Source organism: Lutra lutra, chromosome 7, assembly GCF_902655055.1.
Source record: "Lutra lutra chromosome 7, mLutLut1.2, whole genome shotgun sequence".
In the NCBI taxonomy this organism is placed as follows: domain Eukaryota; kingdom Metazoa; phylum Chordata; class Mammalia; order Carnivora; family Mustelidae; genus Lutra; species Lutra lutra.
Window position 1 is genome coordinate 37,158,575 of NC_062284.1, and position 241,512 is coordinate 37,400,086.

The 241,512-nt window shown below is 39.7% G+C and overlaps 1 protein-coding gene across 5 annotated transcripts; it reads right to left on the reverse strand.

Moving 5' to 3' along the window:
* Window positions 1-59,164: 59,164 nt before the first annotated feature.
* Window positions 59,165-188,533, reverse strand: NEDD4 (NEDD4 E3 ubiquitin protein ligase). Of its 5 annotated transcripts, XM_047735900.1 has the most exons (29): window positions 188,384-188,533; window positions 172,246-172,319; window positions 164,416-164,494; window positions 164,279-164,317; window positions 139,196-139,249; window positions 99,217-99,267; window positions 97,449-97,510; window positions 94,460-94,562; window positions 88,624-88,790; window positions 86,647-86,764; window positions 86,388-86,555; window positions 83,409-83,474; window positions 80,444-80,563; window positions 78,572-78,772; window positions 77,419-77,499; window positions 77,109-77,163; window positions 76,958-77,016; window positions 75,854-75,919; window positions 72,097-72,326; window positions 71,241-71,362; window positions 71,082-71,152; window positions 69,660-69,755; window positions 69,252-69,325; window positions 68,904-68,964; window positions 65,923-65,982; window positions 65,733-65,840; window positions 65,015-65,111; window positions 62,564-62,636; window positions 59,165-62,040 (listed from the first exon to the last, which is right to left on the reverse strand). In XM_047735900.1, exons 1-29 carry the CDS (start codon window positions 188,426-188,428, stop codon window positions 61,938-61,940), a joined length of 2,703 nt encoding a protein of 900 aa, XP_047591856.1. In that variant the 5' UTR covers window positions 188,429-188,533; the 3' UTR covers window positions 59,165-61,937. The 5 variants fall into 5 exon arrangements, with proteins under 5 accessions (XP_047591856.1, XP_047591854.1, XP_047591855.1 ...); XM_047735898.1 differs by lacking the exon at window positions 164,416-164,494 and having other exon boundaries at window positions 188,384-188,403; XM_047735899.1 differs by lacking the exons at window positions 164,279-164,317; window positions 164,416-164,494; window positions 188,384-188,533.
* Between the last annotated feature and the right edge of the window lie 52,979 nt (window positions 188,534-241,512).

Genomic DNA, 241,512 nt, shown 5'->3' on the forward strand with positions numbered 1-241,512 from the left:
CAGAGACTTTTCCCCTGATGGCCCCTGCCCATCCCCCTCCTTCCCTCACACGCCGAGGCCCTGTGGAGGGAAAACTGACGATTCCCACTTCGGAGATTTGTCAGCCTGACTGGAGGCATGTCCGGGTGCTAAGTGCCACATTTGGGGACGGCTCTTGCCCTCCCTGTACCCCATCAGATGCAGCACTGGCTTAAAAACAGCTTCAAAAAGTGCCCTGAAATCAACAATCACCTTTTGGGGAGATGTTTTATTCTGTTTCTCAAGTTAGTCAAGTTCTCGAATTCGTAAGAACTGTGCACACAAAGGGCCCTGTCCTAAGAGTTGAGGGGAAATCAGGAGATTTCTAGATTCTCTGAGCTTGCCTTGGGGAACTAAGCGTTCTTAGACTACCTGAGTTAAACTGACCTGGAAAGACACAAATGTTATTAATTTGTTCACATCTCTTAAAATGAAGGACAACGAGAGGAGTTAAAAGGTACATTTGAAAATGTAATCAGATTGCTAAACATATGTGGATCTTAGAGATCATTTCCATGTGGATTAGCAGTTGCTAATCCAAAACTAAATCTATGGCACATGGTGAGGGCACAGGCTAAAAGCTAACCTTAATGAAAGCTGCTGACAGAAATCTAGCTTTTGTCACTGAGTCATCAACACACTGCCTTTAGCATTTCCCCAAAACCCTCCTTATGAGAAAAACCTGGTGGGGGGGGCGGGGCGTCAACAGTTTTAGAACATCTGCTGGGAGGGCAGCACTACCTTCCCCAGAAGCTTTCTGTAATAAGGATCAGCCTGTTTAACAATCTTAAACCGTGTGAAGCAGATATACCCTTGGCTATACTGCCTCCAAAACTTTACTTAAAATTTAGATTAATTAAAACGATTTCTAAGCATCCGTATAAAGGTTCATGGAAAGGGGAAAATGTTGAGGTAATAAAATGAAATAAAGAATGTTTTAAATATCTGATAAATTTACACAAATTTACATGACATTCTTGACTGTGTGCAAGCTAAACTAAATTCTCTAATTGTATGACATTCTTCTTCCTCTTGACTCCCCCTTATCCCAGTTTCCTTTCAATTGACCCTAAGTGCTCATATTTCCTGCGTAAGAATTGCTAATAAGATGCTTTTATACTCTCTTTCTTGAATAAATCAGAAAAATAAAGGCTGGGGGAGGGGAGGGATAAGCTAAAAAACAGCGTAAGAACTTTTTTCTAAATTGCCACTTTGCCTTTCCTTTAACATTTTAATTGATCATAGAAGCCTTTGATTCTTACAGGATGGCTTTGCACCTTGAGTTGCTTTGGAGAAGGACATAGTATTGCTCTAATGTGAAATAAAAATGTGATATTTATATATGTATGTATAATATATATAATGTAGTGAGATTAAACAACCCTACGGAACTTTTCTGATATATTTACTGTCTCTTGTTAGGTGTCAATAAAATTACTCTGATGATGTAATTATACAATATCATATAGAACTTGCAGAATACCCAAGGTCACTCATTAGTGAGTGGTAGCTGGGAACCAGAATTCATGTGTTCTGATTTGTTTGTTGCCCTTTCTACTATATAATCCTTTCTGCCTTCAATTTAAACTTTCTTTTTTCTTAAATATTTATTTAAGTTGAGGAGAGGGAGAGAGAATCTTCAAGCAGACTCCCCACTGAGCGTGGAGCCCAACATGGGGCTTGATCCTCCCCACCTTCCGGGATCATAACCTGAGCCAAAATCAAGAATTGGCCACTTAACTGACTGAACCACCCAGTAGCCCCTCTTCCTTCCTTTCTTACTTTTTTTTTTTTTAAATCATCTATTCCTATTGGCTTCAGAATTTATAGCATACTTCTTTAACACAGTATATGTCTTCTTAGCCAGGTACGTTTTCTTTCATCTGTAGTACTTGTCTTATATCATGTACCAGATTGCATAAACTACTTAAGGCCTTGTTACACAGTTCTCAAATGAGCCATAGATTCCAGCACAGTAGCTTGCATTTGGTAGGTAGTACTGCAGTGATGAAAATGTGTTCTGCTGTCTCACAGATGAGGGTCCAAATTTCAGTATTTCACAGACAAATTATTTACTGTCTCAGATCTTATCTCTTTAATGGGCATCAGTATAATACCAGTAGGCTGCTGTGATATAATGCATGGAAAGTGCCTGTGTACAGCTCTGTAAATAATTGTAATGATTACATAGTAAGTAAATATTCCCTATAGTGATAAATCTTTGTCCCTTCAGAGTCCCTTTAATTTTTAAATATTTAAGTTTTTAAGAGTCGAATTTGATTAATTTGTTTGGTGATTACACTGATGGCAACTCTGATGACTTCTTTCAAAAGCTTCTATGTTGGTCTGGAAAGAGATAGGAAGTGTCTAGATGTTTAATCTCCCAAAGTTATCCCCTTGAAAGATCAAGCTCATTGAGATAAACATCTACCTAAGCTCTATTTCTATTTTGCTTTCACATTCTAAAACAGGAACAATTATTTTCAAGCTAAAAAGAGTAGAGCCCAGATAGTTGAGAACTGAAATCTGAGGGTAAGTCTAAAAAAAAAAAAAAAAAGGAATTGTTTTTTCCTTAAATAAATATTCAAGTCGCCTGGCCCAACTTCGGGGGGTGGAAAATCACATAACTTTACCCATCAAATTATGGAGCTATATCAAATGATCTTTAAGCTCTTTGATCTCTGAACATCAATCTGGTTCCATGAAATCCTAGGCCATTTGTGTATGTTTGTGAAGCAAGAGATTGAGAAAAGACAGCAAAAAGTCTAGAATTGTTCAACTTTTCATTTAACAAATATTTATTGAGCACCTACTATGTTGGTTAGAAGACCCGGCCCCAGATAAGGATCACATGCTATGATTCTCATGACTTCAGAAATCACTCACCCATGAACTTAATTTTTGCCATCAGAAGCATTCCGAAATGGATTTTTTTTCATAGAAGGGTGGTAACTATTTGTGGAATTATAAAATTGCATAGCAGCTGCTATGGAAAATGGTATTGAGATGCCTCAAAAAAATTAAAAATAGAACTATAATATGATCTAACAATCCTACTTTCAGATGTGTATCAGCAGAATTGAAAATAGGGGGGGCTGCCTGGGTGGCTCAGTGGGTTAAGCCTCTGCCTTCAGCTCAGGTCATGATCTCAGGGTCCTGGGATCGAGTCCCACATCAGGCTCTCTGCTAGGCAGGGAGCCTGCTTCCTCCTCTCTCTCTCTCTCTCTCTCTCTCTACTTGTGATCTCTTTCTGTCAAATAAATAAAATCTTTAAAAAAAAGAAAATAGGATCTTGAGGAAGTATTTGTATACTCATGTTCATTGCAACACTATTCACAATAGTGTTGTTAATGTGAAAGCCAAGATGTGGAAGCAACCTAAATGTGCATCAAAAGACAAATGGATAAAGAAAGTGTGATATATATATATAAAATATTATTCAGCCCTAAATAAGGAGGTCCTGTCATATGCTACACATGAATGAATCTTGAAGACATTATGCTAAGTGAAATAAGCCCATCACAAAAAGACAAATAACGTATGATTCTGCTAATCTAAGGTATCTAAAGTAATCAGACTCATAGAAACAGAAAGTGGAATGGTGGTTGCCAGGGGGTATGGAAGAAGGAGACAGAGTTATGCTTCAATGAGTATGAAATTTATACAAGATGAAAAATTTCTAGGTATCTGTTGTACAGTAACATACATATAGTTAACAATACTGTTCACTTAAAATTGTTAAGAAGAAATTTATATAATGTGGGCTGTTTTTACAATAAAAAAAATGAGGGGTTTAAATGCATAGGAAAGTGAGTGGTGATGACAAGTCAGAAGCCCATGTTTGCTAAGAATACATGTATCAGGGTAAGTCAAGGATAATGGAAAAGCAAAACACATCTTGATTTCAACAAGACATCTGACCACCCACATCTCTTGATATTCTTATGGAAAAGTACTGATTGGTTGTTAAAGGGATTATGCAAAATCACACTCTGTTGAAGCATCTACTGCCATTCAAGAGCTCCACGTTGTCAACTTTCTCTGATACCTTTTAAAATCTGTTCTCCACTCAGTATCTCCTGCCACTGGTCATGTTCTAGCTCTCAATAGACTTCTCCCAAATCTTCTCATCTTTCCATGTTCCAATCCATTTCTATAGTGACTACCAGGTTAACTTGCTTGTGATCGAGTTTTTCTTCTTATCAAAAAACTTTCACTGCCCCCTCATTGCCTGTAAAATACCAAAGTGTTCATTATATAGCAAATGCCTCAATCCTAATGGCCCCCTGCTCTGGTCCCAATCTCCCATTACAACTTTACAGTCAATCTTTTCCTAAATGTATTTGACACTCAGGCCAAAGTGAACCTTCTGATGATTGCCCCGATAGAATTGCCCTGACCCTGAGCCTTTGCAGGAGCTCTTCCCTGAGCCTAGAAAACTATTTTTACCCTCATCTCCACACTGTGTTGAGAGCCTCTAAATTTTATCTGTATTTTCAGACTCAGCACAGATGTTATTTTGTTTAAAATCTTACAGTATTTTTGTGGCATATAACTTATACATATTTTATCACTAGCATTTTGAGGACACAAATCATATCTGATTTATCTTTGTTTCCTTAAAGTGAGAAAGACCCTGGCCTTGCAATTAAGAGGAACTGAATAGATACTTGCTTACTGAAGAAATTACTGTAGTGAAATATTGTTTAAATAGGTAGAAAACAATTGGGAGAAATTTCTTGGGGAGAGTAGTACAAAATCGTGTACTTGGAGATGAACTTACCTAGTCTACATTTATGTCAATGGCTTGAATTAAAAGACAGAGGACATAGTTATCTGAATTTGCATGTAAAACAATGCATAACGAATAAGTTGCATGATAGAATGAAAATCTTTTCTATTCCTGATTGTTGTCTAGGATGGTAGAAACTAAAGAGAGGTCCTGAGGGGCTCTTTGGTGAAGATTTGTTCCTAGAACAGAAAAGAGGAAACAGGGGCCAGGAGTAACTCATAAGACATTAGAACTAAATTGGTCATTTCAGGGCAGGAAAGAAGAGGTGATCAAGGGTTTGTGGCAGAAGAGAACACAAGACATTTAGAACTGGGGCCAAGAGCACTGGGCATCCCCATGGAAATATACTAGCAATGGGAAGAGTCTTAAAGGAATTGCTGAGGGCTGACCATATTCACTCATTCAACAAAGTACTGTGTGTTCCAGGCATCGACAGATGTTACAGATACAATTATAAGAAAATTATGTAGGGATGCCTGGGTGGCTCAGTCCATTAAGTGTCTGTCTGCCTTTGGCTCAGGTCATGATCTCGGGGTCCTGGGATTAAGCCCCATGTCCCTGTTCACTAGGGAGCATACTTCTCCCTCTGCCTGCTGCTTCCCCTGCTTGTGCTCTCTTGCTCTCTCTCTCTCTCTCTCTCTCTCTGAGAAATAAATAAAATCTTAAAAAAAAAAAGAAAGAAAGAAAAGAAATGTATACTCCTACAGTGGGATGAGATAGGAAGGGAGGGAGCATGCTACCAAGGGGTATGAAAGGTCTTAGATTTTACCCTGCTTACAATTGAGCAAAGTTAGCCTATCACCATTTTGTGGATACTGATAAAAGACACAAAACTCCTTGGTTGGAGATGAAGGAGTGTTTAGTGCTCATGGCAATAGCAGTAGCCAAAGTACCAACAATTTTGTATCAGTTCCCTAAGCATACACAGATCCGTAAGCATACACAGATCCCACAGGGCCATATAAAGAGGGCCAAATGTCCCTCACAGAGACAGTAGATTGTGTTACAGGAGAGGAATCCTAAACTTAAGAAACCCAAATCTTTAGTAGGAAAAAGGAGGAGGAGGGGGGGGGAGGGGGAGGAGATGGAGATGATGATAGCTGGAGGGGGAAGGAAAAGGAGCAGGAGCTACCCAAAACTTATAATGAGCAGCAAGCACACCTTCCCTCTGTCCCAGAGAGAGACACTCTCTGTGTCTTCCTCAGCTATTCATTATACCAACATCCTTGAAGACACAGACCAGAACAAAGTGCAGTTGCTCTCTCCCTTGCAAGCTATTCTCTGTTGGGCAGAAATTCTAGAGAACCACAAAGAATGGTCTCCTAACACATGGATCACGGAGTTGCCGATATCTGTGGTGAATTTTGCAGCTGAGTCAAAGTTTTCTAGCTGGACTGGATAGTGGCTAGACTTCCAGAGAGAAAAGTATGGATAGGGCATTGAAGTATGAAAGTTCACAATATACTCAGGAAACCACGGCTAGGTCAGTATAGCTAGATACAGACCACAGTGAAGAGTGGAGGAAGGAGACATGGGGCCATGTCCAAAGAGGCCTCATGCCATGCTAAGGAGCTTGAACTTTGTCCTGCAGGCCATGATTTTCCAAAAGCTGCCCTGGGGTCAGCTGCCTCTAGGGCACTCTTTGCTATCTGCCCTATGCCGGCACTTCAGAACTTTATCTCAGTCTTCACAACTCAATAGGCTGGCCATTGCTGTCTCAGTCTTCACAGCTCGATAGGCTGGCTATTGCTGTCCTCATTTTGCCAATGAGCAGAGGCTCCAGGAGGCTAAGTAGCTTAATCTGGTTCACATAGCAGGTACATAACACAAGCAAGCATGGTGTTCCCCAAAGTCTACTTGACTCAGAGTCCTTCTTCGTAGAACCCTGAGTGTACTGTGAAAAGTTGAAGAGAGGGAGAAGTGGTAGCAGGAGGTAGACAGAATGACTAACAGATTCTAACAAGATCATTTTTATTAGCCAAGAGTTGCTTCTATATTTTATGCTCTGAAATAACGCTATTCACTGGTTCTTACTGGCACACTCTCCATGCTCCTATCACAGTCTACCTGAGACTACCGCCTGTTAGTCTCTTTGGCACGGACCAGTAAACCACGGACAACTGGTATAGCTGCGCTGTGTGATGGATGAGAGCTCCCTTGTTTTTAAAACAGAATGGAATTCTGCCTGCCTCTCTGCCTACTTGTGATCTATCTGTCAAATAAATAAATAAAATCTTTAAAAAAAGAAAACAGAATGGAATTGAACTGAGACAAATACAAACTCCTATTTTTTGGCCAGTTTAATTGCATTTGATGGACAGGAGTCAGAGTTGGGCATGAGGAAACCTGACTTACCTGCAGTTTCTGAGAAAAAGACTTGTAGGTGTCAATCACAACTGAGCCAACAATGTGTGTGGTTGCAGTCATGCTAATGCAAACCTGTGCTGTGTTCATAGATACATATATTGTCCAGGACGAAGAAGGGTTAGATTTACTATGTGCCACTTTGGTCAAACTATATTCATCTCTGAATATAAAAATAAATTTATTTATTTATTTATTTATTTATTTATTTATAAAGATTTATTTGTTTATTTATTTGACAGAGATCACAGGAAGGCAGAAAGGCAGGCAGAGAGAGAGAAGGAAGCAGGCTCCCCGCTGAGGAGAGAGCCAGATGCAGGGCTCGATCCCAGGACCCTGGGATCATGACCTGAGCCAAAGGCAGAGGCTTCAACCCACTGAGCCACCCAGGCACCCCTGAATAGTACCTTTAAAAAAATGATTTTATGGGGTGCCTGGGTGGCTCAGTGGTTAAAGCCTCTGCCTTCGGCTCAGGTCATGATCTCAGGGTCCTAGGATCGAGTCCCATGTGGGGAATCTCTGCTCAGCGGGGAGCCTGCCTCCTCCTCCTGTCTCTCTCTGCCTGCCTCTCTGCCTACTTGTGATCTGTCTGTCAAAAAAAAAAGAAATTTTTATTTATTTATTTGACAGAGACAGAGAGAGGGAACACAGCAGGAGGAGCTGGAGAGGGAGAAGCAGCTCCTCTCTGAGCAGGGAGCCCGATGTGGGGCTCCATCCCAGGAGGCTGGGATCATGACCTGAGCCAAAGGCAGACACTTAATGACTGAGCCACCCAGGTGCCCCTGAATACTACATTTTAAGAGGCAATGTCTAGCATGCAGGCAGAGAATAACCAAGGGGGTGAAATATTTAGGAGCCAAAATAATCATATTAGCAAAAGCAATAGCTAATCCTATTCTACAGAGAAGGACACAATCTTGGAGAGGTTAAGAAATTTGTGTAGGGTCATACAACCAGGAAAGGATCATGCAGAACTCAGGTTTGGGCTTGTTTGATCCATGCTTTATTGCTTCGTGTGTATTTGTTTCTTTAACCACACCAAGAACAACATATCATTGGGTTCATTGTCTTTGATCCTGTTCAAAAGTCTGTAGAGACCAGATTTAAGACCAACTGAATTCTCGTTTCAGGAGTTCTACTCCAAAGCATTGAAGAAGTAACAAGCAAAATGCATGTATGAAAACATGGCAATGGGAAGCTAAATAGAACTTCTGGCATCTAAACTTAATTATTCCCTCCTTTTTAGCTTATCTTCGAATAAAGGTTCTATTTCTGGAGTGCCTGGGTGGTACAGTCATTTAGGCATCTGACTTGGTTTGGGCTTGCGTTGTGATCTCAGGGTCGTGAGATCCAGCCCCCTCTTGGGCTCCGCATTCAGCCAGGAGTCTGCTTGGGTTTGTCTCTCCTCTCTCCCTGTCCCTTCCCTCCTCCTCACACACACACTCTCTCTCTGTAATAAACAAACAAACAAACAAATCTATCATTTTAAAAAGTTCTATTTCGGAGCACCTGGGTGGCTCAGTTGTTCAGCATCTGCCTTCGGCTGGGGTCATGATCCCGGGGTCCTGGGATGGAGCCCCACATCCGGCTCCCTGCTCATTGGGAAGCCTGCTTCTCCTTCTCTCTCTCCCCCTGCTTGTGTTCCCTCTCTCTTACTCTCCTTGTGTCAAATAAATAAAATCTTAAAAAAAAAATTCTATTTCTAGTGCCACTTGATGCAACTGAAGCGGAAAAAAGAAAAAAAATAGGAAATGGAAGATCTGAGGATTTGAAGAAGAGTGCAGTGACGATCTATAAAGCAAAAGCAATAAGAAGAGGTGGGAAAACATTTAGACCAAAGAAGTACAAGCTGTGGAATAAATTCACAGCATGACTGTGGGATTAGAAATTCTTCATCTCCTAAACTGCCTTGCTGCTGATCTTCCAGCCACTGGAGAGGTGCGTGTTCTTACTCATGTTCTGCTTGGGGGATGAGAAAAAAAGGAAAATGGTGGCGAGGGAGGGAACACTGTGTACTTAGATATTGGCCCCAACACCTTCATGCTTCATTAGAGGCACTCCAGGGGTCTAAAGGGACTTCAGCACTCCATGCCTAGACACACCCATGCTAAGCTTTTATTTAGTACAGTCATAAATCTTTTATGACTGTCCTCAACTAGCGCACCATGCCTCAACACCTTTACATAGCACCTAGCAAAGTGCTTTGCACACAGTGGGCCAGGGGGGTCCCCAAATTTTCAAAAGGAGGAATAATTATGTTTGTCTGCTGATGAATGGAGTGCGTGGTCGGTATGCCTGCAATGGGGCTGATGTGGAAGTAGAGAAAGTTCACAGTTAGAAGCTCTGAGTCGTTTCTGTCCACTTCCAGCTCACCTGGCCTAGGTTCCAAGGCCCGAGCTTCAAGGAACACCAAGCTCTCTCCACTCCCTGCCATGGGAAATGTTGATAACACACACACACACACACACACAGATATAGTAGCAGTTTCTAGCCCATAATTTACTGAGTTAGATTTTAGGAACCAACAATTTTTTTTAAGATTTTATTTTGTTTTTTTCAGGTACGTTCTATACCCAGTGTGGGGCTCGAACCCACAACCCCGAGACTAAGAACTGCACACTACACCGACTGAGCCAGCCAGGTGCCCCTAAACGAATAATTTTCTTGATCAACTCCTGAAGGACCTAAGTTGGTGAATAATTAAATATTTCATTGAAAATGTATTTTGTATCACTTCAGAAATTTGAAGTCTGTCACTTGAAAGTCTGGCGGTCTGTCACTATCTATTAGCTTGCTAGTTTTTCTATTCCTTTCATAAATGAGAGCATGTAGTATTTAGTAATACTTAGTGTTTAGTAATTGCTGTTTACCGTCTCCTGGGTGGCCACACCCATGTGGTCCACCATCTGTGTCTAGGAGCTCATAAACTGGTAGATCCTTGACTAAGTCACATGTTTCCAGCTAACAAACATACATTCAAATTTCTCTAGTTTACAAATCGTATGGCTCTCATTGCCAAAGGATAATATACTATGTGAAGGTGATTAAAGGAGAATAGTTTTAATGATTATAATTACAGATATAGAATTTTTTAAAGTTTGTCTAAGTTTTCCAGAGGTTTTTGGATCACTGCAAAGTGTTTTTTTTTTTTTTTTTCTCTTGGCTATTAGAGAAGAAAAGGTAAATAATGTAGGGATATACATCATCATACCAGTAGATTTTAATTCTTTTGCTTTGACTAGCATTTTTATTTATATTCTGCAAGTTCAAATTCTAATTAAGATAATTAAAATAACTAAGACTGATGACTTAATAAGCTACTAGTTGCCCTATTTTTTTTTCTTAAATAACTGTCTATCTGGGACACCCTGTGGCTCAGTCATTTAAGGGACTGCATTTGGCTCAGTTCATGATCCTGGAGTCCCAGGATTGAGTCCCGCACTGGGTTCCCCACTCAGTGCGGAGTCTGCTTCTCCCTCTGACCCTCCTCCCTCTCATGCTCTCTCTGTCCCTCTCTGTGTCTCAAATAAATAAATAAAATCTTAAAAAAATACTGCCTATCAATAAGTACTCATTTTATAACAGAGCAACTTTCTTAGGCAGCATTTTTAGCGACAACACAACTGTGAACAAAGACTGAGGAGTTAGGTATGTCTTCACTCTCCAAGATGAAAATGTATGACTATGTATTTTGGGAGGGGTAGGTATGACTTACTCCTGGACAAAAATCAATCCTCCTTAATTATGTATGTTTTAAGAATTGGGAGAAATTTTCATTTTCGAACTTGGGTCTTACAGTTTCCCTTAGGTTTGATGGCCGCTAAGCAATCATATTCCCATGTATACCATTCACATCCCATTCCTCAGTGAATGGTAGCACCCAAGTTGGAATGGAACCCTGCATACTTGTTTTTAAAGTTCTTGCACTAGTGAAGAAGTGTTAATTTCTTCTAAGGCTTCACAGCAGCTCCTTCACAGATGCTGCTTTTGAGGTGCAAGGAATCCTTTCCTGAGTCCCAGAGAGGTTCTGTTTAATCACCTTAAGTGTAGGTAGGGAGGAGGAGCTGCCCTCTCTTCTTCCTCTTCCTCCACCTCTTCTTAAAGAATCTTATTTAGTGCAGGGTCATTCTGACTCAAAACTCACTAGGTGTTTTCTAAGGCAACCCCATTTCCTAATAAGACGAAGGGCAGCAGAGGAAGAACGGGGACAAAGAGATGTGAAGGAGGCCCTCGCCGGCCACCCCATCCAAGAGAGCATCCCTTCGTCTCACCACCCCCTGTCCCCGCCCTTCTCTGTTCCCTTACCCAGACCAGCATTATTGCATCTGGTGGGTTTTGTGTGTGTGTGTGATTGATTTCCTATCTCCCACTAGAAGACTTTATCTGGTTTACAGTAGGAGATTTTCTGGCACAAAGTGGACACTCAATATTTATTTAAATGAACGAATTAGTACCTTTTGGATATATAAACAATTCGCCTGTTGGTAGTTTAATACTAATGTCAAGAGGATATTTTTGAAATGCTAGTTGTTTGAAATAGACTTTTCCTCTGATTTGAAACTCTATTATGTCAATACAAAATGCTCTTTTTGAGGAATTTCTTTCCAGTGCTATCTTAAACAGTATCTGGTTCAAACAGGCAAACACATACTATCTATTCAGGCACTCCGCCGGATGGTGAGAAAATCAGATGAAATGATGCAGCCCCAACCCTCATAAAGCTCACATCGTAGCTGTGGAGACAGACATATAAACGAATGCTGACAAAGTTCTGTGAAATATGCCGTTAACAGCAATATGAACACTGTGCTGGAGGGACTTGGCTGGGTAGGAATGTGTTTATGTAGGTGAGAGAACAATTCAAGACAGGATATAATTTAAAATGTTAATTTAAATGTTATTAAAGTAACACATGTGCATAGAGTTAAAAGTCATAATGCCAATGAATGGTCTGTGTACCTTGCCCCTCCTGGCCAGAACGTCCACTCCCTCTTCCAGTCTGGGGTGCTTACTCTAGCAGCCTGCTGCCTAGCTCTTGTCCTAGGACTCTCCTTCTCAGCTCTCCAGAGTTGGAACCATGTTTCCTGGATCCCACATCATCTTCTTTCTCGCATATTCTTTTATTTTGCTAAAACATATCCTGTAGTAGATCTCCAAGAAAGGGTACTTGGTAGGTGTTATTTGAATCCTTGAAGAGTTCAAAATATTTGTTTCACTCTTTGTGCTTGATTGATGGTACAGCAAGAAATAATTTTTTTTTAAAGATTTCATTTATTGATTTGCGAGAGGGAGCATGAGAGGCGAGAAGGTCAGAGGGAGAAGCAGACTCCGGTGGAGCTGGGAGCCCGATGCGGAACTCGATCCCGGGACTCCAGGATCGTGACCTGAGCCTAAGGCAGTTGCCCAACCAACTGAGCCACCCAGGCGCCCAGCAAGAAACAACTCTTGAATGAAAATCGTCATCCCAAGGTGCCTAGCTGGCTCAGTCAGTAGAGCATGTGACTCTTGATCTAGGGGTTGTGAGTTCAAGCCCCATATTGCATATAGAGATTACTTAAAAATAAAATCTTTAAGGGGTGCCTAGGTGGCTCAGTTAAGCATCCAACTCTTGATTTCAGCTTTGGTCCTCATCTCAGGGTTATGAGATTGAGCCCTGTGTTGGGCTCTGCGTTAGGTGTGGAGCCTGCTTAAGAGTCTCTCTTCTTGGGGTGCCTGGGTGGCTCAGTGGGTTAAGTTTCTGCCTTTGGCTCAGGTCATGATCCCAGAGTCCTAGGATCGAGTCCCGCATCAGACTCTCTGCTTGGCAGGGAGCCTGCTTCCTCCTCTCTCTCTCTGCCTGCTTCTTTGCCTACTTGTGATCTCTGTCAAATAAATAAAGTCTTAAAAAAAAAAGATTCTCTCTTCTTCTTCCTCTGCCCCTCCTCCTCCACTCTCTCTCTCTCAATATAAAATAAAATCTTAAAAACAGAAAAAGAAAAGCATCGTCCTTCAAAACTTTAAAAGCATCCACTGTCTTCTGGCATCATATTGCATTAAGGAGTCCTATAAAACATTCTGACTTCTATTCTTTGAATGTGGGCTTTCCCCCCCACTCTCTGGATGTTTTAAGGATTATCTGTTTATCAAAGGTGCTCTGAAATTTCATCTTTATGTGCCTTGATATGGGTTATTTTTCATTCATCATTCCAACAACCAGTGGGGTCTAAGTTATAAACTTTTTGAAAGCAACAATTTACTAAATTTTATTAGCCTGTAAGTTTGTCTGATCATGACTTCAGAAAAATTAGAAAATTGTACTTTGAATAGTTATTTTCAGTTTGCCTAACTTATCCCAATTTAAACTTTTTGTAATATGAAATAAATTTCAAAAGCAGTGTTCTTTTCTAGGAAGTAAACCAAATAGGAAGTAATGACTTCCATTAATATAATTTTTATAGTTTATTAGGTGTTTTCAGAAAATTAATCTCATACAATATTTTATCAGCTATTCTGTAGAAGTGTTTAAAAGATACAACCCAGGGGCACCTGGGTGGCTCAGTCTGTTAAGCATCTGCCTTCGGCTCAGGTCATGATCCCAGGGTCTTGGGATCCAGTCCCAGATCAGGCTCCCTGCTCAGCAGTAGGGTCTCAGTAGAGACCCCCACCTGTTTCTCCCTCTTGTCTGCCTGCCCTGCTCTGCCTACTTGTGCTCTCTCTCTATCTCGATGTCAAATCAATAAATAAAATCGTAAAAAAAGAAAAAGATACATCATAAAAAGAGTGAACAAAAACTCATTTGGCAGTTTTCTTTTTCTATCTTTTAAAGAAACAATCAATAGAAGTGTGATTTTCTTTTTTTTAATTTTTAAAAAATATTTTATTTATTTATTTGAATGAGAGAAAGAGAGTACAAGCAGGGGGGAGCGGGAGGCTGAGGGAGAAGGAGAAACAGGCTTCCTGCTGAGCAGAGAACCCAAAGTGGGGCTTGATCCCAGGACCCTGGGATCATGACCTGAGCTAAAGGCAGACACTTAACTGAGCCACCCAAATACCCCAAAAAGTGTGATTTTCTTTGATTAGGGATCAATTTGTCATTTTCTTTGTTCTAGATAAAAGAACAGGTTAATGAAAAAAGGCCGTCTGGTGAAGAATATAAGGAATGAGATAGGTAGTCTGCGTGTAGAAATGGAAAATCCACAGGAAAAAAAAAAGACAAAAAACACAAACAACTAATGACAAGTGAGAGGAACAGGCTAGTGTATTAGAAGACATAAAAACTGAAACAAAATGTTATACTCTGCATACAAAGCTGACAAACAGGTCTAACTTCAAGGGTAAGTAAGGGCTCAATTTGTTGAGAGAGAGGTATGCAACAATCTCTTCAGTTTGGATGCCGGAAAACAGGGAGGGTTTCTATGATAAATCTTTTCCTCCGTCTCTGATTTTGCCAGCAAATAAGTATCTTTTGGCTTCCCACCCAGTCTAGGGATAGAAATATATCACTTGCCTTGGTCTTCTGTCTCTGACTAGCTTCCCTGGCTTTCTAAGTTATGTGAATGCTCACAAAGATAGAACAAAAATTCACAATGTTGTTAAAACCATGTTTCTTTCACTAATTTTTTTTTTTTTTTTTTGCCTAATGGGTTTTTTTTTTTTAAGTTCAGCAGAAATGCAAGTCTTAGACTAAAATAAATGCTCATTTCAACTGTTAAACTTCACTTAATTTGGAACTAAATATATACAAGAACTAAATATATATGTGAAGTTCTCTTTCCAAACTTCTACTTTTCTCTCCATGGTCCTTGTAGTGATTAAGAGTGAATTCTTTAATCTTGGGTCTGATTACTTGGTTTCAATTATTCCCATCATTTACCTAGTTTCAGGATATTAGGCAAGTTGCTTAATCCCCTGAACTTGAGTGTTGCCACCTGTAATATATGGATGATAGTTAGTATCTACATGATGGAGTTGTTATGAGGACTAAATGAAATAATACATATTAGCAGCTTGGCAGAGCACCTGGTACATGGTAAATAAATGCTCAATAAATGTAAACAGTAATATATTTGCATATATAATGTGCAACTGAGCTCCATGTTCAGTTAAACATTTCATACTCCAAAAGAGTTCAGATTTTTTTTTTCAGTGACTATAAGGAGGCTTCTTGGCTTCCAAAGGGTCAGAAAGATATCTGATGCAATCTTTCCTCCAGAATCAGTGCAAAGGTATTCAGTTTCATGTCTGTGATGAACAAGAAGCTTCACATCCACCTGCCCTCCCAAATAAGTTTACATACCTATTTGTGGAGTGTATATATATCAAAGAAAATCATACTTCTACCTATTGTTCTTTAAAAATATATATATATATATTTTTTTTCCTCTCTCTCTCTTTCTCTCTCTCTCTCTATATATATCTTCTCTAAAGATCTCTGCCATAGCCCAGTTCAGAAAGAAAGCCAACAAATATTCTGGGAAGCTGTCAGAGAGTGTGAAGTCAACAAGGCACCATGGTTTTGTCAGAGAAAAATTCTTGGTATCTATGGTCAGAACAACACAGGAAAAATGGTTTCCAGAGGCATATGCTTACCTCCTGTGTAACATGGCTAAGATCCTTCACCGTTCTGAACCTGAGCTTTCTTGGTCAGGAAAATGGAAATAGTGTAGTGTTTACCTTTTAAGGTTGCAAGGATTACAAAAGAAAATGTTTGCAAAATCCCTAGAACGTAATAAACACCTAGCAAATGTTAGCTATTTACCATCATCATCATTATTACTATTATTAAGAATTTTGCTGGGGCACCTGGGTGGCTCAGTCGTTAGGCATCTGCCTCTGGTTCAGGTCATTATCCTGGGGTCCTGGAATCGAGCCCCGCATTGGGCTCCCTACTCAGCGGGGAGCCTGCTTCTCCCTCTGCCCTTCCCCTTGCTCATGCTCTCTCTCTCAAATAGATAAACAAAATCTTTAAAAAAAAAAAAAAAGAATTTTGCTAAGACTCTCCTTAAAGTCCTTCTAATTTCTTCAAAAATTTCTCTCATATTCCAAGTTTTTATTGTTAGCTGTCCACTTTTAGGCATCAAAATCTGTATCAGTTATCTATTGATGCATAATACATTACCCCCAACTTAGTGTCCTACAACAACAGTAAACATGTTTTGTCTTTACAGTTTCTGTCAATGTGTTACTTTTCTATGGCTGCTGCAACACATTACCACAAGCACAGTGACTTAAAATAACAGATTTATTATCTTCCAGCTCTGTAGTTCTGAATTTTAAAACTGGTCTCCCTGGGCTAACACCAGGGGAGAATCTGTTTCCTTGCACTTTCCAGGTTCTAGAGGCCAATGCATCCTTTTCTCATGCCCCTTTCTCCACCTTTCGATCCAGCATAGCCGTCAAATTCTCACACTGCATAGCTCTGGTCTCTTCTGCCTTCCTCTTCCACATTTAAGATGTATGATTACAGTGGGTCTACAGGTATAATCCAGGATAAAATCCCTATTTTAAGGTCAGAACCTTAATTCCATCTGCTACCTTGATTCCCATTTGCTATGTAATATGACACAGTCACAGGGCTGGGGCATCTTGGAGAGGGGGTCCTTATTCTACTGCAGTCATTAGAAGTTCAGGTCCATCTTAACTGAGGGTCTCTTGTGAAGTTGCCATTGAGATGTTAACTGGGTTTCGAGGACGTATTTCCCGGGTAGCTCATCAAGTTGATGTTGGTTCTTGGTGAAAGGCCTCAGTTCCTCCCTACATGAGGCTCTCTTCTACTGCTTGCAAATCCTCAAATTATGACTAATGACTTCCTCCAGACTGATCCAAGAAAGCCAAGCAGAAATAGCAATGTCTTTCATGAGCTAGCTTCAGAAGTCACACACCAATTCTTCCTCCATGTTCTATAGATCACAAAGATGAACTCTGAGACAATGTCAGAAGAACTACATAGGATGTGAATACAGAACGTGAGGCTAATTGGGACCATATTGGAGCCAGGCGACCACACTGCCACACCGTTCATTTGAAATCTTTTCTGACCACACCCCAGCTGCCCCCACACTCCTCTGGGCTTCTTCTGGACTCTTTGGACTCTCACTGTCCTTCATTTTAGTAATTTATTTGCAGGTGAGTTCTCTTTTCCCTCATTTTGAACTCATCGAAGCCAGGGGTTATGCTTTATTTGGTTCTGAATTCCACATCCAGCATAGTATGGTTGAATTAAATTTAGTTGAGGAAAGACGGTCTGAGGACCAGAACTTGGAACCAAACTCTACTCTTATAAGGGAAACTTGCTGAATTTGGATCTTATTTGAATTTGAAGACTAACTGGAGAGAATCTTGGAATAGTAAATCTCTTGAATAATAAGATATCTTTACAGTAAATGTGAGAAACTTGAGGGCTGGGGACTAAGCATAACTTCTTTTGACTGCTCTCCTGCCTTGAATAAAATTGAAACTTGATGACTATGCTGAATACCTACAGTCTTTTTCATTGTCTATTGGGACATGGAGACTCCTCCCTCTAAACGAGCTGGTCTTTCAGCATTTGACTGTGTGATGAGAATCATTAAGGATGATTGTTTGCTTTATTTAGGCCCCCTTTTCTTACTCTCCAAGTATCTCTATACAAACTGTTGACAATTCCTCCAAAGACAAGACTCATTTGAACCCCTAAAATTTACGTTTCCAGCCATCCTGTGTTCTCTTCTTATTAAATAGCAGCATGAAAGTATACAGGGACACACACTGTGTTTATTTTTTGAGTGTCCATGTGAAACGTACTCAGTTTTCTAAACTGTATATTAATCTAGACTCTTTAGAGAATTTTGTTACTGAAAATTATTGTAGCATCCTGTGTTAGTGAAATGGTTTCAAATTAGACAGCTTGAATTGAAATAAAAGCCAAAGAGACTTTTGGTTAATATGAATTGAAAGGAAAGGATCTGCCAGTTTCTGGCCAAAAGGTGACCCCTGTAAAGACATATTTGTTAGTTGTGAGTGACAGAGGTTACAGAGCCAGCCAGGACTATTTCTAAAGTGTTAAGCTGACCTTAGGTAACAAGGTCAGGAGGTCAGTAGAGGTCAGGATTGGTTGAGGAGAACTCTTTGCCTTTTGTGGAGAGCTTTTAAAAGGCTTCAGCTTTCTGTCCCTCCTTCTCTTCTTTCTGGCCCCTCCCTGCATGGCTGTTTTCTAAAAGCCAGCATGATTTGAAAACTGACTCACTGGCTGACCTTTCCAGCCTAGGGGCACATGGACAACCAGATGCTGGGGTTCAGGCCTCTTTCTGTTTGGCAAGGTGGCCAATGGACATGGGCACACTGTGTGTAAGTAAAACATTTTGGGCACCTATCCCAAGTACTAACTCTGCTTTCAGCCCCAAACTACTTAAGAACTTTAGATTAAGCTTCTAAGACTTTGCACTTGGTGTATGCTCAGCTTATGGTTGTGTTGAGCATTTTGCTTGTATATTACTTATGTAGTACTTTGGACAATGATTTTTTATTAAAGAGATATTATCTTTTCCCCTTCTGAACATTTTAAAACACATTTGGACAAACATCTACTAAAGAAAGAAATTCAGGGGCGCCTGGGTGGCTCAGTGGGTTAAAGCCTCTGCCTTCAGCTCAGGTCATGATCCCAGGGTCCTGGGATCGAGCCCCGAGTTGGGCTCTCTGCTCGGCAGGGAGCCTGCTTCCTCCTCTCTCTCTGCCTGACTCTCTGCCTACTTGTGATCTTTGTCTGTCAAATAAAGAAATTAAAAAAAAAAATCTTTAAAAAAAAAATAAAAAAAGAAAGAATTCAGTGATTTGCTCATCTATACCTTAACTGACTCAAGGATATTTCCTCTTCATTAACCTCTCTCCATCAATTTGAAAAGGAAATCAGCAAGACCTCACCATGAATTTCCTTTACCTCTTCATTTCCTCTTAATCTTTCTGTGGGAAGTCTGCTTTCCAGGCTTTCAGCTAGAGTGATCTCAGGTCCCTAAAAGCACAGTTGGCTATAGCATCAGGGTGCCCCCAGATGAGGCTGACCCAATGGTTGGAAATCAGAGCCCCCCACCTCTAACCACCACCCCCCCACACACCCCGTGGTGTTTGCCTGTTGAGGACTTCGGCAGGCATACGGGCAGTTCTGGCTGCCAGATGCTCATCTAGCTCCTTCCGCCTCCATTTTAGGAGAAAATAACCAGGGGAAGAAGAGGAAATGATTGTGTTAATGATCATGGCCTCACAAAAATCTAGCGTATATGCTGGAGGAACAGGACATGGGAAGGAAAGGCCCTGAGTGAGAAATTTGGATTCCTTTACATCTGATTCAATTAAACAAATATTTATGAGTAAAATTCTGTAATGTGAGCAATGAGGATGCATAAGACAGAGAAGAAATGTAAGATTGCGGGGGCACCCATTCAGTGGAAGAGGAAAAAAAAACATACAGAACTCACATGCAACCACTGTCGAGTTATAGAAGTAACACTCATGGGACTGGAGGGGAGGAAGGGGGTCATTCGGATGGGAAGACTTCCGAAAGGCTTCATGTAGGAGGTAGTTATTTTAGCCTGGTCTTGAAGAATGGGTATAATTTAATGAACAGATTTCGCTGGGGGGACAGAGGTCAGGGAAGATATTCCAAGGAGGAGGAAGAGAAAACAGCTTGAAATAAATCCCAAAGGAGGCAGCAAATGTCAAGAGGTATACAGGTAAGAATTAGTGAGTAGCTTCTTGAACAATTAAATATTAGTGTGAAATCATCTTGAGGAAGAAAAATGAGAAATTATCATCACTGGATGGAGAAGAAAATTTAAAGACAAGATCAGTCTGGAAGCTTAATTTAAAATTATTTTTGTCAAGAAAAAATAACATATGTACATGGCAAAAAACACTTTGGATCATACAGAACATCTTGGAAAAAAAATCTTAGTAGTTATTTAGTCACTTATTGGGATTAGGGTAGGGGTTGGAAAAGAAAAGATAATCTCTTGCGTGGGGTAACACTTCTTAGAATTATTGTAGGGGTAAAGAAGATAGTTTAGATTAAAAGTTTCATACTAGGCTAAATCCCTAAATGGTAGTTGCTATTACTAGTTTAAAATTTTTTTTTATGATGTTCATTGCTATTGTTATAGGAAAAATGAGACTTGAAAGTGGCCCGGAGAAGAGAGAGGAGGAAAGCATCAAACATTACCTTAGGGATTTAGAAAATGGAGGTGCCAGTGCATCAAGAGTGAGATGAAGATCTGGGACATTTAGTCCCCTGTGGACCCTTCCCTCCAGCCTGTGCTCTAGGCTTGGCCAACTTCTTCAACACTCAGAAGTTGTTTCCCTGTCATTTCCCTATTGATTTTCTACCCATTTCCCTAAGCCCAGGCCAATGTCAACCCCTTAAGACTATTCCCTCCTGTCAGTCAGAATGCCCCTCTGTGTGTTTACCACATGTTTCTTGTACTTTATGGTTTTATTTATTTATTTGAGAGAGAGAGAGAGTGTTCACCCACACATGAGTTGGTGGGGGGCAGAGGGAGAAGCAGGCAGAGAGTCTGATGCAAGGCTCCAACCCAGAACCCTGAGATCATGACTTGAACCAAAGGCAGAAGCTTAACAGACTGAGCCACCCAGGCACGCCTATGTCTGTGAGGGCCTATTCAGCCAGAGCAGCCCCACCCCGGTTGAACTGCCATTTTGTTGTAAAACTTAAATTGACTCTGCCCTCCCCCCGACCAGGGGAACTTACTTAAAAACAAGTCCCTGAAACCAGTCCCAAGTAACAAAGTCCAAGTACAAGGGTGGGTCAGGACAGATGGAGGTATTCAATCAGTGGGAGCACATACTGTCTCCTAGCTACCAAGGAGTATGGGCCCCGCCCTTTGGGCACCTTTTGGGTGCCAATTCTGACCAAGGTGATAGGCTGGTTCAAATGTCTACTAGGGTAAACTAATTGAGTTGGTCACCTAGCATGACTGTGCAGCATTCTCCGTGTGTTACAATTTCATTGGCCACCTGTGCATGGCCAGGCCGAACCACATGGCCTTTGCTCTATAAAAGTTAGTCTGTGAAACAGAGAGGGGTCATCCTCTTAGTAAGGGGTGGCCCTGACCGGTCTGTTTGATGGTCAGTTTGATTTTGATGCTTGGTGCAAAATAAAGCTTTGCTTGACTTTCGCTTTGTATCTTGCTCCTTTAATCACGGACCCATTATTGGGGGACCCAATATTGGGGACCCAGCATGTTGCTTGCCCCTTGAATATGCACATATTAGCCTGTCTGCCTCCCTTCACTGGACTCTGCTGGATGCCTTGCAATTAGTAGGCGCCCAAGAAGCATTTACTGAAATAAAATGTGGCATAGAGTGAATTTAAAGTTTACTATAGTTGAATTTTTAATGTAGGTATTGCAGATAACCCCAAACCCCAGATGTATTTTGAAAAAAGTAAAGTTACATTTCTGTAAATTCTATTCAACAGAAATTTAGGGGGGGTCTCTCCTGCTTTCGCCTGGGACTGGATAGAATTCCTGGAGGACTCAAAGAGAACCATCCTGGTTTTGTCATAGCTGGGGTGACAAAACTCATGGCTGGGGTGTCCTTTGTTCCTTGATTCTTCTACCTTCTACCTTTGTTCCTTGATTCTACTACCCTGGTGTTCTGTGGGGCCAACTGCTCAGACCCACTCTCGGCTATGCTACTTGTTGGGTCTACCAGAGGACTGGGGAATGAGTGTCCTCTGCTTTCAGCTTTCCCACACCCATCTGTGGTTTCTGTTGTCACTTTTCACTGCCACACACACACACACATACACACACACACACCCCTGCCCAGGCACATTTGGAAGAGGTGGGCGAGGCAAAATCTGTGCTTTTTCAGGGAGCTACCTACTATGATTTTTATCACTGTCTTCATCCAGGGCAAACTGGACTTGCCTCCTTCCAAAGCAGAAAAACTTCACCTTGGCTTAATAGTGGGAAACTTTGCTCTAATGTCAAAAGTTTTCCCTCCACTTAGCAAGGCACTGGATATCCTCTGCTCTAGCTGCAGAACATTGGAGGTTGTGACAGGAAATACTGGGGTGGGGGAATCTTTGGTATTTCAACCACACAGGCATCTGGCAAAGTAGAGCTCATGGTAGAGAGAAGAGAACCATCAAGGTAGATTTGGGAATCAAAAACATAGAACATTGGTAAAGGAAACAGAGTGAATCCATTTTCTCAGTGTGTCTTCAGGGGAAAGAGAAATCAATCAAGTCATTTTTTGAATTAAGCACTATGCTAATTACCCCTCAGGGACAGACAGGAAGCTTGCAATTTACTTGTAAGAACCTTTTGCCATGTGGCCCCAGGGTCCCTCCGTAGCCTTTTCCCACCACTGCCTTCCTTGACCGCCAGCTTCTCAGCTCCACCCTTTGCCAGGCTGTTCCCTGAGGCTGGAATGTCTGTGGGGCTCTCCCCCATCTCTTCCCCAGCTGGCAAACTTATCCTTAAAGAAGATCAAACTCATCCTTAAAGATCAAATGTCTTCTCTTGAAAGCTTTCTGGATGCTTGCAGCAGTGTTCTCCTGTAGCTGTCTCTCCAGACCCACTTACACCAGCAGCCACTGACCTGGGAACGGCTGAGGGCAGGGACAGAGTCTATCCCCAGCAACTAGGCACATGGTAGTCACTTAGCAAATATTTCTCATCTGAATGGAAGGATTATATATACATTCATAGGAATTACATATACATTCAAATATGTTTATTCAAGTTGAAAATAGAGCTACCCTATGACCCAGCAATTGCACTACTGGGTATTTACCCTAAAGATACAAATGTAGTGATCCGAAGGGACACGTACACCCGAATGTTTATAGCAGCAATGTCCGCAATAGCCAAACTATGGAAAGAACCCAGATGTCCATCAACAGATGAATGGATAAAGAAGATGTGGTATATATATACAATGGAATACTATGCAGCCTTCAAAAGAAATGAAATCTTGCTATTTGCGACAATGTGGGTCAATCGGAGAAAGACAACTATCATATGATCTCCCTGATATGAAGAAGTGGAGATACAACATGGGAGGTTTGGGGGGGTAGGAAAAGAATAAATGAAACAAGATGGGATCGGGAGGGAGACAAACCATAAGAGACTCTTAATCTCACAAAACAAACTGAGGTTTGCTGGGGGGAGGGAGGTAGGGAGAGGGTGGTGGGGTTATGGACATTGGGGAGGGTATGTGCTATGGTGAGTGTGTGAAGTGTGTAAACCTCGCGATTCACAGACCTGCACCCCTGGGGGTAAGAATACATTATATGTTAATAAAAAATTTAAAAGTTAAAAAAAAAACCAAACACATTTATTCAAAACAAAAGACATCTGAGCAGTAAACCAGCAGCAAACACTTGTATGTTCTAAATACGGTTCCAAGCACTTTACCTCCCTAGTCTTGTTGAGCCCCAGCCATAAACCTATGAGATAAGTACAGCTTTTATTTCCATTTTCAGATGACAACACTGAGAACTGGAGAGATCAAGGTATGTTCTTGGGTTACCCAATCCTATGACCAGTTGCCTAGCCTGGGGCCGGCTTCTTAAGACGTCTGGACTCCAACTTCTTCATGCTTAAAGCAAGGGCATCAGACCTTATGATCTACAGGATCACCTACAGCTTGGAAAACCTGTGATTTAACAGTGAGGGATGCGACAAAAATGCAATGTGTGCTAACGGTGGGAGTGACAAACGCAGGGCTTGGAGGGGAGAGAGTGGTATTCTGAAAGGAGATGCTAAGGGGAAGATCCAAAATCAGTCACTATGTTCCCTTCTCACAGACCAAGGGGCTGAATTGCCCCTCTTCTCCCCACCACACACCTTCCACACAGTTCCTTCAGAAAAGCCCTTTCTCAAGCTTCCAGTTTCTTCTCCTTTTTAACAGCTGTGCTACATGCTACTCACTTGCACTGCCTTCCCCAGCAGTGGGATGGATGCTGGGGAGTATTTGTCAAGGATGCCTCTCCTAAGATGGTGTTGGGCACTCATTCTCTAGAGGCACCCCAGGCCAGTCACAGGGGCTCTGAGAAGTTGTGGGGGCCCTTCTGAGATGGCAAAGGGTGGCAGGTGACCACAGGTAAGCAGGTTGTGGGGTGAACAAATGGATCTCTGGCTCCTTTTGTCCCCTGAGGGCCCACATATCCAGTTCATGAATCCCAGCCTTTCTATCTCCCACAGAGCTTGTGTCCCTCTTTCCTTCTACCTCTGCCTAGTTTGGGTGTTAAGTACTTCCGTGATCTGGTATGGTGATCGCCCTAACAGTCTCTCCTCTTTCCAGGTCATCTCACACCAAGCTGTCCGATTGATTTTAATCACCAGTCTGGCCCCACAGCACCAGAGGCTGAACCTTCAGACCTTTCCCATTCTTTGTCCTTCATGTTCTGCTCCCAAATCCTCTGTACTCTCATTTCCTACTGCACACAGGGCCACCACCCTACCCCATTTGTGTCTGTTGGAACCCTCTCAGACCTAGTGCAAATGTCATGACTTTTATAAAGCTTTCCCAAATATCCACAAACTTAATTGTCCATAGCATGTTTTGGTGCCTCTGCTTTAGCAGAAAATTATAGCCAAACATGAATAATGCATTATTTTTGTAAATCTGCTCCCAATAAGTTGCAAGGCCCATGAAAGTGGGAATCCCACGTTTCATATTTCTCACAGAGGCCACTATGCAATCTTCAGTTGGTGGGCACTTGGCAGCTATCAAACATGTGAAAGAATGTAGAAATGTCTAAAGGTGGATAGCATGTAGAAACCAGAATGTGTCTAATGGGGTTGAGCATCCTGAGCCAATCCTGTCTACCTTAACCTAAGAAAGGGAATGTGCAGTCCTATTTTGCTGAAAGCCAGATATAATAGGCCAGATAAAGAGAACCTGGTAGTGGTTCCCATGGAGTTTTCTGCTCCTGGCCTTCCACTCTGGTACATTGTGTTTATCTGTATCCTCCTACCTCTTCAGCTTTGCGGGGAGGGGTTTGTCCGGTGACCTCAGTTCTGTGATGGATTTAAGAAGAATTATTGATTCTCGGTTTATTCAGCATTTTTGTGTGTGTGTGGATGGGAGTGATGACCTCTAAGTTCCTCCAATGTGGGGCCAGAACCTGGAAGTTTCTGTCAGGTCTCCTTTGGATTAAGAAAGAATCAGATGACTCTAGTTTGCGAAGAAGAGAACACAGGGACGCTCTGGGTACTTGAGTGGTGGAAGTTGATGTCTCAAGAGTCCTGCTACAGATGTGACTTAGTGTCAGCAACATCTAGGCTCGTCCCCTCTCCCCTCGATACCAAAGCTTCCAGGAAGGGATCCTGGGGGAATTATACCCTTGGATCCACCAGCTGTGGCCAAGATCACCAGAGCCACTCCTCAGAGGGGTCTTTGTGATCCTTACAGAATCACAAGAAGCATCTACCCCACAGTCAGAGGTCCCTGTTTGAAAAGTTCAGCAGAAGAGAGAACAGGGCAGGGGAAATTAACCTCTGGAGGAGCCAAATGTTGGGTAAGAAGAAGAACTATTACTGTCCAATTCCCAAAAGTTGGAAAATGAATACAAGACCACTTTTTTGTTTTTGTTTTCGAATGTTATTGTCCTTAGGACAGTGTTTTGGAAACTGGAGAGGTAAAGGCTAGAGTGGGCAAAAGTGTACGTAACGAAGAAATGAACCTTAAACTCACTGATTTGGATCATACTTTTGAAGAATCAGCTTTTTGGAAAGAGAAAACAGGGAGAGAGTTGGAAGGAGGCTGTAAATTCCAAGGATTGTTCTCTTTTCATGTTGGTGGAAATAGGAGGGTGTGATTGAAATTGAGTCTGTAGGCTGGAGGGTGAGAGGAGGGGTCAGGGTAGCGAAGGTGAGGATGGGGGGCGTGGTCTTGAGGGTGGGGCTTGTCTCTGGCTGTCATGGCAGCTTCTAAAAGCAGATTTGCAGCCGGCAGGATTTCAGAGTAGGGAAGACATCAGGGCCAGAGCTCAGGTGGTGGTGGTGATCCTCTGTTCAAACACAGGAAAGCCATCTCTCTCCCTCTTAGACCACAGGGAAGATAGAGTTTAGCTGTAAAGTCAGGCAGTGTGGGAATCAGGAGGGTGGCGTGGGACTGAACACATAGCTAGCAGCCACCTGACAATTTGATCCATTATCTTCTTTCCAGGTGAGTATCTTCCTGAATTAGCTTTCCACAGCTGTTGCAACAACATGTCATGAACCAGATGTCTGAAACAACAGAAACTTCTGTCCCATAGTCCTAGAGACTAGAAGTCTGAATCCAGGTGTTGGCAGGCTTGGTTCCTTCCGAGGCTGTGAGGGCGAATCTGTTCCAGGCCTCTCCCCTCGCTTCTGGTGGTGTGCTAACAGTCTTTGGTGTCCCCGGCTGGTCGATGCACCATTCCTGTCTCTGCCCTCGTCTGCACGTGGTGTTTTCCCTGTGCCTTCACATGGCCCATCTTCTTACAAGAACACTGATCATATTGGATTAGGGGTCCGTCCTACTCTAGTGTGACATCATCTTAAATCATTACATTTGTGACTATCCTATTTCCACAAAAGGTCACATTCTGAGTTATGGATTGTATTCCAAGTCAATGCATTTGTTTTTGGTGTGTGTGTGTGGTGGGGTGGGGGGCACAATTCAACCAATAACAGTTCCCATGTTACAGATCAGCAGACTGAGGCTCTGAGAGGCTAAATGCTTTGCCCATGGTCATCTAGCTACTGAGAGTCAGAGTCGGGATTTGAACCATGTCTCTCTCACTGCAAGACTTAAATGCTCTCTTCTCTGTTGGTGAACAGAACATGGGAAATTGGGGAGGGAAGGAGGGAGGGAGAGAGAGAGAGAGAGAGAGGAGGTTAGCAGCAGTCCCTGTTGGAACTGAGCTTGAGAACTCACAGGAGGGTTACTGGCAGATGGCCAGAGTTCAATTGAGCAGAGGACATAAAATTGTCATGGTGGGTCTGCACAGTTGGATGTCAATTGATATATTTTACTAACTCACAGAACTTATGCACGTTAGGATAGGAATGATAGTACTAGAATTTCAGAAATCCTGCTCCAAATTTTGAGGAAAAGCCCACGAGCCCTATTTTGAGAGCAGAAGGTCAGAAAATAAAGGTAATGACAATAGCAAGAGCGAAGTCTTCCACAGTGTTTTATGGCGTGTGTAGGGCAGGCACCCTGAGCAGCACCTGTGGCTGTCCTTAATTTACTGACAAGGGAAGGGAGGTTCAGGGAAGTAATTACATGGCTTCCCCGGGACCTCCCAGCTGGTATGGAGAGGAATGGCCAGGGTTCTATCATGTTCTCTTTTCACTGAATCCCCTTAGATATCTTCTCCACCGAGACGGTAGCTGAAACAGCGAGGGAAGCGGGAGACGTCGCTGGGAGAGAGCACAGCACAGAGAAAAAAGAGAAGTGGGACAAAGCAATGGTGGACGTCATCAAAGGAACAACAGATGAGACAGGGTAGAATCACAGAATCGAGGGAGAATGAGGAGGTGAGGAACAGCATCAAATGCCCGGGACAGGTCGAGAGGATGAAGTTGGAGAAAATGTCATTGAATTTGGAAGTGAGTCATTCCCAGGTAACCTCTTCTAGCTTTCAGAGTTTTCTGGAGAGCAGTGAGAGGAAGCCGGAGTGCAGGGGGTGGGGTGGAGGAAATGGGATGATGAGTGGCTCCATTTTTCATTCAGAGAGTTTGGCAGGGAAAGGGAAGAGAGAACAGGATCGTAGCTGGAGGGCACAGCAGGACCCAGCAAAGGTTTTTCCAAGGGGGAGGCAGGGGGACCTGTGCAGGTCTGGAATACATCTGATTTCAAGGCTTGCCTCTGCTTCCAGATGTGCAACAGTTGATGGTGAATACAATAACATCTCCATCTGTCAGCCAAGCTGCAGTCCTGCGCTCATGAAGGCTTCCATGTTTACTGGCATATGTTATTAATTCTGTTTGCATTGTAGTGGACAGTACGTTGCCTGACACTTGTCAGAGGAGTCCTTGCACTGGATTTATATCTACATTACCATCCAGCAACGTTTATCACATAGCAGCCAAGAGCTTGGTGTTCGAAGTAACACAGACCTGGATGAACACCGGGTCCACTAGTTATGCAGCCAAGGGCCAGTTGCTATCGCTGTCTCCAACCCTCATCTGGAAGTCAGGAATCATATCTATCCCAGAGTACTGTCAGTAGCATTAAATGAGCCTTGTAAATTAAATGCCTTGTGCTTAACACAAAGCCTGGAACATACTTAACACAATGCCTGGAACATAAACACTCAATCCATAGCAACCATTCGTAGTCTGGAGTGAAGCAGGAAGACCAATACCACTACTGTCTTGTCCTTAAAATCAAAGTGGGGCCTTTGTTTTCACTTTTTGCACCTCTGCAGTGTACAGTGATGGCTCGCAGTCTCCTTTTAGCAGGATCTCCTTTAGATCAGAGACTAGGGGTGCTGAACTGGCTGCACTTCCCCCTCCCCCACTCATTCCTCTACTATCAGGTCAGTCTGTGTGTGGGAAAAGAGATCTGAGTCCTTTTCAAACAGATCTGGGATGAAGGGGGGAGGGGAAGGAAAGAGGAGAGAAGGAAGGACACCAAATGAAACTCTTTGATCTGGAAAAAAAAAAAAAAACCCTCCAACACACGCACACACACACGTGCATTTGGTTTCTCTCTATCCTGTCTGTGTCCACACGCCTTCCTTTCTGAGGCCTGAGAGACAAAGAACATTACTGAGGGTATTTTTATAGGTATTAAAAACTATAAAAATCTAGATAAACCATCACAGCTCCCTCTTAGCCCATAAAATCATTAGTGTATCAGGTGCTCGGGAAAATTACAGAATTGTAAGAAATGTTTATCTTTTAGAAAAGCTGTCCATTTGGGGGAATGGATGGGGTGAGGGGTGGAGGGCTGACGGCAGGCCAGACTGCCCCAGAACCCAGACAAATATAAACAAATATCCATGCCCACTGTGACTTTCTTTCAAGTTTTCTCAGCTCTCCACAAATACCACTTCTCCTTTGATCAAAGTTTCTTCTGAAGACCTAGGGGGAAAGATGGAACAGGCTTCCTGCTGCTCTTGCCCCATTTTATCTCACGGAGACCCACTGCTGATTAGGAGAAGGCCACTTGGCCGAGGAGCCCACACATCTCCACTCCTGGAATGTGCTTGCTACAGTACCCTCTGCTGTCACGGGAAGAGTGATAGCCTCTCCGGAGTGTGAAGATAAACAGATTTCTCTGTCTGCAAAGCCCGTTCCCAGCACCACCGATCCAGCCCCGCTCTGGAAGGACCCTTGTGGCCACCCCCCTGCTTTAAAAACAACCCCAAACTACGACTGCTCTGCCCTCGGACTCCTTCTACAGTCACATATTATGGTCATTTCAGGATCCCGGGAGGGGAGGCGGCGTGGTGAGCACAACGCCTGCTTCTCAGGGGAGGCAATGCGGAGACAAACTGGTTCCAAACACAGGCGGGCCAAAAGAAAAACAGGGACGAAAGGAGTATTAACACAGTAGTTCTCGGATGTCGCCATGGCCACCTGAGAACAGCGGTTAGGCTTTCTTTCCAGGGTCTTCCAGATCTTGCTGGGACCTCCCGTTCCCGGGGTCCTGCAGCTGGCAGGGTACCCGGGTCTTCACGGTGGCCACGTGACCCTCCACCGGAAGAGGAGACTTTCTGAAGGCCCTGGTGCATCTCGTTTGTTTGTTCGCTGAGATGCAGTAGCAGATAGGATGGGAGCAGAGAGCGATCACTTCTGGAAGCGACTCCAATAGTCCCGTATTATATACTTAAAAGAGTTCAGTGAAAACCTGACACGTGTATCATCTCACCAGTGAATAATGGTGGGAGGTGGAAGTGAACGGAGAGCAGTTTGGTGACAAGCAGCTGTGGGCCTGCTCTCAAAATATTTCTTCCGTTTCACTGCAAGAGCCATCGGCTTTGTTGTCAGGATGGTGACAGTTACCTCCTGGCATGATTTGCAAGCCTGGATTTAGCTTTTCAAAGTGAAGGCCCCACAGAAATCGAAGGAAGGAACACTGTCCCCTAATGGATTCACACATGCAAATCTCACGTCTGTGGTAGGACTGAAGCACAGAAAAACACAGCCCTCGGGCCAGGTAGGAATTTTAAACCGATAACCTTCGCAGAATAGCCAATCGGGTCAATAATCCCCCAGCAGCAGGTGACAAAGGCTGCTTGATGAGTTGCAGACAGAGCTCCCCGCCAGAGGCCCCTAATGGTCAGAAGTACATTCCCTGGTGTCTTCGTGCTTTTGTCCTAGAAAAACCTCTCCAGGCTCCATGGGTTCCCTCCTGGCGCCAGCTCCCCAGGTAGGTGAGGGAGGGAGGGAGCTCCACAGAAGAAGGGCTTCCCTCTCCCTGGGCATCGGGAAAGCACTCTGCAGAGGGCCAGGAAGAGAAGGAGGGGGAAGGAGGTGAATCTGACTCTATCTCCTGCTTCAGGCTTGGGAGCTGGGGCCCTTGGCAATGGGCAAATGGATGTCTCCAGGATGGAAAATATCTAGTACTCCCACCTTGGTTCCTCAGGGTAGGAAGGATGGGGGCTTGGGACCCCATCTCGTTGGACTCCAAAGAAAGGAGAGCTCTCCATCTGAACATAGACAAGAGGAGAGAGGCCCCGCCCCTAGGCAAAGGTGTGAAATCTCAGTGCTGGCTCCTGGTTTTCATGCCTCCTCTCCCTCCCATCGGTTCTTCTTCGACACCCAGCACCCCAGCCTGTTCTCATCCCCCAGGTCTCAGCTTGAATCCGTCTCCTTCGTGAGGTCACTCTCTTCTCCTTCCCCGTCTTCAGACTCTTGATTCCTTCATATGCTCTCTCTGGTTTGTGCTGTTGTATACTTGTCTCTCTCTAGACCTTAGGGCCCTTGATGTCAGGATGATGTCTATCTGGCTGGCCTCCCTGGTGTGTAACAGCCTCTCATTGAGTGCTGAGTTCATGGAGAAGTGAAGAAATGTATCACACCCGGGACATCTGCAAAGTGTCCCTTCCATTGTTCAAAAATGTCTTCCTCCTCTTCAAGGGACATTCGGAGAGGGCCTTCTAAGTGTCAGGTGCTCTGGCGGAGGACAAGGAGGACATGCTCATACAGACAACATGCTCCACGTGCCAGACGCGCCTCCAAGCACTTTTCATTTACTCATCTGTACACCACAACTCTGTAAAGTAAGCATAATCCTTACAATCCCCATTTTTCAGTAAGGAAATTGAGATTAGGTGGCTTGTCTGAGGTCACACAGCTAGTACATGGGTAGAAGTGGGTTTTGGAACCTAGTTATACTGACCCACCATTCTCTAGCCGCAGACAGGGGCCTCCTCCCAGAAGGTCGGGTTCAGAGGTGGTAAGGGGCTCCCGTGCTAACCAGCAAGGACATTTTAGGTAAAAACAAATATGCCCATTTGCTTTGGAAAAGCTGCTTCCCACCTCTTTTTGGAGCAGGCTCTCATAAGTCAGAATGGCAAATCGTTCAGAAATTCCTTTTCCTCAGACTTTATTTTGAGAGAAAGGCAACATTCATGATAATTCACAATAAGGTGTAAAAGGCAAATGGCTTAATTTACCTAACTTCCAGAAAGGAGTTGTGCTAACAGATGGATGACTTGAGGAGTGACCATACAGTATCCTTGGTGTGCTGATGGATATGGACATTGCCCTCTGGGAGGGAGGGAGAGGGTGGGTGGAAGATGGGTGGAGGGTCTTAACAGTCAGGGACGTTTAAAGAGTGATTGATTGATTTGAGAGAGAGAGAGAGAGCATGTGCGTGGTATGGGGGGAGGCAGAGGGAAAGAATCATCAAGCAGACTTCCTGTTGAGTGCAGAACCTGACAAGGGGCTCAGTCTCATGACTCATCAGATCACGGCCTCAGCAGAAACTAACCAACTGAGACTCCCAGGCACCCAAAACGTCAGGGAAGTTTAAATGCTCTGTTGAGTCTTAGGAAAACTTTGGAAGTTTTCAAACTAAGAATTGCCCATTGACTTCTTTGTTCAGTTGAACAAAATTGCAGCCACAGGGGCTACCATGATGAGTAAGTCAATTCCTGTCCTTCATGTTCTCTTACACTGGGAGAGGGGCTAAGTATATAAACATGTAGCTACGACCCAGGTGGACAAGTTTGCTAATAGAGCTGCCAAAGCACAGGACAGAGGGCTCACTCTGAGGGACAGGTGAGGGCTGGGCCATCCAGGAAGGCTTCCTGGACAAAGAGACATCTGAAAGAGGTCTAAGGAGATGAACAGATGTTCCCTAGGTAGAGATTGAGTTAGAGTGGGGGGAGTGGATGAAGGTAGAGGGCCATAAAAGGACATTTCAGGCAGAAAGAAAAGCATTAGCCAAGGCCTAGGCATGGAAAATAGCAGAGAATGCCAGTCTTTTGAGGTTTTGATATACTGTATTTTGGAGAAATAGAGGTAGAGAAAAAGAGATGTGGTATTACAAGAAAGAAAGAGGGGCACCTGGGTGGCTCAGTCAGTTTAGTGTCTGCCTTCAGCTCAGATCATGATCTCAGGGTCCTGGGATTAAGTCGCGCACCGGGCTCCCTGCTCAGTGGGGAGCCTGCTTCTCCCCCTGCTTGTGCTCTCTCTATGTCAAATAAAAAGATAAAATTTTAAAAAGAAAAAAAGAAAGGAAAGGAAAGGAGAGGAGAGGAGGTCAGGAGGGCTGTTGGGAGCCTGATAGTGAAGGGCCTTGCCTATCTGCATTGTGGTTGGAAGCTAATCCCAGTCTTTCTCCCATTGCTTTCCAAAGGAACACCAGTGCTCCTTGGGAGGATAGTACACATTCCAGTGTGACAGGAGCCTGTGGTCTGTCATCTAAAATGCTTAAGGAATCCTTGGGTTAGACAAAGTTAGTTTTATTCCACTTCCTGAATTTTCAGAGTTTAATGTATGCTGAGAATGTTTGTTTGTTTGTTTAGCAAGAAACACAGTGTCTTATAGTACAAGACAAAGGCATTTTTGTAAGAATTGATAAATCTTTATCTCTGGTATATTAAGGTTCTCCAGAGAAATACAACCAATAGGATTTATGTGTGTACACACACACACCCATCTATCTATCTATCTATCAAGATTGATTGATTGAATTTACGGAATTGACTTACACAATTGTGGGGGTTGCCAAGTCTGAAATTTGCAAGCTAGCTAACAGGCTAGAAATTCTGGCAGGAGTTAATGTTGAAGTCTTGCATCTGGAGGGAGAATCCTTCCTCTTCCGGGTACCTCAGTCTTTTCTCTTAAGGCTTTCAACTGATTGGATGAGGCCCACCCATATTATGGAGGGTGATCAGCTTTATTGAAATTATACTGATTTAAATGCTAATCTCATCTAAAAAAAATACCTCCACAGCAATATCTATACTGGTGTTTGAGCAAGCAACAGGACCCGATAGCCCAGCCAAGTTGACGCACACAATTTACCAGCATAAGTACCCACAATGCACTAAACATTGCTCTGGACACTTGGAACACAGCAGTGGACTAAATAGAGAAGTTCTCCGCCTCCATGGAGCTTATGGTTTGTTTGTTTGTTTGTTTTCCTTTTTAAAGATTTATTTATTTGAGAGAGAGAGAGGAAGAGTGAGCACAAGTGGGAGGGGTGGAAGGAAAGGTAGAGGGAATCTCAAGCAGATTCCACACAGAACCCAACGTAGGACTTAGTCTCACAACTCTGAGATCATGATTGGAGCTGAAATTAAGAGTCAGATGCTCAACCAACTGCACCACCCAGGCACCCCTGGAGCTTATGTGATTATAGACAAGCCTGAATGTCATTTCCAAGATGAGTTGGGTATGCGAGGGGAAGGCAGAGGAGAGCAGGGGAGTCTGGGGTCTGGGAAGCAGAGAGACTCTGATGATAGCATGAAGGCATGAGGTAATGGTGTTATGATTGGAGTGGGAGCAGTGTGCCTGGAGAAGCAGGGGCTGATAAAAGATCTCTTTGGGGCAAGGAATGAATGAATAGTAATTAAAATCATAGGAAGGACACCAATTCTATTTTGCAGAAAAGGAAACTCAGGTCTTTAGAGGTGATGTGACAAATTCAAGATCTCAGGACATGTGATGACATGTCTATCTGACATGGCATTTTTCAACAGGTTTTCATTGACATCCTTGGATGCCCTGAATCACAGGTATGGTCCACGTTTTAATCAACACACATACACACACAGGCACACACACACACGCACGCTACAACTGAATATAGCCTATTGTGAAAAATTAGACCAAGATTTGAGCTGAATGGGTCAAATAATGGAATGTAGAATCAGTATCCCTTTACTTGAAAGTGGTGGGAAAGATCAGGTCACCTGATTTCTGGAATTATGTGCGGGCTTGTCCTCAGACAAGCCTAGAGTTGACCCAGAACAAATCAGATTACAAAGGAGTATGGTAGCAATCCCTGTTTGTTTTTCTGACCACCCAGCACTGCAGCAGGAGCAGCGGGAGTAGAGACCTTGAGGAAGGGTGGAGAGAGCCAGCAGTAAACCCTCACCTTCAACAGGCAATGAGTGTTTTGCATCAGCCAAGAGCAGCCCGGAAAGAGGCAGGCAGGCAGGGCACCCTGCTTCCTCCTGAGCCCAGCTGTGGTTCACACTGCTAGGAGAGGCTCTAAGTTAATGACAATTAGCATTTGTTCTGGTTACATTTTGGAAATCTTTTCTATGGAAAAGCAGGACCGTGACCTTTAGACATTTTACAAATACCGGAGTGTGGACTGAACTCCCGTTATTCCAGGATGGATGGCACCTGCCAGATTAGAGACCCTGTGTCTCTGGGCCACCAGCCAGCAGACGCTGTTGGGTGTCCCTTGTCTCTCTCCCAAAGCCAGGCATGGGGTCAGACTGCTAGTGTGGCTATTGTGTGCAGGTCCAGACCAAGCTCTGCCTGAACGGTGGGTGTACTTATAAAGGACTCCCACCATCCCATCCAGTCTCAGACTAGCCAGAATTTGTCTCCCTTTCTGGCCTTTCCAAGGTGATGCTGAGCTAGACCAACCTCCCTTATCTGCCTTCCCATAGGTTCCTTTTCCCCAGGCTCCACACAGGCCCAGTCAAGCGGAGGGTCAATAAAACCATGATAGTTAGGGATACTTGGGTGGCGCAGTAGGTTTAGCATCTGCCTTTGGCTCAGGTCATGATCCCAGGATCCTGGGATCGAGACCCACATCAGGCTCCCTGCTCAGAGGAGAGCCTGCTTCTCCTTCTTCCCCTGCTTGTGCTCTATTCCTTAAATAAATATTTTTTTAAAAAATCATGACAGCTTGTGATTAGATGCCAGTTGCAAGTGTAGAGAAGAGTTCCCTGCGTATAGAAGACCATGCAATGATCGTGTTGTGAGGGCAGGGAAGGCTTCAGAAAGTGGGTTGGAAACCAGATTGGACTGACTTAGTGAGAACTCAACCCCAACAGATGCTTGGGATAACCCTGCTGCTGACCGTTTACAGAGCGATGGCTGGGGGCCCAGCACAGTGCTTGTCAGTTCACCTCTATCTCCTTCTTCGTGGTCCATGAGGGCAGCGGACATAGTGTTTTGTTCCCTGCTCTATCCCTGACATCCAGAACAGTTTCTTGCTCACAGTGAGTGCTTGATAAATATGTATAGGACACCTGAGAGGCGGGCATTTTTGTTTCTCTTTCATAGTGGAGGGATTTAGGGTGAGAGAGAGAAAATGACCGCCAAAGCTGCAGTGAGAGATGCAGGACTCAGACCCACGTCCTGCTGACCTGGGACCCTCACTCGTGACTATTCTACTGCACTGGAGCCATCTGGGCATGAGATGTACTATGTATATCCATAGTATAGAGACATACTATGGATATAGTGCATCTTTGTAGTACATAGATGTACTATGTAGGCTATACATAGTACATCTATACATAGATGTACTATGTATATCCTGTACTATGGAAAATTAAGTGGGGGTAATCAAAAGAGTTCAGTATCATTCGGACACCCTTCAAAAACCACCCCAACTCCCTGCCACATCCTCTGAGCTCTGTTCAGTGCTCTCCCACATAGAGCACATGGAGCTGCTACTCATGAATTCTGCTTTGAATATGCGTTTGTTCTTCCCACACTGTTCATCGCTCTTTTTCTTGCATTTTTGAATTGCTATTGAACTTTGCTGCATGTATTTCTGCCTGTCATGCCTAGATTATAAACCAGTTCTCTGCTCTATCTTATCCCTCTACTATACCCAGGCCAGCGCTGAGTACACTGAGGGGCTTTACTGAGTCTAACATGAGAGAAAAAGCTTGTGACAAAACTCTCCACAGGCAGGCTTTTCATAGTTACCCAAGGTCTCCTCTTGCTTTCACAATTCTTTCAGTTGGTGCATTTGTATGACCCTAGGCTAGAGGCTGAGCAGGATGGGAGGATGAGAGAAAGCCTGGTTCCTGCCCTCAAAGGGTACACACATGGCAGGTGCCACAGATATGGTTATAAATACCGTAACTCGAAATAGAAAGAGATAGTTCCATTAGAGAAGTGCAGATAAAGCTTAGTGCAGCATGTCGGGGCAGGAAGAAATTGTTTCCAGCTGTTGAGATCAGGGAAGATGGCTTCTGGGATGTTCACTGTCTTATGCCACTCACCCCCATCAAAGAGAGGTGACCTCAGAGGACTTCAAAGACTCCTGCTGACTGAGTGGATGACTCAGAACTGGAGAGCCCAGCCTGTCTGTGCCCTTGGAGCAGTTTTGCATTTACTCTTCGCTGCAAAGTGGAAGGCTATTTGAAAGACTTGAATTGGCTGGAGAGAGCTCGGACAGAAGAGGATGGAAACCCAAGCCCTGGCTCTGGTAATCCAGTCGGGGGCTGTTATGCAAAGAGAGGTTTATGAAGAGTGGCAAGAGCGGAAGCCGGGTTGCAGGGGTATCAGCTGGGAGAGGATAATGAGGAAATGGAGACATTTGTGCATTTATTCAGCAAATATTTGAGGACTGGCTCTATGCCAGGCACTAGGATGGACACTGGGTGTGCAAAATATGCAAAACACATGTCCCTGCTTTCGGGGACTAGCAGCCTGTGAGTCCTCTTTCAAGACTGGGGAAATGTCATATGTCACTTATAACTCAATAATTTAAAAAACAAAAAAGGAATCTTGCAGGTGCCATGAGGAGAATTAGGAGGGTAGCCCCACCAAGTAGTTGACGGATGAAGGTTAGGGAGCCCAGGGTGTGGTCTCAGGCCGAGGGGAGACAGAAATGACTAGTGCAGAAATGCCAGGGGAAGACGGGCCCCCAAGAAGGCAAAATCCTCGAGAAGATGTGTGTAGGACGCTGACATCATGCCGGCAGTATGCTAAGCACATCTTGGGAATGATCTCATTGGATCCTTATGATAACCCTGTAAGACAGTTATTATGAAAGATGCAGAAACTCAGGTGCAAGGTCACAGAGCAAGGGGGTTGAAGCCGAGATGTGAAGCTAGGTTCAATTGCAGAAGCCAAGCTCTCCAGAACGTCACTGTTTTTGAGGGGATGTGGCCATGAACACATTCAAGTGAGTCTAAAACCTGGCTCGGCTGGCTGACTTTGCACTGTCTCCCAGTCTCCTGGCCATAGTTTACCGGGACTTTGGCAGTTTGGGGCAGGGCAGCACGGGGAGGGGTTCATCTTCCCGCACCGTGGGCTGCTCTGTCAGAGTCCATCGGCAACAACGCTCTGGTGCAGGTAGAACCCTGGTACCAAGGCTGCCTGCTCCTCACTCACCTCCAGCCTCACCCTGCCTCACTCCTGGGGCTCTTGGTGTTTCCTTTGGCCCATCCTGGTGCTCATTTTCCCAGCCCCTGCCTCCAGGTTCAGGCGGTTTCTCTCTTCTCAGTCAGCACAGTGCGCGGTGTCCTAACTTAAAGCAGTGCTTAGCACAGAGTAAATGCTACAGAATGATGGATGAGAACATTCCACACTTCTAGAGCAAACCAACCCACATGGACTATCATAAAAGCTCAGGGTCGGTCAGACAAACCTAGATTTCAACTTCCTGTCTAATACCTAGAAGCAGTGTGACTCAGAACAAGTCACTCCTTCTTTCTTCATGAAGCTGTTTCCTCATCTAAGGATCAGGATAACAAAACCTTCTTCATACGCTGTCCTGAGGATTAAATGAGATAATTCATATCATATGTTAAATGTTCCCTTCATAATGTGTTTCCAGTAAATGTTGGTTCCTTCCCACCTCACACGCATCTTAGTAAAGCACTACCCCTCACAGAAGCCTGTGGGATTGGTCCCCTAATCTCTATTCCATACTATGGGAAAGTCTCAAAGAAGGAAATAAGACCTGGAGCTTCTTCCAGTTTGTCAGAAATCTGTCTGGGTTTGCTTCTCAAAACAGAAAACTCTCCACCTCTCATGCGTTGTCACAAAAGGCATTCACACACCGGAAGTGTTAAAGCAAGCCTGAAGAGGCATTGCATTTTCCAAGGACTGGGCGTGCTATGGAGACATTTTCAAAAAGCCACAGCAGAACCTTCTAATAGAGTTCATTTGTTGGTGGAGTCATGAGATGCCTGGATAATTTTAGAGTAGGACTCATTCATTAGACCAGGAGAAAGCCAAAAGCTCAACAGGCAAGTTCTCTTTCCATAAGCAACAACAGATGAAACCATGATCATGCTCTCACCCACATGCCACCTGCTCCCACTGTGCAGATGGTGTGGAGGCAAGAGCAGGAGGGAATGTTCTGGGACCTACCAAGCAACCCTTGCCTTCCCAACCCAGTGAAACAATAGTCCTCAGTGACATCTACGTGACATGGCAGAGCCATCATTCTGACAACCCATTGGTCCTGTTCCACATCTTAAATCTTGAAAGACCAAAAAGATGGGGGTTTTTAATGTAAACTCCAAAGCCACTTACGAAGTACTTGGTTAGTTAGTAATGAAGAAAAATTACTTGACCTAACAAGATTTACACCTCCATCAACGAGACTTGACAGTGTGTGATGTGATTTCTCTAGCAATCTAAAATAATTGGTTTAGCTCTAATAAAAGAGACAAGGGAAGAAACTATTTTGCTGGAACCATTTTCCCCCCATAAACTAAGCACTTATTTTCCTCCATAAACTAGGAATCATCTTTTTTAGACGATTTAAAAAAAAAAAATCTTGCATAGGGTCTTTTTTTTTTTAAAGATTTTTAAAATTTATTTATTTGACAAAGAGAGAGATCACAAGTAGGCAGAGAGGCAGGCAGAGAGAGAGGAGGAAGCAGACTCCCTGCGGAGCAGAGAGGCAGATGCGGGGCTTGATCCCAGGACCCTGAGATCATGACCTGAGCCGAAGGCAGAGGCTTAACCCACTGAGCCACCCAGGCACCCCACATAGGGTTTTAAAGTAATTTTTTCTTCTTCATAACGGATACATCCTAAAGTTCCTGCTGAGGTTGGTACAGAGAAGAAATTTTGACAACCTGACATTCGAAAGGTCAAAATCAATCCACAGGATAATTTGATTTTAGCCCACTAATTTTCCAGCCTCCAACCAAATAAATGCTTAGAGTTCACATGTATAAAACAGATAGGACAAGCTAGAAGCAACTATCCGTTAATCAGGTTTTATCTTCACTTTCTAAATCTTAAATTTATTTACGTAGGAGGGAAAAGGCAAGATAACTCTTCGAATGTTAACTATTTCACAAAAAACAATCTACCTATCTCTCTTTTCCTGTCTCCCTCCCCTCTTTTCCATCTCCTTCCTCCCTTCTTTCATTTCTTTCACTCTTGAGAAAAATCAAAGGGTGGAAGAGAGTGAGGGAATTATCATCTTAAATTCACTTTACATATCCAGAACTGGCCTTGGGTAAAATTAGGAATTTGGCTCTATTGGCGTTAAGTCTTTTTCCTGTCCTGCTCACACTGCACAAGACTGATCCTGTTCACAGTAACCCAAGAAGACTAGAAAACCACATTTTCTGGGCCGCTCCAGCCCGGCTGCTGCCAGAGATCTGAGGCTGCAAAATTCTATCTGTGATCTCCTATGTGGCAATTAGGCAATTGCCAGCATAAGCGGCCATTTGTGCCCTCTGAAGAGCATGCAAATGGCCGATGGGGGGTGCAATTCCATGGCACAGCCTTAGTATCTGCGGCTTTGCTTTTGAGCAAAGGCAAAGTTGGCTTCATCAGAGTTCTCTCTCTTTACCCCTTTCCTAAATAATGATGACTGTCCAAAGGAAGATGATTTTGACATGCCAGGAACAAGAGTGGAAAATCCTGTCACATTCAGAAAACATCAGCACCATGATTTTAAAAGTTAGTTTGGAGGCAGCTGCTAAGCAGGCCGGTTTTCAGGCTCCTTTTCAAAGCTGAGGGGAGATTAACAAATGGTCCGCCCACATCTCTGCTGGAAACATGAATTAGTGGTGCCACCTCCTGGCAGAGACCACCTCCCTGGTGAAGGCTGGAGATCATGGCAGCCATTTTGTTTTGGGCCCCGGAAGGTTCAGAGCTGGAAGAAATCATAGGGCTTGTTCTAGTCCCAGGTGAGGAAATCGGGACCTGGAAATAGGGACATAAAACGAGGGGCAAACCTAAGACAGAGGAACTAAATGAACCACATCTGTTAAATCTATCCTAAGGGCTGACTGTTGTACAAAGCACATTACATGCTCACAGTAACTCTATGAGGAAGAGGGTAGTCTCTCCCATTTTCCAGGTGAAAGAAGTGAGGGACAGAGAGTCTCAAATGACAGCCAATCGAACGACAGCAGATCAATGCCTACTACCTTTCTGGTACTTCCCAGTGCCTTTCAGACATCTGGATATCACATGGGACAGATATTAAGCCCAGATTCCGGTGTATCTGGAAAAAAATGCTGCCACTGAACTACGCATATTGCCCTGCTCACGGGTCCTTGTAACCTGACTGGAAACAGGCCCGTTTTGTGGAGGGGGAAGGTGACACTGGGAGTGGTAGAATGGGATCTCCAGAAGGCAAGTGGTTCCTGAGAAGTCAATCAGTAAATAACACTCATCAGACACCGTGTTCTCTCCGTTAGCTTTTCCACAAATGTCAGGCCAGCTTCTTATTTGGAAAATAAGGTTCCTGTGTGGAACAAAATAGAACTAAGTGGATACTTGTTAAATGAATTGTTCCAAAAGGGAATTTGGAGATCTCTCCAGTGCTGTAACCCTCCTTCTCTGCATCTTACCCCTTCTTTCCCTTCCTCCTTCCTCCCCCCTGCCCTGACCTCATCCACACACAAACTACTCTCCAGTTCCTTACTCAACTTGAATATCTCCAGAAAACTCAGTATTTTCAATAAGTGCATATCATTAGAATTATCCCTGTTGAATTAGTTCGCCTTCCAACAATTGCACTCCCTGACTCATTTTTTTTTTTTTTAAATAATCTCTATCCCTAACAGGGGCTCAAACTCATGACCCCTGAGATTCAAAGTCACATGCTCCACTGACTAAGCCAGCTAGGCCTTCCTCCTTGATCCCATTTTTAACCTCTTAGGCAGCATAGGACCTACCTAGATTGTCATCTACACAACAGTGGTCAGGTCTCCCCTTTAAGTTAAATATGCTTGGTGTGTTTTATGATTTCCAAAAGGTCTCCCTTCTCTCATCGCATTGTGTCCCCAGAACCCCACCCAGCCTCTAGGAAGATAGGCTCCTGAGGAGCAGGACTTCCTTCTCTTATTTAGGCTCAGGAACACCCAGGCCCAACCAGCCAACCGTGGACTTGTTATGCGAGGAAAACACACCTATAAAGCCAGCTCTCTGTTGCCTACAGCCAAATACTTTCCTAATTGATGTTTAAGTACCTGCTTTGTACCTGGCTCCGTGCTGGCTACTTTCCTAATGCCATCTCCCATCACTGGGAGAATTCACTAACTGTGCCCTAGCACTGACCCCCGCCCCTTCAGTGCTGCCACCTGTAAAACAAGGGATCTGGACCTGGTCATCTCTCCGTCCTTTTTGGTCTTAGATGTCAACTCTATTGGCATCACCACCAATAGTCCTCAGCACCTCCACGGGGGACTAAGAGCAGTGCTGACATTTTTCTTCAATGATTTGCAGTCATAACTGTATTTAGTTAGCATAATATTTTCCTCCCTGGAAATATTTTTCATAATTGCTCTTTTGGAGGAGAGAAGGAACAGGGTTTTGCAGAATCTGTTCCTGCCAAATTGGAGAATCCTTCATATTCCAAATCATCTCTTTCCTGCTCTCCTCATCTATTCCTCAGGCCAGTGCAGATCCCAGCCTCCGAACACCTCACTCTGAGAGAGATTTGGAAGGGGTGGCAAGGACTGTGTTATGGACCGTTGCCCACTGGCCACTAGGCCTCAGGGGGAAGGACTACAAAGAGGATGTTGATTTCTGATGGGCCCAATATGGCGTTGGCCACTGACTAGTGCCAGGACTTCTCCAGGCCCCTGTGGGTTCACCTGTATGATGGGGTGGTAATGACCTCTGTTTAGCCTGCCCTGAGGAGTTAAGGGGACTTGTGAACATTGAGAAGAGGCTGTACGTGTCAGGCTCAATTTTAAGATCATGATAGCTTTTCTTTCCATATGAGGATAATTTTTATGACCAGCATTATTATCGTTGCTCATCACCATTCAAAGTTAATTCACTTTGGAATTATTGTGGAATATTGTCTCTGCCCAAGTATCTCTGTGTGGCTGGAATGTGCATTTATTTGTGCAATTACTGCATTTATCAGACCGAAGCATATGCAGACTTTACAGCGTCTGATTACTCTGGTACAAGAAGCATTTACTCTATTCCTAAACGGAGAAGCACCCCTGGAGAGTAAGTGACAGTCGCCTAGCTAGGACTATTAGAGACACCAGCATTTCTGAGTTTTACTTCTCAATCTCTGAAAACCAACAGAAGGATTAAAACTGAAACTCTAATTCTAGCTCAGCGTCAGGACGTGTGGCCACCACCATGTTCTTGAGTTCCCCTGTGGGTAATGGAGGCAGGAACTGCTCTAGTGGCTGCCTCCGCATGGGAATAATCATCAAAAGAGAAAAGAGACAAAAATATTTTAATTGCCTTGTAACCTCTCCTTAGCTGTGAAACAAGGTGGCCTTTACAGCTGCCCCCCAGAGAGACTAAACACTAGGCCAGGACTGTTTTGAATGGAAAGCCATAAAGTCCCAGCATTTAAAAGGAGTGTTACTCTGTCATCACCGCTGCTATTTATAGAGCTCGCCCTGCTCCATGGGATTAGGGCCGCCCAGAGAACACCACTTGGCATGGGCCTTTACCAGCTGAGCTTGCAGAGATTGGGGGTGATGTCCTAGTGGGACCTGCAGTTAGAGGAAGTCTGGATCCTGTGATATGACAGCGCCTCACACGAGGTTCTCAGGGCAGGGACCAGAGCGTGAACCCAGGCTGAAGACTGTCACCGCACCAAGCCATGCCCAGGAGAAAGTGAGCTGGCCTGCCTATCCCACCATTTCCCCCTCTCTCCTCTGCAGAACTCTTGGAAGCTAGGGTATTTTTCTCTTGGAAAAATACTTAACATTTTTGTTCTTAATTAGCAGTTCTCTCCTAACAAAGTTGAGCACCTTTAGAGTCGTCTCAATTCTAGCATTTTGGGACCATCCTCTGGACAGCTGGCTTCTTGCTCAGTCATCAGCGGGATGACAAGCGTCTCCCAGTCACACAATTTCTTAATCCCTCATTCTTAAACACGAACAGAAATCCAAGGGTCACCAGATGGTTGGTTCAAATTACATGAATGAAAAAGCTAAACAAACAGAAAAATTGACTCCAGAGGAAACAAAGGTAATTCAGGGAACAGACTTCAAAAATTCTGTAAATAATATCCTCAGAAAAATGTGAGATGATATCATGTCCTTAAAACAAGAACAGAGTGTATTTAAAAAAGGAAAAAATACAAGAGAAAGGTCTTGGAAATGAATAACATGATTGCTGAGATAGATATTTAACAGAGCACAGAAATAAAGGTTTTAGAATATAGGAATATAGGAAATCTCCCAGAAAGTAAAATAAAACCAATACACAAAGACACACACAAAAAATAAGATGCTAAGACACACTCACACCCACACAAAGATGCTAAGACACACACACACACACACACACACACACACACACACACACACACACACACACAATATCAGAGAGAAAAAGAAAAGACATAGAAGACCAGTCAAGGAGGTCCACACTCTTATCTTCTGAGTATCTGAAAAAAGGGCCAAAAATATGGAAGGGAAGAAATTATGAAAGGAAGAATTTAAGAAAAATATTTAATGCTGAATGACATTCAATGTCAATGAGTGACACTGCAATTAAAATGGCCCACTAAGTGCCTAGTAAATAGATTCATATATTCGTACCTAGATATAACATCAACGTTCACAATACTAAGACTGAAGAAGAACCTAAATGCTTCAAAGGAGACTAAAACAGAATATCTACCAAAAGTCAAGAATCAGAATGGCAACAGCAAAAGTAAATCCCAGAAGACAGTGGGACAAAGACCTCACAATTCTAGGGGAAAAAGATTATCAACGTTTGTGTACCCAACAAAACTATCATTTGAACATGAGGCTAAAGCAAAGGCTCTTTCAGGCAAGTAAGGGCTGAAATGATTTCAGTCAAAACCTTTCTTATGAATTCACTTTCATATATACTTTTGAAAATGGAGGGATCAAATCGAGGAAGAAGTAAGACCTAGGAAATACTATGGCCAATCTAGAAGAGAGTCGAGGGACCCTAGAGATTCCTTGAGCAAATCGACTGGAGCAGGAAGCCAGGAATCCCGGAAAAAACATCCCCAGGAAAATGGGAACTTAATGGAATACTTAAGTTATTAGAAGTTTGGAAATAACTGGGAATATGATAAAGATAATTAGTGGAAGAAACAAAAAAGAAAGTTAATGAGAAATTCCAGGAAAACAAAAAGCTGCACCCAAAGAGGGATTTTAATTATAGCGTCTACGCTATGTAGATCAGTACAAACACTATTTACCTGGTCATAACAATATGATTGTTGCTTACTGGTTTTCAGCTGCTGGGCTTACCCAATAGGTAGTACAAGGGAGACTAAATTATGGTTTCAGAACAAAACGTAACCATTATGAATCTTCAAAATGCAAAACTCAAAGTCAGATGAACAGGATTAAGAGAAAGGAAGAAGAGGAAGCCAGCTGGAAGACAAAGTAGGGATGCCGAGAGGAAGCCAAGAATATTGTTTATAGCAGATGGAAGAAAAACGGTGTCTTTAAAAAAAAAAGTTATTTATTTATGAGAGAAAGAGCACACGCAAGCAAGTGCAGGTGGAGGGGCTGGGGGAGAGGGACAAGCAGACTGTGCTGACTTGGAGCCAGATGTGGGGCTCAATCCCAGGACCCTGGGATCATGACCTGAGCCGAAGGAAGATGCTTAACTGACTGAGCCACCCAGGTGCCCCTAGCCAGTTATTTTATAGACCATCTCCATTTGTGTTTGTCTGGTGTCTTCTCATTATTGTAATGAAGTTGTACGTGTTTGGCAAGAAGGTCACAAGTGTGCCTGGTATCAAGGCTACAGGCTACCAACCTGACTTCTTCTCACTGGTGAGGTCAATCTTGGTCACTTGGTTAAGGTGCTGTCTGCAGGTTTCTCCACAGCAAAGTTATGATTTTTCTTGGTAATTAATATCGCAGGGGAGATACTCTGAGGACATGCAAATATTTGCATAGTCATTCTTTTATTGAGCTGCCTAGTATTCCATTTTATAGGTGAACTATAGCTTAATCAGTCCCCTATGAATGAACATTTTTTTTTCTTTTTCAAATTCACATCGCTCTTTAAACTTTTGCCCACTTTAGCATCCATCAGTGGGTGTTTGCCGAATCACGAAGTCCAAGTTCTCTCATTTCTTTCATATTAATTGGAATTCTCCTGTAAGGAAGACGCTTCCACCCATGTATTTTATTCAATTACTTATATCAGTACAGATGCATGGAATTTATTTCATTCTACGGGTTGTAATTCAATACTATCATTTTCTCGCTCAACTTGTTCCAGCTTCCACCAAAGGAAGTTCCTTCATGTTGGCTCCTGTGTCCTTTCCCTATTCTCTTATCAGTTTTTGAGCAACTTATTTCTGTAAGTACAGCTGATCTTTAATTTTCCCTGCCCTGGCTTTGGGTTCAACTATTTCTCCAAGGAGCCCTGTCTCCTTTTATGGGAGAATAATGGCTCTATATATCTTTACATATATCACAAAACACAGTTTATCACAATTCCTCCAAACTTGAAACAATACGGTAGAGCATCTTCCAGCCTTCCCCTTTTCTTTTTGGTAACTTCCTTCTCAGACCTTGAGAAATGTGACTTTTGACATCTACAATGTATTTACTTATTTGTTCAATGCTGGTATATATCTCCAGCAGTTCCTGAGTCGCTAATCTGTGCCACAGTCAGAAACACATATAGGAACGAAAGGACACTATTTATATACAGTGTCTTTAAACTTATAGTTTCCAATCAAAATACTGTTTTTGCTAAGTTTATTTTTGTTAGGTTATTTTTCTTCCTTGCTCACTTTCGTGTAGTTGCATTGTTCTTTTTCAGTTTGGTTAGGTTCATATTTTACTGTTTGGTGCCACATTGGGTTCTCGCATATCCTGGTTCATTTTAAAGTTTTTTGTTTGTTTAAGATTTCATTATTTGAGAGAGAGAATGAGAAGGTGGGGTGGGGCAGAGGGAAAGGGAGAAGCAGACTTCCTGCTGACCAGGGAACCGGATGCGGGGCTCGATCCTAGGACCATGACCTGAGCCAAAGGCAGAGCCTTAACTGACTGAGCCACCCAGGCGCCCCCATCCTGGCTGAGTTTAAATGTTTAATTTTCTGTGGTATATGAAACATTAGTATGGTTCTTAGTCAGAGCTTCATAAAAAGGTTTATTCAGAGAATGTTGTTCCCTCCTCATCCCCACTCCTCCATTCTCATTCCTCCCTTCTCTCAAGCCCTTTCGCAGCACCCCCTCCCCAGAACTATATGTCTTAGGGCAGCCATTTTGTAAGTGCCACAAACTGAGTGGTTAAAAATGGCAGAAACATATCATCTCACAGTTCTGGAGGCTAGAAGTCCCAAGTCAAAGGGTCTGTGGGCCCGTAATCCATCTGAATCCTTCCTTGCCACTTCTTAGCTTCTGGCGGTTTGTCAGCAATCTTTTTGTTCCTTGGCTGGTAGATCACCCTTACCACAGCCATCATCCTCGCATGGTGCTCTCCCTTTCTGTCTCTCTCCTCACGGGCCATCTTCCTTATAAGGATGCTAGTCCTTACATTGGATTAAAGGCCCACTGTACTTTGGTATGACCACATCTCAACAAATTATATTTGCAAGGACCCTGTTCCCAAATAAGGTCACATTCTGATGTACTGGAGATTAGGACTTCAACATAGCTTTCCAGGGCTGTGGGGAAAGAGGGTGGGACCGCAGTTCAACCCACAACAGTAGCCTGTCTCTTTAGTTTCTGGTTTATTCTTCCTGTACTTTTTTTGTACAAAGGAAAAAATTACATATATTTTTCTCATATCCCTTCTTTTTTACATTTAGGACAGCATACTATAGATGCTCTTTTGCATGTTACTTCTTCACTCAACAGTATATCCTGGAAATCACTCCATATCACTTTTATGGAGATCTTCTTCATTCTTGTAGAGAGTTGCTTAGTATTCCATTTTGTAGACAAACTGTAGCTTATTCAATCAGTCCCCTATGAGTGAGCATTTTTTTTCTTTTTCAAGTTTTAATTTAAATTCTTGTTAACAGGGGCGTCTGGGTGGCTCAGTGGGTTAAAGCCTCTGCCTTCGCTCAGGTCCTGATACCATGGTCCTGGGATTGAGCCCCGCGTGGGGCTCTCTGCTCAGCAGGGAGCCTGCTTCCTCCTCTCTCTCTGCCTGCCTCTCTGCCTACTTGTGATCTCTGTCTGTCAAATAAATAAATAAAATCTTAAAAAAAAAAATTCTTGTTAACATACAGTGTAATATTGGTTTCAGGAGAATTCGGTGATTTATCACTCACATAAAATACCCAGTGCTCATCACAAGTGTCTTCCTTACTACCCATCACCATCCAGTCCATCCCCCCCACAACCTCCCTCCATCAACCCTCAGTTTGTTCTCTATAGTTAAGAGCCTCTTACGGTTTGCTTCCCTCTTTCCCCCGCCCTTCCCCTATGATTGTCTGTTTTGTTTCTTAAATTCCACATATGAGTGAAATCATATGGTATTTGTTTTTCCTCTGACTGATTTCAATCAGCACAAGACTCTAGTTCCATCCACATCCCTTGCAAATGGTAAGATTTCATTCTTCTTGTTGGGTGAGTAATAGCCCAGTCCCCAGTGCATGAGCATTTAGGTTTGTAGTTTCCAGCAATACTGCAATGGGTAACCTTGTGCACCTCTATTTTCACATTGTTGGAAGTACGCCTGCAGGATAGTTTCCTAGGCGTGGTATTGCTGGGTCACATTGCGTAGGCACGTCTGGTACGCATTGCCTAATTCTCTGCAGTTTGCATTCCAACCAGCACCATGTGGGAGTGCCTGTCTTCCCACAGCCCACACAGTGTACCCTCATACTTGGTTGTTTTTACCAATGTCTAGATAAGAAGTGGCTTATTAGTGTTGTTTAATTTGTATTTCTCTCATTGAGTGACTGAACTTCTTTTCCATAGGGTTGAAAAAAATACCTTCTCCATTGTTCAATTGTCCTTTATCCCTTATTTGGCATTTCTAATGAAATGTAACTCATACACCAGAAAAGTCATGCCTTTCAAGTATATAATTCAATGGTTTTAACAGATCCACAGAATTCTGCCACCATCAACACAATCTCACTTGAGGACATTTTCATCACCCCCAAAACAAACCTTGTATCTATTCCCTATTCTCCCCCACCCCACCCTAGGCATCCACTACCACTTTCTGACCCTAAGGTTTTTTACTTAATTTTGACATTTCATATAAAAAGAATCACACAATGCTGGTTTTTTGTGACTGCCTTCTTTCACTTAGCCTGTTTTCAGGGCTCATTGTTGTAGAATGTATCAATGTTAATTTTTTATTGAATATTTCATTATATAAATATACCATTTTGTTTCCACCTTTTTTTTGGGGGGGGGGGCTATGGTGAATAGAACCGTTTATTAAAATGTCCATCTTTGCCCTAAGATTTGAAATGCCTTTTTAAAAAAAATTTTATTTATTATTTATATTATTTATTTATTTGAGAGAGAGACAGCACAAGTAGGATTGGGGGTGGGGCAGAGGGAGAAGCAGACTCCTTGCCGAGTAGGGACCCTGACTAGGGGCTCAATCCCAGGACCCTGAGATCATGACCCAAGCCAAAGGCAGACACTTACCTGAGCTGCCCAGGCACCCCTGAGATGCCACCTTTATAATAGCAAATTTATAAGTCCAAATTTCCATATGGACTTGGGTGTGTTTTGGGGCTTCCTTTTTTATTTCCCTGGTCTATTGGTCTTGGTGGCACTGCCACACTTTGTTTTTTCGTTGTTGTTGTTTTAAGAGAGATTTTGAGTAATCTCTAAACCCAGCCGGGGACTCAAACTCACAACCCCAAGATCAAGAGCCACAGGCTCTACTGACTTTAAATTACAGAGGATTTAGAGTATATTCTATTGCCGGGTAGGGCTAGTCATCCCTTGTGCTTTTTCAAGTGTTTTTTGGCTATTTTTGCCATTCTATTTTCCCGTACGAACTTTATTCAATATCAACTTGCCTAAAAAGACTTTTTGATACGGCATTCAATTTTTAAATTAACTTAGGAAAAAGGACATCTTTATAATGTTGAGTCATCCCGTACAAGAACGGGATGTATCTTTCCATTTGTTCAAGAATGTTTTTGTGTTTGTCAGGAGTGTCAAACTTTATTTTAAAATTGCTTTTCAATTACTTGAGGGGCTGTACTGGGTCCTTAGGAACATGAGGACATGCAAAACTGAGACGGCACACGCCACATTCTATGCAGAAAAAAGACCAGTGTCCTAAGTGCTAATACGTCTCACATAGTAAGCGAGGTTTTAAAACCCTGTAGTCTGATTGACCAAGGCCTTCGATGAAATTTTATCAATGTCAGCTATAGAGGGATGCTTTGGGCAGGCAGGAAATGCCAGAAATACAGGATTATTTTCTTTCTTGGATCTTCCTCTCAGGGCTCTGTGGGGAGCCAGATTTGTCCCACCTAAACCATAAAATTTCTTGAGAAAGAGAAATAGTGTCTCTCTTGAAGAGGGGTGAGGGGAAGGCTGATATAACCAATGGAGTCAATGACCTGAGACACAGAATTTCAGAACAGTGTGGAGGAGAAAAAGTGTAAATTTTGTAGCCAGGACAGTGAAACCCTTGTAATGGCAGAACAAGGCATTGGACGTAGAGCCGAAAGTTTACACATATATACCCCCACCTTCTTACTCTCAACACAGAGCACCTAGAATGACAGAAAACAACTGATCAAGATCTAAAGAACAAGACCTAAAGAACAAGATCTGAGGGCACAGCCACTCTTGCTGGGAGATCTTAGCAAGCCCCTCTCCTCCCTCCCTACCAACCCCGTTGCCCCCTCCCCCCCCCATAGGTAAAGCCAAAACACCTGGAGATTTTAGATTTCTAATTAGTTGTAATATTTAACTATTTAGAACATTTTATCCATTGCTGATAATTGTAATTTTAAGAATATTATTTATTACCGGTACCAGTTTGAAAGCTTAAGAAGGGGATATTAAAAAATGCAAATCTGGTTCGTTCTTCTTGCCCATTAGCCCCTGGCACAGGGACAGAGGGCCTGCGTCTCCTTTATCTACACCTGTTCTATCTGGAAGGGAGGAAAGGTACTGGACCCGTGACTGATATTCTTGATATTGGGGGGGAGGTGCCTGCAAAACTCACCTGTAGGTCAGGCGTAGTGAGATTCAGGGGAGCTAGCTCATCAGGCCTGAAATTATATCAAGCCTGGGTCAGGGGACCACCCAAAGAGGCTGACCTCACTTCTAGATCCAAGTCTGCTCCTAATTTACTCTGTGACCAAAGGCAAACCCTTGCTATGTTTTGTTTTACCTTTTTGATCCGTCAAGTGAGAATCATGACACCTGCTCTACCTACTCTCCTGACATTGAATAAAGTCAGACAATAAATAAGAAATACATTAAAGAGAATTAAAAATGCCATCTGAATGGAAAGGGCTCTCTAAAGTGGTTCAGTGAACTCTGGGTTCCAACAATTTCTAGTGTCCTAATTAGGAAGAGAGGGAACAATTAGGTAACTTTCAAACATTTGTCATGGATTAAAAAATATCCTCTCAGGGGCTGAGTTGCTGTATTGACCACGGTCGTATGTATGTTAGATCATCTTAAAAGGGCTGAAAAAAATCTGCGTCCCACCAGTTGAAGAGACTTCCAAGCCCCCGTAACCCAGCAAACAGCCTTGGGAATGGGGCCATCCCCACAGTGCTGGCAAGAGAGGCCGAGAAGATGAATAAAGAGGTTGAGTCAGAAGGAAAAAGTTATTGTCACTCTGGAAAAGATTCTGTAGACTCACAGAAGAGTCGTGCCTGTTATATTTAACTAGGGAACCAGTATAATTAAAGAAAACCTCACATTTATGTCTGTCCCTCTTGGTGTACACATGTTTGTTCTCTGAGTTCATGCCCATGAATAGTAAATGCTTTCTGAGGAACTCAGTACTTGGAAGTATTTTGCAGCACAGAGATCTGTGAAATACGTCTACACCACAGTCTCAAGTGAAATCTCGGGCAGATAAAATAATTGAGTGGCCCACGCTGGGCTAACACCACTACCACGGCCTAGGAGCTCTGCCCCCGCTGTTTCTCTGGGTCTGAGATTGATTTCAGATAAACTGCCCCGGAGAGATGGATGAGACTGGGGATAAGGGTCTTTTAGGACCACAAGGTCTCATTTCAGGGCGCTTTTCCAAACTAGGGGAGGTGTCCCTTTTCCCCACCTCTGTCAGCATTGGGACAGGTCTTGTTTCAGTCACTTATGCGCTACTACTACGAATTCATTTGGGGTCAGGAATCTTCCGTCCTTTGTGTTGTCGTTTCAGTCTTCTAAGTAGGGAAGTGGAAGGTCTTACTTGGTATTAAGATAATTTCAGACATCAGCAAATGGGTGTGGGGGGGCATGTCTGATTGCCCTCGAGCCTCACGACGCCTGCCGGGGAGGCCGGCCCCCAGAGGAAACTCGATGCAGCCGCTCACCTACTTGAGGGTCATCTGGGGTACATGGGTAGGGGGGCTTTCATGCCTCCCTCCAGAGCTTGCCGCCTTTTTTTTTTTTTTTTTAAGATTTTATTTATTTATTTGACACACAGAGAGAGATCACAAGTAGGCAGAGAGGCAGGCAGAGAAAGCGGGGAAGCAGGCTGCTCGCTGAGCAGAGAGCCCGATGTGGGGCTCGATCCCAAGACCCTGGGGTCATGACCTGAGCTGAAGGCAGAGGCTTAACCCCCTGAGCCACCCAGGCGCCCCGAGCTTGCCGTCTCTTAACTGCTCCCCCTCCCGGAGTGGCCAAGGCTTCGTCCAAGTAGCTCTTGCGACAACGCGGGCTCCGTGCTCGGCTCCTGTCCCTGCTGGGCAGCCTGCCCCCCCCTCCACCCCCACCACGTGCTCTGTGAGTCTCCTTAGCTCAGCCTCCACTTCCTCTCCCCCAGGACTTCCCCAAGTTCTCGGAACCTGTTCTCACCTCCCTCCTCAGGGTCCTACCTACTGTTTAAGTTTCTCCACCCACTCACGCTTCCTGGTGCATTTCTAGGGTTTTCCTCATTGGCGCAGTTATCGGCAGGGGCCGGGCTGGAGGGCTGCCGCTCTAGCCCTACAGCACCTGGATGCTACCGTACTGCAGACCCGGCAGGGTGAGGCACCCGTAGGGTCTCAGGTGGGAGCCAGCGAACTGAGATCTGGCCTGGCCCAGGGAAAACTGGGAGTGGGAGCCGAGCTCCAGTCATCGACAAACAACAGGCTGCAGGTGTGCACGCTTGTGCGTGGCGGAGGGGGTCGGGCGCGCATCAGCCCCCAGGGGAGAAAGCTGTTGGCAATATTTACGGGACCTGCAATACCTAACAAAGAAGGAAGAAAGATCTAAAATCTGGGTTTGGGCTAGAAAAACACTACCGATTATACTGTTTATAGTCTTCCCCAATCATCCAAATGGAATCATTTATTCTATTAATTACAAAGTATAATACAGTTATCGGAAGCAGTATTTGGTAATGTGGATCCATTTTCCTGGTTTGCTGTACACGTAATATGGTCTCTTCACAGGCTCACAATTTTTTGGCTGATGACCTCCAAATCTCTACCCACCTTCAGACCTACAGCCGAGGACTAAGGGCCCCCTGTGATACCACCATGTGCAAAGTTCATGGGTCTCCTGAGTCTGTTCCTGGAGCAGGAGACCCACCCCGTTGCCTCCACCTGGACATCAGAGTAGGTGCAGCCTAGACTCCTGTCTGCCTTTCTTGCCCCTCCCTACAGAAAAACAGGGGACAATTCTACCTCCCACTGCCCGCCATACCCACGTCTCCACCCTGGGTTCAGGTGCTATAGTCTCTCTCCTGTGTCACTGGAATGTTCTCTCAACCAGCACCTGCCTCTACGTCTTGCTACCCCTATGTAGGTAGAACAAGCTCCCTTAAGTTTATGCCGAATCCTGCACTACTGGCCTGTTGAATAGTGTCCCTATCGATAACTGGATAAAGTTGGGACTCCTTAGCCTTTTACAATCAAACCCCAATTTCTCCAGTCCAATATAATCTCTGCTATTTTACTCATTGGGAGTAACTCATAATTATCTCTGGTGAGTCTTTTGTTTTACTTCACTCTTTCTGTTTCATGGGCCACACGCACTGCTGAAAATTAGAGGGTTGGTTCCAGTTCAAAGCTTTTGGCTGGACTGAGCTCTCAGCCAGAAGTTCTCCATCTGTAGCCTATTAGCCCTCCTGGTCGCATTTTGTTATTCTCCTTGCACCAGAAAAAACAAACAGATGTCTCTCCCACAGTCTCTGCCTCCCCTGCAATGTCAAAGGAGTTCTTTCCCAGGTGACCCCCCGTGACCCCGTGGAGTTCCCTTGTCTGCAGTGGCCTGACCCTCCCAGTTGTCTAATCTTATTGCCACCCCCAACTTTCTGGCTGTTTCTTTCTGATAAACCACCCTCTTCTCCGTCCCGGTCTCGGTGAGGCTCTTCTAAGATCTCAGAAGCAGGGCTTCACCATGGATGCTGGTTTCCCATGATTCCTGTATATTTGCTTCTGCCTCCAGCTTCCGTGGCCTTCACTATGGGACACCACTGAGGATGACGTCAGCACTAGAAAGCAGTCTCAAGTGTGATGTGGGGATTTAGTCTCCTTCCCCAAAGTTCCCACAGATTTCTCCCAAGTCATCCCTGTCAAGGTGGAAACAGTGCACTTACAGCGTGAACAGAATTCCCCTTTCAACCAGACCGCCATCCTCAAGCTCCTAACTATGAAATCAGGAATGGACACAGAGCAACTGTCTAGAATGTTGCTTTGTTTTCAGCCTTTAGCTCTCTTGGAGGAACTTCTTACAAGTCTCTGGAGTTGCCTGGAGAAAACGAGCTCATTTAGCACCTTACCGGGTGAGCTACTTCAAGCTGCTTCTCAATTCCCTTACATTGTGTGGAAGCATGACCTAGGCCCATTGTTTCCAGTGCTGTTCAATAGAGAAGCAGCAGCCACATACGGCTATTTGAAATGTAGCCGGTCTGAATGGAGATCTGCTGTTATGCACATGTTATGCATACTCCATTCCAAAGAGCCCCCCAAAAGGAAAAATATTTCACCAGCAATTTTATATTGCTTGCGTGCTGAAATGATAATATTCTCTCTCTCTTTTTCTCTCTCTAGATAGGGTTAAATAAAATATATTACTACAATCAAACTCACTTATTTCTTTTTACTTTTTAAAATGTGCTACTAGAAAATTTAAATTACATATCACCTGCATTATGTTTCTACTGGATAGCGCCGGACGAGACCTTGGCTCCGGATGAGCTCTTAAACATCTTAATATACCTTCTAAAGGCTTATAGTATGTGATGCATGTTCCCTTTTTCCTGTCCAGGCAATGCTTAAGATAGCAATTTGAGGTGTTGATGATAAATCCCAAATTCCAATTCGCATTGTTCCCAGATGGCAACGGGGCAGGTATATAAATGGAGTCCCGGGGATAACCACAGATTTCCAGAGTCCCAGTAGTGACTGAGTTCATAGAGCTTTCTTTCTCTGCTCCTCACATTTTTTTTTTTTTTTTAAGAAGTAGACAAGGATAAAACATTATGAATTCCCCCTAGCTTAAAAATCACACATCAACACACCTTCACAAGCATTACGCCATTACAATAAACAGCAATCCTATGAAAGCAAACCCAGTTGGCTGCTACATATTCATCCCTGAGAACTTGGACATGTCTTTGGAGGGCCAACCATAAGCTAGTTCGCTGTCATCAAGTCTGGAAGAATATTTATGTTACACTTGGGCTAAGGCCCAGTGACTGAGTATTCACAAAGTCATTCATCTGGGCTGTATTTTCAAGTCTAGCATCAATGAAAATCCCATTTGCTTAAACTGAGATTATCCCTAGCTTACTGTGCTCATCACCTCTCCTTAGTTTGAGAGAATAAGCCTGAATTTCTCATTTATAAAATAGGCGTGTTAAAGAAAAACAACTCTCAGGAAGGCACGGGGTTTGCCTTCGTAATCATCGGTTATTTTTCGGAGGAGAATGTAAATCAGAACCTCCATGGTGAATTGAGCAGACTTACGGTTAGCTTCCCAAGAGGAAAAAACTGTGCTCCGGAGGTGGGTGACCGCTCAGGACCTTTTGGTTACCACGGAGTCTGCAGAGGCCTCTGCCCTTCTCTCCAGAGACCAAAAGCCCCCCCCCGTGATCAGCAGCTCTGGACTATGAACACCTTTCTTCCCTTCTCAGCTCCATGCTGATTCGTACCTACCTCACTATCCTGAACATGATTTTACTGGGAATACCAGCCCTTCAAACAAATCAACTATGAATTTTTATTTCTCTTTATAGAATAAGGAGGCTCCTCAGGATGAGCTGAATCTAATTTCAGGCCAATCCAACCCTGATGCCACTGAAAATAAAGGAAACCAGTGTCTTACCTGAGAACACTGATTTGTGAATTTCCAGCTGCCGAAGCTGAATCTTTCCAGTTGACACTGGTATCAGTTTATCTATCTTGTACTTCATCAGTCGTGAATGGGAAACTGAACTGTGCCCTGTAAAATTAGATATATTTCAGTGTTTTTCAAGCTGTATCTCCATAAGCTTTGGCTATTCTTTACCTTGTATGGGAGGCAGCATTTCCAGTAATATCCTCCAAGTGTTCGGTGTCCAGTCCCCGCAATGGGAATGGCAGATCTCACACTCCCTGACGGTGCTATGCTCACGGCACAGTCCGTTTCAAAAGGGGGAGATTATCCAGGTGGGCTTCATTCCTTCAAGGGAGCCTTGAAAAGTAGAGAACTTTCTCCACCTGGTGGCAGAAAGGGACATCGGGGGGACCCCAAGCATGAGGATTCCACACACCATTCACTGCTGGCTTGAAGATGGAGGTGGCATCTAGAAGTTAAGAGTGGTCCCCAGCTGACAGCCAGTGAGAAAATGGGGATCTTAGACCCATAGCCACAAGGAAATGGATACTGGAAACAACCTGAGGGATCATGGAACCATGTAAGGACCCCGTTGGGTGGTACCTTGATTTTGGCCTTGGAGGAGCCTAAGCAGAGAGCCCCTGCTGAGCCGATGGGGACTTCCTGACCTATTGGGTTGAGATAATGAACAGGTGTTGATTTTAGGTGCTAAGTATGTGGTCATTTGTTACGCCGCAGTGGGACTAATACAGCCTGGCAATTTGTTTGTTGGATCCCATAGCTTTCCTGATTTTGTTGTGGTTCATAAACCATGGAGCTGACAAGCTGTGTGGCCTCAGGTGAATTGCTTGTCCTTCTTGAGCCTATAAAACATGCCTCACAGAGTTTTTACGAAGATTCAATGGGATCCACGTCAAGTGTTTACCGCAGCCCCCCATGCTCAGCAGGATCTCGATCAAGCTCGGTCTCTGCGGTGTATTTATGTAGTCCCCCATGTCCCCTTCCATACAGAGCTTCCTGCGTATTGTCCCACGAGGCCAGGGACGCTGTCGGTGCTCAGAACATGTGGGCTGGGTTGTATACAGAAACCGTATTCATAGGGTATTTGTTTTGGGAAATGCACGTATTTAAAAAATGTACACAAGATAGGTTGTCCTCAAGCTGCCCAGAAGTCTGTAGTCATGCTAGCGTTAAGTCCAATGCCGGGGCCTCAGCACCTTTCCCCGGTCTGAAAGGACAGACTCTCAGGTGCACACAGCCAGCAGGGTCTGGAGAGCCAGGGAGCTAGTTTGGGGGAGCACAGGGTGGGCTGGGAGGGAAGGTGGAGCTCTTACACTGAGTTGAGGACAGCCTGCATTTCATGCCAGCGGTCTGGGCTTCAGGCTTCTGGTTCTGGGGAGCTCTCAGACGTCCTTCAGCAGAGCAACCTGATCAGATTTACATCCTGGAAACGAAGCAGTGGTGTGGGATGGAGGGCCCGCACAGGATGGATGGCAGATGAAGAGACTGGAAGAAACAAACAGGCAGCTAATTTAGTGTTAATCTTTAACTTTCAAGAAAAATATACACCAGTCTCCTTGAGCCCTTTTATTTGTAGTGAGGCCCTGAGATTCGAACATTCAGTTGAATGTCCTTTATAAGAGGAATATGTCCAGGGGTGCCTGGGTGGCTCAGTGGGTTAAAACCTCTGCCTTCAGCTCAGGTCATGATCTCAGGGTCCTGGGATCAAGCCCCGCATCTCGCTCTCAGCTCGGCAGGGAGCCTGCTTCCCCCTCATTCTCTGCCTGCCTCTGCCTACTTGTGATCTCTGTCAAATAAATAAATAAAATCTTAAAAAAAAAAAAAAAAAAAGAGGAATGCATCTGTCCCTGATGGCCTGCAAAGCAAGGGCTTCCTGGACAGGGAGGTGTGGTGGGGGCTCATTTCTGTGGTGCTGGTTTGCCCTGAAGGGGCAGAAGTGGAGAGGTAAGTGGACTGACTCCCAAGGATTAAAAACCGTGGTCTGGATTTTTAACATAAACAGGGGGCTGGAACCTTCCCGGGGCTGGCTTGAATTAGTTTGGGATTCCCTTCTAACTGTGAAACTTCCAGGTGCCTAGAGGAAGGAGGAAAAGATACTTACTTCTGAATTAGTACTTGGAACTCCTTCTTTAATAGAAGCAAGTTTATAAATAACGATTTGGCTACAAGCTGGCCTCTTGATGGAGCAATAGCCTGTCTGAAATCCAGGCCATTTGTAACTTTGTTATTATATGATCTCCTGGATCTTTCACTAACGACCAGACGTTTGGAATATGACCTGTTCGTAAAGCAGAGATTATCTGGGATTATGGCTTTATAATCATGCCGATGCATTAGATACAAATTCAAGATGGTCTTGAGACTTCCATACATGGCTGCAAAGGACCGGATCAGAAGATATCACCCAGAATACAGGCCTGGAAACATTTCTATTTAAAAATGAATCGGCATGGGGTTTCTGGGTGTCACAGTCGGTTAAGTGACTGACACTGGGCTTTAGCTCAAGTCATGATCTCGGGGTTCTGAGATTGAGCCCTGCATCTGGCTCCTCTCAGTCTCTTTCCCTCTCTCCCTACCCCCCACCCCGCCCCCATGCTCTCTCTCTCTACAATAAATAAATCTTTAAAAAGAGAAAACCTTTAAAAAACAAAAATAAAAACGAGTCACAGTTTTTGTTTTTATTAGAATAGAACTTTATTTGTGGTATCAAGATTTTTGAAAATGATTTTATACTTTAAAGTATGCAATAAATTTGATACATTAATCTTGATATATATTCACCATATGAGAAGATTTTTAAGAACAATGTCAAATGATTCATAATCAAAACGAATTGTGTTTAACTTGATAATTATGTGGAATAATTTCAGTATTATAAATAAAAAAATGAAAACAAATACCATTTAAATTTGGGTTAGGATGAATTGCATTTGTTTTACAATTTCATGTCTATGTTACAGTTTGTTTGATTACAGAGAAAATATAGGCTAAAATTATGTGCTTATAATTTCTAGAAAAATAAAACATCCTTGCTATATGAAAATGACCCTATTTACTCTCCAGATGTCGAGTGCATTTAAGACACTTTTTTTTATCTGGGATGAGAGGCTGTGTGGCTTGATACAGGCTCCATCCAGACCACCAGCCCACACTTGGAGACGAAGGGGAGGATGGTCCGTGGCTGGGAGCCGGGGGGAGTGTCTGGTTTCATTAACACCTTGTTCTGAGTCACAGGTTCATCCCAGTGAGTATCAGTCAGCTGAAAAAGCAAGCTTTATTTTGCCTTGAGCTCTGATCTGCTCTGCTATTTCACAGAAATGACACTTAAACAATTACGTGGTTAAGATCCTGTCTGAACAAAAACAGTTTTCACATTAAGTTCTCTATAATGAGGACACTTCAAAATGCATTGGCCCATATTACTTTGCTGATGTGGAGAAGATGAATTCTGATAGTATCTATAAACACACACACACACACATATTCAATATCAGAGATGTTCCTATTTTTTTGTCTATCAGTAGACATTTTATTGTTAAACGAAGAGATTCTCTTTGGGAGTGTAGCTAGTGTGCATACCTGATTTGACAAAATCTGATGGATAGCACAAAGCATCTTCTGATTGTATCATACTTTACAAAGCGTCTCTCTGGAACTTATAACAAGCTTCCCTGACAACGAGGGTGGGCGTGCTTGTTCCTGTTTGACAGGTGAAAGAACAGGTACCCAGAGAGGTTAAGGAAGCTGCTTCAGTTTCAACAGTTGGTAAGTGATAAAACTAGTACTGTATCTGGTGGCCTTGCCTGAATGCTGGTTAACACAGGTGAAGGTAAAACGGAGGGTGCACTCATCTGTCAATTACTTTCCCTAGGCCGTGCTGGAGATGTGGTGTTTGGAAAGTGGTTCTGCTGCTGTCCCACTTGAGATCTTTAGCAGGTGTCTATAGGTACCCATGGTGTTACACCCACAAACTTAAACCAATAGCCAGAAGCACTTTTTACAACTCTTCGAGTATACACATGTATATAAGAAGATTGAGAACATATATTTACAATTATTCCTAAATCGCCAAGACACCATATTGAGAAACAGTTTTAACTTTTTGCAAGAGCATTTTCTATGTCATCATTCTAATATATGCATGAAACATATAAATACAAGTCTTGGCACACTTTATCTGTGCATGTGCACGGGACACCTTTCCTTTTGCCTCTTTCTGCTTACCCCTACTTTTGATTGTTTACAAATTAATTTACAGGACCGTAAGTTCCTTGAGGTGAGAACTGAGCTAGATTTCTTTGAGGCTGACAGCTCTCACCCCAGGGCCTCGCGCAGGGCTAGGCGCCCAGCAGGCATCCAGCACACATTTGCTGAATGCCTGCACGTGATTTTTATGTATTTCAATTTGGTTCAAGTAGGATTCTACTTGTAGCATTTTTCTAAAGAGTTTTGGATTTATAGCAAAACATCGTGTTCATAGTAAACAGTATTTTCAAAAAGCATAAGAAATGTGGTAATAAATTTAATACAAATTACACATTATGACTACTCTTTGGTTATTTTTAACAAATTATTTGTTTTTTTACTAAAGAGATACTAAAAATATAAAAACGCAACTACAGAAATCAGCTTAATCTGTAAACATAATAAACCCTGTAAACATATATTTACTACATAATTGTGCAAGTGTAAAGGATGACTAGTAAAGGCAAGTACTACACATTTAACTTAGTTCCTCAAGGCATATATAGAAATACTGCTCTCCGGAGCTTTAGCGTAATGTCTGAAGAAGGAATTCTTTTACTTTAAACAGGAAGGAGAGAGGACTATGCCAGTGAACCAAAAGGATATACAGGCAAGAGGAAGACATTAACACTTTTCACGCTTTGTGAATCTGAATTCGCTTCACATGTCTTATAAACCACCTTGTTTACTAAAGCTACATATTAACAAAAGCCAAATACTTTTAAAAATGAAGAAGTAAACAATTTTTTTTGTTTGTTTTTGCAAGTGAGTCAGTGGACGAAAAAGATAGGTAACACACTTTCCAAGTTTTTTCCCCAAAATCTTGGCAGTAAGGTGCAAGAGGCAGATCTACAAAATAATAAATAGCTGCAGGCAGCACGAAATACATGGTAGTTTAATCAATGTCCAAGTATTCTTCTCCAAATTTCAGTTTTCCCTCTCAAAAACCAACGTTTCACACATGACACTTGTCACAAATATTTCACAGTTACAATTTCAGTAGTTTAAGAAAGAACTGCCTGGCAAATACTGTAAAAGAGGTAAATATTAAGGACAAAACTCACTATTTCAGGCACATGGGACTTAAACCCTAGAGTGGGAACTCGAAAGATGGAAAGAAACAGCTGTGTAAATGCAACGTATTGTTTAAGAGTGAATGAAATAACGGGAAGGTTGTCATACTGTTTCTTCTAATGCTTTTATGTGATTTTTTCTCCACTATCTGGGAAGAAACAAAGGCCAAGTTTTAGTAGTTCCCTGGAAAATTTTAAGTCAAGATTTTGCTTATCCAAAAGCGGCAGTGAAGCACTCTAGATTGTTATTTGGAATCTAATCGACGCCATCAAAGCCCTGAGTGTTCTCAATTGCCACCTGAAGTTTATCCCATAATTCTTCAAATGATTCATAGGGTGGCAAGTCCAAGCGGTTAAAGCTGAAAGAACAGAGAGAACCTGGTTATGACAGACAATGACAAAGCAAGTGGCATGATGGCCAACAGGACCGCTGCTATTCCTGATGCACTCCGCCTACAACACTGGAAGGCATTATATCGCCAGCGGAGAAGGCAGGCAACAGCACTGGGCTCTACGCATGGGCTCATCCCATGACTTCTTGGTGGGGTCCCCTCACTCCCACCTTGACCTCCAAATGCCTGGGGTCCTCTGTTATCTTAACCTTCAAGAGGGAATGTTCTAGCTTCTCTTGGGATGGCCCCTTCATGTGATGGAGGACAACACATGGTCAACAGTTGAGATGAGCCGCTCAGCTGTTCAGCCAGGCCTGCCTGGCGAAGACACACCTGCTCCTGCATTGCTGTTTCTGCCTCCTCTCCCCACACTCCTCCATCGCTGTCACTGACACAACACAGAGCAGGCTAGACCTTCTGTACCTAGACTCTGTTAGAGGAGTTTCACTCTCTGAAAACTTATTCTCTAAGGGTTGAAAAAACTGCTTACCACGTGTGGGCTCTGGGCAGCTTTTCCGGGGTACCCCACTGTTCAACTGTAAATGACTGTGGTCCATTTGAGCCTGTAAGGAAGAAGAGTTGCTGGGCTCTCATTTACTCTTTATAGGAATCCCTAGAATTTCACAACTCATTTTTTCGAATGTAGAACTCAAACGTACAGAGAACCAATCTAGTTGCTTTAAACTCAAAAGAAATGAAGGCTGTCCTGTCCTTGATGGCTTCATTGTCCAGCTACGAGATGGAAGGTTCCTCTCCTTCGGCTCATCTGTGGCCACCCTCTCACTCCGCCGGTGGGCTTCTGCTGTTTCCTAGCCCTGTGTTTCCCTGTGACCACTTCCTTCATAGGTACACAGAGAAAACGAGGAATTTGTTTTTCTTCAGTCCCACTGAAAATAGCCTTAATTTTTTTTCTGATTGTCTAATCTCACTGCAAGAAAATTAAAGCAATAGAGAAAAATATACTGAAGGGTATAAAAATCACCTCACAGTCCACTATTAAATCTGAGTAAACATTCTATTGTGAATTGTCTTGTGCATGTGCATATATACAGAATTTTATGCACAGGTGATCATGTTATCCATGTTAGATTTTTCTTTTATTACGGACACTTTCAGAGGATCTTTTTTTCCTTCGGAGTTTTCACTTACCTCTTCCTTCCCCCAATTCTCAACATTCTCCAACCACCCCGGTAATCAGTGCTGACAACCTGATGTAGAACCTTTCATCCTTTTCCCCAAGTCTTATAATCATATCTGATTATGTGTGGGAGTGTAATTGCCAGAAGCAGCACTAAATATCCTGGATATTCTCAATATTACAGTTTTCTCAAAAACTTTGCTTTTCACACATCACACATCATAATTATGCTCACAGTTAAAATTTCAGTATTTTTGTCATTGTTTCCCGTACATGGGATCATATATGTTTCCCTGCCCCTTGATTCACTCACCTACACGATCCATTATGAAAACTTCCTTTAAGTCGATACAAACCTTACACACTTTTTATTGGCTAGATAATACTGTATTATAATATTAACATTTTGAAACAACTTTGTTTTGAAAATGCATAAGAATTTGAAGTATATTCTAGTACTGCCACCTCTGGCTCCGTGTGTGGGGTATTTCCCCCAAATTCCAAATGATTCATGCAGTCAGTGGATGGCCATAGGCCTGGACTGCTTAGAAGGATGTGGAGCTAGACATGGAAAGGGCTGTCTGGCCTGCCTTGAACTTTCTCCACTGTAACTGGCTAAAATATAGGAGAAGCGAAAGGAAGGGGAATCATGGAAAACCACTGAAAAGACAAATGCAAAGAAATACAATTAGGCAAGAAGGGGTTCGTGGGTTAGGGCAGAGCTCCTGTCTCGTTCTTCTCACTGTGCGTGGTGACTCTAGGTGGGAGGTGGCAGCTGCTTGACATATTTTGCATATTCTGCAAAATATGCATGAAGCTTAAGAAGACCAGGTTTGCCAAGGAGACCGACAAGGCTAACGATCCCACCAGACAGCAACAGCTTTCCCCGTGCGGGAAAAATTCAGCTCAGCAGCTACTGAGGAAACAGCTGGGACTGCTAGCTCCTGGCTCCAACCTATGTGGGGCTCCAACCTGAGCTGTGCCTTCCCTGAAAGATTTGTTCTTTGTAGTAGCTTGAAAAGCAAGTAGATGTCATTCCAGTACAAGATATTAACTGATTTGAGTTGATCTACATCAGAAACTGCAGGGGTTTTTTTTCTTTCTTCTTTTTTTTTTTTCATAAAACACACCTCTAGTGCTATGAGATATATCCACTGGAGAACAGTTTGCTAGGATATGCCCAATTTCACTTTATAGAAAACTGCATTAATACTATTTTGAATATTGAAAGATATGTCTTGTCTCCAGTCTCACACACCACACACACACACACACACACACACACACACACACTCACTCACATATATGTACAGAGTCCATGATCAAATAAGTTTTGGAACCCTCCCCCCACTTTTTTCTCATAGTAAAGGTTCTGAATAAGTCCCAAAGAAATCTACTCAATTTTGTTTAGTCTGGTATTTGCCCTAAACGTTTTCTACTACAGAACTTTTTGTTTTCTGTTGTATACTTACTAACATTCTGTGGGATGTTGCCTGTTGCCCTAAACCATCACCCTACTGACAACGCTTTTTCCGTGATGGGATATGTAGTGGGAATCAAATTTAAAATTCAAGAATGGAAAGTAACTCAAGCCATTTCATGTTTTTTCCTCTCATAGCCAATTACAAGATGCACATATATTCTGGCCTACTTCCATGTATCTAATTCAATCATTTAAAAATCTCAGTTCTTTTTTTTACTAAGCTTGGTGTTTGTTTAAATGATAGAAGCTTGACAACTAATCATCAATGAAAAAGACAAGTGGCATCACTCCATTTTTTTAATGATGGTTGAAAACCTTACCATATAGTTCAGCAAATCCATTCATGGGCACTCGAGAGGTGCCAGTGACAAACTGAAGTAATCTTATTCTTTTTTCTGAATCCATCATTAGTACAGCCTGAGTAAGAGAAAAGCAGCATTAAGGAATATCACTGGGGAGAAAAGTAACAGAACTATCCTGGAAAATATGATATCAGAATTTAGAGTTTTAACGATCAGTTATTACATGTACATGTGTCTGTGAGTTAAATTTGTGTTTCTGGGTGGCTTACAAAGTCCCTGAAAACTTCATTTCTGAGGCTATATGGGAACTCTCTAGAATGAGGTCATAGCCTAATAAAGTGACCCAAATATCTTCCTGGATGTGACTCGTGGCTTTTTAAAAATTGTATTTCCTGATATTATTGAGTGACATACACATTTCTCGATTAGATGGAAAGTTACATTTAAGGAGCTGTGCAGGAGTCCTGGGGAACACACCACAGGTTACTGCAAGTTCTCTTCAACAGTTTACACGTTGGTAAGGGGCTGAGTGCCCACTGTGGCTGTTCCCACCATTTGCTACTTTCTGAACAGTAACTTATCTATAAATACTTATGGAGGTTGGAGCCATACCCAGAAGGTAGACATATACAGTACAACATTACTTTTTGTCTTATCTCTATGCAGTGCACTAGTATGGTTAAGTATGATCGAATCTGTTGAAAAGAGATTTACAGACATAGAAGCTTTCAATTACCTTCCAAAACCACTGTATGACTTGGTGATTCACGCTGTAGCCGTTCTTATACTTCGTGTGTTCTCTCCAGTCATTCACATCGACATCTCCCAATCCACACATAAGAAGCTACACAGTAAGAAATGTCAAACTGTAAACAAGAAAAATCATGGGCACAAAAATCCCATTTGAAAATAAGAGTATTTCTTACCTCTAGTTCGTTTTCATCGAAAATTTTGATGAGATCCTGTGGTATTAGTTCAAAAAATCCCTAGTGGAAAGAGTGTATTTAAAAACCTGGTTAGCAGGGCGCCTGGGTGGCTCAGTGGGTTAAAGCCTCTGCCTTCAGCTTGGGTCATGATCCCAGGGTCCTGGGATCCAGCGGGCTCTCTGCTCAGCAGGGAGCCTGCTCCCCGTCCCCGCCCCCCCGCCACGTCTCTGTCTACTTATGATCTCTCGCTGTCAAATAAATAAATAAAATCTTAAAAAAAAAAAAAAAAACCTGGTTAGCAGAAGCTCTCAATAGCCCTATATGTCAGCTTCTGGGTGCTGCTGGAGAAATCCCACATGAACACAGATTCCTACCACCAGAGTCACGGGTTCTTAGGTCAACCGAGAGTTCAATATCGGCAAGAACGTGTATGTGTCCATAATCTGTTCTCTCCCACCAACTCCTCAATTCAGCCATTTTGAAACCTCTCAGCATTTTCCCAGCCATTTCCTCCTCCTCTGTGTCATCCCGTCTTTACAGCAGATAACTTTTACTTGAGAGAGAAACAGAGGAGATGATGGAATTCCCTCAACCTTCTGCATGCCCGAGTACCAGCTGGCAGCGACGTCCATTGTGGTCTCCTGTCCATGGCAGTGGGGACAGGGGCCATTTTCTCTCTGTGCTTTACCTACTTCTCCAAGGGGCTCATCTCACTGAACCTCCTTCTCTTTCCTAGCTCGCTCTTTCTACATTTACATTTGTTTAAGCCTATCTACCTTAAAAACAAAACAAAAAAGTAAACCTGTCTTTCTTCTCTTCACTGCTGTTATTACTCCTGACCAAACCCCACCTGCCGGCCGTCTCTGCCTCCACCCTCCGCCATCTGCCCTCTGTGCCCTTGCTGCCCTCAAGCTGTCCTGGAAAAAGGCAAAGACAGCTTTGCGCTGAACTCTGATCAACACTGTCTAGCTCTGTATCCCATCTGACTTCTCCGCACTATGAGATTGCTAAAAACACGGCCGTTCTCGAAACTTCGTCTGCTGCCGATGGTTTCTCTCTTGTGTCTCTGTCTGCACTGGCTGATTTCCTTTGACGTCTCCTTTTCTACCATCTGTTCCTTCCATGTTGGTGCTCCCACATCTTCATAGTGGTTATCCACTTTCCCGTCCTTACCACTCTTTCCAATTTCCCTTCTTACCGAGTCCACGTTTCCGGTACACATAGGCAGATGATCCCCAAATCCATGCTTCCCCTCCCCACCGGTCTCTAGCCCTTAAAGCACCCTGAGCTACAGCTCTCCCTGCTGAATCCCATTCAGATACACACAGCTGTCTTCCCACCACCACCACCTTCATTCCTGCCCTGACCTTTCCTCACCTGGATCGCTGTAGCTCCTTCCGGCCCAGCCCAGCTGCTAGTCTTGTGTACCACTCACTCACTCACTACACACCATTTCCAGGATGATCTGACTAAAATGTAAACTGAGTCCTCGTATATTATTGTTACCTTTTTTCCCCCTCACTGGACGTCCGCAAAACCCCCAAATTCCATTTTATTTCCAGTTTAGCACACAGGCCCTTCTTAATCAGGTTCTGCTCACCCTTCAGCTCAGTTTGACCTCTGGCACTTTAAACCGCACGGCCCTCTTCCATGTAGCTGGCCAGTCCCTCCAGGCCTTCCCTGGCCCTTCCTGTACCTCTCCCTGCCCGGGTTTCCATTTCTCCTCTGTGCTTACCACGCACTTCATGCCTGCCTCTGTCCGAGTCACTCTTTGGATTTTCTGCTCCCTAGAGCAGGACTTATGTCTTTCTGCCTTGCGTAGCACCATATCCGTAGCAAGTGCTCAATACCAAATAAATAAAAAAGTACGTGATAAATACTGAACAGAAGATTTTAGAAGAAATGAGTGAACTGGCCACGGCCTAAATGTCCACCAAAGGGGGAAGTTTAAAGAACTTATGAATTTATATTATGAATAAAATGCAGCCACATGGAAGAACAGTTATGCAACTTGACGTGTGAAGTTCTCCAATAAATGTTCGATAAGAGAAGAAACCAAACATGGATGGGACTGGAAGAGATTATGCTGAGTGAAATAAGTCAAGCAGAGAGAGTCAATTATCATACGGTTTCACTTATTTGGGGAACATAACAAATAGCATGGAGGACATGGGGAGTTAGGAGAAATTGGAAAGGGAGGTGAACAATGAGAGACTATGGACTCTGAAAAACAATCTGAAGGGTTTGAAGAGGTGGGGGGGTGGGAGGTTGGGGGAACCAGGTGGTGGGTATTAGAGAGGGCATGGATTGCATGGAGCACTGGGTGTGGTACAAAAACAATGAATACTGTTATGCTGAAAATAAATTAAAAAAAAAGATTAATAAAAAAAAAAAAGAGAGAAGAAACCAAGTCACAAACCAGCATGTATAGTGTGATCCCATGCGGGAAAATAAATGGCCTATTCCACTCTCCCTATGGCACTGGGGACCCTTGTTCACCTGAGGTTACTTAAGATGGAGGAGACATGACTGGGAAAAGCTGAGGAGCAGGGACCGGTGGGAAGGGGGAGCATCAATATTAACGGTATGGGCCTCGTGGATGACTGAGTTTTAACAGCGAACACTTATTCACTTAAATATTTTTTTACTATAAAAATATAGGGATGCCTGGGTGGCTTAGTAGGTTGTGTCCGACTTTGGCTCAGGTCATGATCCCAGAGTCCTGGGATGGAGCCCCACATCAGCCTCCCTGCTCAGTGGGAAGCCTGCTTCTCTCCTACTGCCTCCTGCTCTCCCTGCTTGTGCTCTCTCTTCATCTCTCTCTCTCTGTCACAAATAAACGAATTTTTAAAAATATATAATTAAAGGATGTTTTAAAAAGCAAGTCATTTATTAATTCTCAGATATGATGAACCCCAATACTTGAAACATATGACTTGTACTTTGAAATGATAGAAGAATGAACAAAAGTAAATGAATACCTCTTTAAAGGCGGCCATTTGCTTCTGGATTCGGTTTACAAATCGCCACTGAATTACAAGACTAAAAAGAGACAAAATATTCATCTTTTTCACATGAGTGAAGAAAAAAAATTAAGGTCTATTTATTCCAGTTGGAAACAAAAAATAAAGACTAGGTAAGGCCCAGGCAAAAAGTGAATATAAGTGGGTAATATGGCACTGTTATAGAAAGAGAAAAAAGAACATTAAGACTCTGGCTATGAAGAAAGAGAAAGGAGGTACACAGAGTCTTCCCAGAAAGAACGACAAAATTATTTCCAGTAAAGTATATACTAAACGTAATAAAATACTTACTAACAAAATACTTACTAAATATATTCCTTTTTGTTCTTATTGGTGACAACTATTTCTGATCCACCAATTTTCAACTCATGTTGATGTGTCTAAAATTAAGCATGATATCTTGATATGTTATTTTAGTGGAAAAAAAAATAAAATATATGTAGTATAGTTACACCAGAAACCCAGTGTTTTAAATTAAATCCATTCACAAGCTAAGAAAATTTAAAATATTAGTTTTACTAAAATAAACATGGAATGAGTCAAATGTCAAGGGAAGCAGAAATTCTTGCTGAGACAGCTTTTGTTACTGGAACATAAATTTAAAAATAGAGCACAGAACTGTGTCGAGGATATGCATTATTTAACTTCTAAACTTAAGTTAGAATGTTTGTTTCACAATTTATGTACCATTTTAATTAATCAAAGTTTACGAACCTGTCCAAAAAGCTCTTCATCTATGACAAACCTGAGGTCCAATTCTGTTGGATCATTTTCAAGAATCCATCTCAGCGAATTGTAATACTCACTATCCTAGATGAGGAAATAGCATATTTAAAATCTGTACACAAAAAGACACCTGAAGGGGCGCCTGGGTGGCTCAGTGGGTTAAGCCGCTGCCTTCAGCTCAGGTCATGATCCCAGGTCCTGGGTTCAAGCCCCACATCGGGCTTTCTGCTCAGCAGGGAGCCTGCTTCCCCCTCTCTCTCTGCCTGCCTCTCTGCCTACTTGTGATTTCTCTCTGTCAAATAAATAAATAAAATCTTAAAAAAAAAAAAAAAAAGACACCTGAACCTGCAAAGAAAATATGCTCAGAGTCTGAACACTTGGACCAAAGATGAAAAGTAGTAGGACGTCTTTTCTTATATACACACAAGCATTATAAAAAGAGCGGGATGACCAGTAAGTGTGAGTAAAAGTGCATAAATCAGAGGAGTGAGGCTTGCGCAACAGTTTGGAAACCTAGCTCTGTATAGAGGCAGTGGAGGTATACAGATTTTGTTACCCAGTTGAAGGGTCAACTAAAGTAGTTTCCAGATGAATCCTAACTCCCACGGATGCCCAGAGTACCTAGAGCCTTTCTCGTACGGCCTGTTAAGACTGGGTATAAAATGTTCAAGTAACTATGAGCAGGTGGTTATTTATACCTGGCCCAAGTTAAAGAAAAATCTCAAATTAAATACAGAACCTCCATTAACCAAATCAAATAACTGTGAAATCTTATGATTCATAAGGAATTATACTGTCCACCTTGATAATGTCACAAGGAAGGAATAAAGAATGTCCTTGGTCCCCAGGAAGATAGCTTGGAATCCATGTGTACATACATCACATGAGGCTTTTCAGTTTACACAGCAAAGCTATAGCCTGGGATTTAATTCTTAGGTTTCCGTTTCTTTGTAGTGGCCTAACCACAAGGCCTCGCTTTTGGACGGTCATTTTGAAAACATATGCCATTCATCATAAAAGATCAATCCAACAATCCAAATGTTGATAGCACACTGAAGTAATTAGGGAGAAGTTTACTGATATCTGTAATATTCTTTGAAGTTCATAAAAAAAAAAAAAAAGATGGATTGATGGACACACGGGTGGACTGATGGATAGGTAGGTAATAAAGTAAGTACAGAAAGAAACCCGAGTATGGAATCTTGGTGGTGGTTACACGTATGTCCACAGTAAAATTTTCAAAATTTTATTATGTTAGAAAATTTTCATATTTGAATGTTGGGGGAAATATCCATTTGTATTTTGGAACATTATCATCTATTCATTTTTTCATCATCAAATTCTAACTTTAAAATACCCAGTTGCTTCTTAAATTGTGCTTTCTCTACATTGCGAGTGAAAAAGACATACCACTGATTCCATATCATGAAGTGTTATTGGTTTGTGTAGCATCATCTTGTAAAATGGGCGGATGAAAAAACCTTTCAAAAAATCAAACATATTGAAAATGATTACCAATTGGAAGAAGTAAGATTATACTTAAAAAAATGTTTTATGCTTAATACTAACCATCCAACAGTTTGCCGTGATAAACTGCCATCCCAGCTACCCGGCCAATAAACTTGAAGTAGGAGAGGTGATCCTCATTACACAATCCGGAGTTTGGATTTATCTGTAGGGTATAATTATCCCTGTAAAGACAACCACATTTAAATGCTCCTCTCCACATTTCATATAAAAATTTTAATATGACAAAATTACAAATTAGCTCCCTCTTCCTGGAGTTTTTACCTCTATTAGAACCACATGAGACCAGTGCATTTAATGGTTTTAAAAACAGTCATTTCTGCCGACAGGTGAAAACAACCCAGGTGTTTGACAACAGACAAATGGATATACAAAACGGGGTGTCCCTTTACACAACGGGGTATTACTCAGCCTCAGAAAGGATGACAATTCTGACATCTGCTGTGCCATGGAGGAACCTTGAGGACATTATGCTAATGAAATAAGTCGGTTACAAAAGGAAAAATCCTATAGGATTCTACTGATACAAGGTACCTAGCGTGGTCAGATTCACAGAGACAGAAGATTGAACGGTGAATGACTGGGAGGACAGGAGTTAGTGTTTCATGAGTACTGTTTCGGTTGATGATGAAAGAGTTCTGGAGATGGACGGTGGGGGCAATTGCACAACAGTATGAAGGTACTGAATGCCGCTGGCTTAAAATGGCTAAAATGGTATATTTTATGTTACGCATATTTTACGACAATTTTTTTAAAGGTTATTTTTGAAACAACATTAGTTATCGTCTCCCTTTTCTGGCACACTGGAGTGTACAGTTTCCTTGCTTCATACAAAGCTTTGTTATTTTCAAAACAGTGACTTTTTCTTTCTGTGTGTAGTCATTGTAAAAACACTTACGTAGCAGAATATTCAAACAACCCATAATAAGGATTAAACATTTCCTTTGAGATCAGGAAGAACCATTCTCTGGCGACTCCTCCATAATCCAATCCCTTTTCACCATCGAACTCAATCCACAGTCGAGCCTTGAGAAAATCTGCTCTCTTGACACCCATAATTCTCCTGTAAGAGTCCTCAAGGACAGTTGCACGGCGAAGTTTCATCTCAAATTTGTTTGGAATGTCATTCTGAAAACCCAGAGAAGAGGGACTTACGGTTTAAATCAATTCAACATGAAGGCAAATTTATTTCTCCAGAAAGTCATAAAAACCGTCATGTTCTACCCTGTGCCCAAGACCCTTTTTTGGGGGAAAATGTAACTAGGGATATTGTCTATTATTTCCTCTATGGCATAAAAGAATTCATGCCTTTTCTCTAATCATATTAATAATATAGGCGTCTGATTTCTATACTGGAAGAAGCAGTTATTGATAGTGGCAATAATGTTCACACGAAGGCACTGCATGAACAGTCCTTTCCAGATTAAGTTCCAGGGAAGACCATCCTATGCCCTACAGTCCAACCAGTGCCTGCTCTCTTGTCTGCCTGTGGGTTCAGGGGTTTTCCAACCTCTACCTTTCCTCCTTGGAGCCCACCCTGCTGCGCTCATTTATAGGCACTAACATTTACAGACTGTATCAGGCACTATTCCCAACATTTTAATAGGTTAACTCATTTACTCCTCATAACAACACGAGGAAGAAACGACCAATATAATCTCATTTTATGAGTGAAGAAAGTGAAGACAAAAGTTAAGGAAGTCTGAGCTCTCAGTCTCTGCTGTCTCGATGTTTTTTGCACATCCTTTGCTTATGTGACAAATGCAGATAACTACACTTTTAGACAGATCATATTATAAATTTTATAAAAGATGTCTGAATATCTTATTCTTGAGTGCTTTGTGTGCAATGTTCAAGTGGAAACCAGTAAGAGAAAATTCTGTCACTTCAAAAGAAGAGGAGAGGGTTCCTTCTAAGAAAAAAAAAAATGTCAATTGCATTCTTAGTATATTTAGGGAAAATGGAAAGCCCTACAGAAACATGGTAACATAAACAATTTTTATAAGCAATATAAGCAGTTTCCTCTGTTGCTTATGTAATTATAAATAAAGCCAAGATCAGAGAAAACCAACTGTAGTCTAGACACTAGGCATCCCGGGCAGCCAAGCATTTACCAGGATCTGCTCTGGCCCAGGCTCCATGCTAGGGAGCTACAGTAATGGGGATGGGAAGAAAAGGGAGTAAAAATGTGGTTTAAGATATGATTCCTCCCTCAAGGAGTTTATAATCCAGTGTGTGGATGAGAAACAAATGTAAATATTACCAATCCTGAGACCTACAAGTGTAACAAAATTGCTAGTAATAAGCTATAAGCAATGTTCTGTGGGGCCTAAAAGACTGAGCTAGTAACTACAAGGGAGGTGACCCAGGGGGCTTTAAGAACAAGTCCTGACTTGAGGGAGAGGCATGGAAGGACTGAGGAGCAGCAGGCTAAGGGAAGAGAGTGAAGGGCCATAGCATGCGGAGGGAGGGAAGGGGTTTCAGCCACTGGAGGAGCTGGGAGAGTGGTCTGGGGCCAGCGGGGAGGGAGCGTGGATGCTGACTGGGAAGAGCAGCTGAGCAGGAGCTGCAAGGTCAGATTGTTCCTGGGGATTGACTAACAGGTGGTTTTAAAGAGAAACAAGAGGCAGGCTGGTCAAAGACCCTGAAAGAGACCTTAAAGAGAGGAATGGCAATAGAAGAGGCAGAGGGCAGAAGAAGCGACTTCCATGTTTGGGCTGAATAGTGGCCCAGGGTGTGGATTCTGGGGTCAGGAGCCCTGTGTTCGGATCCCAGCGCCTCCCCCCTAACGTGTCTTTTCTAAGGCTTAATTTCCTCATCTGTAAATTGGGACAGTAATAACAGTCGCCCCCTGGTGCTGTATCAGAACGTCAGGGGAGAATGCATTCGTGTGCTTCCTCTGTATCTGGCATGTGGTGAGCTCCATAAGGATTAGCCCTCCTTATTCCTCACGAATGAGATACTACAGACAAGGCAGAGAAAAAGGTCAAAGACAACTCAAGACTTTGTAGCAATGATTTTTAAATGTTTTTAATTCTGTCTTGGTGTTCTGCTCTTTTGCTGTAATGTGTCTAGACATGGATTTTTTTTTTTTTTTTAAATCCTAGTAGGGGCTTTTTGATAAACTAAGGATGCAGGTTCTTACCCTCTTCCCCATACTCCTGAGTTTGCTCTCTCTGGAGCAACGCCATGTTTCTTAAACATTACTTCATGTTTTTTTCTCTTTATATACCTTTGTTCCATCCTGGGTCAGTTTCTCTCTTAATCATCAATATATGTCTTTTTGGTTATGAACATGGACTCTGAAGCTAGACCACCTGTCTGGCTTTGCCACTAATAACCATGGGAGTCTATCACATTACCTAATCTCTCTGTGCCTCGGACCCTCACCTATAGAAGGTGATAATAACAGTTCTCTCCTTAGACAGCTAATACAGAGATTACATGAATACGTGTAGCTTGCTAAGAAGAATGTCTGGTTCACAGTGAGAACTCAATAACTATTACTGCTTTCATGGTGGTTTCTGTGTGCTCTGAAGGCTTTGTTTCATATCTCCTGCCGCCGGGAAGACATCAACAATTACATATTATAATGTGTGTAAGTGTTCAGAATGGCAAATGGAGAAGCTAGTGCTTCTATTCCACCAGCATATTTTCATTAAGAGTGAAAATATTTACCAGACCAATAAATAGATCAGCAAAGTCTTAAAATCCCAAAGAACTTTAAGAAGTAGAAAACCGATTTCCAGAGCAATTTTAACACAAAGCTGTGGAAGATGAGTTTTAAAAAGTGGCTGATAGTTTAGGTTTTCATTAAGGTACAAAATATTTGCACTAAAAAACTATTATATTTTATTTTTTGTTAAATTTTGGATGAAAATATTCTGTGGTAGCAGACCCACCATCTTGAATCTTTGGAAAAGCCTGCTTCTGGCTTAGAACACAAGAAAGTGTAACCCAATATAGCCACCTAGTGGTGGTATTCCTAAACTGCGGGGAAAGGGGGAAAGTGTGCGCCAATCAGAAAGGCATCACCAAGTGGTCATCACTGAAAGAAATGAAATAGATGGGCAGATGATGAGTTTAATTCCAAATATTAAATTTGTGGTGATGGAAAAAAAAAACTATAGTGAACACATCTGAGAAGCAGAAGGAGACAAACACAGGCGCACTGTTTCAATTACAGTCATATTTTCAAATTAGGCAGAGATATGTTATAAAAGCGTTGGAGCATGAATAACTACCACTGGAAAACAAGAGTCCACGCAGAAGAGGAATCCAGAGAGTCCTACACAATCAGGGATGAGGTTGGGTTGAATAAGCTGAGTTTGCTCAGATTCCACCAAGCCCAAGCTCTACAAACCCCACTAGGAAACCAGGTTAGAACGCATTAAAAGCAAACTTTAATACTATTTTTCTATATAGCATAAGGTTGAAAAACAAGGAAAGACACGACCTAACTGTGGTCTCTGATGATATGTAACATCCAGTAGTCAAAAAAAACCCAAAAAACAAAAGACCACCTTTCCCTATAAGAAACTATTCAAAGTTGTTAAAATACAGGAGAAATTCTCCATTACTTTTAAAAATTCATTTCGCACACTTTCAGTCTACATAACGATCATTCCTAAGAACTCAATGTAAATATAACTAACCTGCTTCTTCAACTTTCGTCGGAAGAACTCATACTTTCTTTTGTAATCCCTGGAGTAGGGCACTGCCTTGAGTTGAAAATTTTGGAAAAATAAAGAAGGTTTAGGTTGTTTTTATTCTGGAACAATTTTAAAAGTTCCCCTCTGGGTATTTTATGAACATAAGTTAAAGGCATTAAAAGAGAATATTTGGAAAGAAAAGTTTAATTTGAAGGAAAACAAACACAAAACTTTAAAATTTTTAATTTCTCTGTTTAAAATTAAATTGTATTCAGCAATTCCCATGACTGTAATTTTCATCATGCAATATTCTTGAAATGCAAAAAGCCAGAAACAGGAAATTTCTTCCAAGCAGAAAAATATTAGAAATGAAAATTTCCATTTCTAAACAGACTTTCAAAGTGATTTCTCCATTAAGGGAACAATTTGAAAAATGCACTTTTTCCTTGAACTCTGAGGAATTGCCTTTTTTACCCATTATTTTGAAAGACTAAACATGGAGACTAAAGAACAGTCTAAAAGAATTGGATTTTTAATTTCACTTATTTTTGTGAATTAGAAAACAATTAAAATCTCAAAAACAAAATACAGAACAAGTAGCTACATAAAGAAGAAAATTATTTTTCCTATACTTAACCTGACTCAAAGGAAGTATAAACATACATGATATTTATCCTTAAATATGAGTATTTTATACACCAGCATTTATAGAAATTTCTACCAAAAAGTTCAAGCATGCCCCTGGAGTTGACTGCGTGCCATCTACTTTCTCACCTGGTACATTCTTGGCCCCTCTCTGATTTGCTGAGGATTGCCAACATTCTTTCTCAGGCAATGGCAAGTACCAGCTGAGCCCAGCAGCCCAGTGCCTTGGCATTTGACTATGGGGCTCACTAGTCTCATGAGGCTATTGCAAAGGTCAAGATAATGAGCTTATACATATACTCTTTTCAAATTATTGAGACCTGGTATGGGGGTGGTGGGAGAGGACAGAATTGCAGATGTGCTTTCCTCTCAAGGTCTGTAGGATTATGCCCTTGACCATTCACCTTGGACAAAACAGGTGAGAGGACAATGCCATCGGAGCATACTGATAAAGAGACTTACTGGTCCAGTTATTGCTACATTTTGCAACCGAGGATCTTCCCATTGTGTTCTTTTTATATCTGAAGAGGGAGAGAGATAGGTGTTCTTTATTCTCCTGCACAAAGTTCAATATTACAAAAAATAACATAATGAAAAATCACATTGCACATACTGTGATTTATGTAGAAGATTCTTCCATCTGTATGAGTTCTTTCTTCCCATCCTGGCTATAATGAAGAATGTATTTCAATTATTTTTGGAAAGGGTTTTAGATGTATAGGTAGAAAAATGACATTGGTTATATGCTTAATTTTCTTATTCCATTCTTAGTAGAAGGCATTACACTTTAATAATAACTAATAATAATTACTACTACTACTAATAATAATAATTTACTTAAACTTGTTGAAGAACTACTGTATTCCAAAATACAAAATGTTGGAGAGAGCCAAGTTAGATTGCTAGCAATTCTATAAACTTACAGGTAAAGGCCCCAGATCATTGGAAGAATCAAGTGATGTCTTTCCTCTCAGATGAGGTGGAATTTTCAGTCTTGGATCTTCCTTTTTTTCGTAGAGCAAATAAAGCAAACAACAACACACACAAATTTTAAAATCAAGAAAGTCAATCTATTACTATATTTTCTAACACCAATTGGTATTTAAAATATTCTCTTTTAAAGTCTACTTTTATTTTATGTGCTTCATCTGCGAAATAATAGTTTCTCTGTCTAAAACCCATCATTCCCAAGCTACAATATTCATTTCTCAGATCTCAGAGTACAATCAGTTTAAACTCATCATCTGCTTCACAGAAACCATTCAGAGAATTTTGCCCCACTCTTCAGGGATTGTGTCACTACATAGGGCTGTTCTCTAACTAAAAACTGCTAAATGAATGGACATTAAACTAGACCACGTGCTATTTCTGAGGCCTTGAGCATGCTTTTTGGCACTTATCTGTTAAGGTGTTGATTTATTAACATTTTGTAAAGCTAGGGAGGTAAGCTCAAAAAGGTTATAAACGCCAATTCAAATTGTTGGGGAAAAAAAGGACAAAATTCAATTTGTTTGGATTCACTTATGTATATTATTATTTTAATATTACTTTGTTAAATAATTTACTAAACCATTTTAGTTTTATTAAGGTACTTTTGTCTTTTAAATAAATTAATTAATCAAAATCTAGCCATCTGTTGCTGACTTTCAGTAACTTTTCTATTAGTGGCGAACCAACTGCTAAACAGCTTTAGGGCTTATCTTAAAATAAAAATACTACTTTACCTAGTCTCCCCAAGGTTTTCTGGGTATTAAATGAGATATGGATTCAAAAGTACTTTGGAACTACAAAGTGACATATAAAGGTAAAAGACTATTACAAATATCTTCCTAAGGTTTTATGTCTAGTAAGTTAAAAATGAAAGAGGAAGTAAATGTACTTTCATGACAATCCCTGAAAATATTACAAATAGGCATAAATATTTCTTGAGTAGAAATAATACTGTTAAGAATTCAGCATCTCTTTAAATGAATACAAGGACATGTAGGTTATATGAATGTACATTTAAGGGTTATAGGGAACTCTTAAGAGTCAAGATCATTGCTCTAAATTCAAACAGGAGAGTATTAAAGTTACCCAGGTAGTGGTTTTGGTGTTGTGGTCAATAAAGAAAGGCCTCCCATTGGGTGCATGCCGGACTTCCCAGCCTTTAGGAAGGAATCCTTGCTCCATTTCAGACGGCTGGGTCACCTGCTGCGCTGAGTCGCCGGTGGGGACCTGGGGTCGAGGGCACACTGAACTCTGGCCTGATGGCAGCTGACTGCTCTCCGCTGTGGCCTAGCACATGGAGTAAGTCACGTTGTCATGTTTTATAGAGAACACACAAAGAGCAGTGGTTAAAAGGCAGCTTAACCTGCAAACAGAACACATCCTTCCAAATAGATCTCAACAGGCAGATTCATTTTTCTAATAGTGTTTTGTCAAACTTTGTTTTGAAAAAAAACTTTCTCAGCTAATTTCTCAGCTAATTTGTGAGCGGTACGATGCTGGCTAACAGTTCAAGTTGGCTGTGGATGCCCTGGACGGAGGCGGCGAAGTCAGGGACCGTGTGCCAGCGGCAAGGTCAGCCACAGTGCCAGTTGGAGGAGGCGGTCTCTGCTTGCCCCAAACATGCACAGAGTGCGAAGTTCTCCACACGCAGAAGAGACTGCCGATGTTGGGCAAACAAAATGCGTGACAAACAGCCACTGCAGAAATGGATCCTTGAAATGTAATATATTCATTTGATGAAATGTTAGGCAGTGGCTAAAAGAAACACACTGGATCCATATATGAGACAACATGGATAGTATTTTAAAACAATGTTGCACACACAAAAAAAAGATTTAGAATTATATAACATGACATCTTTGCAAAATTTGAAACATAGGAACATAAACACTCATCTGCATCGTTTTAGCTCTCTATGTAAGTGTATAAAAGAGCCTGGAAGAACCGTGGGAGGTCACTGCGAGAAGATGGAAATCGGCAGGCCAGAAGAGGGCCCTCACCAGGACCCAAAATGCTGCCCTTTGAGCTCAGCCTTCCAGCCCGCACAACTGTGAGAAATAAGTTTCAGTTGTTAAAGAAAAAAAAAAAAAAGACTGGAAGACTACCCAACAGACTTAAGATGGTACTTCTTTCTGGGTAGTGGAAGCAAGTGCTTGGCTAAAAGGAGTTTAGTTTTATCTGTACGATTTTATTTTTTTATATTTTTTAGAGATTTTATTTATTTGAGAGAGAGACAGAGAGAGCATAAGTGGGGGAAGGAGCAGAGGGAAAACCAGACTCCCTGCTGAGTGGGGAGCCCAGTTGGGGGGGGAAGGGCTCGATCCCAGGACCCAGAGATCATGACATGAGCTGAAGTTAGACACTTATCTGACTGAGCCACCCGGGTGCTCCTGTAAGATTTTATTTTTTTAAAATAAAATGTCTAGAAACAAATACGGTAATATTTGTTACTGGTGGTAAATTCTGGGTGTTAAGAAGATGGGTATTTGCTGTATTGTTCTCTATACTTTCCAGTGGTAAAAAAATTTCTCAGTCAGAGAAACAGTGATAAAATAAATTAAACATTCTCCTAAACACTTCCAAGGAAATGTCGCAAAAGGCACTTGCTGTCGCCAAGGACAAGGTGTCATTGTGGCAAATTTCTTTAACAGATCTTAATCACTAAGATTATCTTTCAGTGAAATAATGATCTTAACCATTCAAATAGCAAAAAACCCCCCAATGGACCAGATTATTTGCTCCATCCTGTTATTCCCAGTTGGACTTGTTTTACATGATAGCAAGTGGTAATCATGCATATGAGAGATCTGTAGGAGATGCGAGCCCCAAGGTCAGCAAACAATTAGAAGATGCTAGCCACAGCCTGTGTATACCACAAAACAGCTGTACTAGCTCCCACAGGAATACGATGGCGTACATTGCGTAAGAAAGTAAGTTAACAGGTAGACTGCATGGTACCTGTAACACGGGCTTCGTCCAGGTTGTAGTTCTGGAATTGTGATCCACATAATATGATCTTCCTCTTTCATCTTGTTTTTCTTCCCAACCTGGTGGTAATCCAGATGAAGTAGGCAAAAGCTGAAGTGAAGAATAACAGGAAAACTGAATACGAATAAGAAACAATTGTTTTAAAAGGACCACCTCCCCTTTTCACTGCTCTCTCTCTTTAAAAGGAAGAGAAGTGAGTTGAGGGAGATCAGAGGGGGAGAGAAACCATTAGAGACTGTGGACTCTGAGAAAGAAACTGAGGATTTTGGAAGGGAGGGGGATGGGAGGTTGGGTAAGCCTGGTGGTGGGTATTAAGGAGGGCACGGATTGCATGGAGCACAGGGTGTGGTGCATAAACAATGAATCTTGGAACACTGAAAAAAAATAAATTAAAAAAATAAATAAAAGGAAGAGACTTTTACATCATATTTTGAGGTGTATGAAATGAAGTGTACCACATTCCACTTAAAAAAACCAGAACAGACCATAATGATGCGAGCAATACCAACATGAATAAAACATGACAGTAATAATAACCACACACTAAATGTTTTCACATAGATTATGTCATTTAACCTCCACACAAATCTTAATGCAATCATTGTTATTACTAACCCATGTTTATTCACAAGGAGACTAAAGCTTAGAAAATTGGGGTAATCGCCCAACAGATTCATTGCTAATGTAGAGCTACAGGGATGAGACCTGAGCCAGGCAGTCTAACCACAGAATTCATCACCTGTATGTGCTGAGTCAAAAGTTAGCCCTGCCTTCCTTCCGTAAGGGCTGGGGAGTTGCTACTTGTGAATTTATTACTAATGAACAAAGAGGTCTGGTTATTCCCAGGTTTACTTAAAATAGTCGAGGTTTGGTCTTCCTTCCGTCTTTTGAACCAGATTAGACTCCTCCAGGTCTGGCCTGTTTCCCCATCGTGTCTTACACATAAAAACCAGCACCCCTGGTCTGTTCACCAGCTACACTGTCCCTAGACACACAGGGGTAGATGCCGATTGCTGACAGAGGATGCACTGTTGGTCTACAAAATAATGGAACTAAAGCTGCCCCACTTTACAGACACCCAACAGCTGTGAGTAGATAAAAGAAATAGAGTTGATACATCTACACAACAGAATATCATCAACTACTGAGACATGCACCAGCGTGGTTAAATCCTAAAAACGTTATATGAAGTGAGAGGAGCCAGATACATCAAACTGCAACCCTGTATGGTTCCACTTACATGAAACTTCTAGAAACTTCTAGAAGGCAGATTAGTGGTCCCCTGGGGCTGAAAGTAGGTGCTCGGATGGAGGGAGTTTTCTGGGAGGGTTGAAGGGTTCTTAGACTTGATTGTGGTGATGTTTGCACAACTATATACAGTTATTAAAATTCATTATTTGTACCCATAAAAATTAAGGGGTTTTTATAGTATGTAAATGATGCCTTAAAGAAAACTGTTAAAAAAATCTAATCAATGTATTGAGAAGAAAAGGGTATGGAAATAACTTTTCCAGTACATAGAAAAACTAAAGTGCATGTAATATACAGATGAATACAAATCATCTCTAGATTCTGGTGTTCATCTGGTGTACTTAAAATTGCTTCTTGGATAAATGCCTGAAAGTCAATCCAAAATGTGACATTTTCCTTGTATGAGGACATTCTAAAGCACAGTAGGAGAAAACCACAGATCTCTGCTTAAGCAGGCTCCAGCCTAATGGAGGAGGCCAGGCAAGTGCAACCAGGAGAGAAAGGATGGTGAGGGCCGCCTTTCCATGCCATCTCCTCTCTTGCAGACAGGCAAGGCCAATGGCACAGGTGGGTTGCCCCCTCCTTTCTCAGCACAGGACTGTGTCCCTCTCTTGGTACAGCACCATTTTTTTAGATGGAGGAGCCACAATTGGTTCAAGGAATTCTGAGCCCCTGCATCTCTATGTGAAACTTTCATAAAAGCGAAAACTAATCCCTGCTTTTAAAAAATAATGCATAGACTGCCATTCAAAATTACAAATGGTGAAAAAAGGTCAGGAGGCATTCTCCATGGGGAAATGGCGTGCACATAAAGCCAGAGGAGGGAGACAGTCAGATAAGGGGACAGCCTGTTTGGAAGAAAAAGCAGGGACAGGGGGAAGACAGCAGGAGGGTCCTGTGGGTGGGTGAGGAGGAGGGTAGGCTGAAGGGGCTGGGAGCCTGGGAGTAAGACACAAGTCTGGGCTGCGTAAAGGAGAGATAAACTCAAAGTCATGAGAGTTACATCAGGAAGAGAGGAGGGTGGAAAACAAAAAGCAAGTCAAGAGTCCAGGCATGAGGCTGCTAAGGTCTGAGTCTCAGTCAAGGCTGCGGCTGGAAACCCTACTGAGAAGGAGGCAGAAGCCCTCAGTGGACGTGGACATGATTCTGAAGGGAAGAGAGAGCAGAACTCCATCCAACCTGGCCCCTGAGCTTGCCAACACCAGCAAACACACCTGCCCAGGGTACTGAGTCCCCTCATGTATGGAACAGATGCTGCTGCTCGATGCCAGGGGCCAGCGTACAGAGCTGAGGCTGCTGGACAGCACAATCTCAACCCAAATGCTGCCCACAGACCACCTCCAGCCAGCATAGGACCTCAGCAGACAAGCCCATGTATGGCCCACAGTCACCGGGGCAGAGGCCTTGCTTTCTTACAACAGGCGACACGTTTTCCCCGGCCCAGCTACTCCCCGGCCCAGCTACTCCCCGGCCCAGCTACTCCCCGGCCTAGCTACTCCCCCGCCTATCTACTCCCCGGCCTATCTACCCCATTCCCTCTTCCCCTGAAGTTCATCTCCAAGAACCCAGATTCTGTGCTGGATTGGCTCACTGCCAGGCAAATGTTTGTATTCAGTGTTCAAAAAAAAAAAAAGTCTTGAGTTTCCTGTTTTTACGGACAATGAGGGGAGAGGATAAAACTCACCACAGGAAGTGTAGGCTGTTCCTCAAAAGTATAGGCTTGTAAGCTGCCTCTTCTGCTGGAATGATTCTTATTTAAAAAAAAAAAAAAAGAGCGACAATAGGTTTAGGATTTTGATTTATGTCTGAGTGGCAGATAAGGCCATGGGGGTGGGACTGATGGGGCGGGAGGAAGAGTGACCGTGGAGGGGCACTCAGCTGCTCTCCACACCTCGGTGTGCCAGCACCTTCCACCCAGGGGCTCACTCTTCCGCCCTGGCTCTTGGCAGCCCCCCGGACACTTTCTCTTGAATGTCTAATGGATACCCCTCATTGTGCCCCAAACTGGGTTCGGCCTTCCCCTGTCCACACCCACTCCATCCTGCTCCCTGACGGGTATTCCTTGTTTTGGGGGGCTGTGCTGGAGTCCAGCAGCGGCTCCCGTCAGGTCCATCCCCGACTCCCCTCCTGTCCCTTAAAGCAGGGCGGTCACCAGATCTTCCTCATTCCGTTTCTTTCCTAGCTCTCAACTATATTCTCCTTGCACTTTAGTTCAAGTTGGGTTTTTTGTTGTTGTTTTCTGTTGTCTTTTTTTTTTTTTTTTAAATTTCAAGTTTTCATCATTTGTTGCTTTGCCTATTAGGGCAGCAACCTCCTTGCAGATTTCCCTGCTTCAAGTCCGATTTCCTTAAAGCCGCCCTCCATGGGGCACACTGTGGCCAGGGAGCGCTACACAGTCAGACCCAGTCACACCGTTCTGGAGTGCAGGCCTTCTGTGAGCTCTCACCGTCACCAGGGTCACAGAATGAAATCCATTTCCCAGAGCCTAGGAGCTCCCGGACTGGGCTACTCCTCACAGCTCCAGCACTTCCCACCTCAACACTCACCCTCTGGACATTCTAGATGACTCGTCCCCCAGAAGTCCCCTCTCCTTTTCCCTGTGCTTTTATAAGCATGCTGTCATCACTAACCAATTTTTTTATGTTATTAAATAACAAAACCAAAAACATATACATATAAATTAAATCAAAATATCTACTGTAGTATTGTTTATAGTAACAAAGAACTGTAAACAATCTAAGTCTATCAGTAGGAGACTGGTGAGATATCTTAAGGATTACTTGCACAACAGAATGATGTTTGACGGTTTTTCTTTGTTGGTTTTAAAGGAGGACATCTATATGTACTGAAATGGTCCAACATGTAGGATACAAGTGAAAAGAGTTAAGTTACCAAAAGATGATCTGAGGTTAAAAAAATTATATACAAATGTATGTGTGTGCATACATGTTTAGAAATATATAGAAAACATTAGGACATGGGGAGCCTGGGTGGCTCAGTTGTTGAGCATCTGCCTTTGGCTCAGGTCATGATCCCAGCACCCTGGGATCAAGCCCTGCATCAGGCTCCCTGCTCAATGGGGAACCTGATTCTCACTCTCCAGTTCCCTTTGCTTGCGTTCCCTCTCTTGCTCTCTCTCTCTGTCAAGTAAATAAATAAAAATAAAATCTTTTAAAAAAAATGTTTAGGACAATATGTGCCAAATTATGAATAGCAATTGAGGAAGCATATGTTAGAGATAAGACAGAAGATTGAATTTTTATTTTATATACTGCTTGAATTTATTTTAATACTGCTTGAATTTTTAACCATGATCATACAATACTTTAAAAATAATAAATTATTTTTTAAATTAAAAAGCACACGGTATGATATTCAGAAGGTACAGGGGCACCTGGGTGGCTCAGTCCGTTAAGCACCTGCCTTCGGTCATGATCTCAGGGTCCTGGAATTGAGTTTCATGTCCCTCTCCCTCTGCTTCTCACCCCTAGCTTATGCTCTCTCTCTTGCACTCTCTCTCAAATAAATAAATAAATAATCTTAAAAAAAAAAACAAACAACCCCTAAGTCACTTCACTCTTTTCATGGCTGCATAGTATTTCATTGAATGCCATCTACTTCCCTGTTTAGTCCAAGTACATCAGCTCTTATTCACACATGTGTGCTGGTGACAGGTGTGGTGTAACTGAGGAGGAACAAAGTAGCCCCAGACACACAGGACTTGCCCTGTTACTCATCAGTCAGATCAACACCAAATCAAGACCACGTTGTCATCCTGACGCACAAGAAAAATGTGAACACTGTCCAAGCCACAAAATAACAGTATCTCTCCATCCTGGCAAATCTGAGTGACTACTGCTTTTTTACTAATTACAACTTTAGCCTTGATATACATAAGATTTGAGACACCCAATCACAGAATCATCCCTGCTTTTTTTTTTTTTTTCCTTTTAAGTAGGGTCCACATCCAGGATGGAGCCCAATATGGGGCCTGAACCCAGAACCAGAGATTAAGACCTGAAGTCAAGAGTCAGACGCTTAACCAGCTGATCCACCCAGGTGCTCCACACTCTTGCTTCCTTAAACCCTCCTCAAAGTTGCCTAACATGAACCCAAATCCTTCAAGTCTTTTCTAACATACTCTTACTAGGACACTCATAGTATATGTTCTCCTTGCTGAAATGAGTAACAAATCCAACATGTTTAATGACAGGTGTGTTCCTGGGGGTCTTTGGCTGGAAGGCACTGGTTTATGTAAAGGCTGTTTAGACTGTAGTGACCATGTGGGTTATCCATGATTCTGCTCCATACTATGAGTGGAGATATTTTTAAAAAATGACTGTACCGTAAAGTCCTAAAGTCCCTAATACATTATTACATGCCATTTAAGACAAAATTTTTCTCTCATTAGAAGAAAAAAAATTGTAGCTCTGTGAGGGGATGGATGTTAAATGGACTTAGGGTGGTTATAATTTTGCTATAATCTACATGTATGTCACATCATTATGTTGCATACCTTAAACCAATCCAATGTGGTCTGTCAATTACATCTCAATAAAACCAGGGATAAAAGACAAAATTTCCTATAAATGTTGGATACCCAGTGAAATAATATATATATTATAAAATCCTGAAGCTACAGCAAAATCTAAGAGCATCTTACTGAGCTGGATACTGGCTGGCTGGTGGCTGAATTTCTACAAATTGTGAGTCTGGCATTCAATTCTTCTGCAAGAGGAGTCTGAACATCCAAGTTATTTGATGCTGGAGGTGATGGGAAGGCCTGATTGCTATACATGGTGGCTTCATCTTCTCTTATAATTTCCCAGTTCTAAAACAAACAGAAGAATCTTAAGCCACACATACTTTAATCTATTGCTGTAGCATGTGTCTATGGACAAGAACAAGAAAAATCTTTCTACCTCGGAAGACTCTCGATTATCCACACTCTCCGTCTCCTCAGATATCTGCCGCCTGGTGGTAAACGCACGCTGGGCTTGCAGTTGCATGTTCCCATTCTCAGCATCCGTTAGGTTATCCCTGGATTAGGAACAGAAGAACCGTCACCTGTGTCTGAAGATCATTAAAATGACCGTCAAAGAGGCTGTGATCATTTAAAAAAATATCTTAGATCAGAATTCACTGGTTTGGGCCAAAGGCTATTTCAACATATACAGATGAAGTCATGGGCACATTGGTATCTTTGGAGTACCTCATGCAATGAAGGTTTTGTGAAAATGTGTAACACGTCTGACTTTGATATTTTAGTTCACCACCGTGCCTACAATTATGTTTGACATGTTAGGGCACTCAAAAATACTTGTTGAATAAATGCATTTCTGAGAATTTCATAAATAATTTCATTATGTTATTATTTTGCCTTATTACAATATGAGTAAAATCTAAGGTAGCTCTAGAGAGATTATAAAAAAGAAGCTTCAGGAGCTACATATACAGCTTCAAGAACCAGAGAGTAATGTTTTCTGCAATTGATCTTAAGCCGAGTAGAGTTCCCCATGCATGAATTCAGAGAGCAAAATGAAATATCATGTGAGAAACATTGTAATTAGAAACTTAATAGATCCCAGATTAAATAGTATCTGTTTTTGATCATTAACAGAAATAGGCCTGGCCTGAAAAAAGGTAATAGTAAAAACATGTCTGAGTTTAGGCACATTATAGTAAATCAGACTGAACCCCATTACCCTGTTTATTATATTATTCTAGCTATTTGCATTTAATATAAGCAGGCCATCAGATCAAGAATTTTATACAAATATTTAATAACAAAATTATTGGTAATTTATTTAATGCCATATAAGCCCAGGGTAGTTGGAAGGTCAATTCTTAATGTGCTACTGCTAAAGAAAGCACAATTTTGACAGATGATTCTAAGGGAATGTTTCAGACTTTTCTTTCCGTAAATACCTGATTTAGGCTATCTGAACGTGATATCAACCATAGTGAAAGAAATGTGATTCCGTTCAAGTTAGACTTGCTATAATACTGAGCTCTGCAATAGAAAATTTTGTAGAATTTCTTAGTGTCTTCAGTTTTATGATCTGTACAGGTCCCTACAGAGATTGATGCCTCTGTGCCATGAAGAAGCAGGATCACTGATTTGCTCTGGAAATATCTGAGATCAGAAAATATCTACAAAAGTGCTTGGACTGTATCAGACACAAAATAAAAAGCCAAAAGTTAGAAATTAATGGATGAATATGAAAAATTTTAAGTGTCTGTCAAAAAGCAGAAGACTAATAAAGCTTTCATAAGGCCATAAGAGAAGAGAAATGGAAGGGTATTTGATAATAAATGTGAGTAATGGGACATGTGTAAATGTATATCTATAAATATACAGTCTGATGATAATAGAAGAAAAAGGTCACTGAGAAGACATAAATTAGAATACCTCAAAGATCATTCTATCCTTGATCTGTGTGCATTGGAAACGATGTATGCATTGACCAGATTGGCAAAAACAAAAGACCCTTGTTATTTAGTCCTTTACATTTTACAAGTAATTTATATTTAAAAATAGTCTACTGTAGAAATTAACATTTTATTATGTTTTAGTAACAAACTACAAAAAATTTCCAAGATTTTTTAAATCAGTCTAAAGACAAAACATATCTTTTTGTGGCTACAAAACGATTGAAAATGAAGCAATTAGAGGGTGACATTTATGACTCAAGTGATTTTGAATATTATGAAATCATTTTTAAAAAGAAACCGTTAAGAAGGCATTTTTAAAGCCCTGGATCATAAAAATCCTCCTTACATTTTTATAGTTTATAGATCTCTACACTACTATGAATCCATTGGAGACACAACCTCGGAATGAAAATTTGTGGTCAAAATGTATTCAGATCACAAATGTGAAAGCCACCAGCACATACTGAGGGGTTGGTCTTTTCCACTGTGTTCTTCTAGATTCATGGTTTACATAGTAGGTCCTTCCAAGAATATCCTGCCTCTCTTCCCATCCTGGGGGTAGAGGAGAAGGTTCTTGTTGCTGCTGCAAATGGCAAGCAGCATCTGGTTGGTCCAAAACAACCCAGCCAGGCTGAAAAACAGAGTGGTAACAATTAAGTTTATGCTTGATTTTTTTTTTAACCTTATGAATTATGCTGGAGGAAATTTAAAAAGAGATTTACCATATCCAGTTCCAGAAATTATGCAAGGAAGAATTTGCACAGTGTCAACCTTTAAGATCATCATATAAACATTTTATGATAATAAAGATTTTTTTTCCCTGCAAAATGATAACACTTAAATTTGCTTGAAACCTTTAACATTTTTTCAAAAAGGTTTTAAAAGGAAAAAGTCTTTCATAGTCTCGGTACCCAAAGTGGGTCTTGAATTTGCAATCCCAAAATCAAGTCTCCGGCTCTACCTACGGGGCCAGCCAGTTGCCCCAGGACAGCAAACATTTTAAATAAACAAGCAATGATGGAAAGCACTGAGAAACACAGTTTAAACTCATGTAACCTTGGGCTATTCTCTAAATTATAAGCAAATGAATGAAGGACAAGAATTGTGTCTTATTGGGTACTGTCTTTCCCACAGAGAAAGCACCTTGTTATGGTAGAAATCAGTAACTATCTGAGACCTGAAAAAAAGACATTAGATGAAGCCCAAATATGTCTGGGCACGACAGGGAAAGGCAAAGGATTTAGAAATAATCACTACGAGAACTCTCTAGCAACTGAAAAGCCATTAGGATTCTCACATCTGACTTTTCTCTTTCTGGATCATGGAAAGGCATTTTGATCAGGTCATAAAATAGTCAAAGAAGTAAAATTTCATTTGTTTTAAGTGCCAGGAAGGCATTAGAAATTTCCTCTAATACTAGTGAGGGGCATAGGTACATGAAGCTTAAACTAGGGTAGTTAGGGCAAGGAATTACTTGGAAGGGTAGCAAGAGCTTATAGCATGTTTTTACATAAGAAACTTCCTAACAGAAAAGGCAACAGTAAAAGGTCCTACTAAATACCAATACGGCTAGGAAAGCAGAAATAAATGAGTGAAGAAAACTTAAAAATTCTTCTAAAGAGACATAAAAAGAGAACTGGATGAATGAAAAGACATAATATGATCTTGGATAGGAAGACTCGGTCTTAACAAAGGTGTCAATTCTCCCCAAGTCAATATGTATAGTGGCCAAGAAATTAGATAAAACTAGATTTTTTTTTTTTTTTTAAAGTAAGCTCCAGGTCGCGCATGGAGTCCAACTTGGGGCTTGAATTCACAACCCTGAGATCAAGATCTGGGCTGAGATCAAGAGTTGGACGCTTAACTGACTGAGCCACCCTAGCACCCCTATATTACAGATTTTTATAAATAATGGGCAATTCTCAAGTTCAAATAGACACACAAACAAGCAAGAATAACCAGCACAGTTCTAAAAACAGAATAATGAATAACCCTACTGAGTAAAATATATTATACTCCACTGCACCCACAGACAGACGGTTCAACACAATGAATCAGAAAGCCCAGAAAGACTCAAATTTATAGGACTTCAGTTCAAATTTGTGGGAAAATTTAAAAAAAAAAATTATGTAGGGTGCTGCCTCATACCTTCTACCAGGATGTTACAGATTGAACAATGCCTAAATGCTACAAAGTAAAACTAACATGTATGACAACAAAACTTGAGATTTAAAAACTATGTTCCAAGACTGGGCAAGCTGCTAAGTATGAAAGAGAAGACTGATAAATTTGATTACAAAACCTCCAAATTTGTACATGGCAAAAACTATCAAATCAAAGTGGGGAAAAAAATGACAAAATGGGAAAAATATTTGGTACCATAATAACAGGCAAAAAAGTAATGTAATATAATGTAATATATACAGACTTTCTTTTGAGGAACTGGGTGGGGATCCAGTGCTGAAGGATTGTTGTATGTGCCAGCCAGTTGATGCCTTAGAAGGTGGAAGAGAATTCTTTTATGTTGGAAGGTTAACTCTGAAAAGAGAGGGTCAGGGAGAAGAGCTGGAAAGGAAGAGAATATTTCTAGCAGCCTGGAGAACAGGACAGCGGTTTCTGCAGCAAGGCTGATGTCTCTGGCTGGTCTGGTGGGAGGGTTATCAGTTATCAGTTTTAGACTGAGGCAGGACAGAAGGTGAGGTCGGTGGAGGGGGGAAGGGTGAGGGAAAAGATAAAGAATTCTGGAAAAAGGAATCTGGATGGGAAGTAAATTCACTCCCTTTCTTTCTTACTCTTATTTTTTTTCCTTTTTACAAACTTTTCTACAGAACTGACATCTCTTTAATTTTGCTTTCTTTTATTGCTCTATTTCTCTCCTTTTCCTGTATCCTCTTACTTTCTCTATCCAGCCATGTTTACCTTCCTTCTCTCTCTCCTTTCCATTCCTTTAAATGATCATAATGTAGGATCTACATACTTAAAAATTAGTCTTGTGTATATTAAATCAAATGTTATTTCTCTGGTCTCGATTTTAAAAGTATGTGAGTTGAATTTTTATATTCCACTCTCCTGAAAAACGGTCAAGTTTTTAAAACTATGGTCATTGATAATTTTTCTGTAGATTAGTAAAATTTATTAGTAAGAGGGTCCTTACTACTGCTGTAAAGGATTATAAAAATGGTTAGAGCTAGGAAAATGGTACCACAAGACTATTTCTTTAAAATCTTCTTAAAAATTTCTCTCTTAAAGGTCTCCTTGGTGAATGCATGCTATCTAGGTAAACTTGAGAAGGGTAAAAACTAATTTAATTAGAGGCCTAATTTTTAAAAACCTGTTTCAAGTTCTGGAAAGTATAGTTGTACTTTTGAATATTGCTTAGGAAAACTGAGCTTTCATTTTTTTAATAGAATGCCTCCCTATGAGACATATATCAGCTAATATTCTTCACAAAATAATTTTCTAAGTATCGATGAATGTTATTTAATTTCTAACTTGTAGTATGCAAGTGCCAACAACTTAATGGAGTCAAAGAGGAACAGAAAGAAAGCATTCAGAGCTACAATACACATTAATGGTAGTCTTACAAAATATATACAACTAAATCTAAAGTTGCAAAGGGTACAAAAATCAAATGTTAAATAATAACTTATGATAGGGGCTCCTGGGTGGCTCAGTGGGTTAAAGCCTCTGCCTTCGGCTCAGGTCATGATCCCAGGGTCCTGGGATCGAGCCCCGCATCAGGCTCTCTGCTCAGCAGGAAGCCTGCTTCCCCTTCTCTCTCTCTCTGCCTGCCTCTCTGCCTACTTGTGATCTCTGTCAAATAAATAAATAAAATCTTAAAAAAAAATAAATAACTTATGATAGCCAGACTTTGACATACTAAGAAATACAGGTTGCCTCTGAGTGAGTCTCTTTTGGAAATGACAATTATTTTCTTTAAAGAGTAGGGTTTTATATATTCAGTTACAAACTGGATGTCAAAGACAAGACTTCTCTGGTCATTAGCTACACTGAAGATAAAAAGCATAGATTCATGTGTTTGCACTCCTAGGGCCTTTCATAAGTAAACTCCTACATGCTTACAACTACTAAAATTATAAGCTGCATTCTGAGGGAATGCAAACATTGAGACCTGAGACCACAAAATGAAGTGAAGCAACTCTACCCACAAAAACTAAACTGTGAATGAGGTACCTATAACATGTGTGTGGGGGCAAAACTTGGAGCAGGTTCCTAAATAATGAAATACTGTTAACTTTTTTTTTAGTTACTAAAGAATTTTCTTTCTTTATGGCAGGCATCCTTCATTTCAAACAGAATTCCATTATGCAAGATACCCTGTGCACCAAAATGCCAGGCGGAGAAACTTCGACCCATAAATATCTAAAATTTTTTAAAAGCGATTATTATATGATAAAGCAGAAATCAGACAAAAACAACAAAAAAAGAAAATATAATCAAATAAGCAAATATAGACTTAAGAAAGGATAATACCACGGTTTCTGATTGCCAAACTAAGGGCTAACTATATTCTGTGATTTTAAAAAAAAGTTCTTTCCTTCTATTATGTATTTCCCCATAAAGTGTTGGGTCGGTGGCTCCGGGAATGCAGGAGGAACAATAGAAATGACCCCCGGGGCTGCCATCTTCCAGTCCCCTCCCCCCCTTCCTCAACCCTTGACTCTCCCACTAAAAGGATGTATGCCCAGGTCATGTCTCCACAGGTAACCTGATACCTATGCAGGAAACAGAAGTATCAGGACTCCCCACCCCATATCCTCCAATCACCAAATACCCTACCATATATGGATGTGAGCCCATGCCCTGCCTTGGCCCCATAAAAGATCCCCACCAACCCCCTCCCAGTGCAACTTCCCTGACTCCGCTTTCCAGAGTCGTGGAACCTCGCCCGAGGGTGCCCACTTCCTCCCTGTGTGACTTTCCTGGCTCCCCTTCTCCTGAGTCCTGAAACTTTGCTGGAGGGCGCCTTTAATAAATCTTGCCTTGTGCCTACCTCGCCTGGTGTCGTGTTTATCTCACCTATAAAACCTTACATAAAGTAAAATCTTAATAGTGCATATAAGAAATTCCTAGAGGGGCACCTGGATGGCTCAGTCAGTTAAGCATCCGACTCTTGATCTCAGCTCAGGTCTTGATCTCAGGGTTGAGTTCAAGCCCTGTGTTGGAACTTACTTAACAAATTCCCAGAAAGCTCTGTTGCAAAAGCATGGCTTGTTCTCAAGCTTTCTTTCTCAAAGATATGGGTGTGTGAGGTATTGCCCAGTGCTGGGGGAGGTCCCTCACCTTTACAGTTCTTCTGGAAGCTTAATCAGACCCTCAACCAAAGAGGCTTGACTGTTGAAGAAGGCACACACAAGAAAACTCTTCAAAGCTAATTAGTGCCAATATACCGTGTGCTTTCAGTAAATGTTGCTTCAGCGGGAATGTCAAGAGGCAGGTGTTTTAGGGTCCCCTTTTCAAATCACGAATTTTTCTGCCAGAAGAAAACCCTAAGAGGTCCTCTGGTACAGTACTGTCATTCTACAAAAGAAGAGCCTGCAGTTCAGAGACCTTCAACAATTCACACTGTCACTTGGCTCACTAGTAGCAGTGCTTGGGACAAGAATTCCAGCTTCCAAATCCCCAACCAATTCTACTCCAAATACATGCTCTCTGCCTCTTTCTCCCTTACTCTTGATGCATGTAGCTCTGCCCAAATACTTGACTTGTCCCGTCATCCATGAAAATTGTTAAATTATATTTGTCCCAGATAAATATGGCATTTTATTAGATCACTTGCATTCTTTCCCTCCCCCATTCCCTCCTTTCCTCTGAGCCCATCCATCCTCACCCCAGCCATGAGAGGAAGAGTAGCCAGAATTACATTTCATAAAAGCGTTCCTAATTAGTAAAGTCTTCTCAAAATTTCCATATATTTAACTTACAAATAGTAAACTGTACTCTTACTTTATGGAGGAGAATAGAACATAGTTTCAGAAAACTCTAAAAAATCAGAAAGTTAATGACTTAATTATAATAAATGCTCTCATTTATAAACACTGTATTCTCTATTCGCTAACCTTTAAGAACACCATCAATAATGGCTATTCATTCTACAGAAATGTCCTTAAAAGGAAGAAATGTTTAATGGGTAAAATAAACAAATGTCCATGTAAATCATTTTTATTGCACACATTAACTGTATTGAATAAAGTTATTTTTTCTTAAAGTATAGTAAAATAAGAAATGAGATATTTTCTTTTCACCAAATATTGAACCAAATATTTTATAAGATCTCACCTCTAATTCCTCAGCCTGTTCTGTGTTATCTTCTTCTGAGCCACTGGTTTTAGGTAAATAAGTCATTTTTAATCTCAGATAACCTTTAACTCTTGATTTGTGACTGTAGAAAAGAAAATAATTATTCGTAAAACTTTAAGAAGAAAAGCATTCCATTAACAAGAGTTTACTGAATACCTACTAGCTACGAGAGGAGACCCAAAGACAAGCTCAAGGACAGAAGATATCGAGAGGCAAAGGAGTGAGTGGTGGAGAAAATGTAACAAATATAAATAAAAGTCATTCATTAAATAAGATACTAAGGAAGATGTGAGTGACAGATCAGGGAGAAGGTGAATGAGCAGTTGCATTTGAGTGAGTGCCAGCAGAATGGGGAGGATTTTGACCTGTGGCAGTGAAGGGAAAAGTATATGAGTAGAGAAAAGACTAAAAATGAGGAAACAGATGGGAAAGTAGGTGATCAATGAAAGAAATGGCAACCGTCGGCTTGGCTGGCCTATGGGATACACAAAGGAGGGAGGGATGACCCAGAGGATGAGGTCCATGTGAAACAAGAGAGCTGTCTATTTTACTTTGCACACAGTGTGAAGCCAGAAAATGTGGGAGATCAGGAGAGGCATTCTCCGAGATATGCTTTGGAGAGACTAATCTACTTAGACTGTAGAGGATGACAGAGGAGTAGAGTACAAGGCCTGCTGTCTTTCTTTGACAGCTGTTCAAATCTATCATACATTAATTTATCAACTCGATTTCTACAATGGATCTTGTATCACCTCTTTCAATAATGAGTTGTCCAAGCTAAAGGCTACTGTGTGTGATGTTAATACTGAAAATATTTTAAGTCTGTGTACTGCCCCCACCAATTCTACCATTCTACTTACTTAAGTCTTTCCTTGTCCTCACTTTCTATATAGATATTTTGGTGATTTTTATAGATATCAGCTATGTAACTCATTACCCCTTTCCTTCCTTGATTAAAAAAAAGTCCCATCTTTTATTGTTTATTTAAAAGCTACTCCCTTCCTCACCCCACCTAATCTCTTAGGTGTTCTTTGTACAGTTCTCATGAATTTGGAAACTGGATCTTTCCTGAGTGGTCAATAGCATCCCCAATGCTTATTTCTAAGGCCACTGATGTGGCTTGTGTCTCTATTTTTTAAGGGGGAGTGAACACTGACTTGTTGCCATAACAGATGGATACAGAAAACTTGCTCAGATAATGGTTTTTACAAGAGTTTCTCTATAATGGTATGTTCCAGGAGTTTTTTAAAAAGGTTTCATTTATTTATTTGAGTGAGATAAAGGGGGTGGGGGAGGAAGAATGGCAGGGAGGAGCAGAGGGAGAGAAACAAGGCTCCATGCTGAGCAGGGAGCCTGATGCAGAGCTCGCTCTCCGGACCCTGAGATCATCACCCCAGCCAAAATCCAGTCATCCACTTAACCAACCCAGGTGCCCCCACATCTTTTCAACTAAACAATAAGCCTGTGGGTTTGACTTAATGGGGCTCAGAAAATCCAAGAAAGCAGTACATTTTCTACTGATTTAAAGATTTTCTGCACTTGCAGTGAAATCCAGTGTAGATGAAAGATGTAAATTGTATTTTTTAAAGATAAAGATACTAGAAAGCATGTGACAAAATCAAAAGCAGGTTGCTAGGGAAATCAAATAAGAGAAGAAAATATTTATTTGTTCTTGGTATGCAGATACCACAAGCAGTCTAAAACTAAAGAAGGAAAAGAGATTTATATTCCAAGACTTCTACAGTTAAATATATAACATCTCTTGCAGAAACTAAATATTAAGAGAATACTGTCCCTTTTATTTTGCCTTAATAATTTATATTACAAAGAGTAATTACAAGTCTTTTTTTTTTTAAAGATTTTATTTTCATTTATTTGACAGAGATGACAAGTAGGCAGAGAGGCAGGCAGAGATAGGAGGAAGCAGGCTCCCCACTGAGCAGAGAGCCTGATGCGGGGCTCGATCCCAGAACCCTGGGATCATGACCTGAGCCGAAGGCAGAAGCTTTAACCCCCTGAGCCACACAGGTGCCCCAATTACATGTCTTTAAATGAAAAAATTTACTAAGGTCCCATAGTGTGTCTTTCAATTGTATTTTCTAGTTTTAAAAAAAGGCAAATATTGTTGTACAGATGAACAGATATACTTCCTTAATCTGACTGTGACTTTTTTGACAGTAAATCCATATGTGACTTCGCTAGATCTTATTTGACTATGTGGTACAAATGATCAAAAGGAGTTTTATTTACAATTTAAACTTAAAAATTTTAAATCAAATCAAATAATTCAGTTTAGGAAAATGGAATTATGAACATGGTATTTAGGTTTTAAATTCTTAGTCTTTGCTCATGATATTTTCTCTAAATGTTTCGGTTTTCTGAAATATTTTTTACTAATATATGCAAGATGTAGTTAGGTTTTTCTGAAATCGGTTTTGTGTACATCAAGTTGGATATTGCTCTTGGTGGAACTAATGTTTGTGATTTTTAAAAGGACAGTATGATAAAATTACATACACTTAAAGATAACAAATAAGACAATATAAACAAACAAATAAATGAAACAACGATAAAATGATAAACAATGATAAAAAATGATAAAATTACATATACTTTAAGATAACAAATAAAACAATATAAACAAATAAGTAAATAAAACAATAAATCAATCAAACAAATAAATAAAAACAAACAAATAAAACAGTAACAAAATTCCACCTTCTAGTCTGATAAATATTAGGGGACAAGTCTTTCCTAAGAAGTATGAAAAATACTTCCCTGTATTTTCAGAATTTTTTTGTGCTGTGCATATATTACTTTTTAATCAGAAATAACAGTAAAGCTTTTAAAAAATAATATTTAGAAGTAGCTTATTTACAAAGGTTTCAACTTTGAATTTCCAAAGAGGCTACTATAAGATATAATGAGATTTTAAAAATTAATATGTTATTATTTTATACTTACTGACCTTCTCGGGTGAAGAACAAAATCCTTAAATGTATACGGTCTCTCCATTCTTGGATTTTCTGTCTGGAATCAAACAGTGGGTTTTCAAGATATATCTATCAACACTAAAAACATGTACTTTTAAGGAATATGCATGAACTATGCTCTAAGCCATAACTGAAGTTAGAAGTGAGAAAATGTGGCTTTAGCTCATAAAATGGTTATAACGGGTAGCTTGACAGGGCTTCCACCTTCCTGCACCCTGGGACTTGCAGCAGCATCACACCTCAGTACCAAACAAGCTAAGAAGGAGCACTGAGGAGCCAATGGAGGTAAGAAGGGAAAACAAGGGAGATTGGTTAGCCATGTTGGTGCCCCAAAGGAATATGGAATCTGTACAGTGTCAGCAAGTGGGCGTGGTTAGAGCACACAGCCCATTCTAGGAAAACAAAAAAGTCAATGGCTTAGAAAGTGAGACTGGATTAAATATATTATCAAAAGCTTATGATCTCTGAAGACTAGGGAGAGCCAATAAATATCTGAAAAGACTGACACAGTAAAGAAGCATTACTTTTTCTTATCATGTTCAACAGCTCCCCTAACATAACAATAATAATAATAAAACAAAAAGTTCAACAGCCCTTTACTTTTAATGCTCTTTACTTCTCGCTTACATTTTGCATTAACTACCCATTCGGTCTTGGAATTCTTTTCCTTAAGTTCATGACATTGTTTGTTTGTTTTCTTTTTTTTTTTTTTAAGATTTTATTTATTTATTTGACAGAGAGAGATCACAAGTAGACAGAGAGGCAGGCAGAGAGAGAGAGAGAGAGAGAGAGGGAAGCAGGCTCCCTGCCGAGCAGAGAGCCCGATGCGGGACTCGATCCCAGGACCCTGAGATCATGACCTGAGCCGAAGGCAGTGGCTTAACCCACTGAGCCACCCAGGCGCCCCTGTTTGTTTGTTTTCTCCTGTTAATCCATGTCTGTCTTTTCTTCCAATTGACCCACACTGACCGAGGCTCAACGTCCGGCCTTTGAAGCTCTCATCTCGCTTACACGGACAGCCCATCATTCTCAGTGAGTCTGCCGTTACCTTGATGTGGTAACTCTCAATCCTTCCAGCCTTTTCCTCTACAATTGATTTTTTATATTTCTGTCGTCTGCCCACTTTAGGCTTCCATTTTTCCTATTTTCTGTTGAAATTCATTATGGCCAAAACCAAACTGATCTCTTTTCAAAACAAAATGGATTTTCCTCCTACCTTTTCTACTTGAGACACCTCGATGACTTCCCAAATTCAACCTGTATTATCATTACTTTCTGTTTATTTTTCTTCCTCAACCTCCATGTCAGAAACCTGGCCCAATAGTGTTTTGTTATGAAATGTTTCCTGAATCTTATCTTCCTTCATTGGTGTTATATGCTTGGTCCACATTCAGTTTCACGCACATATTGTTGGAAATGTCCTAGGTTCTTTCTGTGAGACTAAGCTGTCCCCATTCTACTTATTCAGCAGAATATTTCCAAACTGATTTTCCTCAGACATGCTTTCCTAACATTAACCAACCTCAGCAACTCTCTATTTCTTACTGTGGTTCAGATAAGGGAATCTTGGAAATAAAATTAAAATGGAAAATTGAGATGAGTTTTCAGAAAGTCATATGCTCAAGAAATAGCAGTATATATTTTACAAATAAAATATTTACATTTACTATATACTGTGCACCTGTATTTATTAGAAAAAAAAGAATAAACAAAAATATTAAAATCATGGATATCTATACCAACCGGTAATGGATAAAGAGGAACATCGACTTGACCTAGGAAATCATCTCTTGTCTACAAGAAAAAGAAGAAAAAATAAGATTAGTAATATGCTCAATGTATTTAGAAAAAAATTGATGAGGGATGCCTGGGTGGCTCAGTCGTTTAAGCATCTGCCTTCAGCTCAGGTCATGATACCAGGGTCCTGGGATTGAGTCCCACAATAGGCTCCCTGCTCAGCAAGGAGTGGAGCCACTTTCTCCCTCAGCCTATCGCCACCCGCCCCCGCTTGTGCTGCTTGCTCTCACACACTCTCTCTCTCTCTCTCTGACAAATAAATAAATAAATAAAATCTTTAAATAAAAAAGAAAAGAAAAAAATTGATGAGCTACTGCCATCATTCACAAAAAAATGTAGAAGTCTTTTTTTGTCGTTTAACCCTACGTGATATCAAAGGAAAATAAAAGGGAATATGGTGCAATTTGTGATAATGGCAGGAGAGTATTTTAGACTGATCCTTTTGCAGATAATAATTATATATTCTGAAAAAATATAAAAACTGTTTGAAAGCACTACAGAGTTACCACAAGCAAGTGGAAACTGAGGGGAGTTGATCTTTGAAAGAAGAAACTGTATTGTGTAGGATTCATATTTCTATGGCTTTTTACCTGATAGTAGTTCAGAGTACTTGACAGTTCATTCGGTGGTATGATTATTACTCAAGCAGAAATATGACATCTTATTCATTTGAGGAGTATGAAGACCTAGTTTGAGGTTAACACCCTAATTAGAAAGTGAGGGGGACAATCTCTGAAAGACAGAAGCCACAGAAGTCCCTCGAAATCTATACATAAACTCCACTCAAATTCTTAGCTGATCCCTGAACTGTATATATGAAAGCCAGCAGCTGGAACACTGAGCATAGATTTTAGTTGATGTTCACCTAAGGTCTTGAGATAGCATTTGGATTTCAGATAAGTTAACAAATTGCTAGAACAAAAGACAACTCTTCAGGGAAAGATGGTAAAATTTACTGTCTCAATCATCTACCAAACACACTGTCCAGTATATAATAAAAAGTTACTAAACGTATGAAGAAACAGAAAAATGTGATCCAGTATCATAAGAAAAAGTCATTAATAGAAATTGGCCACAATATAAGCTGGATCTTGGAATTAGCAGACAGAAAATAAAGTCATGGGACACCTGGGTGGCTCAGTCGGTTAAGCCGCTGCCTTCAGCTCAGGCCATGATCCCAGGGTCTTAGGACTGAGTCCCGCATTGGGTTCCTTGCTCTGCAGGGAGCCTGCTTCTCTCTCTGCCTCTGCCTGCCACTCTGCCTGCTTGTGCGGCACTCTCTCTCTCTCTCTCTCTCTGAGAAATAAATAAATAAATAAATAAATTCTTTAAAAAAAAAGAAAAGAAAGTCATAATGAATGAATGGAGGGGGAATTTCAGTAGTGAAATGGAAACTATAAAATTGAATCAAATGTACACTTTGAAATATATATAGGATTGAAAAATATAATATCTGAATTAAAGATCACTAGATGGGCTTAACATATGACTGGAGAAAAGTTCCACGAACTTTAAGATATACCAATAGAATTTATACAATGTGAAAAATAAAGAAGACTTCTGGAAAAATCTCATGCAGTCTGATATGTGTGTAACTGGAGTGCCAGAAAGAGAGGGGAGGGAAGAGAGGGGGAGGGAGGAAGAGAGAGACTAGGAGAAAAAAATATTGTTAGAAAAAAGTAGCCAGCTTCCCCAAACATTAACATCTTACATAACCATAGCACAATGATTAAAATCAGGAATAATATTTTTTAGAGGAAATAGTAACACTTTCATATATTTAACCTTTTATTCTTAAGTTTTTAGTTAAAAATAAAAATCTATGTACATAACAGTGTCTGTCATCTATAACATTTATCAAAGTATTTAAAGTAACTTATGAAAAACCTTGTCCCTCCAATCCAAGTTCCCAGAGTGAAGCAGGGTTAACTGTTCAATAAACTTCTTTCAGATGTTTTCCTACATGTATCTATCTACATACCTTTTTAAAATTAAGGTGTAATAAACATACAACATTATATTACTTTCAGTTATACAACATAGTGAATCACTATTTGTATATATTGCAAATAAGCACTACATAAGTTTACTTAACATCTATTACCATACATTTTTTTTCTCTTATGATGGAACTTACAAGACTTGCTCTCTTAGCAGCTTTAAAATATACAATACAGTATTATTTATAGTTGCCATGGTGTACATTACACTCTCATGACTAATTTATCTTATAACTGTAAGTTTATACCTTTTGACTCCCTTTACCCATTTCACTCACCTCCACCCCCTTCCTCTGGAAACTACCAATTTGTTCTCTGTATCCAAGAGTTTGTTTTTTGTTTTTTAGATTCCACAAATAAGTGAAATCATATGGTATTTGTCTTTGTCTGACTTATTTCACTTAGCATAATACCCTCAGGGTTCATCCATGTTGTTGTAAATGGCAAAATTTCATTCCTTTTTTGCTGAATAATATTCCATATATATATATATTTTTTTTTTAAATCATATATACAGCTAAAACCATCTTCTTTATCTGTTCATCCACTGATGGACTCTTATGTTGTTTCCACAGCTTAGCTATTGTAAATAATGTTGCAGTGCAATGAAGGTACAGATATACTTTCAAGTTAGTGTTGTCATTTTCTTTGGAAAAATACCCAGCAGTGGAATTGCTGGATCATACGGTAATTTTGTTTTTAATTTTTTGAGGAACCTCCATACTGCTTTCCATATTGGTTGTACCAATTTACATTCCCATTAACAAAGCGCATGGGTTCCTTTCTCTACACACCCTCACCAGCACTTGTTATTTCTTGTCTTTTTGATATTAGCCATTCTGACAGGTGTGTGATGATATATGATGTGGTATTCATCTGCACTTCCTTGATGATGAATAGTGTTGAATATCTTTCCAAAGGGTCTGTTGGCCATACGTATGTTTTGTCTGGGAAAATGTCTGTTCAGATCCTCTGCTCATTTTTTGAATCAGATTGTTCATTTACTATTGAATTGTATGAAAAACCAGGAATGTTATTAGCTATTCTACAGACCTTATTCAAATCTCACCAATTATCCCACTAATTTTACTCCAGGATCCAATTCAGGATTGCACACTGCACTAAGTTATCATGTCTCCTTAATGTCCTTTAATCTGGAAAGTACCCTCAGTCTCTTTGTCTTTCATGTTTTTGACTCTTATGAAGAATAATGTCTAGTTATAGAATGTCCATCAATTTGGGTTCATGTAATATTTCTTCATGGTTGAATTTAGGTTATGCATTTTTTTTGCAAGAATACCATAAAAGTAATATTGGGACTTTTCTCAGTGCATCAGGTCAATAGTCAATAAACATTGGAATCTTATACATTATGGACAGTTAGGGACCACTAAATATTTAAGGACAGTCTGTAACATGAAAAACAGAGACTTAAATGCCCTCACCCCCCAAAAAAAAAAACCAAACAGAAAGAAGTGAGTCAGAGGAATCAGAATCATGTCAGACTACAGGAGAAATCCTTTAGAAAAACTATAATTAACATTCTCAGAGGTAAAAGATGAAGCATCTGTCAAACAGAATAGGAAGTTATGAAAAAAGAAGCACTTAGAGAACAAAAAAAGAGCTGTCAGGAATTAAAGATATAACCGAAATCAAAAGTTTGATATAGAGTTGGAAAATAGAGTTTAAAAAAATTCTCACAAAGTAGAACTAAAAGCCAAAAGAAAAGACTTATTCCCAAAATAAGGAAATTATAGGACAAATTTAAGTCCACATCTAAATAACAGGCATTCCAGAGAGAAAATAGAAAAGGGAAGAAATTATCTTCAAAGAAGCATTTTTTTTAAAACTTCCCTTAAATTCAAACAAATGAATTTTGAGAGTGAAAGGTCCCACTGAGTGTTAGGCAAAATCCATGAAAAAACATGCACAGTAAGGCATATCACAGTGACATTCCAGGGTATCAGATATAAAGAAATTCTAAGCTTTTAGAGCTGGAAAGACACAAACGGATTATACACAAAACTGAAAACAAGAGAATGTCTTTTAAATAATGGGAGAAAAATACTTCCTACATTGAATTTGATACCCAGCCAAAATATCTTCTTTAATAATGAAGATAAAATAAAGAGATTTTCAGACACTGGTGTTCTTAGTAAGGTAACAGAGGATATATTCCACCAAAATAAGGGTGTACATCAGAGTAAGGGAGGATGCAGGAGATTCAAGACAGGAGATGAGAAAAGAGGATCCCCCAAATGATGGGGAAGGGAACTTTCAGAATAACAACAGTGTAAGATCTATAGAAAAAATAGTGCATACTGGAGCTGGAGGAGAGATGGCTATAAGAAGGATGCTTCCAGAACAGGAATACCAGATCTGTCTAATAGGATTTTGTTAGAATGAAATAAGATAATATACACACAGTGCTTTGCATAATACCCAGCTTGCAATAAACATTCAATAAATGTTAGTTGTTGTATTTGGAATGCTGGATTCTGTAATGAGGCCCCTGTTCCTCCTCCGATAAAACAGTCCGTAGACATTTCAAACAGGTTCATACAATGAAAGGAGCATGCCTGGAGACTGAAGCCTAGTAAATTAGCTTAGTTTAGGACTGTATTTCTATTTTAGAACTTGAGATGATAATTTCTGAAATGGACAAGTTAGCTTTTAATTATACCTTCAAGGCTGTTCTATGGTATGGTTCTTTTTTCCTGTTTTTATTGCAACTAGATGTCATACTCTGTAAATCCGATCTTTAAGAAGCTATAAATAGGTGAGAAAGTAAAATACAAGAAAATATAGTAAAATCCTAACCAGGATGACTGAGGAATAAGTTTTTTTGGTTAACTGAAAGATCTAATTAACTTAGTTTAGTATTTACCAGATTAAAAAATAAACCACTTTATTTTTCTTTTTGGCTTTGTCTTACTGAATAGCCTTGCCCTTAGTAAACTGAACAGAGAAAATATCTACCTGCTTGATAATTAATGATCTTTCAGGGCTTCAAAAACATGGTTGTGGTCAATCATCACTAGAGTCCACACAGATACTGAACAGGATTTCTCAACCTGGGCACTACTGACAATATGAGCCAGATAATTTTTTTGTTGTGGGGGTTGACCTAGCATTGAAGGATGTTAGCCAACATTCTTGGACTCTACCCACTAGATGTCAGCACCCCCCTCCACCAGCTGTGACAACCAAACATGACTCCTGCCATTGTCAAATGTCCCCTGGGTGGCTGTCCCAGGTTGAGAGCCACTGCTAAAGATATCGAACAGAATGTCTCCAACAGTGAGTAAAAGACCCTCCCTCTTCAAATAACACCTTTATTGAGATACAATTCCTATAATATACAATTTACCCACTTAAAGTATACAATCAATTTTAGAACACTTTTGTCATTCCAAAAAGAAAATACATACCTATTAGCTATCACTCCCTATTTCCACCCCCCCCCCTTAGCCCTAAGAAACCATCAGTCTACTTTCTGTCTCCATGGATTTGCCTATACTGGACACTTCATATAAAAGGAGTCACATAATCTATGATCCTTTATGACTGGCATCTTTCCCTTACAATAATGTTTTCAAAGTTCATTCACATGGTAGCAAGTATCACTACTTCATTCCCTTTTAAATTTGAATATTATATTTCATGGATATATCATATTATTTGTCTATTAATCAGCTGGTTGACATTTGGGTTGTTCCCATTTTTTGGCTATTATAAAAAATGCTGCTATGAACATTCAAGTACAAGTTTTGTGCTGACATGTTTTCATTTCTCTTGGGTATATACTTTGGGAATAAAATCGTTGGATCATGTGGTAACTCCGTTTAATCTTTTTAGGAACTGCCTATACTTTCCAAAGTAACTGTACCATTTTCTATTTCCACCACCACTGTATGAGGGCCCTGATTTCTCCATACCTTTAACAACACTTATTATTACCTAAGTTTTTGATACAGCTTTCTTAGTCGGTATGAAGTAGTATCTAATTGGTTCTTTCTGCATTTCTCTGATGGCCAATGACATTGGACATCTTCCCATGTACTTACTGCGCTCCTTATTTCTCAAAATCTCTTAACTTAGAAATCTTCCCTACCGATTCAGTGTCCATTGCAGAAGCAGTGCCTGTCCCTGTGGAACAGAAAGAAACCATCTCGTTCCATATATTGCTCCGTGTTCCTTGTTCGCTGATTGCATTTTGTGAACAAAAGCATAGAACAAAAATTCCACTTAATGAAAATTTCCTTGTCTCAAATAATTTTGGTATGGAAAAACACCTTTTAAAAACTTCTTGCAAGTCATCTTCCTTCATCAAAATAAGTGATCTGAAATGAGTTTCTTAACTCCTACTTAAATGAAAAGGTCCCGAAGAACTATATTTCTAATATTAGAAAAATGAATAAATTTTCCAAACTAAAAATCAATATACATGGTCTGAGGAGATGGAGAATATGAAACTGGGAATTATCCTGGAAAGTCTGGGACATATGGTTGCTATAAATATAGGACAATTAGGGGTTCTTTTTCCATTTACAAAGAAAAAGTAATAGTTTTGAATTCATTCCTATGAAGGCAAGTCAGTCTGTGATGTTCATTAATGTTTCTCTAGCCAACCAATTGTTCCAAATTCTGAATATCAAGCATTTCCTTGCAAGAGTTATTACCTATATTTGAACTGCATGCGGCTTACTTTATAAAGTAAATCTGCATTTAGTAAAATATAAGTAATTTTAAAACACCTGAAATCTGGGGTGCCTCGGTGGCTCAGTGGGTTAAAGCCTCTGCCTTTGGATCAGGTCATGATCTCAGGGTACTGGGATGGAGCCCTGCATCAGGCTCTCTGCTCAGCGGGGAGCCTGCTTCCTCCTCTCTATGCCTGCCTCTCCTCCTACTTGAGATCTGTGTCTGTCAAATAAATAAATAAAATCTTAAAAAAAAAAACCTTGAAATCTGAGTAAGAATTTAGAACAGCAGGTGATTTTAAACAGGACCATCTGTACTGGGCACAGCTCTGTCAGTAAATAATACTTTTTTTTATATTTCAAAGATACAAATTTCAGTTTCTTAAAACAATTTTTAGAATATAAAAAAAGAAAAATCCAAATCGCTCTTTTTGCAAAACTTCAATTAGAACTATAGACGGCTCTAAGTTTAGAAGGACAGACTATTATTAACTTTGATAAGGCTGCATAGCAGTTGAATTTCTGCTTTAAGAGAACCCAATGTTACAAAAAATCAGAAATTTAAAAACAAAGTGTCATAGCTTTGAAGAATACTGAATACTTGCCTTTAAAAAGTTTCCATTAAATTGGAGTTAGAAATAATTTCCCAGGGCAAATCTAATGTATGAAGCAAAATAATAAAGGAAGACTCACTTCCTTACAATCAAAGCCAAACAACATAGCCAAAGTTTCTTTTGCTGTAATAGCCAACTTTTACTTTCAATTATGTTTTTTAATCAGTGAAAATAAATTTTATACATGAATAAAAATAATTTTATACATAAATAACTTTATGTAAATATATCATAGTTTCAGTTTGCAGACTTAGCCATCAGCACTTTTTATTTTATTTTATTTTATTTTTTTTAAAGATTTTTATTTATTTATTTGACAGAGAGAGATCACAAGCAGGCAGAGAGGCAGGCAGAGAGACAGGAGGAAGCAGGCTCTCCGCTGAGCAGAGAGCCCGATGCGGGACTCGATCCCAGGACTCCGAGATCATGACCTGAGCCGAAGGCAGCGGCCTAACCCACTGAGCCACCCAGGCGCCCAGCACTTTTTTTTTTTTTTTTAAATCAAGCTGATCTTTTAAAGTAATTTTAAGACAAAGGTAAAGCATGCAGAGGATACCAAATTAAAAGGAAAAGGGTTCTCAGCCTCCAACTATCTAATTCTACCCTCTGTCTTTCCAAGAGTCAGTAGTTGCTATTTTTGTGTGTTTGGTGTGTTTGGGTCTCAAACTATTCAGAGTTTTCTTTGACATACTGTTATGCATCTTGCTTTTTTTTTTTTTCTCTTCAACAGTATCTCTAGGTCTTTGTCCAATATCAGATCGTGTAGAGATGCATTTCCTGTGGCTATATAGTATGCCACTGTACAGAATACCAAAATTTATTTCACTTGTTCCCTATTGACAGATATTCAATTGTTTCTAATCTTTTTTCTTTTATAAACAATGCCTCAATGAATAAACTTCTATTTTCTATATTGCATATATACCTGAGAAAATTTTCATTCTGTGTAGTAGATTAATCTGAACTAATCTGAAGTGGAAACAGATCTCAGTGACTGACTGGCTGTTACAGAAGAGAACGGTGTCCAGAGTAAGCCAAAACCACATATAAATTTCAAAGATCAAAAATTCAAGATTAAAAGCATGCATTTGAATCAACAGTGCCAACAACTTGCTCAGTGCCAATAACTGCTGTCTTCACACAGCTATATTCAAATTGTGCAAATGTCATGATTCTTCTGTGTAGATCACTGAAACTCTAAAAAAAATGAACTGAAGTGGGTAGAAAAAAGAAACAATAAATTCATAGCTATAAAAATGTTCAAACTGGGGATGTCTGGGTAGCTCAGTCAGATAAGCATCTAATTCTTGGTATCTGCTCAAGCCTTGATCTCAGGGTTGTGAGTTCAAGCCTTGCATTGGGCTCTACGCAAGGTGTGGAGCCTACTTGAAAGAATGAAAGAAAGAGGGCGAGAGAGAGGGAAGGAGGAAAGGAGGATGGGAAGAAAGAAAGAAGAGGGAGAGGGAGAGAGGGAGGAATTAAAATGTTCAAACTCTTGTTAATCATACTTAAATTAATTCAAGAGATCAAGAGATATTCCACAGATCATAAAAGATGAGAGTAAAAAGCTCTGAAGCTGAAACAATAACCTAAAACCTCTTTCTATAAGGTAAATTTAAACTTTTATTCTATTATTTACGTTAAGACGGTAAATATTTTCTTGAACACATGAAAAGTTGACATCTTGACACAGAGGGTACTAGCTCATGTGAATATCTGAGGAAAGTAAGTAAATTTTTTTTAAGATGTTTTATTTATCTATTTGACAGACAGAGATCACAAGTAGGCAGAGAGGCAGGCAGAGAGAGAGGAGGAAGCAGACTCCCTGCTGAACAGGCTGTGCTTGATCCCAGGATCCTGGGATCATGACCTGAGCTGAAGGCAGAGGCTTTATGAGCCATCCAGATGCCCCAAGTAAGTAAAACTTTTAAGAACGGACCCATTTATAGCAATTTTAAAAAATGAGGGACCATGTATTTTCTGCTTCCAAAATTCTGTAAAAAAAACCTATTATTTTTTTTAACTTTTATTTTTAATGAACATCCTTTCTCTCACATTCCATACTACATAGATTCGCACATCTTAGATGTTATAAATTTTAAAAAGATCATAAAAATGATTCTAACTTGAGCTTACCCATTTCCTAGCATGTGCAGATCTTGTCAACTAGAACTGCATGGGTATAGCCAGCCTCTGCCTTCTTCCTTCCACACTGACTCATGCTCTACTATGACTTGCTTATTTTAAATGTTTTTCTGGAAGTTCAAGATTTATTGATTCCATCTTTTTAGTATGTTGAGGGGGAAATGGTGTTAGCTAAACAAACAGTATAATCTGATCTAAGCTATAAAATCACAGTGCTATGGAAACTGGATGTCTTTGCTTAAAGCAAACATTCAATGTCCCATGCTTGTAATCTGCTCAGCCTGCCAGCCTGTCTGGTAGATTTAACTCTAAGACACACACTGTTCTTGTTCTTTGACAATAGCCTCATACTACTTGAAAATTTGGGTACACGTGTTCTACAGCCTTTAGCAACTCTCATATTTTTAAAGGGATTTTTACCTAATAGGCGGGGGTAGGAAGTTAGGAGAGGCCACTGTCCAGATCAGTTTCGGTTTGAACCATTCTCTGAATTTCAGTTTCTGTGGAGGTCTCCACGTGATAACACATCACAAACGACAATTTACCTGGATACATTCCTCTATCTTCACATGCTTTAAAGTTTAGCTTATAACTTACTGTGAGGATTTTCAAATACAAAACATTTTTTAAAAATACGCTACTGAAGAGAAGGACTTTAAAGCAGACAAGAACAGGAATCAGACTGTGTTATCAAACCTGAACAGGATTTTATAATTATTTTCATAATTGAGCTTTAATATATCCAACATACTTTTTAAGATTATTTTTTTTAAAGATTTTATTTATTTATTTGACAGAGAGACACAGTGAGAAAGGGAACATAAGCAGGGGGAGTGGGAGAGGACGAAGCAGGCTCCCAGTTGAGCAGGGAGCCCGGTGTGGGGCTTGATCCCAGGAGACTGGGATCATGACCTGAGCTGAAGGCAGATGCTTAACCAACTGAGCCACCCAGCGCCCCGCTTTTTTTTTTTTTTAAGATTTTATTTATTTATTTCCAATATACTTTTATAAGCAATTTATATTGCATGCCTCTAAACCAAAGGACTATAGAAGATAAGAAGAAAGTTTTGCATTTATTACAACTTTCTGTCCCCTTCACAAAAGGTGAAAGGCTGATCAATTTTCTCCATTGTTTCAAATTTGTATTTCCAAGCAAAGGAAAATCACAAGAGAACTAAACGTATGAAGTTATAGTTTAACCAGGAAATGCCTACTACTAGATAACTGATAAAAGGGACAAGGCTCTTCCTTCCAGAAAAAAAAAATATATTGATTTTTTGATTGAAAATAAACAGACACACAGATTCATCTTTCTGAGCTCCAATAAATTATGTTACTACTTTTTTCTTTCTAGGAATGTCTGCCCAGCTATTAGGGAATTTAAAAAGGGTAAACTTTTTGGGTGCCTGGGTGGCTCGGTGGGTTAAAGCCTATGTCTTCGGCTCAGGTCATGATCCCAGGGTCTTGGGATTGAGCCCTGTATCGGGCTCTCTGCTCAGCAGGGAACTTGCTTCTGCCTGCCTCTCTGCCTACTTGTGATCTCTGTCTGTCAAATAAATAAATAAAATCTTTAAAAAAAAAAAAAAAGGGTAAACCTTTGAAGAGACTGAAGCTAATAATCTCTGGAGAATTCTATCTGTAGTCTAAATGAGAAACAAGTAGATGATTTCTACTGTTGAGAAAGATCTAGTGGCTTCAATTCTAAGCCCCCAAGAGCTGTTTAAAATCTCAGATATTAATTTAAAAACAAATAAGTGGGAGGAGATGAATTAAAATCATCACTTTAAAATGCTCAAGGGAAGCCAGGGTACCTGGGGAAGTAGTCTAGAGGCTTCTGCTTCCAGCCTTAATCTAGAGTTTCCAAGGATTTGAGTTAAGTTAGCCCCACTCAAGTGGTTTTCACAGTTCTTACAAGTCCTCAAGTGTTACTCATGCTACGTGATCCAGTAGTCACATGGAGAGAACCACATCTCTATTCAGTTTAATTTCTAAAGAAAACCAGGAAGAGTAAACAATGATAACAGCTAAAGAAGAATGAGCAGGGCACCTAAATTTATCTATTGTTATCCCACCTGTTTCAAAAAGGATTTGGCAGTTTGGAGATAACACACAAGGTAAATTAAGACACTTCAAAATAACAGAATTCCTCTAAAAGAAGCAAAAGGAGTCAGTTTCTTGCATTTCTTTTAGCTTACACTGCAAAAATAAAAATCTATTTTATAACAATGTTCTTTTCAAAACTTTCAAAGACTTGCTATTGAATAAATATCATTTCCCCAATGTGTTCTGAAGAATCATATCATAGATCTGCTGGATACTAAAAGAGGTCAAAGGTGGTCACATAACTGGGAAACATTTGGTTAAACAAAACTCAAAAGTTCATTTCCTGTAGGACTTTAGAACTTCACTAGTGTGCATTGTGACAGCCTAAGAAATACAGCATGTGGTACTATACAAACTTATTTCCCAATGGGATGGGTTTATATGAGGTTACCTTGGAGACTGAGGAGGAACACATTTCAAAAATACTGGTCCAGAGGAAGAACTATAAATTCCTTAGCATGGGATACTAGGTCTTTCCTAGCATTTCCAATCTACCTTGCAGCCTTGTCTATTAATATAAGACCCCCGATAGAGTACTATGCTTTTGCTGAACAAATCCTCTATTTCTCCCTCTCAAACTCACTTATGCTTCCTGGAAGGTTTTTCTCTCTCTGCCTGTGTGAATTCTCCTTATGAGGCCCAGCTCAATGCCATTCTAATGGAACTTTTCCTGATGAGACTAAATTGCTAATTTCCTCCTCTATAATTCTACTTTACTTGGATCTTTTAACATCTGTATTAACAGTTCTCTTCTACTCCAAAAAAAGTTATTAAATTACTTTTAAAAAATTTACATGGCCTGACTTACTAGAATATATCATCTTCATGTCAATTAATCCCTCCTTTATAAAAACTAGCTACTGAGACCACAGGATGTACTCTATGATGTGGAGAGAACTTACTTAATAGTTCTAGCATTATGAAACCAAATCAGCAATGTGACAGGAAATGCTACAACACCCAGAGAAAATGGTTTCAGATTTTCCTTTTCGGACAATAGACTAAGTCCCGCTTGCCCATTTCAAGAGGGTTGAAAATTGTTGGAGTAAAAATCCAAAGGGTTAAATGACCTGCTTGACTCCCTACAGTTTGACTGCCTTCTTCAACCTGGAACTGATTTTCATTTTCTGCCGCCAGTGTGATAACCTGGTAACGTTTGGGCTCCAGATCAGAATACTGATTCCCTGCCCGTATTTTTCACTGCTTTGACTATGGCTATGTTCCAGGATCATTTACTGGATTTCCAGCCTCAGAAAAAGGTTTTCAGCCAGTTTTCTTTGAGTTGTAAGGGGCTGTTTTCCTTAGGAAATGGTAGTATGACCTCTTCCCTGCACTGTCTATAGCCTTCCCCATCTGCTCCTGACCTTTTCTGCCTTTTAGAGACCATGAGCCATTCCCTCGCCCACCCTTGGCCTATGGAATCCACCACTTGCAATCTGCACACAGTTGATAAATCTTGACAGAAAAAACATTTTGCACGAATCTATAATTCAAGTTCCATGAGCTTATAACCCTAATTTCCTATTAATACTATAGCCAAGTTAAAAAAAATACATCCATGAGGTGGAATCCACACTTGGATTCAGATGAAATTACCCCATTTAATAGTTTAAATATAACCTATGAATGTTTAAAAATGTTTAAAGGGAAGATTAAAAATAATCCCTAAGCTTTGCCTCATTGTACTAGGCTTGCCACTGTCTGGCTCATAGCAGGAAGTCGTTTATTTTGCTCATTGGTCAATTGCTCCAGATTTTAGGTTAGTCATCTTTAAAGGTAACTGAATCTGAAATCTACATATGTTTCTTCAGTGTATTAAACAGCAGCTAGCATTAGTGGGTCTGGAGAACACCTGTGACAATTCAGGATTTATCAAAGTTTTCTAACTACTTGAATGATGTGAACCTCTTGCAAACTCTCAAGGGAAGCAGCCTTGAGGCTACAATCATTTCAACTCTCTGATCCTTAATTTAAAACCATTTTACATATTCTCCTGTCTTCCTCACATAGACTGGCCCATCAAAAGTTGGGATGATGTCTTCTATTCTTTTGTATTTCACAATAAAAAAATTCTTTAAAAAATCAGCTTGCTGGAGTTTCAGTAGTATTTTTCCTAATCAACAAATAATATTAAGCAGAAGCAAGGCACAGTGACTGGCAAATACTTTCAAAGATTTATTGTCAGTAAAATGAATATATTAAGAAAGGACCTGAAGGGACTGGCCCAAGAATATCTCTAAACAACAAAGAAAATAATTTATTATCAAATGATTCCCAATGTTTCTTGTCCTCCTCCTCCTCCTTGTTCTATTTTTTTTTTTTTTTAAGATTTTATTTATTTGACAGAGACACAGCGAGGGAGGGAACAAAAGCAAGGGGAGAGGGAGAGGGAGAAGCAGGCTTCCTGCCGAGCTGGGAGCCCGATGCGGGGCTCAATCCCAGAACCCCGGGATCATGACCTGAGCCAAAAGCAGACCCTTACCAACTGAGCCACCCAGGTGCCCCTCCCGCCTTGTTCTTCTTCATTTTTTATAAACTTTGGTAGAAGACTACTTATGTACTGGTAGAAAGAAATGATTTCTCTAACAACTTCTACCTTTTGAAATAATCTCTTTTAAGTTTTTAGAAAAAATTTCAGAAGTAGAAATTCATTATTTTTATGATTTGATTACCTGATCATTTGATCAAGTGTAAATTTAGCTGATCCATAAACAGTTTTTGAAGTCCCCCTCCCCGACGAGGGTTGAAAACTCATACAATTTTTTTTTTGAGATTTTAGTTTTTTTATTTTTTCAGCTGAAAACTCATACAATTTTTATTGAAGAATATAATGTATCAATGAAAACAGAGGACCAAGGGGAAGGATGTGGGTCACTGTTGTTTAAGAAAATAAAAACTCAATGGATTCCTTTAAAGCCAAAATTTCCTCACTTAAACAGCAGGTACCAGTGGAGAAAAATATGGTCACTGAGATGTGGTTCCATTCCTTCTGCCATCACAGCTACCAAGAAGTGTAGCTTTAGGTGCCTTCCTCAATAGACTGGAGCACGGTCAAAGTTACAGGGGTATCAATGGCTTGAAGCTCAGAATGTAATGCTCTAGAGAAACCCTGTCCAACAGAACTTTGTGCAATAATGGAAATATTGTGTATCTGTGCTGTTCAATGTAGTAGCCAGTAGCTACTTGTGGCCACTGAGCACTTGAAGTATGTCTACTACAGATAAGGTTCAGAATTTTAAAATTTGATTTCATTTCAATGAATTTCAATCTCCATAGCCACAGGTGGTTAATGGCCACTGTATTGGACTATAGAGTTCTAGCAAATTTTTCAGTAAAACAACACTCTCTGGCTTTAAGCTTTTACTTTTAGTTCTTGCCCAGCAATTCAGACATGTCCCCAAAGCTGACTAACTACTGCTCACCATACATGTATTTGGAATCATGACTACATTTTTTAAAAAAATCAGTTTCGTTTATCATACCTAAGGAAAGGTTGAGTTAAACTTTGTAAATATGCTTTTGGGAAATAAGTCACATTAAGAAAAGAAGGAGCCCAGTGGGACACAGTGGTACCCCAAAGTGACAATGCCTGTACATACAAAGCTAGCAATAGCAGTGTTCAGCTGAACTGGATTTGTTCAAGACTGCATGGTAGCCATCTCTTCGGAACCCCAGAAATAGTGAAGAGTACTTTACAGTTGCCCGGGATCTTTTGTGGACAGACGAGAAGGGCTAAATCAGTGAAACTTGGGTTATAACCATCATTTTGTCTCCATTAGCGCCTGTAGTCTGGTGAATCTTGGGAAAACTTACGTTACCTGTATTGAGTATGCAGATCTGATGGGCTTCTATCAGTATAATATATTTTGGCAATTTCACCACATGTCTTATAGATTTTTTAAATGCTAATTCAGGATAATATCCAAAATAATTTTAGCAGGTTAAAAAAAAAATCCCAAGAGCCAAATACATACTTTCTTTCAGTAAAGGGAAGGATAACTATAAGAAGGATATTTTTTAAACCCCACCAGATGCATACAATTATTTATATGAATTATATAAAATTGAATTTTTATGAATATCCCAAAGACAGAAACTATATAAATATGAAATTATGATAGCTGAGTTACTTTGCTTTTAGCCTATTGATAACTGCCAACCAACCATTTGAATATAAAAATATATGGGCACACTGGGATATCTTTTGTAAATGTAATCTTTTGTTAATGACATTAAAAAAATAAAGAGATAATAGAAGATCATTTGATTCCTAAAGATCAAAATAAAATAAAAACCAAGTTATAATGTGATTTTTATAAAGATATTTGTTTCAAATATTATAAAACATGAAAATTAACTTAAATCAAAATTGTGCTATTAATGCAAACTGTGATATCTTAAAACAACTACTAACAGACTCTCTGAATAGGCCTATATCTATAAAAGAAATTGAATTGATAATTAATAATGCTCCAAAACAGAAAGCACCAGGCCCAGATGTGCTCACTGGTGAATTCTACCAAACACTTAGGGAAGAAATTATACCAATAATCTATAAACTCTTTTAGAAGACAAAAGCAGAGGGGATACTTCCTAATTCATTCCATGGAGCTAGAATTACCCTAAAACCAAAACCAGACAAAGACATTACAAGAAAGGAAAACAATAGACCATTATCTCTCATGAACATTGATACAAAAATCTTCAACAAAACATTAGCAAATTGAATCCAACAATGTATAAAAAGAAAAATACAACCATAACCAAATAGGATTTAGACAAGGTAGAAAATTATTTCAATGTTTGAAAATCAGTTATCATGATATATCACATCAACAGGCAGAAGAAGAAAAAAAAATCACAAGATTATATCAATAGGTGCAGAAAAACCATTTTACAAGACCCAATAGCAATCCACGATAAAAGTGCTCAGTAAACTACGAATAGAGGGGAACTTCCTCAGTTGGATAAGGAATAGCTACAAAAAATCTGCATCTGACATTATACTAAGTGGTGAAAAACTAGAAGCTTTCTCATCAGATCAGGAACAAGACAAGGACGCCCCCTCTCACCACTCCTTTCAGCATTGTAGTGAAAGTCCTGGTTATATCAATAATAATAATAAGAAGAAAAGGAAATAAAAAATATATAGATTGAGAAAGAAGAAATCACACTGTCTTTGCAAATGATATTATTGTTTTATAGGAAATCCAAAAAATTTGACCAAAAAACTTCTGCAGCTAATGAGCAATTTTCACAAAGTCACAAGGTCACAATATTGATATAGAAAAGTCAATTCCTTTCCCATATACTAGCAATTAACAATTAGAACTTGAAATTAAAGCCACAGTATCATTTACATTAGCATCCCCCAAACAGAAATAGTTAAATATAAACCTAACAAAATACAAGATCTTTAAGAAAAACTACAAGACTGATGCATGAATTTGAAGAAAAACTAAAAAGATGAAGAGACAGTCCATGTTCACGGATAGGAAGACTCAATATTTTCAAGATATTGGTTCTTTCCAACTTGACTTATGATTTAATGCAATCCTAATCAAAATCCTAGCAAGTTATTTTGTGAATTTCAAAAATTGACTCTAAAATTTATTGGAGAGGCAAAAGAACAGTCAATAAAATAGTGAAGAACAAGAACAAAATTTAAGGAATGGCACCACCTCACTATTTAACTGATAATCCAGACAGTGTGGTAACAGTGAAAGAACAGACAGAGTTCAGTGAAACAGGACAGAGAGCCCAGAAACAGACCCACATAGTCAACTGATCTTTTTTGTTAATTTATTTAAATTCAATTTAATTAGCATATAGTGTATTGTTAGTTTCAGAGGTAGAATTCAGTGATTCATCAGGTGCATATAATACCCTGTGCTCATTACATCAAGTGCTTTCCTTAATGCCCATCACCTAGCTACCCCATCCCCCATTTAAGTCAACTGACCTTAAATGAAGAAACAAAGACAATACAATGGAGAAAAGAAAGTCTCTTCAGCAAATGATGCTGGGATGATGGGCTATTCACATTAAAAAAAAAAAAAAAAAGGCAAGGAGGGGGGCACCTAGGTGGCTCAGTGGGTTAAACCTCTGCCTGCGGCTCAGGTCATGATCCCAGGGTCCTGGGATAGAGCCCCACATCGGGCTCTCTGCTCAATGGGGAGCCTACTTCCTCCTCTCTCTCTGCCTTTCTGTCTACTTATGATCTCTGTCAAATAAATAAATAAATAAATAAATAAATAAATAAATCTTTAAAAAAAAAGAACCTAGACACAGACCTTGCAACCTCCATTAAAATTAACTCAAAATAAGTCACAGACCTAGATGACTTTGGGTTTGGCAATGACTTTTAAAATATAATACCAGGGGCACCTGGGTGGCTCAGTGGGTTAAACCTCTGCCTTTGGCTCAGGTCATGATCTCAGGATCCTGGGATAGAGCCCCGCATCAGGCTCTCTGCTCAGCGGGGAGCCTGCTTCCCCCTCTCTTTCTGCCTGCTGCTCTGCCTACGTGTGATCTCTCTCTCTCTGTCCAATAAATAAATAAAATCTTTAAAAAAATACAATACCAAAGAGATGTTCCATGAAAGAAATTATTGGTAAGTTGGATTTCATTAAAATTAAAAACTGCTACTTTGCCAAAGACACTGTCAAGAGAATGAAAACACAAGTTACAGACTGGGAGAAAATATCTGAAAAAGACATATCTGGTGAAGGACTATTATCCAAAATATATAAAGAAGGCTTATAAACTGACAATAAGAAAACACACCTGACTTAAAAACGGGCCAAAGACTTCAACAGACACCTCACCAAAGAAGATGGAGATGGCATATAAGCATATGAAAAGATGTGCCACATCATATGCTTTGAAATGCAAATTTTAAAAATAATGAGATACCATTACACACATGTTTAGAATGGCCAAAACGTAGAACACTGGCAACACCAAAAGCTGGTAAAGATGTGGAACAACAGGAACTCTTATACCCTGACTGTGGGACTGCAAAATAGTACAGCCACTTCAGAACATCAGCTGGCAGTTTCTTTAAAAACTAAACTTACTCTTATCATATGATTCAGCAATTACACTACTTGGTATCTATCCAAAAGAGCGGAGAACTTAACTCTACATAAAAACCTGCACACACAGACATTCACAGCAGCTTTGCTCACAACTGCTAAAACTTGGAAGCAACCAAGATGTCCTTCCATTGGTGAGTGTGTAAATAAACTAAGGTACATTCAGACAATGGACGGTTATTCAGTACGAAAAGAAAAAGGAAAAAAAAAACTATCAAGTCATGAAAAGACATGGAAGGAAGTTAAATGAATATTACTAAGTGGAAGAAACCAATTTGAAAAGACTACCTACAGTATGATTTCAATTATGTGACATTTTGGAAATGGCAAAACTACAAAAGCAGTAGAAAGATCACTGGTTGCCAGGGATTAGAGGATGGAGAGATGAAGAGGCAAAGTAGTGAAAATACTCTGTATTGTACTGTAATAGTGCATAAATACATGCCATTATAATTTGTCCAAACCCACAGCATGTACAACACCAAGAGTGAACACTAAATTCAACTCTGGACTCTGGATCGTAACAATGTGTCAGTGCGGGTTCATAAATTGTAACAAATGTACCACTCTGGCCCAGACTGTTGGTAATGGGGAAGGCTACATGTTTCAGAGTAGGAGGATACAGAAAATCCTGGGCCTTCTGCTCACTATGCTCTGAATCTAAAATTGCTCTAAACAATAAATAATTACATTAAATAAAAACATGCATTAAATAAAAACAACACCAACTGAGACAATTTGGAATTCTTTAGTTTACAAACTGAAAAGAAAGAATCTATCATCTACGGCTAGAATCTGACTCTATCAATGACATAAAGTCACTAAAATAGTGTCCAAATCACTGTTTTCAATGAGGCATTTAAAAAAAAAAAAGTGATAGGATCAGCTTCTTTAAAACTATAAGTTGTGCATTAAGAGTAGCTTTGTGGCCAACAAATTGGACTTTCTAGCTGCTAATTATCTCCTGCCATGAATTTGCTCTATAATTCTTATTTATTTCTGTATTTCTTTTGTACATCTAGTATTGATGTAGTTTTTCCCCAAGAATATGCATATCAAAATTGAGTCTAAGAAAAAAGAGCTGTGTTTTAGTTCGTAATAAGGCTTTGGAAAAACCGTATTCCTTTAAAAATGTATCTTGATCTTTGATCGAAGTCTTATGAAGAAGTGCTTCCCCAGATTTCTAGTCTGTATTTTTGTGTTATAGTTGACCTTTGAATAACACAGATTTGAACTACACAGGTCCACTTAAATGTGAATATTTTTTATAAATACAGTACAATACTATAAATGTATTTTCTCTTCCTTCTGATTTTCTCAATAACAACTTTTCTCTGGCTTACTTTATTATAAGAATATAGTATATAATACACATAACATATAAAATATGTGTTAATTAGCTGTCAATCAGCAAGACTTCCAGTCAACAGTAGATTATAATTGGTTAAGTTTGGGGGGAATCAAAAGTTATATGCAGATTTTCAACTGCATGGTGACTGACTGGGTGGAGTGGCACCCTTAACCCCCGTATTGTTCAAGGGTCAACTGTGTTTTTTACATTTTTATTATTTTTTCAAGATTTTAATTATTTATGTTAGAGAGACAGCAGGAGGGAGGGGCAGAGGGAGAAGGAAAAGCAGACTGTGCTGAGCATGGAGCCCAACATGTGGCTCAACCCCAGGACCCTGAGATCAGGACCTGAGCCAAAACCAACAGTCGGATGCTTAACTGCTTGCAACACCCAGGTGCCCCCAACAGTGTTTTTGTTGTTGTTGTGTTAACAGTGTTTTTTAAATATGGTCTTTTCATGCATTTTCTATTACTTAATTATTAACCTGGATTCTTAAATGTATATATGATTCACTTTATACACATATAAAACAACAATTATTATGTTACACAATGCGGTACTTTTCAGTTTACAATGTACCTTCACATAGTCTCACCACAAATTATAAGGTAGATAATGGCTGCTTTTTACTGAGCACCATTTATCTGCCAAACAGACATGAAATTTTCAGTCCTCAAGCAACTCTGCCAAGTTTCATAAATTTCATACTTCATAAACATGAAATTAAGACTCAGAGAAGCATAAGAGGAATAAGAGGAATTAATATAGCTAATTCATCATACTATACATTTTCATTCTACCCAGGGATGAAGAATGTGGGTATCCTAGATGTTTAAACCCTAAATGCAGATTTGCAGTGATTTAAAATTGAGGTAAGGAATAGTTTAGGTGATAAATTCCAGTCCTAACTATAACCTTTTAGTTTTAGGTTCCAAAGTGAAAGCCTCAATTTTATTGGTAACAAATATATTATCAAAAATTATCTGGTTAAAGAAACAGAAAATTCCGTGGTAAATAATTGACATGCTCAGCCCCAAAGTGAAATAAACATCATAAAGGAGATGAAGAGTTAGGCAGACACAAGTTAAAGGAGAAGTAACCATCTTGAGCTATGTCATTACTAAAATGACCTCAATGACTTAGGTAGAGTTCCAGTCAAAACAGTTTAGAACTAGTGTTAATTTTGTTAAGTGTGAAACTGTACTGTAGTTTTTATATATTTAAAAGGTCCTAATCCATTACAGATGAATTCTGAAGTATTTATGGTAAAATTATATCATGTATGGGATTTACTAAAAAAAAAAGAAAAAAGAAAGAAAATCCAGGAGAAAAAAGGGAGGGGAAAGATGGATGACATGACTGGCAACATGTTGGTAACAGCTGAAACTGGGAGTTTACTGGGGGTACATAGTGTGTTTGAAATTTTCCATAATTAAAGTTAACATGTAATTGAACAAAAGGTAGGTAGTTTATAACAATTACTGAAGAAAAAGAACATAATGAAATTCATAAACTGTGTTAAAGGAGGTAGAAATATACAGTATGTGTTATTTGAACAATAAAATTATTCAGGGGGTACCTGACTGACTCATTCAGTGCACCATGTTACTCTTGATCTTGGGGTTGTAAGTATGAGACTCATGCAGGGTGTAGAGATTATTTAAAAATAAAATCTTTAAAAATAAATAAAATTAAATTAATCAGAAAGAACAAAGTAACTAAAAATGTTGGGTCACAAATCAAAAGAACAGAAAAAAAAATATTTGAAAGATAAACTGGTTCTCCAGTAATATGTTTAAATAATAATCCCACACTTAATTTTCACTCAACAATGGCAATAAGAAAGGACCTGGACTCACAGATATAGTGTTAAAAAGAATCTATCAGGTTTCTTAGTTTAAAAAAAAAATCATAACTTAAAAAATGTTTTATTTTTAAAATTTTAATATTTTTATTTTTAATATTTTAAAAATTTAAATATTTTTTAAAATACAAAAAATTAAAAAGTTTAAAAAATCATAATTAAAGTTTCAAGTTCAAGTGACAGCAAGCATCCAATATCACATTCCACTAGGAGGCCATGACCATTACCTCTTTCTTCTTGTCCTCAAACATATTTTTAATAGTCTATTCTCTTCCACAGGGTGATAATCATGGGTATTACATTTAAATGGATTGCCAAGAATGTAAAAGGTTAGGAAATACATTAAGGAAATCACATAATCTATTACAAAGAATGCTTAATTTAGTCTTTCTAAGAGTATCTTCACTTCTAGAATACACACAATGTATATTCAGACAACAGGTATGAAAATCAGGTACCTCACCTAATGTAAATTAATTAAGGTACTAACAGTACCTTAAGGATTTGGTAAGTAAATACCACTCTTAAGGTGTTTACCAAACTGAACTAACTCAGCTTCAGAATCTAAAGAAATCACCTTCATCCATAGTTTATCACTAACCATGGCTAAGGAACATAACTGGATGGGGCGCCTGGGTGGCTCAGTTGATTACGCATCCAACTCTTGATCTCAGCTCAGGTCTTGATCTCAGGGTCATGAGTTCAAGCCCTGTATTGGAGCCTATGTTTAAAAAAAAAAAAAAAAGGACCATAACTTGGCAATCATGGAAGCTTCTTTTGTGGAGGAAACAAACTGAACTCTGAGAAAAAAAAACGTCGAGATACTAACAGTTAGAAGTTCCCCAGCAATGAAGCCTACCAGTTTAAAAAGCCCCACCCAATTACAAAGTCTCCAGATCACTTAGTAGTGACTCATTCTCAAATATGAAGAGACAGCCAAGGTTCACCAGACACCTGAAGGAAAATGTCCAATAACAAAGAGAAACAAAAAACAATAAGCAAAATGACCCATAAGAACCATTGACAATTCAGGATTCATAACAACCCTTAAAAAAAAAAAAAAAAAAAAAACCAAAGCTGAAGAAAAATATTTTCAAAGAAATAAGAGATTATATTTATGAAACTAGAATAAGAATAGGAATCACCAGAAAACAAGATAGAACTTTAGAAATTTAAATAACCAAAATTTTAAAATTAAAGAGAAGTGGAAACTTGGGGGGAAATCTTCTGAAAAAATTGGAAGAATGGAGGCAAAAACAAACAAACAACAACAACAACAACAACAACAAAACACCAGAAAATGGGAGAGAAAAGTAAATTATAGGAGCAATCCAAGAGATGTAAACTTTGGCTCACTGGAATTCTAGGAAGAAAGAACAAGAGAAAAAGGTAGAAAGGGAATTTTCAAAGAAATAACACCTTATTTTTAAAACAGGCACATTTTATCTTGATAAAAATTTAAATTCGTTAAAAATTAGATAGGGGGGTGCCTGGGTGGCTCAGTGGGTTAAAGCCTCTGCCTTCGGCTCAGGTCATGATCCCAGCGTCCTGGGATGGAGCCCCACATCGGGCTCTCTGCTCACCAGGGAGCCTGCTTCCTCCTCTCTCTCTCTGCCTGCCTCGCTGCCTACCTGTGATCTCTATCTGTCAAATAAATAAATAAAATCTTTAAAAAGAAGAAAAAAAAATTAGATAGGTAATCATGTATCTTGGAGTTAAGCTGCTCACTTACCTAAAGTAGGTATATAGACATTATTATATGCTATACTATATTGTCCTCTAGTTGTTTTTTTTTTTTTTTTTTTTAACAGATTCTGCTGTCTTCTCACCTAAACTGTAAACTCTTCAAAGCCAGGAATAATATTTGCTACTCATGGCAGGCACATATTCTATTTCTGATAAATACTAGTTAAACTCATTTGCTTTCAAGATGATTTTGGTTTCCATTAAGCTCTATGACTCTTTAAGAAGGTTCCGTCTTTCAGCCTTGATACAAAAGGTAAAGGTCATTCTTGGCTAAAACAGTTACTCTAAACTCCAGGAACAACTCTGAGAATCCAGTTCTAACATCGTTTGGAATAAAGTCACTCTATTAAACAATGATAAATTTAAAGCTGGTCAAATGGCCTTTGTTTAAATACCCTTTAAAGTTTTAGCCCATTCAATCTTCTTTTCAGAAAACTTAATCTGAGCCTCTATCCAGACACATAGTTCTATGGTACCAGTTAGTGGAATATGTAGGCTATGAATCAGACTCCACTGTGGAAACTAATCCTTGAGTCACGATCATAATATTCCACTGGCATCCACCCCAGGGACAAGGTATTCATTTAAGAGTGCTGCTCTTTCATGCAAAGGCTGAAGCGTCAAGTAGCTCCCACTCATCATTACAGTCATGCCTTAAATATCCTAGTTTGGTTATCTGTTTGAGCAAGGCTGTCTGGTCACCCTCATTTATCAGGATTCTACAGTCATCTCTACCATTCTAAAGGGTCCCTTTGTTTTGGTTATTAATTTAATAAATATTTATGGAGTGTCTGTTTTGAGCAAGGCACTGTTCTAGGTACTGGGAATATAGCAGTGAGTAAGACAAAAAGTCCCTGATCCAGGGACTTACATCCCAGTAAAGTAGAACCCAGAAAAGTTTACCCATTTGCTTAATTTTTTTCTCTAGAATCCTCTGATTAAGTCTAGAAAATTTACATTTGCTTTTCTGCTTGCTTGCCTATCTATTTCTATCTCCCCATCTTTAACTATTTTTTTGCTATGCTTCTGTTTCCCCACTTCTTACCTGAAATGTTTAATATCTTATTAGGCTCCCTGAAATTAGGCTAAGCCACAAGTGGCCACAAAGTCTACAAAAACCAGTTACCAAGATTTCTTAAAGTGCTCCAATGGGAGGACAGGTCCTAAGTTTTCATGTCCTGCTTTATATTTGAGAAGTAATAAATACTTTTAAGAAGCATAACAAAGTTATATGTAATGAATTTCTAAATTTTCTCCTTACAGAACTATCAAAAGGATAGTTCATAAGTAAGCACTGATTATATATGGTTTTTCAATTCGTTACACAAACCAGTGTAAGATTTAAAAATTCTTGGTAATACCCTAACTGATGCTGCTATAGGAAAGTATATAGAAAAGATTCAAAATGTTCATAAAGAAGGAGATAAAAGATATCGCTTGAAAAAGCCAAAATATTTAAGAAACATATATTTCAATTGTGAATTTTTCAAATCTCATGCTGAGAGGGGGAAAAAAACTAATGTAGGCAACAGTTTTAAAAACAACTAGACCAGAATTTTTTAAATAAATTTAAGAGCTTCCCTTAAGTAGAACCATAAATGTTATAGACTAATATTTTTAAATTCTTAAATGAAACTAAAATGTAATCCTGGAAAATTTAATAGAATTCTGCAGGAGTCATATTAAAGTTCTTTTATAAAGCAGGTAGGCAACCTTGCCCTTGAATGTTTCTTGGTCCAAACAACCTCTTCTATATTACATGGTCTCAATCAATAATGAGTCTAATGCCTAAGTAGACTTAAAATTCATTGCAAATTATTTTGGCCCTGGCTACAGTATACCTGTAGCTCTGCTGTATGTAAAAGTGGGAGAAAGACTCATCGGATACTTCAACTATAAATTGTTCTCATAAAAGAATAGCCTTCTCAAAGTGTGTTTGAGAAATTAGCAGCATTGATACGACTTCAGAGCTTGTTAAAAATATGGAACTCTCAGACATCCCAGACCTACAGAACCAGAATCTGCCTTTTTTTTTTCAAAAAGATTTTATTTATTTATTCCACACAGAGAGAGAGAGAGAGATCACAAGCAGGCAGAGAAGCAGGCAGAGTTGGGGGGGGGGCAGGAAGCAGGCTCCCCGCTGAGCAGAGAGCCCGATGATGCGGGGCTCGATCCCAGGATCCTGAGATCATGACCTGAGCTGAAGGCAGAGGCTTTAACCCACTGAGCCACCCAGGCGCCCCCCAGAATCTGCCTTTTAGTAAGATCTCCAGGAGATGTGCATGGGCATAAAAATTTGAGAATTACTGGTCCAATTGACAACTTAAGGAATTTTCCAGTTGCAATCTTCAAAACATTAGAGGGCAGCTTGCCAACAAAAATTTGAGAGAAAAAGGGGGAAAAAGGAAGTGGTCCTGGATAATATTATTTTAGCTATATCATAAAATGTCACACACTCAGCTTTTGTAAGGGGGACAAAAGACAAAAAAATTGGTAAAGAACGTTTCTGTATTTTTTTTTAATTTTTTTTAGATTTTTATTTATTATTTATTTGACAGACAGAGATCACAAGTAAACAGAGAGGCAGGCAGAGAGAGAGGAAGGGAAGCAGGCTTGCTGCCAAGCAGAGAGCCCAATGCAGGGCTCGATCCCAGAACCCTGGGATCATGACCTGAGCCAAAGGCAGAGGCTTTAACCCACTGAGCCACCGAGGCACCCAAAATGTTTCTGTACTTAACAAACAACTGCATTTAAAGAGATTGTCTACTGTACCACCAATATCCTTGATGTAAATTTTTTTTTTGTAATATTTTTTTCTATTAAGGCATATCACACAATGTTTCACAGTGTGGTGGTTTTGTAACACATCTGAATCAAGAGAAAGCCTGATGATCCCCCTACTTCCCATCCCCAGAGATATCTAGATCCTAACTAGAAAGATCATGGATTCTCTTGGTCAAGATATTCTTTGTGTTACTAGCCCAAGAATTGAACTGCAAGGTACAAAAACAAGCTACCCACTTGCCCTTTCAAGTTCTCAGATCTGCTCTAGTTCTATCTAAGAAGCTTTGTGAAATCTCAGGGTTCATAAAATTTCTTTTCAACAACTGCTCCCATATCTGGACAGATTGTCTCATCTCTTGTCTTGAAATGCTTTCTTCCATTGCTAAGTGTCTGTCTTCATCTGACTATAGTCTTCCAGTCTCACACAGGGCAAACAAAGAATACAGAACCACACACTTGAGCAATACTTCAGGTATTTCCTGGACATGTTGACAAGATCATTGGTTCCCTTTCTTAGCACTCATTCACGCCTGCTAACCACCCTGCTGACCTCAACACACAGACTAGCCCCACGCAGGGACTGTGCCCAGCCCCTTCTGCCCAAACAGCCTCCTGGTCCTGACTTCTCCTGGTCTATCTTGTTCACGGTCACCCAAATGCAAAGGGACAGTGGGTCTAGAAGGGGGAGGCCTCACAACAGCTAGTACACGGTGGGCTCCATATCCCGGAAGAAGCCCACGACAGAAAGACAGAGACGTCTATTTTCTGAGTAGTTTGTAGCCACCGTCCTTTTAACCCTGACTTGCTTCCTATGCGGAGGCTCTGTTTTTGTTTCATCCCCTTTTTGGTGGTGGAGAGAGAAGGAGAAAGTTAAGAATGATACTGTTCAAAGTGCGCTGTGACTACTCAGGCAGCGTCAAGTTTGCACTCCTAACATGTTGTTTCTTTAATTTCAGATTACTGAATCTCCAGATCTGGTTTCACTGCTCATACTCGCTTATACTATAGTTCAAAGGCAAAAGAATGGAGAACTAGAAGCCCCGTCTTCCCCTAGAGACTAGGTTGCAATATTCTCATGGACAGAGAATTTGTGCATTTATATCCACCCAACACCATGTCTTCTGTATACCAACCATTCAGTATATATCGTGCCCACACTGACTCATGCCTGTTTTATAACACTGATATTTCTCTTCCTCACCTGTTTCATTCTCTCTTCAGCCCGGCTTTCACGCTCTACCCCTGATCACACTCTTGCTGAAGTCACCACGGATCTCCTAACTGCCACAGACACATGGGTTCTGTGGTCCTACATGCTGCCCTCCTTGAATTGTCCCTTCCCTTGACTTCTGGGCTTCCCTGCTCTCCTGGCCTCTCTGCCTCTCCAGTGGCTCTTCTTGGTCTCCTGATCACCTCTTCTTCTGCTGTCCCCCATAGTCTGTGGTCCCCAGAATTCTGATTTACTACCCACTCCCATCTCACTTTTATGCTTTTTGGTTCATCCTTAGCTAAGGCCCTGACTATACTTGTAACTCCCGAGCTACCTTTCCAGCCCTTGCTTCTCTCCGGAGCCCTGATCTTGTATCTCCACCAGCACCCAGGGGCACTCTCTCAATACATGAACCTAATACCGCATGATTTCTCCATTGTCCTCTCAATCTGCCCTTCTCCTGGATCCTCTCTCTTAGTTCATGACACCCCCTTTCACACAGCTAGCCTTGCACATGCTGCTGCGTCTGCCTGGAGCAACGATTCTCAACAGGAATCCATTCTGCCCCTAGGGGACCTTTGGTGACATTTGGAGACGTTTTCTGATTGTCACAACTAGAAGAGAGGGGTGCTACGGGCATCTAAGAAGTGGAGGCCAGAGATGCTGCTGGACGTCCTAAGGCACCAGACAGCACTCCCACAAGAAAAAGTATCCAACCCAAATGTCAACAAGTGCCGAAATTGAGAATCTCTACTCCAGAACACCCTCTTTGCTTTCTCTGCCTGGTGAACTCCAACTCACCTACCGAGACTCAGCTCAAATGTCACCACCGCCGCGAAGTCTCCCTCTATCAACCAGGTCCCCTCCTCCAGATGAGTACTCTTGCATCTTTCTCACCTTCTCATACACACCTCTATTTTAGCACATCACCCGTTAGACTGAATTTCTGTTTGTTTACCAGCATATCTCTATTACTAGCATGGGAGTTCCCCCAAGGAGACCGTATTTTATTATCTTTTGTTCCCAGGGTTTGGGTCGGTGTCTGGCAAACAGTAGGCACTCAAATGTGTGCCAGATGAATGAATTAAAGAAATCATATCTACAGAGAAATCGGAAGTGTTTCTGAAGCAAACAACTCAGCTCCCTGAACCGCTCTGAAATTAATATTCTGGTTCCTCTACCCTAGAGGTGCCTGGGTGGCTCAGTGGGTTAAAGCCTCTGCCTCCGGCTCAGGTCATGATCTCAGGGTCCTGGGATCAAGCCCCACATCGGGCTCTCTCCTCGGCAGGGAGCCTGCTTCCCCCTGCCTCTCTGTCTACTTGTGATCTCTTTCTCTCTGTCAAATAAATAAATAAGTAAAATCTTTAAAAAAATTTAAAAAAATATTCTAGTTCCTTAGTTCTAAGAGATATGCATTCACAAGTGTACATCTCTTACCAAATTTCTAAAATGGGTCATTCACATTGTTGCATCACAGTTTTAGAGTCAATATTTATAAACTATATTAGTTTTTATAGGAAAGATTAAGTGTTGTTTAAAATAAATTTAACCAAATGTCTCTGAATAGTCTGCTAAAGTTAACAGAACCGTGAAAATAATGGAACACTAAAACAAATACATATTTAAAACACTTATTTTAGAAGAACAACTAAGTAATTAAAATGTGTCATCTTGAGATTAGTGTTAAAGGCTTTCAAAATAATTGAGAAAGGGTTTTTTAAAGTTCTACCACACCAGGCTTAAACAATTTACCAACCCAGGATGAAGCAACAGGAAATGAAGAAAAATTCTGTAACATAAAAAATGGAAAGCCAAACTTTTGGATAAAAATGTGCATCTGTCTGAAGAATGGAAGACATGTACAAACTTGTGCACAATGCTGAGGTACTTTAAATAATAGGATAACAAAATCTCTGAGCATCCTAACAACATAGGTGATTTAGAGAACAATAGACAGGAGAAAATAAAGTAACAACTGAGTAAACTGTCCATAGAGTTTAGAAAACTGAAGAGTCATTTTTATAACTAGATAAAAATGATTTCTTGACTGAGCTGACAAAATATTACAATGTTAAAACATCAACTACCTACTTTCATGTCAAATGTCATTACACAGCCTTTACAAAAGTAATATTGTATTTCAGCAAGTATATATAAGAAACATATGCCAGTTATTGTTATGTTCTTTGATAGCAAATAAATAAAATAAACATTATCACACAGACTACAAAGTCCCATTTTCATTCTAAGTTGTAAACACAGAACAGAGCCCTGTTGCAGATACAGGTGAAAGTTCTCACTAGATTTTAAAATATTAGCCATTAATGAGTGCTTACTATAGAGAGCTAGAAATGGGATATTATGCTGCTGGAGACTGGTAGCTAAACACGTAAGAAAAGAATTTCTAGACTCTCAGTGCTTTAAAAACCAGGGTCCCTGACCAAAGCAGTGATTTAATTTCACGGCTGCTCGGTACAGATAGCTGACATTACTAAATGCTACTCTAATATCAACTTGTTAAATGTGAATCCAGACTCAGCATATCAGAATACTAACCCAGACTAACTGGAGTCATGGGAAATATTTTGGGAGCTGTTTATTTATAAATGAGTTACAATATACCACTATAATTAGATTAATATATAATTATTGATAAACACAGGATTATTTCTAAAATCCCTGTATTGTTGCCACTGCTAAATTTAGGAAAAACAACATTAGCATTTTCCTTTTAAAATAAGCCTTTACCAATCAATTAGATCAATTTAGATCTAGTTTATGTTGAATTTAGTGGTTGCAGCATTGCTTACCAATACTTTTATGTAGAGTTGCTTAATAAACATTAACTGGAGGAACAAATTAAAGCTCTCCAGCAAATTACACATTTCTGAACTATTTATAATCCAATAATCTCCCCAAAAACAGAATGTGCGCAAAGCTAGACATTTGGCTGTCACAAAAAAATATTTAAGTTAGCTTACCTACATTAAATAAAAAACAATATAAGTGTATATTTTTTTGCTATGCAAAAGGCATTTAGTCACACTTTATTAAAAAACATTAAAAATACCTTTTTTCAAAAGTATCATTAACAAACTATAATATTACTACAAAATCAACTATTTTATTTTATTTTATTTTAAATCAACTATTTTAAGGCTATGTCTATAAATACATTTATCTATAAATATTTCTAAGTTAATTATTCCTTTCAGATTTATTTCCTTAAATGTAAGATAAGTTTACAAGGTACATGTAATTTAATTAGCAAATTATTAATATGTTTCTTTATAATGTCACTTCATTGTTTTCTTTCAGAAGGCAAAACAGTTCCATGGATTATCATCCTCTAAAAACTAGTTTCTTAAAAGTCTCATAAATAAAATTATCCTAAAATATAGATCAGAATTTGAAATCTAATCTTTATTCATCTTCAGTAAAGTAGCTGCTTATATTAACATCTGGGTATTGGGTAACAATAATTATATTTATGAAATTTGAAAAGAGAGAAAACTATCAATTACTTAATATTTTATTTACCTAAAGCCACTTGTCCAGAAGTAAAAAAAAATTTTTTTTAATATAGATACTGAGTTATATAAACACAGATAAAGAGATAAGATGTTTTTTTCCCCCTAAGCTATTATGTACTGTCATCTAGAATTGGTTTAGCCAGAAAAAAATTTTAATTTCCTGGAATCTGGCAAGACTTTCCAAATACAGAAATTTTTAAAATCTACTTAAGTTCAAATACTTTGGAAAATCTAGTTAAGTTCAAATACTTTGGAAAGGCTCAATTATATAAAAAACTATTTTGGTTAAGATTCATTAGAGTTAAATGACTAATAAACAAAATTATCAAAATAACAAATTACTAAGGTAACTAGAAGAGTATGGGAAACGCCTAGCAATTGAAACCAAATTCAAAAAATATAAAATTTATAATTCAATATTGTTGAAAGACCGAGTTACATTTTAGAAGCAGTCTTAACTGGTAGCTAAAGGAAAATTGGGTGGAAACAAAATTCCTGTGGTTAAGGGTATATACAAATGCAAATGCCATTTATTTTTCCTCTGCTTTAAACATGCAGAATAATCGTTTTTATCAATGTTCTACTAAATACACATATTTTAGAGGAACATTTTCTTCGCGTTCATTTGTGACAACATTTTTACACTTTTATGTAGGCTTATTATTTAATATTTTAAATAACCATTCTATATTTTACCTTATTTCACAATGATTAAATGGGGTGAATACTGAATGAACATTTTTGAAAGAGGAATAAAATATGGAGTTAGACATAAAAATGCTATGTTCCTTAAAGAAAAAATATACCAAGGTAAAAATGTTATGAAATAAATTATTATTTAAAGCTTGTTTTTGTGCTACAGAAATGTTTCATGCCTTAAATCACTTTGGAAAGATTTCTTCTTTCTTTTCAATGCATATTCTAATACTGGTAAAATAACAAATAGATTGAAAAACTATTGGGGGTCCTTCAGATTTGCAAATACAAAGATTATGACTATAAAACGCTAGCTAAGTCATAATAAATTTTAACCAAATATTTCATAAAGCTTTTCTGGTATAAATTAACATTTACCAAGACCCAAGACCAAAGGAAACTTACCTCATAAGAATGTTTTAAAGAATTAGATAGTTCATTTGTGAAATCTCTGTTACTGTCTCTTGATAAGTTATCAACTTTATCTTCATTTCCAGATGCAAACTTTATGAGTAATTGTGATGGTCCCCCCTTGGAACAATTGTGTTTAAGGCTGGATAAACAGGAAACATTTGGGTAAGTTCCTCCCAATGAAATACTTCTTTGTAAAACAGCATGGTTTTTGTTTATCTGTAAATTTGGTCTTTCCAACTGTCTATTGATATTTATTTGGTAATCTATGTTTTGAGAGGATGGTAAACGTGCAGATGTCCTGTGCATAGGCTTAATGCACTCTGAATCAGAATGAAGCTTCATTTCTGACATCTCTGGTTTACAATCACCATTTGCTGTTTTACAATCTAATGTAGTTGCTTTTTGTTGGGTGAAGTGCACTGAGACACAGGAATATCCTTCAGGTGACTTTTCACAGGCAGGCTGATTCGTACTATTACGTGCAACAGCAATTCTCTTTTGTAATGAGCCCTTCCTGTGAAGTGCTCGTATGTCTCTTCCTTCCCCGGGAGTACACATTGTTTTCGATAACCGGAGCCCATTGACAGCTGTGGAAAGAAATCCCTTAGCACCAGTCCCATCCTCGCTGTGGGCAATTTCACTGGGAGAAATAATAAACTGGTGTGAGGTTTGATAGGATCCTTTGCTTGGAAGAATCTCCGTACTTGTCGGAGAGGTTGGTGGGGTATTTGAGGGACTCCGAGGGAAAATGACTAAAGATGAACAACGTTTTAGTGGAATTTTCGAGTTCCTGCTCACTGGCAATTTCATAATTTCTAGTCCACGCTCCGAGTCATCCTGGACAAAAGGAACAGTACTTGGGCTTCTTGAGAAAATTTCACATGGAGTAGTGTTCCTGTTTGGCACACTTCTATTGGAGGTGCTGTCGGAAGGGACATTTCCACCCAAAAAAGGATCATCCGTTGGTGGAAAAGGAGAACCACTGCTGTCGCTGATGGTACTGTTTGTGTAGGAACCACTGCTCGTGATACTGGTGCACGACCCGTAATCACTACCGTTGCTGCTGGAAGACCCATTCTCACTGGTGGAAAAGTTGCTAAGGCTACGGCTGCGAAGGGCAGGACTGCTCACAAGGTCACCATCACTCACAGCGTTCAGTTCGTTCTCAGCCACAGCACTGTGCTCCATGCCGTCCCTCAAGACACACGTCCACGAAGCATCCTCCCCATCAGCTAAGACACTGCAAGGCTGGAGACATCCACTGTACCTTGTTGGCTGTAGTGAAATCTGCAGACAGCTGCTCTTTTTATTAACATTTTCAGGTGAAGGCACAGATGGTCTTTCCTGAGTCTTAACGTTTCCCTGCATCAACGGAGCTCGCGCGGTCTGTCTAGGAGTCAGCTTCATTTGCACAACGTTAGACGTTGAAATCCGGCTTGGTCTCTTGAAGCACATGAGAACACTGCTCTCCAAATCATCTCCGGAGCTTTCTGACAAAGGGTAAGTATTGCTTCTTCGGGCTGCAAAGTGCAATCGTAAGCTTTGTGCCATTTGTTCTCATTTCCAAACATGTTAAGGGCTGAAAGTCTTAACAAAGATCTCTGTTGGTAGACAGGCTAGCGGCAGCTGGGCTGCATCAGAGGAAAAAATCATTTGTGGTGCCTGAAAGAGCTCTGAAGTAGTAGTCTTTCTCCTAAGTAAAACCTTAGATACCAGATATCATAGAAAGAAAAAGACGACCCATTCCTGAGACTGACGTTTCCACATATTTTGAATCGCTTGTAGTCAAAATGCCTTCACTTACAAAGCACTTGATTTCCAGCGACCTTTCAGCTGAGCTCAGCTGCAGCACACTGCCTCAAACACTGCCAACCTTGTTTCAATTATACCTTCTCCAATTTGCATGAATGAGTAACACAAGAACAACAATCTTCTAGCATTTCAAGTTGAAACAGTGTTTTTTTTTTCACTTCTGCTCTACTAAATGAACATTTAACCATGTGAATCAAGGCGCCTATACTTTCTCCAGCAGTTTGACCACTAATATTTTTACCCAGAGGGATAGAATTACAGGAAGTTGGTAGGAATGAAACCCCATGTAATTGAGTATCAAATCAAGGATTGAATTTCCAAAGAGCAGACAAACTAGGAATCTCGTCAAGTTAGTGCAGAAAGGCATATATTCTGTTTTTGTTTTTTTTTTTTTTAATGTGTGAATTCAACAGACGTATAAATTCGGAAGTACCAAAATTTTGGGGTGAATTAAAACAGACGCATTAAATCAGATAGATAAATAGTTTAGCTTCCAAAACACCACTTATGAAAAGTGAAAGCTTAAGGATAGAAATACAAAATTAGCCTAGTAATACTATTGAAAAATTGAGCATAGTTCTGAGAAAGAAAAGTTTTAAGAGAAGCTGTCACCAAGCATTTTCTCCTGTAATTTTAAGGCCTTTTCCAGCCAAGTAGTACAGTCTTTAAATGATGCCATTTATATTTTGACTATTAAAACTCTGCCAAGAAATAGCCTAGGCAAACATTCCATTAAAAATATATGCAGATTAGACAGAAAAACTATACCCCAATATAGTTTGAGCACACCAGATATTTTATTCCACTGTCTCTGCAATTCATTCACTTAAGAGAGTGGTGTGGTAAGTAAAGAAGTCAAAAAAGGATTTAACACATCAAATAAACATATCTCAATGCCAATTCTGTTCTGAAAATTCTAAGAGCTCTTTGCTGGCCCCTACTGGTGTGTTGAAACAATCCATTTAGCTGTTTGATATTTATAAAGAATAAACCTTGCCGCACATTTCTTTGTATAAACAAAGTACATACTTGTTTACATTTTTGAATACTAGCGTTGCCCTAGAGGTGGAATTACTTACTACTGTTGATAAAGCTCCTGCAGTAGAGAACAGTAGACTGTTTGTCCTCCTAGAGGTTGTGATTTTGTATATATATTTTTTCTGCTTTGTATTTATTTAACCTTTACTTTATTTTCAGTTTACTAGGTAATAAAAGTTTAATATTTTAATTTCTCCCCTAAATGTCATAGACCAAGGTTGGTATTCTATTTGAAAGAAACAAATTTATTTTTAAATAATACTCTAGGGTATATTTAAACCCCTTACCTGAATTTTATAGCTGGAACTCCAGTAATAAATATATACTAGCTCATTCATAGGAAAGTAAAAAGTAAAACAGTTCAGTTGTTTACACCACATGGTACTACACCCAAGTTGTATTTTTCTAAGTAAGATTTTTTTTTCTAAGTAAAAGTAAATATGTAAAACATATACTTGTACTTTGTTTAAAAAAGAAAACGCCTTAAGATAGATCTGTTCTCAATCATAATTTTCTAAACACTATTTTTAATCAATTAGAATATGATGAAATAGAAATATGGAATTTATGAAATTATGTTTCTGACTAGGATGATACAGTACTGTTTCAGAATATGTACAATAATTGTAAACTTAGCAATAAAATTATTATGTAATTTTGGTTTTATATAACGTACCTCCTTTAGGATTTTACAGACTTCAGTAAGTATTCCCTTATAATCCTCTCTCTTTATAGAAGAAAGAGTCCCAATCTTTTCACCTTGTCTTCAAATGACTTCAGCTTTTCTTCCTCAATTAAGTTAGAGGTCTCATAACTCAAAGAAGGGAACACATCTAAGAGGCTAATTAATGAGATCTAACTGCTCATGCCTGTGGCCTAAAACATCTAGTTAACAGGCAAAGCTCCTCTGTTGTTGATATAACTGAGCCTCAGGTATTTGGTTAGATAAATGTTTTCTCTTTGGTAAGCTTCACTAGACGCTTCAGTCTCAAGCGCCCCAACTAGATTTCAAGCTTGCAGAGTGCCAGGACCATAACTACACTTTTCTTCTGATCTTCCTGGGCTCATGCTGGGCACCGAGTAAGCACAAAGTAGCACCAGAGAGAAATCTGGATGGATGGATGGATGGATGGTCACCACACTTACTCCGACTGCCTAAAGCTTTCTTTCAGGATTTTTTTTTTTAAGTTGATCCAGCTATCACTTCTGAAGAAATATCAAAAAGTACCGCAGCTGGACAAGAAGGGATGATGATTGAAAGTTTTCAAGGAGGGTTTCAGCCAAGGAAAAAGAAGGTGAGAGAATCACATGCACTTCCCAGCCTGCCAGTCTGAGTTTCAACCGTAGAGAGGTTCAACCAGGGTGCACTGCTGGCTCTGGGCTGGGACTGCATGGGATCTGTCCCACCATCACAGCAGGTAAGTGGAGAACTGGGGGCAAAATGTAGCCCCTTAGTCAGATATTCCAAAAGAGGAGAGTAACCCCAAACTTAAGTGGAGAAGAGCTAGAGAGCGGTGATGGCCCTCATCTGGGAGGAATCTATGCAAGTCCTGAAGAATTTCACCTTCTGGAATGAAATGGATAATGTCTGAGGATCAGATTGAAGCTCAGGGCCCCACATTCTGAGGCATTTGGTTATTGATGATCTACATAGAAAACAATGCGATGATCGATCAACTCTGGATAACCCTCATCATTGACTGGAATTCTGAAGGCCAAAGTCCACTGTGATGATTAATTGTATGTGTCAACTTCGCTAGGCTCTTCAGCCCAGTTGTTTGGACAAACAGCAGTCTAGATGTTGCTATGAAGGTATTTTTCAGATGTGATGAACATTTAAATCGGTAGATTCTGAGTAAAGCAGATGACCCTCCATAATGTGGTCATCCTCATTAACAGCTAAAGGCCTTAAGAGCAAAGACAGATTTGCTGAAGAAGAAGCAATTCCACTTCAAGATTACATACATCAAGATTACAACTGCCTGAGTTTCCAGCTTGCTGGCCTGCCCTACAGGTTTCAGATTCAAGGCTGTGACATCAACAACTCTTACTGGAATATTCAACCTGCTCACCCCATCTCACAGATTTCAGACTTGCCAACTTCCAAAATCACATGAACCAATTCCTTCAAACAGGTCTCTCTCTCTTTTTCTCTCTCATTCTGCCTGTGTGTGTGTGTGTGTGTGTGTGCGCGCGCGCGTGTGCGTGTGCGTGTGTGTGTGTGTGTGTATCTCCTATTCGTTCTGTTTCTCAGGAAAACCCTGACCAATACAACCACTAAACCTGAGAAGCATAGTTATCTCCATTCAGAATATAGAATATAGACATCTCCTGAAGCTTCAGGCTGGATGTATGCAGGTGTATCTTTTAGGTCAGTGATAAAGAAGCAAGGATTTTCGTATTGGTTTCATTTCAAGGCACATCATTCAGAAATGTCCCATTACTATCATCACCATCACGATCACCATCCCCAAACTGCTGGTTTATAACCCTTAGGTCTTAAAATGGACTGAACAAGAGGGATATAAGCCTACTCTTTTTTTTTTTTCCAAAACAAATTAACACGTATATTACAAATATTTTCCAGAGGACAAGACATTTTCTGCTTAAAATTTTATCTGTGCCCTTCGCCATACATTTCCAAAGAGAATTGGCTAGGAAAAGGATGTGTTCTTAATTTAGTTGTGAATGCTATAGGGGAATAAACATAAATGACATTTATAGTAGCACAGGACATTAACTGCTATACAAGCAAGCCTGTTACTCTACGAATGGCTAGAGTTTCTAAAACATCTCAGGTGATATGTAGACTTCAAATACCTGCTAGGACTAACAACAAGTCAGGGGATTAGTATGACATACGTCACCCTATTCTATTTCTTGCTTTTTGAGAAAAGCTGTATTTCTAATGCATAGCAGAGCATCCAACACAGTTGGCACATGTTAAATGGCACATGTTAACATGTCACAGAGGAATGGATTCAGAGTGACGGTATTTTAATAAATTCAAAAATATGCAAAGGAAACTATAATCAGAGATACATATATACATGATAAACAAGTTTTTTTTTTTTTTAAAGCAATGATAAGCACAATATTCCAGACAGTGGCTACTACTTGTGGGGGAAGAAAAGGAGATGCTACTGGGAAGGGGAAAGGGGGGGTTGTAGATTTTGGTAATGTTCTAGTTCTTAAGTTGAGTAATAAGTGTGCAGATATTTGTCTTATTGTTTAAAATAAGGATTTAGGGGCACCTGGGTGGCTCAATAGACTAAGCCTCTGCCTTCGGCTCAGGTCATGATCTCAGGGTCCTGGGATCGAGCCCTGCATTGGGCTCTCTGCTCAGCAGGGAGTCTGCTTCTCCCTTTCCCTCTGCCCCTGCTTGCTCCCTTTCTCTCTCTCTCTCTTTCACTCACTTACTCTCAAAAATAAATAAATAAATAAATAAAATATTTTTAAAAATAAAAATAAAGTAAGGGTTTATATTATATGCACTTATTTGTGTGTTTATTTCATGATTTAAAAAACACAAATACTAAATTTCACCTGGTCCCATCTAGAAAATCTGTAGAGACAGAGGTGGAAAAAAATCTCTAGTCTACAGAAAAGGCAAAAACACAAACAGAAAACAAAAAACTCTGCACCTGACCATTCTGATAACCAAACGTCAACATCTGTCATGTCAATCAGCCTTAAAAAGTTTGACTGCAGTTAGTGATGAAGTGTCCTTTGGCAATAAAGAAGCCCTTTGGCTTATTACGATTGCTAATAGATAGATTTCATTTGCAGTATCTTCCATTACTACTATAGTTATCGCTTCTTGAGGGGGAAAAATATGTTGTGTAGTCTGACACTAAAAACAAATTTTAAAAATCCGGTTTCTTTCTTAGCTAAAAAATCAATGATTGTCTCTTAATAACTGATATGCCTTGAATACATAACACTGTTCTTACACCTTCGTGTTCAAATCTTACAGGTTTAAAATATACACGTACGATGCTAAGAAGATCTGAAATAGCATTCCTAAGAGACAAAATTACGAAGATGATAGGACTTAAACAGAGTCTTTAGGAAATCAGGAATTAGAACTATCTTTTAATAAAAATAAAATCAGGCTTACTTTTGTCTTTTTATCCACCTAGGTAAGAGCTGGCTGTTCTTTTTTTTTTTTTTTTTTTTAAAGATTTTATTTATTTATTTGTCAGGGACAGAGGGAGTGAGAGCGAGCGAGCACAGGCAGACAGAGAGGCAGGCAGAGGCAGAGGGAGAAGCAGGTTCCCTGCCCAGCAAGGAGCCCAATGTGGGACTCGATCCCAGGACGCTGGGATCATGACCTGAGCCGAAGGCAGCCGCTTAACCAACTGAGCCACCCAGGCGTCCCGAGCTAACTGTTCTTTAGAGGACTTTATCAGTGTGAAGGGGACAGACAGTCTTCCTTGTAGAAGAGTGGGGGTGGGTAGGGAGAGGGAATGAGGCAAATCCGCTCAGGGAGAGGGCTCCCTGAGCCTGGGCATACCCACCACAGCACAGAGCATGAGCGTGAGGGAAGGTGAGACAAAGAGGCCAGCTTTCCTTGAGTAAGACTGCAATCTGTGCAGAAGTGACAGAAAGAGAGGTACTTGGGGGGGAAAGTGGAAGGGTACACAGCAGCACCAGGAAAGAGGGGGAAAAAGTTGCATCCACCTCTCCATTTTGTGCAGAGCCTCCATAACCCCCTTAAGTCGCCTCTCACGTCATGGATTCCCAGCCCATGAGGCGCTGCTCTACTGAGATAGACCCTCGCTTCCTGTTTCACGCCACCAGTACAATATAACTTACCAACCGATTTTCATCAAATACTTCGAAAAGAAGCCGGTGCTGCTGAGGATGGACCTAAGTAAGAAAAACACAAAGTTACTTTAAAAACAAGTGAACATCAATCAACCCGGACTCTGAGAAATTAATGCTTGAGATGTTGCCATTTCCTAATTCCTTCTATTTATGGTGTTATTTTAAATTATACGAGACATGTCATACAAAGGCAGGGCAATCCTATGTCACCCATTTTCTGATAGTTCTACCATAACAACGAAGTGGATTTGCGTGCTTATTTTTACATTTTTTTTTTCTAAAATAGGATAAAAGAAAATTTCAAAAATTATTTAAATATTTAAAAATATAGATTGTATTTTAACTTCTTATGATCAATTTTATTTACTGACTTCTTATGTATCAAGTTAGAACTACCCAAAGTAGATACTGATTTTATGGAAACTAGTTTTCTGAATCCTTTTTAGTAGTGACTTGATATAACTATTTGTTGCTTCTACTATATAAAGGACACAAGCACTCAAAAGGTATACACTGAGTTTTCACTTACAGGATGAGTAAAAATTAGCATGCAGTATTTTTTTTTTCAAAGCTGATACTTTCATGTTTGCTGAAATATTTCAACATCAAGCTACTACCTACTAAATATCAAATACAAAGAAAATCTTTAACAATTTTTTATACCAGAGGTTAAGATGACATATAAAAAATTCCCACATTTAAACTGATTTTCCCCCTATGATATATTACATTACACACTGTGATATTTTAAAACTTTGGTTTACAAAAAACAAACAAAAAAACCTTCGAAGCCCCCCAATTTTGGTTTCCATATTAAAAGTATTAACAACCTTCAGCAAAAGGTCTAACAGGTGTGACAAAGACATTTAGATACCTAAGCCAATGTCCACTCTCCCATATGTCCTTCTAAGAACACAATCCTAATTTTACCTGTAACAATATGCCCAGGTCACCATACTGTACAACTCTGGGGGAGAGAGGCATTAATTTTCCTAAATTAAATAAATAAATAAAGTTTACTAACCTTCATACACAGACTGATCGACCTGATGACTTTTTTTTTTTTTTTTAGGTTTCAGAACAATTAAGAGGTAGAACTTTTAGTTTAATCTAGCCAGAATAATTTCAAAATACATGCTCTTAATTACTAAGTTATATGGCCTCTCAAAGTAAACATAAAATAAGATAAAACAAAACATATGAAGTAAATGATACAAAAAGAAAACAAGTAATTGTATTAACATAAAAAAAGTATTTCATTGGAGAAAAGCATTACATAGAACTATAGTTTCAATCTATAGCATTTAGTGTTTACAGTGAAGATGCAATTGGAATAAACATCTCTTAAAAAGTCATTAAAATATACAAAATACATACTAGTGATGACAGAATTATTAAAAGTAAATATAGTCTTTATTTTTTTCATTTATTGATATTTTCCATAGCCTGATATAGAGCCAGATATCTAAGTATTCCAATGCCAAGTTAAAAAAAAGTTGTATTTTTTGATATTAGGCTGCAACATACAAGAAACATCTTTTCTGCCTTCAATAAACTTTATTCAGCTTATTTGGATTCTCTTTATCCTTATAATTTTTTTAATTATGTTTCTATTTTTCTTACTATTTTCTTAATATTTAGCTCATTTTCCCTCATGTATTCTATTTTAAAACATTAATTCCAGTATAATTAACATAGAGTGTTAAAGATTTTTTTTTTTAATTTTTTTCATTTGACAGAGAGAGATCACAAGTAGGCAGAGAAGCAGGCAGAGAGAGGGGGAAGCAGCTCCCTGCTAAGCAGAGAGCCCAATGTGGGGCTCAATCCCAGGACCCTGGGATCACGCCTTTGAGCCGAAGGCAGAGGCTTAACCCACTGAGCCACCTAGGTGCCCAATATAGAGTGTTAATTAGTTTTAGGTGTACAATATAGTGATTCAACACTTGCATACATCACCCAGGGCTCATCATGACAAGTGCCCTCCTTAATACAATTCACCTGTCACCCATTCCCCCCGACTCGTCTCCCTTCTGGTAACCATCAGTTTGTTTTCTGTATTTAAAAGTCCGTTTTTCTGTTTGTTTCTTTCTTTGTTCATTTGTTTTGTTTCTTAAATTCCACCTATGCATGAAATCATATGGTATTTGTCTTTCTGACTCATTTATTTCACTTAGCATTATACCCTCTATTCCACCCAAGTTGTTGTAAATGGAAAGATTTCATTTTTTTTTAATAGTGGACTAATATTCCATTGTGTGTGTGTGTGCGTGTGTACCAATCTTCTTTATCTATTCATGGACAGTTGGGTTGCTTCCATATTTTGGCTATTGTAAATAGTGCTGCAGTAAACAGGGGTGCATGTATCTTTTAGAATTAGTATTTTCATATTCTTTGGGTAGTAAAATTGCTGGATCATATAGTAATTCTATTTTCACTTTGAGGAACCACACTATTTTCCACAATGGCTGCACCAGTTTGCATTCCCACCAAGAGTGCACAAGGGTTCCTTTTTTCCACATCCTCGCCAGCACTTGTTGTTTCTTGTGTTTTTTACTTCAGCCATTCTGACAGGTGTGAGATGGTATTTCACTGTGGTTTTGATGTGCATTTCCCTGATGATTAGTGATGCTGAGCATCTTTTCATGTGTCTGTTGGCCACAGCCTGATGAGCTTTTTATATACACATGCTGTGTCATCATCACCTAGATCAAAGTATCGAATGTTCTGTTCTATTTTATGTATTGTGTTCTCTGTAATTAGTGCCCTCTGGACTTGTTCAACATGGACACTCTGAATATGTCTATCTAAAAATGATTCCCTTTTTTCCAGGGACAACCAAAGAGGCCAACCTATTGGAAGTCATTGGATGGGCTTCTGGGAGAGCTCCTTAAGTGGGGCTAACTCAGCTGGAAGAAAGAAATGTTACTGCTGCCCCTTGCATTTCTCTTCCTGACTTGGTCAGGACTGCTGGCTCTCGTACAGTCACATTGTGGCCATGGAGCAAACTATGGGGATGGAAGCCCCAGTCAAAGATGAGACACCATGGAAATAGAAAAGCAGTGTAAGACAATCATCTTTTATAAGAAGAAATAGAGGAATTTGGGAGGGGATGAACTTTGAGCTGAAACTTAACAATGGAAGAATTTGAAGAAAATACAGAGAATATTTCCCAGCAAGGAGATTACATGAGGAGAGACATGGGGGCAGAATGAGCATGCTCTAAGGACATCAAACTGATAACATTTTTGTATTAGAAAATGGCAAAATTAGAAAATTAGAAAATGGCTAGAGCCAGGCTGAGGGTACTGAAATCCAGAAAAGGAGTTATGACTTGGCTGGTAGGGAAGAAAATGAAGCTTTTAAAGGAAAAACGACATTATGTGGGTCATACATAAATATTTTTGTCAGTGATACACAAAACAAATTAGGCTGGAGAGAAACCCTGGAGTCCACAGAGACTGTGGCTCTAGGGACTCGAGCATGAAGTGTGTATGAGAGCTTTGCCCGAGATGGTCCCAGTGAGAATACGAAGGGAGAAAAGACCATGAAAAACATTTTGAGGAAAAAAAAAAATCAAAAGTTTCAAGGTTCGTCAAAGTACCTGGCAGACACAGTAGAAGTTTGACAAATATTGCTAAGAAAATAGGTAGAATGTCTGATCTAATCAGGCCTCTGCTGTCCTGGTTTAGCGTTTAATTAATCTTCCTAACAGGATTTGCTACCCCAACTATTCTATCTTTTAAGTTTATCTTTCCTACTATAACTGGATTGATTTACCTAAAAGACTGTTTAGGCCACCTTTACTGCCTTACTCAAAAGTCGTTCCCAATGGCCTAAAGAAGGAAATCCCAATGACTGAGGATGGAATGATCCTTTATGATCTGAGTCCAGTTTGCCTTTCCAGCCTCATCTCTTACAACAATCCCCTTGCCAACCCAAATATACATACATACTACATTCTAATCACATTAGGAAAAGATGACTCCCCACTCATTGGACTTCGGACCTGTACTTCAGTACATGCTAAGGTCTCTCCCCTTGAAACACCTTCTCTGCTTTACGTTCAAGCCTTAGTTCGGATGTCAGCTTCTCCTTAAAGCCTTACCTCCCCAGTCATTTCGACTCCTCTGTCTTCAGCTTATTACAACACTGACTACAATCTTCCTTTTATCGAAGTTAATAGGGAAGATGTGCTATTTCCCCACTGAATTATAAACACCGTAAGAGACTTCTCATGTTGTTTCCTGTATACGAGAGGCACACAATAAATGCAACAATACATTTTTAACACATGTGGTGTGAATACTAATTCAAAACAGCAGCCTGAACATGAAGATTTATCCTCTCCCTCCTGAGATCCCACTGAAGGAATAGTAAAGGAGTCTGTAAGAGGTGTAAAACCAGTACAGCAAAGATAATATGAGGATCATCAGCAAGTAGGCTATTTCAACAACTCACCAGCAGACAGATGAAGTAGGGATGAAGGCAGTAAGCAGCACAGAAGAAGCTGGGAACTCAAAGCAATGCCATGATCCCAATGAGATCATGAGATCACCCTGCACCTCTGGGTGGTCCACACACAGACACACACAGACACACACGCATCATCAGAGAGTTTCTCTTTGCATCTGATTTCAGCTAGAGGTTTTACAAAAAATGCAACCACCAGTTATAATATATAAAACATAAATGGACACTAAAAATGTAGCATGGAATTGTTGAATGTTTATGCCTTGTATATATGGAACAGGTAATTTTTCTTTTGTATCACTGTTAAGTATGATTAGATTATCAGAGATCACAGATGTATAAATACAAAAATTGTGCTTAAAGGGAAAAAACAGATGATTTATGGAACAAAAGAAAACACTTAAAAAAAAACCTATAAGGAGAAATATTTGGGAAAGTTTTGAATCCATAAAGCAAAAACAGGATAGTATAAAAAGGGAACAACTAGAGAACGAAGAGACATTAGAAGTAAAAATGACTGTTGAATTCAAATATAAACAGCTTAAGGTAAATTTGAAAAAAAAATCTCAAAATGTAGAACAAAAGGCTAAGTTAAGGAAAGTACGAGAGAAAGTAAAAAAAAGGATTTTCTGAATCCTCAGATTCAGTGAAAGAAGGGAACCCTAATGCCCTAAAGTATAAGTTGAGAAAAATCTGGCTGTAGGCCAAATCCGGCCAGCCACCTGCTTTTTTTTTTTTTAAACAGCCCATAAGAATTTTTTTTAAAAAACTTAAAATGACTACATTTTAAATGGATATATAAGTAGCTACATAATAGCCTCAATTTTTGCCTCCAGGTCCATAAACCTAAGGTATTTCCTATCTGTCTCTTTTAAAAAAGTTTGCTAGGGGCGCCTGGGTGGCTCTGTCGGTTAAGCATCCGCTTTTGGCTCAGGTCATGATCCCAAAGTCCTGGGATCTTGGTTAAGCGTCCACCTTTGGCTCAGGTCATGATCCCAAAGTCCTGGGATGGAGACCCACATGGGCCTCCCTGCTCAACAGGAAGCCTGCTTCTGCTCTGCCTCTGCCCCACCTCCCCTGCTCATGCTCTTTTTCTCAAATAAATAAAATAAAAAAGTTTAAAGTTTGCTGACCCCTTTCCTAAGACACTCACTGTATGTTATCTATTAATTTCTCTCTGCGTCTAACATGGGACTGAATAAGACCGTCCTTGAAAGGTGTGAAAAAACAGTCACTCAAGCCATTTTCTGTGTGTTCTCGGATTCCCTGCCTTCGGCTCAGGTCATGATCCCAGCGTCCTGGGATCGAGTCCCACATCGGGCTCCTTGCTTGGCGGGGAGCCTGCTTCTCCCTCTGCCTCTGCCTGCCATTCTGTCTGCCTGTGCTTGCTCTCTCTCCCTCTCTCTCTGACAAATAAATAAATTTAAAAAAAAAAATCTAAAAAAAAAAAAAAGAATTCTGGTTAAGAAAGAATCAGTCTAGGTGACTCTGCATCCAACCAATTGGAATCCTCAAATGATAATATGGAGGAAAGAAAATTATTACAGAAATTACTTGCACAAAGCTTCAGAGCTGAAGGGAAACAGTCTTTAAACTGAAATGCTTACCAAAGGCCCAACACAAGGAATTTAAAACTATACACATAAGGCACATCACTGTGAAATTTTTAAAACACTAGGATAATTATGAAACATTTCAGAGAAAGAGAAAAGAAACCCAAAAGAAGAATCATCAGACTTCTCAACAGCAACACGATGCTCAACAATGTTACCATGAAGTCATGCCTTCAAGTTCCTGAGGAAAAATTATTTTCAACCTAGAGCCCCATGAGTGGCCAAACTATTGGCCAAACATAAGTTGGCTATTTACTTATCTGTCATAGCTTGAAGGCAGCTTGGGATACGGATGTGCGAGCTTATTCAGCAATATGGGAATAATGGCCAGAATAACAAACAGAAACAGTTAGAAAGTGTTTTTTCCTGGGAAACAGGAATAGAAAGGGGGAAGTGGGGCACTAGAGTCTGTCATTTCCCATGATACTTTATACTATCTCCGTTTTAAGCTATGTGTGAATTTTTTGACAAGATAATTCTTAAACATGTATTAAAAATAGAAGTAAAGCTATGGTCACACACACAAAAAGAGTTTATAGGGTCATTATTTATAGGGAAGGTGAAAGCAGAAGAAACAAAAACTAAAATGCTGGTGATAGAATTTTTGGAAAAAAAATAAGTATGTAAGTCTATAAATGCATAAAATACTAGAGAAAAAAAATTGCCAGAGGACTAACTAAATGTTCAAAGAAGAACAAAGTGTCAATTTATTCTATAATTATAGAATAATTAGAATTATAGAATATATAATATATATAAATGTCAATTTATTCTATAATGTCCATAAAGAATCTGAAGTAATGTTCCTGGAAATTCTGCTGGTGGATGCAGTAAAAACAAAAAACAAAAAAAAAACAAAAAACAATGCAGGTACAGATCAGAAAGTAGCTTTATTGAGATATAGTATAGTTCACATACCATATGACTGACCCACTGAAAGTGTAAAATAGTTTTTAGTATTTTCATAGAGTACGCAAATACGGGCACTATCTTAGAACATTTTCATCACCCTATAAAGAAACCCCATGCCCTTTAGCAGTTGCTCCTAATCTCCCCTCAACCTCACCAGTCTCAGGCAACTTCCAATTTACTTTTTGTCTCTATCAATTCATCTATTCCAGACATTTAATATAATCCTATAACATGTGGTCTTTTGTAATTGGCTTCTTGCTACTTTTTTGTGGTTCACCATGTTGTAGCTGGTGTCAGTACTTCATTTCTTCTTAGAGATAAAAAATATCCCACTGTATGTATAAACCCCATTTTGTGTATCCATTCATCTGTTGATAGACATTTGGATTGTTTCTACTTTTTGACTATAATGATTAATGGTGCTAAGAACATTCATGTACAAGTTTTTGTGTGGACATATGTTGCAAGTACATTTTAAAATAAAACTGTAAAAATTAAATGGATGTGTAAAAGTTAATGGTATTTTTATTTATTTATTTATTTTAAGAGCAAGCGTATGAGAGGGGGTGGGAGGACAGAGGGAAAAGGAGAGAAAGAATCTTAATCAGGCTTCATGCCCAGCATGGAGCTCGACACAGGGCTCAATCTCACAACCCTGAGATCAACTTGAGCCGAAATCAAGAGTCAGACGCTTAATTGACTGAGCCATCCAGGTGCCCCAGAAAGATAATTTTATAAGAATAAAGCATTATATAAATTGAAAGTATCCTGGCATTTTTATTTACATGTTTTATGTAATACTCCTTCTCTATATAGTTACTTTCATCAACAAATATAAAAATAAATGATAGATACATAGTCATGGTGGGGGGGAATCCAAACAGTAAAAAAGATACACAATAAATGATAAATCTCTCTCTTATCCTTGTCCTCAGAGAAAATACTGCAGTTTCTTAGGTCTTTCCAGAAGTATTTTATGCGAATACCAGCATATGAGAAAGCATTTTTTGTTTCTGTTTTCACACAAATAGGTGCATCATATACATACAATGTTCTGTGCCTTTGCTCCTCCATCAGTACAATTTGAAACTAATGCTCTATTAATACATATACATCTGTATATATGTATATGTATTAATGTATATGTACATATACATGTATTAATGTATATGTATATATACAATAAACCGGCGTTTATTCTGACATGTTCATGGGGGTCCATAGAAGACAGTGAGCTTTGTTGAGGGACTATGCCCATTTCATTAGCAAGCATCAGAAAGTGCCTGGAAACAAATACAGAGAACTATCACACCAAATTTTTGTGTTTGTAGAGGTGGGAGGATTATAAATATATGGATAAAAAACACATAGGAAAGAATACCAGAAGTCTGCACAGTGATGGTTTTATGGTAATTAAATTATGGGTGATTTTTATTTCTCTTAAAAATATATATAATACTTATTATATATATATATATATAATATAATTTTATATAAATATGTATAATTTTTTTATTTGTCAGAATTTCCAGAACCAGGGTCTCTACCAGGCAGGTAGAAAAAAAGAAAATTTTACTACGTTGAAAAGGACACTCTGACAAACAAGTAATATGCTCAGAAAGGGACTCCTCAGACTCAAAAAGACAGATTTCACCTAGTATGGTGTGGTATGCACAACAGAAAGGACCCTGTGTTCCCACATTTTGAGATCCACATTTCCCTACAGAACATATGTGTGAACATATACACATTATGTTAATGCAACTGGCCCTTGAACAACTTGAAGGTTAGGGGTGCAGTTGAAAATCAGCATATAACAGCATAAAACTTAACTGCTGATGGCTTACTGTTGACCAGAAGTCTTATGGAGAACATAAATATCAATCAAGGTAATAAATGTACTTGTTGTTTACTGTGTATGTTATATATATTAAATACTGTATTCTTGAAAGAAGCTAAAGGAAAGGGACACCTGGGTGGCTCAGTCGTTACGTGTCTACCTTCAGCTCAGGTCCTTATTCCAGGGTCCTGGGATTGAGAGTCCCACATAGGGCTCCCTGCTCTGCGTGAAGGCTGCTTCTCCCTCTCCAGTCTGTGTGCTTGTGTACGCTCTCTGTCTCTCTCTGTCAAATAAAAAATTGAAATCTCAAAAAAAAAAAAAAAAAGCTGAAGGAAAGAAAATGTTATTAAGAAGGTGGGGTGCCTGGGTGGCTCAGCGGGTTAAAGCTTCTGCCTCCAGCTCAGGTCATGATCCCAGGATCCTGGGATCAAGCCCCGCATCAGGTTCTCTGCTCAGGAGGGAGCCTGCTTCCCCCTCTCTCTCTGCCTGCCTCTCTGCCTACTTGTGATCTTTGTCAAATAAATAAAATACTAAAAAAAAAGAAAATCGTAAGTAAGAGAAATACATTTATAGTACTATACCATATTTATAAAAAAATTCTGCATGTAAGTGGACCCATGGAGTTCAAACCTGTGTTGTTCAAGGGTCCACTGTATAATGTGCTGCATGACTACTAAGGATAGAAACCAAGCACCACGGAAATATGAGGAATGGAGTGAATGGTCTTTCCAGATGCTCAGGAACTGTGCTCATTCACAGAGTTTGTCTTCCTTCCCATAACTTGCCTCCCTTAGTCTGATCTGAGCAACTAACTGTAATTGCAGATTTTACTATAATTTTCTATGAAGCATTAACTTTAATTTGGAGCCTTTCCTGTTTGTTAATCTACCAATAACAATTCTCTGCAAAAACTTTCTTTGAGCTTCATGTTTTCTCAAAGACATAAAGGCTCCCTTCAACTTTTGGCCACAATTTCCACTTGGTTAAATGCCCAAAAACGAAGTTTTGACTGTAATATATTATCTCTATAGATATTTTATGTGAATACATTCAATTAAAAACATTTTGTGCTATGTAAAATGATATAAATGACAAAGAGGAAAATAGGGGACCACACATAATAGTGTCCTTTGTATAGAAAATACTAAATCACCATGTGTTTTCAGTTCTATTCTAGCTGTGATGAATTAGCATTGATCTAAACACAGATTTATCTAGTTGTTGTTGCAATAAATTTGCAAAGTTCTGATGGAAACAAATGTGCAGCCTATGATCCCAGAGTAAAGCAATGCTGGCTAGAACATTTGGTAATAGTGAAATGATGGTAAAAGAAATAATGAGTAAAAGACAGTAAAAGACACTAAGCTGCTCTATCATTTACAAATGGCCTTCTTTCTTATTTTTGTGTAAACATCTGTCATTCAAAAGTAGTACCTATTTCCAAGCACCTTTTCTAGAAGGAAATCAAGATCATCAAAAATAATGAGATCTTTAATTCCAATTTTAAATTTTAAAAAAATTCTGAATTTTAATTATGATTTAAATTCCTCTAACAGATATCCATATTTTCTCTTTCTACTCACACTGGCTTTGATATATTTTTGGCTTTTAAAGAATTTGTCTATTTTAGCTAAGTTAAAATTGTTGCCATAAAGTTGCCCATGTTTGGGCGCCTGGGTGGCTCAGTGGGTTAAAGCCTCTGCCTTCGGCTCAGGTCATGATCCCAGGGTCCTGGGATCGAGCCCCACATCGGGCTCTCTGCTCTGCAGGGAGCCTGCTTCCTCCTCCTCTCTCTCTGCCTGCCTCTCTGCCTACTTGTGATCTCTGTCAAATAAATAAAATCTTTAAAAAAAAAAAAAAGTTGCCCATGTTTTACTATTATTGTCTGTGGGATGTAACTTCCATTCTGTTTTTAAGGATTTACTTATTTACTTATTTTAAAGAGAGAGAGAGAGTAGGGGAAGGGGCAGAGGGAGAGGAAGAAAGAGAATCTCAAGCAGACTCCCAGCTGAACTGGGAGAATGAGGTGGGGCTTGATCTCATGACCTGAGCTGAAACCAAGAGTCAGTCGCTTAACCAACTAAGCCACCCAGGCACCTCTGTGCCTTTCATTCTTGATAGTGGTCATTTGTGTTTTCTCTCTTTTTTTGTGCTACCTATAGCATATCAATTTTATTAATCTTTTCAAAGAACCACCTTTGGTTTCCTTTATTTTCTTGACTTTTTATCCATTTTCTATGTCATTGATTTCTACTCTTATTTCTTTCCCTCTACTTTTTTTTTTTCTAAGACAGACTTAGATCACTGACTTTAAATCTTTTTTCTTTTGTACATAAACACTTAAATGTGTAAATTTGTTTCCAAGCACTGAATTAGCTCATCCCATAATCTGATAATGTTACACTTGAATAATCAGTTAAAATACCTTGTAATTTTCTTTATGATTTCCTATTTGATCCATAGCTTATTTAAAATCTGTTGCCTGGGGCACTTAGGTGGCTCAGTTAAGTGCCTGCCTTCAGCTCAGGTCATGATCCCAGGGTCTCGGGATGGAGTCCTGCCTCAGGGTCCCTGCTTAGCATGGAGCCTGCTTCCCCTTCTCTCTCCTGCTGCCCACCCTCCACTCCAGGTTTTGCTCTGTAAATTAAATAAATAAAATCTTTTTTAAAATGTTGCTTAATTTCCAAATATTTGTGGATTTCCCAGGTACATTTGTATTGCTGCACTCTATTTTCAGAGAACACGTTGAATCTTAAGCCTTCTAAATGTATTCAGACTTCTTTTATGGCCCAATATATGGCCCATCTTGGTGAATGTCCCATAGGCATATAAAAAGAATGTATATTCTTCAGATATTAGCTGTAGTCTTCTATACATGCCAAGAGGGTTGATTGATAGTGTTGCTCAAAGCTTTTATGTCTTTACTGACATTTTTGTCCAGTTATTCTACTATTGAGAGAGGAGTTATAAAATCTTCAACTATTCTGAATTTATTTCCCTATATCTGTCAATTTTTGCTTTATAATTTTGAAGCTCTTTTATCAGTTGTGTCTCCCTGATGACTAAGCCCTTTTATGTTCCTGAAATGTCCTTCTTTTTCTCTAGTAATATGTTTTATCCTAAAGTCTACTTATGTAATGTTAATACACCCTTACCAGGATTTTTTTGGGGGGGTGCTTTTTTTTTTTTTTTTTTTTTGCTTTGTGCTAAAATGATACATCTTTTTCTGTACCTGTCTGTGTCTTTATATTCAACATGTGTCTACTATTAAGAGCATATTGTTGAACGGGGGTACTTTTTTGGGGGGGGTACTTACTGAGATGGTTGGCTTTATGACAATCATCTTTCTATTTCTATCCTATTTATCTTTATTCCCTTTTATCTTTTAAAAAAATTAATTAATCAAGTATTTCTTGGTATTCCATTTTCTTTCCTTTATTGGCATTTTACCTATAATTTTACCTTTTAATTTTTAGTGGCCACTCTGAGGATTACAGTATGCACCCTTAAGTATCACAATTCTATCAGCCAGAGTTGAGCCTCCTAGATCTCTTTCAAAAGAACCTGCATAGCTGACTGACAGCCTCTGGCGACCATGCACCTTTAAATCTACCCATTTTGTTCTCCTGGCCTACTCCCAAAGACTGGGCATAGCAGGGATCTAGAGCCTGGTCATTCATGCCCAACACAGAATTTCCTTAATAGACAATCTTTCCTGGGAGACTCTCCCTCAGCTTGGATAAGACCTTTTCAGAACTGTGTTGCAATGTGAGGCTCTACTTACCAATCCATTTCCCCCTCCCTGCAAGTGTTAGGCCTGCATCATGATGAGAAGGCTCTTCCCAACCGTGTGTCCTCCCTCATTAACCTTCACCAGTGCTTGTCCAATAAACCTCTTGTGCATCTAATCCCATCTAAGTTTCTGTTTCTTAGAGGACCTAAACTAACCAGATGGTATGTGTGGTCAGCTTTTAGACCAGACCATACTTACCTGCTGTCAAGGAGCTCCCTATCCTGAACAGAATGTGGGACATGTATTGTCCCTGGTATAAGGTGTGGCTCAATTCCTAAAAGTTTCTCTAGTGGTGTCCTGGGGAAATGCCCTGCCTAATAATATTCAGCTTGTACCAAGGCCACTGGTTCTGTGAATGCACCCAGTAGTAATTTCCCTGGTTTTCCAGTGTAAAATTGGGATTCACATACTGGAACTTGGATCCCCTCACCCCCACCACCAAGTTGAATCCATGGCTTATGGGATAAGAGCCATCAAAGTACGAAAGCCAAAGTCGAGGCCTCTGAGACTGTCCTCTCTCTGCTCAAGGTAATAAATCTAAAACAACATTGATTAGATATGACAACAAAAGCACAAGCAGTAAAAGAAAAAATAAACTGAACATCCTCAAAATTAAAAACTTTTGTGCTTCAAAGAATACCATCAATAAAATCAAAACACACAACCCACAGAATGGCAGAAAATTTTTGCAAATTGTGTGTCTGACAGGGACATGTATCTAGAAATACAAAGAACTATGACAACTCAGTAACAAGAGACAAATAATCCAATTACAAAATGGGCAAGGAATCTAAACAGACATTTCTCCAAAAAAGATATACAAGTGACCAATAAACTCATGAAAAGGTGTTCAACATCATTAGCCATCAGAGAAATGCAAATCAAAACCATAATGAGATACCATTTCACACCCGCTAGGAGGGCTGAAATAAAGAGACAGATAATAACAAGTGTTGTCAAGGATGTGGAAAAGTCAAAATGCATATACTGGTGGTAAGAATATAAAGTGGGACAGCCACTTTGGAAAACAGTTCAGTAATTCCTCATATGACCCAGCAATCCTACTTCTAGGTATATGCTTCCAAATAAAAATATATGTCCATATATTATTCATAATAGTTAAAAAGCAGAAACAACCTAGATGTCAACTGATGCATGGATATATAAAATGTGGTCATCCATACAATGGAATATTATTTGGCAATAAAAAGAAATGAAGTACTGATATATAACATGGCTGAACCTTGGAAACATTATGCCAAGTGAAAGAAAGCAGACACAAAAGACCACATACTATATGAAATCATTTATATGAAATGGCCAAAAAGAGAAATCTAAGACACAGAAAGTAGACTGGTAGCCCTGGGAAGAGGGGCAGATGCTGGGGAAAAATGGAGAGTGACAGCTGGTGAGTATGGGGTTTTTTTTCCCGGCTAATGAAAACGTTCTAAAAGTTAATTTTGTTGATGCTTGCACAATGCTGTGACTATACTCAAAACCACAGAATGGTACCCTTTGGGGGGGGGGTGCATTGTATGTTATGTGAATTATATCTCAATAACCTGTTTAAAAACCAAACAAAAATCTTGCAACCTGGTGGGAATGTCAAAGATTAGTACCACTGCCAAAGCCCTAAAGGATATGAGGGTTGTTCCTACGGTAGGTTCATTTAATTCTCCAGGATGGTTCCTGCAGAATCCAGACAGATTTTGGAGAATGACTATGCATGCAAGTTCAACCAACTAATAGCCCCAGTTGCATGCTGGTTCCCGAACACAAGGAGTCCAGAGTGTGACCTGGAAACAGCTGAAGACTGTGGTTTGATGGGACTCCTCTGTCCCCTGGACTGAGTGTGCTCCCTTTGGGAACTCAGACCTCTAACTCAGTAAAGCCCAAAGCTCCAGGGTTGGGAACCATATAGTCCTCTGGTGGGTCTTTGGAAATGATGACAGATGGGGCCCCTCCTACTTCTACTCCTTTGTTCTCAGGCCCATGTATAATTTCTGTTGCAAACACAGCTTCATATTGAAGTTTCTGGTTTAGTGAATGAACTCGCTCCCCATCTTTGCAGACTGTTGCCTCCATATTGGTGCTTCAGTTGTGCCTTCAGGAGGCCATTCCAGTGTCCTATGATGTGGCAGGTGATGTAACCAGTGGGTCCCACGATCATGAGTTCATTCTGGCACCTCTTTCACTGTGAATTGGGTCTCTTGGATGGTTGAAATGTTGTGGGGACTTCTAGCCCTATAAAACATACATCTGGGGGCGCCTGGGTGGCTCAGTGGGTTAAAGCCTCTGCCTTTGGCTCGGGTCATGATCCCAGGGTGCTGGGATCAAGCCCCACATCGGGTTCTCTGATCAGCAGGGAGCCTGCTTCCTCCTCTCTCTGACTGCCTCTCTGCCTACTTGTAATCTCTGTCAAACAAATAAATAAAACCTTAAAAAAAAAAAAAACCATACATCTGTAACCCCCAGACAGTTGTGCTGGCTGAGGTTCTGCAGACTGGAAAGGCAAATCCATACCCAGAAGTAATCAGAGAACAAATTACTGGCCCTTTCAGGATGGAAGGGACCCAATTTAGTAAACTTACCGTAACAAAATGGCTATGGTTTTATTTTCTTATAAAATATTTGTCTGGTATTGGTATCAGGTAATGCTGGCCTAATGAATGAACTGGGACATGTTCTTTCCTCTATTTTTGGCAAGACATTGTGTAGAATTAGAATTATTTATTCCTTAAGTGTGTGACAGAATTCAGCAATGAAATCACCTGGGCCTGAAGGTTTCTTTACTGGAAAGTTTGTAACTATTTTCAAGTGCAGTTTCACTAAGAGTTATAGAACTTTTCAGGTACTTTTTATTTTCTTAAAGTATATATCTTTAAAGGAATTGGTTGATTTCACCTAAGTTAATGAATTTATGAGCACAAAGTTGTTCAGAACATCCCTTACTATTCATTTTATGTCTGTAGGTTCTTGATGAATTTGCTCTGTTTATTTGTTGCTGTCTTTTTGGCTATATCTCTCTTTCACTTTATAGTGGTTGCACTAAGGATTATAATATACCTATTTAACTTTTTGTGGACTACTTAAAGTGAATATCCAGCCACTTTAAGTAATACATAGAAGCCCTAAAACCAAAAAGGTTGTTTTATCCTCACTCTTCTATGTTATGGTTGTAGTATGTATTATGCCTACATAAATCCCACCAATGTTATAATTTTTGCTTTCAACAGCCATTAATATTTTAAGTTACTCAACAGGGGAAAATAATATATTATAATCACTGAGAGTTACTCTTTGTTGCTTTTTCTTCATTTCTGAAGTTAAATTTACCTCTGATACCATTTACCTTCAGCCTAAATAATTTCATTTAGTATTTTCTTTAGAGTATGTCTACTGGCAATAAATTCTCTTATTTTTCCTCAGCTTTGAATTCCTTTATTACATTATCATTCCTGAAGGATACTTTTGTTAACTATAGAATTCTGATTTGATTCTTCTTTCCTCCTTTACTACCTTCATTACGTTGTTTCATCGTGGTGTCTGAAGAGAAGCCTTCAGCTACTTAAACTCCTCTACCATTTTCCAGGCTACCTTCAAAATTTCTTATCTTTGGTTCCAGCAGTTTGACTATGATGTGTCTCAGCATGGTTTTCTTTGCATATACTCTCTGCTTTGCTGAATTTCTTTACTCTGTAAAAACATTTCTTTTACCAAATTTGGAGATTTGGGGCCATTATCATTCAAGTATTTTTTTCCACCAATGTCTTTTTCTCCTTCTGAGACTTCAAGGTACCCAAAGAGTAAGCTCTTTTAATATTGTCCACACATCCTTCAGGCTCTACTAATTTTTTTTTCCAATCTTTATTTTCTGTTCTTCAGATCAGATCATTTCTATTACTTATCTTCAATTTCACTAATGCTTTTCACTCTTATCTTCACTTTGCTATTGAGCTCATTCAGTGATTTTAATTTTTTTATTTATTTTTTATTTTTATTTTTTATAAACATATATCTTTATCCCCAGGGGTACAGGTCTGTGAATCGCCAGGTTTACACACTTCGCAGCACTCACCCCAGCACATACCCTCCCCAATGTCCATAACCCCACCACCCTCTCCCAACCACCCTCCGCCCAGCAACCCCTCAGTTTGTTTTGTGAGACTATGAGTCACTTATGGTTTGTTTCCCTCTCAATCCCATCTTGTTTCATTTATTCTTCTCCTAACCCCTTAACCCCCCATGTTGCATCTCCACTTCCTCATATCAGGGAGATCATTTGAGAGTTGTCTTTCTCCGATTGACTTACTTTGCTAAGCATGATACCCTCTAGTTCCATCCACGTCGCTGCAAATGGCAAGATTTCATTTCTTTTGATGGCTGCATAGTATTCCATTGTGTACATATACCACTTCTTCTTTATCCATTCGTCTGTTGATGGACATCTAGGTTCTTTCCATAGTTTGGCTATTGTAGACACTGCTGCTAAAAACGTTCGGATGCACGTGCCCCTTCGGATCACTACATTTGTATCTTTAGGGTAAATACCCAGTAGTGCAATTGCTGGGTCATAAGATAGTTCTATTTCAACATTTTGAGGAACCTCCATGCTGTTTTCCAGAGTGGTTGCACCAGCTTTCATTCCCACCAACAGTGTAGGAGGGTCCCCCTTTCTCCGCATCCTCGCCAGCATCTGTCATTTCCTGACTTGTTAATTTTAGCCATTCTGACTGGTGTGAGGTGATATCTCATTGTGGTTTTGATTTGTATTTCCCTGATGCCGAGTGATGTGGAGCACTTTTTCATGTGCCTGTTGGCCATCTGGATGTCTTCTTTGCAGAAATGTCTGTTCATGTCCTCTGCCCATTTCTTGATTGAATTATTTGTTCTTTGGGTGTTGAGTTTGATAAGTTCTTTATAGATTTTGGACACTAGCCCTTTATCTGATATGTCGTTTACAAATATCTTCTCCCATTCTGTCAGTTGTCTTTTGGTTTTGTTAACTGTTTCCTTTGCTGTGCAAAAGCTTTTGATCTTGATGAAATCCCAATAGTTCATTTTTGCCCTTGCTTCCCTTGCCTTTGGCAATGTTCCTAGGAAGATGTTACTGTGGCTGAGGTCGAAGAGGTTGCTGCCTGTGTTCTCCTCAAGGATTTTGATGGATTCCTTTCTCACATTGAGATCCTTCATCCATTTTGGGTCTATTTTGGTGTGTGGTGTAAGGAAATGGTCCGATTTCATTTTTCTGCATGTGGCTGTCCAATTTTCCCAACACCATTTATTGAAGAGGCTGTCTTTGTTCCATTGGACATTCTTTCCTGCTTTGTTAAAGATTAGTTCACCATAGAGTTGAGGGTCTATTTCTGGGCTCTCTATTCTGTTCCACTGAGCTATGTGTCTGTTTTTGTGCCAATACCATGCTGTCTTGATGATGACAGCTTTGTAATAGAGCTTGAAGTCCGGAATTGTGATGCCACCAACTTTGGCTTTCTTTTTCAATATTCCTTTGGCTATTCGAGGTCTTTTCTGGTTCCATATAAATTTTAGGATTATTTGTTCCATTTCTTTGAAAAAAATGGATGGTACTTTGATAGGAATTGCATTAAATGTGTAGATTGCTTTAGGTAGCATAGACATTTTCACAATATTTATTCTTCCAATCCAGGAGCATGGAACATTTTTCCATTTCTTTGTGTCTTCCTCAATGTCTTTCATGAGTACTTTATAGTTTTCTGAGTATAGATTCTTAGCCTCTTTGGTTAGGTTTATTCCTACGTATCTTATGGTTTTGGGTGCAATTGTAAATGGGATTGACTCCTTAATTTCTCTTTCTTCTGTCTTGTTGTTGGTGTAGAGAAATGCAACTGATTTCTGTGCATTGATTTTATATCCCGACACTTTACTGAATTCCTGTACAAGTTCTAGCAGTTTTGGAGTGGAGTCTTTTGGGTTTTCCACATATAGTATCATATCATCTGCAAAGAGTGATAGTTTGACTTCTTCTTTGCTGATTGGGTGCCTTTAATTTCCTTTTGTTGTCTGATTGCTGAGGCTAGGACTTCTAGTACTATGTTGAACAGCAGTGGTGATAATGGACATCCCTGCTATGTTCCTGACCTTAGCGGAAAAGCTTTCAGTTTTTCTCCATTGAGAAGGATATTTGCGGTGGGTTTTTCATAGATGGCTTTGATAATATTGAGGTATGTGCCCTCTATCCCTGCACTTTGAAGAGTTTTGATCAGGAAGAGATGCTGTACTTTGTCAAATGCTTTTTCAGCATCTATGGAGAGTATCATATGGTTCTTGTTCTTTCTTTTATTAATGTGTTCTATCACACTGATTGATTTGCGGATGTTGAACCAACCTTGCAGCCCTGGAATAAATCCCACTTGGTTGTAGTGAATAATCCTTTTAATGTACTGTTGAATCCTATTGGCTAGTATTTTGGTGAGAATTTTCGCATCTGTGTTCATCAAGGATATTGGTCTGTAGTTCTCTTTTTTGATGGGATCCTTGTCTGGTTTTGGAATCAAGGTGATGCTGGCCTCATAAAATGAGTTTGGAAGCTTTCCTTCCATTTCTATTTTTTGGAACAGTTTCAGGAGAATAGGAATTAGTTCTTCTTTAAATGTTTGGTAGAATGCCCCCGGGAAGCCATCTGGCCCTGGGCTTTTGTTTGTTTTGAGATTTTTGATGACTGTTTCAATCTCCTTACTGGTTATGGGTCTGTTCAGGCTTTCTATTTCTTCCTGGTTCAGTTGTGGTAGTTTATATGTCTCTAGGAATGCATCCATTTCTTCCAGATTGTCAAATTTGTTGGCGTAGAGTTGCTCATAGTATGTTCTTATAATTGTCTGTATTTCTTTGGTGTTCATTGTGATCTCTCCTCTTTCATTCATGATTTTATTGATTTGGGTCCTTTCTCTTTTCTTTTTGATAAGCCTGGCCAGGGGTTTATCAATCTTATTAATTCTTTCAAAGAACCAGCTCCTAGTTTCGTTGATTTGTTCTATTGTTTTTTTGGTTTCGATTTCATTGATTTCTGCTCTGATCTTTATGATTTCTCTTCTCCTGCTGGGTTTAGGCTTTCTTTCTTGTTCTTTCTCCAGCTCCTTTAGGTGTAGGGTTAGGTTGTGTACCTGAGACCTTTCTTGTTTCTTGAGAAAGGCTTGTACCGCTATATGTTTTCCTGTCAGGACTGCCTTTGTTGTGTCCCACAGATTTTGAACTGTTGTGTTTTCATTATCATTTGTTTCCATGAATTTTTTCAATTCTTCTTTAATTTCCTGGTTGACCCATTCATTCTTTAGAAGGATGCTGTTTAGTCTCCATGTATTTGGGTTCTTTCCAAATTTCCTCTTGTGATTGAGTTCTAGCTTCAGAGCATTGTGGTCTGAAAATATGCGGGGAATGATCCCAATCTTTTGATACTGGTTGAGACCTGATTTAGGACCCAGGATGTGGTCTATTCTGGAGAATGTTCCATGTGCACTAGAGAAGAATGTGTATTCTGTTGCTTTGGGATGGAATGTTCTGAATATATCTGTGATGTCCATCTGGTCCAGTGTGTTATTCAAGGCCTTTATTTCCTTGTTGATCTTTTGCTTAGATGATCTGTCCATTTCAGTGAGGGGAGTGTTAAAGTCCCCTACTATTACTGTATTATTATTGATGTGTTTCTTTGATATTGTTATTAATTGGTTTATATAGTTGGCTGCTCCCACGTTAGGGGCTTAGATATTTAAAATTGTTAGATCTTCTTGATGGACAGACCCTTTGAGTATGATATGGTGTCCTTCCTCATCTCTTATTATAGTCTTTGGCTTAAAATCTAATTGATCTGATAGAAGGATTGCCACTCCTGCTTTCTTCTGATGTCCATTAGCATGGTACATTGTTTTCCACCCCCTCACTTTAAATCTGAAATGAGTTTCTTGTAGGCAACATATAGATGGGTTTTGTTTTTTTATCCATTCTGATACCCTGTGGTTTTTGATTGGGGCATTTAGCCCATTAACATTCAGGGTAACTATTGAGAGATATGAATTTAGTGCCATTGTATTACCTGTAAGGTGACTGTTACTGTATATTGTCTCTGTTCCTTTTTGATCTACTACTTTTAGGGTCTCTCTTTGCTTAGAGGACCCCTTTCAATATTTCCTGTAGAGCTGGTTTGGTGTTTGCAAATTCTTTCAGTTTCTGTTTGTCCTGGAAGCTTTTTATCTCTCCTTCTATTTTCAATGATAGCCTAGCTGGATATAGTATTCTTGGCTGCATGTTTTTCTCGTTTAGTGCTCTGAATATATCATGCCAGCTCTTTCTGACCTGCCTGGTCTCTGTGGATAAGTCTGTTGCCAATCTAATATTTTTACCATTGTATGTTACAGACTTCTATTCCCGGGCTGCTTTCAGGATTTTCTCTTTGTCACTAAGACTTGTAAATTTTACTATTAGGTGATGGGGTGTGGACCTATTCTTGTTGATTTGGAGGGGGGTTCTCTGCACCTCCTGGATTTTGATGCTTGTTCCCTTTGCCATATTAGGGAAATTCTCTCCAATAATTCTCTCCAATATACCTTCTGCTCCCCTCTCTCTTTCTTCTTCTTCTGGAATCCCAATTATTCTAATGTTGTTTCATCTTATGGTGTCACTTATCTCTTGAATTCTCCCCTCATGGTCCAGTAGCTGTTTGTCCCTCTTTTGCTCAGCTTCTTTATTCTTTGTCATTTGGTCTTCTATATCGCTAATCCTTTCTTCTGCCTCATTTATCTTAGCAGTGACAGCCTCCATTTTTGATTGCACCTCATTAATATCTTTTTTGATTTCAACTTGGTTAGATTTTAGTTCTTTTATTTCTCCAGAAAGGACTTTTATATCTCCCGAGAGGGTTTCTCTAATATCTTCCATGCCTTTTTCGAGCCCGGCTAGAACCTTGAGAATCGTCATTCTGAACTCTATATCTGACATATTACCAATGTCTGTATTGATTAAGTCCCTAGCCTTTGGTACTGCCTCTTGGTCCTTTTTTTGTGGTGAATTTTTCCACCTTGTCATATTGTCCAGATAAGAGTATATGAAGGAGCAAGTAAAATGCTAAAAGGGTGGCAAAGACCCCAGGAAAATATGCTTTAACCAAATCAGAAGAGATCCTAAATCGTGGGGGGGGGGGGGAGAAAGGGGATAAAAAGAGGTTCAGAAAAAAAAAAAAAGAAAAAAGAAACAATTTAAAAAAAGAAAACGAATAAAGAAAACATATAAAAAAGAAAAATATATATATATATTAGATAAACTAGTTAAAAAACATTGAAAATGAAAAGGGTAAAAGTTAAAAAAAATTTAGCAGAAGAAGAAAATAAAATTGAAAAAAAAGAAAAAAAAATTAAATTAACTGCAAGACTAAAGAATCATAGGGAAAAAGCCATGAGTTCCGTGCTTTGCTTTCTCCTCCTCTGGAATTCTGATGCTCCCCTTGGTATTGAACCTGCACTCCGTGGTAGGTGAACTTGGTCCTGGCTGGATTTCTTGTTGATCTTCTGGAGGAGGGGCCTGTTGTAGTGATTCTCAAGTGTCTTTGCCCCAGGCAGAATTGCACCGCCCTTACCAGGGGCGGGGCTGAGTAATCCGCTCGGGTTTGCTTTCAGGAGCTTTTGTTCCCTGAGCGCTTTCCGTAGAGTTCCAGAGGACGGGAATGAAGATGGCGGCCTCCCAGTCTCTGGCTCGGAGGAGCCGAGAGCTCGGGGCCCCACTCCTCAGTGCGCCCTTAGAGAATAGCGCCCAATTACTCCCGTCTCCCTGGCCTCCGGCTGCGCTCTGAACTCACCCAGCCTGCAACCGGTTCAAGGTAACCCCAAGCTGAGGGCTCCTCGGCTCTGTCTCTGTAGCTGGCTTCCTCGTTGTAATACCTGCAAGCTCTGCGACACTCAGACACCCCCGATCCTTCTGTGACCCTGTGGGACCTGAGGCCACACTGACCCCACGTGGGCTTCACCCCGGTTTAGCCTCTGGAGCGATGTCCCTCAGCGGAACAGACTTTTAAAAGTCCTGATTTTGTGCTCCGTTGCTCCGCCGCTTGCCGCGAGCCGGCCCCTCCCCCCGCGGCTATCTTCTAGTCGCTTTGGATTCACTTCTCCGCCAGTCCTACCTTTCAGAAAGTGGTTGATTTTCTGCTTCTAGAATTGCTGTTCTTCTTGTCTTCGATCTCCCGTTGGATTTGTGGGTGTTTGCAATCTTTAGATAAGCTATCTAGCTGATCTCCTGCTACCTGAAGTAGTCTCAGCTGCTACTTCTCCGCCATCTTGACTCCTCCAGCCGGTTTTCATTCAGTGATTTTTAAAATTTCAGATATTATATTCTTAAACTCTAATATCTCTATTTCATTCTTTTTTTACAGTTCTTGTTCTCAACTGAGAATATCTATCTTCCCATTCATTTCAAGAGTGTTTACATCACGGAGCGTAACTGTAATGGTCATAATAGCTGTTTTAATTTGTTAGCTGTTCTACTAAATTCCAATGTCTGCTTCATCTTGCTATTGATATTTATTGATTGTCTTCTTGGAGAATTGGTCATATTTTTGCGACTTGTTGTAGGTAAGATAATTTTAGACTCACTTTGAATATTATGCTGTGAAACTCTGGATCCTGCTAACATCCTTCATACCTTTACAGTTGTTTATAGAATCAGGTTAAGTTCGGTGCCCTATTACTATATCATGGCTAAAATTAGAAGTGTCAAATTTTTTTTGAGTCTTGAAAAAAATAGCAATAGCTGAATACCTCCTTAATATGATAAAAAATAAAAAGCTATGTTTAATGGAGAAAAGCTAGATTAATTCCCATTAAAATTGGTAATAAGACAAATAAACATCCATCCCTATTACAGCTAAACATTATTTGACATGTAAAAGCCGATAATACTAGAAAGAAAAAAGAGTAAGAGGTACAAAAAAAACTTCAATGCATTGAAAACACATATATTTCTAAGAAAAACACAATAAAGTAAGTAAAATAACAATAAAAGTGTAAATAAATAAAACACTCAATCACTTGGGAATTTTAAAATTCTCTCCTAAGTAATACTTGTGCCAAAGAAGCAATCAAAACCAGAGGTTACCAAATCTGGAATTTATTCTGGTGAAAGTAAGCCAGAAATTTTGCTTCATTTTTCCCCATATGACTATCCAGTTGACTCAATACCATTTCCTCAAGAACCCAAAATTTCCAAACGGATTTAAAATGCTGTTTTCATGCCATACTAAATAGGGTAAGGGAGAGCTCGTTCTCTACATAAGAAAAACCAGAAGTGCTCTAGTTGATGCTATTGGCTGGATCTTCAGTAACAGCTTCTCAGATTTGCTTCAACAATTTTTTCCCTTCCAATTCATTTTATTAAAACAAAGCAAAATGAATAAAAAATCTCCAAATGTGGAATACAGAAGAGAGGCTTCTATTTTCCTGACTGAAGTCCGATGTGGCACCATACAAGCCTCGGGAGAGGCTGGTGTTTCAGGCATGGTCAGCTATGTCAACCACTGCTGACCGTATAACTAGGATGAGATTAGAGGAATGTGGCAACACAGAGGTCAGTGGCGACCTCAGTAAGAGCAGTTTTATTGCAACGATGTGGGTGTGGGTTAGACTAGAGTGGGTTAAGGAATGCATCAGAGAAGCAACATGATGGGGGCAGGCAAGTCTTTCAAGAACACTGATTATTCAGGTGAACAGAGAAGTAAGTCAAAGCTAAAGAGGACTGTGAGGTCAAGGCAGGACATTTAAAGGACAGAATGTACAAATGGGAATGATCCAGCAGAGAAGGGGAGATGACTGTTTGCCTCTCTATCACTGCTGGGAGGGTGTTGATTCCAGCATCAGCAAGGACTCTGACAAACAGGTACAAGGAGGCACTATCAACTTGAGGGCCCTCCTGAGGAGTCCGAAGTAACTGCTGATTTGGAGTTTGCTCTTATGCTACAGGAAGGAAGGCTGAGGGCGAATGAAGGCAGGAATGTGAATGAAGGATGTATAAGAAGAAATGCATCTATTCAGTGGTAGGCCCTCACCATCTCTCGTCCAGATCAGCCTGTTTAATAAATGACCAGGGAGACACAAATACTGTATGATCTTTAGGAGAAAACATCGAAATCTGCTAAATTGGAATAAGACTACTATATAATTTCTAAATCAGAATTAAAGTAGAATAAGATAATTCCAGTTTTAAAATTGTCTTTTACCTCTTTGTTACCTTATATACATTTTTTTTTAAGATAAGTGATTCCAGGACTATGACATCAAGGGGAATACCTAGACTTAACTCTTTTAAATTTTTATAAATCTAGAGAAATTCTAATAAGATACATTTTAGAATGTTATAAATGGTAACTCATCATTCTAACCTACTGAGAAAATTTTTTTCTGTTTTACTGAAGTTAAATACATACTTACTCTGAATAATATTTCTTCATTCCACTTTGGATTCAAAGTCTAAAAGACAATAAACATAGTATAACTAATTTTTTTATATTTTGTCATATAAAAATAAAAAAATATTTAAAAAATTTTTGAATACTGCGAAGTCTAACCTTTTTAATGGTTTTTGTTTGCACACTTGTAAAAACTCCATTCATTGGATCATATAACGTCACTCTCACATAAGGATCGCTGTTAAAATAAAAAAATAATAATAATTGTTGCTTATTCCCAAACTCAGATTGCTCAAACTATAAAAATCACAGATTTTTCCTTGTTACCAGTTTCTATAATTATTTCCTATGCTTAAACAGAAGGGTTCCTTAAGCAGGAGTAAATAATTATAGTAATTTCTTCATCTTGTTAAAAAGCTAAAGTACCATGTTAGTGAAAAAGACAAAGAATTGGAAAGAAAACCTTTTAATCTAATGATTTCCAACCTTTTTAGATTTTTAAAAATTTGTTTCATTTTTATTACATTCTTTCTTCTTTTGTGTTAAGATGGTCAATTTAATGATTCTTAAGATTAGCTCTGCAAGACCTCACTTTGTTCCAAGTTACCTCATGGGTGTAAATTTTTCTTTTTTCTTTTTTTTTAATGAAATAAGAAAAAGTGTTTTCTGTTGAAAATAATGTAACCCTTTCTACAAAGAGACACGGAAAAGAAAAATCTTGTGATATTTAAGTTTGCAAAGCAAAAGACTGTAGACACTTTACTTGTCCATGGTCAAATTTCTCCAATTCCTCTGAGGATCCTAAATACTCATGATTCTCCTCCACCAGCTTCTCCTCCCATTTCTTCATACAACCTTACCTCTTACTTTAATTGACAAAAATCAAAGCCATCAGACCACTTTACATGCTGGCAAATCAGACCATAAATACATGCTGGTACTTATCATAATGCATCCTTATCCCTAACCTAATTGACTCAGGCAATGTGCTCCCTGGTTGAGGCCAATTCCTCTTTGGGCATGTTCCTCCCACCTGCTCTGAAATCTTTTATCATCTGTTCTCACTTCTTCCTTTTATATTGTCAGATTTCTTTTGACCTAGGTTTTTCTAATCATATAAACACATTTTTAAACTGCCCCCCACTCCTTGACTCCCTCTCCTTCCTCCAGCAGAGTGAACTAGATTGTCTTTCTTCCAATCTCAAACTTTCCAGGAAAATAATCTGCAATAATATTAAATAATATTATTAATAATAATATTAATGATATTAATACAATTAATAAAATTAATAATTAATAATCTGTAATAATATTAATAATTACTATATAATGACTAATCCTTACATAGTAATTACTCTGTGCCAGGCGCCTTTCTAAACAGTTTATAAATATTAACTCTTGGAATCCTTATAACTACTTATGAGGTAGGCATGGTTACTCTCTGTATTTTTGTACAGAGAGAGAGGTCAGCCAACTTACTGCAAATCATAAAGCATAAGCACAAGGACGAGGACTGACACTCAAGCACCTGGCTCCATGTTCTGAGCCACACAGCCAACCACTCCCTTTCTTCATTCCCTCAACTCCCTCTGCTCTTGAAAGCCCTAGAATTTGGTTTCTCTTTCCTTCCTACCCATTCCTCTGAAACTGCTCTCTAAAAGTCACCAATTTGCTAAAGCAATTAACACCTTCCAGACACTTACTTTGTTGGTCCTCTGTTTTTGATACTACTGATTACTTCCTCTTTGAAACTAATCTCATTTGCTTTCATGACACACCCACTTTCCAGTTGTCCTCATATATTCTAACTGTTCCCTCTCAGTCTCTCTCTTAGACTCCTCTTCAGCAACTACCAGTTAAATACTGACATTCCCCAAAGTATTGCCATTGGTTTTTTGTTCTCAAAGTTTTCCCTTCACAATCTCATCTATGGTTTTAAAAACTTTAAGAACAACTTCTTATTGTTCTGACTCATAACTAAAAGGTCTGAGAAGGGTTTTGTCCATTTTTTAATTAGCTATGTATAATGTCCATTATACATTATTTTGAGTTGTAAGAAGTCTTTATATACTGTGAATTGAAGGCTTCTATCAAATATATGTTTTAAAAATATTATCTCCCAACCTGTGCCTTGCCTTTTCTTATTATTACCTATGTCTTGCAAATAAAAGTTTTTAATCCTGATGAAGTCCATTTCAACATTTTTCTTCCTTTATGATTCATATTTTTTATGGTTCATATTTTTTATGGTTCATATTTTTTAAGTCCCATTCAAGAAATCTTTGCATAACCCAGTAGAGCACAGATTTTTCTCCTACATGTCCATGTAGAAGTTTTATAATTTAAGCTCTTATTAATTTTCTATATGATGTGGGGTAAGGAATGAGATTAATTTTGTTCCATACAGACAACCTGTTGTTCCAGTACCAATGACTATCCTTCTCTTGAATTACCTTAACACATTTTGGTGAAAAACAACCAGCCATGTATTTGTCTGTGTGTGTCTGTGTATGTGTTTCTATACTCTTTTCTTCTATTCCACTGAACAATATATCTATTCTTTTTTTTTTTTTAAGATTTTATTTATTTATTTGACAGAGAGAAATCACAAGTAGGCAGAGAGGCAGGCAGAGAGAGAGGAGGAAGCAGGCTCCCCGCTGAGCAGAAAGCCCGATGCGGGGCTCGAACCCAGGACCTGGGATCATGACCTGAGCCGAAGGGAGCGGCTTAATCCACTGAGCCACCCAGGCGCCCCCAATATATCTATTCTTATGCCAATACCACTCTGTTTTAGTAGCATAACTTCAATTTTGTTCTTCTTTTATGAAACTGCTTTGGTTTATTCCATGCCCTTTGACTTTCCATAAAAATAATGGAATCAGTTTATCAATTTCTCCGAAAATACATGCTGGGATTTTGACTGGGACTGTGCCAAATCTAATCAATTTGAAGAAAGATAAAACTCTAAGAAAAGTGAATCTTCCAATTCATGAACATAGCATATTTATCCATTGATTTACATCTTTGATTTCCCTCAGCAATGTTTTGTAGTTTTCATGCAAATCTTTTGTTAAATATATTTCTAGGGTTTTTGTTCTTGTTGTTTTGTTTTTGTTTTTTTTTAGTAGAATCCATGCCCAGTGTGGAGTCCAACATGGGGCTTGAACTCACAACCCTGAGATTAAGACCTGAGCTGAGATCAAGAGATGGATCCTTAACCAACTGAGCCACCCAGGTGTCCCACTGAGTTTTGTTTTTATGCTATTTTAAGTGGATATTTTTTTAAAAATATTTTCCAATTGTTCATTGATAGTATATAAAAATATAATCAATTTTGGTACATTGAGTTTGTATCCTGTGGTCTTATACCTTATTAGGTCTAGCAGATTTTTTGTAGACTCTTTAGGGCTTTCCATGTACTTGATCATGTTGTCTGCAAATAAAGACAGTTTTCTTCCTTTTCAGTCTGAATTACTTTAATTTCTTCTCCTTTGCCACATTATACAGCTAGGGCATCCAATACAGTGTTGAATTGACTGTAAGAGTATAAAACCTTGTCTTATTCCTGAATTTAAGTAGAAAGCATTCAGACTGCCACCACTGAGAATGATGTTAGCTATTGGTTTTTTCACATTAACCTTAATCAGGTCTAGAACATTTCCATCTGTCCCTAGTCTGTTAGGAGTTTCTATCATGAATGTGTGCTGAATTCTGTCAGATGTTTTTTTTGCTTTCACTGAAATGATCATGATTTTTTCATTTATTCTATTAATATGATGAACTGCATTCTATTAATATGATGAATTTGATTACTCTTTGGATGTTAAATCAATCTTACATTTTACTCTTAGCTTGCTGAGATTTTTTTTTTTAACATGAACAGGTGTTGGATTTTGTCAAATGTACTTTCTGTATCTATTGAAGTAATACTGTGTTTTTTTTTTCTGTACTGTATTAATATGATGAATTACATCAATAGATTTATTTATTTGAAAGAGAGGGCATGAGTGGGGGTGGGGGTGAAGGGAGAGGAAGAAACAGGCTCCCAACTGAGCAAGGAGCCCCATGTGGGGCTCGATCCTAGGACCCTGAGATCATGATCTGAGCTAAAGCCAGATGCTTAACCAAATAAGTCACCCAGGTGCCCCTGATAGATTTTTTTTTTTAAACCAGAACATTTATTATTGTGTGACTAACTGTTGAAATCCTTAGGATAACTGGAGGCCCCAGCAGAGACTACTTCTTCTTCTTCATGGAATCTGTCTGTGGTATACAATTTTGGGGTGCCTCATTCAACTGGTCCCAGTGGTATTTCGTCTCTTAGCCTTGGCTAGTTATACTTTCTCTTCTGCTTGACAGGATAGCCACATTTGCCACAGGTTGACTCTGAAGGTAGTAGGCCTTAGAGCTCCAGTGGCGGCATATCAAGTACATCTTACTGTGATGCTTTCTAAATAATGACATTTCCTTTGTCATCTTGTTTCTGTTGCTGAGACCAAAGAGGCTGGAAGAGAAGGCACTTCCACTCTATCCTACCCTGATAGATTCTTTTTTTAAATGTTGCATAAACCTTATATTCCTAGAAAAATGCCCACCTTGTCATATATTGTTATATATTGTTCAATACAGTGCTCTTCAAACTTTCTATTTCTTCTGTGATTAATTTTGGTAATTTCTCTCTTTCAAGGATTTTGTCTACTTCATCTAAGTTGTGTACAATTCCTTGTAGGTATAAGGTTGTGCACAGTGTTCCCTTTTTTTTTTTTCTCTTCCATAGGATCTATAGCAATGCCTCTGCTTTCATTCCTATTATGGTAATTTGTGCCTTCTCTCTTTTGTTCTTGATCAGTCTAGCTAGAAGTTTAAAATTTTTATTGATCCCTTAAAAAAAAAGCTTTTGACTGCAATGATTATTTTCCATCATTATGCACTTTCTACTTCACTAATTTCTGCTGTTACCTTTATTATTTTCTTCCTTCTACTTACTTTGGACTTAATATGCTCTTTCTCTAATTTCTTAAGATCAGAACTCAAATCATTCATTAGATTTTTCTCCTTTTCTAAGTTAGGCACTTTAAAACTATATATTTTCCTATAAATATTACTCTAGCTGCATCCCCAAAATTTTGGTATTGCTGTATTTTCATTTTCATTCTGTTTAAAATGTTTCCTAATTTCTCTTGTGGTTTTTTCTTTGACCCATAGGTTATTTAGAAGAATACTGTTTTACTTCCAAATATTTGGGGGTTTTCTATGTATCATAATATTATTTATTTATAATTTAATTCCATTGTTATCAGAGAACATCCTCTATATAATTTCAATGTTTTCAAAATTCCCGAGACTTGTTCTAAAATGGTGTATGTTGGTAAATGTACCATATGCACTTGAAAATAATGTGAATTTTGCAGTTTTTTAATTTATTGTTTTATGGCCCAATATTATGGCTGAAAGACTCTAGGGCAGCTCCTACTACCCCTACTTCCTAATGTTTATGCCCCTTGAGTTATCCTCCTCTTAAATGTGGGAAAGAACTATGTATTTTAACCAAAACATTATGGCAAAAGTGACAAAATGTATGTTGATTGTATTATGTAAGACTGTAACCCATCTATGCTTAGAGATGCTCTCCTTTGCTAGCTTTGAAAAAGCAAGTTGTTAGCTGCCATATGCAAGCTGCCATATGAAGGTCATACAGTAAGGAACTTAGGGTGGCCTCTGGCTGATAGCCAGCAAAAATGAAGCCCTCAGTCTGGCAGCTGAAAGGAACTGAATGCTATCAATAACTACATGAGTTTGAAAGTGGATTCTTCCCCCAAAGAAGCCTCAGATGAGGCCATACCCCTAGCTAATACTTTGACTGCAGTTATTTGAGACCCTGAAGCAGACAACAAAGCTAAACCATGCAAGGATTCTGACCCATAGAAACTGAGATAATAAGTGTTTGTTCTTTTAAGCTAATTTTATGGTAATCCATCTTGCAGAAATAGAGAAATAATACATTTATGGGCCATGCTGGTGAATGTACTACATCCACTTGAAAAGAGTGTATATGTGCAATTGTTAGAAACAGTGTTCCTTATGTTGAAGTTGTTCATAATATTGTCCGAATTTGTGCTTTTGTTGATTTCCTAATCTAGTTGTTTCATCTATTGCTGAGAGAGCTGTTGATGTCCCCACTATGATTGTGGAATTTTTTAATGTATCCTTTTAACTCTGTCCAGTGTTATTTCATATATTTTTAAGCTCTATTCATAGGTACATACTTGTGATTGTTTTATAATTTATTTGTGATTTATGATTGTTATGGCCTCCTGGTTACTCTTTTGTTGTTATGACATGTCTGCAAATAATTTCTGGTGTTGAAATCTATTTTATCAGATATTAATAAATCCAGTTCATCTTCTTATTCTTACTGTGTGGCATATTTCTTTGGGTCCATTTTATTTCTCCTTAACTGTGTCTCTTTTAAATGTATCTTTTATAAACAACATGTAATTGGGTCTTGTTTTTCAATTCATTCTAACAACCTCTGCCTCATATTTGTCCATAAATGTTTAATACTATTATTGGTAAGATTAGATTTAGGTCTACCAATTTATAACAAGTTTTCTATTCTTCTCCTTCCTCTTTTATTCTTTTTCTATTTCTTCTTCTTCTTCCCTTTTTTTTTTTTTTTTTTTGGATCATTTAGATCATTTATTCTTCCATTCCTGGGCTTTTATTTAATTATTTCACTTTTTCAGGAATTTCATCTAAAAATGTCTGTTGGCTTTTTATCAATAATTCTTTACATTACTTTTAGTGGTTTACATAGATATTATAAGACACACCCTTAATTTTTTATTCTACTTACATTTAATATTGAACCACTCTACTAAACATTTACTTAGTTTAGTAGACAGGTCCATAGCTGTGTTGAGGGCCTGGAGCTAGTGTATTAAATTAAGAATATGCAGATTAGGATCTACTGAGTGAAGAGGAATAAACCACCCACAAGGGGTTGGACAGGAAGCTCCCTCAGCATCTGAGCTCCCACTTTGGGGAAGTGAAAGCCCCAGGGTCATTTTGATTGAAGGTGCTTTTAATATACCCACATAAAGGAGGTAAAGCACAAGGTCTGTTACTTATAGATCTCAGAAATGGGAGGAACTGGGGAGGAGAAACAAGACAGAGATCTCCCCACCTTGAGATCAAGACCTGAGCCAAGATCAAGAGTTGGACACTTAAGTGACTGACCCACCCAGGTGCTCCATGTCTCTCATTTGTTAGTTAGGAAATAATTTCTACTGATCTAGTTTTTAGTTCAATTAAGTTTTCCTCTTTGTCTGAATTCTGCTGTTAATCCTACCTGATTTATAATTTCAAATATTATAATTTTCAGTTCTAGAATTTTCATTTTTTATAGTTTCTATCTCATTCTTGAGATTTCTAATCTTTAGTGGTACAATATCAGGTATAAACATGTTTTTGAGCACATTTTCTTTTTCTACTGAGAATGTGTTCCATTTTCCTGATTCTTTATAGATCAAATAATTTTGGATTATATCCTGGACATTATAAGCTGTAGAGATTCTGGATTCTGCAATTTTTCTCTGATGATTATTGGTTTTATTTTATCATCCAATTAATTATCTTCTCTAGATAAGAACCACAACCATGTTTCTTAGACAGCAACTCTTATCTCTATTCAGATCTTTTGTCTTTAGCCAAGTTGCTTTGAATCTGCTATCACATGTGTGATTCAGGGTCAGCAGACAGGCAGACACAGATTGGGAATCTACTCTCTTGGTCTATTCCTTCCAGATTCCCCACCATTGCCATGTGGTAGATACAGGAATTTATTGGAAATACCAGTTGGAAATATAATTATTCCATTTTGCACAATAGTTTACCAATAATATTATCCAATTATTCATCTCATCAAAGTTCCAAAAAAAATTATCAATCAGTGCAGTTTGAAATTACAAGCCAACTTAACATACTTACCTAGCTCCCAAGATATCCTTTTTGGCAAGGCCTATTCCAGCTATAACTTTGACCCTCACAATTCGTGAATTTTCCTAAAATACAAAAATTTATATGTTATTTTCATGTACTTTTAAACATATCTAAGACACATACCTTTAAATATATACATATCAAATAAAGTAAGCAGGATTTTAAAATTACTTGGAGGATTCTTTTTTAAAAATTAATTTCATTAATATATAGAAGAGAAAATAAAAACTATATTGTTATTTCTAGATAACTTGATTGTCTACAGAGAAAAGCCAAAAACACTAGAGTTAAATTATTACACTAAGAATTTATCATTGCTTCCAAGAAAATCTGCAGCCAAATTCTTAGTACTAATATTTTCATTGTTGCTATGTACACAATAACACAAAATCAAGAGCTTATAATCATTTGTAATAACTATTTAGAAAGCTATTTTTTTAAGGTTTAATTTAAATTTCAGTTAGTAAACATATAGTATAATATTAACTTCAGGTGTACGATTTAGTAATTCAGCTCTCACATAAAACAACCAGTGTTCACCACAAGTGCACTCTTTAATCCCCATCACCTATTTAACCCATCCCCCTGCCCACCTCCTCTCTGGTAACCATCAATTTATTCTCTATAGTTAAGAGTCAATTTCTTGGTTTGCCTCTCTCTCTTGTTTTCCCCCATGTTCATTATTTTAAAAATCCCATTCAGTAGATTACACATTAAATAAAACCATAGTATATTGATACTGTAATAAATCAAGTATTAAATTTCCTGGGTATCATACCATTATAAGGTTTTATATAAGGATGTTCTTTGAGATACATATTGAAATATTTAGGGATACAGTGTGATAAAGTACAATTTACTCTTTAATGTTTCAGCAAATAAAAAATTGAATGTGTGTGTGTGTGTGTGCATGTATGTAAATAAAGGGAATAAGTAAACTGTTAGCAATTTGTGGACCTAGCGGGGGGTATACAGGTGTTCATTATACTACTATTTTAATTGTCCTGTAGATTTTAAATTGTTCAAAATTAAAAGATAAGAAAATATTATAAAACAGAATGCGTATTTTAAAAAATCCTCAACTAAGCAAAACTATCAGACACAAAGAAACAGACTTAATGAGTAATGTAAAGAACTTTTATGGATAAAATGATAAAAACTTATTGAAGAACACAAAGAAGACCTAAATAAATGAAGAAATTCACTGCGTTCATGGATGGAAATATTCCATATTATTGTCATTTTCTCCAAAGTAACCTATAAATTCAATTCCAACTCTCCGCACCCAGATTTTTGTCATGGGTTTTAACAAAAAATTGTAAAATTCATAGGGAAGAGTAAAAATGAGTACAGAAGTAAATAATAACATTCAATCACTATCTTATACTCTATACAAAAACCAATTCCAGCTATATTAAAGTCTTATAAGCAAAAAAGAAAACTTTAAAAATTTCATAGGAAATTTTAGAATATTTCTATGACAGTGAAGTAGGAAAGGATTTTAAAAAATACAAACTCTAATAGGAAAAGTGGTTAGATTTGACATTAAAATTATATACCCTTTGTATGAGAAGAGATGCCATGAACAAAATGAGAAGACAAGGAGGAAGTATCTAAAATGTGTACCATTGACAAATTATGATTATCCAGAATATATTTTTAAAAATCCTAAAAATTAGTAAGTAAAATATAAACAACATAAGAAATTACAGAGAATGGACAGTAAACACATGAAAAGATTACCAATCTCACTAGTAACCAGGGAAAACTCTAATATGCTGTTGGTAGGAAGTATAAATTGAAGAATCGTTTTGAAGAGACCTTTGCAGAATCTACCAAAGTTCTAAATCAATAACCCAGAAATTCCTCTTTTAGGTCTATCCCCTAGATACACTCTCACTAATGTACTCAAGGACATAAGCATAACAGTATTCACAAGAGCATTTATAAGATCAACAAATACGAAATAGATGTTGCCCAACAGATAGCAACCTAAGGGATTCTATTATACAGTCATTCCATTGGCAAGTAGTTAGTCATATTCCCTTGTGAGCAGAGGCCTGCGAAGGCGAAAATACACATATCATGGAATATTTATTTCAGTCTTCTACTTCTAAATGCTTACAACCACCCTCATTTCTGGAGGTTTCATTGAATAAATATGATCATGGAAATATTCTATTAACTCCAAAACTCAGATGACAAATTCAGATAATACAAAATGCTTACTGAAGATGTTAGATAAAATATAAGTTTCCTCTAGCCCCAAATAAAACTAAATACATAGCTGATTTTGCAAAAAAAAAAAAAAAAAAAAAAAAAAAAAGGGCGGGGGGAATCCTCAGGTATCAGAATAAAGACAAAAAATAAAATTTAGAGAGGAAAATATGTGAACTGAAATTTCAGTTTTCTGCAGGGACTTATTCCCAAAAATTTGAAGAGATTTGCAGTCACCGTTTCTTCCTGGAAAAGTCCCACTGGTTAAATAGGCCCATTAAAGTATTCTATTTGCCTGAACAGCCAATTTCTCATCTCCCAGTTGACTGGGAAATGCCTGTTCTTTATTACATAGGTAAAGATCTCCAACACTGAATTCTGAAAATTAGAAGTCTTTTCCGTGATGACTTAATAAATAAAAATAAACTTTTTCAAGTGGTAAAGTGTAATCAAAAGTGCCATCAGCAAATAATGTTATTTGATAATCCCAACTTTTTTAACACAGACAAGTATTTATAATTTATATTTAAACTTAATTGAGGAAAGAGACTACCACACCCCTCCTAAGAAGTCACTCCATATTAGTGGAACCTCTACAGAAACTATCCCCTAGAAGTCTCCTAGAGAAAAATATTAACATGTGTTAATTTAAAAAACTCAGGGAGTGATAAATTACTCACAGCCACAAACACATTTAGCTTTTAAATTTTCTCCTTGCATTTCTTACCACAAATATCAGAACTAGTTATTTGGGGTGTTGTGGTTAACTGATGTGAAGCTATATTAAGATTTTGTCATAAAACTAAATAAGAAGCACTTTATTTTCATATTTTCATTCACTTAAGTGCATTTTATAAATTAATGCTAAAAAATTGCCAAACGAGCCTTTGCAATCATAACCATAAGCAGAAATCATAGTATGTCACAGCATCTTTGAAACTAAAGAAGAACATAAATGCTGCAACGAGAGACTGAACTCTTCAGTATCTTTGGAAACATGGTATTCAAAGCACTGTTAATAGAGACGTGTTCATCAAGGATATTGGTCTGTAATTCTTCTTTTTGGTGGGGTCTTTGTCTGGTTTTGGGATCAAGGTAATACTGGCCTCCTTGGCATCTGGGAAGTATGAATCAAAACCACGATGAGGGGCACCTGGGTGGCTCAGTGGGTTAAGCCGCTGCCTTCGGCTCAGGTCATGATCTCAGGGTCCTGGGATCGAGTCCCACATTGGGCTCTCTGCTCAGCAAGAAGCCTGCTTCCCTCTCTCTCTCTCTCTCTGCCTGCCTCTCCGTCTACTTGTGATCTCTCTCTGTCAAATAAATAAATAAAATCTTTAAAAAAAAAAAAAAAACCACGATGAGATTCCACCTCACACCAGTCAGAATAGGCTAAAATTAACAAGTCAGGAAACAACAGATGCTGGCGAGGATGCGGAGAAAGGGGAACCCTCCTACGCTGTTGGTGGGAATGCAAGCTGGTGCAGCCACTCTGGAAAACGGTGTGGAGGTTCCTCAAAAAGTTGAAAATAGAGCTGCCCTATGACCCAGTAATCACACTACTGGGTATTTACCCTAAAGATACAAATGTAGTGATCCGAAGGGGCACACGCACCCCAATGTTCACAGCAGCAATACCCACAAAAGCCAAGCTGTGGAAAGAGCCCAGAAGTCCATCAACAGATGAATGGATAAAGAAGATGTGATGTATATATACAATGGAATACTATGCAGCCATCAAAAGAAATGAAATCTTGCCTTTTGCAATGACATAGATGGAACTAGACAATTATCATATGCTCTCCCTGATACGAGGAAGTTGAGAGGCAGAGTGGGGGGGTTTGGGGAATAGGGAAGGAAAAAATCAAACAAGATGGGACCGGGAGGGAGACAAGCCATAAGACACTTAATCTCACAAAACAAACTAAGGGTTGCTGGGGGGAGGTGGGGTGTGGTGAGGGTGGTTGGGTTATGGACATTGGGAGGGTATGTGATATGGTGAGTGCTGTGAAGTGTGTAAGCCTGATGATTGACAGACCTGTACCCCTGGGGCAAATAATACATTATATGTTAATAAAAATAATTAATAAAAAAATAGAGATGTGGACAGTGCTCAAATGAGGAAAAAAGAAATGAAAATTAAACATCCTCTCCTTATTCAAAACAGGAACATTATCCCCGAATAGATCACAGCTCTTCTTTAAAGTTTGAGACTTCCCCTTCTACTCCTAAGAAATCTTTCTTGATCTATGAAAGTGATATGGGAAAGTTACAAATCCTAGCCAAAAATATGTGTTTTTTCTCGACGACAGTGAAAACAAAATGACAATGCATTATCAATGTAGAAGGCTATAGGAATTAAAAATGGCTTTCCAGGCCTGAGATATCTCCACAATTCATGAAAACAGCTACTAATCTTCAGGAATAGGTAATGTAGAGCTTTAAATCTTTCCATCTCTCACACGTCTTAGAAGAATTTTTGTTCCTCTCTTCATCCTTCTCCCAGCCTTCTGTTGCCTCCCTCCCATACCTAACTCCCTTCTCACACCTCCAGTCAGTCTACTTCTTAAAAAAGATACCCTGTGTCTACTTACCTCTGAGATTTTACACAAGTTGGACTCCCTCTACCTGGGATAGTCTTCTCCATCCCCTACCTCTTCATTGTTAAAACCCTGTATCATCTGAGCAACCATTTATTTATTTATTTATTTATTTATTTATTTATTTATTTTTAAAGATTTTATTTATTTATTTGACAGAGAGAGAGAGATCACAAGCAGGCACAGAGGCAGGCAGAGAGAGAGAGAGGAGGAAGCAGGCTCCCCGCTGAGCAGAGAGCCCAATGTGGGGCTCGATCTCAGGACCCTGAGATCATGACCTAAGCCGAAGGTAGAGGCTTTTAACCACTGAGCCACCCACTTGCCCCTTGAGCAACCATTTAAAATGTATTATTAATATTACATGTTGTATCATGTTAACTAGAAAAAATCAGGATGCAGAGTGGTATCTATTCTATGATAACTATAAAAATATATGCTGATGGATAAAGATTAGAAAGAAATATACAACAGCGATAATAACTATTCTTAAAAATGAAATAAAATAATGAGATGATAGGGGTGCCTGGCTGGCTCTGTTGGTTGAGCACCTGACTCTCAGTTTTGGCTGAGGTCATGATCCCAGGGTCCTGGGATGGAGTCCTAAACCTACATCAGGCTTCTTGCTCAGCAGGGAACTTGCTCCCCCCACCCCGCTACCACCCTCTGTTGTTTGCTCTCTTTCTCTCTCACTCTCTGTCAAATAAATAAATAAGATCTTTTTAAAAATTTTTTAAATTGTAGGGGTGCCTGGGTGTCTCAGAAGTCTCTGCCTTCGGCTCAGGTCGTGATTCCAGGGTCCTGGGATTGAGTCCCGCCTCGGGCTCTCTGCTCAGCGGGGAGCCTGATCCCCCCCCACCCCCACCTGCTGCCTATTTGCGATCTCTGTTAGGTAAATAAATAAAATCTTTAAAAAAAATTAAATTGTAGTTTTTTTTAAAGACTTGTCCTTCCTTCTAAGTCCAAATACTATTTTTTCTATAAGCCTTCATAGCTGAAACCGAATTTTCCCCTTTTGCTGTTAAAGGCCCCTTTCTATAGCACTTATCACATGTGGTCTCCTGTCTGAGGAGATAACGATGTGTCTTTTCCCACTATTAAAATTGTGAGATTTTGAAGCTCAAGAAGTTTATCTTTTCATTATCTTGGTATTCTCTGTGGAACCCAGCAGAATAATTGGCACATAGCAGGGGCTGACAAATTCTTGATTAACCTCAAAGCTTTCTGAAGTAGCTGAAAGTAGGAATAAGGCACTTTATGGAAAGCAGGGGCAAGTTTGCACAGTGAGCCCAGAACACTGGCTGCCAGATCGACAGCGCCCAAAAATAAGGCTGGAAGACTTCTCTCTGAGGAAACTGATGACGTGGCAGAGGGGTGGGGGGAGAGGAACCAAGTGTTATAAATATTTATATGTGGGAGTCCCACTGGGAAATAACCCTATCTCCAAACAGTCCAGTCAACAGTACCTGCCCACTATACAGATAATGTACGTCAGCAAATGAGGGAGTAAGTTAGGAGAAAGGACTAACTAAAGATAAGAGATTAAGGAAACGGTAGCTCCAATGGAGAAAAGAGTTCAAGAGAATTCTCACAAGAACAGCACATGGAAGTCTGCAGGGGACGGCTACAAAGCAGGTGTAGAGTGGAAGTAGTTCAGATGGGTGCGACAGAGCAAGAGGCTGTCTCCAACTAGAATGAAGAAAAGGGAATGGATAGCATCCATTATACATATATATAGATATAACATCTGCATTGAGTAGTTCTAAAGCTTCGTCAGACAGTTTGCAAATTTGTGACACGTATATAGAAAACTAAAGCGAACAAAAAAATGTGCACTAGTTATAAACATGACATAAGGGTTCTGATGTGACTACTGTACTCACACAATGCAATAATATAAACACCGCATATTTATTTTAAAAACTGCTAGAGTAGAAAGGAAGGATGTATTTCTTATCTTTCTCCTTTTTTTTTTTTTGGCAACATGTTAGATCATTTATGGTGACCATATTTTCAAAACTAAAAATCTGAACCTGAGGACTGCCAGCAGTTTTGTTCCTCTGCTGTGTAAACTGACTTGAAATGTCAATGCTAGATCACTTACTGGAAAATACATGAAATGAGGACAGTCCCAGTAAAGGTGTAGTGTATAAGCGCTATGGATTTGCTTACATGGTCAAAGCAGTGTTTGGCAGTAGTAATCATGACAAACTAGAATACCCAGTATCCTTAGATTTAGGACCAGCTGTGGTTCTCAAAGAATATTCCCTGGACCAGTGGTAGGAGCACATGGGAATTTATCAAAACACACGTTTTCAGGCCCCACGTCTACTGAATCAGACAGTCTGATGGGGACAGTAGTCTCTGGTTTAACAAACTTTCCAGGTGATTCTGATGAACACTAAAGTTGAGACCCACATGTAGAGCATGAAGGTAAGACAGGGAAGGGCTATCATTAATGCAGCTGAGGGACTATTCCCCAACTAGAAAACTGTAACTTTAGTTATTTGATCAGAACCATATAATTTCTGAAAAAGAACAGCTCCTTGTCCCGTCACATTTTAACACTACTCTTACATGTGATAGCACCATGCACACTTCTTTGTACATGAAATGCCTCTGGAAAGATACACATCAAGCTTATTAAATATGTTTGTGGGAAAGAAATTTTCATAAGATTTGTAGATGAATGTTCACAGTAGGTTTAGTCACAGTAGCCAAAAGCTGGGAACAATGGGAGTGTCTGTCAAAAGGAGAATGGATAAAGATCTGGTATATTCATACAATGGAATACTACTCAGCAATAAAATGAATGAGTTGCTTTTACAAACAACCCCATGGGTGACTGAAAAACATTATGTTAGATGAAAGGAGCCAGATACAAAAGAATGCATACTATATGATTCCATTTCTATGGAGTTCCAGGACAGGCCAAAGGATAAGCATGGTGATAAAAGGTTGCCTCTGGAGAGTGAAGTGGGAAGTTGACTGGAAGAGGGCCCAAGAGGACATTCTGGAGTGATGGAATTTTTTTTTTTTAATATTTCATTTATTTGAGAGAGAGTGAGCAGGGAGCCCAATGTGGGGCTCCATCCCAGGACCCCGGGATCATGACCTGAGCCAAAGGCAGACACTTAATTGACTGAGCCTCCCAGGTGCCCCTGGAGTGATGAAAATATTCTGTATCTTAATTGGGTTGTGTGTTACATGCGCACTGTATGTCAAAGTGTATGTTTAAAAATCTGCATTTCGCTGTTTGTAAGTTTTACTACACTCCCCTTCTGAAGCCCTGCCCAAGAAAAGAAGAAAAACAAAATAAAGATATTATCAGGGGCGCCTGGGTGGCTCAGTGGGTTAAGCCACTGCCTTCGGCTCAGGTCATGATCTCAGGGTCCTGGGATCGAGTCCCACATGGGGCTCTCTGCTCAGCAAGAAGCCTGCTTCCCTCTCTCTCTCTCTCTGCCTTCCTCTCCGTCTACTTGTGATCTCTCTCTGTCAAAAAAAAAAAAAAAAAAAAAAAGATATTATCAGACAAAAACAAAAACCAAGGAAGTTTATTACCAGCAAACACTAAAAAAACTTCTGCAGGATGTACTTCAGGCAGAAAATAGTGATCCTAGATGGAAAGCCAGAGATGTGACAAGACATAAATAACAAATAGAGAAAAAGTTAAATATCTGAGGAACAAATAGTAACTCTAAAAAGGTATTAGTGATGATGATGATGATGATGTGTGTGTGTGCATGTGCGTGTGCGTGTGCTGTCCACACACATGTTTGGCGAGTTTCCCTCATCTGCCTGCCCGGGCTCTGCTCTTCCCTCCTCTCCACACTCACCTGACACCACCACCCTAGTCTTCATCTTCCTCTCCATCTTACCTTCTGCACACGCAGTTATTTCTGCCTTCCTGGAAGGCTCCTTTGCCCCAGTCTTCGCCTCGCTAACCCCTATTCAGCCTTACGTTCATCTTAAAGGTGACTTCCTCAGCCCTTCCTTATTACTCTCTCCCCTCCTTCATACCATGGAAGATGAATTCATCGTTCCTGTTATATACCTTTACCTCACCTTCCTTTTCCTTCACACCTATAAAATGTTTGTGTGATTCCGTATTTACTGTCCTTTTCTTCCTGTAGGTGATAAATTCAGTGAGGTCTGTCATTCATCACTATCACCTCATGGCCTGATCCAAATGCCTCACCCATAGTAAATGTTCAACAAATACTTAAGCAAACAGAATTCAAGTACTTCAAAGGTCCAGCTAAAATCTACTAACAAAAAAGACAGAAGAGGTGGAAGAACATAAGAATGATTACAAGTTAATTCTGCACATGTTACATTTGTCACCTTCAACAGAAGAGAGTCTCTTCTGTTAAATTCTTCCATTTGGACAACTATTTGCAGAAGGACAGTGGAAAGACCAAGTCTTTGGTATTAAAGAAATCTGAGATTCAAGCCCAGATCAGCTAGCTACCTAATAGGACCAAGTCCTTGAGCAAATCACAATCTCACATTCCTTATCTGTAAAATGGAGATAACACTATCTACTTCTGCAAAACTGTTTGGATGATTACAACTAAAATATGAGAACATGTGACCTGGTGCTTGGAATACAGCAGGCATTTAATTAGAGGCAGCTCTGAATATATTTAGGCTGATGCTTTTACCTTAAAGGAGGATATTTTCATGAAAGCATCTTTATGCAAAAACAAAACCAAGGAGGCTTATTACCAGCAAACACTAAAAAAACTTCTGCAGGATTTACTTCAGGCAGAAAATATGATTTGGCATGAAAATATGATGTGATTGTTCACATTCATTGCCAGAGCACATCTCATATGGGAAGAAGCCAAACGTTTGGGTCAGGCCATGGGGCTATGATGTTGCACTACAGACATATTAATTCCTCAAGACTTCAGAAAAGTCTTATCAAAGCCTTTTCCCATTTGTTTGTGCTGTCTCTCTCCCTGAATTTCTTCTCCTATCTTCTCCCTCCATTTATCCTCTCAAAATTTTGATAGGATTAGCAACCGGAGCCAGACTAACAAGTGAAAGGTCAGTAACACCGATGGCCACAGAATTCAGTAGACCGTGGGTTTAGCCATTCAGATCAGCAATCTTACATTTTCTCAGTACTACAGAATATTCTTAATACCAGGCACAGCTAGGAAAGGGGGAATCAGCTGATGTAAGTATCCTGCTCCAACAGATGTCAAATACCTAGGCTGAATCACCGAGAGTGACAAAGCCAGAATTCCATCCTAGTCAAATTTTATTTTCTATACCCCTGTTTACCCTAAGTGATTTATTTATGGTGCCTTCCAGCTCCAAGATCCTATTCCTATATGATAGATGAATTACTAATAGTTAACTGTAAAAAGATACATACATACAGTCCCTTCTAATCTCGTCCTGGTGCAGAGGAATCAACGTCAGGCCCAGCTTAGGCAGGGCTTGGGTGGAGGAGGCAGTCTCATGGAGGTTCATGGTCAGCAGGCTCATCAGCCTGGGGCAGGAGAGGAAAAGGGCGGTGCCATGCAGAGACGCAGCCGTTGGTGCCCACTGGCACCGGGCCCCTGCGACTCTGGGCCCCCGCAGTCCTCCTACTAAAGTGGAAAGTGGTAGACAGGGGAGATGCCTGAGTGCTTGGGAAATCAGGGACATCGAAAACATAAGTAAAGAGACCAGGCAAATAAGTAAAAATAATGACAATAATAAAAGTCAGAATTTTTACTGGTAGAGAAGGTACTTAGGGCTGGAAAGAACCCTGAGGCATTAGATTTGAATTCAAAAACTGATACGAATTCATGATTTTTAAATACACGTATACAGATTGATATAGAAAGTGATATACATTTATGTGTGTGTACACACACACACACATTTCTTAACTGCTGAGATGGCTAAAGAGCAATGACATTCAACAGTACTGAGCACACTGAAGACCCCGACCTTGGCCTCTAAAAGGCCTTTTCTCCTAAATGGCACCAGTGTTCCTAGGAGGAATGGCTGGTTCCAGACAGCAGGGGGGTAGGCAAAATACAAGAGGAGTCTGGAGTGTCTGCTGCTACAAAGTCAGGGAGGGTTCAAAGGATGGGGACTTGTCACAATAAACTAGGAACCCCCTTGAAAGGGCTTCCACTGACCAAACAGTGATCATTTGAGCAACAAAATATTTAATGATAGTAAATAATTACAACCCATTGAATAAGGTGGAATTCTACCTATCCATGCTCATATAAATAAAGGAGAAAGGGAAAGCTCTCCTTACACAGAATGCCAATTAATAAAGATGGAAATTAAAAAAAAATAGTGGTGTTTGATTCAAGTGGAAGTCATCAATGAATGCTAAAAGAGCTGGATGGAAACCTGATGAAGGGCAGGCCAATGGCATAATCTCTGCAGATGTCCCCACAAGATACTAATTGGTTATGAGGGAGGAAATAGTGACATTACAAAAAAAAAAAAAAAAAAAAAAAAAACAAAACCTGGTGGGCACCAAAATGATCAAGTGAGCAAGGTTATCATTGACGGTGATGGACAGATCAATATCGTGCACCCCTCACGGGAGGTACAGCATCGTCTCTGTGATTCCTGCGAAAAAAGCATGGCTGTGCCGTGGCCCTGGGAAAGCGGTAAACAGACCCAGGCCGGGGAACATCCTACAGGTCCTACAGCCTGTACTCTGTAACGGTCAAGGAGCCATACAGATGAGAAGAGACCGCAAAGCCATGGCAGGTATCCACAACCTATGCTCCTACCTGGGCTCTTGGACCAGAAAGGAAAAAGAGAAATTATGAGAACACCTGGCAAAGACTGATGGGCTCTGCACTTCGGAGGGTAGTGTCCTATCAGTGCTGATTGTCTGCCTTAGAGGAATGGACAGCTGTTATGTAGAAAAGTGTTCTTGTTGGGGCACCTGAGTGGCTCAGTCAGTTAAGGAACTGCCTCCGGCTTGGGTCATGATCCCAGGGTCCTGGGATCCAGCCCCATATCAGACTCCCTCCCTCTGCCATTCCCCCTGCCACTCCTCCTGCTCATGCTCTCTTACTTTCACACTCTCTCTTAAATAAATAAAATCTTTTAAAAAGTTTGCTTGTTTAAAAAAAAAAAGGTGTTCTTGTTTTAGGAAAATACACACCAAAGTATTAAGAGGTAACAGGGCACTGGATCTGCAGCTTGCCCTCAAATGGTTTAGAAAAAGAGGGGCATTAGAGGGGCACCTAGGTGGGGCATTAGAGGGGCATCTAGGTGGCTCAGTAGGTTAAGCACCAGACTCTCGATTTCAGCTCAGGTCTTGAACTCAGGGTCATAAGATCAAGCCCCGTGTTGGGCTCAGCACTCAGCACAGAGTGCCCCTGAGATTCTCTCTCTCCCTCTGCCTCTGCCCCTCTCTCTGCTCGTGTGCACGTGCTCTCTCTCACTCTCTCTGAAATCAATAAATAAATCTTCAAAAAAGAGAAAAGAAAAAGACTAATGAAAATGGCAAAAAGTGTTATGGAGCAGTTGTGGAATGTCAACAGCAGGAGAACCAGCACGAGGAGGATCTGGACTTCTTTGCGCTGTACTTTGAACAACTCTGCTGGTTTAAAATAACTAAAATGTAAACTGCTACAAAATAAAATCTCTTTATCCACTTCTTTGGTCCCATGGAAACCCATGAAAAATAGGATGATGCTGGGATTAAGGAGCTGCAAAAAAGGAGCAATGGCCAAATGAACACAAGAGAGTGTGGGAGAGGTGCTAACGCAGCCGGCTTCCACGGCGCTTCTCTTCCTTTGTGTGCCGTGAGTAGAGGTTTGGGAACTCGATGTGAGGCCGGGGCAGGCCAGGTCTGCTTCTGCAGAGCATCGGGGTTCTAGAAGCATCAGCAGATGCCATTCTTAGTTACCCTGCTGCTTATGCACTGTTGTCGCTGTACCCACCAAAGTCACCCCTTCCTCTACATGTGCAAATTGTTCTTCCAAACTGGCAGCAGACACTCTCAGCGCTTTCCCTTTCCTTCCCTCAGGTTTCAGGTGGAGGAAATGGACATCACTCTAGATGTTTTAAGAAGAAAGAAGTCAATCCAGGGAACTGGCTGCTTACAAAGTCATTGGGAAGAGCTGGAGGGGCAGGCTGCAAGGCTGGGCCTCTGGAGGCCCTGGAAACAGCTCAAACTGGCCCACCCAGGAAACTGTCACTTCTGCCCCTCCCACCCTCTGTCAGGAAAGCAGGGAATCAGGAGCCACCCCCAGATCTGCTGGCTTTACAAATGTACCCAACTAGTCATCAGGAAGCTGCCACCACCACGGATTCCGAAACTTCCTACCAATCTTCACAAAACAGGTTACCAGATAATTGAAACACTTTTGCTGGAAAAGTTAACGTCTACATGACTGTGCTTGTCAGAAGAACAAGCCAAAGAAACAAGAACTTAGGCTCCACTTGATTTCTACTTTCCAAATCTCAAGGAAGTGAGCCGTACAGGGAAACCTATTTCAAAACCCATTTCCAGAATGCTAAGTGCCAGAAAGTATGAGAAACATGCTGTTTAGCTTTCCAACCTCTGTCTAATAGGGAAGTCTACTGAAAAGAGGCTGGAAGGGATGCCAAATTCCATTGTCCAGAGCTTCCACATGCCTCCTCACCAATGGTTGGTGGGAATTAGTCTCTATTGTTAATCCCAAGAGACTGTCAGAGCAAATCTGGTATAATTTATATTCACTACTTCCTTAGTTTGTTATGCTTTAATGACAAAATTTTGCACATGAAGCCAAAACCATCTCTCACAAAAAGACATTTATATGTGGAATAAGAACTAAAACTCACTGAAAAGTGATAGAGAGGAATTATGACCTAAACTTTGGCCTACTTCAACGAGCCACTAATATGCTCATAGAGTGTGACTCAGTGGATAAAAATACTGGTTAAATCACAATGCTCTAAGTATCTTATATCCTATGTCTGTTCATTTTTCTTCTCATTTCAGTTTCAAATTTAAAATAAGAATCATCACTTTCTGCTGTAACAGAAAAGCTACCTTATTTTTAATCAACAGCAGAGGGCTGCCTATCCCCAAGTAGTCTGTGAGTTCTAGAAAATAACAGTCTTTCTTCTTAAGAAAAAAAAAAAAAAAAAAAACTGAGGGGGGAGGCTCTTCTGAGCCCTCTTTTACTTTGTGATGGACCAGAAAATAAATGTCAAGTAAGAGTGATGAGATGACAATCTCTACCAGAAAACAAGTGATTTTTATCTTTCCCACCATGCTGTGAGCTCTTCAAAAAAAAGGCAGGGACTGTTTTTTCTCTCTCTATCCCTGGTGGACAGCACACTGCATGACACAGAACAGACAGTTAATAATGTCTGTTGAAAGAATAATGGAGGGGAAGAAGTGGAAGACAACACTCCATCATCATGTCTCTTATCTTCCGTCCGATCCAACTCTCTTCCTTAATGTGGACAAAGTAGACAGAGAGGGCTGCAAGGAACTCTGAGTCATGGGACTGACAACTGGACCCCCAACATGCAAACAGAGCGGGCCCCAGGCCATGAAACTTCCTAGAAGTACAAATCCCTCAGGATGCAAGTTCATGAACACCTCATTTCAACGGGTGGAGTTTCTGGCCTTTAGCTCCAGTTGCTTACTGACCAAGCCACTAATGCCATAATTCATATTATTTCATCTGGGCAGAAGCATGATGTGAGAAGCAGATAACGGAAAACACAGAATCTGAACCAAGAGAGAAGAGTGAACAATGCCTTCGGCAATATTCTAGGATCAGCTGGCTCTGCTGGAAGGGAATGCAATGAGAAATCTGGAAATCAGGATCTGCCACTGGGTAATAACAACCAAAAGGAAAGAAAATCCAAGGCCAGCCTGATTGGGTTGAATGTCAGTTTGAGGTTATCTGCACTGAACAGCTTATGGTAGCAAAGCAGGGAGGCCTGATGGATAAGAAAGCTATCACAGGTTCAACACCGCATTATTTTCCTCTGATCTCTTCTGCTGAACAATAATGGACTTTAGCAGGAATATCATCTCTGGCCATAACACACTGACTGTTGTTTCTGGGGGTCTACCAAGCTGCCACCATTTTTCCACCACCACTTTGCTTCTCTTCTGGTAGCAATAATTAAGAAATTAAATTCTCATCTATCACACAATTAGTCTCAAAACACTCTTGAGATAACTTGCCTGCATAAACAAGTTGCCCACTATTTATATACAAAGAACTCGCGAGATAAATGTAAAAGACATCTGAAGATACCAAGTTACTAAGAGATCAGAAGATAAATTTACGGTGATGCATTATAGTTAAGGTCTAATCTTGATAATAAGTACATGTGACAGCTTAGCCAATCAACAAAAATGCTTAAATTTGATTTTTCCCCCCCAAATGAACTAGTCACTGTTAGACTAGATACCTTTTCATCTCCCACCCATTCCCATTTTTGAGACAATCATCGGGAGTTTAGAGAAGCCACATCTCATATTAAAACGGAATAATTCTTTCCAAATGGCCTCATTTTTACTAACCGTCAGGCATAACCAGCCTAAGTTATTTCGCTGAGAAGGGACAGCTTTGCCTTCTCAAATCATGGAACTTAATTTTTAAAGCGAACAGCTGTGGGAAGTTCTTCAAAGTATTTGTACCTTTTCAGCTTTATTTTTTAAATATCACTGAAGACCAGTGAAACGTACCATGAACTTGCCACACTGGACACTTGTTGCTAAACACGAAGAGGAAAATCTGTCTGCCTGCTTTCCCATCGCATTCTCCAGTTAGGGGGGTTAAAAACAATTTCAGACGAAAAAAGATAATCTAAACTGCTAATGACAATTGGAAAGTCCGTGAAGTGAAGTCCAGCGGGCCTGGGGCAGCTCAGGCTCATCCACAGCCGGGACGGGATGCTGAACTCCGGGGAAATCCACCCCCCGCCCGCCCCAGCACGCACCCTCGGCAGGGGGTGGCAGGAAGAGGCCGGCGGGGCGCCGCGCGTCTCCCCGCGCACCCACGACTCTCGCAGCCTAGCGCCCCTCCTCGGCACTTCCTGAAGGAAACTGACAAGGAAGGCGGCGGCTCGGGGAGGACAGGGCTGTGGAGTCCTCAGCCCCGCGAAGAAAATGCCGCTCGCTAAAGCGAGCCCCCACCCCACACACCCACACACCCGCGCGCCGGGCCGCCCCAGGTCCCCACGGCGCCTTGCGCGCTCCCGGAGCTCGCGCGGCGGGAACAGGGGCTGACAGCCGACTCTCGGGCCGCCTCCTCCTCCTCCGGTCCGGCTGATGAGCAGCGAGAAGGGAAGCCCACCCCGCAGCCCCTCGGCCCCCGCACCTCGTCCTCCGGGAGCCCGAACACCTCCACCGCGCAAGTTGCCATTTCCGAACGGTTCCAGCAAACCGGACGCGCTCGCCCCCGCCCAGGAGTGGGAACAGTAGTGAGAAGGAGGAGGCGGTGGAGGAGGAGAAGAGGGAGGAGGCGGGAGGGAGGAGGTGGAGGAAAAGGAGGCGGCGCTCCCCCAGCGGCCGCAGCGCCTCCCCCGGCCGGTGCGCGCTAGCGGTACTGGGAAGCGCGGCGGGAAAGGGCCGACGGCGCGCGTGCTGGGGCGCAGGGCTGGGGGCGCGCGCTGCGGGGAGAGCGTGCGTGGGGGGGCTCGTGTAGGAGGCAGGCTTGTGGCCGGGCTGTGCGCGTGGGGAGTGCGCGTGGCGGGGGCGCGCCGTCCGCTTCCGCGCGGAGAAGCTGACGAACGTGCCTGCCTGCGAGAGTCGGGCAGCCCCGGGCGTCGAGTCGAGCAAGCCGTGTAGGCCGGGGAACGTCAGTCCTTCCCCTGGGAAACAACGCTGCGGTTTTCCCCAGCAACAAGTCTCACTCAGATCCGCTCCGGAGCTCGGCTTCTTACTAGCCGCCTGGGATCGGAGCGCTTAATCCCAACTTCACCAGAGCCTAACGATCAGAGCCCTTTCTTGTGGGTTAGGGCTGCTGATTCCAGTAGAAGCCGGACCTTGGGACCTCGTGGGGGAAAGCCCAGCCTGAGCGAGGCCACAAATGGGGAGGCCTGAAGGGATCTCATCATTCTTGGATTCAGGATCTGAAATGCTCTCCTTGTGATTTCTAAACACTGTGCCAATTCACAAGCGATTTCCTGTCGAATGGTCTATCTTCAAAGCCTACCCATAACGTCCAGCCTCGAGGCTTAACCCTCTAAACCTGCTTAGCTAAGCCTTGACCTGCAGCGCCAAAAAAGGTAGCGAAGAAAAGGGGGGGAAAATGCAACGAACTAGGACCTCCGGTGCTATGGAATCATTGTGCTTATTTTATAGTCATGTCTGACAGATTTTATAGTTCCCTAATCACAAGAAGACTCTGGTGCTGGGTAACTAATCTAACAAGGGTAACATTATGAAAGATACTTTAATGTTGGTTATTTCTAAGGCGTACAAAAAAAAAAGTCTTGTTTGAAAGTTCTCCTTTAATCCTTTCTCACTCTTAATATCTGTTAGCCGCCTCTCCATTAACACTAGAATTTTGAGGGGCGCCTGGGTGGCTCAGTGGGTTAAGCCGCTGCCTTCGGCTCAGGTCATGATCTCAGGGTCATGGGATCGAGTCCTGCATCCGGCTCTCTGCTCTGCGGGGAGCCTGCTTCCTCTTCTCTCTCTGCCTGCCTCTCTGCCTACTTGTGATCTCTGTCTGTCAAATAAATAAATAAAATCTTAAAAAAAAAAATCTTAAAAAAAAAAACAAAAAAAAAACACTAGAATTTTGAGATCTTTAAAGTTCATTTTTTTTCTTCCTTCCACTCTAAACCCCCTGTAGACCTCATCCATTGCCGTTGGCATGGTTTCAGACACAATCCTCGGAGACGCCTCAGACTAAGAGCTCAATAGTGCAAAATATGTTACTATTTAATTTTCTGAAACTGAATTTAGTTCCTACATTGAACTTCCTGTCTGCTCAAGTGGGTAGAAAACTTAGTCCTAATCAGTTCCCTGTTCTTCCTTGACCTTTGTTTTGCTGTTGATTCTACGCTCTAGCAGGCAGTTGTAGTGCTACCTCATTTCAGGGATGGAGGGCATGGCACAGCCCTCATCTCTCTAAACTGGAATTAGTAGAAACATTTTTCTTCCCGCTGGTCTCTAATTGTAGACATCTGTATCCATTAGAATGACACTTGGCTGTTAGTAATAGTAACCCAAACTAACACAACTTAAGGATAGATATTTTTTTCCTGTTATATAGAGTCCAGAAGTAGGTAGACCAGAGTAAATAAAGCTACTTTGCTCCACAAAAGCATCAGAAATTCAGGCACTGTAAAGCAGGGTGCTTTGCCATTTATAGGTGTGGTCCTTATGCTCTTAGTCCAGAGAGTGCCTCAGGTTCCAACTATTACATTCCTGCTCCAGGCAACAAGACAGATGAAGGAATCAAGAAGGGAGTTCAGGTCTCCTGCTTGTCTTTTAAGAAAGGCTTACACAGTCTTCTACTTAAAGTCATAGAACTGTCACATAGCTGTATCTAAATATGGGGTAGGCTGGCAAATAGACTTTTCTGGGGAGCTTTGTTGGCTTTCTGTTACTAGGGAGGAAAGGGACGGATTGGGGGAGGGATGACTAGCAGTGTCTGTCCTAGCACCTTTGCCCTCTGGCATTCAGGGAGAAATCAGCAATTCCAATCTGTTTCTGGTCTTCAGGCCACATAATTTTAGACTCAAAGCTGAAAGATCAGGGCCTCTGATCTCTGACCTCTCTCATCTGCTGCTGGCCCTCTGCATCGTTCTGGGCTGTTGAGACCTGGTGCTTTGGGTACTCAAGCTTTGCATCCTTTCTAACATTATTGCTGCTATTCTTCTCTGGTAAGCAGTGGGGTGATGGGCACGTCTTTAAAGCCTAAGACTTTACCCAGGATACAGGTCATCTCTGCTCTTGGATTCTACAAATCTAGGGATTTGTCATTCTCCAATCTTGAGAGAAACACCCAAGTTCTAGAAAGTTGTTCTTGGAGACAGTCACAGTGTCCAGTGTTATCTAATAAAACTTTCTGAAGGAGATCTTCTAATCTGCATTACCAATATGGTAGCCATTAGCTTATTTGGTTTTTGAGCACTTAAAATGTGGTTAATACAAATAAGGAGTAATTTAGTAGTCAACTTAAATTTAAATATTTACTTGAGGTTAGTGACTGCCATATTACACAGCACAGGAAATGTGTCCAAAATGTGTCCAAACATGTCCCAAATTATAGACTTTTTTTTAAATTAAATTTTGAGTACATACAAAAGATTTAAAAACTGTATAAGGTATGAAGAATAAAATGAGCACTAATGTACTCATCACCCACTCTAAGAATAGGAATATTACCAACAACTTTTTTGCATCTTTTGTGCCCTTTCCAGCTCCCACCAAGAGGTAACTACTATATTGAATTCTATGTTAACTGTTTTCTTGTGTATTTTAAATTGTTTCACCAGATGGATGTGTATTCCTAAATAATACATTGTTCATTTTTGTGTCTTTGATCTTTCTGTAAATGAAACCATAAAGTGACTTGCATTTTCCTACCATTCTATTTGTGAGATTAATTCATGCTGAAAAGTTGTAGTAAATTTATTTTCACTGCTGTGTTATATGACATTGAATGGCTCTACCACAATTAATCATTCTTCTGTTGTTGGACTTTGGGAGAACAGTGTTTCTTGGTTTTGTTTTTAATTTGTAAACTCCTCTTATTATATGATTTGGCTGTTTCAAATGTTTGTAGCATGTTGTTTAGATAAATGACAGTTGTGTCTCTGAAATTTAATGATGGTTCAAAATTTTTATATCAGTTGGGGGACAAGAGCTCAGTTGGTACTGTGACTCTTGGAGTCATGAGTTCAAGCCCCACATGGGACATAGAGATTACTTTTAAAAAATCTGTATCAGCTGAGATAAATGAAGCACCAGATTACTAAGCTTCTCCCAAAGGTTTATTAGACTAAAGGACAAAATGATCAATTTGTGTTTATGGTGTTCAAAGACTGACCCCATTACACTTTGGTTTTTTTTTTTTTTTTTTAAAGATTTTATTTATTTATTTGACAGACAGAGATCACAAGTAGGCAGAGAGACAGGCAGAGAGAGAGGAGGAAGCAAGCTCCCTGATGAGCAGAGAGCCCGATGCGGGGCTCGATCCCAGGACCCTGGGATCATGACCTGAGCCGAAGGCAGCGGCTTTTAACCCACTGAGCCACCCAGGCGCCCCTTGTTTTTTAATGAAATAAATTCTAAACGTTTTCTCTCACTGAAACCCAGATACAGCACAGTGCTTCTTGTTTTAACTTTCTCTTTCATGCCATTTTAAGAAGTTTGAACTTTATGCTTCAGCAATGAGAGGCAGCACTCCCTTTTTTCTGACAATTTTTTCTATTGTTTCATTTTGTTTTGCTGTTACACATAATGCTGCTACAGAGTCTTGTTTATAGTCTTTTTATGAAACATCTAGTTATGCAAGAACATAATGAAGTAATGATGGGGACACGTCAGCCAGCTAAAGGAGGGTGCTACTGCCAAAAATGGACTAATTTGAGCACCAAAATAAATTATGATAGCAACAGATTATAATCCAATGACTAAATCTGATATTGTAAATCCATTATGATGTAAATTATACAAAATGAGTAAATTCAGAGTTTGACAAGTGACATTTTTACAGAGTTTGGTGTATCTTTCCACAGAATGCTTGTTATTTACATAGGAGGAAAGGCTGAACACCACCACTATAATCAAGTATTCAAAGTAACTGTCAGGGAGTCTGGGTGGCTCAGTGGGTTAAGCCTCTGCCCTCAGCTCGGGTCATGATCTCAGGGTCCTGGGATCAAGTCCCACGTCGGGCTCTCTGCTCAGTGGGGAGCCTGCTTCCCCCCCCCCCCCCACTGCCTGCCTCTCTGCCTACTTGTGATCTCTCTCTGTCAAATAAATAAATAAATATCTTTTAAAAAAATAAAGTCACTGTTAGTAATGGAGCAAATCAAAATAGTGAATCTGCTAGGATGAGTTGACCTCAGTGCTCTACCTGCCAAACTAGAATCTCATCATGATAAAGCACCAGACAAATCCAAATTAAGGGACGTACTACAAAATAACGGACCTATAATTTTCAAAAGTGCAAAGACATAGATGTCAAAGAAGTCTGAGGAACTATTGCAGACAGAGATTAAAGAGACTATATTAGGGTACTCTAGAGAAACAGAACCAATAGGGTGTGTGTGTGTGTGTGTGTGTGTGTGTGTGTGTGTGTGTATGTATATATACACATGTCTATATATATAGTATATATATATGAGATATATACTTATATATATCTCATAAGTGCACACACACACACACACACACACACACGAAAGAAATTCACCATAAGACATTGGCTCATGCAGTTATGAAGGTGTGCAAGACCAAAACGTGCAGTGTGGCCCAGCAGCAGAAGAGGTGATGATGCAGATAAAGTCCAAAGGCCGTGTGCTGGAGAATCTCTGCTTGCTTAGGAGAGAACAGTCTTTTTATTCTATTCGGGTCTTCAACTGACTGGGTGAAGCCCACTCACACTATTAAGGGCAACCCACTTTACCCAAAGTTCATCAATTTAAATGTAAATCTCTTCCAAAAACACCCTCCAAGTTGACACATAAAAGTAACCATTACAGAGGTGTGCAAATTAAGGTACCTCATGATTCTGAACCCTATTGCTATAAAAGACATTCTTGAGGCTTTTGCTGAAACATGAGGGTTTCTGAGGATGAGATGGTCCTACTGCATGTTAATTATTGGGTTCTGATGACTATATTGTGATTATGTAGATGAGAATTACCTTGTTTTAAGATGTACACACTAAAGTATTAGAAGGTTGATGGGCAGCAAGTCACAAAATACTCTTCAAAGGATTGAGAAAAAATTTATACTTTCAACTTTTCTGTAAGCTTGAGATTGTTTCAGATTTTAAAAAATGAAATTATGCTAGCTAAAAATACAGAAAGTTCTCTAATAAAAGGAACTAGCGCTCTTTGGAGAAATGGCTGATTCTAGTACTGGGGCAGGAAAGTTACAAGATGAGACTGGAGCAGCTTTTCATGCCAGAAAGTAAGGAAATGTTGAAGAAACAAACAAACAAACAAACAAACCCCACAATGATGGGGATATGTCAGAGATCTACCAGTGCCAAAGCTGGAAGAATATGACCAAGAAAATAAAATAGTATTGAATTATATCCAAAGCATAAAATACATATCACAAGTCCATATTGATATAATTAAGTGATTAAATAAATAGGGGAGAAGACACAAGTTTTGTGAAGAATTCCAAATAATTTATGTATATACTAAAGGAGGGGGAACATAACCCCACTGCTACATTGTGGGCTAAGCATAGCATCTTTCTCCCAAACAGGACAATATATGGGATGGGGTTAAAAGTGGAAGAACCTGACAAACACAAGCTCCACCAGGTGATCAAGGTCAGCATTAACAATGATAAGTCATGTTGATAGTAGGTACCCTTGATATGATGTGATGAACATGGCACTTTACCTCTGTAAGGACTGAAGACCTAGAACCCCAGTCTAGTCAGGAGAAAAACATCACAATCTGCAAATGCCTGAATAGTATTCCTCAAAGCCATCAAGGTCCATCAAAAACAAGGAAAGTCCCAGCCATGAAGGGCATAGAGAGACAGATGGGATAACCACATGTAATAATATAATATATTGGAAGTGAGTTTCTGGAACAGAAGAAAGGGCATTAGGTAAAAACTAAGAAAATCTAAATAAAGTGCAAAGTTTAGTTAATATCAATGGATCGATACTTATTAATTGTAACTAATGTACCACAGTAACATAAGATGTTGACAACAGGGGAAACTGTAATGTAGGGTGTTTAAGAACTCTGTACTACCTTCACAATTCTTTTTTATAAACAAACTGTTCTAAAAAATGAGTTTATATATAAAAATAAATGAATAAATAAGTAGATCTAGATGTCTTTCCAAAAGTTTTACAATTTTTACTACTGTGGTCTTGCATATATTTTGCTGTATTTATATTTTTCCCTGTTATTGTAAGGATACTGTCTTTAAAAATATTACATATCCTAACAATGTATTGCTGGTGCACAGAAATACAACTGAGTTTTCTATACTTATTTCGGTATTCAGCAAACTTCCTGAAGTTCATTATGTCTAAAATACTTCATTTCTCTTTCATGTAGACATTTTTTAACATCTATGAATTTTGTCTCTTCCATTCTAACCACTTACATTTCTCTTTCTTATCTGAGTGTCCCAATACTTGGATAAACATAGTGATAATAGGTAAACTGACATGATACTTGCTGTAAGGTTTTGGTTTTTGTTTTCCTTTTTTTTTTTTTTTATTTATTTTTTTTTTTGCTTTGGTATCCTTTCTTTGGTGAAGAAATTCACTGCTATTCCTAATTCAATAATAAGATTACTGGTCACAAATGGACATTGGATTTTATTTAACAGTAAAATAAATACCTTTTGAGATAATCTTGTTTTCTTCAGGTTTTTTTTGTGTGTGTTAAATTTTGGTAAGTTATGGTAATTATGATAAATTTTAGGCATAATGATGTAGTCTTTTCAGATTTCAACTTAATTAAATTATTATTTTTCTTTTCTCCCCATTGTCTCAATACCAGGAGCTTGCATAAGGTCATGGTCATGGGGGAGGGTGTCTGGTTTCTTCCTATTGTCTCTCTGTATTCTAATACACAGCAGTCATCAGTTTACCTGCCATCCTCTGGTTGTTGTCCCATCTCTAAGGCCTCTTCTTATTCATGGGCCCTCTCTTTTCCACCTTCTTTTAGCACCGTGGAAATTTCACATGTTATTCCCCTACTGCTGTGGAGACAGAAATCTTGGGGGTCTGGACTGCAGCCCACTGTCAAATCACACCATAGTGTCATTTCTACTACAGCTACTGTCTCTAGGCCATGGCAACGCGAGAACTATCTGGGATTTCCCATCTCATGGGGCTCCTGACAGGAAGTGAGGCACACCACATTTTCTCATAAAGTTCCTCCATTATTAGGGAATTCTAGAATTGCTTCTCACCGATAGGTCAGCAGTGAGGATGTAGGCAGGAAGTACAGTCCTTTCTCAGAAACATTCATCTGTATGTTGTTGTCACCACTAATTCTCTTCAGAGTAGGAAAACCAGCTGCTTCATCATCATTGCTTGTACCTACATCAGCCTTAAGGGCATCCACGGTGGCTCTGGATAGTTAAAATGGAGACTTTTGAGGCTCAAAAAACTTTTTCTCAACCTATTTTCTCTACTGGGAGATTCAAAGCTCTATTTTGAAACTTAGAAACTGAGCGTTGACTCATCCCTCTTTTCATTTCTGTAGTAACAGTCCTCCCTGAGGGCAGTAAATACAGAAGACACTCACGGGCTGCCTGGGTGTGGGGAGAGGAAGGGAGCCAGGATATTCCAGGGATCATACGTACTTATCAACAATAGAATTTCACAATAATACTGTGCCACAGCTTCCACACCCTTAGCTCTTTTGTAAGCTTCACACATGCATTTCTCACTAGCTGAGTCTGCCCAAATATCATGAAACTTTCAACAGAATAGATTGCAAACTCAACTCACGGTTTTCCTGTATTGTCTGTCTCTGGAAATGGCCTATCGATCCAGTCTCCAAGGCTAGAAACTTCTGAGTATCCCTGAATTCTCACCCTTCACAACTCTCCCCCCACCAACACCCATCAAGTTGTTACACAATAAAAATTCTTCTCCCCTCCACCTCAGAGGGGTTTTTTGTCCCTCTTATTGGTATCTATGAGTCATGTCAGTGTACCACTCACCATTCTCTGAGTATTGGCCCAGACTGATAGGTAACTCTTTGTCCTTCTTGAGCTACCCTCTGTCTTCTGCAACAAAGGTTTGTGTGCGGGTAGTTTATTTTTGGACATGCTGTCAAGCAGTGATGTCCTGCAGTCAGCTCCTGCTGGCTCCCAAGGACCAGTTGTGCCTACCTCTATCCAGCTATAGACTCATAATCTCATGTGGTAAACCACAGTGTGAGGGGCGCCTGGGGGGCTCAGTCGGTTAAGCGTCTGACTTTGGCTTAGGTCGTGATCTCAGGGTTCTGGAATCAAGCCCTGCATCAGGCTTCCTGCTCAGCTGGGAGACTGCTTTCCCTCTCCCCACTGCCCTCCGTGCCTGTGCTTGCTCTCTCTCTCTGAAATAAACAAATAACATTTAAAAAAAAATAAAATTAACCACAGGCTGAGTATTTGTACCACAGAAACTGGCCAACACTATACACAAGGGTAATTTTTTTTTTCCTGGAGTGCCAGTTATTAAATATTTACCAGACTGCTACTGATCATTGGGAACATGAGTGAGAGCCTGAGAAGACAATACAGGGAAGGGGGTAAAACCAGAGCAGTGGCTTTTGAGTTACTGACTTTGATTAATATTGCTGAGTTGATTTGGGGTGCACTCTCAGTAAGGACCTCTGAAAAATCATGTAGAATGCACCTCAGAATTATCCTCCCAAGAAAGGAGCATCTATACATTGGTTTCCATCCCCTAGCAGACAGGGGGTGCCTCGTGAGATGTTAACCCTCTTATTTCCAGATTTGCTTATACGTAGAATGGGTAAGTTCTCTCAGGGGACAGTGAAACCCAAGTGCAGAAAGCACGTGACAAGTTAAACAGCTGAAGTGGCTTGCTGTCTGATGACATCTCTACACAGCCGGTTGCTGAGGCAAGGACAGAAGAAAAGGTTAGGCAAGAGGATATGAGGCAGAGTGCAAGAGAAATCCGACACAAGGGTTAGTAAGATAAGCTGTGGTTCCCGCTGCAGTAACTGGTCTCGGGCATTAATTAATATTCATCATCTCTCTCCTAAACCACCCAGTCTGGATTTCCCCCACCCTTGGCCAGCACTTCAGTAAGTCTAGGTTGTTGCCTGGTGGTGAGTCAGATTTTGGTCTCCAGGGGATATGAACCGTCAAGTTGTATTAACCTTATTGGGATGTGGTTGCTATAATAGCCCATTTACAGTTATCATTGGACATGAAAGTACCAAGACATGGCCCAGTGAACCCCCTGAGTTCTACACATAATCTTTCTTATCTTCCTTGTGTAGCCCAAAACTAGCTCCTCACAATAATCAGTCTATCCCTCTGCCCTCTAGCAATATAGCAGCTCTTTATTTTATTACGTGTCCACTAGCATGAGAAGCTCAAAATGACTAAGTGATAATCATAATTTCATATATAGTGGGACCCTTACTGCATCTCCTAGAAGCATCCTCCTGCCCCATTTCAGGAACTACAACTTCTAGTCTTGTGAGAAAAGTCTAGCTTACTTCTACTCTTTGGGTCACAGATCTGGAGTCCAGCTATTCGAACACAGCCCCATATGTCAGCCATCTTACTCCCCATTGTAGTGATGTCCACAGGCCTCTACTGTTCCAGACCCCTGATATTCTTATAATTTCATGATAATATCTACTGTTGTCATCCCTGCACTACAGAAGATAGCCAGTGAGCTCAAAGTTGTCAGTGGCCTCCTCACCAGTTTTGTTTTCTGATTGCTCATGATTCAATTCTACAGTAGATAAGCCATATCTACACCATTAATACTGTGCACTTTGACTGAATGCTATTTTTTTACAGTGAAATATAAAGTAAACTTAAAAATAACACTCAATTTCAGTTATTAATCATGTCTCAGTGACAGAATGAAAAAGGGACTTTAAAAAGTGATTTTGAATAAACATTTAAGAAATTGCACTTATTTTATTTACAATATATAGAGTAAAAGTATTACAAATGAGAATTTCTACACTATTATTTGAAATTATTCAGATGTGTGAATAAAAATAATATTACCTCCATAACAGACCAAGAAGACAAATTCGTAAGCAACCAGAAACACAATATTTTATTTAAAAAGTGAAAATTATCCTATCAATAATGTGGTACATGTTTGTGTGTGTGTGCATATGTGTATATATAATTTTGTCTTCTTTATTTACATGCCACATTTCTGAGACAAAGAAGTCACTTCTAACTTACACTCATGGTCTCAAATGTCTATACCGTTGGATAAATTGTCTCCAAATTTTCTTACCAAATATAGATTAACATCCCAGTTTTGTTATTAAGGGATGGTAAGTGAAATGGCTTGACAGTTTTGCAGGAAACCACTTATAAATTCAGCTAAAGTTCTTATCTACCTTCACAGACTTATTTAGGTTTTGGTTGAAGATACTCAAGTGCAGGTAAATAATTTGCAAGCAATTTGCTAAATAAATGTGTTGCATTTCAGTTCTTCCTCCTTCTCTTGCCTCATACTTGAGACCAAAAATAAAGTCACTACTCTAATTGGAAATACTTATAAAATAACAGAATTATATGGAAATACTTATAAAATAACAGAATTTTAGAATGGGAGGACATGTCCCTGATTCCACTGAACACCAGGTGTTAAATGATGGACATTGTTTTGAAGGATAAAACTGTTTATTGGAGAATAAACACAAAAATGCCTATTATAAAAGTAATGGTCTTTTTTTTTCTCAGTGTTCCACACTGAGCTTTTTTGATCAATCTTATGTATAGAAATATACTCCCCTTTATGTGAAAAATTAATAGGAAATACTGAGAAATTTAAACAAATAAACTAATATCATTAGAGGAATAGTTTAAGTAAATTATGGTATACTGATACTCTGTATTTCCATTAATATAAATGTAGGCAACACTATGGATTATAAGACAACATGTTGAAGCGGGCGAAAGCAAGTTGTGAGAAAATGTATACTGTTTATTGTCCAAGTAGTTCTTGTTGGGTCGGCGGCTCCAGGAATGCAGGAGAAACAATAGAAATGACCGCCGGGCCACCATCTTCCAGGCCCCCCACACCTTTCCTAACCCTTGACTCTCCCGCCATAAGGAGGTATGCCCAGGTCACATCTCCACAAGTAGCCCGATACCTATGCAAGAAACCGGAACATCAGGACTCCCCCAACCCTCCAATCCCCGAATACCATACCTTATATGGCTGTGAACCTATTCCTTGTCTTAACCCGGATAAAAGACACAGTCAACCCCCTCCTGGCACGACTTCCCCGACTCTCCTCTCCGGAGTCACAGAACCTCGCCCAAGAGCACCTTTAATAAATCTTGCCTTGTGCCTACCTCGCCTGGTGTCATGTTTACCTCGCCTGTAAAACCTTACAGTTCTGTGCACATCAAATGTTAACAGTGGTTACTTCTGACATGGAGGGGTGGGTGGGTACTGGGATTTGGTCAACAGGACTTTAGCTTTATCTATAATATGCTAATTTTTATTTTATTTTAATTTAATTTTATTTATTTATTTTGACAGAGAGTGAGATCACAAGCAGGCAGAGAGGCAGGCAGAGAGAGAGGAGGAAGCAGGCTCCTCGCTGAGCAGAGAGCCTGATGCGGGGCTCAATCCCAGGACCCTGGGATCATGACCTGAGCCAAAGGCAGAGGCTTTAACCCACTGAGCCACCCAGGCGCCCCTAATACGCTAATTTTTTAAAGAAGACATTTTAATTTACTTTTTATATTATAAAGAATTAGTTAAAACATGATAAATTGAGATAGTGAATGGAAAATATTAAAATGTTAATATAATAATATAAATATATTAAATGTTAATATAAGGTTTTAATAAGAAGCATAAAAATATTAGGTAAGATTTGGTATGAGGAGAGAAAGATAAAGCATTTAACCAAAATTACTCTTGATTCTTATTGGGTGATAATATTGCAAGAAAGGAATTTTAGAATTACTAAGAAATAGAGGACTTTTTAGGATAGCTTAAAATTCCTATTGAAAGGAGGAACAAAAATACTGTTTCATTATGGCCAGAGAACACTGTCACTTAAAAAGAAGGAAGCAAGAAAGGAAGAGAGGAGTATTTATTTATTTATTTATTTATTCAATTTCTTTAGAGGACAGGGGCATGGGCGAGGGAAGAGAGGGAGAGAGTCCCAAGCAGACTCCACACCCAGCGGAGAGTCCCACCTGGGACTCAATCTCGTGACCGTGGTGTCATAACATGAGCTGAGATCATAATATGAGCTGAAATCTAGAGTCGGAGGCCTAACGGACTGAGGCACCCAGGCATCCCAAAGAGGAGTATTTAAATGAAAACTATTGCAAAATATATATCATTTCCTTTTCACTGTTCAGTGGGTCTTCCTTTGGAAAACTTTCATTACTCCCACTTTATATAATTCTGAAAGACTGCCAATCACAATTTCCCATTCCATACAGGGATGAGAATGTGGTCCCCATTAGGCCAACCAACCTTTAAATTTTAGATACAGAATCTAATAAAGGATTAAAAAATAAAAATTAATAAAAGACAAACAACCTGATAAAATACTTCACAAAGTATTTAAAATACTTAAATAGGCATTTCAGAATGAAGGATATCTAGGGGCACCTGGGTGGCTCAGTCAGTCAAGCAGCCAACTCTTGATTTTGGCTCAAGTCATGATCTCAGGGTCCTGGGATTGAAGTTGCTTGAAGATTCTCTCTCCCTCTCCCTCTACCCCTGGCCTCCTCACTCATGGTCTCTCTAAAACAAATAAATAAATCTTTTTTTAAAATCTTTAAAAAAAAAAAAAGAAGGATGTTTAAGTAAGTATTCAAAGAGCATATGAAAAGAAGGTGCACAAATACCATTAGTCATGAAAGAAATGCACACAATGAGATAACACTATTCACTCACCAAAAACGGTAGTAATTATTAAAAGCACACCCAAGTGCTGGCAAGATGTGGAGGAATTGTGACTCTTATCCTCTACTGGTGGGAATGTAAATTGGCACAGCCTCTTTGGAAAGCTACTTGGCAATATTTACTAAATCTGAATATAGGATTACTTTATCATCCAGCAGTTCCACTCTCAGAAAATGAAAACCTGTATGAACCCAAAGACATGTGCAAAAATATTCGTTTGTAGCTTTATTTACAATGTTTCCAAATTGGAAACAACCCAAATGTCCATTAGGAGTATAGTATTCATTGGAGTACTATGTAACAATCCTAACAAGCTACTTAACATTACATGCAACAAGGATACAGTATACTCACAGGCATAATCTTGAGCAAAAGAAACCAAACTGTAAATGATTCCATTCGAATAAAGTCCAAAAATAGGCACAACAAATTTGTGTGATAAAATAGGAATAGTGGATACTTTTGAAGGATAATGATTAGGGGGAGGGTACAAGGGAGATTTCTAGAGCACTGATAAGTAATGTCCTGTATCTTGATCTGCATGTTAGTTGCATGTTCCCTGGGTAAAGGCTCATTGAGCTGTTTACTTAGGATCTGTATTTATATATGTCATACTTTAATTTAAAAAGTATATAAAATAAAACCTCTAGCAGAGATACACACAGGTGGAAGGCAGAGCCTAGTTATCCCAAGGCTGACTGCTAAAATTCTGTCAGTGAGTTCTCACCTCTGAGGTCTGCAGACCTCCAAAGTTGCTCTAGTTTCTGCCTTTCCAAAGAATAGGTAGTTCTTTTTTTTTCTTTCTTTCTTTTTTTTTTTTAATTCTCTGGATCCTTATAGTAAATTCTTTCCCCTCTTTTCCTCAACACACTAAGAGTTGGTTTCTTCCTGGGCCCCAACTTGAATTGCCAGGAAAAATGTTGGTATTATTCTTGAGGTCAATAGAATGTTGGAAAAAAAAAAAAAAAAAGAGGTAAATTCCTTATAGGTAAATGGCCAAAAAGAAATTCTTATAAATTATAGAAGCCTAAGTGAGTGTGTTGGAATGTCTGGTTACAAGCAAGAATTTTATATAACTGGCATCTTGTACTATACAGAAATGCCACCTAGCTTAATCACAATAAAATCTAGATCTATCAACAGAACTAAAAGAAAAATATCCACATGGGCATGAGCAGCTAGAGCTGGGGGTCTTTTGCCAATTACTACCAGTGAGCACACGGACATGATTAACAGATCCTTAATATTTCTTAGTACAAACAAGGTCAGAATGTTTAAACAGGTATGCATAACACTGATAATTAATAAGGACAATTCTGTTCAAAATAGGGTGGAACCTGTTATAAGAAAGTCCCTTTTGTTCTGATGAATTCCTAGATAGGTTTGGATATGCCAGGTGAGCCTAGAGCAAAATTTGGGATTGAAAAGTTGAATTATTCTGCATGTAGAGGCAGAGAAAATTGGAATTCCTGGTATACTCATTGAATGTAGGGGGGTCGAGGAAAGAAAAAAAGGATGACAAGAACTGAAAGAAATGGGCAGGGAAAAAAATCCCTTAGTTTGCACACCCCTTTAAGAATAAGAGTGTTTAGGGCACCTGGGTGGCTCAGTCAGTTATGTGGCTGCCTTCAGCTCAGGTCATGATCCCAGGGTCCTGGGATTGAGCCCTGAATCAGGCTCCCCGATCAGCCGAGAGCCTGCTTCTCCCTCTGACTCTGCCTGCTGCTCTGCCTACTTGTGATTGCTCTCTCTGTCAAATAAATAAATAAAATATTAAAAAAAAAAAGAATGAGAGTGTTTAATATTCCTTGAAATTGTTACTGTTTTACAATGTAAGCCCATAGCCATCCCCCCAAAATATTCAAACAAGGGTACTAATAATTTCATGTATGTGTGTGTGTATGTGTGTTTTAAATAAAGGAGTTGTGTTTCACATAAAAGTTGGTATGATGTTTAACAGACAACATATTGCTCATATAACTTACTAGAGAGTAAGAACCCATTAACTGAACCATTGCCAGTGGTGGGCATATGAACCTGAATACATCTAGAATTTCTAGAAAGAAACTTAGAGGAGTGCTTTGTATTTCTACGGATCCTAAAATAATGGGTTCAAGACACTCTCACCAATATCTCATGGGCAAGGAAACTCCAGTTAACACATGGCTTACACAAGACTTTATTAAAGCTAAGAAATAACAAATAAACACACTGTGTAACACTAAAATAGACTTTCTGGTTATGATTTACTCTCTAGGACTCCCAGTCCTCTCTGTCCAGTTGACTCCACCTTAGATATATTGTTCAGGGGACTGTCCCTGGATATCTACTACTTCAGTTAAGAGACTTCCTACTCCCAATACAGAAAACCAACTCCAAAGCTTTAACAGTGAAGTTGGCTCACATAACTAGAAGTCTAGACATATTTAGGCTTCAGGTACAATATGATCAAGGTTCTTACCCTATTTTCTTGCCGTTGTCTCTGCTCCATCCTCCTCCAATTCTCAGGTTTTGTTCTCAGACTGACTTCTCTTAAATCACAAAATAGCTGCTAACAGGCTTCTCTGGCTACATTTCACATAGATGAGTAAGACAGATTATCCATCAGCATCACTCAGATAAAAGGAAGAAGTTTCCTAAAAACTTCAGTAATTCAAGTTTCATTTGTCACACACCATCTTTGGGCTGATCCAAGGTGGGCATTCATTTTGAGGGTAGCTGACCTGCAGCCTGTGTGCGTACCATGCACCACTTTCTGTGGAAGCCTCAGCTGGCCATGCAGTTTTCTCCCATTGTCTGATAACCACGTCCACCAACAAGAATGCTAATTTGCCAACTTTCCACCATAACACATCCAAGAACAAGGGGAAAGACAATATAGAAATGAGGCAGTGCTGAACAGAAGTTAAGGTGGACCTGAGGAAAGCTAAGAAGGATGACTAGATGCTGAAAAGCAGAAGTGTAAGCTCATTTTCTGATGAGGCTACTTCACCGCAAGAAACCACAAAAACCAGGGCACTGTAAATTGGTCCATTGATGACATTGTCAAAGGCATAAATAACAACAATTTGGAAAGCCAGATCCAGGCTACTCAATCTGCTGGAAAGTGCTTTCTAGGAAAAACAGCCCCGCATAGACAACATAATTCCAATGGGAAAACGACAGTCTCTTCAGCAAATGGTGTTGGGAAAACTGGACAGCTACATGCAAAAGAATGAAACTGGACCACTTCTGTATACCTTACTCAAAAATAAATACAAAATGGATTAAAGACCTAAATGTGAGACCTGAAACCATAAAATACCTAGAATAAAACATAGGCAGTAATTTCACTGATATGAACTGTAGAAGCATTTTTCTAGATACATCTCCTAAGGCACAGGAAACAAAAGCAAAATTCAACTATGGGAACCATACCAAAATAAAAAACTTTTGCATAGTGAAGGAAATAAAACAAAAAGGCAACCTACTGAATGAGAGAAGATATTTATAAATGATATCTCCAATAAGAAATTAATATCCAAAAAAACCCCAAAGAAATTATACAACTCAACCCCAAAATAAATAAATAGTTTAATTAAAAACCAGGCAGAGGACCTGGATAGACACTTTTCAAAGATGATATATAGACAGCCAAGAAACACATGAAAAGATGCTCAACATCACTTTCATCAACGAAATGCAAATCAAAATCATGAGGTATCACCTTACACCTGTCAGAATTGTTAAAATTAAAAAAAAAAAACAAAACATGAGAAATAACAAATGTTGGTTATTTGTTATGGAGAAATATGAATCCTAGTGCACTGTTCATGGGAATGGAAGCTTGTAGCCACTGAAGAAAAAACTATGAAGGTTTCACAGAAAGTTAAAAACAATTATTATATGATCCAATAATTCCACTACTGAGTCCTTACCTAAAGAAAACAAAATACTAATTTGAAAAGATATATGCACCCCTCTATTTTATTGTAGCATTATTTACAATAGCCAAGATATGGAAGCAATCCAAGTATCTATCAGTAGATGAATGGATAAAAAAGATGTGCTATGTATACATTGGAATACTACTCAGCCATAAAAAAGAATGAGATATCACCATTAGCAAAACCGTGAATGGATCTGAAGGTCTAAGGTTAAGTGAAATAAGTGAATCGGAGAAGGACAAATACCATATGATTTCACTGATGGGTGGAATTTAAGAAACAAAACAAACTAACAAAGAAAATAGAGGCAAAAAATAAGACTCTAAATACAGAGAACAAACCGGTGCTTGCCAGAGTGAAGGGGAGGTGAGTGAAATAGAAAACGGGGATTAAGAGTACACTATCTTGATGAGCACTGAGAAATGTATAGAATTGTTCAATCATATTGTACACCTGAATCTAATGTAACACTGCATGTTAATATCATATGTTGAATTAAAAAACAAACAAAAAAAAATGAAACAACCAAAAAAACACCCATCGTACTACATAGATCTTGACGAGGACACTTGTTTGCAGTTTGAGAGCTGAAATCAGAAGGCAGAGTGTTCTCTTGTTTGACCTCAGCTGGGAACACCCATATCAGGCAACTCATTTTTTTTTTTAACCATTTTACTCTGCACCTGTAGGTGTGAATTGTTGATTTAGGTGTTACAGATCATTTTTAGCAAGTGGACAAATTTGGAAATGAAGAATCTGTGAATAGTGATGATCAACTGTATATTGCTTGGTAAACTTGGAAAGTCCAAGAAGGTGAAGAGGTTGTCAGACACGATTGAATCTAAGAGTTCTAGGTCTCTGTCTCTCTTTCTCTACCCATCTCCTGCCTTTTCTTGGCCTCATCTCTGAACAGGGGCCCTCTACTTGGTAGCACAGCAGCTGCTAGTAATTCCAAGTACATAACTCTCACTTTACCCACAGATTGAGAAAACAAACCAAACCCCTTTATCTCCTGCACACTATGTATTTAACGTACGGGATGATTGCACCTGTTCTCCTTTTGGCAGGAGGGAGTGTGTCAGCCTCGCCTCACCCACATGGACAAGACTTCTCACTGGCAAGGGGGCTCTGGGATCCCAAGAAAGAAAATGGGCTCAGGTGGGCAAAATCAACAGGGATTAATTATAGTTGACACATTTTTAGAATTTCCTGCAATGGAAAATGAACAATCTCTTAAAAATATAATGTTTAAAAAGTATAATTTTAAAAAATAGTATATTTTAAAAACTATAATATTTTAAATATTAAATATTTAATTTATTTAAATATTAAATATTTTAAAAATATATTCACTTGGCACACCACTTCACATATGTTCCACATGAGGCAGGCACAGTTCCAAGCATTTACATCATTAACCCCTGAGGTAGGTCTTATTCTCATTCCATCCTATATATGAGGGAACTGAGGCACAGAGAGGTAGAGTGAAGCATTCCCAAGTCTACACAGCTAGTAGACAGTGGAGCCAGGATACAAACCCAGCCAGTCTTTCATCTACCACTCGTTGTTATCTCTCTTACAAAAATCCAAAAATAATACAGAGGCAGCTATGCATCTAGATCAAATATATCTTTATATTTTGCCACTTGAGAGCAGTTTCTTAAAAATATACAGCTGGGGTGCCTGGGTGGCTCAGTCAGTTAAGTGTTTGCCCAAATTTGGCTCAGGTCATGATCCTGGAGTCCCAGGATCAAGTCCCAAGTCTGGCTCCCTGATCAGTGGATAGTCTGCTTCTCCCTCTGACTCTCCCCCTCTCATGATCTCTCTCTCTGTCTCAAATCAATCAATCAATCTTAAAATACATACATACATATACAAATATACATACATATATACATATATATGTACGTGTGTGTGTGTGTGTGTGTGTGTGTATACACACACACAGCCACAGCACATGCCCTGCCCTGGCCCCATTCCCTTCTGTCTCCCATTCCAGAGGCAATCACTACCCATCAGTGTTTTTTACTTGGACTCTATATGAATGTATCCTTAAGAATATATCAAATACTCTTTCTAAATTATATATAAATATACCCTAGTTTGTAAATTATTTTGCAACTTGCTTTATAACTTAGCATTATGTATTTTATAAAGTATACAAGTTGATACATGTAACTCAGATTTAATTCATTTTATCTGTTGTTTTTTATTCTGCTGTGTGAATAAATGAGTTTATCTGCCCCATTGCCAAAGGAGAGTTAGAATGATTCTGCCAATTTTTATTAATCTACTATTTCAATTTCTATAATTTCATAGTGCATCTTGTCATCTGGATGTAGTGCAAGTCCCCCTCAAAATATGTCTACTGTTCTTAGGCCTTTACTCTTCCATTGGAATTTTTTGTTTTTGTGTTTTTCTCAGACTACATCACAAACCTGGCTATGGGTTTGAGTTTTACTGGAGTTATATTGAATGTGTAGGTTAAGTTGTGATGACTTGACATCTTAAGAGGGTTAGTATTAGTACGTGGGGACATGGCAAACCTTTGTATTTATTTAGGATTTCTTTAAACTTCAATAAAGATTTTAAATTTATCAGTAAAGATCTTGCACATCTCTTTGCTGGATTTATTTATAGCTATCTAACTTGGTTGCCTCTGTGAGTGGCATCACTTTTCTTTAACAACATTTGTCAAACTGTTGCCATGCCATGGGGAATGCAATGGATTTACTGTATTGAGCTTAAATCAACCTTGCTAGACTCTCATTAGTTACAATGGTGTCTTGGATTTTCTGTGTAGATAATCATATCATCTATGAAGAATTACCTTTTGCTTTTCCCTTCCAATTTTTATACCTATTTTTCTCTTGTCATCTTCTTACTACATTAGCTGGATCTGTCAAGATAATTTTGAATAGAAGCAATAATGTTGAGCACCAGTCTTCTTAGGTCCTTTGAAATATTATTTCTAATATTTCACTGTAAAATACAGTATTTGCTCTACATTTTCATAGCTATGTTTTATAAATGTAAGCAAGTTTCCTATTCTGAGTGCTCACAAGGATTTCTTTTTTTTTTTTTTTTTACTTTATCTAACTTACCACTTTTTAATTTAACAACTGGATTTAAAAATATATTTTTAAAATCACCTTGAGATTTTTTTTTTTTTTTCTCACCCTTTGCTTATTTCCTACCAACCAGATCATAGACCATTCAGGTCATTCATAACCTTAGTAAACATATCTCGCTTGAAATCAATTTGTAGAAGAACTCCTTTTCTCCTGCATCTTTAGGAGGATCATACTGTTTTTCTCCTTTAACCCACTGATTCAGTGAATGTCATTAATATGCTTTCCTTCTATTTCTAGCACAAATTCTATTTGATCTAGAGTAAATGTAGTCATCCTTTACTACTTTGTCTTTTGTAATCCACATCCAATACATTAAATCCATTTGCAGACCTACCCAAATGACGCTTCCTTCAAAATATATCCTTAATCTAACCACTTCTAATTATCTCTGCCATTGGAATTAAAGTCATCATCATTTGCTGCCTGGATTGAATCAAAAATCCATTCCCATTGTCTCTGCCTTGTGCCTTGCCTCTCTGTAGTTGACTTTCAAATTGCAACTGTAATGATCCTTTTGAAATGTAAATCAGATTATGCCCCTCCTCTGCCTAGCGCTTCATAAGACTTCCCCATTTTCCTCAGCATGAACTCACAGTCCTTTCAGTGGCCCACATCTACTATTTTTCCCTCCTCCTAGTTCTTCCAAATCAGCCCCATTGGCCTCCGTGCTGTTCCTTGAACATACCAGGTGTACTCCCACCTCAGGGCCTTTGCACTAACTGAGTCCTCCGTTTCTGCCTGGGAAATTCCCTCCCACCAATTGTACATATTATCTGTATATCTACACATATACTAATATATGCATACATACTGACATACTAATAGATGCAAATATACTACACATCTATATTCATGTAATACTAACATATACATATATACTAATAGACGTCTACATTTATACATGTCTACACATAGATGTCTACATATAGGTCTGCCTATTTTTTTTAAAGATTTTATTTATTTATTTGACACATCGAAAGAGAAAGTGAGAGCACAAGCAGGGGAGCGGGCAGTAGGTAGAGGGAGAGAGAGAAGCAGTTTCCCCACTGAGCAGGAAGCCTGCCATGAGGCTCAATCCTAGGGATCATAACCTGAGCCAAAACAGACGCTTCATAAACGGAGCTACCCAGGTGCCCCTAGGTCTGCCTATATGAGTATGTTTACATATATCCCCTCAGCTTCAGGTTTTCGCTCAGATAACACCTTCTGAGTGAGATGTTTCTGATACTTTGGAGAACAGCAATCATGCTCCTTTATTCCTTTATGTTCTTCCTTGCTTTTTCTCTATAGCAGTAATCGCCATCTGACATACTATGTGTTTGCTTATTTGTTTATTGTGTTTCTCCCCCATTAGAATATTATCTTCATGGTGGCAGGGATGTTTGCTGGTTCTGTTCCCTGTTATATCCCCAAGGGCTTATAACAGTGCCTGCACACACCAGTCACTCAGTAAATATTAAATGAATGGGCTATTGTTTTATTCATTGCTTGCCTCAAAATCTGCCTCCATCTCCCCCCATGGTTGTCAGTTTACCAATATTTTATTTAGGATTTGGGGAGCTATGTTTTTTACAGTTATTAATGTCTCTTCACCATATCTCCTTCAAAATCGAGTTTTAGTATTTTACTTACTTTTGTTAAATCATTAAATGTAAAGAAATGCATGACTTATTTTAATTTGCATTACTTATTTACTAAAATTGTGAATATTTTCTTGGTCGACTCTATATTTTTCCTGTAATGAATTGTTAGTTAATACCCGTAGAAATTAGTTAATACACGAAGAATGCTTTGACAATACTGGTATATAGTAAAAGTTCCAAATAAATGTTACTTGTTCTCCTTGTTATTCCTGTTAAAATATTTTATTCTTTTTACTGTAATTATCCCTGGACTTAAAGAGGCTGGATTTAGCCCATTGATTTTTACCAAATTTCTCCTTTCTCTACTTATTTTTTTTTAATTTCTCTACTTATTTTTAATATATTTTAGGTTCACAGTAAAATTGAGCAGAAAGTACAGAGATTTCCTATATACCCCCTACCCTGACAAATGCATACCTTCTCCATTATCAACATCCCTCACTAGAGTGATACATTTGTTACAGTTGGCAATCCTACACTGATGTGTCATTATCAGGCAAAGTCCATAGTTTACATTAGGGTCTTGCTGTTGTGCAGTCAATGAGTTTGGACAAATATACAATGATATACAGCCATGGTTAGAGTATCATACAGAGTAGTTTTACTGCCCTTAAAATCCTCTGTGTTCTGCCTAGTCATCCCTCCCTTCTCCCCAACCACTGGCAACTAGAGATCTTTTTATTGTCTCCACAGTTTTGCTTTTTCCAGAAGATCCTATAGGTGGAATCATACAGGATGTAGCCTTTTCAAATTGGTTTCATTCACTTAGTGATTAATACACATTTAAATTTTTGCCATGTATTTTCATGGCTTGATAGCTCATTTCTTTAACACTGAATAATATTCCATTGTCCGAATGTTGTACCACAGTTTATCTGTTCACCTGCTGAAGGACATCTTGGTTGCTTCCAAGTTTTGACATTTGTGAATATAAACATCCATGTATATATACTGCTATAAACATCCATGTACACGTTTTTGTGTGGACATAAGTTTTCATTTCCTTTGGGTAGGCACCAAGGAAGATGACTTCTGGGTCCAATGGTGAACATGCTTAGTTTTGTAAGAAACTGCCAAACTATCTCCCAGAGTGGCTGTCCTATTTGGCATTTCTACCTGCAGTGAATGAGAATTCCTCCACATTCTCTTCCACATTAGCTGTTGTCAGTTTTCTGGATTTTGGTCATTCTAATGTCTAGCCATTCTCATATGTGTCCCATTTTAATTTTCATATTCCTGGTGACATATGATATAGAGCATCTATTCATATGTTTATATGTCATTTATATATCTTCTTTGGTGAGGGTCTGTTAAGGTCTTTGCCCATTTTTTAGTAATTAGAAGTATGCATTAAAGTTTTTCTCCCACATTTGCCCCATCTACCTTATCTCCCCTATCTTCTATGAGCTGATCACTTTTATTGGTTTCCTATGTTTCTTCCAGTGCAGGTACAAGTGAAAAGTGAATGCATATATATATATTTTTTGTATTTGAATAATACCGTGTATGTGTGTGCGTGTCTATGTGTGTGTGTATTTTATTTTATCATCTTATGTTAGTCACCATACAGTAATGATTAGTTTTCAATGTAGTGCTCCATGATTCATTGCTTGTGTATAACACCCTGTGCTCCATGCAATATGTGCCCTCCTTAATAACCATCAGTGGGCTCACCCAACCCCCCCCCTGAAACCCTCAGTATCTAGAAGGAGCCGAGATGCCTTTCATTCTTTTTTTTAAAGATTTTATTTATTTATTTGACAGAGATCACAGGTAGGCACAGAGGCAGGCAGAGAGAGAGAAAGAGAGAGAGGAGGAGGAAGCAGGCTCCCCACTGAGCAGAGAGCCCGATGTGGGGCTTGATCCCAGGACCCTGAGATCATGACCCGAGCCAAAGGCAGAGGCTTAACCCACTGAACAGCCCAGGAGCCTCCCGAGATGCCTTTCAACAGATGAATGGATAAAGAAGATGTGGCCCATATACACAGTGGAATATTACTCAGCCATCAGAAAGGATGAATACCCACAATTTGCATCGACATGATTGCAAACTGGAGGGGATTATGCTAAGTGATGTAAGTCAAGCAGAGAAAGATAATTATCATATGGTTTCACTTATTTGTAGAACATAAGGAATAGCATGGAGAACATTAGGAGAAGGAAGGGGAAAAAGAAGGAAGGATAATCAGAGGGGGAGACAAACCATGAGAGACTATGGATTACGGGTAACAAACTGAATGCATATTCTTTACCTTCTTTTGTTTCATACAAGGTTGCATGCCTCATACCTGCCTCTGCAATTTGTGTAGACTTGTGTGTGTGTGTGTGTGTGTGTGTGTGTGTGTGTGTATTTCTAGTATCTTCCTAAATATGCTCCCTACCCTACCCACTACCAACCAGTTTTATTTTCTGGTCTGAGTGACACATTTAGATCACAATCAATGCACTGGGTTGTGGAGATGAACATTTTGAGACTGGTCAAGTAATAAAAAGTATATGTTTGAAGCACGCAGTGACTCATAGTCCACACGTTCCAGCATGTAAAAGATCAGGTCAGAAGGCACGAGTCCCCATCTTGGAACCAATGGTATCATCCTATTGAACTGATTGCTTCTTGTTAACTATGCTAAGAAGCCTGATCCTTTGTATACCTGCCTAGGGACTCATTCCTTCCTTATTTCCTTCTTGTTCTCTCTCTTCCTTTCCTGTGCCCTCCTGGGTTGTGTGAGATCTCTTTTACTGGCTTGATTTCCCTTATGGAAATGTGCTTCCTAAGTTCCCAACCAGCTTGCCCAATGCTTCAGGGAGTGATACAGTCTGTCTGTGGCTCCCTGCCATCCCTTCCCACTGCTCAGCACTCTTGTACTCCTTCCAGACACAGTCCTGTTCTTATATAGCCTGTGTGGTCTTTAAGGATTCTACTCCTCCCTGCAGACTGACTCTGTGGAAGAGCCATGAAGCCCCTGATACTCAGGAGCTGGCCTCACATTCAGCCAGGACTTGGCGCTCCCCTGTTGAACATACACAATTTCACAGAACAACAATATCAGACAAGGCCACTCTGTGACCAGGATGGATCAAGACAGAAATAAGCCCGTGCTGTAATCATGTTTGTACACAGAAAAAACATGAACGTTGCCCAAATAACAAAAGTGACCAACCAAACCTGTCTTGCCTAATAGGAGTGACTGAGGCTTCTTCATCAATTGTAGCTTTAGCTTTCTCCTAGTCTTGCTCCTTCTGGATAAGATTCATTAAGATACTAATTATAGGTAACATCCTGCTTTCTGACAGCCTCTGGTCTAGAGCAAACTCCCAGTTCCTTAAACTGTCCCTAAAATCACCTAACAAGAACCCAAATCCTATGGTAAGTCTTTTCAAAAAACCATGGTTACTGAGACACACACCATGTTATGCTGTCTCCCTCACCCTAGTTAGAAGCAATTAACCTGACTGTTCTGCTTCAGGGGCGTTCCTACTACTTTGGCTGGAGAACATTAATGTCAGCAACCCTGATTCAACATCTGTGGTCTTCAAGACCACTCCCAGGATCAAGGAAGAGTGGTAGGCACTGTGTTCCCTACAGGTAATCTCTGGCTCCTGCCTCACCAGTAGGGGCCAACAGCAGGACTCAGAGGTGAGCTGCAGAGTCTGTTCACCTGTCCATTAGGTTGTTTCCATGGTTGGCTCTCGTGGATAATGATGTGGTGAACATGGGTGGGCATATATCTCTTTGAGATAGTATTTTCATTTCCTTTGGATATATACCCAGGAATGGGATTTGGGGATCATATGATAGCTGTAGGGAACTCCATACTATTTTCCATAGTGGTTTACACCAACTTAACATCTCACCAACAGTGCACAAAGGTCCCCTTTTCTCCACAGCCTCACCAACACTTGTCTCTTGTCTTTTTGGTACTAGCCATTTTAACATGTGTTAGGTTATATTTCATTGTGGTTTTGATTTGCACTTCCCTAACATAGTTGAGCATTTTTCACATACTTGTTGACCATGTATATATTTTCTTTGGGAAAATGTCTACTTAAGTCCCTTACCCATTTTAGGAAATGAGATCATTTTTTTTCCTATTGACTTCTTTGAGTTCATGATATATTTTTGATATTAATACATTATCAGATAGATGGCTTGAAAATATTTTCTACAACTCTGTAAGCTGCCTTTTTATTTTGCTGATTATTTCTTTTTCTGTGTAGAAACTTTTTAGTTTTTTGTCCCACTTATTTATTTTTGCTTTTGTTGTTTGTGCTTCTGATGTCACATCCAAAAAGTCTTTGCCAAAAGCAGTGTTAAGGAGTTTTTTCTCTATGTGTCCTTCTGGGAATTTGACAGTTTCCCATCTTATATAAATCTTAAATCCATTTCAAGTTATTTCTGTGAGTACTATAAGATAGGGTTCCAACTTCATTCTTCTGAATATAGTTATCCAGTTTTCCTGGCACCATTTACTGAGGAGACTATCCTTTCCTGATTGAGTCCTCTTGGCTCCCTTGTCAACTATTAATTGATTAAACTCTTTCCATTTTGAAAGAACAAAAAGGCAATGCAGGGTGAAAATACAGGGGAAAAATATGAAAAACTGGCCCTGGGATGCTTGTGAATGTGAAAAGGAACTTCCATCCTAATCCAGCATTCCATGGCCGACAATAGCAAAGTATGTATTTTTTTTTTAAGGATTTTATTTATTTATTTGACAGAGAGAGATCGCAAGTAGACAGAGAGGCAGGCAGAGAGAGGGAGGGAAGCAGGCTCCCCGCTGAGCAGAAAGCCCAACACGGAACTCGATCCCAGGACCCTGAAATCATGACCTGAGCCGAAGGCAGCGGCTCAACCCACTGAGCCACCCAGGCACCCTCGCAGTATGTATTTAGAGAAAATATAGTCATCTAAGCTCAAGTGAAAGAGACTGGTTTGGCTAACCAACTCCTTATGGAGCTGTCCTCAGTGAATTTATGTTCTGGAGAAAGAGATAATTAAGTGGATCATATAAATTCATAAATAATATATCATCTTCTATTTTAGAAACTGCATGTTCAGGCAAGCATTTCTAATCCAAATTCAACATGAAAAAATATTTGCACAGAGGAGTCTGGGTGGCTTAGTTGGTTAAGCATCCCACTCTTGATTTCAGCTCAGGTCATGATCTCAGGGTTATGAGGTCAAGCCTATATCCGGCTCCATGCTGAGTGGGGCGCCTGCTTAGGATTCTCTCCCTCTCCCTCTGCCCCATTCCCCCTCCGTCTTTACATTCTCTAAAAAAAAAAAAAAGTGGACTCTTGAGTTTGGAGAGTTAAACTTTGTTATCACTCACATGTAGAACTTAAATATGAAGTGGGGTGGGATTTACTTTTTTTCAAAAAATTACAATACAGGGGCACCTGGCTGGGCTCCGTCAGTAGAGTGTGCAACTCTTGATCTCTGGGGTCATGAGTTCAAACTCCATGTTGGGCACAGAGCTGACTTTAAAAAAATTACAGCTCAATGAAACTGCATATACAGTGTGTGTGGAAGGGGTGTGTGTGTGTGTATTTAAAGACCATTGATTTAAAGTCTTTTCCAGCCCCCCCTTTTTTTTTCTCATTTATCAGCTAGTTTACACAGGGCTACTGTGCCAAAGAGCTGATTTCTTTATGTTGCATAAATGAAACTATTTGTACATTTAAAAAGAAAATTTAAACCCCTAGATGATTCATTATTTTCTTTGTTAGTTCTTCCTACCATATATAATCTTCTAGAATGATAAAAAGATTGAAGTTCGACTCACAATTAGCTTCAGCTGTCAGGAATAATGAAACATCTTCCTTATTGCCAGGGAGGGTGTGAACCAAACAGAAGACAACTATACAAGTTAGGCTGGTGGTTTCCCTCATTTCGATGCTATGGTGCATCCCAGCTCTGAAGAGGAAAACTGCATTTTGGAATAGAGAATGGGATAAATTTTCTGGCTTCTCTGAGGTATTCCAGAAAGGGTTATTTTGCTTGCAGTTTTGTTTCCAAAACATGTAGACATCAATCCTCAAATATAAAATTCTAAACACGAAAGTCATAAATTATGAGGGATTTTTGAGGTAATCATTCTTCGTAACCATCTTTCTTTCCTTTATTAGCATGGATAATTTGGAGTTACTATAGAGCTGATACTTAGGAAGTAAATCCCACATGATTTTCAGGTTAAAGGTGAGAAAAAAGAAGAAAGGGCACTTCCTATACTTTGATGAAACATTTTATTCCATCTGCAGAAGTAGCTGTAGCTCACACACATGACTCACATTGAAACAGGGGACTAGCATAAAATGGCATCACGTGCTGGCAAACAGTGTGAGATGACAGGCGTTATCTCACTGAGCTGATGCAATCCTGGAATTTCCTGAATTGAAATGCAATTTAGAACCAGAGGGAGAGGGCTTGGCTTTGGAGGTTAGCTGATTTTTCTTTTCTTTTTTTTTTAAGTTTGTTTTCTGTCTGTTTTCTTACATGTGAAGTTGTAATTGCTAAAAATTACACTGTGTCAGACACTCATCTAGATGTTTTACTTTTTTTACCTTCATAACACTGCTATGAGGTAGGCTTTCCATTTTACATATTAAGGCAACTGAGATTCAAAAATCCTATGTAATTGCTTTAGGTCACACAAAAGAAAATGTAGGACTCTTCTTTTCAAGACCTCTGTTTGAGCATCTTTGCCTTTAGTCCTCAGGTTGTGTTTAAGTCTGCCAGGAAAGACCATGCCCACTGTGAGCTCTGACAAACATGATATTGCCACCTCAGTAAACTCAGTGCCATGGTTATCTATTTTTAACCTCAAAATTGGAGGTTTCCTTTAGGTATATTAGAATTTTATTCTTCTAATAAATGATTGTTTTGGACTGCTTTTGGTATTTCAAGACTGTTGTTAGGGTTTTATCAGAAAAGGGTCACCATCTAAAACCTGCCCACCTTTTTAGGATTTAAAGAGTTGTTGTTGACTTATTCCTTATTTGAGGTTTTAAGATTTTCTTCAGAAAAAAAAAAAAAAAAGGAAATGATCCAGTCTTAATAATCTTTTATAACTCATTATTTTGTTCTGGGTTTAATACCAATATTTATATAAATACAAGGTCAGAAAAAAAAACAGAGAAGGAATATATTGGTTTGATGATTAACTTCAGGCTCCACAAAATTCAAAATCTGTATGCCCTGCACTTCATATAGGAATGGAAGAAACCTATTTTCATACAGGAATGAAAGAAACTTATTGTCGTATAAGAATGGAAGCAGGGGCGCCTGGGTGGCTCAGTGGGTTAAACCTCTGCCTTCAGTTCAGGTCATGATCCCAGGGTACTGGAATCAAGCCCTGCATCAGCAGGCTCTCTGCTGAGCAGGGAGCCTACTTCCCCCTTTCCCCTCTGCCTGCTTCTCTGCCTACTTGTGATCTCTCTCTCTCTCTCTCTCTGTCAAATAAATAAATAAAATCTTAAAAAAAAAAAAAACAAGAATGCAAGCAAAGATGTAATGGGGCCATATTAATGATGGATTCCACTTGGCCTTGGATATTTTGGTTCTACCTGGTAGATACACCAATCTAAATTACATGCGCCTACTGGCAATCCGCTAGGAAAGCAAGAAGCACGGAGCAGGTATAGGCTGATTGCTCAAACGTACTACCTGGATCCCATGTGTCCAGGACAGACCACCTCCTAGCTAGGGATAGAATTTGATACTCAGAGCTAATTCTCACCTGAATCTCTTTTACTACCTCCTTTACTCCTGAAACAGAGTTCAACTGTTGTTCCCATATGTTCCTGGAGTTACTAGAATGTTTCAAAGGTTAATGTAAAGGTTCCTTGACCTCACCTATAGTGCAAGGTCATTGTCCTTTAGGACCTGTGGCAAGTACTATTTCAAAGTTCTTTTCTCATCTACCAAGACTTACATTTGTTATGTCATTTCTAGTGAATGGAGGATAGACAGAACTCCTCTATTAGAACTCTTATATTAGAATATAAATTCTGATTAAATACAAAGTATGATTTCTAATCACATATATACAAAGAACCCAGCACAACTGATTCTTCATTTATTGCTTATTTGAAGACAAATTCCCATCTCTCCCCATCCTGTGACATGTTAAATGTAATCAGCAGACTTAACAATTTTAAGATGAAATAGTATCTATAGATGGGCCTACTGATGGAAAGTGAGCTCATTTGCCCCAAAGAATCATGGAAATGCTCAGGAATTAGAAGGGCCAAGTACCTCAGAAGGTAGAGGGTAAGGTGTGTGAGTGAGCACGTGTGTATTTATTTGTGTGTGTGTGTGTGTGTGTGTGTGTGTGTGTGTAAGGAATAAAAGCAGGGGGTTGCTTGAAAGTCTGTGTAAGTAACAGCTAGATTCCCAGGTTATCATCCACACTCCATGTAGTCAGTCCCCCTCCCCCAACACTTACAGCAAAAGGGATGCTTTGGAGAAACTGGACAAGAGCCTGAGGACTTGAGGGCATCAGGAATATAGTAGAGTGTGTATGAGATGGTATTTGAAATAAGATAAGTGATTTTCTGCATACTTAAAGGTAAAACCTCTTTCTCTTTCCCCTACTGGGTTTCAGAAAAACAATAACCGTTTTATAAACGCTGGCAGGAGATGGAAGCATGGACAGCCTTAAGAAAAAATGCCTATGTTTTGGGGGTTACACAAGGAAAAAGGCAGCTGGCCATGTGATTGACCTAGAGTGAAGACTATCAACCAACAAGCACTATTCATTCATATTACTTGATATAGATATGAAAAAAATACATGTAAATATATATACATTAAATATGTGTGCATGCATGAGTATATCACAGTCAATAATGTAAAATACTGAAAAATGGGTTTAACAGAATTTTTGAAAAAAACTGTATTGGAAGGGGCACCTGGATGGCTCAGTGGGTTAAGCCTCTGCTTCCAGCTTGGGTCATGATCTCGGGGTCCTGGGACCGAGCCCCACATCAGGCTCTCTACTCAGAGGGGAGCCTGCTTCCCCCTCTCTCTCTGCCTACTTGTGATCTCTCTTTCTCTGTCAAATAAAAATAAATAAATAAATAAATCTTTTTTAAAAACTGTATTGGAAGAATAGATTAGGAGAGAGTGGGGGAGTATAATTCCTTTTCTACCATAATAATGGATAATTTAGAATAATCTCTATAGGGGCGCCTGGGTGGCTCAGTGGGTTAAGCCACTGCCTTCGGCTCAGGTCATGATCTCAGAGTCCTGGGATCGAGCCCCACATCGGGCTCTCTGCTCAGCAGGGAGCCTGCTTCCTCCTCTCTCTCTGCCTGCCTCTCTGCCTGCTTGTGATCTCTGTCAAATAAATAAATAAAATCTTTAAAAAAAGAATAATCTCTATAACTGATGAATAAATAACAAAGTTTGCATATTATTTGGAAATATGAAAATAAATGTTAGAAGAAGCATAAGAATAAGAATAAGAATTAAGGAGTTATATCTAAGAATGAGAATTAGATGAAGAAGGCAGAGGATTTTTGTTTTGTTATATGCTTCTAACAATTATACATTACTTTAAAACTATGGACTAATATTACTTTGAGGAATGAGATAAAATATGCAGTTAGTAGTAAATTAGACTATTTCCTTTCATTGGATAATTTCGAGGGTAGAACTTTAACTAAACACATCATAGGTAAAATAACCCTGTTTCTTTGCAGAAGGAAATAGATTGCCCTCTTTAAGGATACTTCTCATACAGGGGCTAACTCTTTAATGAAAGATAAAGAAATTTCCCATTAAGTAATTTTGTGAAGACACTAGAACCCAGAGAAGGAAAGCAGAAGATTATCTTTCAGTTGATGCATCTACTTTTTCTAAATTGCCTGGATATCTTTGCAGTAAGTTGTTATTATATACCTACAAATTCAAATTCTTCCTTATTGAAGAGTGTTATTGAGCTACCGTCTAAGGAGATAAATTTAAAACTGCGGAATATCATGCAAACAAAAATATTTCAAGTCTTTGATTAAATACATTATTTCTTCGTTAACTATACAGGGTGGAAAGATTGGAAAAATCCGTAGGGTCAGGAGACATAGGTCAGGGCTTTCTTATCTGGTTATTCAGTACAAAGTCTTATTTAAAGACCCCTTTGAAGAAAAATGGATAGTTCTTTTTAGACTCTTCTTCTCAAAAAGTAACTAGACATTATGACTGAAGTGGAGATCCAAAGAGACTGGCTGGTAAATAAAATAAGTCAAATATACTCTACTTCCTCATAAATTCACCAAAACAAATTTTAATTCAATTGATTCATGTCTTTCCCTATAAAAATGATCTCCTAGTTTAAGTGGAGATTCTCTCTACTATCAGATTATAAAGTGATCTTAAATAAATCAGAATAACCAAATGTGATGAGCAAATCTCTAACCCCAGACATTTTGATAAAACCTTTAAACCATGACTCTGTTTAACACCATCTTTCTGTAGTGGCTTTGCAAGATAGGTTAGTAAAAAAGTGGTTCATCAGTGCAGGGCTTGAACTCATGACCCCAAGAACAAGACCTGAGCTGAGATCAAGAGTCAGCTGAGTCACGCAGGAGCTCTTCATCAAATATTTTTCCAAGTCATGCTGTCATTCATGAAGTAAAAAGGATCAAAATAAAGCTCTGTAGTCAGTAATAATTTCAAGGTATAAAAATGTCTCAGCATGTTTGCGGGGTATGCTGAGATAGTATTTGGAGGTTTTTACCTTGGATTTGTCTCTGAAAATCACTCCATACATCTCCACTGAAAACCAGTTGGATAATGGCATTCATTGTTCAATGAGGGCAGACACTACCTTCAAAGAAATAATTCAAATAATTTAATTGAAGGGCAAATGGATTTTTAAATTCACACCTGGCAAAAAAAGTCTGAAATTACAGCATTTTGGATTTGTATGAACCAAGCCTTTGATGTAGAAATGGCTTTGTTTTGAATTCAAAGAGGGCTTGGTTCCAAAGTTTGAACCAGATTGGAGGATCAGAGTTAGGCTTTATAAAAAGTAACCATAGAGTAGAGAACAATACACTCTATGACTCATGGGCAATTTTTCAAGACCCAGGCATGAAAATCAAAGAAATTTCCTGGGGTGAGAGAGGGGAATCAGAAAAAGAGGGAGAGGAGAGCCAGAGAGCTCCCATGTACAAAGGGGCCCATTTTCCCGATCCCTTTCTGGGAGCAGTCAGACCTGTGGTGGGGGGATAGGTTGATGGAACTGGGTTCAGTAATCAGAGTAGAAGGAGCCTATGCCTCACTTCCCACTTGAGACCCTGATAGGAGACCCTGGCAAAGGGCCCACACCACCCTGGGTAGCCTCAGTAGAGGAGAAATGGTACTGTGATATGTTTGGTAGATGAAGACATCCTGAGTTGTCAGTCTCCCATGACCTAGAAAAGATCCATGTTCCCAAGTAAAAGTGGAACTCAGAACACAGAGACCAGGTATGCTAAGTGGAGGTACACACAGGATAATGAGTGGAAGAAAGAAAAGAACACACTCTATTTAAAATTTCTTTCTTGGACTCTGAAGAGTTTTTAAAAAACTGAACCTATTTTAAGAGTTAAAGACATAAAGCATTAAGCAAATTCATAAAACAAGGCAGGCCATATCAGTGGAAACTTGGGGGATATTTGGAAAGACTTGTCTTTGGGAAAAGAGACAAGATTTTATTGCTAGGCTTGAAAGAGAGCCCATTGCTAGTGACGTGGAAGCTGAAAAGACCTGGGGCATTCTGGGGAGGTAGAGTGGACATAAGGGGAGGTCACATGGGCCTGGGGAGAGTATTAGCTAGGAGGTGCCCACACCTGTTTCTTAGCCACAAGCCAAGGAAGATACTGCCTCCAAAAGGGAGAAGAGAGCTTTGGGTTAAAAATCAGCCCACACTTTTTGTTGTTCTCAAGGAAAGACAATAGCTTGCCTTATTCACGTGGAGGGAGGGTCACCATGTACAATCCTACTTGAAGTGGGGGTCATACATACAGACTAGGATAAACGTGATGCCCAGGACTGTGCAATGTACATCCTGTACTCCTCTACTTTGGGGTCCTGTCTAAAGGCTGCCTGAACCTTGCCTCCCACTAGGGAGGTCTGTCTACACCATAGTTCAAGCTCCCTGAGAGCTGGAGGTCAGTGGGAGAATAAAGGAAAGCCACTGATGAAGGAATGTGAGAATTTTACTTAAGACTAACATCACCAAGGTATGCCTAGAGGCCTCTAGAGAAAGATACAAGACAGACTCTATGCAGAAGCCTTCTGGAACTGGGAACATCTAATTGAGTGTAAATGTCTTTGTGGGGACTGTCAACAATTCACTAAAAGAAGAAATTAATTTGGAATTTTGTATTCTACTTGGAAATTGTAAATGAGTATTTGTTTTCTTTCCAAAAATGATAATGCTGCCTGAGGATTCTTTACTCATTAGAATGGCACTCACTGCTTTAGGGAAAGGCCTATTCAACTAAAACAAAGAAGTCCATTGAAGGGCTGAAAGGTAGTGTGTGTGTGTGTGTGTGTGCGCGCGCGTGCGCGCGCACACATGTGTGTACATGCATGTGTGTCTGTGTTCTCTGCGTGTGTGCGAGTGTGGAGTCTGCATATTTAAACTCAGAGCAGGCACAATTGTCTGAAACCCTGCATGTTTAATATGTTTGAAGTTTATGGTCACAATGACTCAGATGGAAAAAAATGTAACTTTTTTTTAATTGTCAATAAAAATAGAAAGAGCCCCTCATTTCTACAAATGGTGGGAAACATTTCATTCTGCCCTTTTAAGGTAATTCAGACATCTCCAGTTTAAAAGTTCATCTCTTTTGCAAAAAATAACTGAAGTGTGGCAGAATATCTCACCCCTAAACATGCCACTTTGGCATAAGGATTATTTTGAACTGAAGGCAATTAAGAAAGAGATATTAAAAAAAAAAAACTCCCCCATTCCTCCCCCTATTTGCCTAAAAGCAGGACATGCATTTATAAAGGTGTCCCTCCTCTTCTCACTACCAGGAAGGACAAAAGTTAATCTCTGGAGACTTTAGACCCTACCAGCCTGGAGATGGTTCCAGAGGAATCTCTGTAGCAACTTTACTACCTAGCCTTTATCTACCATTAGTTTCCCATATATTTGCCCCCACAATTTGCCAGCTCTGGAGACTAAATGTCCTTTATTTTTTTTTTTAAGATTTTATTTACTTATTTGAGAGAGAGAGAAAGCATGAAAGGAAAGAGGTCAGCGGGAGAAGCAGACTTCCTGCTGAGCAGGGAGCCCGATGTGGGACTCCATCCCGGGACTCCAGGATCATGACCTGAGCCGAAGGAGTCGCTCAACCAACTGAGCCACCCAGGTGCCCTAAAGGTCCTTTTATTGTCACTTCTCTAAAATTTTTTTCTCCCTTTGCTAAGACACTCTACAAAGTCAAGTTCTAACCACACCTTTGAGTTGCTGGGGAGGGGGTCACCCATGCATTACACACATGACGCACACATCCATAATCTCTTCTCTCGTTACTCTTTTATAGGAGTCCTACCTAAGAACTTCAAAGGGTAAAAGGAAAATTATTTTTCCTCCCCTATATAACCAGTTCAGGATTCAAATGTAGTCGATTCAAAGTCAAACTCCATATTTTAGGCTTTTCTTTCTTTCTTTCTTTTTTATTTGACAGACAGAGATCACAAGGAGGCAGAGAGGCAGTCAGAGAGAGAGGAAGAAGCAGGCTCCCCGCTGAGCAGAGAGCCCCGATGCAATGCGGGGCTTGATGCCAGGACTCTGGGATCATGACCTGAGCCAAAGGCAGAGGCTTTAACCCCCTGAGCCACCCAGGCGCCCCCCCCTATTTAGGCTTTTCTAAATCTTCCTACCCTTTGTCCCCAGGGCTGCACCTGGAGCCAGGTAGCAGGTGGCACGCAGCCAGGGTTGCCTTGTGGGGAGGAAGGAGTGTCTGGCCCCCCTGCAGATACGCTGGCCTTTGTGTCTTGCTGGCCAAAGGTGACATTTTGCTCAACGGAAGTGTCTTACTGTCTGCTGGGTGCACCACTGGCCACCACCTACTAGGGCCACCTGCTTTGTGGCCCTGCCAGAACCTGGTTGGAAGCCTGGGGTGCCTCCTTGGCCTCCCTGCTCCAATTGGATGCTGTCCTCCACTGGAGTCCAGTCATTCCCCAGGAACTTCCCCTCAGCAGTTCTGCAGCCCACGTGGAGGCCTGGGCTTCTGGTTCTTGTCCAGGACACACCCAACCCCAGAAAGGCCACAGAAAGCCACAATCACAGATTGTTTCTGGCCCTAAACACCCCACCCCAACATTTCTACTCTACTGTCATTCTTGTGTTGATGTGGAACATTCTTTAGGATGGCATCCTTCCAAATTTTCAGACAGAACATCGTGTATGAACCCCCTGCTCTAGGAATCTCAAGCTTGAGCCCCTCATCACCCCATTCACTGTGCTCACTCCTCAGCCTTTTCTCCAAGCTCCCTTCCAAAGCCAGGAAGGATTTTTATTGCCTTTTTGTGTGACAGGAAATTGCCATGACCTCATGTCCTAAACCCTATGGTTTATATTAAAAACTCTAAACTTAGCCCTCCATGCTTTGGATCTAGAGATTTAAAGAGAATGTTTTAGAATTTAAAAACAAAACAGAACAAAACCTTGTTCTATCTCAAGTGGCTGGCCTCTGTAGCTGGTGTGCAGATCCTGGCCTGTTTGCTCTCCAGTCTTACCCTGCCTCTATCCCTTCTCTGGTCTGGGGGCCCCATGCCTACAGGCCCCCGGGGTGGGGGGCTGGTTCTGGCTGGGTTCAGCCCCTGGGCAACACTGGCAGGGGGTGGGGCTAAGGTAGGTAGGGAGAAAACTGACTCTCCCTCTGCCACAGACGTGTCTCTAGCAGGAGCAGGCTTCCTCCTCTGTGGACCTAGCTGCCTGCAGGAACAGTCTCTTCCTAGTCTCCTCCAGAGACTTATCTCCAGTCTTGCTGATGTTCATAGCTAGGTAACTTCCCCTCTCTTCGGTTTCTCACTTCTCCATCTCCTGTGAGTCTAATTACCTATATTAATTCTCCTCTGTTGTAAATCCGTAGATAGGTTTCTGTTTTCCTGTTTATACCCTGACTGTACACCCAGCTGTGAGACTCTTGCTTTTGAAATGGGAGTCAAAGAGTTAAACAGTGACTCTGTGTTCCTGCGGTAAAAATTTTTATTCTTCTTAAGGCAATGGAGGTTAAATTAGGGGGAGAGTCATGGTCAAAGAGGTACAAAAATAAAAAACACATTCACGTATTTTCTAAAAGATTTTACATATTTTATTTAAGAGAGAGAGAGCAAAAGAGCAGCAGAGGGAGAGGGAAAAGCAGGTTTCTTGACGATCAGGGAACTTGACATGGGGTTTGATCCCAGGACCCTGGGACCATGATCTGAGCTGAAGGCAGAGGCTTAACCAACTGAGCCACCCAGGCACCCCACATTCATATATTTTAAATTATCTCATCACCAAAGCTTCCACTGTTATTGCATTTACTGTATTGCTACTTGGATACACATTTTTGCTGTCCTCATGTAATCATGGGGCAAAGTTCTCAGGTATTCCAATAGTCATAGGATCTTCCTTGGGTTATACCCAAGAGATTATACCTCTCACAACTCACTCGATTTAATGAGGTAATGGCACATATACTCAGTTGTAACAAAATTAATTTTACATACTAATCAAAAGGTGGGTGCAGGAAAAGTTCAGAACACTGGAGTGGAACGTCTGGTAATGACCAATCCAACAAAGATACTAAGATCTGCAGATCTAAATGGGCAGACACAGAAATCACACAGATCAAATATCTCTGGGGCCAGACAGGAAGCACAAATGAAAAAGTAGATCCTGTGTATTACATAAGGGAGCAGTGGAAACTAGAGAGCAGTTATGTTATTGAACAGGGAAGTGTTCCCTACCCAGCTCCAGCTGATTACCCCATGTTAAAATGGGGATCTCTTGCTATGAAATTTTACAGTATTTGAAGAGAAGCCAGAAATCTACATTGCAAGTGAGAATCTAATGATCTGTAAAGTAACATTAACTAACTCAAAAAATTTTACATTGTGCAAATTTAAAACATGTCTTGCTCTAGATAGGACCTCGAATCAGCTAACAGGACATTACTCTTTGGAGCAACTCATATTATGTATTCAAATAATGCTGTCTCAACTCAACAATATCTGTGGATACTTTAGAATTACCTCCATGACATGGATTATTTTAAATATTCTCATTCATGTGAAACATACATTCTTTAATGGTATGCCAAATTTTTGAAAATAGCCAAAATAATAATAACATGAATACCTTGTAGAAACAGAGAAAAAGTAGGGCTAGTGAATTGGGCTTATTTTTTCTCACTTTTATTTTCTTTTTTAAAGATTTTATTTATTTATTTATTTGACAGAGAGAGCGAGAGAGCACAAGCAGGGTGGACAGTGGAGAGAGAAAGGGACAAGCAGGCTCCCTGCCAAGCAGGGAGCCCAATGTGGGGCTCGATCCCAGCACCCTGGGATCATACCTTTTTCTCACTTTTATTGCCCTCATACATACTTTATTTTAAAACTCAAACATCTTTTTTTTTTAAGATTTTATTTATTTATTTGACAGACAGAGATCACAAGTAGGCAGAGAGGCAGGCAGAGAGAGAGGAGGAAGCAGGCTCCCCACAGAGCAGAAAGCCTGATGTGGGGCTTGATCCCAGGACCCTGGGATCGTGACCTGAGCCAAAGGCAGAGGCTTTAACCCACTGAGCCACCCAGGCGCCCCTTAAAACTCAAACATCTTTGAGTTTTAGTAATATCTCTGGTATCTCAATGCTACCATCCCAGTTTAAGTAATGAACTCTAGCAAACCATTCAAATAACTTTCATTTCTCTGGGCTCCCAGGCTTTCTTATATGCATCTTATTATACAGCAGCTAACACATACCTAGCACAATGCTAGGGACTCAAGAAAACACTGGAAAAAGTCTCTGCCCTCCAGAAATTCACATTCTAGATAATTCTAGTAGGTAGGAGGGCTATGTCTTTGGGGAGGAAGGAGTCTCAACTCTGCCCGTAGGAGGGAATGGGGTTGGACAGAAACTGGCTCATTGACCAGTCCCTCAAAGAAACTGGAGGCTCTCCTATCCCAATCACTGATTGAGTTAGTTATAAGCTGTGCCTCTCTGAATTTAAAACAATACAGCCTTGTATTTCAGGTTTTATCTTTGCCAAGAAAACCGTACTGCTTGGTGTTCCATGAACACATAACCATGCTTTTCTGCCTCTGTTTTTATTGACGCAGCACTCTCCACATTGGCCTGCTGAATAAAATGCTGCTTGAACTTCAAAACTCAGATACTACCTCATCCAAAAATCTTCTGCTAACTTTGAGTTAGTCTCTCTTTTGAGTTTCTACAGAACTTCTTGTCTGTATTTTGACACTTACATTCTGCGTTGAAATACAGATTCTTGAGTTCTGGTCTCATCCCCACGAACTGACAGGGGCACTTGAGTGTCATCTGCCTCTTATTTTTGATCACCTGAGCACCTACTTGGCATTCAACTTTGCACAGAGTAGATGCTGGGAATTTTTCTTGTATTGGTGAGGAGGTGAGTTCTCCATCTAGTGGTAAAACTGAAAAATTGCATGCAGCTTTCGTCTTAGGTAACACAATTATGATTACAATACACCGCCACCCCCCCCAGCCTCATTGATAGTACAGATTGCTTAAGCTTTAATCTATATTGAGGAATGCACCTTGTTACTTCTCAAGCAGACATAAAGCTCTCTTAAAGAATGTTTGATCAAAACATTCAAATCAAGGGGAGCCTGGGTGCTCAGTTGGTTAAGTGTCTGCCTTTGGCTCTGGTCATGATCCCAGGGTCCTGGGATAGAGCCCCTCATTGGACTCCCTGCTAAGCGGGGAGCCTGCTTCTCCGTGTGCTCCTCCCTCTGCTCCTGCTTTCTCTCTCTCTCTCAAATAAATAAAATCTTTAAAAAATTCAAATCCAAACAAAATCAACCAATATCAAAACAAAAATAATTGTCTAACAAATTTCTCTAGATGATAAAAGGTGATACAAAGAATCATATTTGCCCTTTAAATGGGCAAGTTTCCTTTACTGAGTCTAGGTAAGTGTCCCCATTGCTTTCTGACCCATTACATAAATATCTGAATAAATTCAGATAATCTCAGATGCTTCAAGTTCAGCAAACTTGAATTTGTGAACTTGAGGATTCTCTACAAGTTCTGGTTCTTAGTACAGTTCTAACTGTTGACCATTCAAGGACAGGTCCAGAAAAGCTAAGGTTAACACTCTGAAATGTAGGGCTTTGTCTGTTTAAAAAGATTTTATTTATTTATCTGTCAGAGTGGGCACAAGCAGGGGGAATGGCAGGCAGACAGAGAAGCAGGCACCCTGCTGAGCAAGGAGCCTGTTGTGGAACTCCATCCCAGGACCCTGAGATCATGACCTGAGCCAAAGGCAGAAGCTTAAACAACTGAGCCACCCAGGTGTCTGAAATGTATGCTGTTACAGAAGTTTTTAGAGCAGGATTTCTAGTAAATCAGGACCTACCCAAAGATCAAGAGGTTTTACCTGCATGCTGCTTTCCTATGACACTTTCTTTTCCTTCTCTTTTCCCCAGGCTTAACAGGATTTCAGGAGAAAATAGCTCTCATCAGCAATGGTGTCCACACGGAGTGATTTGAGACCTGAGAAAATGTTTGGTAACTCATAAAACAGTTTGGAACACTACTTCAGCATTTGATATCTTTCTTTTAAAATGGGCCTTCTAAGAACAAAGAAAAAAGAAAGTTAAGGTCATTTCAATATTAGGGCTAAAATAAAATGATGATATAATGCTTTCATGAGATTAATTTTTAAATGTCATATATTTTATTCATAGACATTCATTCTAGTTCTGCTGTATTTAGCACTTATAATTCCTGGGCAAAAATGTCTGGAATTTGACTACAATTTTTGTGGTATGGTGATAGATTAAAAAAACGATTTTCAGCTCTTCTCATCAGTAAGGTAAGAAGAGAAACTATTCAGCTCTCTGCTAGTTCCCCATCTCTTGAATCCAGTTTACTATTTGACTTGCTTTGACCAAGGGAGGGGAGAGGCACTGAAGATTGAATTAATTACCAATGGCCAATGTTTTAATCAATCATGCCTACAAAATGGAACCTTCCTAAAATGCCTAAACTATGGGTTCACAGGTGCCTGGGTGGCTCAGTCAGTTGAGCATCTGCCTTTGGCTTGGGTCATGATCTCAGGGTCCTGGGACAGAGCCCCATATTGGGCTCTCTGCTCAGTAAAGAGTCTGCTTCTGCCTCTCCCTCTGTACCCCCTCTGTCTCTCTCAAGTAAACAAATAAAATATTTTTAAAACAAATAAATAAATAACATAAACTATGTGTTCAAAGAGCCTCTAGGTTGGTGAACATGTCCAGGTGCCAAGAGGGTATACACCCAGCTTCATGAGACAGAAGCTCCTGTGCTGAAGACTCTTCCAGACCTCACCCCATGTTTCTCTTTCTTTGCCTGTTACTGGTAATAAGCCAGTAATAGTAAGTAAGTGACCAATTTCTTTGGGTTCTGTGAGCCATTACGTGAAATGATCAAATCTGAGGAGGGGGTCATAGGAACTCCCAATTTGCAGCCAACTTGGAAGAAGGTATGTATATCTTGGGGACCCAAGAGGCTTGTGATTGACATCTGAAGGTGGAGGCAGCCTTGTGGGACTGAGCCCTTAGCCTGTCGGTCTGTGCTAACTCTGGGTAAGTAGTGTCAGAATTGAATTAAAGTATGGGTCACCCAGTTGACATCTATAGAGCACTGGAGAATTGCTTGGTGTGGAAAACCTACACACTAGGTATCAGAAGTGGTATGACTCTAGAAACTATTTTCCTTTAGCCAGGAATCTTTCAGCTCTTCATCTGGGTAGCTGAACATCTTTCCATGTGGCTTGGAGCTCTAAGAGGGCAAAAATGAAAGTTGCACAGTCTTGTAGGACCTGGCATAATGTCCCTTCTATTGCATTTTATTTGTCAAAACAAGTCACAGAGCCAGTCCAGATTCAAGGGGAGGGGAAATAGACTCCCATGGCTCCACGTGATGAACAGAAAACCCATCTTTAATCTTTCATCAGCCACAGTCTACCTTATGGCCATAAATTATTCGTATTTTTCCCGCAGGCAAAATCTGTTGATCTCCTCCCCAAATCTCCCCAAGTCTCATCCACTATGGCAGCAGCTCAGTGTTCAGAATTTCACCATCTGGATTAGGTGTGGATGTAAATGAGGTGGGTTGGGTGTGGCTTTTTTCAAACTGGAAACTTGTGAACTAAAAATTCAGGTTAACTGCCCCCTCCCCGCTGAACCCCATTACGCAATGGTGAGAGAGGGATAACAGCAATTGACACCATTTGCAGAGGAAGGAAACTGAAGGCACGCGGCAGCACAGGTCCTTACCAATTCCAAAAGCCAGCCACACAACATGATGCCAGTTCCCCCGATGCAGGGACTGTTACTTGATTAGGGCCTGCTTCTGTTCCCAGCTCCTATTCTTGGCTGTTGGCTCTGTCCTCAGCTATCTTTTTCCTTTTCCGTTAGAACTGGTGCATGTTTACAGCTGAGTAATTTCTCAGTCTGCTTCTTGCATGTGAAAACTTAGGGGCCCAGGAATCTCTTCAGTTTGAATCAACTTTGTTCCTTTAGTCTGTGTACAATTCCTTTAAAAATGCTGTGGATTTTCTGTACATTAACTTATAATCTACTTCATTAGACAAAAGTCACTTACCCATTGGAGACAGGCCCTCTCTACGTTGGACTGGAAGGTCTTAAAGGAGGTCCTACAACCACACCCTCAACTTGGTCATGACTAAGGTCACATTTAGCCGGTAGCATCCTCAGGCCATTTCTAGCTCTGAAAAACCTTGGGGGGCCAGGCAGGAGAAGTTAAGAAGGAGAGAGAGTTTTTCCAACCCAGTGAGCCTGTGGTTGCAAATATTTTCTCTAAATTCTGCTTGAATACTGAACTGCTCCTTCTTTTGTTTCATGTCTCCTCCCATATTTTATCATGGGCAGTGAAAGGAAGCAAGTTAGCCCATCTGGCACTCTACCTGGAAATATTCTTAGGCCAGATCCACAAGTTCATTAAGCACATTTCCCATCTTCCATATTACTGCAGTCATGCTCTACTCCTTGTTCAAACAAACAAACAAACAAACAAAAACAAACAAACAAAAAACACACACATTGGGGCACCTGGGTGGCTCAGTTGTTTGACTCTTGATTGTGGCTCAGGTCATGATCTCAGGGGCCTGGGATCAAGCCCCATGTCTGGCGCCACACTCAGTGAGGAGTCTGGAGTCTGGAGTCTCCAGACTCGATGATTCTCTCCCTTTGCCTCTCATGCTGCCACATGCTCTCTCTCTTTCAAATAGATAAATAAATAAATCTTAAAAAAAAAAAAAACAAACCACTAACCAATCTCTCCAGCCTCTAGTCACAATTCTCTCACTGCCTTTGCCACACTTCAAGCCTTCTGCTGTGGCTCAGTCTCAAAATCACTGTTTTAGGTTTTTGTCACAGCAGCACCCGACTATGGGAACTACTTTCTGTTTCAGTTACCTATTGTCATGTGATAAGCCATCCCAAAATGCAATGGCTAATACCAGTGATTTATCATTTCTCACCGTTTGGTGGGTTGACTGCAGTTCTGTGGCTGCATTCACCTAGCCGTGGGCTGGGTCCACAGTGCACTCTCGTCCTTCAGAGTGTGTCTCCAGGTGGCCTCCTACCATTTGGTGGTTAAGCCCAAGTCACTTTACAGCATGGTGACTAGCTTCCAGAGAGCGTTCCAAGAGGACAAACCCCAATGTGCAAGAGCTTATCAACTTTCCTTCCATCACACAGGCTAATGTTCTATTGGCTAAAGCAAGTCATACAATGAAGTCCAGAGTCAATGGGGAACACGATACCATGGGCATGAATACCTAAAGCATGATTTCGTGGGGGGGGGGGGTGTCATTCTCCAGGTTTTTGTATTACTTGTTTCTCCCTTGTTCACTATGCCAAACTTAAACTGTGTACCTAGCTGTTTCCTGACACAGAAGTCTCTTCCCTGCTTCAGATTATTTGTTTTGATTTTCTCTACCTAGACTACTTTATCTCCTCTTCAAACTGCTGTTTCTTTTATATTCTTCTAGTATCAGCTGAAATGTCACATCTCCCCCCACCTAGGGGTGCTATCATATTACCTTGTTCCTTTCTTTCTTGTCATCTGAAATGATCTTGAGTTTTCTAAGGTGTTCACTTTTTCCTCTCTTTAACAAAGCATCAGATCTGGTGGAGGTGGGGGGTGGGGGAGTGTCTTGTCTATGTTGTTCACAGCTAGAGTCCCACCACTCCAAATAGGGTGAGCACATAGTAAGTACTTAGTAAATTTTTCTTTCTTTTTTTTTTTTAAAGATTTTATTTATTTGACAGACAGAGATCACAAGTAGGCAGAGAGGCAGGCAGAGAGAGAGAAGGAAGCAGGCTCCCTGCTGAGCAGAGAGCCCGATGCGGGACTTGATCCCAGGACCCCGAGATCATGACCTGAGCTGAAGGCAGAGGATTAACCCACTGAGCCACCCAGGCACCCCTTTAATACATTTTTCTGAATGCATATAAACACATGGGTGGATGAATGAATGAAGCAACCAAATCTTGGTGAAAAGGAATTTATCAGTAAATATTTTTAGTTTTACAGAAAGTATATTGAAATTTTAAACAGCTATTGACTACTAAAAACAAGGAGTGATCTAAAAAAGTCTTTTTTGAGAACTGGACTTAATATCCATTATAGCTTGCTTAAGTATTTAAGATAAGTGATATATTTGGAATTTGCTTCAAAATAATCTGGAGGATGTGGGGAAATGGGTTGGGGTATGGATAAAATGAGATTGATTGAGACTTGATATTTACTTAAGCTGGGTTAAGAGTACATGAAATTTCATTATACTGTTCTCTTAGCTTACATATTTGTTTGAACTTTCTGTGATAAGAGGTTTTAAAATTACACGTAGAGGGGCGCCTGGGTGGCTCTGTGGGTTAAAGCCTCTGTCTTCGGCTCAGGTCATGATCCCAGGGTCCTGGGATAGAGCCCCGCATCCGGCTCTCTGCTCAGCAGGGAGCCTGCTTCCTCCTCTCTCTCTCTCTCTCTGCCTGCCTCTCTGCCTACTTGTGATCTCTGTCAAATCAATCAATCAATCAATCTTAAAAAAAATTACACGTAGTTTATTAAGGAAGTAAAGACCATTAGAAAGATTCTAAAATTTCTCACAGCTATGAACTGATTTATTAATATTCCCACTTTTCCTACTTCTTTTAAAAAGAGATTTCTAGGGGGTGCCTGGGTGGCTCAGTCATTAAGCGTCTGCCTTCAGCTCAGGTCAAGATCCCAGGGTCCTGGGATCGAGCCCTGCATTGGGCTCTCTACTTGGCGGGAAGCTCGCTTCTCCCTCTGCTGCTCCCCCTGCTTGTGTTTCGGCTGTCGTTATCTCTCTCTCTGTGTCAAATAAATAAATAAAATCTTTAAAAAAATTTTTTCTATCCTCATTTGATAGAGGGAGGCATTTTTAAACATCGTCTAGAAATGTCATTGGCTACATGATTTTTATTTAGATATTGCACATACACTGTAATAGACCTCAATTTAAGATATTCCTGGAACTTGGCACACAGAACAGATTTTTTTTTTAAAGATTTTATTTATTTATTTGACAGAGAGATCACAAGCAGGCAGAGAGGCAGGCAGAGAGAGAGGAGGAAGCAGGCTCCCTGCCGAGCAGAGAGCCCGACGCGGGGCTCGATCCCAGGACCCTGAGATCATGACCCGAGCTGAAGGCAGTGGCTCAACCCACTGAGCCACCCAGGCGCCCCCAGAACAGATTTTTGTAAAGCAAATCATTTCCCCATTGATTTTTCATTCAGTTTTGAAGGAATGCTCTCCTACCTCCTGTTGATTTCCCTGTCTGCTAATTAGAGCTCAAGGCAGGAGATGGGAAATGCAGAAGCTCATGTAAGCTATGGCATTTTGCCTTGATCTGCAGCTCAAGGCAGGTATCTGATACAACAAATTTTTCTGTTCTGTGCCTGGATCAAGAATAAGAAGAGGAATTTGCTCCAACAGATGCTATCCTCAAGCTGACAGTCACTTTGCCTAGGTCTGGTATCAGTCCAAGGAGTTGCTCAGCTGTTGGAAGAATTCAATAAATGAGAGACTTTAAATTATTATATACCTTCCAGACAAGTCTTAATTTGCGGGAATATAAAAGAAATGTGTCATTGTCTCTGGTGTCAATGAACCTGAAGACTAAAAGACTTCAGGAACAAGTCTATCCTTAAAGCATTATCTGATATTTTCCACCCAGAACTAGAAGGAAATCAATATCTGGTTGAGGACTTCCATATCCTGAGCATTCACTTAAGGAAAAGGGACAATGGGGCCAAAATCATCCAACTACAGAGCCTACTCACAAATGAGCCATGGAATTGAAGATGTAGTTGTTTGGACAGAAGACCAGGTGGCTGGTTTCCAGACAGAGCAGGATGCTGGCTCTTCTACTCCTAGAGACTGCCCCCACCCCTGACTTATTACCAGGAAAATGCATTCAGGAAGACCATTCTATTGGGCATCTCTGCCTCTGGAATAGAGATAAGGAAACAAACATGAATTTGTTTAAATGGAAGTCTCTTTGCTAGGATTTGTCCTCACCCATAACTCATACACCCCCCCCCCTTCATACTATGCTATCTGATTACAAGGGAGGAAAGGTCAAGACAAAGAAATGGAGGGAAGAAACCTGGGGTCACAGTGTCACATCAGGTGATGGTGATTTTGGCACTAAGTAACAGTGGACTGTAAGTGTGGGTTGCTTCCTCTAGTGTCACTTTTCCAGGCAGCTGCACATTCTCAGGGAGGCCCTGAATTTGTAGCGGAAGAAGCACTGGTCCCAAGGCTAAGTGGTCAGAGTATTGGTCTTGACTTACTAATTTCCAAACACTGCTTTCCCATCTGAACAAGGAGGGAAACTTCTAAATTCTCTGAGATATCAAGTTCTAAAAGTCCAGGAATCAATAAATAAGTGCAAGATAAAAACTTGTAGACTACTGGCGAGGGGCAAATTTAGGAAGGGTTTGCAGTAGGGCCTCTGGAGAACAAGAGCTTCCTCCGGGCAGTGGGTGGGGGTGGTAGCAGATCTCTGGAGGGAATAGTTCCTTACTTTGCAATTGTGTTCAAAGACCTACACTGGCCTTGGCTTTCTGGAATAAGTTAAATTAAGGTATCTACACGGTGCTCAAAGAATGTGAGTCTTCTGCTCCCTTCCTATGGTGAAGCCCACCTTTCCTCTGTAGAACCACCTCACCAGACAAGAAAGAGAAATACTACTTATTTGCAGATGCAAACATAGGTCTATGTCAAGACTTTTTCAGGGCGCCTGAGTGGCTCAGTCGGTTAAATGGCTGCCTTCAGCTCAGGTCATGATCCCAGGTCCTGGGATCGAGCCCCACATCAGGCTCCCTGCTCAGCAGAGAGCCTGCTTCTCCCTCTCCCTCTGCCTACTTGTGCTTTCTCTATCTCTGTCAAAAGAAATTTTTTAAAAAATTATTTAAAAAAAGACTTTTTCAAAAAGGGGCTTATTAAAAATTTTTAAAAATATATTTGCATAACATAATTTTACAAAGACTATAGTAGAGTTCAGTCACCAGATTAAAAATTAAACCATAAAAATGTATTTGTTATAATTCAGTTGGATTTGAGAATGTTACCACTCAAAGACTCACACGATAAAATAGTAGCTAAATCAAAGATTCATTTAATGCAAATATTTGGCCTCCTACCAGAAAGACCATAAGGCTATTGTCAAATCAGTTAAATTTCTGTTACAAGCAGTAAGGGTGGCCATCTGCTATGGTTGGCAAAGAAATGAACATATTTCAAAATGTAAACACATCTCAGTCTTCTACCCCTACAGATTTCGAAGCAGGCATCTTGACTATAGACAATTTGGATATAATATTTAGTATTCAATTAAAATTATAGCCAATGTCTTTAAGTAGGCAAAAGTTATTAGATAATAAATGTCTATTTATTTGCTATTATGAAGGTTGACAGTTTCTTAGCTTGATACTTTGTGCCTTCTTGAGAAAAACTCTGGGTCATTTCAATTCAGTATACAAAGATGGTACCACTATAAGTCATTGGGCTCTATGCTTTGATGCATACAATGAAAGGGGCCTTTAAGTGGCTTCCATTTTAGTGGGGGGATATGGATACACACCTTTGCCCACAGATGGCAGAATACTACCATGGAGGCCTGAATCCAGTGCCCTAGGAGTCTTCTTATTTTATAGGAAGTGGTGGCAAAGCTTTCCCCCCTCAGATTGCAGTTGAGATGGATTTTGAAGCAAAGTATGACTGTTATTATCAAAAACTACAGAGAACAGTCTGAGCAAGAATTAGAGGCTTAGGAGTATGTGCTTTTCTCAGGAAACAGCAAGTGGTTTTGTTTGGCAAGATACATTTTGTAAGATGGAGTTCAGAAAGTCACATGGGAACAACAGTGAGAATCTATTGTGTTTTTTTGCCTGGTTTTGACTCTGTTCTGGAAATAGCATCCTGATTTTCCTTTAGGGAAATGATACCTCCCCTCTTTTCAGCTCATGTAACTTGAAGGAGTTGAAAATACAGTGCCGTGAAATCCATTCAAAGGAGCTTGGACTTAAAGTTATATATTTTAAATCTCTTATTTAATAATGGGGAATCAGAAAAACCTTTTTAAATGAAAAAATGTTCATATTCAGAAGTAAAAAAACAAAACAATGACTCTCTATAAACTCATATCCAGCCCAAACAGTTATCAAGATATTATCATATATTCTTTTTAAATCCTCCTCTCTTTTACTGAAGTATTTTAAAGTAAATCTTGGACATCCTGTGTTTTCACTTCTACATATTTTAGAGTGCATCTCTTTTCTTACAAACAAAATGCCATAATCACACCTTATGATTCCTATGGGATAGATTAGTACCCAGGCGACATTAAAATCTCCCTGATTATTTTGGGGTACCTATGTAGGTGGCTCAGTTGGTTGAGAGTCCAACTCTTTTTTTTTTTTTTTAAGATTTTATTTATTTATTTGACAGACAGAAATCACAAGCAGGCAGAGAGAGAGAGGAGGAAGCAGGCTTCCCGCCGAGCAGAGAGCCGGATGCGGGGCTGGATCCCAGGACCCGGGGATCATGCCCTGAGCCAAAGGCAGAGGCTTTAACTCACTGAGCCACCCAGGCGCCCCGAGAGTCCAATTCTTGATCTCAGCTCTGGTCTTCTTTTTTTTTTTTTTTTTTAAAGATTTATTTATTTGTCAGAGAGAGAGTGCACAAAAGCAAGGGGAATGGCAGGCATGGGGAGAAGCAGACTCTCCCCAGCTGAGCAGGGAGCCCAATGCAGAGCTGGATCCCAGGACTCTGGGATCATGATCTAAGCCAAAGGCAGATGCTTAACTGACTGATCCACCCAGGCATACCTCAGCTCAGGTCTTGATCCCAGGGTAATGAGCTCAGGTCCTTCACTGAGCTCCCTGATTATCTCAAAAATGTCTTCTTAAGCTGGTCTGTTTGAATCATGTTCTAAACAAGGTCTACACAAGGCAAGTATTTTTTTTTATAGCTCATAAGTCTATTTTAATCTATAGCAGCCCTCTTCATCTCTCTTTCTCTTTATGCCCTTGACTTGTTGAGGAAACCATGTCCAGTTTTCTCTTAGAATGTTCTTGCTTCTGGATTGGTCTGGTTGCTTCCCTGTGGTATTAACTTGTTTCTCAATCTCCTGTATTTCTTATAAATGGAAATTACCTGATGTCTGCTTGTCCCACATTTATTAATAGTAATCCTAAGACTGATCAGTACATTCAGGTGGTGACAGCTGGATCCTTCCAGTACAAAAGTTCTTATCTATCTACTACCTATTGGTTTCATTCACTGATGATCTTTGCCTGAATCTTCTGTTTCACTAGGGGTTGTATAGTGGCGATTTTCTAATTTTATCACTCTTTCCATACTTATTACCTGGAATTTTTCACTACAGAAACATTTTTTCTGGGTCATATAGAGCTATTGGGTTATCTTAAATACAGTTGATATAGGAAAGGCAAATTTCCTTATATTGTCAATTTTTAACACATTAGTTGAAAAAAAATTAAACTGCAAAATATAACACAGATATGGAAAACCACATAAGATTAATGCCTTAATAAATTGTTGTAAGAAAACACCCTTGTAACCACCACCTGGATGAGGAAATAGAACTTTGGTACCTACCTCAGAAACTGTCTATGTCTACTTATTCTGATTTTTATGGTAACCACTTCATTGCTTTTCTTTATATTTTATTACTTTCCTGGACTTTGGGATTTTACTGATATATCCCCATGATACAATGTTTCATAATCTATGTACTTCCTATAAATTGGCAATTGGATATACAAACTTGATTAGATTTCAATTTAATTTTTGGAGGTAAGACTACCTCACTGTGGGTTATGTTCTGTTCTGAGTCAAATAATATTTGTTTGCCTTTCTTTTTGTGAGGTTAGTAGCTGTTGATGCCTATTGTTTAGAAAATTTCAGTTCATTAGGGATTATAAAATGATGCTTTCTCAATTTTATCACCTTCCTCATTTTGTTAGCTAGAATATTTCTGTATAGAGGAACTCCCCCTCACCTATAATTTGGTTATCCATTGATACAGCTCACATAGGAAAGGTGAATAAATATTATATTTTTTCTCTTTACCCAACTTTAAAAATAGTGATTGGTTGACTCTTATCTCTAAGAGATCAATTAATTTTTTAGGATCATTAAAACTCATAGATTGAAACATTTAAAATATGTTACACTGAAATTATTATCTTCACTGAACAATTATCTCATCTTTGGCCAGTGGCAGCTTCTTCAAATTGGCTCCTCAGTCCATCTGACATGGCCTCAGTAGTCTCTGAGAGCCTCCTTGCTATTGTATGGCAAGATATCCCATGAGCTCATCCTGATACTTTCAATTCACAGTCAGACTACATTGTTATTACTTAACATCTCAGGGACCAGAAAACGGTAGGATTAGACCATCACCGTTATTGTTTACATTGTCTTGCATTGTACACACAACAGTCTCAGCAAAATCACCCATTCTTCCCCCACCAACATTATCTCAAAAGTTAAAAAGTTGTTTGCATATAACCCTCCATTTTATACAGTTGTATTTTATCAACATTTTCAGACATATATTCAATACATAGTATATTCCTTCTAACCTTTGTGTAGTCTCCGTTTTACAAGTAAATAGCTATTTAATGCTTACCATCAGTCCTTAGGTCAATGTCTGTCTAGTCATTTGGGATGTCTGACGTTTGTTCTCCAGTAGATTCCTCAGGAAATGTGCAAGGAAAAAATATTGAGTGCCCAGACCAACACAGTGTTTCCAACAGAGGAGATACTGTAACACCTAGATTTTTTGCAAACCTGATAGGTGAGATATGGTAACGATCTAGTTTTTTTAAGTTTTTATTTATTAACTTGGCATAGTTTTATTTTTATGTTCCCTTTTTATGAAATGTTGAGCTTTTTTTTCATGCTTAAGAAGTATTTCTTTTTCTATGAGCTGTCTATTCATATTTTTGCCCACTTTTCTATTTGGTTGTAGGTTTCGCTCCTTCCTCTTTTAAGAGCTCTTCCTTAATATTAGAGTTATTATCCCTTTTCATGGGATGTGGTTTACAAATATCTCTTCCTACATTTTTTTGTTTGACTTTACTTATGGAATTTTGGTATGTGATTTTTTTTTTAAAGATTTTATTTATTTATTTGACAGAGAGAGAGATCACAAGCAGGCAGAGAGGCAGGCAGAGAGAGAGGGGGAAACAGGCTCTCTGCTGAACAGAGAGCCTGATATGGGGCTCAATCCCAGAACCCTGAGATCACGACCCGAGCCGAAGGGAGAGGCTTAACCCACTGAGCCACCCAGGTGCCCATTGGTATGTGATTCTATAATATGCTTAAAACCTTGTAGGATTATTTCCTCAAACACTGGTTTTTTTTTTAATTGTTTTTTGTGACTATAATTATGTTCTCATTTTAAATGTATATTTAACCCATCTAGTTCCAGAAAATAATCATTCTCATTTTTGTTGGGATCATGTTAAATTTAACAATTAACTTAGGGAGCATTGATATCTTTATGATATTAAGTCTTTCCATCTAAGAACATAGTCTCTCATCTCATTTTCTCTGGTCTACCTTGTGTCTTTCAGTAAAAGTGTTTTAAAAGTTTTCCTTACATAAATTGTGCATGTTTCTATTAATTTCATACCTGGATATTTAAACTTTTTGGTTGCTACCATAGAAAGGGTCTTCTCTTGCATTGTATCTTCTAACTGGTTACATATATGAAGAATACAGGCTTCTGAATATCAAAGTTTTTTGAGTTAAATATTTCTATGGTGTCACTCTTCAGAAATTACTAGAGAAGTGAGGGGTACCTGGGTGGCTCAGTCATTAAGCGTCTGCCTTTGGCTCAGGTCATGATCCCAGGGTCGGGCTCCCTGCTCAAAGGGGAGCCTACTTCTCCCTCTCCCGCTCCCCCTGCTTCTGTTCTCTCTCTCTCTGTCAAATAAATAAAATTAAAAAATTTTTTAAAAAAGAAATCATTAGAGAAGTGAGAGAGAATATAGTGTTTCAATTGAGATATGATCCATGTACAAGGCAAGTATCAAGCGGGAAAGGAAGGAACAAAGAGGTAAGTACCTCAAAGGTATAGGACTGGGAAACTAAACTGATGTTGAGGAGAGAATGAAGGAAAGGGCACACGAGGTTTCAGTCGGTGACTACAATAATGATAA

What these genes read in the sequence shown, in the direction of transcription:
- NEDD4 (XM_047735896.1), bottom strand. Translation starts at nt 133,078, where the DNA reads ATGGCACAAAGCTTACGATTGCACTTTGCAGCCCGAAGAAGCAATACT. An exon ending in AACAGGCTGAGGAATTAGAG is followed by an intron (nt 88,791 to 94,459) that starts GTGAGATCTTAT and finishes TCTGTTTTTCAG; the next exon opens with CCTGGCTGGGTTGTTTTGGA. An exon ending in CTGCCCAGAGCCCACACGTG is followed by an intron (nt 62,041 to 62,563) that starts GTAAGCAGTTTT and finishes CTGTTCTTTCAG; the next exon opens with CTTTAACCGCTTGGACTTGC.